General features: G+C 43.2%; 4 protein-coding genes across 15 annotated transcripts; 2 read left to right on the forward strand and 2 right to left on the reverse strand.

Moving 5' to 3' along the window:
* Positions 1–7,030: 7,030 nt before the first annotated feature.
* Positions 7,031–22,355, reverse strand: UBE2B (ubiquitin conjugating enzyme E2 B). The gene is made up of 6 exons (XM_044227521.1): positions 22,197–22,355; positions 19,995–20,075; positions 18,499–18,524; positions 13,940–14,029; positions 9,501–9,589; positions 7,031–8,369 (listed from the first exon to the last, which is right to left on the reverse strand). The coding sequence occupies exons 1-6, from the start codon at positions 22,238–22,240 to the stop codon at positions 8,241–8,243; spliced, it is 459 nt and encodes a 152-aa protein (XP_044083456.1). The 5' UTR covers positions 22,241–22,355; the 3' UTR covers positions 7,031–8,240.
* Positions 22,356–24,965: 2,610 nt separating this feature from the next.
* Positions 24,966–160,428, forward strand: LOC122891679 (serine/threonine-protein phosphatase 2A catalytic subunit alpha isoform). Of its 2 annotated transcripts, XM_044227541.1 has the most exons (18): positions 24,966–25,385; positions 25,587–25,769; positions 33,282–33,476; positions 49,268–49,446; positions 65,135–65,247; positions 67,570–67,709; positions 74,395–74,483; positions 77,445–77,598; positions 77,694–78,022; positions 79,270–79,363; positions 82,453–82,615; positions 83,418–83,515; positions 152,512–152,721; positions 155,610–155,783; positions 156,310–156,399; positions 157,327–157,488; positions 158,800–158,918; positions 159,673–160,428. In XM_044227541.1, exons 2-18 carry the CDS (start codon positions 25,605–25,607, stop codon positions 159,743–159,745), a joined length of 2,547 nt encoding a protein of 848 aa, XP_044083476.1. In that variant the 5' UTR covers positions 24,966–25,385; positions 25,587–25,604; the 3' UTR covers positions 159,746–160,428. The 2 variants fall into 2 exon arrangements, with proteins under 2 accessions (XP_044083476.1, XP_044083467.1); XM_044227532.1 differs by lacking the exons at positions 24,966–25,385; positions 25,587–25,769; positions 33,282–33,476; ... (7 more) ...; positions 82,453–82,615; positions 83,418–83,515 and adding an exon at positions 139,905–140,080.
* An 18,066-nt stretch (positions 160,429–178,494) lies between these two features.
* Positions 178,495–193,158, forward strand: SKP1 (S-phase kinase associated protein 1). The gene is made up of 6 exons (XM_044227550.1): positions 178,495–178,604; positions 181,550–181,646; positions 186,560–186,633; positions 189,802–189,945; positions 191,443–191,583; positions 192,266–193,158. Exons 2-6 carry the CDS (start codon positions 181,550–181,552, stop codon positions 192,299–192,301), a joined length of 492 nt encoding a protein of 163 aa, XP_044083485.1. The 5' UTR covers positions 178,495–178,604; the 3' UTR covers positions 192,302–193,158.
* An 8,178-nt stretch (positions 193,159–201,336) lies between these two features.
* On the reverse strand, positions 201,337–232,897 carry TCF7 (transcription factor 7). Of its 11 annotated transcripts, none has more exons than XM_044227562.1 (12): positions 232,540–232,897; positions 232,308–232,374; positions 231,679–231,803; positions 209,831–209,942; positions 208,954–209,044; positions 207,402–207,494; positions 205,763–205,882; positions 205,016–205,178; positions 204,822–204,929; positions 204,253–204,301; positions 203,087–203,159; positions 201,337–201,875 (listed from the first exon to the last, which is right to left on the reverse strand). In XM_044227562.1, exons 1-12 carry the CDS (start codon positions 232,789–232,791, stop codon positions 201,425–201,427), a joined length of 1,704 nt encoding a protein of 567 aa, XP_044083497.1. In that variant the 5' UTR covers positions 232,792–232,897; the 3' UTR covers positions 201,337–201,424. The 11 variants fall into 11 exon arrangements, with proteins under 11 accessions (XP_044083497.1, XP_044083506.1, XP_044083545.1 ...); XM_044227593.1 differs by having other exon boundaries at positions 201,834–201,898; XM_044227610.1 differs by lacking the exon at positions 205,016–205,178 and having other exon boundaries at positions 201,697–201,875.
* Positions 232,898–288,358: the final 55,461 nt, after the last annotated feature.

A 288,358-nucleotide genomic window follows, 5' to 3' on the forward strand; every position in this document is an offset into this window, starting at 1 on the left:
GGGCTTGGTATTTGGGATAATGGTGAATAAGACAGTGGACACTGTCTTAGCTGAACATACCGTTAAACCCAGGTAAATAAAAAATCAGGAATGCTGAAGAGGAGAGCTGGCTGTGGGAGCATGATGCCTAAGAACAGACAAGTGAGATGCCCCTCACCCACTGCTCAAGCCTAAGGACAAGTATCACACCTTGGATGGGCCGCATCTCTGCAGCTTCTGGCTCTAATCTGTAGCAAATCACTAGGGTAGGCCAAGTGAGGTCAGGATCTCTGATTTAATCGGGCAAGCCACTTGTCTCCCTAGCCTTACCTGGGAAATGGAGATCATAGAAATACAGAAGAACTGCGGCGAAAGACGAAGATATTGCAGGGATAAGCCAGTGCTCAGTGAGCCTCAGCCTATTCCTCGAATGTGGCCTAGCCTCTTTCTATTCTGGTTCCTTACACAGATTTGTGAGGCTTAAAAACCAAATTTACAAGTTGAGGAATATCAGAGTGGGCTGTTCACTTTTAAAATGCATCTTTCACAGGTTTCTCATCACAGATCCTATTTTCTAAGATACAGTGCCCTATTAAAATAATAGTGTCCTGTCAGGAATGTATCCATTGCATGAAGCAAGCTTAAATTGTACGCTTATTACAAGTTCCCCTCCCCCATTCTTCTTCAGTGTCTCTAGTTAATCAAAAGCAGATTTTCTGATAACCATTTTCTAATGGGTTTTCTCAAAATTTCCTCAGCGTAAGCTTTCTTCTCATCTTTTTAAAAATTTTGTAGCTATCTCATCTATAAAATTAAGCAGTATTTTAAAGTTTCATCCTTTTTTTTTTTTAGAATAGAAAGTGGTGGCATAGAAATCTAAATTTTTGCATTGCAGCAGTCCTTGTAGTGTAGGCAAAATGGCCCACTCTTATGCTGAAGCTGGAGCTCACTGCAAGATACTGGCCTTGATATATGCAGTGCTGTCCAGCATGGTATAAGAATCACATGAGATCATAGGAGGGGACAAGGTAAACTGTTACCCTCAAGTAACAACTACAGAGCATCCTTTCTGTTAATGATTTTAGTCTCAAGACTGAGGAGCAAGTACTAACAGTACAGTTTAGGGTGTAACTGTGACCCTTTTATATTAACCAGAAAATAGCTTTTTACAGTATTCTTTATAGAGTTTATAGCCCACCTGATGAATTGTCTACCGTTGTGGAGGCAAGGATTTTCCAAGATTCATGCGGACCTGAGGCTTACCTATTCTATGGGCACTGGGAGGATTCATTATCACTGCCCATCCTCTGAGGCATTGCTATTTGTAGTAAAGGGCACTGAAAATACACATTGTCACATCTGAAATGAAATTTATATTATTCTAAATGTCAGGTAACTTGGTGTTTCTCTGTTGCTCAGCTCAAATCTCTGCTGGGTACCTTTTTGTCTGGAGATTCAACTTCTGGAGTCTGAGGACTGTAGTCTAGGTATCATGTCATGTAGTCATGGCTCTTATCCTTGACTAGTTAAGGGACACCTTTTCGTTCTGTAGGAGTAAGACTAAAAAATCTTAAGAGGCAAGGGTTTTAGAACTCAAGCAGATTGTGGTCATATGGAAATTGCCTCCTTTAATGAATACTGAATGCGCACTAAAAAATTTGCCCTCATGGAGATTATGTATGTATTTCTATATATAGAAAATAATATAAAATATGTATTACATCTATAACATATTTAAAAACTTTATTTTACATATATATTTTTATATATTTTTCATTCATATTCCTTGGGGAAGAAAAAGAATCTCTCTGGGCTTGCTTTTCATTAAAGTAAAGAGCAAGCAAGTGAAAGAGCCTATTTATTCATTTATTTAAGTGAAAAGCCCGACGAGGTTCTGTTTCTTCCCCAAAGTTTACTCTGTTCCTTCCAAGTTAGGACTTTCATGTCCAAGGGTGGCAGTATGTTGGCTGCCTTTCTCATTTTGGTTTAGTTTTTCTCACAATGTCAGCATTAATTAGGGGCAGAGTCCTTTGCGTATGTGGTCTTGTCAGGGAGGGAGGTGGGCCTGAAGCCTTGCCCACAGACAGGACCAGCTGAGTCGGCCAGGGGTAACAAGAATACATCACCTTTGGGAATCAAAATAAGAAAAGTAAAAATTGAGATTATTAAATTCCCATTAGAGCTGTAATTCTTAACATATCTTAGCATGGACATGTGAACCTGAGTTTTTTCCTTAGTGCTGTCAGGCAGAGGGCTCTTTAGAAATAACCTGGGTGGTCCCAGCCCAAGTTCCATCCTTCTTTCCCAGCCTAGGAAAAGTAGGCAAATGACCCCCAAAAGAACCTTGATTATGGTCTTCCAACCTAGTTGCCTAGGAGAAATGCTGTTAGGGCATCTTGAGGCAGACCTTGTCTTTCCCTGGTTTTAGTAAAAGGGTGATTAACTGTAAGGAGGTCAACCTTGACTGTTTGGGCCTACTGACTAAAGCCCTTGCTTTGCTGTGAATCCTAGCACCAAAATCTCACTGCGGGGACTGCATTCTCCTTTCTCTTTTATAACTTCTTATAATAAGAACATTTAACTGAACCTAGATGTGCACTGGTAGATAATTCCTTCTTCCTGATTTACTTCACCTCCGTGTAGGGATCTCTGAGGTGGGGGATGATTCTTTGATCTTTATTGGAGAATTTGGTGGAAAAATTTCTCCTTCAGTAACTGGCATTTAGTGAGCTCTCCCTGCTTCACTCCTACTCTACTCTCCCTTTGAGGCCAAGCTGTGGAAAAAAAATGTTTCAACTAAAACTTACACAAAAGAAAAATGAGCACCCACAGTCACCCCCACAAGACCAGGCTCTGTCCCCAAGGCTGCAGAAGGGAAGACCACATCAGTTCCAGTTGTGTAGTAGGGCCAGTCATGAGTTGGCACCCATTAAGTCCTCAGTAGCTGTGCTGACAAAATGAAGGGCAACAGGCACTGAACAATTCAGCCTTAATCAGATGTCTGGCAGTCCCAGAGAGGGAGGTAGAAGCAAAACCTCCAGGATGGAGGTAGGAGTCAGCCCGTGGCCAGAGCTTATAGGTACACTGCAGTTCTCCCCTAACACTATGTGCCTTGGAACCCCTGTACCACTTGCATCTAGGGTCTGGGGCTTGTGAAGGGTGTGGATATGCTCCTCTCCCCATGAACATGGCCTTTGCCCAAGCACTGGCATGGCAGGCTTACCTGAATGTCACCTTGTAAACCCATGGGACTTTATCATTTGATGTGAACTGTGGGCTCCAGCTGACTGGGAACTGTTGGGCTTGATCCATCACCTTCAGTCCCACTTCCCCTTAAACTACTTGTTTTCAACTTCTCAGGTGGTGAGACAATGACTCATGCTTCCTTCTACCTTGGTGTTTACCAAATTATTTCTTATGACTACATACTTTTGTAACAAAACCGGAATATGCTCATCAGTGTCTCCAGAGGACTTGGGAGCTTGAACTCTAGAGGTCCTCTGCTATCCTGCTGGCCTCCTGCCTAGGCCTGTGCATGTAATGCCACAGGGTGTCTGGAAAGGATGTTCCTAGTATTTGGATTTACATTCCAACCTTTGGAACTGTACTTGTATTGTTGCTCTTACAGCCTGATCTGTCAGACTTGGTTTTGAGAAGGTGCCATGGGGATTGTGCTATTCTCAAGCTGCTGAGTGCAAAAGAATATGCAGCCCATCAAAGATTCAATGTGTAAGGGCTAACAAAAGCCAGGGAGGGGAACTTTCTCCCTGAACAGATGGGTTCGTAAGCCTGTCACCGAGCCCTAGTATTGCCCTCACTGATCTTATTGGTTTGCAGAAGAACCCTTGTACCCACCCCTGGGAGAGAGATCGTCTTCATTCTAAAGGCAGCCTTTCTAGAGAGTCTTGACTTGAAACCACAGCCTTACATACTCATTCAGGTACAGGTCTATAACCATAACCCACTAAAACACAGGAGGGATTACTAATCCATCTTTTTCTGGAGGTCATATGGCCGAAGGTGACATGGGCTGGAATCTCTGATTCTTTTCCTATACTCTGCTCAGGATGTTATCAGGAAAAGAAGGTTCCAGTTCCTTGTGGTCTTTGTACTCCTACTACTCCAGTAACATAAAATCTCCCAACTCAGTTTTGTAAAATGACTTTATACAGAGACCAAATTTCTGCAAACCTCGCTGTATTTGATATTCTCTTAGTCAGGAGTGCAGCCAGTCCAATTCAGCTGGGGGCTCTGCTATTCTTGGCAAAAGGTCTTGTTTGTAACCGGGGGAAGGGAAAGGGCAACTTAACACCTTGAGCTTCAGACAGGAAGCAGCACTAAGAGGTCTGCCTTAAGTGCTCTTAATGTTTGCATTTTGGCAGCCTTCAAGACACCATAGAACCCTTCTGCATTCCAGGAAGAATGACAACTGAATGGTACAGGTTGATGGGCCTAAGGAGATCCTATCATAGATAGGCTTTGATCCCCTCTAGACAAGTACCCAGTGGCTTTAAGGATCCCAATCTTCCAGGAAAGAATTTAGGTAGCTAATCTCCCCCCCCACCCCAAAAGACTATAGAAGCATCATACTTGCTAAGACTGTCACCATACAAAGACCTCTCTAACCAGCTAAAAGGTTATTTGTCACAGGGGCTCTAAAGTCTTCTCATAAATATTACTGTACAAGTTACTGATAAAAGCCTCACATGGCCAAGCTTTACCACTCAACTCAGTGGCAGTTTCTGACAGTCAGTCCATACAAGCTTTTCACCCAAGGCTAAATCCTCCAAAAAAGAGGAAGCTCAGAGTTCCTCCTTCCAGGGTTCTTGATTTCAACCAGAAAGGAGCTAATGTTGCTGAGCTTGTGAAGTCATATACTCAAAAAGGTTTGCAAAAGACACAGCTAATTTGTCTTTCTGGCCCAACCTAAAAAAAGCCCTAGCCCATGCTATAAATAGGAAATGTAAAAACCTCAAGAAGTTATTAACAAAGTTGTTTTAAGCCAATATAGCTGGGGTTGAGGAGAGGTGGAGAAATTACTCAAAGAGGAATGGCACACATTTGTATATTTTTCAAAGGACAGAAAAAAGTAAACTCAATAAAACTGTTCCTAATCTCTTTCCTCCATGCCACATACTTGAATAACTAAAGAAAACTAATCTTTATTCCTATCTGACAGTAGTTTTTTCCTAACTAGATGGGAACTGAAGTAACAGAGCTACCATTTTGGCATAAGGCCCTAGCCTTATGGGCAATTTCATTTGCCTTTAATAGCTTTGCAACTACTGACTTTATTTACATAATAATCCCCACATAACTGAGATTCCTCAGGGACTCTGCATTTCAAAATGCAACAGAAAGGAATTGTAATAAATACCACCAAGACCTAAAAAGTTGATCCCTATCTCTTAAAACCTGGGAGAACTGAGAGCTCAAAATACCTCAGACGTAACTCTAAATTGTACATTATGAGCCCTAGGGTTCTTTCTCACAAGTACTAAATGGATCAGTTAAGTAGACAGGTACTTTGTTTACTGAACACAAAATACAGGCACCTTTAATTTTTTCCCTACTACCTTCCACCTACTTAACAGTAAGATTTTTTAGGTCAGTTTCAGAAGTTACTCATGGAACTTTCATTGGGGTGTGTGTGTGTGTGGGGCACAGACTCAAGAATATTTCCATGAAGGGGAAAAAATTTTGGTCTATTGATAAGTCGTAAGTTATAGTCCTTTATATCAGAGGCCAGAAGGTGTACCTATATTAAAAAAAAAATAGAGAGAGAGATAGAAAATGGTGGTCAAGAAAACTTCTTCACTGGGTGGATACTAGTCTCTACCCAAAGTCTAAATCAACTAAAGCATTTTTAAAAAATGAGAGAGACCTATTTAAGTCTAATAGATTTTCTAAAACTGGACTCAATATCTTAATATTTCTTGAAGGATAGTCTACTTCTTGGCTAAAAGACCAGACTGTCTAGGTACAAATACTAGTTCTATCACTTGCTAGCTGGCTGATCTTCAACTAATCACTTACTTACTCTCTCTGTACCTATATTCCTCATCAGTAATATAATGGTACCTACCTCACGGGATTACTCTAAGTATGAATTGTGATCATATACGTTAAAGTGCTTCAAATGGTGCTATGCACACAGAGCATTCTATGTCAGAAGTACTGTTACAGACAAGTATTACAAATGCATTTCAGCTTTAACATGAATCCAACTTCATACCGAAGTAAACAACTTAGTTCTAGCCTCTTGCTGTAACAACACATTTATAAAGTTTACTTAGTTTAAAAGTAAACACTTTTTGTATGGTATAACCTTGTAAAAATTGAAGGTTTACATCTAGTACTCAACCAAAGAAACAGGAATCTGTTCCAAGGCTGAAGAAAAAAGTTGAGGAGTAACTGGGAGAAGATGAATCCTAAGAATTTTCTCCAGTGGGAATGTGGACGAGGTAGGAATTTTATGCATGTGTTGAATTTAGGACTTAGAGCTCAGCGACTCCCTGCTAAGGGAGATGTGACCCCCCCCCGTAATTATCAATACTTGAAATATTTCACTTTTCAATAGGAAAAGGAAAGCATATTAGGATAAAAATAGCTTTTGAAGCAGCAACCAAATAGCATTTAATGAAGTAAGAGGGGAGGACTCTCATATCTACTGTATATTTTAAGAGTTTGTCACTGGAGTAGATGTCTACAGAAGCTACACTTTGTCTCAGAGCTGAGTATGAAAGCATCACATTTCCTATGACCAAGAAGTACCTGTAAGCATCTCTTTTTTTGGCCATTAATTCCAGCAAATGGACTCTTATTTGTATGAAAAGCTTCTAAGATCATACACTGACCCAAAATTTTGCCAGGTAATAGCTTTTAAAGGGAAACATCAGCACATATCAGTGTTAAAAAATACAAGCTGTAGACACTGCAATCCTCCAATAGAGAAACTGTTAGCTTACTAAACTAGTTAAGAATAGGACAAGAAACTATATTGGGGTTACTCAAATAGCTGTTTTAACTACTAGAAAGACTACACAGGTGGTTCAACAGAATTTACTTGTATATTTTCCATTTTCTGTACTATTTGAAGGCATAGGATAGCTTTGAATTAGCTTTCTACAATACTGTGTTTTAAATTTATCCAGTAAACTAAGATGCAGTACAACTTTTATACAACTTAGGAGATAAAAAAAAAATCTCCACAAGAGAAAGCAACTCAGCAGGCCCTGGTATTAAAACATTTTTCCAGAATAAACAGATATGCAATTGCATTAAAAGGCAGTTTTCAAATATTTTCAGTTACACCAAGATTCCTTCCAAATATCTGCCTTGCTAAACCAATGCAACCGATTCTTACTCAGTTAATAGTGGGGCATGGATTTTGGTAAATGTTTATGGTTTTACTTTCTTCATTATCAAAAATCTTTTAAAGTGCTATCAAGCAGCAAATAAGTTGCATTAGTTCTCTGCTTCCGGTAGAGGTGCCGATTCCTCATGGTAGAGGTACAAACTGTGAAATTGCGAAAGGTACAGTTTAACAGTAAGTAGTGCATGAAAAACAGTAACACGTGGCCTAAATACAGAGTTGGACAGAATCAAACCAGTTATGTCTATAATTGCTCAAGTGAAATGGATGGATATAGTTTCATTCAAACATTTAAAATAAAGTCTGAAATTAAAATTGGTGGTTAGAATCAAATTTGAAGAATTTCTTGATAAAATATAAATCTGTTCTTTTGAAATTGGAAATGAAACTATTAATTGATGGGAGAGCTAGAGACTTATTAACCCCTCCTACACAGATAAGGAAATAAGTGACAAAGTCTCTTGCACTGAAGTTATGTATTTTAACAGCTTTACATGTAATATTCATATATAAAAAACTTTAAGTGCTTTTCTCCAATTTAAAAATCTAAAGAATTCAAAAATAAGGCATTCAATATTTGAAAAAAGTACAGATTTACAAAATGTGTATTATTCTGTCATGAAAACTCCACACCAACATTATACACTTGGAAAAAAATACAAACAGGATATATTACAAATTTATGTAAGCAATAACTTAGTTCACACCATGCAATAAAAAGTACATTAATCAAGATACACAAGCTTTTGTAGGTTCTAAACTGAAGGACTTTTTTTTTTTTCTGCAGAATCCTTAAAACCTGTGGCACTTAAAATTTGTTAGCCTTTCTACTGAGAGGTAAATTATACACAACAATGATGAAAAAAATTAACAGACCAGTTGTCTATTATGAATCATTCCAGCTTTGTTCAACAATGGCCGAAACTCTTTTCTCATATTCTCGTTTGTTTTCCTGATAAAGCTGTGCTGCCTGGCTATTGGCTGGACTGTTTGGATTTGGTTCATCCAGCAGAGACTGGAAGGAAAGAGAAAGGAAAAAATCTGTGGAGAGTTATTCTTTACATTAACATGGGTCAGATACAGAGCATACGGGTTGTACAAAAAACCAAATTACTCAGTAAAGAAATGGCAGATATTAGTGTATCTTCTATATTTTCAGGTCTTAAATACTTTCAGAAATGGCTTGATCAATTCAATAATTTCCTCCTGCTAGAGAACTGAAACTTCCAAAACACATAGTACTCAACTGCCTTAAAACCTCTAATTTCAAAGAAATTAGGAAAGAATATTCTTCAACATACTGAACTATTAGCCAAGAAATAAAAAGCTTGATTTGGTTAATATACAATATCTAGAAATAGCAACTAACATTTTGCGAAGTTAAACTCTATTTTTGTGGTTACAAATGTCTGACAGTAAGTTGGATAGAGAATCTTGTTTCATCAAGAAAACATACACATCTAGCAGCAACGGAATGAAATAGGGAAGCTGAAAACAATGTTTATAAAACATGATAGGAAGAGCTTTAAAAAAAGGTCACAAACCAGAATTTTCCTTCTGTTCCTCTCACATCCACATAAACTAAAACATCCCTCATTCCACCTCTCCAAAATTGTCATTCAAGGTCAACTCTGAAATAATCTGCCAGTGTTTTTGGCAAATGGTAACACTATCTCTTCTTTTTTAATAGGATTTCTTGGATAGGATATCATACTTAATGATTCTCTGCACTTCACAGTTTCCTGAGGTCCCTATGGTTTTTCTAAGCAATCATCTTTCACTATTTCTTTCTTTTTCTTTTTTGATTACTAATCGTGTATTGAAAGCAGTAAGAGGTTTTTCTTTCACTATTTCTAAGAAGTATTATCCTTTTCCACATCCTGTGGCTATGCTTCATGGGCATAAATACCTAACCTGTGAGAACACTTTATTTACACAAGGATCAGGAAAATGACTGTGGGTTTGATCCACTGTGGTCACTAACAAGAAAGCAGACCAGCTGTCTGAAAATCATGGGGTTTTATCCAGGCTGTGCCATTGGTTACCTGCTACTGCTCCTGAAGGAGCTGCCTGTATCCCACAGAATCTTGAAAAAAAAAAAAAAAAAAAAAAAAAAAAAAGATCATGCAACCTAACACACCCTTACCTGAATTGATGTTAAGATAGAAGATACATCATATGTTGGACTCCATCGATTCTGAAGGATATCTAAACATATGCTACCATCAGCATACACTGCAAAGACAACACTAAAATTGGTTACCTATTAACTTTATCATATTTAACAGTTAAAAGAGAAATCTTTACCACAAACAGAATGCTTGGCCCAGTCAGAAGTTCTGAACATTGTTACCAAACCCCTCCTGTCTCACGGGAAAACCAGTGTTAAAACTAAGGTCTCTTATTTTGCACCTTTTCATCAGGGAGCTTTGTCAGAGTTCAATTTTTTCAACACCCACCTTATAGCCCATCGGTTTGAATCTTCTATTTCTAAACTCTTTAAATAAAGCTCTTGAAAAAAAAAAAAACAAACACCTTATTTTTTGACATCATAATTACTCTCCCAGAAATTACTCCTAAAAGAAATAAATGTAGACACATGAAGTTTTATTTATAGGAAGAGTTCACTATGATACGGTTTATAAGTGTTTATATACTGTTTATAGACCTAAAGAGGTGACTGGCTAACAGTACATTGATATAATCAATACCAATGTAGCCAACAGAAAAGATACACATCTACCCTCTGTTAACTGATACAGAAAGACATCCACAATGTAGACCACCTTAATAAGTTTTCAAATTTTAGAGGAAAATGACATTTTTTACAAAACATTTAAGTATTTTCATTTGAAGTATAATTGTTTTCATTTGAAGTCTGTGTAGTTACAAAAACATTTGTAAGACTAAATGCCAAGATTTAAGTACTGGCTCTAAGTAATAGGATTCTTGCATTTTATGATTTGTTTTATAATGAGAATGCATTCCTTTCATAATCAAAAAATAAAAATCCAGTGATTAACACATTTAAATTCTAACATTTGGGAAGTTTTTTCCCCTCTTGAACTGATTATGTGAAAATACAACGAACATAAATTTTTACCCTCTTGTGAGACTCTATGTCTACATGACTTATTTCCAAAAGTAGAAATGCTACATTGACAAAGGATAAATGCATTTAATGTTACAGATACTGCCAAACTTTGGAAAGCTTCACGGAGCAAGCCTGATCACCTTACATAAAGACAAGAGTTAAGTAAGGCTTTTTGGGAGAGAGGAGGCAAATTATACTTAAATATTGTCATTTCTCAGGGCTCTCTCTATCCTCCATCCTCTTTATTCTGGCCCAGTATACACCCTTGGGGTGATGTTCTTCACTCTCATGGCCTCGATGACCATCCATGTGCTAGCTACTTACAGTTACTAGTTTTAGAGCAGCCTAAGTGGGATGCCTGGGTGGTTCAATCAGTTAAGCAGCTGCCTTCGGCTCAGGTCATGATCCTGGGTTCTGGGATCGAGTCCCACTATTTTCAAATATTGATTTCAAGTATTTATGCCACATTAGGCTCCCTGCTCAGCAGGAAGTCCACTTCTCCCTCTGCCTGCTGTTCCCCCTGCATGTGCTCACTCTCTAATAAATAAATAAAATCTTAAAAAGAAAACAAAAACAAAACAGCACAGCTTAGTGGCTTATTATCTATCCCACAGGAACATCAAACTTGGCGGGTCTAAAAAACAATTAAAACCTCTGTAAGACCCATAAAAGTACCAAATAATTTTTAAAGTTTTGAACTAGTAACTATTTCTAAGAAATAATCTAAAAGTAAACCAGAAATCAAGCATCCATCAACTAATGAATGGATAAACAAGATATAGTATATATATCCAAATAATGAAATTTCCTTCAGCAATAAAAGGAAAGGGAATACAATTACAACACAGATGAACCCTGAAAACTATGCTAGCTGAAAGCAGCCAGTCACGAAAGACCACATGTATTATAGGATTTATAAGAAACGTCCAGTACAGGCAAATCTACAGAGGTAAGAAAATAGGACTGCCTAGGGCTAGGGTGCTGGGATAAAGGGGAGTGATTGCCAACTGTCATAGAATTTTTGGGAGAGAATGAGAAAAATGTTCTAAAATTGATAAGGTGACAGTTGTACAACTCAATGTACTAAAAACCCCTGAACTGTAAAATTTAGATGAATGAACAGCACAATATGTGAGTTATATTTCAAATAAAGATGCTTAAAAAGTGTATCAGAAAGTTAGTAAAAAAGTACTGGTAGAAGAAAAAAAAGGGAAACCACTATTATGAAGGAGTAAGAAATAATCAAATACACTGTTTCCCCAAGGATGAAAATACCATACCTCTATACACAGAACCCTTGGCACATTGTACAGTCTTTCCCACCTTCATTTACAGAGCCTTCTTACTGCATTGTGGGTCAATTCAGTAGTAAGTTTTCAATTACAGTGTAATAAATATTAAGTTACTCCTTCTGAAAGTAAGTTAACTGATGGGGAAGACCATATTTAAATGAGCCAAGGTTACAAAAAGGAAAGCTTAACTATTTTGGAAAGTAAGTCTTTTGTACAGTAATTTATAATGCAGGAATATACATGTATTAGAAGTAAATAGGAAATTATAGAAGAGCAAATTTAATTACAAAGAGTCAGTCAGAAATCATGGAAAAGAGGAATAAAAAATTTCTCCAGGGGTGCCTGGATGGCTCAGCTGGTTAGGCATCTGCCTTGAGCTCAGGTCATGATCCCAGAGACCTGGGACTGAGACCCACATTAAGCTCCCTGCTCCTCAGGAAGCCTGCTTCTCCCTCTCCCTCTCTGCCTGCCCCTGCCCCTGCTTGTGTTCTCTTGGTCGAATAAATAAATGAAATCTTAAAAAGTAAATTAAAAAATTTATTTCTCCACATAAAAATAGGAATGATAGAAAAAATAAAAAACTGTACTTAAAAAAAGCCTTAAAAACATATGAACCTTTGACCCAGTAATCCCACTTCTAAAAACTTGTTCTGTAATAATATTCATGGTTATTTGGGAAGATTTTCAAGAATGTTCTAAGTGCCAATTAAAATTACAAACAACGTGGGGCACTTGGGTGGGAACTGAATCTTGATTTTGGCTCAGGTCTTGATCTTAATATTGTTTAATATTAAATTATATTAATATTAAGTTATTAATATTCAATTTAATATCATGAGATGGAGCCCCATGATAGGCTCCACCTTGAACATGAAGCCTGCTTAAGATTCTCAATCTTGGGGCACCTGGGTGGCTCAGTGCCTTCAGCTCTGGTTATGATCTCATGGTCCTGGGATCAAGCCCTGCATCAGGCTCTCTGCTCAGCCAGGAGCCTGCTTCTCCCTCTCACTCTCTGCCTGCCTCTCTGCCTACTTGTGATCTCTGTAAATAAATAAAATCTTAAAAAAAAAAATTCTCACTCTCTCCCTCTTTGCACCCCTCTCCCCGAACTTGCACTCTCTCTCAAAATAAAAAATAAAAATATTTTTAAAAAGATTTTATTTGACAGAGATCACAAGGAAGCAGAGAGACAGGTAGAGAGAGAGGGAGAAGCAGGCCTCCCACTGAGCAGAGAGCCCGACGGAGGCAGGGCTCGAGCTCAGGACCCTGAGATAATGACCTGAGCTGAAGGCAGAGGCTTTAACCCATTGAGCCACCCAGGCACCCCTAAAAAATAAAATCTTTAAAAAACCCTGAAAATCACCAAAAACTGGACAGACTGATTATGGTAACCTCACAGAACATTTATGCAGCCATTAAGAATGATACAAATAAATATTTAGTAAGGAAAGATATTCACAGTTCATAAAAATGTTACTTAATTATATACAATATGATCTCAATTTTGTACAAGCATTTATTTGTACTTATTATTTTTAGAGAGATTTTATTTATTTGAGGGGGGAGAGAGGGAAGGGGGAAGAGATCACAAGGGGGTAAAGGTTAAAGGGAGAAGCAGACTCCCTACTGAGCAGGGACCCCAATGTAGCTGATCCCAGGACCGTGGGATCACGAGGCAAGCCAAAGACACTCAACCAAATGAGCCACCCAGGCACCCTCTTTGTATTTTTAAAAGATTTTTATTTATTTATTTATATTTATTTATATTTGACAGAGAGATCACAAGTAGGCAGAGAGAGAGGGAGGCGGCAGCCTCCCACTGAGCAGAGAGCCCGAGGCGGGGCTTCATCTCAGGACCAAGATCCTGACCTGAGCCGAAAGCAGAGGCTTAACCCAGTGAACCACCCAGGCACCCCATATTTTTTAAAAAGCTAAATTTTAAGCAAAAATGTTTTGGTATCCTTCCATTTCTACAAATAAATAGGTATTATTTTAAAATCAAAAGTATTAAGACAAAACAACTTTACCTGAAATTTGGAACCTTCTAAAGATTCTAGGCTACAAAAACGTAGCTAATACTGACATGGAAGCAACATCTGAAGTGGCCTGTTGCAGTAAGAATTATGGGGCAAGGCCTAAAAGGAAGGAAAGAACTCCCCCCCCCCAATCATTTATGAAGTTTAATAAAATGTTACTTACCATTTGGATGAAACATTTTGGATAAAAACCTAACAGTTGGTGGTTTATTTGGATACTCTTCAGAAAATTCTATTACTAGTTTAAAAGTACCTAGATAGAAAAAAAAAATCAGAATAATTATGGTAAACACAAGCATTACTTTTAAACTCCATCAATGAACTCCCAACCCATACTGGTTTTTGCACAACCACACAAAAAGTAATGTCAATTCTGGCTTAGCACATAAAATATGAAATATACTTTGATTTACGTTAGACTGGTAACACACAGCACTGGCAAGCACTTGGAAACACACACTTTCATGTGCTATTGGGTGGGAATGTTAAACTGCCATATTTTTGGAAGGCAATTTGGCCCTAGCTACTGAAACTTAAAATGCACATTTGGCAAACTACAGCTAGTTTATTATAGCTTAGAAGGGGGTATGCCAAAGGATTTTAAGAAGGGCTAACTACCACATGACAAAGGACTTCAATCAGAGGCACGGACATTAATCTGAAAGGTCTTTTCCATCCCCTTACAAATCCTTTCACTCAAATATGCCAAGAACCAAAGTATTAATGTAACTGCCTACTGTGGTTATAGTCAACATGGTACATACATTCTTGTAAAGTGGTATTTTATGGTCAGTACAGACAGGCTTTTAAAAAAATTATGCATTTTTAACAAAGTCAATCTGTTCACAGCGTACAAAGTAGAACTCTCAACTCTAATTCTAAATCTATTTTGCAGAAATAACCATTATTACTGGGTTTCTGTATGTTTTTCTAGATTTCTATCCTGTTTATTCACTATCCAGAGTTCTTTGATTTTGAGGACATCCACCTGAAGGTTGGAGAGGTGTTCTACCTAAAACCCCTTGGACATACTCAGTAAAATCGAGACTTATTCCTAATGAAGTCAATAAAAAAGTTTAAACCATTCCAGATGTCTCTAGAAGGTTTATCCCGATTTCAACAATGTAGTTTTAAAAAACAAAACAAAAATCCATTCTTGTATTTATTTTATCCAATATTTTATCTATATATTTAGTATACAACCTCTACCTTCTTACATTGTTTTTGCTGCTGGAAATCTGGGATTAGGGAAGCCAAAGATACACACAAAATCAAAAGTGTTATCTAGGGTGCCTGGGTTGCTCAGTGGGTTAAGCCGCTGCCTTCGGCTTGGGTCATGATCTCAGGGTCCTGGGATCGAGTCCCGCATCAGGCTCTCTGCTCAGCAGGGAGCCTGCTTCCCTCTCTCTCTGCCTGCCTCTCTCTCCGTCTACTTGTGATCTCTGTCAAATAAATAAATAAAATCTTTAAAAAAAAAAAAAGTGGTTATCTATTTCATACTCTGAATACATCAGTTGTTATGAAAAGTACAGTTAAATAGTGAAGATAGTCTTTATGTATTTTCAAAGTGTACATTTTAATTTGCTTTAATTAAAAAAACTTACTGTAAAAATTTCAGCCCACACAAATATGAACAGCAATTTTCAAGTTTTTTTCTGCCCACTTTATGGAGTCTCAGGACCCCTTTATACTCTTATTCCCAGTCATGGCCAAACTTCCAGTGGGAAATCAACTGAAGGTGAAGCTGGGAAGGGACACATATGACAGCATAACATTTTACAGATTTCCACCAAAAATGAAAAATAATTTAATTTTTAAATATTGGCTCCTCAATAACTAACTTGCAAAAATTCCCAATTTTTAACAATCTGTTATGAATCAGTACAAACTGCCTCCAGCGCGCTGCTGAATGTAACTATCAGTATTTCTTACACTAGACATATTTAACTCATGAATTTTTTAAGTAATTTCTATGCTCAGTGTGAGGCTCTAACTCATGACCAAGATCAAGAGTCACGTGCTCTACCGACTAAGCCAGCCAGGCACCCTAACCCAGAAAATTTTTCCAAATATTCATTCAATCATTACTGTAAACTCACTACACATTCACTTAAATGACATTTAATGAAAAGTAATGTGTTTCCCTACCAAGTTAGTGAGAGGCTTAGCACTGTCTCACATTTTTGCAATTCTCTTTAATGACTGGCTTAAGAGAAGACAGCTGGACTCTCTCAGCTGCTTCTACATTTTATCTGTTGCAATATGCTGTTCTGGGAGGAGGCTGAAGAAAACAAAGTCTCACAAAAATATGTAAGTGAAAAAAGTATTTTCCTACTTTTTTCAGATAATTGTAAATATTCCTTTTTGATTACTATAGTAAGAAAGTGGTAGGTTTTTAAGGGTTAGTTGCAATGTAGAATCTGAAATCATACATCATTTTTGCATCAGTTACACCAAAATCTGTTACAAGCTGCATAAATGTCTTATTCATCCCTAATTTTCTATTATACACTGGTCATTCAGAAAATATTGGTTCAATGAATGATACAATTGTTGTAAACATTGGGGCATTTCATTAAATACTATCCAAAAACAAATCACTATTAGGTAATACCACCTACTGATATTATCCGAGATGTCTTAAAGTACTGGGAAACGGTTACTTTATCAGTAGCAACAATACTGTCACTTTCCTTGATCTAACAGCTCACTTCAATCACTTGAGTACGTCTGCCAAACAGTCGGATCTAAATTATCAGTTTGTCTCTCATTCATTCAAGTAAAAATGTTCCATGAAAATAAGTTTAAGTTGCAACTCAAACAACTGCAGAAGTGCTTTTCCTCCAGAAAATCATTACAAGTGTTTTATGCATACTTTCCGCTTCATCACACAGAATATTTTAAGAATGTATACCCAAGGGTCAGAATAGTAATAGTATCTATTCTTCATCAAGAACGTTTCTTTCTTTTTGCAATCAAGACAAAAAAATTTTAAGTGAAAGTGGCAGCTTTTAAAAATGCAAAGAACATGGGCACCTGGCTGGCTCTGTTGGTGGAGCGTGAGGCTCTTGATCCCAGGTTTGTAGGTTTGAGCCCCGCACGTTGGGTGTAGAGATTACTTTTACCAAAAAAAAAAAAAAAACAAAACAAAAAAAAAGAAAACAAGAAAACAAAACTAAAAAAAATTTAAATTTATAAATACATACATACATACATACATACATACATAAAGTGACTATTAGTACAGTTTAGAGCCACTGTGTTGAGCTGGGCCAGGATACTAAACTACATAGGTCCAGTTTTAGCAACTTATGTTTCTGTACCACCAGTACAAATGCTGATACAGTAAAAAGGGCAAATGTCTTAGTGTTGGTGTAAAGACAGTTTTAATTACAAAGAATCCATGGAACAGTTTTAGAGACTAAAAGAAGGGGTTCATGGACTACCCAAGAACCCCCTGTATAGTGCAAAAAGCTGAAGTCTTTAAGTACTTCTCTTCCATTCCTTACCCCCACCTTAGCGGTAAGCACTTTGAAAAGTGTGGTCATACAACCTTTTAATACACACACACTTGCATCCCTGTATTTGGTAAAAATGTAATGCAACATGTATCATTCTGAAACTTTGTCTCTTGAGACTTATTTCCAGATCCACCTTACTGTTTATTCCACAATCTAAATACATCATAAATTTGCTTAACCATTTTCCCCTATTAGGCATTCAGGTTATGTCTTTAAAAACAGCACAATCTTTTTTTTTTTTTTTTAAGATTTTATTTATTTGACGGAGAGAGAGATCACAAGTAGTCAGGACAGGGTAGCAGGCAGAGAGAGCAGGGGAGGCAGGCTCCCCACTGAGCAGAGAGCACGATGTGGGGCTCGATCCCAGGACCCTGAGATCATGACCTTAGCTGAAGGCAGAAGCTCAACCCACTGAGGCACCCAGGCGCCCCTACAATTAGTATCTTTGTGTAAGTATCTTCAATGGGTTAGTGTTCTGGAGCCATTTTGATCATTAAAAATCTGTTCAACAATTCTTAAAACTTTATGCTATAAAGTTTTAAGGAAAATCTAAGAACCTGGTTAAAATCAATGATGAAAAGCTCAATTACAAACATGTATCAGAACCAGTTTTCCATTTTTCTGGCTCTTGGTGAAAAAATGAAAAAACTAAATTTAAGAGGCAAAGGATTCCACAGAATGCTAACTATTTATGGGTATCAAAAGTAAGCTGTACATGCAGCTACTGGCAGCTATGTTAATTTTTTTTTTAAGATTCAAAAAATTTTTTATTTTTAGGTAATCTCTGCACCCAATGTGGGGCTTGACCTTACAACCCTGCAACTGAGTCACACGCTCTACTAACTGAGCCAGCCAGATGCCCCAGCTACATATGTTTAAGAACAATTTCAGTTCAACACCTTATCAATATAGATAACAATGTTAAAAAAGCATGATTATCCTCCTTTAACCTACCATCTAGACCTATAGTTAGTTCTACAGCCAATTACCAAAATGACACAAAGAGCTGACAATGAAGATGGTCAAGCTGATGTAGAAAGAAAAGACCTTTATGAACTAGAAATTCTCAGTAGCATTATTTAGTTTTAATTTGACCTAATAACAACAGAAAATAGTTTTAAGGTAGGTATGTTAGTATTATAATTTCCTACTTAAAAGCAGTGTTCTAATACTACAGAAAACGTAATTGAGAATGACTTACCATCTTCAAAGGGTGTCCCTTCTGGTCTGAAAACGAGAAGATTTCTGATTAAAAGATGTTTCCTTCTGCCTTTTCCTGATTTTTTTTTTTCTCTCTCCTAAAGTAGGCTTCAGGCCCAGTGCTGAGCCCAACATAGGGCCCAACCCTAAGACCCTGAGATCCAAAATCTGAGCTGAGATCAAGAATCAGCTACCCAATTGAGCCACCCAGGTGCCCCGTTTTCTTGATTTTTAAGAGTGGAAAGGATAAACTCAAACAGAGAAAGAGGGGCTCATTTTAATGACCTGTGGAGTTTTAAAGATATTGTTTAGTATTATCCTAGCCCTAGATTTTATAGACACAGGTATAAAGAGTAACTATTTTCTAAGTTTTCATGTTTTAGCACACAATTCAGTTCATAAATACCAACCAGTCATTTTATAAATGTGTATTCTTAAGAGAAAAATACTCGTATTTTCAGTTTACAACAATAAGAGAGAAATACCCTTTAAGATAACTGTACCAAACCAAGTGTCCTGCTTCCCAACAAAGCAACAGCTCTGTTCAACACAGCTAGACAGAACTGACTGTAACAAAGAAACCCCACTTTCTTTTGCTTAAATCTTTTCCCTGCCTCCACATCCCAATTTCATCTTTCCTAAGCAGCACCATGAAGGTTCAATTATTTTTTGCAAGTTAGCCTGAATTTAATATTTAATTTAATATAATCTCTTTAGAAGAATAAACTAACTTTTCACTACTATTTAACTTGTAACTAATTCAATGGCAACTCAGAATTCCACTTATGAAGATGTTCCTTCCTTTAAAGTTTTAGTGCAAACCCTAGTTTTGAAAAGCATGAAAAAAGAAAGACCAAGCCCAGAAAAACAGAAGAAAAGGTGTAAGGAAATTTCAAATCAGGAAGCATATACGTGGGGTGCCTAGCATGTTATGTAGTTAAGCAGCCAACTCCTGATTTAAACTCAGGTCATGATCCTAGGGTTGTTGAGACTAAGCCCTGTGTAGGGCTTGGCAATAGCTGTGGAGCCTGCTTGAGATTTTTTTTTCCTCTCTCTCTCTCTCTCTCTCTCTGTTTCTCTTGGAAAAAAAAAGAAAGAAAGAAAAGAGCAATTCTCACAATATATATAATGTATTGAGCATTTTTTGTTAATTCTTGCCACACTGGAAGCTCTGAGCATTTTTTTATTCTTAGTCTTTTTGTATTTTTAAAAGAATGAAATGCAAGCATAAATATTTTGGTACATTTTGTACAAAATAACTTACCCTTTCTTTTTAGTTTCAAATGTTATTTTTAATCAGGTAAAACCCAGTGATTATAAAATCATAGGCAGTAACACCAACACAAATTTTACTTAACTGCAAAAACACTTCGCAGAATTTTTAAAAAAATTTTGCAGCTTTTGTAAGAGCCCCTCATTCCACTTCAGCCTCTGCCTAATTGACACATTCACTTTCCTTAAAGAATTACTATACCGATCATTTATCATTCTACTCACCCAAATATAACTGCATTCCACTGCATAATGTTGTTTTCAGATGGTGCACCACTGACACCCACAGGTGGGTCCTCTTGCAACCTAGAAATCCACAGTAGTAATTTTCAAAGTTGAACATTAAGGTCACTACGCAGGCCAAAAAGAACCGTTATGGACTATTCTACCTACTTTGACACAAACTAAGTCATTTCCTTGTTCTTGTGTTGAGGTGGACTAAACCATATGACTTAAAAATAAATCAACCATGTATATACTTATTAAGTACCTCTCCAAACTGTCTCAATTCCGAAGAGCTTTGGACTCAATCCTCTCTGATTATGAAGGTCAAGATGTATCTTTGGGAAGTGATGCATACAGACTGCCATTAACAATAAAAATTAAAAGCCCCAAGTGCAAAAACCATGTTCACAGACCATCGTTTTTGCTGCTGTAAATATGGAAAAGGCGGTCTGTGTGAGTCTAAACCACTGCTTCCAATGCAACATGGCCACCAACCCCCCACACCAAGGCAAACATTAAATGGCTGAAAACACTAATATTCAATTTAATTAGCAAACTAGTTTTAAGCAGGAGAGTAGCTTTAATCCATTTGCTTCAATTAGCAATAGCTTTTAAAATAAGCCCCAGTTATGTTTTTCATCTGTCCCTATTTTAAAGATCTGCACTACAGCTAACATCTACCTCTCCTGTCAGTTGACCCGATACAAGGCTACCTTCCAACATCTGTCACAATCAAATTCTCATAACCTGAAAACCCTTGGAAAACTACCAAAGGAGCCCTGTGTTCAACTCAGAATTTAACAGAGATGGGCAGTAAGAAACTAGAGCAACAATGGACATAAACTGGAAGTTTTATTACATGGCTTTCACTCATCGGAGTTAACATGAAATTTGATTTTAAGCTGGAGAAGACAACTTTTGCACCAAACAGAGCATCTCCTTGCAAAGGCTGTCATTTCAACAGAAAAATAAATGAGACACTTTATACACATATCTGTATGTAGTGATTGTCATAGGACACGATACTTTGAATTAGGGTTTTCAAAAATAGTTTTCAGTCAGGCTCAAACACATCAAGCCACGACGACTAGAAGGCTTTAAAGAATAAGGCTGCTTCTCGCCCACCAAAGGTAAACGGCTCATTACGAATACATTCAATGATAAAACCGCCCAAAGCCCAAAAGAACGGCTTCCAAATGCCTCACCTATGCCCTTATAATGGCGAAGTTGAAAGGTTACTTCCTAAGGAGCTAACCTAAGTTTTTATACTAGATATTTTGTCTCAATCAGGGCAGATCTCTCCAGGAAAACAAAAACAAAAACAAACCACACTCAAAAATGTGCAGTGGATCGTAATGCTGAGTTTTCTCATTTTCCCCCCGTACCTCCAAGCATTCAATCAAAGGTAAACAACTGAAAAAAAGTCAATTCCTCCTCACTAACCCAAGCACCACCTAACAAAACCCTATTTTACAAAAGGAGGCCCAGGGAGTATCGGGTTAGCGCCAGTCTCCAAGAAGGCATTTTTCCAGACTTTGGAGGCTATAGATAGGGCTTTAGACACCAGGCCACAGAGCTGAGTTCCAGAAGGCACTGGCATCCCGGGCTGCCAGCCCGAGTCCCAGGTCTCTAAGCCAGTTCTCAAGGTCCTTTCGGGCGGGTGAGGGAGAGTCGGGTTTCGGAAGATGGGTTAACAACCTCCGGACCTCGCGCTGCAGACCCCACCCTCACTGCAGAAAGAATGGGAGGGGCGCTTTTCGCCCCAACCCTGCCCCTCAGCGAAGACCGCAGGGCTATCCCGGAAAACTGGTGCAGCAAGCAAGAAAAAAGATTCTTCAAGGGTCGGCTTCTGGGGGACAGGGGCGGACACGACAGGATGCAAGGGCGCAGAGATGAGGCTTGAGCTCTAGGGCCAACGTCGGGCAGCTGACCCAAGTGGGCAGCGGGGAATCCTTGAACAGACCACAGCCATCTTTCTACCTCTGGGGGCGGGGGGCGGTAATCAAAATTTCTTGCGTCGGAAGAATGAGCAAGCAAGGATGGGGGAGTGCGAATGCGGGTTAGGACTGGGCTTCCGTCGGTACCGCTGGGCCCACGGTCGGCCCTCATTGGGTTATGAGAGGAAAGTGTCCCGGATCCCCGCCCTGCAGCCCCACAGCTATGGGGAGGAGCCTTCAACCAGGCGAAGGTGAGGGCCCTTACCGCTTGAAATCCCGCATGAGCCTCCTCCGGGCCGGAGTCGACATGCTCCCCAGCTGCCCCGCGGTCAGTCTGAAAGAAAAGAGTCCCGCGCAGCCCCCCCACCCCCCGGCGCGGCGGCCGAATCACTGAGGGTCACCGCCGCCGCCGAGGCTGCACAAACAACCCTGCAATGACGTCTCCCTCCGCCGCCTCCAGATCCCTCCGCCCTCCGCCAGTACCACGGAGTGAGGGGTGAGAGAGAAGGGCACGGGACGTATGAGAGCTCGTTACAGGAGCTTTTGCGCAGGGTTCTATCCATTTGGGCTTCCCGGTGTAATCGATAAGTCAGTGTTCTCTGTTCTCAGTCTGGAGATTGTGGATTAAGAAATCCCGAAACCGAAACACGATCCTGTGTCTCCCCCTTTCAGTACTTAAACTCGACCGGGTGGGGACAGAGAGGCGCATCCGGGGCCAGAGACTTCAGGGAAAGGAGGTGGGATGACGTAAGATCACGTGACTGCCGGCGGCGTTGTCAACAATCCACCCCTGAGGGGGAGGGGACGAAGTATCTAGAACCACGTGTCCCTCTGACGACATTAGAACAGATCACGTGGGAGCGTCGTCTGATTCTCAGTCAGGTCTATGGAGCAAATGATTAAATTTATGGGTGTGCGGACAGGGAGAGGTCTTTTCTAGTTTTTCCTCCAGTTTGGTTCATGAACAGGGTTGGCGATCGTGGCAGAAACAAAAGCTTGTTTTATTTCTTAATTCTTTAAAACAGAGCCAAAAATAATATAGATTTTAAATCTTTTCTTGTTGCTTCAATGGCTTATCAAATCTGATACAGGGGGCAGAGAGAGGGAACTTCCATTTTTTTAATAGTAAGTGCAGCATTGCAATATTAAGGCCCACACCAAGTAAAATTCCCTGAAACGCTCCCATAAGGTCACCAAATAACCTGTATGTGCATTACGCTGGGGTTGCCAGGGTTGGAAATTCTGACAAAACAGAACGGTATGGATAGAGATTGTCTTAAAGTTTGTTGACTATCTCTATGGAACTACATTCTATGTTTGTTTTTTTTAAAGATTTTATTTATTTATTTATTTATTTGACAGAGATCACAAGTAGGTAGAGAGGCAGGCAGAGAGGAGGAAACAGGCTCCCTGCTGAGCAGATAGCCTGATGTGGGGCTCCATCCCAGGACCCTGCGATCATGACCTGAGCCAAAGGCAGAGGCTTTAACCCACTGAGCCATCCACGTGCCCCTGGAACTACATTCTAACAGGAGTTTGCTCTCATTTGAGGACTGGTGTCAAAAATGTGTCACAGTCCATGGATTTGGCTAAGATGAGGGTATATGGAGATGAAAACTCAGAGCATTTAGAAGGGTAGTTGGTTGTCAAGAGACCTTACAAATATGACTCGGATGTGGGGAAGAGATTTTGTAGACGTGGCTGGGGGTTATGTATCTAACCTGGATAACTCACCTCACTTTTCTACACCAACAAGTAAGGTGCAAGTTAGTCTGAAGTATCACCCACCAGGGAGCTCAGAGTTGTTGATGCAGCCTGTGAGGATTTTGACATTTCCTTGAGTTCCCTCCTTCCACTGTCTTTGATTCCTGGCCTCCGGGCTTTAATAGTCTGGAGGACTCAGAGATCTTTACAAACTTCTGGGTAATTCTCCAGCCCAAGGCGAAATGGGATCATTGCACCAAGTTGCCCGTAGTTTCAGGGAATTGAAAGAGTTAATTCCCCCCCACTTTCTTGCTACCTCCTTTTCCCGAAGTCTTGAATTCTGTATTTTGCTTTTATAACTGCTTTGGTGATCAAGTTAGCCAAGCCTAACTCTTAATAGGTTCTGTGAAGCATTTACAAATGAGATTCTCTAAATTAAAAGCTGAAAATTCTCCTTTTTTGCCTTCCTGCCATAGTGATCCTAACTCTCCCCAGGATATAGCTAAAGATGAAGACATACATGTAGGTTCACACGGAGTGAAATGGTAAAGACAATCTACAAAAAATACTGTATTATGTCACTTACCTAGCAATGTGTATTTGTTACGGAAACTCAGTTTATGGAGGCTGTCAGGTCAGCAGAACCCCATGTCCAGTTCTTAAGCAAGTTACTGGTCCTCCCTCCCCCGGCTCTGCTGCGCCCTTGTATGTTGGGCCACGTCGGTCTATCTACCGAACCCTTTTACTTGTTTTCCCCAAGAGGGTGTTTTTTAAAAGGTGTTCTACGAGTCGAAAAAAAATTTTTAAGTTTGCAGCAGTAAAAGGTGTTCAAGAAACATTCTTGATTTGACAAATGTCTTAACCTCGTTTTAAAAATGAATTTCGACAGCTGAGATCGAACTCAGGTCTATGAAATATTAATGTCATTAGGTAACTTAGACGACTATAATTACACAAGACTTCCTTGGAAGACTAGTTTTACAACATGTTTCTACTTAGTGATTCCAGCCATCCTTTTAGGACGCTGAGCCAGCAGCAGAAGTTCTTTGTCCTGGGGGCATCTAAGACGCAGGTTGGGCAAGCCTCCTCCTCTCTTGCCCCTCCCTAAAAGACACGCAGACTCTCGGTGCAGTAAAATGTGGCTTCTCCTCCACCTCTGCTCAAAACCAGCCTTGTGAGTTGGTCTCAACCCATATACTTCCCACCGCAGGCCCAAGAAAGCTTTCACTTGGCACGCACCGAGAACTCATTTTCACCATATCTCATTTTCTCTTCCGGGTCGTGCCGGATGCGGCTGATGTTCCGGTCTTGCGCAGTAGGCCCTAAGCGCGAGGTCAGCGGCAGTGTTGCCATGGTAGCGGGCTCCCTGGACCTAGGGGGCTGGCAAGCTAAATAGGGTCGGTGTCCTTTTGTTCCGCCGGTTTTGCGGCGGAGCCAGGCCGGCGGGACTGCAAAATGGGCTGAGACCTCGGCGGCTGACCGGACAAGGTCTACTGCAGGGCAAGGGGCGCAACACTGGTCCGGGACCCTAAGAGGTCTGATTTGAGGAACCGGTGGGGCTGAGGTTTTCTTCGGTCCGGGGGCCTAATCTGTGCGCCACGGCAGTATTTCGGGAACCCCATAGTTGAGGGCCATATGACAGGAAGTGTGCGGACCCCATTCTTGATGAATTGGTGACAGGTAGTGAGGGAATCTGAAATCTGCGTGTTCACGGGAATGACCGAGACAGCAGGAAGCTCCCTAATTTCTGGTGAGCGCTGGAGCCCCACAGGGACACCTTACTGTCTAGTTGGCAGAGTTACCGAGGACAAACAAGTATCCGTGGGATAGATTAATATTTTCCATGTTTATGTCTTTTAAAATACGGGTGTATTGTGGAAATGCAGTGTCCAGCTTGAATAAATAAAAGTACAAATGTTTAACTTTTTTTTTTTCCTTTATTTTTATGAAGAAGAATCCGGACTTGAAAATGGAGATGTATGAAACCCTCGGAAAAGTGGGAGAGGGAAGTTATGGAACAGTCATGAAGTGTAAACATAAGGATACTGGGCGGATAGTGGCCATTAAGATATTTTATGAAAAACCGGAAAAATCTGTCAACAAAATTGCAACGAGAGAAATAAGGTTTTTAAAGGTTTGCTTCTTTTACCTTAATTGCTATAAATCAAAGGAGGAATTGTTATGGAATAAAAAATTATATAAGGAATCTTTTAGTTAACACATGTATGAAGACCTAGAGTAGACTTAAAAAAGTGTGATACCTTATTGTCTACATTTTGAAATTTTATAGTGATACAAGATATATATGCTTATATATAATGTAACAAAAATTATGCCAAATATTATTAAATATTTTTCAGAAATAGTAAAAGACAGTATCTCCTCTAAAGTACTTTTATTGTTTAATCAGAAAGGTGGAAAGTCACTTGAAAACAATACTGAATATAAAGTGACTCATAATAAATGCCAAGTGATTAACACAAAGTCCAGTTAAGTAGAGAAATTTTTTTGGAGGAAATGGGACATGTGTTTGGTCTTAAAGGATGTGCAAAATTTAGGTAGGAGGGAGAAACTATTGTATTCTAGGTTAGGGGAACAACATAAACTCAGATGTCGAAGCATGAAAAAGAACAGAGAGCAGAGACATTGGTTGGTCTGTAGAGTTTTTTGGACAGAGTAGAAAGAGGTGAGATTAGAGAAGTAAACTGGCGTTAGGTTCTAAAGTCTTGGCTTAAAAGGACAAACTTTGATTTTGTAAGAGATGGAAGGTTTTGAATTCAAAATAAAGCAACTATATATAATAATTTAGCACCATTTTTTAGAATAGGCTGGAAGACAGAGTAAAAATAGGGAGGTCTGTTATAAATTTAATTCAAGAATCTTGGTAAATACCAGGAGAATCCTTGCTGGGTTGCAGCAACTTGAATTTAAAGTTAGAAAAGCAAAGTTAAAATAGACTATATTGCAAAAGAAGACATGAAAGAATGTAGAATGAAACAGAGGGAGGCAGAAGAATTAATGAATTTCAGTGACTGTTCTCACTGATGGAAATATGAAAGACCCAAATGAGAAATGGACTGGAAACTAGTTCAGTTTTAGAAATGTTGAATTTGATGTGACAAGAATACATTTAAATAAAGCTGACTAGTATGGTTTTAGAAATGGGATGGAAAACAGAATTTTGTGTAGGTATAACAGGTCAACCCAAGGGAAAGAACTTAGGACTGTGAAAAAAGGAGCATTAACATTCCTTAGGGATTGGGTACAAAACTAGTGATTAAAAAATATTTAAATCTACATATTTTATTTATTAGAATTTATCTAGATGCTTTAAGGTTTATGACTTTGACTATAGTCTAGATGTTTTATGTGATGAAGAAAACAGTCTTTCATTTTTATCTGATACAAAAGTAATATTCACCTCTATTTTATAATTGAAGTATAATTAACATACGATGTTATATTAATTTCAAGTATACAGTGTAGTGATTTGAAATTTCTTTACATTATTGAGTGTTCACCATCAAGTGTAGTCATCATCTGTCACATACAATGTTATTGACCATATTCCCTGTGCTATACTTTTCATTTCTGTAATTTTTTTTAAGTTTTATCCCCAGAAGTTTGTACCTCTTAATCCCCTTTTATCTATCTCACCCACTCACTTCCCTCTGTCCTCTCCGGCAACCACCAGTTTGTTTTCTGTATTTAAAAGCCTGCTTGATTTTTTTTTTAAGATTTTTATCCATTTATTTGACAGACAAGAGATCACAAGTAGTCAGAGAGGCAGGCAGAGAGAGAGAGGAAGGGAAGCAGGCTCCCTGCTGAGCAGAGAGCCCAATGCGGGACTCGATCCCAGGACCCTGAGATCATGACCTGAGCCGAAGGCAGCGGCTTAACCCACTGAGCCACCCAGGTGCCCCTGATTTTTTTTTGTTTGTTCATTTGTTTTGTGTTTTTTTGGATTCCACATATAAGTGAAGTCATATGGTATTTGCCTTTCTTTGTCTGACTTATTTCACTTAGTGTAATACTTTTTAGGTCCATCCATGTTGTTTCAAATGTTAAGATCTCATATTGGGGGGAGGCGCCTGACTGGCTTAGTCAGTAGAGCATGTGACTCTTGATACCAGGTTGTTGAGTTTGAGCCCCACATTGGGTGTAGAAATAACTTTTTAAAAAATCTAAGAAAAAAAACCAACAAACCTTTTTTTTATGATTGGGTAATATTCCATTGTATATGCACACCATATCTTTTTTATCCATTCATGTAATGACGGATACTTTGGTTGCTTCCATATCTTGGCATTGTAAATAACACTGCAGTAAACATAGGGGTGCATATATATATTTTTTTAAGATTTATTAATTTATTTGACAGACAGAGATCACAAGTAGGCAGAGAAGCAGGCAGAGAGAGAGAGGGAAGTAGGCTCCCTTCTGAGCAGAGAGCCCGATGTGTGGCTCAATCCCAGGACCCTGAGATCATGACCTGAGCCCAAGGCAGAGGCTTTAACCCACTGAGCCACCCAGGTACCCCACGTATGTCTTTTTGAATTAGTGTTTTCACTTTGGGCAAATACCCATTAATGGAATTACTGGATCATGTGGTATTTCAACTTCTAATTTTTTGAGCAACCTCCATACTATTTTTTATAGCACCTTCTTCAATTTATAGTCAGCCCCCGCAACAGTGCTTTTCCTCCACATCCTTGCCAATACTTGTTATTTTCTTGTCTTTTTAATGCTAGCCATTCTGATTGGTGTGAGGTGATTTCTCATTGTGGTCTGATTTGCATTTCCCTGATGACGAGTGTTGTTGAGCATCTTTTATGAGTCTGTTTGCCACCTGTATATCTCCTTTGGAAAAATGTCTATCCAGGTCCTTTGCTCATTTTTAAATAGTATTGTTTGTCTTTTTTAGTGTCAAGTTGTATAAGTTCTTTATATATGTTGGATATTAAACCCTTATCCTAGACATCATTTTTAAGTGTCTTCTCCCATTCAGTAGGTTGCCTTTTTATTTTGTTAATGGTTTCCTTTGCTCTGCAAAGGCTTTTTATTTTGGTATAGTCCCAATAGTTTATTTTTGCTTTTGTTTCCCTTGCCTGAGGACACAGATCCATAAACATGTTGCTAAGGGTGATCTCTAAGGGAGTACTGCCTAATGTTTTAGGAGTTTTATAGCTTCAGGTCTCACATTTAGGTCTTTAAGCCATTTTGAGTTTATTTTTGTGTATGGTGTTATAAAGTGGTGCGGTTTCTTTTTTTTTTTAAGATTTTATTTATTTATTTGACAGAGAAAGATCACAAGTAGGCAGAGAGGCAGGCAAGGAGAGAGAGAGGGAAGCAGGCTCCTCGCTGAGCAGAGAGCCCAATGCAGGACTCGATCCCAGGACCCTGAGATCATGACCTGAGCCGAAGGCAGCGGCTTAACCCACTAAGCCACCCAGGTGCCTCTGCAGTTTCATTTTTTTGCATGTAGCTGTCCTGTTTCCCCAGTACTATTTGTTGAAAAGACTGTCTTTTTGTGATTGTCTTGCCTCTACTGTCAATTAATTGACCATGTAGGTGTGTTCTGTTCTTTTCATTATGCCTCTTCTGTTCATGTGTGTGTTCCTTTGAACTCTGTGTCCTGTTCTGTTGATCTTTGTGTCTATTTTTGTGTCACTATCATACTTTTTTGATACTGTAGCTTTGTAGTATATCTTGAAATCTGGGCTTGTGATACTTGCAGCTTTGTTCTACTTTCTCCAGATTGCTTTAACTATTTGAGGTCTAAATTTTAGGATTAATTGTTCTAGTTCTATAAAATTCTCCTCTTTCTTTGTAAGTCTATATTAGATATGATGGATCAATTTGGGTTTTTGCTTGTATTTTTGTTTTTTAAAGATTTTATTTATTTGTCAGAGAGAGAGAGTGCACACGCACAAGCAGGGGGGCACACAAGCAGAGGGAGCAGCAGGCAGAGGGAGAAGCAGGCTCCCCACTAAGAAAGGAGCCTAATGCAGGACTCAATCCCAGGACCCTGGGATCATGACTGGAGCTAAAGGCAGACCCTTAACCAACTGAGCCACCCAGGTGTCCCTCAATTTGCTTAAATAAAATAAATATATTAGGTATTTCTATTTGTGTATTGTTGAGTTACTCTATTTCTAGACAGTGTAAAGAAAAGGTAGAATCAGTGAAGATGTTATGATTTTGTGAGATGCCACTGCTTTTCCTGATGACCTAAAACATTGTAATACCATAAGGCAACTGTTGTACACCATAAGTGAAAATTTGCTTAGATGAAGATCTTTTCCCAAGCAATATCTTTTGCTCTTTATTCAGCTCTGTTACATTTAAGCTGATTATTTTTTTCTAGTTTATCATTTTGTAAAAACTACCAATATGTTGCAAGAACACAGAAAGCAAATAGAAGATGTAGTTAATGGGGCACCTGGGTGGCTCAGTGGTTAAAGCCTCTGCTCAGGTCATGATCCCGGACTCCTCCTCTTCTCAGCGGGGAGCCTGCTTCCTCTTTCTCTGCCTGCCTCTCTGCCTACTTGTGATTTCTGTCTGTCAAATAAATAAAAATAAAATCTTTAAAAAAAAAAAAGAAGAAGATGTAGTTAACTATTACAACTATTGTACAAACTGTTTGGAAACACCTTAACTATTTATTCTCATTGGCTTGTTTGTTTGGGTGTTTTGTTTGTTTGTTTTATTTTTAAGTTGGCTCCACACTGGGCCTGAGATCAAGACGTGAGATGAAATCAAGAGTTAGAGGCTTAACCAACCAAGCCACCCAGTTGCCCCTTATTGGTTCATTTCTTATAGGATTTTAAATTGATTTTATCTAATTCGACAAGAGAGAGTTCTTGGATTAATTCACATTTTTAGTCTAAAAAGATTGCCATTATGACTTCATTTGAATTAAATTTTTATCTGCTAGAATTTTATTAAATACAGTTAGAGTAATTAGTGACAATAGCTGTAGAAAAGTTGTCTGGTAATGAAGGAACAACTTGAGGAGTAGCAATGAAGAATTTCTAGGAGTTTCATGGTTAATCTGAGAAAGAATTCTTTCCCCTGGTGGATCTTCCATAATGCTTATTGACTTACATTAACTCTTCGTTGCTTTAGCCTTTAAAATAAAGACTAGAGAAGGAACCAGTAATTTTCCTTAGCTGAAGGATTAATAGTGTAATGTCCAAAAGCAGTCAGTTGTCTTTGGTGTACTAGCATGGTGTCACTGCAGCACTCTGGCATCTTGCCAACCAGGGAAATTGGGAATAAAATAGGAAAAGAATCTGGCATTATATTCTGGCATGTTTTTCCTTTAGTCATATTTTAAGGACTTTGAACTATGTGTAAGTACAGATAAGTAGAAAAATTTATTATTGTGCTGTTAGAATAAAGACAAATATTTTTCATAACATTTAATTTTCTAATGAATCTAACATTGAAAATATACCTCTCAATTTTTAGCCAAATGAATAAATGCTTTTAGTAATTTGAAAATATTAAGTATTTGAGAACTGGTAATAATTAACTTAGCATGTTAAAAAATAAACAGGATAAAATACTGAACCTCATTTGTTTTCTAAGCTGATAAATGTCATTTTTTACCTTCTGAAGTTAAGATTGTTACTAGTTTAAGGTGTTTATTTAATAGAATGTTACAAACAGTGAACAAAAAGGTATCCACAAATAATTGTATATTTTTGTGAAGTTCCTATGACTGTAAATTATTACTTTGTGTATCTGTAAAGTTTCTATGTATTTTGATTCTTTTTTGTTCCAGTGTAATTAATTAATTTATACTGTCCACCTGGAACTTATGTTTCACTTTCGAGAGTTGAGGATCAAACTAAGAAAATCATTTCTTTGAAATCATCACGTACTGAGTAGCATTAAAATCCATGCTCATGAGATTAAGAGTCACTTATGGTTTGTCTCCCTCCCAATCCCATCTTGTTTCATTTATTCTTCTCTTACCCACTTAAGCCCCCATGTTGCATCACCACTTCCTCAAACAGGGAGATCATATGATAGTTGTCTTTCTCCGCTTGACTTATTTCGCTAAGCATGAACCCTCTAGTTCCATCCACGTTGTCGCAAATGGCAAGATTTCATTTCTTTTGATGGCTGCATAATATTCCATTGTGTATACTGAGGGTTATGGACATTAGGGAGGGTATGTGTTTTGGTGAGTGCTGTGAAGTGTGTAAACCTGGCGATTCACAGACCTGTACCCCTGGGGATAAAAATATATTATATGTTTATAAAAAATTAAAACTTAAAAAAAATCCATGCTCATTTGAAAACCTTAACATTTTAAATTCCAGATGTTAGACTTAATTATAAACCAAGTTGAAGGATAGAAAGATATGTCTTGGGCACCTGGGTGGCTCAGTGGGTTAAGCCTTTGCTTCTGCTTGGGTCATGATCTAAGGGCCCTGGAATTGAGCCCCACATAGGGCTCTCTGCTCAGCGGGGAGCCTGCTTCCCTGCCTCTCCCCTGCCTGCCTCTCTGCCTACTTGTGGTATCTCTCTCTCTGTCAAATAAATAAATAAAATCTTAAAAAAAAAGGAAAGATATGTTTTAGGGGCACCTGGATGATGCGGTAGGTTGAGTGTCTGACTCTTGATTTCAGCTCAGGTTATGATCTCAGTCTTGTGAAATGGAGCTCCACATCCACTGAGTGCAGAGCCTGTTTGGGATTCTCTCTCTCCGGGTCCTTCTCCCCCACTCATTTGTACACACTCTCACTCTCCCCAATAAAGAAATAAAACTTAAAAAAAAAAGGTATCTCTTAGCAGCATACCAACTTGCATTATACTACATTAACTCTAAATTAATTTAATAAATAATCAAATGCCAACTTGAAGTAAGACAGTACATCTCCCTTTGTTCTGTATGTATTAATTATGAAATAGTTTAGCATTTTCTTAGGTTTATTTTTTTTTAGTAATCTCTATACCCAACATGGGGTTCAAACTCACCACTGCAAGATCAAGAGTTGCATGCTGTTCTGAGCCTCTCTAAACTAGGATCCCCTAAATTAGCATTTTTAAAAAATAGGAATGTAAACAAATAAGTTGAAAATTTCCTATTGAAATTCATGGAGTAAAATAGGCTGAGAATAAGGGCACCTAGGTGGCTCATTCAGTTAAGTGTCTGTCTTTGACTCAGGTCATGATCCCAGGGTACTGGGATGGAGCCCCAAGTTGGGCCCCCTGCTCATCAGGGAGACTGCTTCTCCTTGTTCATGCTTGCTCTTGATCTCTCTCTCTCTCTCTCTCTCTCAAATAAATAAATAAATAAAGTATTTTAAAAAATAGGCTGAGAATATTTATGCTTTTAAAAATTATGTAGGCGGGACACCTGGGTGGCTCAGTGGGTTAAAGCCTCTGCCTTCGGCTCAGGTCATGATCCCAGGGTTTTGGGATCGAGTCCCGCATCGGGCTCTCTGCTCAGCAGGGAGCCTGCTTCCCTTCCTCTCTCTCTGCCTGCCTCTCTGCTTACTTGTGATCTCTGTCTATCAAATAAATAAATAAAAATCTTTAAAAAAATAAAAATTATGTAGGTATTTTATATACATGTATAAATTATTACACATGAAATAATGTATTATAAATCTGTTTCTTCTGTCAATAGCAATTTCGTCATGAAAACCTGGTCAATCTGATTGAAGTTTTTAGGCAGAAAAAGAAAATTCATTTGGTGTTTGAATTTATTGACCACACGGTATTAGATGAGCTGCAACATTATTGTCACGGACTAGAGAGTAAACGACTTAGAAAATACCTCTTCCAGATCCTTCGAGCAATTGAATATCTTCACAATAATAACGTAAGTGCTTCAGAGTAAGCCAAACTATAGGATGTATATGAATCGTAAATGCTCTTTAATGAAGGTTTTAGAAGTATTTTTCTGTACAATAGTAATTGTTATCCTGAAACTGGGGCCATTACCTATACTTTAGTTGCAGAATTGCAAAATGTGTTAAGTACACAGTAATAGAGTTGTAACTCTAACAATAGGACAGACCAAGGATGGGGTGCTAAAGGAAGTATCAGTAATTTGGTAAGGAGGAACCAGCCATCAGGTGGGACCTTTTATTGGGGAAAGTACATCAAAATGTTGCCGGCAGGCTCAAATGAAGGAAGGTTTGGAGGTAGGAACTAGAGACTAGGATGGGGAATGGCAAATAAATGTAGATGCCTTTAAGGAAAGAAAGCAGAAATAAAGTTGCTAAGAGGTACATAGTCTTGCTTAACACGAAAAAATCAAGACCACAAAGATCAACTGTTCTGAATTTTAGTCAGCTGCCTAGTAAGTGTTTAGTTCAGCAGGTTTTTATGGAGGTATTTCGTTCCCAACATCAGCTCTACTCTCTGGAAATTTAGATATATATTCAGGAAATAACAGGAAGAACCTCAAAAAATTTATTAGTAAATGATATAGACAAAACATCTTATATCCTAAGCTTTTTTGGCTATCGTAGTTTCTTTTCTTTTTTCTTTCTTTCTTTTTTTTTTTTGAAGATTTTATTTATTTATTTGACAAATAGAGATCACAAGTAGGCAGAGAGGCAGGCAGATAGAGAGGGGGAAGTAGGCTCCCCGCTGAGCAGAGAGCCCAATGCAGGGCTCAATCCCAGGACCCTGAAATCATGACCAGAGGCCTTAACCCACTGAGCCGCCCAGGCGCCCTCGCTATCTTAATTTCTAATTTTCTGTCTTGCTAATAGTGCATTTCATTTCGTAGCTTTTTTTTTTTTAAAGTTTTTATTTATTTTTTACAGAGAGAGAGAGAGACAGCAAGAGAGTGAACACAAGCAGGGGGAGTGGGAGAGGGAGAAGCAGGCTTTCCAACGAGCAGGGAGCCCTGTGGGAGCTCGACTAAGTCACCCAGACACTCCTCATTTTGTAGTTTTGAAATGTGGTTATAATCACAATTGGAATTGATATTGTCATTTCCTTGCCAGCTGGATCCATAGGGAGGCATTAAAATGTAATAGTAAGAGCACAGTCTGTGGAATCAGACTATCCCAGAGTTTCACCCTCCATCTTTTCTCTGGGTAACCATGTGGTTACCTATGCAGTTCACAGCTCACTGCAGTAGAGTGCAGTGACAGGTGGTAGCCCCATTATGCTCTGGTCCCAGGAAAGTTACCTAACCTCCCTGATCCTCACTGTCCTCATGGGTAAAATGATGTAGTACCTCACATTTTTTTTATAACAGTCAAATAAGATAGTAGGTATAAAGTGTTTAGCATTGTGTCAAGCATATTTTAAATACTTAATAAGTAGTGCTGGTAGGGAGTCAGGAATAGTTGTGTTATCTGTTTCTCTATTCTGCTTTACCTGTTTGAAAGTGTTTCTTGAATCAAGGGAGCCACCAGTATGGGCTATAATCAGAATAGAGGACTTCAAAGAGGAAGTAAAACTAAAGTAAGTAGAATTTGGAATTGTAGCTAAGATTTCACTGGAATAGAACAGGAATTAGATTCAGATTCTGCTGTGAGAACAGTGCAGGCCTGAGCAGGGGACTTAAGAGAGTGGTGATGAGTGAGCTCTGTAGAGACTAGGTAAAAGGTGATAAGATTGCATGGGTTCCTTGAGGAGAGGTTTCCTGAATCTTGAAATTCGTCCTGAAGAGTTTGGACTTTTTCCTGAGGATACTGGGCTATAACAGGATTAAAACAAAACCTAAATTAGGGTGCCTGGGTGGCTCAGTTGATAAAGCGACTGCCTTCGGCTCAGATCTTCATCCTGGAGTCCTGGGATGGAATCCTGCATTGGGCTCCCAACTCCATGGGGAGTCTGATTTTCCCTCTGACCTTCTCCCCTCTCATGTTCTCTCTCACTTTCTCTCTCTCGAGTAAATAAATTAAAAGTCTTTAAAACAAACAAACAAAAAACCCTAAGCTTATTTTGGCAAGTGTAGAGGAAAAGTATGGGTGGAAGCAGAACAGGTGAGAGGCTATTATGACAGTCCAGATATGAAGTGGTAAGGATTTGAAATAGGAAGAGGAAGGATGGCAAAGGCAGTGGATGGAAAGACTCAAAGGGGAAATGATAGGATGTGGGGTCTAAGTAGATACGAGAGGGATGTGAACAAAGTGACAAATCAAAGATAATTACAAAATTTTTAATTGAGTACAGGAGAATTATGGTGCCACTGGCAGCAACCAGTTTTACAAGGGAGAATTACTTTTAGAAACATTGATATATTTTAAGGGACAGTGAAAATTTCTAACTCAGAATCGTGGTTGACCTATTATTTAACATGGGCTTTCTAGGAAGTTGTCAGAACTAGATAACCCGATTTGGGAATCTTCCTCTTAGATATTATGGTTGAAGAAGTAAGGATGGATTATTCTCGCAGGAACAAAAAGGAAAGTAAAATGTAGTCCTCAGCACCAAATATGGAAGAATATCCGTGGAATCGTGGGGGCAGCAGAGAAAAAGCCCTAGACAGAAACACCTAAATTCTTTATTCTTTTGGTTTCACCAAGGACCTAAAGGAAAACTATCCCTGTCACTCACCTCACAGAATATTGTAAAGTTAGTTACTCTGGGGAATTAAGGTGGCCATGAATGAAGTGGCTCATTAGAATATTGTTATGCCTATTATCTGGATATCTGGGTTCTGGCCTTGATGATTTAAGGTTATCTTCATGTTGACAAAAATCAGGAAAGGAAAACTTTATTTCCCTAATATCTCCAAATTTCAGATGAATATTTTTATATAACTGAAATATCTGAGATAGTGTCTACCATGATACCCATGTTACTGTTCATAAGAATTTAAGAAGTCAGATACAGTTCAGTACTTGAAAAAGCTTTTTATCTCCAGAAATATTTGTTTACCTTCTTTTATTTAATAATGAAAATATGTTTTCTTTCTTACATTGGCTTTTAGGCAGCTCAAATAAAAATTTACTATTCAGTTTCAGTAACTAGTTAATTATAGTAATTTAGTTTATCTTTTTCACTCTGGTTGTTTTTTTTTAATTTAAAATTTTGATCCGGCTAGTAGTATAAGCCTCTTAGACCTCAAACAATGTAACATTGTGTGTCAACTATACTTCAGTAAAAAAATTTAAAAATATATTATAAAATATCCAAATTATGTAGCGTAAGATTATGTGCTGTTTGCTTTGAGGTGCACTGCTGGTCTCCCACTATCAAACACACAAGTGAAAGTCGACTATGTTTGGCTTTCACAAGTAGGATGTCATATAATTTCAGCTCATTATTTTAGAGCAAATGGGTCTGACAAATTAAAACTGTGTAAACAGGCCACCTGGATGGCTCAGTTGGTTAAGCATCTGCCTTTGGCTCAGGCCATGATCCCAGGGTCCTGGGATTGAACCCCACATTGGGCTTCCTGCTTGGGAGGGAGCTTATGTCTTCCTCTCTCTCTGCAGCTCCCCCTGCTTGTATTCTCTTGCTCTCTTTCTCTGCCAAATAAATAAATAAAATCTTTAAAAAAATAAATAAAACTGTATAAACAACAAATCTTACCATACTTTTATTTCATGTAATTGTTAAAAATTCAAAGTTTTGGAATTCATGTGATAATTCAGACTGCTTATTTACTTACAGAGAAAATACCATATGGTACACAAAGTTATAAACTTCATACAAGTTAAAATAATTCTTCAAAAATAGTCCAAGTCTGTAAACTTGTGAAGCAATATTAAGTGCTATGTAAAGATCTCATTAATTCAAAATGAATAATGTTCTGTGAATTTTGAAAAAAATATAAGCCTCTTTGAAACCATTTTGGAAGCAAAGTGTAAATGCAAATATTTGGCTAGTTAAGGGGAAGAAATGGTTATTCATTCCCTCATTCATTTATCCAATAAATATTCATTGAACATCTTCTGGTAGCAGTCATTGATTGTAGTAGGAGCTGAGGATGCAGCCTTGAGTAAAAGACTTTGTTCCTTTCTTTATGGAACTTTTAAAATTTTATTAAATTTTCAGTAACCTTTATGAATTATTAGTTATTCTGACTGGTACCTAAGCACGTTGATATTTCTTAGCCCCATCCCACCTCCTACTCCACAAAGCCCTTCTTCCCTAAGTTGAGACCACTTTTGCATAGGGCTTTATTTATTTTTATTTTTTAAAAGATTTTATTTGAGAGAGAGAAAGACAGAGAATGAGCAGTGGGATGGGGCAGAGGGAGAGAAGCAGACTCTTTGCTGAGCCAGAAGCCTGATGAGGACCCCAGTCTTAGGACTTGGAAATCATGACCTGAGACGAAGGCAGACCCTTAACCAACTGAGCCACTCAGGTGCTCCTTGAATAGTTTTTATTTTTAAACTCTGCTCTGAATTTTAAGCTCATAGTCTTCCAAACAAGGAATTGTTATTATTTGGATAATGTTACTGTTAACATTTTACTATTATTTAGCATGTTTTGGGGTGACTGGATAGCTCAGTCAGTTAAGGCGGCCGACTCTTGGTTTCTGCTCAGGTCATGATCTCAGGGTCAGGAGTTTGAGCCCCACATCGGTCCCTGCACTCAGCACAGAGTCTGCATGAGATTCCCTCTCCCTTTCACTCTGCTCCTCCTCTGTCCCTGCAACTTACTCATGTGCACACGTGCATTCTCTCAAATAAATAAATAAATTTTTAAAAAAGATTTTACTCTATTAATATTTGATGTATGTGCTTCATCTATTTTGTTTTAAGGTATTTTAAATTATAGGTACCCTGACATTTTATCCCTAAATAGGTCACTGTGTATCTCCTTATAAAAGCTTATTTTCCACTGGACATCCCCATGCTGAAGATTGAAACTGGACCATTGTCTTATACCATACACAAAAGTAAACTCAAAATGGATGAAAGACCTAAATGTGAGATAGGAATCCATCAAAATCCCAGAGCAGAACACGGACAGCAACTTCTTTGACCTGGCTGCAGCAACTTCTTACTAGACACTTCTCCAAAGGCAAAGGAAACAAAAGGCAAACATGAGATATTAGGACTTCATCAAGATAAAAAGCTTTTGCAAAGCAAAGGAAACAGTGGACAAAACCAAAAGACAACCTACAGAATGGGAGAGATATTTGCAAATGCCTTATCAGATAAAGTGCCAGTATCTAAAATCTGTAAAGAACGTATCAAACTCAACACCCAAAGAACAAATCATTCAAGCAAGCAATGGGTAAATGACATGAACAGACATTTCTCCAAAGAAGACATACAAATGGCCAACGGACACATGAAAATAAGTGCCACATCACTCGGCATCAGGGAAATAGAAATCAAAACCACAATGAGATACCACCTCATATCAGTCAGAATGGTGTGAGGTGGTATCAAAATTAACAAGTTAATCATAATTAACAAGTTAATCAAAATTAACGAGTCAGGAAACAACAGATGCAGATGTTGGCGAGGATTCAGAGAAAGGGAAACCCTCTTACACTGTTGGTGGAAATGCAAGCTGGTACAGCTGCTCTGGAAAACATTATGGAGGTTCCTCAAGAAGTTAATACACTACGACCCAGCAATCACACTACTAGGTATTTAATCCAAGGATACAAATGTAGTGATCTGAAGAGGCACCTACACCCCAATGTTTAGAGCAGCAATGTCCACAATAGCCAAACTATGGAAAGAGCCTCATTGTCCTTCGACAGATAAATGAATAAAGATGTGGTATATGTATGCAATGGAGTATTATCTATCAAAAAATTGAAATCTTGCCATTTGCAAAGATGTGGATGGAACTAGAGGGTATTATGCTAAGCAAAATAAGTCAATCAGAGAAAGACTTTTATCATATGATTTCACTCATATGTGGAATTTAAGAAATAGAATAGAGCGTAGGGAAAGGGAGGGAAAAATAAAACAAGATGAAATCAGAATGGAGAAGAGGGAGACAAGCCATAAGAAAGACTTTTTTAAAAAGATTTTATTTATTTATTTGGCAGACACAGATCACAAGTAGGCAGAGAGGCAGGCAGAGAGAGAGGAGAGAAGAGGAAGCAGGCTCCTTGCTGAGCAGAGAACCTGATGCGGAGCTTGATGCGGGGCTCGATGCGGGGCTCGATTCCAGGACCCCGAGATCATCGACCTGAGCTGAAGGCAGAGGCTTTAACCCACTGAGCCACCCAGGTGCACAGCCATAAGAGACTCTTAACCATAGGAAACAAACTGAGGGTTGCTGGAGGGGAAAGGGGTGAGAAGATGGGGAACTAACTGAGTGATGGGCATTAAGGGGGGCACCTGATGTAATGAACACTGGGTGTTATATGTAACTGATGAATCACTAAACTCTACCTCTGAAACTAGTAATACACTATATGTTAATTAATTGAATTTAAATTTGAAAAAACCAGAAGCATTCTCCTATATAACTTCAGAATCATGATTACATCTGCACAATAAACAATTCCTTAATGTCATGTAATACCAAACTTATATTAAAATGTACCCAGTTGTTCCTAAAATGTCTTACAAATGATTTATTAAGATCAGGATCCAATCCAATCCAATCCAAGGACTGCATATTCCATTTGTTTTTTACAGCATAAAGGGAATTCCCAGTTTTTTTGGTCTACCTCAAACATCCTCACTCAGCCTCCTTCTAGAAGCTATTTGCTTATTTTTTCATATACACATTAGTGTTTAATTGTATAATTTTCCAACTGGAAAGTTTATCAAATTGAAGTTCTAGGTGATTTGTTTATTTATTTTAAGATTTTATTTATTTATTTGACATAGAGAGAGGGACGGCAACAGAGGGAACACAAGCAGGGGAGTGTGAGAGGGAGAAGCATGCTTCCTGCTTAACAGGGAGCCTGATGCAGGGCTAGATCCCAGGACCCTGGGATCATGACGTGAGCTGAAGGCAGATGCTTAACTGTTGAACCACCCAGGTGCCCCTGAAGTTCTAGGTGATTTAAAACCAGGTTCTCTGAGGCTGTTAGATGATATGGAATTTTGAGTTCTCCCTTCGGATGAGTGTTTATATTCAAGCATATAGGACTATATAAGCAGAGGTATTATAAATCAGATTTAAAAAAAAAATTTTTTTAAGATTTTATCTATTAGAGCGAGAAAGAGAGAGCACAAGCAGGGGAATGACAGAGGGAGAGGTAGAAGATAACTCCCCGCTGAGCAGGAACCCTGATGTGGGGCTCGATCCCAGGACCTTAGGATCATGAGCTCAGCTGAAGGTAGACGCTTAACCAACTGAGCCACTTATGCATCTGATTTTAAAACTTTTCTAAAAAATACTTTTAATTTTCGGGCGCCTGGGTGGCTCAGTGCATCGGGCTCTCTACTCAGCAGGGAGCCTGCTTCCCTCTCTCTCTCTCTGCCTACTTGTGATCTCTCTCTCTGTCAAATAAATAAATAAATAAAAATCTTAAAAAATATATTTTTAATTTTTAAAAATTTATTTAAATCCCAGTAAACATACAGTGTAATATTATTTTCAAGTGGTAAATCAGATTTCAACTTGGAGTTTTATGTAGTTCTGGAGCATTTACTACAAAGTAAAGGGGAAATAAACTCTTTGAATCCTTGGTCTGATAGTTCAAACTATATACAAAAATGAATTCAAAATGGGTTGAAAGACTTAAATAAAAGTGCTGAAACTAAAAAACTCTTAGAAGAAAATCTGTGTGACAATTTATTAGGTAATTTTTAAAAAAAGATTTTATTTATTTATTTGACAGAGCGAGATATCACAAGCAGGCAGAAAGGCAGGCAGAGAGAGAGGAAAGCAGGCTCCCTGTCGAGCCCAGAGCCCCACTCGAGGCTCTATCCCAGGATCCTGAGATCATGACCTGAGCTGAAGGCAGAGGCCTAACCCACTGAGCCACCCAGGCATCCCTAAGCAGTGTTTTTTTTTAAATGGATTTTATTGTTAAGTAATCTCTATGCCCATTGTGGGGCTTGAACCTACAGTAGAGCTGCACACTTCTCTGACTGAGTCAGCCAGTCATCCCTAGGCAATAGTTCTTTAGATATTACATCAAAAGCAAAAGTAATAAAAGAAAAAAGTAGACAAATTGGACTTCATCAAAATTAAAAACTTTTTTACATCAAGGGACACTATCAAGAAAGTAAAAAATTCACAGAATGTGAGAAAATATTTGTAAATCATATATCTGGTAAGTATCTAGGATATGTAAAATACAACTCAAGAATAAAAAGATGACCCAATTTAAATATGGGCAAAAGTCTTGAATAGACATTTCTCCAAACAAGATATATAAATGGCTGATAGCACATGAAATGATGCTCAATCTCAATATCATTAGTCATTATGAAAATACAAATCAAAATTACAATGAGAAATCACTTCACACCAGGCTGGCTGTAATTTAAAAAGCAGACAATGACGAATATTGGCGAGGAAGTAGAGAAATTGGAACATTCATACACTGCTGGTGGTAATGTAAAATGGTGCAGATGGTATGGAAAACAGTTTGGCAGTTCCTCAAAAAGTTAAATATAGAATTACCATATGACCAAGCAATTCTAGTCCTAGGTATCTACACAAGAGAATTGAAAACGTGTTCACATGAAAACTTGCACAAGAATATTCATAGCAGCATTATTCATAATAGCCAAATAGTGGAAAAAACTCGAATATATATCAGTCCGAAGAATGAATAAACAAATGAGGTATATACATAAAATGAAATGTATTTAGCCATAAAAAGAATGAAGTACTGATACAGGCTACACCATGAATGAACCTTGAAAACATCATATTAAATTAAGAAATTCATATGTAAAATACCACACAGTATAAATTCCATTAAAATGAAAATTTGGGGGCTGACAAATTCATATTTGTATATCTTCTTTGAAGAAATGCCTATTTGAGTCCTTTGCTCATTTTTAAACTGGGTTACTTGTATCTTTATTGTTGAATTGTACTTTATATATTTTGAATATTAGATGCTTATCAAATACGGAATTGCAAGTATTTTCTCCTGTAGGTTGCCTTTTTTGCATTCTTGATTGTGTTCTTTTGTATTTAGTTCTTTTTATTTTTATTTATTTATTTTAAAAGATTTTATTTGTCAGAGAGAGATAGAACATGCACAAGCAAGGGGAGCAGTAGGCAGAGCAGGCAGAGGAAGAAGCAGGCTCCCTGCTGAGCAAGGACTTGATCCTGGAACCCTGGGATCATGACCTGAGCCAAAGGCAGATGCTTAACTGACTGAGCCACACAGGCATCCCTATTTAGTTCTTTTAATAATTTCTTTATGCATATTCTTTAATTTAAAAAAAAGATTTTATTTATTTTAGAGAGAGTGAGAGCCCTAGTGTGGGAAGGAATAGAGGGAAACAGAGAGAGAGAGAGACTCTCCAGCAGACTCCCTGCTGAGTGCAGAGCCCAATGTGGGGCTCAGTCACACAACCCTGAGATCATGACTTGAGTTGAAACCAGGAGTCAGATGCTTAATTGATTGAGCCACCCCGGCACCCTAGATATTCCTTATTTGAGGAGATACTGTATTCATACTTTTCTTTAGTTCTTTAGACATTGTTTCCTTTAGCTTAGAATGTTTTTTAAAGTATTATTTATTTTTTTCAGTAATCTCTACACCCAATGTGGGGCTTGAACTCACAGCCCTGAGATCAGGAGTCACACACAACTGCTGACTGAGCCAGCCAGGAACCCCTAACTTAGAACATATTTAAAATAGTTCATTATTGTCTTCTTTCATTCACTCATTTTTTTTTAAAGATTTATTTATTTTAGAGAGGGTGAGAGAGAGTGAGTGAGGGGAGGGAGAGAACCTGCAAGCAGACTCCCCAATAAGAATGGAGCCCTATGCAGGGCTCAATACCAAGAACCATGAGATCATAACGAGCTGAAACGGAGTCTGATGCTCAACTGACTGATCCACCTAGGATCCACCCCAAGGAAGATTTCTTATGGACTGCTTTTCGTTCCATAGGTGGGTCATACTTGTTTCTTTGCATACTTTTTTCAGGGAAAATTTTTTGGAAATTTATCATTTTTTGTTGAAAATCAGAATTTAAAATAATGTGGAGGGGCGCCTGGGTGGCTCAGTTAGTTAAGCAACTGCCTTCGGCTCAGGGCATGATCCTGGATTCCCAGAATCGAGCCCCGCATTGGGCTCTCTGCTCGCAGGAAGTCTGCTCTCCCTCTGACCTCTCCACTCTCACGCCCTCTTGTTCTCATTCTCTCTCCCTCAAATAAGTAAATAAAAGCTTTTAAAAAAATAAAATAATGTGGAAACTCTGGAAATTAGAGTTTGCCATCTCTCAGAGTTTGTTGTGGTTGTTTAGTTACTTTACTGAACTAACTCTGCAAAGTGTGTATTCTTCCTCCCGTGTGACTGCCGAAATCGCCGCTCATTTGGGTTAGTGATTAGTGAATGATTAGACAGATTTCCTTAAATGCCTGAAACCAAGAACTCTCTCAGCCTTTCTTAACAAGGGGCTCTTCCAGTGTGTTGAGACATGCCTTCAGTGTTCAGGCATGCAATTTGCTACTCTCTCTTTGCCTTACCTTCTTACTTGCTCAGAGCCCCAAACTCATCCACAGGTAAGAGCTATCATGCTATCTCCAGTTTTTCTTGGGCATGTGCATTGCTCTGCATGTGGCCTTTTGGATTCTCAGAAATATGTTGCAAATTTTCTTTCTTCCCTCCCTCCCTTCCTCCTTCCTCTCTTTCTTTAAAATTTTATTTATTTATTTATTTACTTGACATGGGTGTTGGTGGGGGGAGAGCAAGCATGTGCAGGGGAAGCTGGAGAGGGAGAAGGCTCCTTGCTGAGCAGGGAGCCCAATGCAGGGCTTCATCCCAGGACTCGAATCATGACTGAGTCATGACTGAGCCACCAGGGCACCTCTGTGCTGAGGCTTTTCAAGCCCTTTATGGACATCTTACTGCAAATCTACCTTTTTAAGTATTTTGGTCAACTTGTTGTTTGTCCTAATTGTTACAGCTTCCTCAGGTGGCTATAATGTTGTAAAGTGGCTGTTAATTATTTCCGACCACGGCCTCTGGAGAAAGTCTGTTTGCACCAGGCAAGTTCTGCCTTAGGTCAAATAAAGGCAAGTCTTCTTGCGGGATTTTCCAGTGACTTCTCAGGTCAAATAATGATAGTTACCTGGGAATGGGGCTTTTGGAGGAGACATAATCTGTTCTATATTCTCTGGTGGCTGCTAGGCTACTGATTTTCACCATGATTTTGGGGACTGTTGGTTTACAAAGCTCCCAGAGGCTAGAGAGAGGGAAGTAAAATAAGGCAAATTAAGAATACTATATGTGGGGACAGTGGGGAAGCAGGGTGCAGTGCATGGGTGGCTCAGTCAGTTGAGCATCCAGGCCTTGTTTGCGTCTGGAGATCAAGGTGCCCCACCCCCACCCCATGGTGCTTGGAGCTCAGTGGAGTCTGCTTGAAGATTCTCTCTCTCTGCCTCTCCCCCAGCTCTTACACTCCTGCATGTGCACTCTCTCTCAAATAAATAATAAATCTTAAAAAAAAAAAAAAGAACACTATATGAGTAGGAGTGACTAGCTGGCTACATCAGTAGAATATGTGACTCTTGATCTTAGGGCTCAGGAGTTCAAGCTGCATGTTGGGTGTAGAGCTTACGTTGAAAAAAATACCGTATGGGTCATATGATTTATGTTTTAACTCTTTAAAGAACTGCCAAACTGTATTCTAAAGTGGCTGTATCATTTTTCATCCCCACTAATGATGCATTCCAGTTCTCCACTTCCTTCCCAATATTTGCTTATTGTCATTTTGGTTGTGGCCATTCTAGTGGGTATGAAATAGTGTCTTTTTTTTCCCCAAGAAGTAAAACTGTCTTTATTAACAGATAATATGATCATCTATGTAGAAAAACCTATAGAGGGGTGCCTGGGGGTCTCATTGGGTTAAAGCCTCTGCCTTCGGCTCAGGTCATGGTCTCGGGGTCCTGGGATTGAGCCCCGCATTGGGCTCTCTGCTCAGTGGGGAGACTGCTTCCTCCTCACTCTCTGCCTGTCTCTCTGCTTACTTGTGATCTCTGTCTGTCAAATAAATAAATAAATAAAATCTTAAAAAAGAAAAACCTGTGGATCTGCAACAAAATTAACTAATTTGTAAGTTTATCAAAGTTGTGAGATATAAGATCTATATATCAAAATTAATTGTATTTTTATATACTAGCAATCAAGAATCAGAAATAGAAAACAGGGGTGTCTGAGTGGCTCAGTCAGTTAAGCATCTGCCTTCAGCTCAGTTCGTGATCCTGCGGTACTGGGATCAAGTCTCACGTCGGGCTTCCTGCTCAGTGGAGAAACTGTTTCTCCCTCTCCCTCTGCCTTTCCCCCGCTCTTGCTCTCTCTCTCTCTTTCTGTCAAATAAATAAAATCTTTTTTAAAAAGAAACAAATTAAAAATGCCATTAAACAGGGGCACCTGGCTTGCTCAGTCAGTAGAGCATGTGACTCTTGATCTCAGGGTTCTGAGTTCAACCCCCAGCTTGAGTGAAAAGATTGCTTAAAAATAAATTCTTTAGGGATGCCTGGTGGCTCAGTTGGTTAAGTGGCTGCCTTCGGCTCAGGTCATAATCCCAAGGTCCTGGGATCGAGTCCAGCATCAGGCTCCTTGCTCAGCTGGGAGCCTGCTTCTCTCTCTCCCTCTGCCTGCCACTTTGCCTGCTTATGTTCTCTCTGTCTCTGAGTGTCAAATAAATAAATAAAATCTTTAAAAAAATTTTTTAAAGATTTCTTTATTTTAAAGAGAGAGATAGAGCATGCACTTGGGTGAGTTGGGGGGGGAGCAAAGGGGAAGGGAGGGAAAGAGCTTGATCCCATGACCCTGAGATCATGACCCAAGCCAAAAACAAGAGTGGGACACTTAACGGACTGAGCCACCCAGACGCTGCAAAAATAAGAACTTAAAAAAAAACACCATTAAACACCATTTAAAAACACCATTAAACAGCTTTAAATATAAGAAACACTTAGGGAGAATCTGACGAAAGATGTATAACACCTATAAACATTGAGAGAAATTCAAGACCTAACCAAATAGAAATACCTTATTTATGGGGGTCCCAGTGTGATAGTGGAAGACGAAGGAGGTTGTAGTCAAACAAGTTTTAAAAGTTAGGATTTGGAAAGTGCTTGGTTCTCAAGGATAACAAAATTCCACATATAGTCATGGTGTCAGTTGTGGAAAAGAATGAAAATATTAGGGTTATCAGCTGGGTGGATCTTTCTGCCTTGTGTTTAAAGGACTGAGGAGGAAGACGATGGATGTGTGGTGGGTAGAATATGTGAAGTGCTATCTTGATGTGCTTTTCTGTATCAGTGTTTGCTCATGTTATATCATTACAACTTGATATAGTGCCTGGCATATAGTAGTCATTCAGTAAAAGTTGTAGAAATAAAGAAGGATTAATACAGTTTTATGGATGTCACACTTAAGGTGGCTCATTACCCCAACTTAATTTTTTGGCCATTATGGAGGGAGACTGAGGCAGAACAAGAGCCAATCCCAAAGACTTATAGCAATAAATTGCATAAACAAGGAAAGATCTTAGATTTCTGTCACTGAGGTGATTTCACTTGTGCAATGACACTTTGCAGGTGATGAGAATAGGCTTCACTCATTTCATAAAATTTTTAAATGCTTTCTTTGTTTTAGGCACTGTGGTTACTGGGGATATAGATTGAACAATACAGACATACATCTTGCCCTTGCAGAGCTTCCAGTTTAGTGGGAATTACAAACAAGTAAACAGGCAATTAATAATAGGACACGGCAAACAATGTGATGGCGGAAGTACACAATGATGTGAAACCATATATAAGGAACACCTTATATAAATATCTAAGCTAAGACTTAAGGAGAAAGTACACCAGGAAAAGTGTTCTAGGCAGTTGGGACAGCATCAGCAAATGCATGGAGATGATTTAAACCTTGGAAAATTGGGAAATATCCTAAAGTCTAGAGAAGGGAGGTGGCGAAAGTGAGCAAGAGCCAAATTCTACAAAGCCTTACGAGCTGTTTTCAAATTCCAAAATTTATCCTGTGGGATGGGGAATCCTTGAAGGACATTAAGCAGAGAAGTGACATGATCACACATTGATTTTTTTTAAGTTTAAAATTTTTTTAGTGACCAGTACACACAGTGTAAGGCTCAAACCCATGAGCCTGAGATCAAGAGTCACATGTTCTTCCAACTGAGCCAGCCAGGTGCCACACACATGTGATTTAAAAATAGTATTGTGACTTCTTTGTTGACAGTGGGTTGGAGAGGATCATAATGAATTCAGGGGAGACCAGTTGGCAATGTAGTAATTTTGGTGAGAGAGTTGTGGGGACTTGAACTAGGGACAAAAGTATGTTTGGGAGCTGAAGGAGAAAGGTACCTTGGTTTCTGGCTTGAGCCATGGGGTCAATGTTTGCTGCATCCACTGAGCTAACAGTGTTGAGAACAAGTAGGTTTGGGGAGAAGATACATTCAGTTTTGGATTTGCTAAATTTGAGGGGTGTCTGGGTCAGTATATTGTTACTTACTAAAGCCAGAAGAGTAGATGAGATTGAGAGGTTAGAAGATTGAGAATGAGGTTGAGGTTAGAAGAAAGCCAAGAGAGTATGGTTTCCCCATGACAAGTGAAGTAAATGGTAAAAACAAACAAACAAAAAACCCCCAGAAAAACCCAAATAAGTATATGTGATTGCCCAGGGAGCATGATGTATGAGAAAAGAAAACCTGAGACCAGAATCCTACTTTTAAGAGACAAATAGGGATAGAGGAAGTGCCACAGAAATAGAAGGGACTGGAAGAATTTTAGATGCCAGAAATCAGGAAGCGAGGAGTAGTTGGCAACATTTTTACACTAAAGTATCAAGTAGGGTATGTATTGAGGTGTGTATAATGGTTACAGCAACAATGAAGTTCATGATGACCCTGGTTGGGGCGGTCTGATGGAATGTAAAAGCAAAAGACAGTTTATATTACTTAAAGGGGTGAATGAGTGGTGATAAAGAGAAGATTTAGTAAAGATAATGTCTTCAAGAGGTTTAGCTGTGAAGGAATGAGAGAAAGGGCAGTTAATTATATCTAGAACTATGTGGGGTTAAAGGAAATCACCTGTTTTTCATTACATTCTTTTGATTACATTTCTTTTTGGGATCGTGATTTACCTTTTTAGTATTATGTCTGTTTTCTTGGCTTCATTTCATTTTTGAAAAAAGGTTTTATTTGTCTATTTATTTGAGAGGGAGAGAGAGCAAGTGAGAGAGCACAGGGGATGGAGGGCAGAATAGAGGGAGAGGACAAGCAGGCTCTGTGCTGAGCATGGAGCCCAGTGCAGGGTTTGATCCTACAACCCTGAGGTTGTGACCTAAGCCAAAATCAGATTTGGAGGCCCAACCGACTGAGCCACCCAGGCGGCCCTGGTTTCATTCATTTTGAGATGACGGATGGGTCAAGAATTGAAACTACAAAACTATATAGCTTTTGCCTTACGTAGTTAATACTTTGCATGTGGTAGGAAAATATCTTTACTGTCTTAATTAACTAGATTTTCTCTGTATTATATTTGAGCAATCCTCTAGATAATGAACCTCATTTTAATCTGTTGCATCTTCTGTTTGTTTTTTAGATCATTCATCGTGATATAAAACCTGAGAATATTTTAGTATCCCAATCAGGAATTACTAAACTCTGTGATTTTGGTTTTGCGCGAACTCTGGCAGCTCCTGGGGACGTTTATACGGATTACGTGGCCACACGCTGGTATAGAGCTCCAGAATTGGTATTAAAGGATACCTCTTATGGAAAGTATGTATATTTGGGGTTCCTAACTGGGCTTTCCTGGTCATCTCTTTTTGCCCTTTGTGTATCTGTCACCCCTGCTACTGATAGCCTCTGCCTTCTGCTTATGGGTTAAGGGTAAGAAATGGATGCCTTTAAAAAAAAAAAAAAAGACCCTCTAGGCACCTGCCCTACTACATAATGATATTGCCGTGCCTCCTCTGTCCTGTTGAGGGGCCCCAACTTCAGGTGACCTTTGCGGACATCTTTCAGGCTATATCCATGCTTGCTTTAAGCTGTGCCCCACCCTTGGCAGAGTTGCCTCCTCTGCTTATCTTTATTCTCTACATTCTGCAGAGATTTAAAAATCATTTACCTCACTCTGCCATTGTTACCATAGGAACTGCCAAGTTTCTTATTTTCTGAAATATGGCACCCTCTTTACAAAGTCTGGCAAATAGTTTTTAAACTGTCCTGCTCTAGATGCCTTGAAAAATAGCAATGTCTCAGTCTCTTGTGAAACCGTAGAAACAGTATATGAAACTGCAGTCTAATAAACAAATAGCAAATCTGGAAATACATGAAGGGACCTAGTGGTCCAACTTAACACAAGAAATGGGGGGATGGTGGGTAATTTTCACACACTTTTCCTAGAAACCATTATTCTGTTTTTACAATAATATTTAACTTCAGTGAGTATTTGCTTTATGCCAGAAACTGTTCTAAATCCTTTACATGCATTACATCATTTAGTTTTCACAACAACCCTATGATAAGGTGCTGCTGTTATCATCACCCCATTTTATTTTTTTAAATTTATGAGTGATGATTCAGTTATTTTATTAATTTTATTTGAAAATAGTTGACATACAATATTACATTAGTTTCAGATGTACGATATAACAATTCATCTTTTTTACATTATGACATGATCACTACAAATGTAGCCACCATTTATCACCCTATAATACTATTACTGTATAATCGGCTATATCCCCTATGTTGTACATTTTATTCCCATGACTCATTCATTCTATAATTGGAAGTCTGTATCTCCCACTCCCCTTCACCCATTTTGCCCATTCCCCCATAATCCCCATTTAAAATAAGAGGTTACTAAGGCACAGAAAGGTAAACTTGTTTGTCCCAAGTCACTCCAGAGTACCTTTTCAACTGTACTTACCACTGGTGCCCTACAGAGACCATATCTGTGCTTTTGATACTTTATCTGTATAATGGAAATAATAATAGGACCAGCTTCATTGGTTTGTTGTGAGAATCAAATAATGTTTAGTGAATGAAAAAAATTAGAATATAGTAAATGCTCAATAAATGTAACTTCCATAAGATCTATGTCCCACTTTAATCCTCTCTTCATGATAGAGTTTAAATTCCTTTTCTGATGCTCCCTCTATTTCCCAATTCTTACCCCCAAATCATATCCCCTTCTAAACCCTCTTGTTCATTATTTGTAAATTTTGTGCCAGTTAATATTAAGCATGGCCTAGTTTTAGTTCTTTAAAAAAATGCTTCCTACTTAAGGTATCTGTTCTTTGAGAACAGATATAATCTCTTTTAGTCCACAGAGATAAAATTGGTAACTTGTACATGGTAAATTTGGATTCTATGAGACTTCACATTATGTTTGAAATAAATTTGCTAGAGCATGTTTTTTAAGAAATCCTTTTATTGTAAAATAACACAGAGATACAAAAAAAGCTCACAATGAATGTATAGCTGCACTGCCAGATAAAAAAATGGAATTCTGGGGTGGAGGGATGGCTTAAATAGGTAAAGGAGATTAAGAAACATCATGATGAGCAATGAGTAGTGCATAGAATCATTGAATCATATTATATGCTTGAAACTAATATAATACTTTACATTAATTATACTTGAATTTAAAAAAATAGAATTTTGCTGCCCCTTCAAAGACTCTCCATGTGCCCTATTACAGTTATACTTTTCCCCCTTATCCCAAAAGTGACCATGATGTTGACTTTTATTATATTCAGTTCCTTACATTTCTTTATAGTTTTATCTACTTTTCTAAGTACATGCACTTAGTTTAATCTAGCCTTTTTTAAATGATAGCTTTTTAAAAAAGATTTTATTTATTTTTTTGACAGACAGAGATCACAAGTAGGCAGAGAGAGAGGAGGAAGCAGGCTCCCGCTGAGTAGAGAGCCCAGTGTGGGGCTCCATCCCAGGACCCTGGGACCATTACCTGAACTGAAGGCAGAGGCTTTAACCCACTGAGCCACCCAGGTGCCCCTAAATAATAGCTTTTTTGAGATATTATCCACATACCTTAAAACTCACCCATTTAAATTGTACAATTTAGTGGTTTTTAGTATATTCACAAAGTTGTACAAGCATCACTACATTCAATTTTAGAACATTTTTGTCACCCCAAAAGAAATCCTGTATCTGTTGGCGGTCACTCTTCCTTTCCTGCCAAGCCTTCCAGGCCTAGCAATCACCAGGCTACTTTCATTTTCAATGGATTTGCCTCTTCTGAACATTTCATATAAATGAGATTAAGTAATATCTATTTTGGGGGGACTCATTTCTCTCACTTTGAATACTGTTTTTAAGGGTCATCCATGTTGTAGCATGTATCAGTACTTCATTTCTTTCTATGGCTGAATAATACCCGTTCTATGGATATAACATTGTTTTTATCCAGTCTTTAGCTGATAGATATCTTGATTATTTCCATTTTTTTGGCTGTGATGAATAATGTGAACATTTGTGTACATGTTTCAGTATGGACCTGTGTCTTCATTTCTTTGGGGTCTAAACCTGGGAGCTGGAATTGTGGGTGGTAACTCTATGTTTGATCCTTTGAGGAACTGCCAGATTGGTTTCCACAGTGTCTGTATTGTTTTACATTCCTGTCGGCAGAACGTAGGGGCTCCAATTTCTTCCTATCCTTGCCGACAGTTATTATTATCATTCTTTATGGCCACCCTAGACTTTTTTTTTAATTTTTAATTTTTTATTTGACAGAGATCACAAGCAGGCAGAGAGGCAGGCCAAGAGAGAGGGGGAAGCAGGCTCCCTGCCGAGCAGAGAGCCCCATGCGGGGCTCCATCCCAGGACCCCAAGATCACAACCCAAGCCAAAGGCAGAGGCCTCAACCCACTGAGCCCCAGACATCCCCCTAGACTTTTTTTTTTTGAAGATTTTATTTATTTATTTGACAGAGAGAGACAAAAAGAGAGAGGGAACAGAAGCAGGGGGAAGTGAGAGAGGGAGAAGCAGGTTTCCCGCTGGCTGGAGAGCCCGATGCGGGACCCTGGGATCATGACCTGAGCCAAAGGCAGCCACTTAATGACTGAGCCACCCAGGAGCCCCCACCCTAGACTTTCTCCTCTATCCCCAGGCATTCTTTTTAAAAATTGGCTTGTTAGGGGCACCTGAGTGGCTCAGTTTGTTAAGCATCTGCCTTCGGTTCAGGTCATGATCCCAGGGTCCTGGGATCAAGCCCCACATGGGGCTCTCTGCTCAGAGAAGAGTCCTCTCTCTCTCTGCCGGCCCCCCACCGACTTATGTGTGCACGTGCTCTCTTTCTGTCTCTCTCTTGAGCTCACTCTCTCTCTCAAGCTCACTCTCTCTCTCAAATAAATAAAATCTTAAAAAAATAAATATGCTTTTTATTTTGGAATAATTTTACATTTATAGAAAATTTGCAGACATAGTAAGAGTTCCCATACAGCCCTCACCCAATTTCTGCTTTCCCTAACATCATAATCTTACATTATTGTGGTATGTTTGTTAAAACTATTCTTGCATTTTTATTTAAATAAGATCTAGGGGTGCCTGGGTGGCTCAGTGGGTTAAAGCCTCTGCCTTTGGCTCAGGCCATGATTCCAGGGTCCTGGGATCAAGCCCCACATCAGGTTCTCTGCTCAGGGAGCCTGCTTCCTCCTCCTCTCTCTCTCTCTGCCTGCCTCTCTGCCTACCTGTGATCTCTGTCTGTCAAATAAATAAATAAATATATTTTTAAAACTATCTAATATTTATTTATTTATTTATTTTTAGATTTTATTCATTTATTTTTTGAGAGAGAGCACACGAAAGAGAAAGCAAACACGAGCTGGGGTAGGGATAGAGGGAGAAGCAGACTTGCCACTGAGCAGGGAGCACGATGCAGAACTCCATCCCAGGACACCAGGATCATGACCTGAGCTGAAGGCAGACACTTAACCCACTGAGCCACAGGCGCCCCACACCCTTATGTGTTTTTAAAGTCTCTTTTAAACTACAGTTATTTCCTCTATTACTTTATTTTTCTTAAAACTTACCTGTTGGAGAACCCAGACCACTGAGTTTCTAAATCTGAATTTTGTTGATTGCATACTCACAGTGGAGTTCAACATGTTTCTTTGTTCTTTATATTTTGTGAAAATTGTCACCTGGGTCCATATGTTGGGTTAGTCTGAGATTCAGTCTATTTGGCAAGATTATAGTATTGTCTTCTTGCATCAGGAGAAGCGTTAGTCTGAATGTCTCTTTTTGTGATGTTAGTAGCCACTGATGCTTAATGACTAGATCTGTCAATTCATGGGGGTTTGCAAATGGTGGTATTTTAATTTTATCTTCTCTTCTTATTACTTGTAATACCTTGGGTGAAGGTTTTGAGGAGGGCACTTTTTGTTATGAGCAATGGGTCTTGTATGTAAGTGACAAATCACTGTATTCTACTCCAGAAACAAATATTGCAGTTTATGTTAACTAAGTAAAATTTTAAATTAAAAAAATTATGGTTGGTACAAGGCAAAAAAAAAATAAAAGTATTTTAAAAATTAAAAATGCAAAATATAAAAATAAAAAAATAAATGCTCCCTACTTGTTCTTTAAAAAAAAAAAGCTTTGTTGTGATAAAATTCATACGTAATACAATTTATACTTTTAAAGTATGTAATTCAATGGTTTTTAGTATATTCACAGGTAGGTGCAACATCACCATAATTTTTGAACATTTTCATCACCTTAAAAAAACCCTGTATCCTTTAGCTATCACCCTCCTATACCCCACCCCTCTTGTTTCAGCCCTAATCAACCACTAATCTACTTTCTGACTTTATAGATTTCCCTATTTTGATTTTCAAATGAATGGAGTTATGTAATATGTGGTGTTTTGTGACTAACTTTTTTACTTAGCATAATGATTTCAAGGTTCATCCAAGTTGTGGCACATATAGGTACTTTCTTTCCTTTTATTTATTTTTCTTTAAGATTTTGTTTTTAAGTAATCTCTACACCCAATGTGGGCCTCGAAATCACAATCCTGAGTCAGATGCTCTTTGGACTGAGCCAGCCAGGTACCCCCTTCCTTTCCTTTTTTATAGTCCAATTATCTCCCCATTATGTGGATAGACCACTTTTGTTTATTCATTTACCCATTGATAGACATTTGAGTTGTATTTATTTTTGGCTATTATGGATAATGCTGCTTTAAATATTTATGTATCAATTTTTGTGTGGACATATGTTTTCATTTCCCTTAGAGTAGAATTAATGAATCTTATGGTAACCTTATGTTCACTCATTTGAGACACTGTCAGACTATTTTTCAAAGTGTCTGCATCATTTTCTTTTAATTAATTAATTATTTATTAATTTAAAAATAACATATAATGTTTTCTTTGCCCCAGGGGTACAGGTCTGTGAATCATCAGGCTTACACATTTCATAGGACTCAGCATAGCACATACCCCCCCCAGTGTCCATAACCCAGCCACCCTCTCCCTATGCGCCCCCCCCACCCCCCACAACCCTCAGCTTGTTTTGTGAGATTAAGAGTCTCTTATGGTTTGTCTCCCTCCCAATCCCATGTTGTTTCATTTTTCCTTCCCTATTGCACAACCTCCCACCCTGCCTCTCAAATTTGTCATATCAGAGAGATCATATGATAATTATCTTTCTCTGTGTCTGCATCATTTTAAAATCCCACCAGCAGAATGTGAAGGTTACAGTTTCTCTAATATCCTTATCAACACTTGATATTATTTGACTTGGCTTCTAGTTCTCGTAATGGGTATGAAGTGGTATCTCGTTGTGGGTTTGATTTGCATTTTCTTGATGACCAATTATGTTGAGCATCTTCTCATGTGTTTATTGGTCACTTGTAGATCTTCCTTCAAGAAATGTCTATTCAGATCCTTTGCCCATTTTTAAATTGTATTGGCTTTTTATTATTGAATTTTTTGTATACTGTAGATTCAGTTCCTTATCAGATAATACATTTTTAAATTTTTTCTCGCATTCTGTGGATTGTTTCTTCATTTTCTTGATGGTGTCCTGTGACACACAAAAGTTTTTAATTTTTTTTTTAGGATTTCTTTATTTGAGAGGGAGAGAGAGAGAGACTGTGGTGGGGGGCAAAGGGAGAGAGAAGATCTTCAGCAGACTCCCCATTGAGCATGGAACCCCACATGGGGCTGAATCTCATGACCCTGAGATCATGACCTGAGCTGAAAACGGGAGTTGGAGACTTAACCAAATGTACCACCCAAGTGCCTCTACTTTGAGTTAGTTTTTATATGTGATATAATGTAAGGGGTTTCCTCCTTTTGCCTGTGACTATCTGTTTCTCTAAGCACCATTTGTTGAAAAGAATGTTTTTCCCTCATTGAATGGTCTTGGCACCCCTGTTGAAAGCCACTTGACCAGAAATGGCAAGTTTTATTTCTGGGGATTTCAGTTCTGTTCTGTTGATCTCTATCTTTGTCCTCGTTCCAGAACCACACTGTCTTGATTATCATTGCTTTGTATTGAGTTTGAAGTGGGAAAGTATGAGTCTTCCAACTTTTCAAGATTGTTTTGGCTATTCTGGGTTCCTTGCAGTTTCATATGAATTTTAGGATCAGGTTGTCAATTAAATTTTTTTTTTCTCCAAAAAGACAGCTAGGATTCTGATAGGGATTACACTGAATCTGAATCCTTTTGTAGAGTTGCTATCTAAACAATGTAAAGTCTGCTAATCTATGAACATAGGACATGTTTTCATTTATCTAGATCTTCAATTTCAACAATGTTTTGCAGCTTTCAGAACATACATTTTGCACTTCTGTTTATTCCTGTTTTATTCTTTTTGATGTTACTGCAAATGGAACCATTAATTTCATTTCAGATGTTCAAGTGTGAAAAAAAATCCCTGATTTTTGTATATTAATTTTGTATCCTGCAACCTTGGTGAACATATTGGTTCTAATAATTGTTTTTTGACTTAGGACTTCCTATATACAAGATCATGTCATCTGTGAAGAGAGATAATTTTACTTCTTCTTTTCTGGTCTAGATGCCTTCTGTTTTTTTTTTCCTCCTAATTTCTCTGGCCAGAACCTCCACTACAATGTTGAAAAGAAGTGGTGAGAGCAGACAGACATCCTTGTCTTGTTCCTAATGTCAGGGGAAAAGCATCCAATCTTTTACCATTAAGTTTGTTAGCTGTGGGTTTTTCGTAGATGCCGTTTTTCAGGTTGACAAAATTTCCTTTTATTCCTAGTTTGTTGAGAATTTTTATTATGAAAAGATATTGGTCAAATTCTTTTTTTGTACCTGTTGAGAGGATCATTTGCATTTTATTTTTTTAATCTATCGATATGATATATCCCATGATTAATTTTGCATATTGAACCAACCTGTGTTTCTGAAATAAATCCCACCTGGTCATGCCGTATAATTCTTTTTTTTCCTTTTGTCTTTGGTACCTGATTCTGTTTGACCTTGCTAAAATATAATGAAAGATGCCATTTACAATGCAACATTATGTACTGGAAGTTATTTCTGTTGGAGGTTTTGCCTGTTTCATTGGGTCTACAAAACAACACGAACACTCTTAAGTTTAAGGACTAGTGTATTACTATCTATACCAGGAATGGGTAAATCTGGCCTACTGTCTGTTTTTGTAAATAAAGTTTTATACTATAAATAAATAAAGTAAATAAATAAAATAAATAAAAATAAAAAATTAAAAATAAAATAAAATAAAAATAAAAAATACATGAAATAAATAAAGTAAATAAAGTTTTATGGTAACAGTCACACCCATTCATTTATTAGGATATTCATATCATCTATGGCAACTTTCACCCTGTTGCAGTTGTTTAAGTAGTTGCACCAGAGACTGTACAGCCTGCAAAGCTTAAAATATTTATTATGTGCTCCTTTACAGAAAAAGTTTATTGGCCTCTGTACAATACCAAACCAAGAGTATAGCAACACAGAAGCAAGAGCAAACAATCATATATATATAATATTTTAAAAATACATATATTTTAAATACATATGAATTCATATATTTTATTTATTTGTTTGTTTATTTTTTAAAAGATTTTATTTATTTATTTGAGAGAGAGTGAGGGAGAGCATGAGAGGGGAGAAGGTCAGAGGGAGAAGCAGACTCCCCATGGAGCTGGGAGCCCAATGTAGGACTCGATCCTGGGACTCCAGGATCATGACCTGAGCTGAAGGCAGTCGCTTAACCAACTGAGCCACCCAGGCACCCCGAATTCATATGTTTTAAATACATACATTTTATTTTTTTTTAAGATTTTATTTATTTATTTGACAGACAGAGATCACAAGTAGGCAGAGAGGCAGGCAGAGAGAGAGAGAGAGGAGGAAGCAGGCTCCCTGATGAGCAGAGAGCCCGATGCGGGACTCGATCCCGGGACCTCGAGATCATGACCTGAGCCGAAGGCAGCGGCTTAACCCACTGAGCCACCCAGGCGCCCTAAATACATACATTTTAATTGAAGTATTATTGACATAATATTAAAATAGTTTCAGGTATAAAACATAGCTATTTAACAGTTATATACATTATGAAGTGTTCACCACTGTAAGTATATTACAATATTATTGACTTTGTTCCTTATGCTGTGCTTTTCATTTCTGTGAATTATTTATTTCATAACAGGGAGTTTTTACCTCTTTTTTTTTTTTTTAAGCTTGTACCTTTTAATCCCCTTTACCCGTTTCACCCATCTCCCTACCCCTTTGACGGCTGCCAGTTTGTTCTTTATGGTTCTCAGTTTTTAACTAAATTAAATTAATTAATTAAACTAATCTCTACACCCACCATGGGACCTGAACTCTCAACTCTGAGATCAAGAATTGAATGCTCTTCCAACTAAGCCAGCCAGGTGCTCTTACTAATTTGTTCTTTATATTTAGGACTCTTCTTTCTCTCTGTGTTATTGTTTTCTAAATGCCACAGTGTGTCTAATTCTTTTTATTTGTTGCTGGACTCAGTTTGTTAGTATTTTGTTGAGAAATTTTTTGTCCATATTCATGAGAGATATTGGTAAGAGATGTTGGTCTATAGTTTTCTATCGATTTTTTTACAATGCTTATTTAAATTCCAGTTAGTTAATATATAGTATAAAATTAGTTTCAGGTGTTCAATATGGTGATTCAAAACTTCCATACAATACCCTGTGCTTATCACAAGTGTGTTCCTTAATACCCATCACCTCTTTAATTAAGCCATCCCTGTTCCTACCTCCCTTCTGGTAAATACCAGTTTATTCTATATAGTGTTTCTTCCTCTTCTGTTTTTTGAAAGAGTTTGTTAAGAATTGGTCTTAATTTTTCTTTAAATATTGATGGAATCAACAGTGAAGCCATCTGGACCTGGGGTTTCCTTTTTATGCAGTGTTCTGATTAGGAATTCTAGTTTTTCACTTGTCACAGGTTTATTTAGATTCTCTATTTTTCTTGAGCCAGTTTTAATAGTTTGTGTTTTTCTAGGAAACTGTCCATTTAACCTAAGTTATCTGATTTCTTGGTATATATTATTCATTTATTCCTTTATAATCCTTTTGATTTCTGTAAGGTTGGTAGTAATGTTACTTTTTTCATTTCTGATTCTTATAATTTAAGTCTTCCCTCTTTTTCTTAGTCATTCTGGTTAAATGTCAACTTTGTTGATCTTTACAGCCAGCTTTAGTTTCAGTGATTTTTTAAAAAAGATTTTATTTATTTATTTGACAGAGAGAGATACAGCAAGAGAGAGAACACAAGCAGGGGGAGTGGGAGAGGGAAAAACAGGCCTCCCATAGAGCAGGGGGTCCCATGCGGGGCTCAATCCCAGGACCGTGGGATCATGACCTAAGCCAAAGGCAAACTCTTAACGACTGAGCCACCCAGGCATGGTAATTTTTCTCTTTTTTAAAAAAATTCTTTATTTCATTAATTTTCACTCTAATCTTTATTATTTCCTTCCTTCCACATGCTGTAGTTTTAGTTTGCTTTTCTTTGTCCACTGTCTTAAGATGGAATGATAGGTTATAGATTTAGTATTTTTTTTTCTTTCTAAGTCTTCTTTCTTTCTTTCTTTCCTTTTCTTTTTTTTTAAGATTTTATTTATTTATTTGAAAGAGAGAGCCCAAGTGCATGGGGCAAGTGGAGGGGGCAAAGAGAGAGCGAGAAGCAGATTCCCGGCTGAGCACAGAGCCCAATGTGGGGTTCAGTCCCAGGACTCTGAGATCATGACCTGAGCTGAAGTCAGACACTTAACCAGCTGAGCCACCCAGGTGCCCTGAAGTCTTCTTTCTTAATACAGGCCATCTGTATGTCTTCTTTGGAAAAGCGTCTATTTAGGTCATCTGCCCATTTTTAATTGAATTATTTGTATGTTTGGCGTTGAGTTGTGTAAGTTCTTTATATATTTTAGATATCAATCCACAGCATCTACTTTTTAAAAAGAAATAAAAGTGTACTACATATAGTACAGAATCTTCCTTTTTTTTCTTTTAATTTTTTTTTAATTAGTAGACTTTACTTTCTGAGAGCATTTTTAGGTTTACAGAGAAATTGAGCAGAAAGTAAAGTTCCCCAATACCTACCCGCTCCTTCTTACCCCCTCCACAACTCAGTTTTCCTGTTGTTAACACCTTACATTAGTTTGGCACTTTTTAAAAGATTGATAAACCCCTGGGGTGCCTGTCTGGCTCAGTCAGTGGAGCATGCAACTCTTGATATTGGGGTTGTGAGTTTGAGCCCCATATTGGGTGTAGAGATAACTTTAAAAAAATAAATCTTTAGGGGCACCTGGGTGGCTCAGTGGGTTAAAGCCTCTGCCTTCACCTTGGGTCATGATCCCAGGGTCCTGGGATCGAGCCCCGCACTGGGCTCTCTGTTCAGCAGAGAGCCTGCTTCCCTTCCTCTCTCTGCCTGCCTCTCTGCCTACTTGTGATCTCTCTCTGTCAAATAAATAAATAAATAAATAAATAAAAATCTTTTAAAAATCTTTAAAAAATCTTTAAAAATTGATAAAACATTATATATGTATTATTGTTTTTTTTTAAAGATTTTATTTATCCATTTGACAGAGAGAAATCACAAGCAGACAGAGAGGCAGGCAGAGAGAGAGAGAGGGAAGCAGGCTCCCCGCCGAGCAGAGAGCCCGATGCGGGACTCGATCCCAGGACTCTGAGATCATGACCTGAGCCGAAGGCAGCGGCTTAACCCACTGAGCCACCCAGGGGCCCCTATATGTATTATTGTTAATTATAATCCATAGTTAATGTAATCCATAGTTTACATTAAAGTTCACTCTTTGTGTTGAATTCCTATGGATTTTGACAACTGTATAAGGTCATTTATCCACTATTACAGTATTAAACAGAATATTTCCATGCCCCTAGAAATCCTCTGTGTTATATCTTTTCATCCTTTCCTCCTCCTCCTCCTTGAATTTATGGCCACCACTGATCTTTTTACTGTCTCTATACTCTTGTTTTTTTCCAGAATGTCATGTGTTTGGGGTCATATGTTATATTGCATTTTCAGACTGGCTTCTTTCACCTAGCAATGTGTATTTAAGTTTCCTTCATTTTTTGGTTTTGTTTTGTTTTATGTCTCAATAGGTCATTTTTTAATCACTAGTACTCCATTGTATGTATATTTGACAATTTGTTTATCCTTTTAGCTAATGAAGGGCATTTTGCAGTTATGAATAAAGCTGCTGGAAACATTCATGTGCAGGGTTTTCGGTGGATAGAAGTTCTTCATATAACTTCGTATAACTCATCTGGCTAAATATCGATTAGTGCAATAGTTTTTTTAAGATTATTTATTTATTTATTTGAGAGAGAAAGAGACAGACAGACAGATAGACAGTGGGGGGTGGGGGGCAAAGGGGCAGAGGGAGAGGAACGAACAGACAAGTGGACTCTACACTGAGTGCAGATCCTGACTAAGGGCTCGATCTCAGGATCCTGACACTGATTCATGGATGACAGTTGCTCCAGTATCACTTTTTGAAAAGACATTCTGTTCTCTACTGAATTTTCTTTTCTTGTTTTTCAAAGTTGAGTTGAATATATTTTGTGAGTCTATTTCTCGACTCTATATTCTGTTCTCTTGATCTGTTTATTTATTTTTTCAATAATACCATACTGTTTTGATTACTGTAGCTTTATAATATGTCTCGAAGTCAGGTAGTATCTTTCCTCTGACTTTGTTCTTCAGCATTGTGTTGGCTATTCTGGGTCTGTTGCTTTTCCATATTGTTAAAAAACAAAATTCAGCTGAGTAAAATTTAAAGATCTTAATACCTTTATTCAACGATTTGTGAATGAGATAGCATTCCGTCTAGCAGACAGAAAGACACACTGAGGGGCTGTACAAAATGGAAAGACTTATATAGGTAGAATGGGGCAGAACAAGGCAGTTACTAGTAAAGAGTAGATTGTTTGTGGTAAGGTCACCTAACTTTAGGGGATAGCAGGGTTCTGTCAGGTAGGTTACCTCACTAGTGTTGACCATGTAAATCCAGATTGACTGCTTTAAGAGTCCACTTCTGGGAGAAGTTGAAACTAATTAAGTATTTTTAAAAAGATTTTGCTTATTCATTTATTTATTTTAGAGAGAGAAAGAGCACGAGGCAGGGGAGGGGCAGAGAGAGAAGGAGAGAGAGAATTTATTTTCTTTTAAAGAGCTTATTTATTTGAGAAAGAGAGAGCACATGGGCTGGAGGTGAAGCAGAGAATCTCAAGCAGACTCTGCTAAGCCAAGAGCTGGAAGCAGGGCTCCATCCCAGAACCCTGAGATCATGACCTGAGCCAAATTCAAGAGTTGCATGCTTAACCACCTGAGCCACCCAGGCGCCCTGAGAGAGAGGATTACAAGGAGACTGCAGTGAGCACAGAGCCTGACATGGGTATCAAGTTCATGACCGAAAGATCATGACCAAAGCCGAAATCAGGAGCTGGAGGCTTAATGGACTGAGCCACCCAGGGGCCCCTAATCTTAGTTTGGTGAGGTGGGCTTTAGCACAAGTGACTCTATTTGGGGCCAGTTGTCTCTTTTTTAACAATATAAACTTTAGAATCAATTTGTTGATATCCAAATTGGATTTTGACTGGCATTGCATTGAATTTATAGATCAGGTTGGAAGAGTTGATATTTTGACAATATTGAGTCTTCCTTTTTGTGAACACACAATTATCTCTCCATTTATGTACATGTTCTTGGATTTCTTCAGTGAATTTTGCTTTTTTCGCTTGAGAGTTCGTCTTGGAGATCAATTTATATTAGCATATACCTCCTTCTTTTTGATAGCTGAATAATATTTCGTAGTATGGGTGTATAAAATATTACATAGCAGTTTTCATATTGAAGGATGTTTAGGTTGTTTCCAATTTTTTTCTACCCCAAACAATGCTTCTGGAATTCTCATATCATTTATCTTTGTGCACATGGGTGAGTAGATCTTTGGTTAAATTCCTAGGAGTCAAGTTGTTTGGTCAAAAGTAGGTACATTTTTAAAAAAAAGATTATATTTATTTATTTGACAGATCACAAGTAGGCAGAGAGGCAGGCAGAGAGAAATGGGGAAGCAGGCTCCCTATGGAGCAGAGAGCTTGATTCAGGGCTCAATCCCAGGCCCTGAGATCATGACCTGAGCTGAAGGCAGAGGCTTTAACCCATTGAGCCACCCAGGCGCCCCAAGTAGGTACATTTTTAATTTTGGTCACTTTTGTCAATTTTCCCTTCGAAGCAGCGTATGGTTTACACTCCCAGGATGGTACATAGGAGTGTTCATTTTCCATGGCTTCACCAATATAGCAGTTATTGAACCTTACAATTTTTATCAGTTGGGTCCGTGAAGGATACAGCTCACTGTAGTATTTATATTTCTTCTGAATGTGAGAGTTGGCTCCTTTTTATCTATTTAAAATTCTTAGTCAGCCAGGGGATGCCTGAATGGCTTAGTCAGTTGAGCATCTGACTCTTGGTTTTGGCTAATGTTGTGATCTCAGGGTTTGGGATTGAACTCCATGTTCGGTTCCCCACTCAGTGCAGAGTCTGCTTGAGATTCTCATTCTCTCGTTCCCTACATACCTCACTCCCCTCCCTAAAATAAATAAATCAATCTGAAAAGAAAAAAAAAGGTCCTAGTGGGTGCCTGGGTGACTCAATCAGTGGAGCATTTATTTAACTCTTGATCTCAGGGTTGTTAAGTTCAAGCTCTATGTTGGATGTAGAGATTACTTAAAATAAAATCTTTAGAAGTCTAGTGATATATGTTATCTTTAAAAAACTGATTATGTGTCAAAAAGTTAGATTTATGGGTGACTCATAATACAAGGTAAATAAATGTGGGTGCCTGGCTGACAAAGTTGGTAGAGCATGTGACTCTTGATTTCACGGTTATGAGTTTAAGCCCCAAATTAGTCATGGAGTCTACTTTAAGTAAATTAATTAATTTTAAAAAGATGAATAAGTGTAAATGGTAAAGTATTTAAGATTTTTAAATTTTACTTTTTAAATACAAGATGGTTTTGGTATTCAATTACTCTAATTCATAAACCATTTATCATAATGTTCTTATGTAAGTAACTGGAACAATTTTAGAATTATAGTTACTTTTCATCTGAACTACTCCATGGCTTCTCATGTGATTTAAATATAAGATATTTAATATATTAATAAAATGTGGTAATGTTTAATATATATCCTAAAGTTGGCATATGATATTAAGGTGAAAATTTATTAATGATACTGCCTAATCATGATTTTTTTCTTTGGCTGGAACATTATTTTTAAAAATTTTAGAAGAGGGGCACCTGGGTGGCTCAGTGGGTTAAGCCTCTGCCTTCAGCCCAGGTCATGATCCCTAGGGTCCTGGGATCAAGCCCTACATTGGGCTCTCCGCTCAGCAGAGCCTACTTACCCGTCTTTTTCTCTGCCTGCCTCTCTGCCTACTTGTGATCTCTGTCAAATAAATAAATAAAATCTAGGGGCACCTGGGTGGCTCAGTGGGTTAAGCCTCTGCCTTCGGCTCAGGTCATGATCCCAGAGTCCTGGGATTGAGCCCCACATCGGGCTCTCTGCTCCACGGGAACCTGCTTCCTCCTCTCTCTCTGCCTGCCTCTCTGCTTACTTGTGATCTCTATCTGTCAAATAAACAAATAAAATCTTTAAAATAAAGAAAATCTTTAAAAAAATTTTTAGGAGAGATATTTTAGGGGCACCTGGGTGACTCAGTTGATTGGGCATCTGCATTTGGTTCAGGTCTTGATCCCAAAGTCTTGGGATCAAGCTAATGTTGCACTCCCTGCTCAGTGGGGAGTCTGCTTCTCCCTCTGCCCCTCACCCCACTCATGTTCTCTCTCAAATAAAAAATTAAATCATAAAAAGAGACATTTTATATATTTTTCCATAAAAAATGATTTATTCTTGTTTGTTTCAGACCTGTAGATATCTGGGCTTTGGGTTGTATGATCATTGAGATGGCCACTGGAAACCCCTATCTTCCTAGCAGCTCTGATTTGGATTTACTTCATAAAATTGTTTTAAAAGTAGGTGGGTACTACTGAAATACACTGTTAAATGCTTAAAGTAAATATTACTTTATCAATTCTGCTTGATTTTCAAATTCAGTTTTTTCTTTATATGAATGGGGAAGCTGCTTTTTGATAGATGGCAGCAGGTGTATGCCTTGGGCTGATAAGGAAGGTAGAAAATTCTTCTCTGTTTTTGTAAATAGCATTTTCTTTGCCAGATTGCAAATAGCTAAGTCATTTGCTAATGGTTGATAATAAGAAAAATGGTACAGTAGAAACCTACTTCAATTTGTCTGAAAGTTGTTTTAAAATTTTGACTTGTAGGGGTGCCTGAATGGTTCAATTTCTTCAACATCTGCCTTCTGCTGAGGTTATGATCTCAGGGTCCTGGGATCAAGCTTGGCATGGGACTCCCTGTTTAGTGGGGAACCTGCTTCTCCCTCTCCCTCTGCCATTCCCTCTGCTGTGGTCTCTCACTGTCTCTCTCTGTCAAATAAATAAATAAAATCCTAAAAAAATATTTTTTTGACATCTATATATATTTGCATCTCTCTAAGAGGACTTTTAAATAATAGAGTTGATTTAGGTATCTTTTTGAAGCACTAGATAGAAAGTTACTTATCGAGATAACTTTTTTAAAACCACTGTAGATATCCAGGTAATTAAATAACTTATTCAAAAATACATTTGATGAGTGCTTTTACTTTTTTAATGATCTGCTTTGAATGAATACGCAAACATCTTGATGGTTAGTTAGCCTTGCTCATGGAGTTTCAGTGATTTCTTTTAAATGTATTTCTTTTTTATCATGTTATATTAGTCACTGTACAGTACATCATTAGTTTTTGATGTAGTGTTCCATGATTCATTGTTTGCGTATAACACCCAGTGCTCCATGCAATCTGTGCCCTCCTTAATAGCCATCACCAAGCCAACCCATTCCCCCACCTCCCTCCCCTCTAAAATCCTCAGTTTGTTTCTTGGAGTCCATAGTCTGTCATGGTTCATCTCCCCCTCTGATTTCTCTTCCCTCATTTTCTCCTTCCTTCTCCTAATGTCCTCCATGCTATTCCTTATGTTCCACAAGTAAATGAAACCATATGATAGTTGATTTTCTCTGCTTGACTTTTAACTTAATCTCCTCCAGTCTCATCTAAGTCGATACAAAAGTTGGGTATTCATCCTTTCTGATGGCTGAGTAATAGTCCTTTGTGTATATGGACCATATCTTCTTTATCCATTCATCTGTTGAAGGACATCTCAGCTATTTCCATGGTTAGGCTATTGTGGACATTGCTGCTATGAACATGGGGTGCATATGGCCCATCTTTTCACTACATCCGGATCTTTGGGGTAAATACCCAGTAGTGCAATTGCTGGGTATGATGCGCTTGAGGAGCTCCTTTTGTGGTAGAGAAGCTATACACAGACATGTAGTTACAGGATCATGAGGAAGGTACTGGAGCAACTATAATAATCATGAAGTCTGGATAAATATTAACAACAGATACAGTTTGAAGTCTTAAAGCATCACCCTTTTTGGGTCACCTTTAATGTTCTGGTTTTGAGAGTAACGTTAGAAGATGTTAGAGATGATGGGATTAAGTCTGTCATTTTACATATAAAGAAACTGAAGCATAGAAAGGGAAGATATTTGCCCAAGGCCACAGAAATAGTTATAATGAAACTGGTGCTGGAACTTAGCTCTCTCCACTCCTGTTTACAGTTCTTTTCATTCTTCTGCTACTCTATAGCCTTGTTGCTTTGCAATATTATTGTTTCTAAATAATTTAGATATTTTAGCTGTTTTGAGTAAGGCTTTGCTGATAAACATTTAATGTTAGACTGTTTAGATACCCATATGGAAATATGTAAAGGTTTGCTTTTCCTGATAGCATTATATATTATGTCTTATATTTTGGGAAATGAAAATGAACCTGGTGGCTTTAAATTTTCTACTGCTTACATGCTATCGACAGATTACTGGGGAAACTTCCAATTTTTGTGCTATATTCAGATAGTTTCTTGTTCAACCTTAAAAGATTAAAAGAACATAATTGTTCTTCTTCTTTTTTAGTAATTTAATGCAGACCACACAGCAATTTGTTTATTTTATTATTTTTTAAGGATTTTATTTATTTATTTGACAGAGAGAGACACAGTGAAAGAGGGAACACAAGCAGGGGGAGTGGTAGAGGAAGAAGCAGGCTTCCTGCTGAGCAGGAAGCCCGGGAAGGCAGATGCTTAATGACTGAGCCCACACAGGCACCCCACAATTTGTTTATTTCGATTGTAGATTAATTTCTGTTTTCTTATATTCGTATTTTTTTTCTCTTTTCAGGCAACTTGACACCTCACTTACAGACTATCTTTTCCAAGAGTCCCATTTTTGCTGGGCTGGTCCTTCCTGAAGTTCAACACCCCAAAAATGCAAGAAAAAAATACCCAAAGTTAAATGGATTGTTGGCAGATATAGTTCATGTATGTTAAGAATTAAGAACTTATTTCTGGGAAGTTTGCATAAATTATAATACAATTTTAAGATATTACTTTAATGAAATTCTGAAAGGATTCATAATGTTATCTGTTAGAAGTTATTATCTTCCTGTCTTTACATCTTTAGTTCAGAAAAATTAAAATTAATAGACTGTTAGAACTGAAAACTCCCTAGGATAATCCTGTCCATTATTTTTAGTTTATCCCAATTTTAACGATACTTATGGGTAAACTGGAAAAATTCAAAGGACTTACCATGCTTATCACCACATTTTTTTTTAAAGATTTTATTTATTTATTTGACAGAGAGAAATCACAAGTAGATGGAGAGGCAGGCAGAGAGAGAGAAGGAAGCAGGCTTCCTGCTGAGCAGAGAGCCCGATGCGGGACTCAATCCCAGGACCCTGAGATCATGACCTGAGCCGAAGGCAGCGGCTTAACCCACTGAGCCACCCAGGCGCCCCATCACCACCTTTTAATAGCCAGTCTATCCAAGTTAGGGCTCTGTTCCATGTAAACTGGTATCCTGAGTTATCTACCGGGCATTGACAACTGTAGTTTTAGTGTTGTTTGAGGGTATACTAATGCCAAAATTCACTTGGGGTTTGGAGAAAACAAAAGCGTTATACTATAACATTTTCTAATTTTTTTTAAAAGATTTTATTTATTTATTTGACAGAGAGAAATCACAAGTAGATGGAGAGGCAGGCAGAGAGAGAGAGGGGAAGCAGGCTCCCTGCTGAGCAGAGAGCCCGATGCGGGACTCGATCCCAGGACCCTGAGATCATGACCTGAGCCGAAGGCAGCGGCTTAACCCACTGAGCCACCCAGGCGCCCCCATTTTCTAATTATTTTAAAATGTAAATTTCTTTTTAAACTAGGTAATAAGTTTACCAATATATTTAGAGCAAAATTCAAAAAGTAAGAGAATTTACTGTAGAAAGTAAATCTACTTCTATTTATTTTCTCTATCTAGTTAACTTCCTTTCCCAGGGTCAACTGAGGTATCTTATTTCTGATGTAAAGCCCTTTTTAAAAATGTAGTTACCTAAATTTCAAAGCAAGTATGGTGTAGTGTTATAAGACAGGGCTCTGGAATCACATAGACTAAAACTCAGCTCTGTCACTAATTAGCTCTGTAACTTTGGGAAAGTCACTTAATCTTCATGCCCAGTTTACTGGGCTATAAAATAACGTTAATGGTCTCTATTTTTCTGGGGCTGGAAGATTAAATGAGGTAATGGTGAAAATGTTCTGAGCACAGGGCCTTGAATAAGGTGTCAACAAACATGGTTATTTTAATTGTTGCTGTTGTTACTTAGATAAACTTACTAAACATATGATATATAGCATCAAAAGAGTATTCTTAAAGGAATTCTTAACAAAAAAAATTATTTCACTGGTATCTGGAGAAAACTAGAGTTTATTAAGAATCAGATTCATTGGCGTGCCTGGGTGGCTCAGTCAGTTGAGTGTCCCAACTCTTGATTTGTCTCAGGTCATGATCTCAGGGTTGTGAGATTGAGCCCCATGGTGGGATCCACACTCAGCAAGGAGTCTGTTTAAGATTCTTTCTATCAGGGGGCACCTGGATGGTTCAGTCAGTTTAAGCATCTGCCTTTGACTTGGGTCATGATCTCAGGGTCCTGGGATCAAGTCCCTCATTGGGCTCTCTGTTCAGTGGGGAGTCTACTTCTCCGTTTTACACTCCCTCTGTGCTCTCTCCCTTTCTTTCTCAAATGAATGAATGAATAAATAAATAAATACATAAATAGATTCTTAAAAAAAGAGAGAGATTCTCTCAAGATGCTTGGGTGGCTCAGTTGGTTAAGCCTCTGACTCTTGGTTTCTGTGTAGATCAATGCTCTCATGGTCATGAGATTGAGCCCCACATTAGGCTCTGTGCTCAGTGCAGAGTCTGTTTAACGTTCTCTTCCTCTCCCTCTCCCCTCCCACTCATGCTCACTTTCTTTCTAAAATAAATAAATAAATTTTAAAAAAAGAATCAGGGGTGCTGGGGTGGCTGAGTTGGTTGATCATCTGACTCTTGCTTTTGGTTCAGGTCATGATCTTGGGGTCTTGGGATTGAACCCCACAGTGGGCTCCCACTCAGAATGTAGGCTGCTTGTCCCTCCCCCACTCCTGTTCTCTCTCTTTCTTTCTCTCAAAGAAATAAATAAAATTTCTTTAAAAAAATAAAAGAATTAGATTTGTTTGCTACATTTTCCTTTGAATTTATTTTTTATGTCATGGTTTTAATTATACAAGGACTACATAATGATTATAGAAAAAGTAGAGAATACATGATAAACAAAAAGAAGTTAAGATTTTCCCAACTCCCACAATCTGGGAAAAATTAGTGACATTTTGATTTATATACTTCTAGACTTTTGCCAGCCAAATATGTGCATAGAAATTTATGCTTTTAAAAGATGACATACTTCACATAGTTTTGTGACCTGTTTGTTATGTAACCCTGACAGTAAATATGGAACCACATCATATTTTTCAATGGTTACATAGTATTTCATTGTAAGATTGTTCTATAGTTTAACTGATCTTATAGTTTTGAATATTTGTTTTCAGGTTTTCTCCCTCTTGGTAGATATGATTTTGTGAACATCTTTTTTTTTTTTAAGATTTTATTTATTTATTTTACAGACAGAGATCACAAGCAGGCAGAGAGGCAGCAGAGAGAGAGGAGGAAGCAGGCTCCCTGCTGAGCAGAGAGCCTGATGAGGGGCTGGATCCCAGGACCCTGAGATCATGACCTGAGCCGAAGGCAGCGGCTTAACCCACTGAGCCACCCAGGCGCCCCTGTGAACATCTTTTAAAAAGTCTTTTTGAACTTGCTTTATTATTTGTTTAGGATAAATTCCTAGAATTGTGATTAGTGGGCCACAGGGTTAATACTTTTTCAGAATTTTTAATATATTTTGCTATTTTTCCCTCCAGAAAGGTCTCACTGATTTATACTCAAATACTCTCAAGTAGTAGCACTGGATATAAAGTCCCACTCTCAATCTAGCAATGGATATTATAGTTTTTTAAAAAAATTTTTCAAAGATTTTTAATAATTTGACAGACAGATATCCCAGGTGCCCCGGATATTATAGTTTTTAAAATATTTGCCAATTTTTTTTAGTAATCTCTATACCGTATGTGGAACTCAAACTCATGGCCCCAAGATCAAGAGTTACCATATTCTACCAGCTGAACCAACCAGGCACCCCAAAATATTTGCCAATTTAGTAAGTTTAAAATACCATCTTTTTTTCAGTTGCATTTATATCATCACAAGAAAGGTTGAACATTTTACTAATACTAATTGACTATTTGTATTTCTTGTTTTAAGAATCATTAAAAAAGGGGCACCTGGGGCGCCTGGGTGGCTCAGTGGGTTAAGCCGCTGCCTTCCGCTCAGGTCATGATCTCAGGGTCCTGGGATCGAGTCCCACATCGGGCTCTCTGCTCGACAGGGAGCCTGCTTCCTCCTCTTTCTCTCTCTGCCTGCCTCTCTGCCTACTTGTGATCTCTCTCTGTCAAATAAATAAATAAAATCTTTAAAAAAAAAAAAGGGGGCACCTGGATGGCTCAGTGGGTTAAAACCTCTGCCTTCGGCTCAGGTCATGATCCCAGGGTCCTGGAATTGAGCCCCTGCAATGGGTCCTCTGCTCAGCAGGGAGCCTGCTTCCTCCTCCTCTCTCTCTGCCTGCCTCTCTGCCTACTTGTGATCTCCATCTGTCAAATAAATAAATAAAATCTTAAAAAAAAAGGAACCATTAAACTATTTGTCAATTGGACTAACCTTTTCCCACGTAGATTTGTAAAATAATAGGCATATTAGTCTTTTTTCATATATGTTGTAAATATTTTCTTCAACTTGAGTAATCCAGTGACTTGGAGTGCCACATTTATCATAGGCAAAGTGCTTACATGTGCTTGGGTTTGTTTCTTTTTCATTGATTTCTTTTTTTATTCTAGTGTAAATACCAGTTTGATTGATTATTATGACTTTAAAATCCATCTTAATATCTGGGTCAGAGCTTATATCATTTTCTAGGTTTAAATTTTCTAAACTTTATTGTGATATAATTATGTATAGTAAACTAAACATACTTAAAATGCATAATGTGATGAGTTTTGGTACATTTTTATACCTATAAAACCACCACCACAATCAAGATATCTGTCATTTCCATCAAACTCTAAAATGTCCTCTTATCCTTTTTCAATCCTCTTATGACTCCATTTCTGTTCCCAGACAACCTCAGAGTTGCTTTCTATCACTATAGATTAGTTTACATTTTCTAGGATATATATATGGAATTACATAGTGTATACTTTTTGATTCACCATTAAGGTTTAGAGATTCATTCATGTTTTTGTGGGTATCAGTAGCTGATTCCTTTTTATTACTTAGTAGGACTCCATTATAAGGATATACAACAATTTTTAGTCTATTCCCCTGTTTTGGGTTGTTTCCTATTTTGGGCTGTTACAAGCAAAATTAATAGGAATGTTCATGTACAAGTCTTTGTAGATGTATATTTTTATTCTTCTGAGTAAATACCTAAGAGTGGAATGGTGGGTTTAAAGTATGTGTATGTTTAATTTTTAAAGAAACTGCCTGTCTGTTTCTCAGTATAGTATCTTATATTTTCCAAACTAAGGCATGTATTTAAATTTTCTAATTATATTATTCAAAGAAGGACTAATTTGTCTGCCTGTAGTAGGCTATGACTTGGGCAGAATTTTTAACATTTTAAAAAAGATTTTACTTATTTATTTTTCTGAGAAAAAGAGACACCATGAGTGTTGAGGGGGGAAGGGGCAGAGGGAGAAGCAGGCTCCCCGCTGAGCAGGGAGCCCAATGTGGGACTCAATCCCAGGACCTTGGGATCATGACCTGAGCTGAAAGCTGACTCTTAACAAACTGAGATACCCAGGTGCTCCAATATGTACTTACTAAGTTTTATTGATGGATTATTATCATATTCTAAAATAAGCACATATTGTTAGCTAGTTGCAGTTTTAAGAGTCTGGGTATTCTCCCATCATAAAATAATGAACTCAATTTTGCTTTGTGAGTCAGTATATTTTTATTGTGGTAAAAAAACACATAAAAAGAAATCTACCCTCTTACCAAATTTTAAAATGTGTAGAACAGTACTGTCAGCTCTATTCATATTGTTGTATAGCAGATCTTTACAACTTTTTTCATGAATCAATTTAAACATAAAAATTTTGAAATAAACAAAAATGTAACATTATAGTCAATTACCTTGAATTTTCTGGATTTTAATTCTACTCTTCTGTTTGTTTGATCTAGACAAATTACTTGCTTTCTCTGGGGCTCAGTTTCCTTATCTGTACAATGGGGATATAATAATAATACCTACCTGTAGGGTTGTTGTTGGCATCAAGTCATAAGAAAAAGCTAGGTAGGGCGCCTGGGTGGCTCAGTGGGTTAAGCCGCTGCCTTCGGCTCAGGTCATGATCTCAGGGTCCTGGGATCGAGTCCCGCATCGGGCTCTCTGCTCAGCAGGGAGCCTGCTTCCCTCTCTCTCTCTCTGCCTGCCTCTCCATCTACTTGTGATTTCTCTCTGTCAAATAAATAAATAAAATCTTTAAAAAAAAAAAAAGCTAGGTAGAGTATTGTGTGGCACACAGTAAACATCAATAAAAGTTACCAATTATTATTATGTTTTGCCTTCTTCTAAAGGAATAAATGAAAACTATAAGGCAAATGGCTTTTATTCAAATTCTATATTTAATATTTGGTTAAAAATATCTTCTATTTACAACTAGTTATTTGATTATATATAAATTTATCATGTTCAACTTATTTTAAGAACTCTTCCTTCCATCATCTGTTTTTGTTTTGTGGGGGTTTTGTTTGTTTGTTTCTTTAATTCAGTTGAATGTTACCAAGATAGGGAAACAAAAAAAGAGCTGTTCTCATAGTGGATTAATAAAAGATTTGGGGGCTTGAATGTTTGTGAAGTTCTATTATGCCATTAAAAAAAGCAATGGAGGTATGCCTGGGTGGCTCAGTTCTTTAAGTGGCTGGCTACCTTTGGCTCACGTCATGATCCCGGGGTCCTGGAATCGAGTCCTGCATCTGGCTCCTGGCTCAGCAGAAAGCCTGCTTCTTCCTCTCACTTTGCCTGCTGCTCTCTCTGCTTGTGTTCTCTCTCTCTCTCTTGCAAATGAATAAATAAAATCTTTTAAAAAAAGAAAAAGAAAAAGCAATGGGTTAGGATTTTCAGACAATATGAGTTAATAATAATATAGTAAATCACTGGTCTTCTAGTTCGGTAAAATGGAAATAATAATCCACGAACTTTCCACCTTACAGTGCTGATAAGAGGATCAAAATGAACTAATTAATTTCTGCTAATTCCAGCAGAAACAGACTGACTTCTGTTTTGGCCAGAATCCTAGGAAATATAACCTATATTAATGCTTTGCAAGTACAAATTTCTTAGGGAAATAAATGGTCAGAACTCATTGTCAGAAATTCCTAAGCTCTAAATCCATCTTTTCAAGAATGGTTTTAGTTCCAGGTAATTATTTACTTCTACATATGTCAAATAAATTTAGTTTTTATCTTAGAGAGCTCTGGTAAGACCTTACTTAATGTTAGAATCTTTTTTTCATTTTCTAGGCTTGTTTACAAATTGATCCTGCTGAAAGGACATCATCTACTGATCTTTTGCATCATGAGTACTTTACTAGAGATGGATTTATTGAAAAGTAAGCATGTTGAGTGAGTGTGGACTTCTTAGTGTTTTATGTTAGGGAATTTTACTAGCATGAGAATTGCTACATAGGTTAATGTTACACACACAAAAATTCAATTTAACAAAGACTTAGTTCCTTTATTAACAAGGTCTATGGTAGACTTACAGGTGTCATGAAGAAAATTCTACCCATAAAAATAATTGTAGTTAACATTCATTACAGTTATGATGTCCTAGGCAGTGTGCTAAGCTCTTTATACATATTTTCAATGGTAATCATAGGCCTGCAGATAGTAAATAAACAATCAGTACTTTTTAGCTTTATTCCCATTTGTATCTTTGACTCAGAATAGTCTGGTTTTTCCTCTTCTGGTAGCATCTCTGACCTATATGTTATAATTGGCTTTTATTTCCCAAATGATTTTTTTCCTTTGCTTTATTTACTTTCTGTTATAGTGTTTGTTGTCATAGTCTCCCTACCAAAGTGAAAGTTCCCTGAAGAAAGGGAACATGCCTTTAGCCCTTCTGTATAATGGCAAGGTAGATTTATAAGTCAGCTGTATTTCTTTTCTTCTAATTTTTTATTAAAATTCAACTTAGTTAACATATAGTGTATTATTAGTTTCAGGGGTAGAGTTTAGTGATTCATCAGTTGCGTATAACACCGAGGGCCCATTCCATCCCATGCCCTCCTTAATGCCCATCACCCAGTTACCCCATCCCCCCATTTCCCCTCTAGCAACCCTCAGTTTGTTTCCTTTAGTTAGGAGTCTCTTATAGTTTGCCTCCTTCTCTGTTTTCATTTTATTTTGCATTATTTTTTTCTTCCCTTCCCCTATGTTCTTCTGTTTTATTTCTTAAATTCCACATATGAGTGAAATAATACAGTATTTGTCTTTCTCTGACTGACATTTTCACTCAGCATAATACCCTCTTGTTCCATCTATGTCATTGCAAATGGCAAGATTTCATTCTTTTCGATGACTGAGTACTAGTCCATAGTATATATATACCATAACCTCTTTATCCACTCATTTGTCGATGAACATCTAGGCTTTTGCCATATTTTGGCTAGAATCAGCAGTGTTTCTAAAACAAACAAACAAATAACCAAAAGCACAGCATTTTCTATTTGGGCTTCAAAGAAACAAATTCTTTTTTTTTTTTTAAGAGTTTTTTTTTTTTCCTTTTAAGATTATTTATTTATTTATTTGACAGACAGAGATCACAAGTAGGCAGAGAGGTGGGCAGAGAGAGAGGAGGAAGCAGGCTCCCTGCTGAGCAGAGAGCCCGATGTGGGGCTCGATCCTAGAACCCTGGGATCATGATCTGAGCCGAAGGCAGAGGCCTTAACCCACTGAGCCACCTAGGTGCCCCAGAAATTCTTTTTCTTTAATTACAGAGTCATTCAGTTAGCTTTTGGATGTGAGATCAGAAAAGATGAAGGTCACTTTAAAATGTGATGGACTTAAGGTTAGGTATGTTAAAGTCCAGAACAGCCATTGAAGATAGACTGAACTAGAAAGAGGTGAAAAAAAATAGTTTAGAGTATTTAGAACTTTAAGCATTTTAAGAATTTTAATATAGGGGTGCCTGGGTGACTCAGTCATTAAGCATCTGCCTTCAGCTCAGGTCATGATCCCAGGGTCCTGGGATCGAGCCCTGCATCAGGCTCCGAGCTCAGTGGGAAGCCTGCTTCTCCCTCTCCCACTCCCCCTGCTTGTGTTCCCTCTCTAGCTATCAAATAAATAAATAAATAAAATCTTTAAAAAAAAAGAATTTTAATATAGAACAAAACAAGAATTTTGATATAAAACAAAAAAAAAAGAGAAGAAGATATATTCAAAATGCCATTGATGAAGAGAGTGCCCATTACTGAATTTAAAAGTTGCTCCTATCAGTTCTACATAGACCACATTGATTTCTCTTGGGTTCTTAGATGCTAAGATTTTAGTATGATGGGTGAAAATTTTTGAATTCCAATGATGGAATCCTCGGAAAATGTTTGGGGAAGTCCCTTTCCTTTGATAAGAGGCCTCTCCCTTTCACAGAACCTTCTGCAGTACAAGAGCGTTTTGACAGAAGTATGACATGTTCTTATTCAGCTAAATGAATCACCCTGGTGGTTTTCTTCATCTCTTCACACTACACTTTTCTAGACATGTGTCTTGCACAGCTTAGGCAAGATTGGGCTAAACTGGGGAAGAATTTACTCATGGAATGATATTTTAAAATTTCCACAAGATAAGGGATACCTGGCTGTCTCAGTCAGTATAGGACATGACTCTTGATCTTGGGGTGATGAGTTTGAACCCCATACTCGGTGTGCAGCTTAATGAAAATTAAATTAAATTAAATTTCCCCAAACTGATGTTTATAGTTGCTTCAGGGAGGGGAACTGTGTAACTCAGGGCAGGGTAAGAAGGAGACTTTTCAATATAGCCTTCTGAATTTTGAGCCATATGAATGGATTTTCTAATAAAAAATAGGTAACTTAAAAATTCACACCACAACCAAAATGATCTCCCTTCAATATTAATATATTCTGTTAAATTTTTGTACTAAAAATATTTCTCTAGAATAAGGATTTCAGAAGCCAGTTAGTTCTTTTAAGTACTGTAACTTTAAAGAACCACAAAAAGGATTAAATGGCCTGAGTTTTTCTTGAAAGAATAATTTATCAAAATGAAAAATACTTCTATTGAGTAAAGTTTACATCACAAGAGGAATCTAATTCATATAAACTTATTTTGTAAAATTTTACATAGTAAATTCCCATGAAAAAACTTTTGGAAGATGTATCTCTACCAGGAAGCAATTTGTATTAAATATTATACCATCTCTTGGCATTCATTACTGATAGCTTATTTATGCTATAGATATGTAAATTAATTGATTATATGGCCCATTAAAGATAAAATACTTTATCTACATAAATAAAAAGATTATTGGTTGATATTGCTTGTTTTATCAGATTCATACCAGAACTGAGAGCTAAATTACTACAAGAAGCGAAAGTCAATTCATTCATAAAGCTAAAAGAGAATTCTAAAGAAAGTGACCTTATGAAAGATGAAAGAAAAACAACATATACTAATTCACTGCTTGGTACTCCAGTTTTGGGAAAGGTAAAAGCTGTTTTCTTTTTAGCTGGTATAACTGTATCATATCATATCAAAAATAACTATTCTTCTGACTCAGATGTTGGATGTATCTGTTCCAGGAAATAGAAAAAGAGAAAAAGCCCAGGGAGATTAAAGTCAGAGTTATTAAAGTCAAAGGAGGAAAAGGAGATATCTTAGAACCAAACAAGACAGAGTGTGAAGGTGGACATTGTCAACAGGATGCTGCTGAAAATGCTCATGCTATGTCTCAAGATACAAAACCTGTAATCAGTGAACCGCTAAACGCCGTCAATCCCAGCACTAATTCTAATAGCATGAAAGATGATCCATATGCTGGAGGTAGTATGATGATGCCACCCATCAATCTAATGAACAATAATTTGTTGGCTTCAAATCCCAATTCAAATCTTTCCCATCCCAATTCAAGGTGAGTTTAACAGAAAAGAAAGAGAAGCAAATGGATCTAAGTAACAAAATGCTCCTGTATAATGGTATTTCAAAGACTGAAGTTCATGGTGTCTGTATGTAAATGGAATTTGAAGATATATTGAAATTATAATCATACAATGGGCCATTACTGTTTGTTAAGAATACTATAGAAGAAATTAATTTTTCTTGCTTATATAGATATTTAATTGTTCACCAGTGCCTTTTGGAAAAACCTCATTTAAGAAAGAAAAGACTCTCAGAATAATTTCCTCCCATCTGAAGAGGAAAAACGTGATGTGATCTAGGGTCTGGTACTGATGTGTCTTAGTATAACATAGTAAGCATTTTGTCTGAGTCATAGCAAATTTTCTAAATGGAGAAAGACTAGTTGAAAATAATATTTTACAGCCAGTTAGCTTATGAAGTCAAATATTTGGGGAATAAAACAACATAGGGCCAGTTGTAGATTTAGCTACTGATACAGATTGGAAGACCGATACCATGAGTCTGCTTAAGCAAGGGCAGTGTGTTGTTTAGCAAGGGTCTATCTAGCAGGGCCAGTCCTAAATTTAGGGAAACTACTGTGAATCAGCCTGAGGAAGGAGACTACCTTCAGTATCCCAAACCAATACTAGCAGACTGGTTTAGACTGTAAGTTGTGAAGCTGAGGGGTCTGCAGAGGTGGGCAAGTGGACATTTCTGTTTCAATCCAAAGGTACAGCAGACTATAGACTGCAAGAGCCCATTCATTTTTGAGATGTTCCCAACACCATGGTTGCAGTAGCCATAGTTGTAACCAGAATGGGACAGCAAACTCAGAAATTGAGAAACCCAGTAGTTAGAAGAGCCATATTTATGGGCACCCAGCTGGCTCAGTCTGTAGAGCACATGACTCTCTCAGGGTTGTGAGTTCAAGCCCTGTGTTGGGTGTAGAGCCTACTTAAAGAAAAACAAAAGAGGGGGAGAGAGAGAGCTCCAGATTTAAAGTAGATATAAGTGACTAAGTAGGCCAGCTAGAGTAATCCCACAATATGGTTTTTACCGCTGATGTTAGCCATAAGCAAGTTGTTCTCTTTTCTGTTTTCACCTACGTAGAGCAGTTGGCACTTACACACTCACAATTGCATTTTGGCCACTCACTATTCACACTTTAGACTACCACAATATAACTTCTTCATTACTGAAGCTAAAACAGAAGTACTTCTGGGGAGTTCTAATAACTTTGTATTCATTTTAAAATAATAGGTTGACTGAACGAGCAAAAAAGAGACGTACTTCTTCACAATCTATTGGACAGCTTATGCCTAATAGCAAACAAGAGGATACAGGTCCCATTCAAGTAAGGCAAGAAGTTAGTCATTAAAACATGGCTTCTTCTTTTTTTGCGGGGGGGGGGAGTTAAGATTCTTATTTATTTATTTGACACAGAGAGAGAGTGCACAAAGCAGCGGAAGTGGCAGAGGGAGAGGAAGAAGCAGGTCCCTGCTGAGCAGGGAACCTGATGTGAGGCTCTATCCCACAGATGCTTAACTGAATGATCCACCCAGGAGCCCCTAAAACATGGCCTCTTTCAACATTATCCTTGATTCCCTCCTCACCAAATCCTTGTTTACTATATTTGGGGCTCTAGCCTGGGTGGCTCACTTGATTAAGTGTCCAGCTCTGGATTTCAGCTTAGGTCATGATCTCAGGGTCATGAGATTGAGCCCCTCAGTGGGCTCTGCACTGAGTGTGTAGTCTCCTTGATGTTCTCTCTCTCTCTCTCCTTCTGTACTTCCCCACCCGCTCAAATACACAATCTCTCGGGGCGCCTGGGTGGCTCAGTGGTTAAGCCGCTGCCTTCGGCTCAGGTCATGATCTCAGGGTCCTGGGATCGAGCCCCGCATTGGGCTCTCTGCTTGGCGGGGAGCCTGCTTCCTCCTCTCTCTCTGCCTGCCTCTCTCTCTGTCAAATAAATAAATAAAATCTTTAAAAAAAATACACATTCTCTCTAAAATAAAATTTAAAAAATAATTTTAAAAAATGTGCTTTTAGCTTTTTTTTAAAAAGATTTTATTTATTTATTTGACAGACAGAGATCACAAGTAGGCAGACAGGGAAGCAGAAAGAGAGGAGGAAGCAGGCACCCTGCCAATCAGAGCAGAGAGCATGATGCAGGGCTCGATCCCAGGACCCTGGGATCATGACCTGAGCCGAAAGCAGAAGCTTTAATCCACTGAGCCACCCAGGCCACCTAGGGTTTTTTTTCTGAGATGAAAATAAGTCATCATTTCTTAGTGCTTTCACAATTTTGGTTAATTTCTTAAAATTTGATTTGTGTATTTTATGTGTGACTTGCACAAAAAGAGTTAAGATTTTCACCCTTCAAAGTTACAAGACTTGGGGCACCTGTTGGCTCAGTCAGAACAACATACAACTCTTGATCTCAGGGTCATGAGTTTGAGCCCCACATTGGTTGTAGAGATTACTTAAAAAAAAAAAAAAAAAGGGCACCTGGGTGGCTCAGTGGGTTAAGCCGCTGCCTTTGGCTCGGGTCATGATCTCAGGGTCCTGGGATCGAGTCTGCATCGGGCTCTCTGCTCAGTGGGGCTCTCCTCTCTCTCTGCCTGCCTCTCTGCCTACTTGTGATCTCTCTCTGTCAAATAAATAAATAAAATCTTAAAAAAAAAAAAAAAAGAGAGGGCCACCTGGGTGGCTTAGTGGGTTAAAGCCTCTGCCTTCGCCTCGGGTCATGATACCAGGGTTCTGGAATCGAGCCCCACACTGGGCTCTCTGCTTGGTGGAGAGTCTGCTTCCCCACTCCCCACCCTGCTGCCTGCCTCTCTGCCTACTTGTGATCTCTCTCTCTGTCTGTCAAATAAATTAAAAATCTTTAAAAAAAATTAAAATTAAAAAAAAAATCTTAAAAAAAAAAGTTACAAGACTTTTTGATCTTTCACTCCCCCAAAATGTTTTTTAACATTTTATAGATTAAAGGCAATTTCCAAATAGATACATCAGATCTTTTACTAGAAAAATGTAATCCGTGTCGTTCATTCCCTTATTTTTTACATAGGGAAATAGCTGATTGAAAATCGAAGCATAATGTTATCTATAATAATAAAAAATAGAGAGTAACACAAATCTATCTAAGAGCAAGGGACCCAGTAAGCATATTAACATAAAGCCACACAGTGGGATACTACACATTGCATGGTGGTAGAGTGTTCATTAACTTTGGAGAGTTTTTATCGACTGTTACCAAATGAGCAAAAATAGGTAAAAAAACAAAATAGGTTTACCTATTTTTAAAAAATAAAATACAAAGTTTATTTACTTAAAAAATTTTAAATTTAAAAAATTTTTAAATATTTTAAATTTAATAATTTTAAAATTTAAAATTTTTAAATATTAAAACATAAAAACAAAAAAGGTTTTCTAGAATCCTGGGCTTTCCCTGTGTCCAGAGTACATCATTTTGTAAATAGAAAAATAAATTAATAAAATGAGCTAAGTAATTTGTCCAAAGACAGGGTACAATGAAGAGGATTATAAATTAAAAGTTAAGATGAGGGGCACCTGGGTGGCTCAGTGGGTTAAGCCGCTGCCTTCGACTCAGGTCATGATCTCAGGGTCCTGGGATCAAGTCCCGCATTGGGCTCTCGGCTCAGCGGGAGCCGGCTTCTTCCTCTCTCTCTCTGCCTGCCTCTCTGCCTACTTGTGATATCTCTCTGTCAAATAAATAAATAAAATCTTTAAAAAAAAAAAGTTAAGATGATAGTTCTCCTGATCAACACTATTATTCTTAGAATATCCAGTATATTTTTAAAAGTTTGCTTCATGAAACTTTTATTGGAATTTGATGTTTATGTGTTTAAATGGTATTCTACTTTTTGTTTAGATTTTATTTGTTTATTTGAGAGAGAAAGAGATGGAGCACACAAGTGGGCAGTGGGGCAGAGGGAGAGGGAGAAACAGACTCCCAGCTGATCAGGGAGCCCTATGTAGGGCTTGATCCCAGGACCTCTGGATCATAATCTGAGTTGAAGGCAGCTGCTTAACCCAGTGAGCCACCGAAGCACCCTGGAATTCTATTTATTAATTATTAAAATAACTTTGCAAATATAGACATTTTATGCCATCTTACTTATTACCTTCCAAATGGATGGCAATTTTAGGCTTATCATTCAAAAAACTGGTATACTGGGCATCTGGATGGCTCAGTGGGTTAAAGCCTCTGCCTTAGGCTCAAGTCATGATCCCAGTGTCCTGGGATCAAGTCCTGCATCAGGCTCTCTGCTCAGCGGGGAGCCTGCCTCCTCCTCTCTCTCTGCCTTCCTCTCCGCCTACTTGTGATCGCTGTCAAATAAATAAATAAAATCTTAAAAAAAAACCCAAAACAGTTATACATCTTTTTTCAAATTAACTCTTATTTATTTGCTTGTTTAGAACCAAATGGAGAAGAGTGTATTTAATGAGCGAACAGGTCCAAATGACCAAATGGCAAATGGAAACAAAAGAAAACTGAATTTTTCCAGATCTGACAGGAAGGAATTCCATTTCCCAGAACTACCTTTCACGGTACAGCCCAAGGAGGTGAAAGGAATGGAAGGTACGTATTTGTCGTCCAGCTTTAAAAATTTTCAGATGGTATCTTTTATAAGAAGACCTTTTTTTGTAAGATAACTTACATTTATGATGTGATTTAGATAAAAGATAGTAAATTGCTGTGAAAAATATCAGCTGAGGAGAAATTTTTCTCTCATAGTCAAATAAGGGGTAAGACTTGAAGGAGAGAATTTTTAAAGAAGAATTGAGAACACTTTAAAATGCATATTTTTCCTTGGCTCAATGAAACTTCAGGACAGTATTTGAGGAAAGTGGTTTTGGTTTGGTCTACGATCTAGAGCAAATCAATTTCCTTTGTTTCCCCATGAATTTTGCCCAGATAATACTAGGAATGTATGTGCTTCAGGCATTCAAAATTTAGTAAATTAAGATTTATAACATGTACTGAGCTCTTAAAATGAAACTTTTTTTTTTTTTTGCACAGTAAATGTTTTGTTTCTTTGAAGAACAGTGACACCTTGTGGAAAGTAACTATAATAGCAAGAAAATAGTTCTTGTACAGTTAAAAAGGAATTATCTGATCCACTTAACAGTTATGGGCAGAATTTTTAAAAAATAAATGTCTTCTTTTAATACCTGGGGTAGGCTATTTGTAAAGTTATAAAATAGATCATTTATTATTGGCATATTTTACCATTACAACTGATGATTTATTCAGTTCCTTTATAATAAACTGAGAAATTGACTTTAGTAGATATCAGAATTTCTATTTGAAACTCTTAGAAAGGAAAGTAAAATTTAAAGGTAGGAATAACAAGTTGTCATTGTATATATTTCTGCAAAAGTTAAACAGATAAAAGTGCTGAAGAGGGAATCAAAGAAAACAGATTCATCTAAAATACCAACTTTACTTAATGTGGATGAAAATCAAGAAAAACATGAGGTAAAACTTTTCTGTTTATAGTTTTAGTATGGAATGTCATTTGGAGCCCTTGACTTGGTATGTAAATGTAGTTATTACTATTGGAAAGTTATATAAAAATTCAAAATTATGTAGTCTTTGAACATGAGAAACAGGTCTGTATTCTCTTAAAATGACATGTTAAATAAAAGTTATTTTGGGGGGGTAATTAATACCAGCCCTCATTTGAAGGTTGAGTGATTAGAATATATGGTACCCAGGGAAAGTATTATGTATGTTATGTGTATTACATAATATTGGGCAGGTAAACCATGCCAGAGGAAACAAATAATGTTGTGAACATATAGTTATACTAGCCACAGGAACATATGTATTTATCATTAGCTCCTCCTTTCCTGTTTTCAGTTTATCTTTGCTGTCCACCTATTGTTCTATATAAGATTTGTTCTCAGCCAGCTATCAGATAACTGTGTTAAAATGTCCCAGTCCTGGGGCGCCTGGGTGGCTCAGTGGTTTAAGCCTCTGCCTTCGGCTTGGGCCCTGATCTCGGGGTCTTGGGATCGAGTCCCGAATCAGGCTCTCTGCTCAGCAGGGAGCCTGCTTCCTCCTCTTTCTCTGCCTGTTTCTCTGTCCGCTTGTGATCTTTGTCTGTCAAATAAATAAATACAATCTTCATTTAAAAAAGATGTCTGGGGCACCTGGGTGGCTCAGTTGGTTGGGCGACTGCCTTCGGCTCAGGTCATGATCCTGGAGTCCGGGAATTGAGTCCCACATCGGGCCCTCTGCTCAGCAGGGAGTCTGCTTCTCCCTCTGACCTATCTCCTCTCATGCTCTCTCTATCTCTCTCAAATAAATAAATAAATCTTAAAAAAAAATGTCCCAATCCCTACCCACCAGAGTCTTGAATTTTATTTAGAAATCTTGAAGATCCTCAGTACCCAAATGTATACTCTCTAAAGACACTCTTTAAGGGAGGGGAATTGTGCTCAGCACTCACTTAATTAAATCATGTAGATGGCCTTCTATTCTACACATTTATAAGGTCATCAATTTCATTATATCAGTTTCTTATTTTAGAAATAAAATTGCTTACATTTTTTATTCATGATAAAGTTAGTGCATAGTTATTAAGGAAATTTGGAGAAATTAGAAAAATAGTGAAACTTCCAAACCATATTAAAGGTATTTTCCCTATGTCTATTCAGTCTCTAAGTCATTTGGATTAAAGAGTTACCAGATAACTGTTCTGTTAATCTTCATATTGATGCTTATGCCTTATTTTTGGCTTAGAACTTGTTAAGAATTCCACAGTCCTCTTTGCAGGAAAGAGATATTTTCTAGACAGAACAAGAAAGTCTTTAATGGTCATCTTTTAGTTCACTATAGGAAGTGATAAGGTGGCTTTAAATTCTTAAACTTGGGTGACTTACTGATGTCCCAGGATGTTGAGCAGCACACCCTTTGCATACTTTTTGAATGACTAAAATGAGACTCCTGAATTTGTGTATTAGGCTCCCAGTTGTGTGCTGCCTGTGTTTATCCTATGAGAGCCTCTGGAACTAAATTTATATTCCAACACAGAAAGAAAGGAACTCTTCAGGCAGTTCTTTCATTAAAAAAATACATAAATAAATTGGAAGGGGAAATCTCTCCTTGCTCATGTGGTGTAGAACTGCTTAAAAGTGACCTTTCTAAGAGTGACCTTGAAACAGTATTAGAGTAGTCATCAATGATGGTTGTAGTTTCTTTGTGTTATCTCTTCATATGCAGTTCTGAGACGCCAGTGAAATTGCACATAAGGCTAGTCCAAACACTTTCAATACATTAATGCCAAAATTAGGAAAATGTCCTAAATTATGAGTTGGTAGTTTGTCACTTTAAAGATTTTATTTATTTATTTGACAGACAGAGATCACAAGTAGGCAGAGGCAGGCAGAGAGAAGTGGGGGAAGGAGGCTCCCTGCTGAGCAGAGAGCCCTATGCAGGGCTCCATCCCAGGACCCTGGGATCATGACCTGAGCCAAAGGCAGAGGCTTTAACCCACTAAGCCACCCAGGCACCCCAGTAGTTTGTTACTTTAAAGCACAAGAGAGTACAAAATGTTTTTAGAAGTACAAGATAGGAAATAGCAACCTTTTTGTTATATTCTTGGCTGTGTCATTGACTTGGTTTTGAATTACCTACTCAGATCCACGTGTTTCCTAGTTGTACCTTCAATTCTTTCAGACATCTTAAATGTATACTGAATTAGTATATACATACACTAAATAGATAGTATGATCTAAGAGAAAACCTAAATTACTGCTGATGAGTTAGATAAGAGAGGAAAAAGTCCATACAAAGCCACCTTCCATTCTGTCATGATGATAATGAGTAATACTTTGCTAAGTAGTCTCCCTTATAAAACAAACCCCAGTTGCAAAATACAAGTGCTTATCTGTGGCTGTATTTCCTTAGCCAAAGAGTCACCATTTCCTCAATTAAGGTACTGTTTTTATTTACTTTTTGGAATACAGGAAATGTACAAACTGAAAGGAAGAAGAACCTGCCAGATGTAGAGTAGAAAATGCAGCTGCTGAAAATTCAGGGAATCCCAGAATTGTTGTATGGTTTTAAATAATCCTTTTTATTAATATTACATACATGAAAAAATACTGACTAGAGAATTCTACAGATGTATCATAAATCCTGTGTAGTTATATGTATATTCACCTAAATTTGTTTTTACATTAATCTTTAAATTATTCATGTTTTCTTAATTTAAACACTAAACAAATTGTCTGACTGGTACATCCTAATAAAACAGCAACTTAGGTTGAATCAAATAATTTTATTTGATCTATTATCTTAGTTATGTCTGATTAATGGTCATTCTTAGCTTTGGTTCAGAACTTTATAATTATAGAAGGAAAAGTTTCAAATTGTGTAATAAAGTGAGTCCCAGTGTCTGGGAGCACCAAACATTTTTGAACAATTATACTTGATAAGCATGAAATATGGATTTGGTTCCACACTGAACATTCTAGAACAGCATTTAAACATATCATGAAGTTCATTTAAAAGGGCAGAAGTAGAGGAAAATATTGAAACAAATCTTTTGGCTTGACCAGCACATTTATCAATTAGTAGTTTACATAGAATATATTGTTAACATATAACTTAATACAGTCAAGGTTTTGGCAGCATATATTTTAGTTCTTATTGCTGGTTCTTATTGGCTTGGTTTCTGATTTTAGGGTGGAGATGGCCATTTTAAGGGGAAGAATTTGAAGAGGAACAGATTTTTTTTTTTCTGGTAGTGTCTTTTATTTATTTTTATTTTTTAAAGATTTTATTTATTTATTTGACAGAGAGAGATCACAGGTAGGTAGAGAGGCTGGCAGAGAGAGAGAGAGAGAGAGAGAGAAGCAGGCTCCCTGCTGAGCAGAGAGCCCGATGTGGGACTCGATCCCAGGACCCTGAGATCATGACCTGAGCCGAAGGCAGCGGCTTAACCCACTGAGCCACCCAGGCGCCCCGTGTCTTCTCTTTTAAAGCTGAAAAATACAAATTGGCAAGTCTTCTCTTATCTTATATACAATAGAAATGTAACATGGGCTACTAAGACAGCCACACGTCTTACATTAGCATCCTCCAGCTTTGTTTTGTCAGCAAGCCATTCACTCTTATTTCTTTCTTCTAAGATTTCTGTTGGTTTAGAATTATGAAGTCATCTCCTCTCTCTGCCTGCTTCTTTACTTGCCATGATTACTGAGTAAGTAACACATACTGTCATATGACACACCCTGTACTTATGCTGATCTCTGACCTCTGCTAGTCACATAACCTTTAGTGTGTTTTATTTCCTACTAATACTCAGGCTTCCTGAAGTGAGTTCTTAATGAAATATCTGACCCATTGTTTTAAAGGCTGTTCTTTCCCTTCCATGGTTAAAAATACATTCTTAGCTGTAAAGGCATTTGCAGCATTTATAAAATACCTGAAAATTATTCAAATGTTAGTTAAATTCTTTATTTCTTTTTCTTTTGTTTTTATTTAAATTCCACTGAGTTGAGAATTCTTTTATTCTTTTAAACAACTCCCAGTACTCTTCCAGTTTCCTAGTTCCATCGATAGTGCCTTTTATGTGGTACAGACTTTTTCTATTCCAAATTATATACAACCCATAGATGCACACTAAGAAAATTCTTGATTTTACTATTCTTCAAAAAACAACAACAATGAAAAAGGATTATCTGGTGTTTTACCAGGGATGTACCTGATTTGTATTTACTAAATAGACATGAAAAACAAAAGAAAACATTTCTTTATTACACTATTGTAGTCTCTTTTCATCTCATTTTAAGGTTGATTAGAATTCATACCTGAGATTGTTATACATAAGATACCATTCTAACAGAACTCCTGTTACTTTTAGCAACTAATCTCCAGGGAAATTAAAACTTGTTCCCTCTAGTAGGTTCAACAGATACAAGTCTGCCTCTTATCTGTTCCATTTGTATATTTGTTGATCTTACATCAGTATCATTGGATTCAATTTCTACAAAAATGCTTACTTGGATTTTAATTGGGATTGTGTTAAATCTGTATACATCAGTTTGAGGAAAATTGGTATTTTATTTTTAAGATTTTATTTATTTATTTGACAGAGAGATCACAAGTAGGCAGAGAGGCAGGCAGATAGAGAGGGGGAAGTAGGCTCCCTGCTGAGCAGAGAGCCCAATGCAGGGCTCAATCCCAGGACTCTGAGATCATGACCTGAGCTGAAGGCAGAGGCTCAACCCACTGAGCCACCCAGGTGCCCTGAAAATTGGTATCTTAATAATATTAAGTCTCGCAATACATGAGCATGGTATAAACTCTCCATTTATTTAGATCTTTAATTTCTAATTTAGATCTTATTTAGATTAATTATTTAGATCTTTAATTCTAATATTTTACAGAAGTCTTATACATTATTCACTAAATTTATTTCTATATGTTTTGTTTTTTGATGCATTATTTTTTTTAAAGGTTTTATTTATTTATTTTACAGGGAGAGATCACAAGTAGACAGAGAGGCAGGCAGAGAGAGAGAGGGAAGCAGGCTCCCTGCTGAGCAGAGAGCCCGATGCGGGACTCGATCCCAGGACCCTGGGATCATGACCTGAGCCAAAGGCAGCAGCTTAACCCACTGAGCCACCCAGGCGCCCTTTTTGATGCATTATTAATGGTATTTTTAAAAATATCTTCTAGTTAGTTTTGCTAATATACAGAAGTACAATTTGTTTTTCTATATTGATCTCGTATTCTGAGACTTTGCAAAATTCGTTTATTGGTTCTAGTAGGTTTCCTTGCCTCGTTCCTTTATTTGTCCCTTCCTTTCTTCCTTCTTTTTTTTTGGTCTATTCCTTATGATTTTCCACATAAGTAATCATAACATCTGCAGATAAAAATAGTTTTACTTCTTCCTTTCCAATGTATGCTTTTTATTACTTGTTCTCACCTTGTTGTACTGACTAGGACATGTGATAATATTGAACAGAAGTAGCGAGAGTGGACATCCATACCTTTTTTTCCTATACCAGAGGAAAAACATTCAGCTTTTTCCCATTAAGTATGATATTAGTTGTAGATTTTATGTAGATGATTTTTATTACATTAATTTTATTACATTAAGAAAGGTTCCTTCTGTTTCTCTTTGCTCAGTGTCCTTATCATGAACAGGTATTAAACTTTGTTAAATTCTTCTCCCATGTCAACTGAGATGTTTATATGTTTTTCTTCTTTATTCTGTTATTGTGAATTATATTAACTGATATTTGAATGTTAAATCAACTCTACATTTCCAGGATTAAATTCCACTTGATCCTTTTTATGTTGTTTTGGATTTGATTGGTTAATATTTTATTAAGGATTTTGGCACTTACATTAATGAGGGATTTTAGTCCCTTTTTTTCCTTTTATTGTCCTTGTTTAGTTTTGGTATCAGTCTTAATGGTACTTTATAACTAGTTGGGAAGTGTTCCCTCTTTCTTTCTTTTCTGAAAGAATTTGTGTAGGATTGATTTTATATGCTCCTTAAATGTTTGCTAGAACTCACCACAGAGGCCAGTGAAGCCTGGGATTCTCTTTTTGGAAGTATTTTAATATACAAATTCAATTTCCTTAAATTTATTTAATAAATATAGAAATATCTACATCTCTTATTTCTCTTTGTATCAGTTTTGGTAATTTGCCTCTTTCAGAGGATTTATTCATTTCATCAAAGTTGCTGATTTTATTGGCATAACATTGATTATCATTTTTCTCTTGTTATTTTAAAGTTGATAAGATCTAAGGGTAAGATGTCCCCTTTATCGTTTCTTGTATTGGTGATTTGTGTTTTCTTTTTTCTTGGTAACTCTAGCTACAGGTTTATCAGTTTTAATAATTTTTTCAGAGAACCAGCTTTTGATTTCATTGATTATTTCTATTGTTTTTTGCCAATTTTATTGATTTATGATTTATTGATTTATCTTTGTTATTTTTTTCCTCCTTTTATTGTGGGTTTAATTTGTTCTTTGTGATGTTGTGATATAAGAAATTTGTGTATTTGGTCTTCATCACCTGTTCCTGGCACAGAGTTCCTAAAAACACTTATAATTTTCTAACTAATGGGGATGAGAAGAGCATCTTTTGTTATTCATATTCAGTTCCTTACAACCGTCCCTGATTTTCATTTATTTACTTATTTATTTTTAAGTAATCTCTACATCCAATATGGGGCTCAAACTTACAACCCCGAGATCAAGAGTCACTTGCTCTACCCACTGAGCCAGCCAGGCACCCCTATATCTAAGTTAATGATAATGAAACTCCTTTCAACCACACCTGAGTTTATGCTAATGAGTTGTGACTCCAAGAGTAAGGGGGCTGGTTCCCAGAGAAACTATCCCTGTGACAAAAGGATTAAAATTTTCAGGTCTGACCTCTAGGAGGAGGAGAAAGACTAGAGATTGAGCTCATCACCAATAGCCAAAGATTTAACTGATCATGTCTATATAATGGACCCTCCATGAAAGCCCTAAACAAAGGTTAGGAGAGCTTTCCAGTTGGTCAATACGTTGAGGTCTTGGGAGAATGACATGCCCAGAGAAAGCATGGAAAATCTGCCCTTCTTTCCACATATTTTGGCCTATGCATCTCTTTCATTTGGCTGTTTCTGAATTCTATCCTATACAAAAACTGATAATACCAAGTAAAGCACTTTCCTGAGTTCTGTGAGCCATTCTAGCAAATTATTAGACCCAAGAAGGAGGTTGTGGGAACTCCTGATTTATAGCCAGTTGGTAAGAAATAGAAGAGGCCCAAACTTGTGACTGGAGTCTGGAATGGGGGACAGTCTTGGACTGAACCCGTAACCTGTGGGCTAACTCCAGCTAGTGTCAGAAATGTTATGTGTAGAGGAAGCAGTTTTTTCACTTACTTTTCTTTTCTAGTTCCTGAAGGTGGAGCTAGGATCAATGAAAATCTTTTCTTATATGATCAGTCAAAGCTTTAAATGTCCCTTTAACTGCGGGCCACAAATTTAAATGGTATTATTTCAATCAGTTAAAAATATTTCCTAATTTCCCTTAAGATTTCTTTAGAAATGTGTTGTTCGAGGGGTAGCTGGGTGGATCAGTCAGTTGGTTAAGCGTCTGATTTCAGCTCAGGTCATGATCTCAGGGTTCTGGGATGGAGCCCCACATTGGCCTCCATGCTCAGCAGGGTATCTGCTTGTCCCTCTGCCCCTCCCCCTGCTCATGGTCTTTCTCTGTCAAATGACTAAATAAAATATTTTTTAAGGGACGCCTGGGTGGCTCAGTTGGTTGGACGACTGCCTTTGGCTCAGGGCGTGATCCTGGAGTCCCGGGATCGAGTCCCACATCAGGCTCCCAGCTCCATGGGGAGTCTGCTTCGCTCTCTGACCTTCTCCTCGCTCATGCTCTCTCTCACTGTCTCTCTCTCTCAAATAAATAAATAAAATCTTTAAAAAAATAAAATAAATAAATAAATAAAAAGGTGTGAGTTGTCCAATTATCAACTATTTAGGTCTGTTTCAAGTATCTTAGTTTTTTCATTTTTAAATTTAATTCCATTTTAATTTAATTTAGTTACATTGTGGTCAGAGAATATATTATTTCAGCCCTTTTAAATCCATTGAGACTTATTTTTTGTCCCAGAATACGGTCTATCTTAGTGAATGTTGAATGATCTTGAGAAGAATGTATACACTTGAAAAGAATTTTTCTTCTTTTTAAAGTTTTACTTACTCATTTTTAAAGTTTTACTTATTCATTTTAGAGAGAGAGAGAAAGTGGAGGGGAGGGGCAGAGGGAGACAGAGAAAGAATCTCAAGCAGATTCTGTGCAGAGTGCCACATGGGGCTATATCCCATAACCATGAGATCTTGATCCAGGCTGAAACCAAAAGCCAGATGCTCAAATGACTCAACTACCCAGGAACCCCTTGAAAAGAATTATTCTTTTTTTTTTTAAAGAAGATTTTATTTATTTATTTGACAGAGATCACAAGTAGACAGAGAGGCAAACACAGAGAGAGGAGGAAGCAGTCTCCCTGCTGAGCAGAGAACCCAAATCGGGGCTCGATCCCATGACCCTGGGATCATGACCCGAGCCGAAGGCAGAGGCTTCAACCCACTAAGCCACCCAGGTGCCCTGAAAAGAATTATTCTTGAAAATACATGTATTTTGCAGAAGTTGGGTGTAGTATTCTATAAATGACAATTGGGTCAAGTTGCTTGATTGTGTATTTAGGTCTCATATTTTTACTGATTTTTAGTCTACCTGTCTTGTCAGCTGCTGATGGGGGAATACTGAAATCTTTATGTCTGTAGATTTGTCTGTTTCTCCTTTCCATTCTATTAGTAGTTGCTTTATGCATTTTGAAGTTCTATTATTAGGTGCATATATATTTAGGGCCTTTATATTTCTGATGAAAACAGTTGTTTTACATGTTTTGTCCAGTTTTATTATTGCTTAAGTTAAGACCAATACCTGCTACTCCATCATGACTAGAACTAGAGGTTCAGTTTAAGAGTTTTGGTAGTGGAGGGGTGCCTGGATGACTCAGTTGGTTAAGCATCTGCCTTTAGTTCAGGTCATGATCTCAGGGTTCTGGGATTGAGTCCTGCGTCAAGCTCCCTGCTTAATCCCAGGACTTTGTGGAGATCATGACCTGAGCTGAAGGTAGACACTTAAGTGACTGAACCACCCAGACATCCCACATATGACTCTGTCTTATAAATATTTGTTATAAAGCGTTTTTTAAAAACAAATTGTTGAAATAATGAGTTACTTACATCGTCTGAAAATGTTTCATGGTGGCTAGAACATGATGACATTAAGATGGAGCTTGGAGGGGCGCCTGGGTGTCTCAGTGGGTTAAAGCCTCTGCCTTCAGCTCAGGTCATGATCCCAGGGTCCTGGGATTGAGCCCTGCATCAGGCTCTCTGCTGAGCAGGGAGCCTGCTTCCCCCCTCTCTCTGCCTGTCTCTCTGCCTACTTGTTATCTCTGTCAAATAAATAAATAAAATCTTTAAAAAAAAAATGAAGCTTGGAGAATCTTCTTTTTCTTTGTTTTTTTTTTTTAAGATTTTATTTATTTATTTGACAGAGAGAGAAGGAGCACAAGTGGGCAAAGCGGCAGGCAGAGGAAGAGGGAGAAACAGGCTCCCCACTGAGTAAGGAGCCCGATGCGGGTCTTAATCATTGGACCCTAGGATCAGGACTTGAGCCAAAGGCAGATGCTTAACTGACTGAGCCATCCAAGCACCCCAGAGCTTGGAAAATCTTTGAAAGATGATATAGTCCTGATTTCTGTGTTTATTTCTATTCCATTCCTATGGTGCTTTTATTGACTCTCACAGAGGAGTTGGATTTCCAAGGCCTGAGTAACGGTTGTTTATAAAGTAGTTTCCGTGCTCACTAAGGCCCCAAATGTGGAAGACTGCTGATGCAGAGTTGACATTTTCATCAAACTCATGGTTGAGAAAGTCATACTTTTTAAGTGCATAGTTCTGTAAATAGGAAAAATCTGAAGCAAATACATAGGGATGCCAAGAAGAGGACAATTTAGCTTAATACAGAATTGCACAGCTGTCCAAAGTATAAATTGAAGGACCCTAAATGGAAATTGGCCTATGTTAGTGAAACCACCAGCAGAATTGCATAGGAAAATGGTCAAGAAATTTTAGGTGATGTATGAACCATAAATCACAAGATAATACAAAACAACAGGAAAGCATTCTTTTCATTTTAATAAAATGCAAAAATATAGAAACAAATAAAATATCCTACTATCCCACTAGTCTCCTAACTGCCTACATTCTCCCCATACAATGTTAGGAAAAGATGGTAACTGGTGGGTCTGTAAAAGCAGAGAATTATAATGATTTCTCTTCTTTTCTAAAAAAAGCAATCCTGAAGTCAGATAATGAGAAGTATGTACTTAAAATGGGTGAGATGAAAGCCAAACTAAAAGAGAACAGAACAAAACTAGTTGTAGCTGTGGTGTATTCAGTCTTGCCTAATATATTGTCATTCATCCTAAGATTGCTGAGAAATAGTTGCTGTAGATTAGCTATGAGTGATTATTACGGAGACCTCCCAGAAGGCATACAAATGTAGTACCCTTCTTTAAAATGTCATTGGCAAGGGTGCCTAGATGGCTTAGTTAGTTAGTTGTGTCTGACTCTTGGTTTTGGTTCAAGTCATGACCTCATGACTCATGAGATTGAGCCCCATTTTGGTCTCCACACTTAGCTGGGAGTCTGCTTGAAAATTCTCTCCCTCTCCCTCTGCCTCCCCTACCACCTCTACTCACTCACTCTCTCTCAAATAAATAAATAAATCTTGAAAAAAAAAAGAAATGTTATTGGGAAAAAGAAAGAGAATAGATTTATTTTCTTTAATTTTGAAATCTGAAGACCTAAGAAAAATCACCAGGCGGTTGATTTATAGCTATCTGGAGGGATGGTGGACAATAATCATCATGAATTTTTTTTATCTGGTTAGTTTCTCCTAATAATAGCTTAGTGGGCCCTGTAAACAAAGGGAAAGCAAGAGATATAATGGCTTTGTAGTTTAAATAATCAAAAAGCATTTGGACTCAGTTTTTAGACCTTCTCTTTTCTGTCTGTACTCCTGGGTGAACTCATCCAGATTCATGGTCTCTAATACTGTTTACTTACTGAGTATTCTCAGTTCTCTCTCTCCAGCCTGGGTTTGACCCCTAAACTCTATACTCACATTTCCAATTGCCCATTCAACTGCTCCACTAAGACATATAATAGGTATCTCCAACTTCACATGTCCAGAATTAAGGTCCTGATCTCTTCCTTACTCCCTCCTAGCTCCTCCATATTTCCCACATCTTAGTTAAGGGTAACTTCATTCTTCCATTGGCTCAGGGGAAATATCTTAGAGTAATCCTTGACTTCTCTTTTTCTCTTATACCCTACACAGCTATACCTTGAAAGAATTTCCAGAATTTGAGTACTTTTTACTCCTCTACTCCTATGCACATTTCTTGCCCATTGTACAGGACAACCTCCTTACTGGTTTTTACTCATATCTAAATCCATCTCTACTTAAAATTATAACTTTTACCATTCCTATTATCTTTTTAAACTTTTTCATATAGCATTTCTCTACCTGACAAGTTACATAACTTTACTTAATTTGTTTATTAATGGTCTCCGTCCACTAAAATATTCCAGGTACCTTTCTAGATATGGGAAATACAGCAATGAACAAAACACTAGATCTCTGGTCCATGAGTTCCTGATTTCTTTACTTAAGTGTATGGATACACATGGCATTGAAAGAATAAATGACCCTGTGAAATGTATACCTCAAAGCAATAAATAAAATGAATTTTGCCTTAGATTGACTTTCATACTGATTTTAGGTTAAGGTTCTTTCTCTTCGCAAGTAGCTTTCATTTAATGGGTAGCATTGCATAGATTGCAGGTGTACAGTGGTTATGTAGTCTATATGCCCCTAGTCCAAGAGTAAAAACAATTCTCAAGTTCTCTTTGAAATCAGATAGTCCTAACCTCCTCCAGAGGGAGCTCAGGGTCCAGCATTTTCAGTATCTGGCGCTAGTCTCAGTCCTGGTTTAACGAAAGACAAGGCATTCTGTCCTCTGTTCGACTGAACTTCAGTGTGTGAAGATGAGGTACTAATAAAGCAATGTTTTTTGCTCTAAATCAATGTGATTTTTTGCCCCCCTAGAAGAGGGATGCAATAGAAATGCATGCTAGGAATTAGACTGTTTCACATGAATGATTCTAAAATCTATGGACATTTCAAACCAAGCAGTAGATTATTTATATACATTTCAGGCAGCATCTCTTGGGCTTCTCTGACTAATTGCTTTGTGGCTACTAATTATTACAGTGAACAGTATTATTAAAATATTTAAAGCATATTGGGGCACCTGGGTGGCTCAGTTGATTAAGCATCTGCCTTTGGCTCAGTTCTTGATCTCAGGGTCCTGGGATGGAGCTCTCTGTCAGGGTTCATCATGGGCATTGAGCCTGCTTAAGATGCTCTCCCACTCCTGTCCCTCCATCCTCCTACACATGTGCACTCTCTCTCTCTCAAAAAAAAAATTAAAAAATAATTTAGCTGTTCACAGGACCTTTGGAGTTTCCAAAGGATGCAGAGTTATGCTCTGTAATTTTAGTTCTGTTGTCCAAGTTCTCTGAACTTATCCTGACTTCATTCCCTTTGAAAATACATTTGGTGTAGAGATACTCTCTATTCTTGTTGCACACTGCCTGTGAACATTCTAAGGTTATTTGTGCCTTGGTCTCCCATTTGTTTAGATAAGTTGGCTGTAGAGAAAAATACATCAATTATCTGCTCTTTTTTTTAAGATTTTTTTTAAATTTATTTATTTGAGAGAGAGAGACAGTGAGAGAGAGCATGAGCGAGGAGAAGGTCAGAGAGCGAAGCAGACTCCCCATGGAGCTGGGAGCCTGATGTGGGACTTGATCCCGGGACTCCAGGATCACGCCCTGAGCCGAAGGCAGTCGTCCAACCAACTGAGCCACCCAGGCGTCCCAGTTATCTGCTCTTTGAGTATAAAATGTTTCATTAAATATAAGAGTAAGCATGGCTTTACAGTGGCTTTAGAGATTTACACTTTATCTTAGCCAAAAGGCAGAGAGCGTTGGCATTTAGAGCTCTAGGAGAATTGTATAATATAGCTCCTTTTGTAGTTAGGAAAAAAAATAATCTCTGCAGATTCATTATCACTTTTTAGAGTTGTGGTATGTTAAATGGGAGATACTTGTAGTTCTGTTCCATCCTAGGAAAACCCAGTGTAGATCAGAAGATCGCAACTTTCATCTTTTGAGGCTACATTGGACTTTCTCAAAGTCTTTTTACCTTAGTGGAGCAGGTAAGGTGATGTTACAAATATGGCTATGTTAGGGTGTTGAGAGGATGAGTTAGTGGCTAATAGAGGGAGATCCAGGTATGATGGAGCCTGAAGCTTTCACCTTTCAGAGCCCCTTTTGGAGAGAAAGAATAAGAAATTGTTATTCAAAAATTGCTAGGGTATTTTTTTTTTAAGATTTTATCTATTTATTTGAGAGAGAGAGAAAAAGGGAGCACGAGCAGGGAAGCCGGTAGGGGCAGAGGGGGAGGGAGAAGCCCTCCCCTCCACTGAGCATGGAGCCGATGTGGGGCTCTAACCCAGAAGCTGGGAATCATGAGCTGAGCTGAAGGCAGACACAGCTGACTGAGCCACCCAGGTACCCTGAGACTAGAATTTTGGGCATTTTATTTTCTTAAAATGATCCATTACATATTGAGTCTGGCTTCTGTTTTTTACCACATAAAAAAACCTTGCTTTTGATGGGCACCAATTATTTCCTAATCATCAAATTCAGTGGCTTTCCTTAAGTCCTTATTTTCCCTGATTTTCTGTCACATTTGATACCATGAATCATCTTTTCTTTCTTGAAACACTCTCATCTTTTCTTTGTCGCATCATTGTTTTCTTCTCACCTGCAAACACTTTTCTGCTCTACTAATAATTTATCTTCCTACCTTCTTCTCTGTCACCATTCCCTGAAGTTCATTTCTTAGGCCTTCCACTCTTCCCTGTTTCCTTGGGGAAAAATGTGCTGCTCTTCTATCTTGACTCTATCTAAATTGGATTAATTTCCCCCAAACTAGCTTTCCTTTCTCTCCTGGGTTTACTTGTTTCTAAAAATGGTAGCATGGTCTACCCAGTTGAAAGTTGGCATCAGCTTGATTTTTTTTTTGTTTTTTGTTTTTTTGTTCATTTTCCACGTATCTGATAGCCACTAGGGCATCAGATCTACTTGATTCATTCTTTCTAACTCATTTGGTCCTCCTACATTGTATTAACTTTTCATTCTTAACATAACGAGCCTCTTGTATGATTGGGATTCTATTTTTCCTCTAGACTCCCATTTTTTATTGCTTATACTATACATAGTATGTCTAAACAAATAATATGTTTCACATCCTGCTTTGTTATGCTAGTTACCCCTTAAATTATATCTTTGTAATTTTATCACTCAGCCCCAAGTACTTTTATATAAATAAACACCTTAATATGTAAATTCAAAACAACCTTGGTAGTGTGGAGACTTGCTGAAGAATCAATGAATGATATTAAAAATGATCAGTAAGAATCTGACGCATGGTTGTCTCTGAGCAAACTTGTAAGAAGAAATATTGGGAGGGGAGTTAGTGGTGTCATGCTGCAGTTCCTCCTTAAAACTTCAGAGCACTCACAACTGTTTGCCTTTAGGAAGGTGTAGTTGAATATTTTTTGAAGTTTCAGACTTCTTAGATCAAAAGCAAAGCTACTTTTTCATTCCTGGCAGTATGCTTACCAAGTTCCTGACAACATGTATGCTGGATATCCTAAAAAATTCCTATTATAATACATCTCATCAAAGGCCAAAAGGTATTGGTGGTTTAGAGAATGTTTTAGCAGGTCACTCAGGTGAAATCAGATGAAGTCTAGGCCTAGGCAAGGTGGGAGTTGTATTGGAAACTGCACATAAAGCTGAGTCTTTAAAAAGGGATACACTTAGTGAAGGGTGAATTAGACAAAATCTGTTCCTTAAAGACAAATTATAGAGAAGTTTGTCTGTCTTTTCCTTGGTTCTGGATGGTGAACAAACAAAGAAACAAACAAAACAGCTTTTCCTTGAGAATCCATACCCATCCTTCATACAGTTTTGATGTCAGAATTCACACTACATGTGTTACCCTAGAAACCCGAGATTAGAATGTAGCCTAAAGTACTAATGTGTGGTGATCAAACCAGGTGGCTGGCAGAACCAAACACAAATCCTCTCTGGAGGAGTGTATTTTAAACTAGGATCTTAAAGAATTTTCACAGATAAATTTCCTGTGAATGTAAGTTCACTATTAAAAATAAAAAAAAAACACAAAGAAATAAGCTAACATGAATGGGAGTTCACAGAAACAGTAAACAGAATATGCAAAAACTTTATAAATTAAACTTGTCAGATACTTAACTGACAAAGGTTTATTTAATATATGTAAAGAGATAAAGAGACTATTAAATGTAGGATTGAAAATCAAGAGACTATCACAAATAACCAGGCAGGTTTAGAAAAAGAACAAGGTGAAACATCTAGAAATAAAAATATAATCATTAAAATTATTAGAATCCTGGTGGATAGTCCCATAGTAAGTTAGACAGAACTGAAGAGAGAATTAGTGAACTGAGAAATAGATCTAAAGAAATTACTCAGATTATAGCCTAGGGAAATAAGAAGTGGAAAGATAAAGTGGAAGTTAAGGGACATGGATGAAATGTGTGAAAGTCTAATATGCAACTATTAGAATTCTGAAAGGAAGACCTACAATGAGAGAAGGCAATATTTAAAGAAATGGTAGCTAATACTTTTCCAGAATTGATAAAATTCTCAGATTCAGGAATCCCACTGAATCCTAAGAATAATGAAAATGTAACCTACTCTCGGACACACTGTCCTGAAAGCACACAACACCAATTAGTGAAAAAAAAGTTGAGAGCAGTCAGAGAAAAAGACAGAGCACTATAAATGAATGACAGGTAGAATGGTAACTGAGTTCTCAACAGCATAATGGAAATCAAAAGATGGTTGGAGTAATATCTTCCAAGGACCAAGAGAAAATAGCTGTAACCCCAGAATACTAAGGCAGATTAACCATCATCTCCCAATATATGTCCTTTGCTTTTTCTTTTGTAATAAAATTCATGATTTTTTAAAAAGGTTTTACTTATTTATTTGACAGGGAGAGAGAGAGATCACAAGCAGACAGAGAGGCAGGCAGAGAGAGAGAAGAGGGGAAGCAGGCTCCCTGCTGAGCAGAGAGCCTGACACAGGACCCGATCCCAGGACCCTGAGACTGTGACCCAAGCCTAAGGCAGAGGCTCAACCCATTGAGCCACCCAGGCACCCCAAAACTCATGATTTTTAACTGAACCGTGAATACCTGAAATAAAAACTACTTTTCCTAGCCTTCCTTACAGTTAGCCTTATCAAAGAAGTAGTGAAGGTAGTAATTTAAAGTTTAGCAAGTCAAAAGGTTTGCTTTATTGTCTGCAATTGCTAAGATAATGGGAAAAAATATGAAGCAACTATGTTGCTATGCCTGTGTGAACAGGCTTTCTACAGGTTCTGGATCACAACACAGGGAGGTAGTGATCCAAAGAGAGCCTGTCAGTTTTGCTGAGTTGGTGAGGTAGGGATGGATATAAGCTCAGGAAGGCCAACATGGCTACAGTCTGCAAGGCAGCATACTAGTGAAGAAAAAGCTATGTAGAGAAGGAACTTAGAAATCTGCATTGGTTCCTTTCCAATCTTTGTCTGAATACTAATCTGTGAATGTGTGGCAGCCATGAAAATGCATCTCTCAGAAATCCAACTGCAGAGAGTGTGATTGACTTTACCAAAAGAACTGTAAGAATAGCTAGCTACTAGTTGGAACTGGGGAAATACCCCTGGGATTAGATTTTTAGGATATTTGATCTAGGGGAGCAGAATATAAATCTAGACAAGGAAGAATACGTTGATTTGGGAGTACAATCTCAGAACATGGGATTTAACATCCTAGCAAGAATGTTAGCAAATGTAGCAAAATCAGGCTCTTAGAAGCCTGAAAAAAGCTATGGCCAACAGTCAGGGAAATAGAAATCCTGGATTTGCCTTACAGATGGAATAAAGAGGCTAAGTGAAGTGGGTATACTAGAACAAATTACGTAAGATCAGAAGACCACACAGAGAATGATGCTCCATGGGAGGACGCAGGGGGCACGTTTTTCAGTTCCCAGTGAAAGGAGGTGGGAGACCTGTATACTGAAAACTGTAGCAATAGAGACTAATGTTAGGCTCCAGACATTGTTATTTTCTGAAAAGACCAGCTGGCTACTTCACCAAGTCAAGTATGTCAGAATTTTTCTATTCTTGAAGGAGTAGGGTTTCATTTTCACGAGAGGGATACCTATTCTGAGTTTGGCTATACTTCCCTACCTGAAGATTCTCAGTAGCCTGGGGCCTTCAGAATACCTGATCCACAAGCATGTAAATACACACAGTGTAACATCCAACTGCTTCACATTGAAGGAGATGTGGCAGTGGTCCTGTGACCATGGGAGTCGCTAGTAGTATCACCTATGGTACCATCTCAAAGCAACCAGTCTCACAGAACACTGGACCAGTCTTTATAAGGTGCAACTCAAGTGGCAGTTCAGAGGCAATCTCATAAAAGAATGATGTGCCACTCCTCGGGAGGTAGAATATATATAAATCAGAGACATTTATAGAGTTCTATATCCCAATAGAAATAATAGGCTGCTGTATTTCCCTGGATCTGGGAGAAGAAGGAGAGGTTCCCATCACTTCCAATGACCTACTTTGGAAGTTTTTACTTGGGAGTTTTTACTCTCATCCTTACACAATTGGGCTTTGGTGGAATTGGGAGTTCCTGGTCTTCAAAAGGGGCCTGTTCTTGTTAGAGGCCACAGCAAGAGTGCTACTGAACTAAGTTATAGCTGCTGCTGTGGAATTTTGGGTTCTTTGTGCCTAGGGTCTTGTGGTCAAAAAGAAGAATCACCCTGTTGGTAATTGGTCTTAATCAGCAGGGGGAGATAGAACTGCTGTTTTTTTTAAGAGGTCAGGGATATATGTTAAACCCAGCTATTCATTTGAGCACCTCCTGGTACTTCCTTACATTTTGTAACCAGGAATGGACACATGCAGCCACTTCTGACTGAGAAGGGTATGATTACCAAGGTTTCAGACTATGTTGTTGCACTGTGAAGTTTGGCATTACATATACAAGAAAGCCACACTTCTCATGTGTTAATCCAGCTAATGACTGAGTTCATCAAGGATAATGGCAGGCCTGTTCCTGAGATATGCAGGACTGCTTTGATGGGGAACTTTGGTGTGAAGATTCTCCATCAGGTTCCCAAACTTCCTTAGAACTGTGGTGCAATCTATCTTCCACTCAACCTTACTTTCATTCTTCTCTTTCTGAAGGTCACATGTGCATTGCAGTCTTATGACTGTCTTAGTTATCCCTGGCTCCCTTCCCATTTTTCCCAATAGGCACTTACTTCAATAAATTTCTTACATGTCAAGTCCCTTCTTGGCATCTGCTTCTTGGAATATTCAGACCAACAAGACATGTATAGGGTGAAATTTACATGACCAATCAAAGGCTATCTTCAAAGCTATAAGCTGAATAATTCTTAGAGATCACATAGTGCTAGGAAAAGACTCAGGTTTCTGACAGCCATTGTGGAAAGATCTTGCTGGATAGCTGGGGCATTCAGTAGAAATCTCAGAAGGATTATACCTTAGTAGTAGGGTTAAACCAAACTTAGAATAAAGGCCAAGTTAGATCTGCTTTTACAAGTTTAGAAACAAGCTCTTTTGGAGCAAGCTGATCTTCAAGTAACTCAATTGCCTGTCAAAACAAACTTAAAACTCTTTAAAGAAAAATTAACAAAAAAATCCTAATAATCTTAAAATGGCCATAATGCCTGCATTCAAATTAAAATTACTAGATTTGAAAACAACTCAGAAAAGAATTACCCATAATGAAAATTAAAAATCAGTCAATAGAGATAAAGAAATGATGATTATTAGCAGATAAGAACTTTAGGACAGCTGTTATAAAACACTCAAATATTTAAAAGAAAACATGAAAATAATGAAGAAAGAAATGGAATATCAAAAAAAGATCCAAATGGAACTTCTAGAGCTAAAATATACAATATCTGAAGTAAAGTGAAAATTCACTGAATTGAATCCAAAATTGGATTAGATATTGTAGAAGAAAATATCAGTTTCCTCAAGACATAACAATAGAAACCATCCAAATGGAAGAATTGAGAGAGTTTGAAATATAATGAAACAAAATTGAAATAAAGCCAGAATGACTGCGGGACAATATTAATCATTCTAATGCATATGTTCTCAGAAATAGAGGAGAAGAAAGGGCAGAAAAAATATTTGAAAAAAGAGTGGCTGAGGGGTGCCTGGGTGGCTCAGTGGGTTGAGCCGCTGCCTTCGGCTCAGGTCATGATCTCAGGGTCCTGGGATCATCGGGCTCTCTGCTCAGCAGGGAGCCTGCTTCCCTCTCTCTCTCTCTGCCTGCCTGTCTCCTTGTGATTTCTCTCTGTCAAATAAATGAATAAAATCTTTAAAAAAAAAAAAAAAGAGTGGCTGAGGTTTTTTTTTTCTTTTTTTTCAAATGTGACAAAAACTATAAATCCTCAGATCCAGATAGGTCAATGAACCCTAACCAGGATAAACACAAAGAAAATTCCAGCAGGGCACATAATAAATTGCTAAAAACAGGATGTATTAAAACAAAGGGTTACTACTATTGAGGAAGGGTGAGGTCAACAGATCAGGAGGTTGCCAGTGAAAACATTGTTAAATTCATAGATCTCAAAGAGAAAGGGATCAATTCATGCCACAGAGGCCCACCTGGGGAAGCACCAGCTTTGGTCAGGAGGTAGGGGGAATGAGAGGGAAAACCTAGGGAAGAGGCTTTAATTTCAGTTTCTGTGGGAAGGAATATACAGGTCAGGTAAGCAGTTTTAGGGTTGGCTAGTTTGAATAATTTCAGGAGGCTCTGGGATGTAGGGGCTCTCCTTAATTGTCTCATACCTGGACCTGGGGTGATTAGGCCAAGAGAATAGCGGCCTGCCATTTAACAGTCTAATAAACGAGGTAGTTGGGATATTGCATATGAAAAGAGTGCTTACAGGTGAGTTCTTTACAATCTCCAATAGTTGGCTAGCCTTAGGAGGGGCAGTCCCTCCAGAGTCAGCAAGATGTCAAGATGCCAAAGCATCAAAAATACAGAATATATAAAGATATGATTAATATGCAGGGATATAGAGAAAATGGAAAAACAGAGGAAAACAACACACAGAATGGCAGACTATATTTGCAAATCACATATGTGATAAGATAGTAGTATCCATGATATATAAAGAACTCTTAAAACTCAGAAGTTCAGTAATACAAAGTCAACCCAATTTTTTTTTAAAAGATTTTTATTTATTTATTTGGCAGAGAGAGAGACCACAAGTAGGCAGAGAGGTAGGCAGAGAGAGAGTGGGAAGCAGGCTCCTTGCTGAGGAGCTGAAGGTAGAGGCTTAACCCACTGAGCCACCCAGGCGCCCCGAAGTCAACCCAATTTTTAAAAAGATTTTATTTATTTATTTATTGGAGAGAGAGTGAGAGGGGTGAGCATGGGGAGGTGCAGAGGGGAGAGGGAGAAAGAGAATCTCAAGCAGACTCTGCGCTGAGTGCAGAGCCCAACTCTGGACTGGATCCCACTACCCTAAGATTATGATTTGAGCCAAAATCAAGATTCAGCTGCTTTATCAAGCCAAGTCAACCTAATTTCTTAGATGGGCAAAGGATCTGCTAAAGACTGAATTGCATTCCCCCACAGAATTCATATGATGAAGTCCTAACACCCACTGTGACTGTATTGGAGATAAGACCTTTAAAGAAATAATTCAGGTTAATAAGATCATAAAGGTATAGCCATGATCTAATAAACTAGTATTAAACTAGTAACTAGTTTTAACTAGTAATAAACTAGTATCCTTCTAAGAAGAGACACCAGAGATCCTTCTTTCTCTCTCTCCTATTTCTTCCAACCCCCATGTGCATGCCCTGAAGAAAGGCCATGCAAGGGCACAGTGAGAAGGTGGTATCTATAAGCCAAGAAGAGAGACTTCACTACAGCCCAACCTGCTGGCACCCTGATCTTGGAATTTCAGCCTTCAGAACTGTGAGAAAATAAATGTCTGTTGTTTAACCCAAGTGTCTATGGTATTTCATTATGGTATTCCGAGCTGATTAAGACAGGATCTGGACAGATATTGTTCCAAGCAACGTAGAAAATGACCAATAAGCACTTGAAAATATGCTCAACATCATAAATCATCAGGAATGTGCAAATCAAAACCCCAGGGACATACCACTCCATACCTATTAGGATGACTAGAATCCAAAAGTCAGATAATAGCAAATGCTGGAGAGGATACAGAGAAATCGTAACCCTCATACTCTGCCAGTGGAAATTTAAAATGGTGCAGTTACTTTGGAAGAATAGTCTGGCAGTTCCTCAAATAACTAAACACAGAATTACCTTATGACCTAGCAATTCTATCCCTAGAATTGCTAGAATACCCAAGAGAAATGAAAACATATCTATACACACTAAAATTTGTACACAAATGTTTATAATAGCATTATTAACAATAGTCAAAAAGTGGGAACAACCCAAATGTCCATCACCTGATGAATGGATAAACAAAATGTGGCATTTCCATATGGAATGGAATGGAATATTTTATGGCCGTTAAAAGAATAAAATAGCAATGCATGGTACAACATGGGTGAACCTTGAAGATATTTTCTAAGTGAAAGTAGCCAGTCACAAAAGGTCACATATTATATGATTACATTCATATGAAATGTCTGGAACAGAGAAATATATAGAGACAGAAAAGGTTATTAAAACCTCATATATCTGATTGCCAAATAATTGCCAAAATCAATATGCTACTATTTTGTTTAGGACCTCCACATCTATGTCATGAGTGAGGCTGAACCATAATTTTCCTTTCTCACAATGTCCTTGTCAGATTTTGGATCAAGTCATGCTGATTTAGTAAAATTAGTTGGAAAGTGTGCTATGTGTTGCTATTCAAATATTCACTCCCCTTTTCTCTAAAAGGATTATTCATCCTTGCTTATGTGATTTGTAATGGTGTGATTTGAAGTGGTGCCTGTGAACGAAGTACATTTCCTTTTGACCCACTGAGTAGAGATTGAGCAGGTGACTTGCTTTGGCAAATGACATGTAAATCGATAGGCCATACACCATGTCTGAAAGGAGCCATTCTGTCTTTGTGCCAGCTCCCTTGCTCTTTATTTTCTGACATTAGATTATGAGAACGGTGAGTCCCAAATACGGGGTGTCCTTCAGCTTGGATCCTGAACAAAAAAGACACAGGGATGAGAGCCACAGCATACCCACAGCTTGGAGAAGAGCTGCAGCAAATTCACATCTGACATGTAACATGAGAAATAAATTTCTGTTGTTTTGAGTCACTGAGACTTAGGGATCATTTGTTTCCACAGCATAAGACAGCAAAATTTGACTCTACTCTGAAACATTTTCTGTAAGTTTAGATTTATTTCTTATTAACACGATAAAATTTATCAGTGAAGCTGTCTGGTCCTAGAGTTCTCTTTGTGGGACTGTCTTCCTAGTCTCCTTCCCTCTGACCTCTCTCCCCTCTCTTTTCTTTTAGACTTCATGGTTTTGTTTTATAATGAAACATTCATACATCTAAACAAATTGATATCCGGGCTGTGAATTAGTTACTTATTTTGTTGTTGTTGTTGTTATTAAAGAAACTTGTCAGTAGATATTTTCAAGATTTATTTTTATTCATTCTATTTATTTAGTTTTTCATTTATTTTTATTTATTTCTTATTTACATTATTTATTTATTATTTTATTTATTTATTTGAGGGAGAAAGAGAGAGAGCAAGCATGAGTGGGAAGGGCAGAAGTAGGGGGAGAGTGAATCTCAAGCAGACTTCAAACTGAGTGCAGAGCCCAACACAGGGCTCAATCTCATGACCCCAAGATCACAACCTGAATCAAAACCAAGAGTCTGACACTTAAGGGACTTCACCACCCAGGCATCCTGAGGTGATTATATATAGATAGATAGAAAGATAGATATAGATAGATATAGATGTATAGATAGATAGATTTTTTTTTTTTTTTTGAGTAGGCTCTGTGCCCAATATGGGCCTTGAACTAACAACCCCGAGATCAAGAGTCCGCACACTCTACTGACTGAGCCAGCTAGGTGCTCCACTTGTCTATAGATATTTTTAAAGTCCATTATGTACTCTTTCTACAAGTTGTTCTAGTATCACACAAACTTATGTCAGACAAAAAAAATATAATCCAAATATAATATATGACTCTTCAGTGGCCATAGCACAATAGCATCACTGTCACTAGAGGCCTACTTATTTGTGCACAATTTTTGGAGTATCTAGGGGACTGTGAATTATTTCAGGAAGAGGAGGGAGGAGGAAATAGTATAGCCGCCTGGCTGAGAGATAGCTGAAATTGTAGAAGACAAACCTGAATGTGTGATTGGTGCAAAGCTAAGCATCAGTATGGGGTTTATGGGGCACCTGGGTGGCTCAATCCATTAAGTGTCTGTCTGCAGCTCAGGTCATGATCTCAAGGTCCTGAGATTGAGCCCCCTGTGGGCTCCCTGCTTCTCCTTCTCCCTCTTCTTGTTCTTCTCTTTTATATTTTTTCTCTTTCAAATAAATAAAATCTTAAAAAAAAAGTGGGGGGTTACATCGCTCTTGAGCTGAGAGTGTAGTTTTTTGGTACAGGCTAGAGGTCTTGGTCTTGTGCTATGGTACCAGGAGTTCATCACTCCCCAGCCACTGCTGTCCTTACATTGTCAAAATGTATCAAATGTCAAAATCTGCATCTAGATGGGTTTGTTGTTATCAAATACCTAATAGTAATTATAGATGAGGCTGGATCCAAACTTTTCTTATACTGGCTTGTCCCTCATTCTGTAGCATCACCTGACTTCATTAGAATCCACCACACTGGTATGATGTTGACAACAGCAGCAGTGTGTGGAAAAATTTTAAATGATGAACTCATTTTAATTGAAAGTTAGAGCCTATTAAGATTTTTTTTGTTGCAGCTGCTATTTGTTTTTTATGTTTTTCTAGGAATTTGTTTTCTAGGAATTTGTCCATTTCACTTAAATTTTTAAATTTGTTGGGATAAACTTGTTCATAATATTCTCTTATTATCTTACAAAAGTGTAATATTTTTAATTAAGTCCCTTTTCATTGTTGATAGTGGTAGTTTCTATATTCTCTCATTTTTTTCTTGGTAAGTTTTGACAATCAGTTTCAAAGTCTTCAATGAAGTTGATTTTCTCTCTCTTTGCTTTCTATGTCATTGATATCCACTTTTATCCTTGTTATTTTTTCCTTCTACTTTCTTTAGCATAAATTTTGTGTTCATTTTCTGACTTAAGTCATTATCAGCCACTGTTCTTTTTATAATAAACATTTTATATAAGCTATATATTTACCTCTAAACACAGCTTTAACTGTGTCACACAAGTTTCTATATGTACTGTTCATTATCTTTTAGTAAAAGATATTTTCTAATATTTCTTGTGATATCTGCTTTGACCCATGAGTTATTGAAAAATGCAATTCTCAGTTTCCAAACATGTGAGAATCTTTGAAATTGGTACTTAGCTTAATAAGAGTGTGATCAGAGAATACCGTCTGTGTTATTTCAGTCCTTTGACTTGTTTTATGTAACAGTATGTAGTAAATTTTCAAACTTTACTGTGTATTCTGTAGTTGTTGGGTACTGTGCTATACAGGCATCAGGTCAAGAGTGTTAATTGTATTATTCAGGTTTTTAAATCTTTTTTGATTCTTTAGCCTGTGCCTATTCTAACAGGTATTGATGGATGTGTGTTAAAATTTCTGACTATGATTATGGAGTTGTCTATTTCCTTTTAATTCTATCCATTTTTTTTCTTTATGTACATTTAAGGCTGTGTTTTAGGTGCATAAAATATAGATTTATTATATTTTCCTGCTGAATTGTACCTTTTTACATTATAAAGTCTCATCTTTGTTCATTATATAATATTTCTTATCATAAAGTCTACTTCATCTCTTATCAATACAACTACACTAGCTTTTTCTGTTTAGAGTTTATATGGTACATGTTTAATTTTCTTTGAATATTCCTATGGATTTATATTTCATCTAAATGATTCCTTTTTTTAAAGATTTTTAAATTATTTATTTATTAGGGAGAAAGAGTAAGTTAGAGAGAGAGAGAGAAAGCACCAGCCAGGGGAGGGGCAGAGAAGCAGACTCCCTGCTGAGTAGGGAACCTGACATGGGACTGATCCCAGGACTCTGGGATCCTACCTGAGCTGAGGGCAGACGCTTAACTAACTGCGCCACCCGGGGAACCCTAAATGGTTCTTTTATAAGCAGCATATGTTTGGGTTTAATTGTTTTTAAGCCAGTCTGACAATTCATGTCTTTTATTTGAAGCATTTTATTTGGGACCATTTATATTTAATGTAGTTACTGATATGTTTGGTTTTAAATTTATCAGCTTACTATTTACTTTCCATTTGTTCTTTTTATTGTTTTTCTTTTTCTCCCCTTTATTTCTTGGGATTTATTGTTTTGTTATTTAATATTTCCCTTTTATTTGTTTGTTAATTATATATTCTTTTACAGTTCTCTGTAGATTACTGCACACATCTTTGACTTATTAGAGTTTAATAAAATTAGAACTTTTACTTGCTTTTGGACAATGAAAGGACCTGAAAATATTTTAACTCCTTTTACTTCTCTCCTGACTTATGTGCCATTTTTGTCATGTACTTTAGTTATGTTTATGTTAGTTATGTTAGTTCTGCAATACACTGTTATCATTTTATTTTTCTATTTTTTATTTTTTTAAAGACACTATTTATTTTAGAGAGAGAGAGTGAATGTGACTTGTGGGGAGGGCCACAGGGAGAGGGAGAGAGAAAATCTCAAGCAGACTCTGTGCTGAGCCCAGAGCCCCAAGGGAAGCTCCATTCAGCATCCCTGAGATCATGACCTGAACCGAAATTAAGAGTAACCAACTGAGCCAGCCAGGTGTCCCTACACTATTATTGTTTTAGACAGTTAATACTTAACATTTTTGTTGCTGTTCTTCTCCCTGAATCTCCAGGCTTACATCTAGGATCATTTTTCTCTGCTTGAAAACTACCCTTTCACACTTTCTTTAGTGCAGACCTGTTGGTGAAAAACCTACACATTTGTTTTTCTGAAAATGTCTTTATCTTCATTTCAGGGCTTTTTGAATTGACTTTAAGTCTTCCCTTGAATGAGTTTTGACAATTGTATTCACCCATGCAGCACTACCTGAAATAAGATCTAGAACATTTTCATCATCCTAGTCCATTTTCCAGGGAATTTTCTGTTCTTCTTTAACCCAAACACTTTCTGAGTTCCAACACCATAGATTAGTTTTGTCCATTTTTAGGCTTCATGAAATTTGAATCATATAAATGGAATGCAGTATATATACCTTGGTGTGATGTTTTCAAGATTCATCCATGGTTTGCAGGTGTCAGTTATTTGTTACTTTTTAGGGTTATGTAGTGTTCTGTTGTATGGATATAAAAAAATTTCTTTATCCATTCTCCTGTTGATGCATATTTGAGTTGTTTTAATTATTATGATTAAGGATGCTATAAACTTTCTTGTATAAGCCTTTTTGTGGAATAAACCTCCATTTTTCTGGGGAAAATGCTTAAAAGTAGAATTCCTGGGTAATAGGGTAGGTATATATTTAAAAATTTTTTAATATATTAAAATTTTTAAGAAACTACCAAACAGGGACATCTGGGTGGCTCAGTCAGTAAATGTCCGCCTTCGGCTTAGGTCATGATCCCAGGGTCCTGGGACTGAGTCCCACATCGCCTCCTTGCTCAGCGGGGAGCCTCCTTCTCTCTCTGCCTGCTGTTCCCTCTGCTTGTACTCTCTCTCTGACAAATTAAAAAAAAAAAAAAGAAGAAGAAAAAAAGAAAGAAACTACCAAACAATTCTCTAAAATGAGAGAACTGTTTACATACCCACCAGCAATGGATGAAAGTTACAGTTGTATCTCCTCTTTATAAACATTTAATATTATAAGTCATTTTCATTTTATCCATTTTAGTGAATGTATAATAGTATCTCATTGAGGTTTTAATTTGCATTTCCCTGATAAATAATGATATTAAGCATCTTTTCACATGCTTATTGGACATCCTCATATCTTTTTTGTTGATTTTTCAAATACTTTGCACATTCTTTTGCACATTTTAAATTGGAATGTTTGCTTTTTTATTGCTAGTTTTTAGAGGTCCTTGATATATTCTGGATATTAGTCTTTTGCCACAAATATACATCATAAACATTATCTCCCAAAGTGTGGTATGTCTATTCATTTTCTTTTTTTTTTTTTTAAAGATTTTATTTATTTATTTGAGAGAGACAGTGAGAGAGAGCATGAGCGAGGAGAAGGTCAGAGAACGAAGCAGACTCCCCATGGAGCTGGGAGCCTGATGTGGGACTTGATCCCGGGACTCCAGGATCACGCCCTGAGCCGAAGGCAGTCGTCCAACCAACTGCGCCACCCAGGCGTCCCTGTCTATTCATTTTCTTAATGATATCTTCTTTTTGAGGTATAGTTTATGTAAAATAAAATGCACAGATTCTGTTCAGCTTCATTTGTTGTGACAGATTTATGTAACAACCACCCAAAACAGAATATAGAACAATTATATCCCACCTTATCCTTTTTTCATTCAATATCTCCTACCGGAGGCAACAGCTATCTGACTTCTGTTCCCACAGATTAGTATTATTGTGGATGAATATTATATAAAGGGAATCATATAGTACATATGTAAATGAACCATATAGTAAATATTCTTTTGTACCTAGTTTATTTTTTGCCAGTGTTTTTGAGATTCATCAATGTTGTACATGTGTATTCAGTTCATTCCTTTTTTACAACCTTATTGAGAAATGTCTAATGTATCATAAAAGCTATCCATTTAAAGTAGTTTAGTTTTTTTTTTTTTTTGCTGGTAGTAGTCCCTTGTGTGAATGAATATACCACATTTACTTTTTTTTTTTAAAGTAATCTCTGTGCCCAACATGGGGCTCAAATTCATGACCCAAGATCAAAAGTCACACTCTCTACCAACTAAGCTGGGGTGCTAGGCACTCCAAACTATTAGGCACCCCCAAACTATTATTTACTTAAGTAAGCTCTATACCCAACATGAGGCTTGAACTCTGGACCCTGAGTTGAAGAGTCATGGGCTTTACCACCTGATCCAACCAGACCTTCCAATATGTTTCTTTATCCATTCTCCACATAGATAGTTTATTGATTCATTCTCCAGGTGATACAATTTGGATTGCTCATAGATTTAAAAAAAATTTTATTTGAGTATAATCGACACACAATGTTACATTAGTTTCAGGTGTACATCATATTGATTTGACAAGTTTATACATTATGTTTTGCTCAGCACAAGTATAGTTATGGTCTGTCACCATCACTATTATAGTATTACTGACTGTACTCCTTATGCTTGACTTTTGTTCCTGTGACTTATTCATTCCATAACTGGAAGCCTGTACTTCCCCTCCCCTTCACCCATTTTTTCCATCTCCTGAGTATTCTCCCTTCTGGTGATCATATTACAGGTCTGATTCTGCTTTTTGTTTGTTTATTCTTTTTTTTTTTTTTTTTAGATTCCACATATGAGTGAAATCATATGGCATTTGTCTTTTTCAGTCTGACGTATTTTACTTAGTGTAATGCCCTAAGGTTCATCCATGTTGTTGCAAATGATGTGATCTCATTGTAATATGCATATAAATAATAATAATATGGCTGAGTAATATTCTATTATATATATGTACCACATCTTTTTATCCATTCTATGGTAGAATGGATAAAATTCTCTTCCCTCCTTCCATATCTTGACTATTGTAAATAATCTGCAGTAAACATAGGGGTGCAGATATCTTTTTGAATTAGTGTTTTAGTTTTCTTTGGGTAAATACTCAGTAGTGGGATGCTTGAAACACATGCCATTTGTATTTTTAATTTTTCAAGGAAATTGCATACTGTTTTCCCTAATGGCTATACCAGTTTACACTCCCACCAACAGAGCGCAAGTTTTCCTTTGTCTCTGCATCTTTGTCAACTCTTGTTATTTCTTGTTATTTTTATTTTAGACATTCTGACAGGTGTAAGGTGATAACTCATTGTGGTTCTGATTTGCATTTCCCTGATGACGAGTGATGTTGAGCATCTTTTCATATGTCTGTTGGCCATCTGTATGTCTTCTTTAGAAAAATGTCTTTTCAGGTCCTCTGACCATTTTTTAATTGGGTTTGTTGTTTTGCTGTCAATTGAGTTCTGTAACATTTCAGATATGAACCCCTTATCAGATACGTCATTTACAAATATCTTCTTCCTTTTGATAGGTTGCCGTTTTGCTTTGTCAATGGTTTCCTTTACTGTGGAAAAGCTTTTTATTTTGATGTAGTCCAATAGTTTATTTTGGTTTTTGTTTGTCTTGCCTCAATAGACATAACTAGAAAAATGTTGCTATGGCTGATATCAAAAAAATTATTGCCTGCATTCTTTTCTAGGATTTTTATGGTTTCAGGACTCACTTTTAGGTCTTTAATCCATTTTGAGTTTTTGGGTATGCTAGGTCATAGAGTAGATGTATGTTAAACTTTCTCGAAAAACTGAGTTTTCCAAAGCAGTGATTGAGGATTTAAGTTGTTACATATTCTCGTCAGTGTTGAGTTTGTCATCTCTTTTATTTTAATCATTTTAGGGGGTATGGGGTTGTATTTCACGGGGATTTTAATTTGCATTTCTCTGATGAGTATGCTTTTTTTGGTTGCCCATTCAAGACTTCTATTCATTTTTAACGGGTTGTTTGTGTTTTTTATTGTTGACTTTTGGGGCTTAAAACCTATTCTGAATACAGGTAGATATTTGTTGATAGATAAATGGAGAACATTTTTTCCAGTTACATGTCTATAGCTTGCCTACTCATTTTTCTTTAAAAAAAATATTTATTTATTTATTTGAGAGAAAGAGAGAGAGAGAGAGAGATAGCAAGAGCACATGAGAGAGCACATGAGCAGAGGGAGGGTGATTGGGAAGAGCAAGACTCTGGGATCATGACCCAAGCCAAAGGCAGTCTCTTAACCAACTGAGCCAGCCACGTGGCCTGCCTATTCATTTTTCTTTTCTTTCTTTCTTTTTTTTTTTTAAGATTTGATTTATTTATTTGACAGAGAGAGACACAGCAAGAGAGGGAACACAAGCAGGGGGGTGGGAGAGGGAGAAGCAGGCTTCCCGCTGAGCAGGGAGCTGGATGCAGGGCTCAATCCCAGGACCCTGAGATCTTGACCTGAGCCAAAGGCAGACACTAAACAACTAAGCCACCCAGGTGCCCCCTATTAATTTTTCTAATGGTATCTTTTGATGAGTAGATATATTTAATTTTGATGAAGTCCAACTATCAATGTTTTCTTTCATGGTTAGTGTTTTCTATGAGCTAAGAAGTTTTTGCATGCCCCAAAGTTGCAAATATATTCTTCTATGTATTTTTCCAGAAGTTTTATGGTAGTAATGTTTGATTGATTTAGATATAATCTCAAATTAATTTTTGCATAGGGAGTTTAATAGAGGTTGAGGTTCATTATTTCCTCGAACAGATATCCTAATATTCTATCACCATCACTAAAAATACTTTTCCTTTCGGGGCACGTGGGTGGTTCAGTGGGTTAAACCTCTGCCTTTGGCTCAGGTTATGATCTCCAGTCCCTGCTGAGCAGGGAGCCTGCTTCCCCCTCTCCCTCTGCTGCTCCCCCTGCTTGTGCTCTCTCTCCTTCTCTCACTCTCTGTCAAATCAATAAATTCTTTAAAAAAAAAAAATTTCCTTTCCCCCATTTAATTGATTTCAAATCAGGGTGTGTGTGGCAGTGGAGGGTGGGGAGACACAAAATTGGATACAAATAGTAACAAATGAATAACATAACTACACTGGAGAGGGTAAAGAAGAAAAGAACTAACCTAAATAACTTTAGAAAATTATTTTGTCTAGGGCGCCTGGGTGGCTCAGTGGGTTAAGCTGCTGCCTTTGGCTCAGGTCATGATCTCAGGGTCCTGGGATCGAGTCCTACATCGGGCTCTCTGCTTAGCAGGGAGCCTGCTTCCTCCTCTCTCTGCCTGCCTCTCTGCCTACTTGTGATCTCTCTCTGTCAAATAAATAAATAAAATTTAAAAAAAAAAAAGAAAATTATTTTGTCTATGTACTGTAAAGCTAAAAAAAAAAAAGAACAGTACACTACATCTGGTTAGTAAATTCATGTTTCACAGGAGCATATGTTAGCAATTCTGAAACATTTATGTATATTATGTATATTCTAGGGTTGAGTAAACAAGTATATTGTGGAGTGAACTCATGGTTTTTTATAAGATAGAGATGTTTATATGTGCTTATATATACTTTTACATGTTTCTTATTTTTTTCTGCTGACACAGCTCTAGCAATGACTGCACTTAATGCCTAGATCTTGACTTCCAAATATTATTCTGTAATAAAAGATGACTGAGCTCTTTGGAGAAATGGCTGATTCCAGGGATGGGGAAGGGGAAGTAAATGATGAGCCTGGAACATCCTGTTGTGCCAGAACGTAAGGAAGTCTTTTAAAAACATTTTGAAAGGTCACCAACTAGAAGGAACTTTTCATGGTCAGCTGTGACAGGGGGAGCAACAAAACAAATGATCATAGCAGTGGAGTATAATATAAATAGAGTATGAGTCTATATACATATAAATAAATAATTGAAAAAAAAAGTAAGTAGGGGGAGAAAACACAGCTCTTTCTTATAGCAGAATTCCATTTAATAAATGTGAAAGAAATGATGGAAAAAAATCATCATTTGCTATCTCACAAATAATTATTGCAGATTAGAGTCATTCATGGATGCTAAAACTAAATAGGATATTTGCAGAGTGTCAGTGTGTCTCCCACAAGGTACTTACTTACTAATTATAAAGGGAAAAGAGTAATTTTATAGAGGAAAAACTTGCTAGAAAACACCTTAATAAATTGGTCAAAGTAAACATTCTCAGTTGTGGGACAAATTGACCTAATTTACAACCTGATAGGATGCAGTGAAAATAACAACATTATTTCCCTGATATCCCTACCAAAAATACATGACCTGAATCTAAACATGAGAAAATTCAGAAAAAATAAAATTTGGAGCATTATACAAAACAATAACTGATCTGTAATATTTAAAAGAGTCAAGGCCTTGAAAGTCAAGAAAAGACTGAAGAAATACTCCATGCTGAAGGAGAAAGATCTGAAAGCGAAATAAAACACGTGATCCCTGACTGGAGTGTTTTGCATGAAACACATATTGGGACACTTGGAAGAACCTGAATGGGATGTGTGGATTCGTTGATAGTAAGATATTAATGTTAATTTCCTACTTTTGGTTATTATATTGGGGTTAAGTAAGATAACACCACTGTTCACAGGAATCACATATAAATTCTAAGCTATTTGGGGCATCATATCAGCAATTTAATCTCAAATGGTTCAGGAAAAAATATTCTTTGTGCTATTTTTGTGACTTTGTTTACAAGTTTGAAATTATTTCAAAAGTAAACTGTTCACATCCACATTATTTGCATTAGCCCCAAACTGGAAACCATACAAATGTTTATCAACAATGAACAATGGATAAATGAATTCTAATATATTCATATGATAAAATACTATATAAAACAATAAAATGAACAAAATAGCCACAAGGAACAACTTAGATCTCATAAATATAATATCAAGCAAATGAAGATAAATATAAAAAGAATGTATACTACATTCTGTTTTCATAAAATTCAAAAATAGGTAAAATTGATCTGTAGTGACAAAGATCATGATGGTGGTTACCTCCCAGAAAGCAGGAGACCGTAACTGGGAGAGGCACATGAGGATTCAGGGGTACTAGTAGCGTTCTATTTCTTTTTTTTTTTTTTTTTTAAAGATTTTATTTATTTATTTGACAGAGAGAAATCACAAGTAGGCAGCGAGGCAGGCAGAGAGAGAGAGAGGGAAGCAGGCTCCCTGCTGAGCAGAAAGCCCGATGCGGGACTCGATCCCAGGACTCTGAGATCATGACCTGAGCCAAAGGCAGCGGCTTAACCCACTGAGCCACCCAGGCGCCCCTAGCGTTCTATTTCTTGACCTGCATGGGAGTCACATGTGTTCTGCTCACTTTGTGATAATTTGCTGAACTCTTATGATTTGTGCATTTTTGTGTTTTGTATTATATAAAAGTTAAAGAAGATTTGTGATATTAGAAGGAAATGTGTCACTTTGAATATTTCTATCAGAAGAAAATATCTGAAAATTAATGAACTAAACACAGCAGGGAAATGAAAATTAAAACGTCAGATTCCAGTTCTCACTCTCACTCAGTAGGCAAAACTAGTTGTCAATACCAAGTGCTGGTGAGGATATAGAGTGCTAGGATCTCTCACAGAGTTCTGGTAGGAGGGTACACCTGGGCGACCACTGTGAAAAATCTGACATTATCTAATAAAGTTGTAGATGGATTTACTCTACGCTGAACTATTCTTCTCCTTGGTGTCTACCGTAGAGAAAGTCTTGCACATGGACTTCAGGAGATGATTATAAGGATGTGCCCAGGAGTGTTGTTTATTATAGCAAAAACTGGAAACAATCCAAAAGTCCATCAGCAATAGAACTGGATAAATAAAGAGTAATTTAATACATACACAGTGAAAAGGAATGAACTACAACACATGCATCAACATCAATGAATCTCATGATATCGCTCAACAAAAAAGCAAATCAAGGGACACCTAGGTGGCACAGTCGGTTAAGCTTTGCTTTTGGCTCAGGTCATGATCTCAGGGACCTGGGATCAAGCCCCACATTAGGCTCCCTGCTCACTGGAGAGTATGCTTCTCTCTCCATCTGCACCGCCCCTCCCCCAGACTCCCTGCTTATATCTCAGTCTCAAATAAATAAGTAAAATCTTTAAAAAAAAAAAAAAAAGCAAGTCAAGGTGTGATTCCACATGTACAAGTTAAAAACTGTATCTTAAATAAACAACGTATGATTAGATTATAAAGAAAAGCCAGGAATAATAAACTCAAAATTCAGGATAGCAGTTGTCTGCTGGGAATGTGAACAGAGAGAGCACCAAGAAACTAGAGTGGTACTAGTGCTGTCAGATCTCTTGAATCATGGTTCATGGGAGTTTGTTTCATTATTATTATATGAGTATGCTAACTATATTTTTGTTAGTATGATTTTTTGATACTAAAAAATATTTTAACAGAAAAAGAAGCAATTCTTACAAGCTAAGGGTTGGGATGGCAATGGGTATTGTTCTTAGAAATCAATACAAGAAGTGCAGGACCCTTCTAGAACATCCCCAGGTGATTTTCCATTTTCTATTTCATTTTTAATTTTGATTTTTTAAAAAGATTTTGTTTATTTATTTGACAGAGATCACAAGTAGGCAGAGAGGCAGGCAGAGAGAGAGGGAAGCAGGCAGGCTCCCTGCTGAACAGAGAGCCTGATGTGGGGCTCGATCCCAGGACCCTGGGACCATGACCTGAGCTGAAAGCAGAGGCTTTAACCCACTGAGCCACCCAGGCGCCCAATTTTGATTTTTTGTGTCCTTTTATTCTGGAATATTTCACAAGGACAAAAGTGAATAGAGAAAAATATAATAATCACATATGTGTTCATGACCTTATGTAAAACTTCACAAAAATAGTTGAATCCCCCTGTATAACCCTCCCCAATTACATTCCCTTCCTGCACCCCAATAACCATGGTTCTGAAATTTTGTATCTGTCATTCCCCTACTTGTCTTCCTAATTTTATGCATGTGCCCCTAAGAGTTTGTTTTGTATTGTTTTATTGTATTGCTTGACATGCTTGGCATTTTATATAAACGGCATCATTCAGGATATATCCTTCTGCAATACTTTTTTTCCCCAACCTTTTTAATGCTGATCCATGTTAATATGGCAAGATTCCTTTTTTTTTTTTTTTAAGTTTATTTATTCTAGTAATCTCTGTACCCAGTGTGGGTCTCAAACTCATGATCCTGAGATCAGGAGTCACACACTCTACTGAATGAGCCAACCAGGCATCTCTGGCAGGATTCCTTACATCCAGTCTTAATTTATGTTTACAGTGCTCCAAAATTTAAAAAACAAAACAAAACAAAACTTTTTGTTATGGGAAGTTTGAAATGTATGCAAGAGTAGGCAGAGTCTTGGGGTGCCTGGGGGGTGGGGTGGGAGGTTGGCGAACCAGGTGGTGGGTATTAGAGAGGGCACGGATTGCATGGAGCACTGGGTGTGGTGCAAAAACAATGAATACTGTTACCTGGGGGGGGAAAAAAAAAAAGCCTCTGCCTTCTGCTCAGGGTCATGATCCCAGAGTCCTGTGATCAAGCCCCGCATGGGCTCTCTGCTCAGCGGGGAGCCTGCTTCCCTTCCTGTCTCTGTGCCTACTTCTCTGCCTACTTGTGATCTGTCTGTCAAATAAACAAATAAAATCTTAAAAAAAAAAAAAAAAAGAGTAGGCCGAGTCTCATAATGTTATCCCATGTACTCATCACCCAGATTTAATAGTTATCAACATGTGGTGAGTTTGGTTTCATCTATTTCCCCACTCATTTCCTCCTCTCTTACATGATTTTGGAGCAAATCCAAAACATCATGTAATTCTCCCCTAAACATTTCAATATGTACCAACCCTAAGACCTCTTCTTACAAGGACATAATTATAGATCTTTATAACAGTTATTAACACTTGGTTAATATCAACTGTTCAGTCTTCAAATTTCCATATTTCATATTTCTACATTCTGTTTGAATCAGATCTCTGTTTTAATTTTTTTTAATTGCTGATGGGCTGCTCTGCACAAGGCATTCAGTGAAGTTCTGTTGAACATGTGTTGGGCGGAAGATCTCACTGAGCAGAAAGCAGCTGCTCACTCCATTGATGGGCTGAGAATCTAGACTTCTTCAGGTGGCTTGTGGAACCTGGCAGCCATTTCCACAGATACCTGGTTTGCTCATCACTGGTAATCATTTAACTCTGTGATAATGTTGTTTTTTGGTCAACGTGTAGGCCTAGTGTAAAGAATGCTTGTGACATTTCTTTATTTGTAACACCCCATTAGATGGTTGTGCAGGTACTCAGTATTTACCATCAGGTAAGACAGAAATATAAGACTTCTTTGTTTACTAATAATTCCTGCTAAGCAAATGTTGATTTTGTCATCTTACCATTCTGGTTCTTTCCTGAAACTGAAGAAGGGTGTGGGATGAGACGAAAGAGTGAGGTGATGACCGGATGAGGTAATGGGCATGCCAGTAGGTTGCAGACCTGTAAGGTGCTCTACAAAGGTGGTTTTAATACAACCAGCAGCCCTTATCTCTCACATGTTTTACTTCTGTAGTCACTGTACTTTCAGCTTTTCCTTAGTCTACCTGTCCAACATTCAGACTCTCAGGGACCAGTTGAACTAATACAGACTGGCATCCTCTGCCAGGCCCATCACACAGTCTTGAAAGTTGTGGTCTCATTGTTGGCACAGTGGTGACCATGTGGCAATTTGAATATTTTAGGGGTAAAAATAGAAATTACTGGGCATGGAAACATAAGGCTACTGATGCTTATGATTAAAAGCATCACTTTCCTGAATGTAATACTCAAGATGCCAGATGAGATATCAGTTGTGAAGAAAAGAAAAGAAAGGAAGAAGAGCTACAAATGCTGGAAATAAATTGTTTAATACTATAATTAAAACACAAGATTTAATTAGGGGTTTTTTGAGGTTTTTAGCTTTCTCGGAATGAACTGTCCTTAAAACATTTAATCCATTGCTTGACCATATATTTTACATTTGAATCTGTTTTTGGAAACAAAAAACTGCCCATAGTGGAGTAGAGAGCTTCCATAGAGAGCTTCCTCTCTCATAGCTACCCACAGAGCTAGAATTATGGAGATAGACTGAGGAGACCAGCTTAGCTCTGCCACAAGGTTGTACTGCTCAGCCAGCCTGCAGCAGGAGAAAGGGAGTGGCGAGCTCTGTCCAGAAGAATAAGCCACTCCTCTTTCTTTAGCAGCCCAGAGCAATTAATTATTTCATGGAGCCATCTTGATGACATATGCCCAGTCATATGGTCAAGCTATGCTGTTCAGCTGCATTGTTTTCTGTTGTGATAGGAGTTGCAGGTGTCATCTCCTGGTATTTGGGTGAGGCAGGAACCTGAGCGGTCTCACTTGAAGGCTTGTTGACATTGTGAACTTGGCACTGACTTAAAACATTATTTAGTACAAGGCAGAGGACTTGTTCAGCAATTAGGACTGCTGGTGTTCTGCAGCTGAAACCCAGTTGTAGTCACTGACCTCATGGTCTTGACTATCTATAGGCAGCATTAGACAATCCAAGATATTTGTGCAGCCTTCACCATCTCATCTGCCCTTGAATTAGAAATACACCAAGAATGGACATCACAATTGCATCAGCAGGAAAAGGAGGATAGAAGTACTTCTAGCTCTGTGCCATGTTTTAGCTCTAACACTTTGTGTGTTTATTTTGGCAAAAGCTTTGGGAGTGGAGGAAGTCATAGTCTGATTTTATCATCTCAATCTCAAAACAACACTTTAATAGTTTTCCCTTGATAGTTCCCTAAACTCAGCTATGTTCAATTTTTTAAAATTATTTTTTTAAGATTTTATTTATTTATTTGACAGAGAGAGATCACAAGTAGACAGAGAGGCAGGCAGAGAGAGAGGAGGAAGCAGGCTCCCCGCAGAGCAGAGAGCCCGATGTGGGGCTCCATCCCAGGACCCTGAGATCATGACCTGAGCTGAAGGCAGAGGCTTTAACCCACTGAGCCACCCAGGTGCCCCTCAATTTTTTTTTTTTTACTGCATTTGCTCTCCAGAAGTGAATTCTGTCTATTTTTTAAAAAATACTTATTTATTTGAGAGAGAGAGGGAGCACAAGCAGGGGGAGTGGCAGAGGAAGAGGGAGAAGCAGGTTCCCCACTGAGCAGGGAGCCCAATGCGGGGCTCAATCCCAGGACCCCAGTATTATGACCTGAGCCGAAGGCAGGTGCCCAACCAACTGAGCTACCCCGGTGCCCCATAAATTCTGTTTACTAATAGGGGAAGTGGTCCCTGTATTAAAATCTAGCTCAGTCTTTTGAGATTCTTCTGTAAAGGAAGACCTTAGGGAAACAATATCTTAAAAATGCTAACGAACCACAACTTTATTGAACAAACATTGGTGAGTTGTATTTGAGTTGCCTCTGTCTGTTTGTTAACTGGATTCTGAGCACTACTTGTATCGCAAAGTGTTATTCCCCATGGCACTTAGTACATGGCAGGAATTCAACAAAATAGAACAAGAAAGATGTGTATCAGAATAATAATAATACAAGGCAGAAAGTAGTGCTGAGAAAGGTATGAATGATCTGTAGGATCCTGGCGGAGAGGTGACCGTCAGCTAGGGGAACTCTAAAGGCTTCAAGGAGTGGTGTTTCTTGATGTTAGATGGACCTCAATAGATTGAAATACCAGCTGTTATCTATTGGATGTTTATTATGTGCCAGGCGCTGTGTTAAGCATTTTGCCTGCTTAATCCAACCAAATCTTGCCAGCAACTTTATGGGAAAGGTACTTTCATCATTCTCATTTCAGGCTTGAAGAAACTTGTGGCTTATGCAGATTAACTGATTTTTATCAGTCACACAGCCGGTAGGTGACAGAGCCGAGATCCGAACCAGTCTGACATGAAGGTTATGCTCTCGAACACTGGTCTATACTGTCCTTTATTTTAAGAAGTGAATTCAGTGTTTCATTATTTGATAAAACATGGCCTATGTTCCAAAAACATTTACTAGTTGATGTGGCTAGAGAATAAGACATGTGGAGAGTAGAGAGCAGTGAGGAACAAGTTTCTAGTAAGTCAGGGACAAACCTCAGAACTCGCAATGCTATCCTAGAGAATTAGGGATTTTTGAAAGGTGATGGAAGCATTAAAAGCCTGTAAGTGAAGTGGCAGAACTAGCTAAGTGCTTTAGGAAGACAACTCCGGGAGGAGGAAGAGGAGAGGCATACAAACCAGTTAGGTGGCTATTGGCGGTGGTGGTGCAGGAGCAAAGGCATATGCAGCCCCAAGAATATGTGATTTCCTCCTGCAAGCTTCACTGGAATTGTTTCATGTTAAGAAAATAAAACATTTTAAAAAAAAAAGAAAAGGAAAGGAAAAAGAAAAAACATTCAGTATCAGGGTGCCTGAGTAGCTCAGCCGGTTAAGTGTCTGCTTTTGGCTCAGGTCATGATCCCAGGGTCCTGTGATCGAGCCCTGTGTAGGTCTCCCTGGTCAGCTGGGAAGCCTGCTCCTTCCTCTCCCTTTGCCTCTTCTCCCCACTCATGCTCTCTCTCCCTCTCTCTCTCAAATAAATAAAATCTTCAAGAAAAAATCTAGTCTCACAAACAACATGAATTAGAGAACATGAATTAGCTTACAATTAGCTTTTCTATTTGAAAACTTAAAAAATAGGATTTGATTTAGAGAATATTTTGCACATAAATCTTTGGGAACCGCATAAATTAACCTTTGTGTTCATGTAACATTCTTAAAAGAGCATTTGTTGATCAGTACAGAGGAATACAGGGAATATGTATATATCATTTGCACCGCCCCCTTTGTTACATGATTTTACTTTCTCTTCTAATCCTTGTGAATGAAACGAAATGTTATCACATGTCCAATAAATTCCTAAAATATTTCCAAAGAAACAGAAACCAGTAGAATTAGGCATTGGAAAACTCTCATAGACTGTTGCTTCTGGTCTGGCTCTGGATCTGCAAGTAATTCCCTCGGCCACAGAACTGGCTCACATTCCTGAGTTGTGTGTATAGCTCTGAGGCAACATGTAACACCATGACATTGACTAATTACATGGAGTCTCCTCTTGTCCTAAGAGAACTGCTCATTAGGAGGCAGGCTCTCTAATTTTCCTTTCGGGGGGATTCCATCCCCCGATTCCCCACTCTGAAATGCAGAATAGACAAGCAATAAATATTAGATTGATTATGAGATTTCATCACCCAATTTCTGATGTTTTATTGGCAAAGCTAGGAATATGTCCCGTTTCATCATGCAGTCTGTGGCAATGGCAGTATTTCACACCTCTCCACACAGGTCAACACTTTTTATATGCTGACCAAAACATGACCACCTGATTATTACAAAATTATTAATTTCAAGTGTGAGAGTGATTCAATTTAAAATGAATTTTTATCTTTTAGATATACATGTTGAATATTTATACATGAAATGATATGATGCCTAGGATTTGCCTCAAACAACACTGGATGGAGGAAGTTGGTGGGAGTGCAGATAAAATAATGGATGGGTACAATGGGTAGGAGTTGGTGATTGTTGAAGCTGGATAATGAGTGCATGGGGGACCATTATAATACTACATGAATTAGTGAATAATTATTAGCTTTACAAGGCCTACTCATGTATATGTTTGAAATTATACATAATTTTTAGATGACCACTCTTTAGATTTTGGGCTGAGTACTGCAATGAAAAAGAAATATTAATGAATTGTTTCTAGAAAAACATGCATGCCCAGTCATTTCTCTTCTCAGTACATAGTATACTAGTCAGTCTGTTCCCCATCTCCAAGTCTTCACTAATTCTGTAGAGCTGTGATTATTTTCCTATGCATTTGCCTGTGCTTTTTCTCCTCTGGCTTCTATCTTTAATTTGATTAGTAATCTCTTCACGGCAGGACTTTCCATATAATCAGCTCTTCATCCACATGGTACTATGATTTCTCAAGGGTGATAAAGTGTTAAAGATAGTAGATTAAACAGTGTAAGCCAGTATTTTTCAAAAGGCTTGCAAAGGGGTGCCTGGGTGGCTCAGTCGTTAAGCATCTGCCTTCAGCTCAGGTCACAATCCCAGGGTCCTGGGATTGAGCCCCACATCAGACTCCCTACTCTACTAGGGAAGAGTGATTTTCCCTAAAACTAGGGGGAATACATTATACTTTTTCTTCTTGTAAATCAGAAGTAATCTGGCCTCTGGGTAGATAGAGAAGAGAAAGGAGGGGAAAAGGAAGGAAACAGATGAGAATGGCAGGCATGTTCTCCAGCGAGCTAGTGGTTATTCCAAAATTCCTCCCCAGGTGGTGGATACCACATACCTGTTCTTGGCATGGCTCTACAGAGCTCTAATTCTTCTAGGTAGGTGAAATTACCACCAGAAGTCTTCTGCAGTAACTGTAGCCCCTTTTCCTCTTATAATCTAGAGTTGTAGAAAATCTTATTGCTGGAAAATGTCAAAGCATCGCTTTATTTTTTTTAAGATTTCATTTATTTATTTGTCAGAGAGAGAGGGAGAGAGAGTGATAATGACAGAGGCAGGCAGAGGGAGAAGCAGGCTCCCCACCCAGCAAGGAGCCCAAACCAGGACTGGATCTCAGGACCCTGGGATTGTGACCTAAGCCAAAGGCACCCATCCAAGCATCGCTTTAAAGGTTATCCAAAGGCCCTGAATCTGCACAGATTTGCTCCAAGCCATACACTTATGCAGCTGGGCCCATAGTAGTCACCAAGTCTCCATTCTGTTGGCCAACTCCCCACATTCTGGAGGTTTGTTTTGAAAATTGTAGTCTGTCAGGAATCAAGAGATGTGTTGAGTGCCCTGTATAAGGACTTTAATCTCTAGCTTTGGCTTTCAAAAGAAGTGTAGGGAAGGTGGCTTACCTGCTGAGATGATGGAATGAACCATTGTGGGGAAGTGGTGACGTCGTCAGCCCTTTCTGGCCTCCACACTGAAACCGGACTACACTCTCGGTTAGGAAACAAAGGAGGAAGTGAAGCAGATTTGTCATTGCTTAAGCAGCCTGGGATGCCAACTTAGAATTCTTGATTCTCTAGCTGCTGGTTGAGGCAGCAGAGGGAAAGTTTCTCAGGCACATGCTGGACCCCCACTGAGAAAGGACAGGAAACTGCCAGTCACTGGAATGGACCCACGCACTTATATGCTCTGAGGAGCTCACTGGGAACTGCAGTGATGTCGTGTCTTCCCTCTCTGGCCTTGTTCAAATCCTCCAGGAAGTTTTCTTTAGGAGAAACCTTGTATACTGCTTCTGCATGGATAACTGCCAAATGTAGCTTTGATAAAACAGGTAAGATTTATTTGAGTCTTTGAAACTTGTGGCCGCTAAATGGACAATAACAGTTATGATTCCCCTTCCCTTGGCCTCTAAAAAGTGGTTAGGAAAATCAATAGCAAACATATCCATTCTCTAGGGGCTCGAGAAGGCAGACATAGAAGGTTATCTGAGCTCTTGGAATCCTAGACAGGCTCCCAGGACTTCTTTTTCTTCTAGGAATAGGTTCTTGTTCAGTGGTTAGGAATAAAAAATTTCAGCTGGCTAGAGCAACTAGCAACTAGAGCAACACTTCTGAAGTGTTACCAGATGTATAAAGAGCCTTGGCCTTTCCCTGCTTGCAGGTAAGCATGTCTTGAGTCTAGGCTATATAAGGTCTCCTGCTCTGTCTCTTCCTTGAAGGGCTATGGAATGAGATGAACTTCCCATCCTTCTGCCCATGGCCTAATCCAGCCTGAATTTTTCTCTTTCACCAAATACTTCAGGAGCCAACTCAAATCTCCTTTGCCTTAATTTGGGCTCATTTCTTCTTAATTAGTCATCTGGTGACACCATAATTTCTTGATCATTATTAAGTAGCTATCCCTTAAAATTGTTTTAAAAGGCTATTTGTTATTTTTTATTAAGTAATCTTTATGCCCAACATGGAGCTCAAACTTTTTGCCCCAAGATCAAGATTCACCTGCTCCACCAACTGAGCCAACCAGGCACCCTTCTTAAAAAATTTTTAGGAGTTGAGCTTCTCAGAAGAAAGATAATTTTATTTATTTTTTAAAAGTTTTTATTTAAATTCCAGTTAGTTGACATACAGTGTTATATTAGTTTCAGGTGTATGATATGCCCTTCAGCCTTCAACAATTCCTCATTTTACCTGGTGCTCATCACGACAGATGCACTGCTTAATCTCGATGGCCTATTTCACCCATTCCCTCACCCAGAAGAAAGATACTTTTAAATTCAATAAACAAGCAAGTAAATAAATAAATATGATATACCTTAGACTAGGAATCAAATAGGAGAGAAGGTGGAAAAGGTAGCCTCAGAATCCAAGTTCAATCTGAGATCTTGCAGTGAGCTACAGGAGCCAATTCTGGTCTCTGTCGTTTCTTTCCTAACTTCCTTCTTCCTTCCTTTCCTCCCTCCCTCCCTCTCTTCCTTCCTCCCCTCCCCTCCCTTCCTCCCCTCTCCTCTTTCCTCCTCTCTTTTCCTTTCTCTACCTTCCTTCCTTTTTCAGCATTACTGAGATATAACTGAAATAGAAAATTGTGTTAAGTTTTAGGTGTACAATGTGATATTTGATACACTTCTGTATTGTAAAATGATTACCACCATAGCTTTAGCTAATACCTACATCACAGCACATATTTACCATTTTTCTTTTTTGTATGAGAACATTTGAAATCTACTTGTGGTCTCCATCATTCTTAATGAAAAAAAGCAGGGGCCTGGGCTGACAAAGCAGGGAGAAATGCTGACTTTTGTTTCATATGGTGTAGAGGGCTCCCCAGACTCTTTAAACATCAAGCCAATGATGTGAGTTAGTGACTCCAGGATATTGAGATGGGGATCTAACCAAGAGACACAATGGGAGCAGGTAAGCTCCAGGACCCTGATGGGCCATGTATTTCTGGTGTGAGGGATGGAATTGGATGAAGTAATGCTGGAACCATCTGAGAAGGATAAGTCAGGTCTCCGTGATGGTGGATACTTTGTCCTACGTGAAGCAGCCAGGCCATTTTGTGAATCTCTGGATCTTTCTAGTCACATGGCAGCATCTCCAAGTGTTAACCTGTGCTCCTCTTTCTGAATGTGAAACTTATATTATTTTTTTTTCCTGTCATAGGCCCACTTAGTGGTCAATATTTTCCAGTCCCTGATGTTAATGCATGCAACTGATTTGTACTTTCGTTCTGGGCACTGTTTCAAAGTCCACCACTTGCTTATTCACAATTGCACACAATTACAGTAATGTCTGTGGTATTCAGTGTGACTCACATCCTTGCACAACTGACTGTTATCCAGGCTTCTTCTGAATACTTAAGTGTAGTTCTAAACTGACAACCATAATCCAGAAATGTAGGGATTCTTTTCTGAAAAATTGTAAATTAAGACTTCTGTCTTCTTCTAGAAGTTCTCATTTTGTTTATCCTCATTTGACAGCTGAGAAAACGTCAGCATGAAAAAACCAGCTTTCTATATAACTTAGGTATTTCATTGACCTCCACACACAGTTATTTTAAGAGGGTTTAGATATATCTCAATGGCCACTAAGGTTTTCTGATGGATTTGAAATCTGACCTGTTTAAAAGTGTTGTCCCTGTCCTGTCCAGGTGACCTTAAGGTAGGACCTAAGGACCATCAATTCTCAGTTCTGTAGGCCACAGAATGTACTCCAAGGGCCAAGGGCAGGATGGCTCAGGGCCAGATATCCACCATTTGTGACAAAGCCAGTCAGAGCTGCTGCCTTGTGAATATGAGCCTGACCACCTGTGTCCTGTGACAACAACATCAAGAGAGAAGATGTTTCTCTGCCATCTCCAAGACAAAATGAGGGAGTGAAGTACTTGGGCCCTTTGCCTTGGCCTCAGGCAGGTATATCTGCACTACCCTCTGTGTATTGTCAGATCGTGTCTGACTCCCTGATTCCTGTGGAGCTCGTACACTAGCCTTGGTGTTCCCACAAACTGCGTCAATCCATGTATAAAGTGCCCAAGGAATGCAGCCCTGCATGAGCAAATGAAGTAGACACAGATTCCATGAGGAGATTTCTGTACTCATTGGCACCTTTCCCTTTCGTGTACCAACCAGGAGTGATGTTGCAAACAGTTGAAACCTGCTGGAAGAACCGGGGAATGCTTGTTGTTAGGGCCACCATCTATAGTTGTGCCCCGAACAAGACCCCAACTGAGGGGGTGACATGGGGCTGAAACCCAGCCTCAGCTCCAGCCTGCCAAGCCTTGCATTTTGCTCTGGGGCACTTTTCTCCAAGAGGAAGGAGGTGTCTTTTCTAATGCACTAAGAACACCTATGGGTGAGACGGTGTCTAAAGAGATTGCTATACATGTCCCCAATTGGTTACCTATGAGGCTGCTCATGGAAGCATTGTGTTGGGTGGTGGGAAGTCGGAGGCCCTAGGGGGTGCCCGTTACTGGAGTACTCTGCAGCAGCCAGGAAGGATGGATTGGATGTGCACAGAGCAATGTGAGAGGTCTGAAAAACAAAGTGTGGAGTGGAAACAGTTAGACACGGAGGAAGATCTGTAACACACTGCTATCGTGTAAATTAAAATACATGCAGAGCAGACAATAATACACATCTTCATAGAATGCATAGAAGCCAAAAAATATAAGTAAATGGATTAGAATGTTTGGGAGGAAGGATAGGAGTGAGGACTGGGAATAGGAGAAAATACAGGCATACGTACTTAAAAGAGAGGCCCTGTATGGACTGACCAAGAGAATGTGTCCTGAACTGAAAAGTGCGATTAATTTAACACTCCACTCCTGAGGCCTAATAAGTTTTTAAAAAGGTGCCTTTGACCTTGCCATTTGAGGTTTTCCTCAACCCCCCTGTTGACCAGCAGCATGATGAGATCAACGAGATCATAGCTTTTTAATAATCTCATCATCAAAGAGACTTCTATCTGGACTTGTGTGAGCTTCCTTGTAACACACCTGTCCTTATCAAACTCAGGTTGATCTGGTGCTCTCCTGGTCCTTAAAATCCTTGGAAATTACCTGGCCTTATCTACATTATTTTATTTTCCTAATAGCCATAAACAGAAATGAAAGTACTTACTTCTCTGGGGCTTTAACCAAGCTATAAAAGGTATGTTAATGAAGAATAGGGACTGCAAAGAAGAGAAGAAAGCCCTGGGTTCTGTTTGGCCTGGTTTCCTGTGCATCCTGTGTTGACTTTTTGCATTCACTCAAGGCTTTCAGCAGATGGGTCAGATTGGGACATGGTGTCTAAGCTTCTTGCAAGATACATCTGGAACATTCTAGACCAATGCGATCAAAAAGTGCCTGATGGCTAAAAACTTGCATCATTTAACAAATATATGAGTAAATCCAGCACCGTTTTTGAGATATTTCTAAGTCAACTTGGTGCTGCTTAAACAAACAAACAAAAAAAGACATAATATTCTTTAAAGTGGCATGTGTTCAATAGGTATCTGAGATCTGAGAAGTGTAAGGTGGATGGAATGACCTTTTACTACCCAGGGAAACCTCCTGTCCCTGCAGTGTCTTACGTGTATTAGAGTAGGCGCCTCTTCTTCCCAGTGACACAGCCGCAGAGTCAGGCACAGTTACAGCAAGTGGAGTTGGCTCTCAGCCCAGTCACCCCCTTGGTTATTAAGGGTATAATCTACCCAGCTGTAGGACATGACCCTGCAAACAAATAAGCTCCCCCAACTTTTTCTCTTCCACAGGGGTTCCATGATTTGCAACGTTTCTCTGGTTGATGTTGGAAAGGCCCAAGTAGAGCAACAATAGCTGCCATCCTTCCAGGCTCTTCTGCAGCTTTGCCCCTTCCTTGGTACAGGTGGAGTCTGGTTCTACTCTTTTGGAGTCTGCCTGAGCTTTGGACTGGCTTGCCACCAGCAGAACACAGCAAAAGCAAGAATGTAATTTCTGAGGTTAGGTGATAAAAAGTGATGATCTGGCATCCAGCTGCTAGCTGGAATGCTTGAAGTTGGAACCCTAAGGTGATTATCCTGAGACTCCCAAACTGGGAGGAAGCCATGCCACATGGTAAGGCTGTGTGTAGGTGCTCTGGTCAGCAGTCCAAGTTTTTGAGTGCTCCAGGCTCAGACACCAGACATGTGAGTAAACAAACCCGAGATGCTTCTAGCTCCCAGTTATGAATTCATCACCAGACTTTGAATCTCCCCAGCTGGAGCCCCAGGTAGTTCTGGGGCCCCGGATAGCAGAGAGAAGCTATCCCAACTGTGCACGGAGTTTCTGACACCTAGAATCCATAAGCACAAAAAATTGCTGTTTGTTTTATGTTACACAGCAATAGTAACTAAAAGACCCACTATCTTCAGTAACACCAAAAAGAAGAGCAGTAAAAAGAGAGAGAGGAAATGGCTATAAATAAAAATTTAAAAATTAAAAACTAAAGAATTATAGGCTGTTTAAAAATTTAAAAATTAGACATACAGATGAGATATATCAACAAATACAAATGACAGCATTTGACTCCTAATTAGAATAAACCATTAAATTAAGACATTTAAGAAAACCAGGGTAATTTGACCTTTGACTGGATACTAGATGGTATTAAGGAATTACTGTTAAAGATGTGATGAAATGGTTATTGAAAAAAGAGCCCTTATTTGTTACAGATACATACAGAAGTATTTAAGGATGAAAATACCTGATTTACTTTAAATTGGATTTAAAATGGAGATGAGGGAGGATGGGGTACAGATAAAATAAGATTGCCGAAGTAATTGCTGAAGCCTGGTGATAGGTACGTGGAGGTTTATTATGTCTACTTTTGTGCATATTTGAAACTTCCCATAAGATTAAGTTTGCCAAAACAAAGATGGAGAGAACTTACTTGTCATTTGTCCTGTTCTGGCTGTGGTTCTGTGCTAAGCAGTGCCAATGGTTTAAACAGATTGCTCCTCCTATAAGCACAACTTCTGTGTACTCCTGAGGGTTTCTTGACACCTGGGAGGCTGTAGCAATGTGAGATTTTGGGCAGGGAAAAGGACTAAGGGGGAAAGCATATTCTTAGGTTAATGTTTTAGGCACTCGTCAAATCAGTATATTTTGGGGTGGCTAGAATTCCCCTTGAAGACAGAATTCTCTCCTCTGACAATACCTAGCCCAGCCCTAGTACACGATTGGATATCCATGAATTCCTGGCAAAATGATATAAGAAATTGTTCAGGATTTACTCATCAACTTAACCTGAAGATTAGGGATTGTTCAATATTGAATTTTGAAATAGATCTGTCAGCAGAAAGAAAAGCAAATAGGCTGCCTGTTGATATGCAGATGATGTACTTTAGAAGGTCCTTCTGTTTGCTTGTAGGTTCCCTCGGTTGGAGAAAGACTATTAACTCAGGCTACAGCTTGCTGCTCTCTGGTTGGTTTGGGCTATGTCACTAAGCCCAAAATAGAAAGTTCTTTTACTGCAGAGCTGGGAAAGAGGTTTGAATTTATCAATTCAAGTAACAAAGGGTAGTATTATACCGGCTTTTCTCGGGTGGGGGGTAGGGAAGAGATAATGGCTGCTTCATCAAGGAGAAAGAGTGATCTGACACTGGCAGGGGCTGGGACTAGGAGACAAGCCTCCACTGTGGTGAGTTGGGCTTGTTTCCTATCCTGGCCCCTCTCAGTCCTTCCTTCCAACCATGTCACCTCTTTTAGGACATGGGAAAGCAGCTGAGCTACTGGGGAATCAGTCCCAGAAATGTCACTGAAGTTATCAGACTGGAAACAATGCTCTGAGCCAAATCCCTTCCCTCTTGGCTTTTAGAGGAGTCAGAACCTTACAACAAAGTTACATAGAAGGGAGAGGTATCTTTTCCTTGTCAAATGGTCAAAAATTTTTAATGATCCATAGGGTTGGAAAGAGTTTGCAGAAATTGCCATTCATATATATTGCTGGAGGGAAGTAGACTGAGCCAGCCCCTTGAACAACAGAGAATGTGGATCCAGAGGCTCTCTCGTTTATAGCTGGTGGGAGTGCAAACTGGTTCCCTCAACAAACTCTTGTACGTATACAATGGGGGACATTTACAGTATAATGTTCATAGCAGCAGTGGGAGCAAGAGCTAAATCTTAAAAACAATGAACTTGCCTATCATTGGGAGACTGGATGATATACCTTGTTTCGTCTACACATTTGGTATTTAATACAATGCAAAATGACTACAGCGGATTACAATGATATGGATGAATTTTAGCAAAGTAAGTGGAAAAAGCAAGTCCCCAAAGATTACATACAGCTTGATGTCGTTTTTATAAAGCCAAGGACAGTTCTAAAAAATTACTCTTTAGGAAGATATACAGATCCAGCAAAATCATATAAAAAGAAAAGTAAATAAACATACAATTTGGAATGGGTTCCCTTGGGTAGCAAGCACAAGAAGATGGGGTGGAGAGCCTTATGCTTCAATATTGGTTATTGCTGAGGCCCTAACTTTTGTTTTGGGTTGTGGATTGACAGGTACCAAATGCATGATTAAAATTGATGAATTTACTACCTAACAACAAAATCAGGCCATCCATACCAATTTTGAGAGTGTCAGAACAAAGGATTATGGTTAATCCAATTCTATATACCTGCCATTAAAAACAAAACAAAAACAGGTTATAGAGCCTTTGGCACAGTCATCCCACTTTTAAGCATTTATCTTAAGGAATAAAGATGCAGAGAAACATTCATGAACAGGACACTTACTGTGAAATATAAAAATAGGAAATATCAAAATAAGGAATTAGTTACATAAATTGTATTACATTTATATACTTGAAAACAAAGTAGTTTTTAAAAAATATTTTCTAAGGATGCCTGAGAGGCTCAGTTGGTTAAGCACCTGCCTTTGGCTCAGGTCATGATCCCAGGGGCCAGGGATCAAGCCCCACATTGAGCCCCGCATTGAACCCCACATCACACTCCCTGCTCAACCCAGAGTCTGCTTCTCCCTCTGACCCTCCCGCATCTCGTGCTCTCTCTCTAAGAAATAAACAAAACCTTTAAAAAAAATTTCTAAGAGTATTTAACTATATTGGGAAAATGTCATGATAGATCAGTTGAATAAAACAAATTACAGAACAGTGTGAACTAGTATGAAAGTGAGAACTTATATTTGTTATATATTATGTTCATTATATTATATATATTGAAATATATGCATACCAAGAAAAGCTGAGAAGACTATACATCAAAATGATTATAGCCCTTATTTCTGGATGCTGTGATTGTTTCTTCCTAAGCTTGTCAGTAGTGCAAAAATTTTCTGCAGTGATCATTGATTCTTTTACAATCAGAAATAATATTATAAAAATAGTTAATAATAATAATAGCTAATGTAGATGGAGTACTTGTTACGTGCTAACAGCATTACATGGATTCATTTATTTAAAGCTTAAAATAAACTTATGGGAATGGTACAATTATGACCCCCATCCTACAGATGAAAATACTGATGGTGAGGGGGTTTAAGAACTTTGCCTGAGGACACAGAAACCATAAAAAGTGGTGCCCTGAGTCAGATTTCTAGGAGGCTCTTCAAAGGGTGTGTCTGATGGTAGTGTCTTGGCCTTTGCACCAGAATGATCTCCACTGGGATCTGAACAGCTTGCTATGTAACTGAAACCTACACAGGTTGAGGCCTCCAAGGGGTATCTGAGCCTGAGCCCACACAAACCAGCCAATCATCAAACATGGGTGTATGTAGAGAGGCACACATGGGTGGAAGCTAGGTAGCCCACTCCTTGAGGGTTTCTGATGAGCCTCTGTGGCAGATCGCAGTAAATGCAGCCTGGATTGTAGAACAGAGATTTTACTCATGGCTCTGATGAGCTCTGGTCCTCTCCAGCCACTGTAGGATCGCCTCTAGAGCCCTCAGTGGAGAGGAGGAGAGGAGGAGGGTGCTCAAGGGATGGGACAGAGCCAGGGACTCAGCTGCAGTCTCTTCTCATCACTCATGCTTTAAATATAAGCTCTGATGTGATCAAGGCACCAGAGATAAAATGCCTTTCTCAAGCTAAGCAGGCAGGATCTGGTATCCCATTTGGACAAGACAGTGGAAAATAGACTCTGGGGGAAAAAATTCCTCGGCCTCAACACAAACACACAGGAGTTGAAGAATCTGATACCTTAACATTGTAGAATAAACAAATGGAGGCATAGTTTCCTATGTTTTCTTCAAAACATCTAGAATAGATATAATTTACGTGGGAGTGATTTAAACAGCTAGTCTTCTCTTCTCAGCTGAAGAATTCTGGATTTTCCTTCAAGATGTAGCTCGAGCATCAGTGTCTGTGGAAATACTTCCCAAGCCACCTCAAGCAACAAGGCTGTTCCTCTTCTGTACATGTTTAATAAATGATTTGTTTATCTGTCATAACGTCTGTCTTCCCCTACTGGAGCATAAGCTCAGTGAGCTGTGTTTTATGCACCTTTGGGTTTTCCCCACTTTTTCTGCACTTCTTCCCATCACCTGTCCCCCATGTGCCTCCCTAAGCCTGCTATGTGGTAAGTGCTAATTAAATGTTGCTTTTGGAACAGATAGATGTAACATTTGGGGCATGGGTGTCCTAGAAATCTTGGAGCTGGGACTCAAACCCCTTTTGCATCTATGCTGGGTGAAAGAGTTTTATTATATTTGTGGCAGAATTCCTGGCCACAACATTCTGGCCACATCTAAAAAATTCTAATTTCAGGTGAAAGGGCAATGTTAGTTTAATTTTTCTGAAAATCACAAAGAAAAATGGGGATAGATACCAAAATCTTCTGGTAGCTGGGCAGTTCCAATAAGCCAGAGCATGGCAGGTTTCTCATGGGGATAGCCATTAAAATGTTCACTAAGTAAGTCTTTCTCTTGGAGCTTCTGGGGCAAAGTATATGTTATCAGATATGGCATCCTTTTCAGAGAAAAGATTCTGGCACAACAGGAACGTAAGACTGACCAACTGTATTAATTCTTGGATTTATTCCTCATTGCCTTTTTCTCTATACAACAGGTCTTCCTGAGTGTTTGCATGATGTCAAGGGAAGAAAGGGGATGTTCTTTTTGTTTCACCTCTACCCTCTTTTCTTGAATCCTCCCACCTGCCCCTCCCTTCCTCACTTCATCTGATGACTTTGTGTTTATACGATTTTTTAAAAAAGATTTTATTTATTTATTTGACACATAGAGAGAGATCACAAGTAGGCAGAGAGGCAGGCAGAGGGTGGGGGCGGGGGAAGCAGGCTCCCTGCTGAGCAGAGAGCCTGACGTGGGACTCTATCCCAGGACCCTGAGATCATGACCTGAGCTGAAGGCAGAGGCTTAGGCCACTGAGCCACCCAGGCACCCTCTATTTGATACAATTATGTTCTGTTTCCAAAGACCACTATTTCATGGCAGACATTGAGGTGCTCCAAGTAGCATTAAAGGATATTTAGGATCAGAGACCACTTAGAATTAATAAGAATAAGAATACCTAGGGGCGCTTTGGTGGCTCAGGTGGTTAAGCACCTGACTCTTGATTTCGGTTCAGGTCATGATCTCAGGGTCAGAAGATGGAGCTCCAAGTCAGGCTCTGTGCAGTCTGCTTGGGATTCTTCCTCTCCCTCTGCTCCCTGTCCCCTCCCTCCCTCTCACAAAAAGAAGAGGAGGAAGAAGAAGAAGGGGGAGGAAGAGGAGGAAGGGGAGAAAGGGGTGGGGGAAGGGGGAGGCGGGGAAGGAAAGGGATGAGGAGGAGGAGGAGGAGGAGGAGGAGGGATATAACACTTTAATACTGGACGTTTATTATATGCTGTGGTGTGTTTTATATTTATAATTTCACTTAATTCTCAGAGGAACCCTATTATTTGGCAATTACGACTATCTCCACTTTATTAATGAAAAAACTGAAACTCAGAGAAGTTAGGTAACTTGCCAAACTTCATGCAGAACCAGAATTCAAACCAGGCCTATCTGACTCTAGAGCCATTTCTTACCTACATGGCTCTGTTTTCTGTCTCAGTAAACCTTAAAAGTCAGGGAACTGAAAGGAACAACAACAAAATAAAACTAATGGTAAGGCCAATTGTATAGCTCATTTCTTCTCTATGTTTAATGTCAATTTTTATACTTTGGCTAAGGTATTTATTATAAAGTTCTTTGCTTAAGGTCATCTTCCTTCTACCCTGCCCCCATCATCAGATGATGTTCATTTATAGCTACGTTTAAACATCATAGGCAACACTTAGACTTGCTGTATACTGAGTTTGCCATCTGAGCAAAGATTCTTTCTCAAAGCATATTTGCTTTATTCATTCTCTGGTTTTTGCCAAGAAATTAAAGGACTTTTTTTTTTTTTTTTTTTTGCTTTTAACTTTTTGTTCCAAGTATTCCTCAGCTCTAGAATTTAAACAGTCAGGTCCAATTAGTCAAGACCAGATTAATCAATCTGACATTTTAGATCCACAGCTAGTTTGAGTTCCACAGAGTAGGAAAATGTTCTAGAATCTTTCTGAAGGAAAAGACATTCTGATTTAGTTCTGTATTGTTTGTAATCACATATGCTTTACTTCATGGCTTGAATGCTAATAAGAGCTTCCTAGAATTCATTCCTTAAGAAGTTAAGTCATGGCATCTAATTATTTGGCAGGATGTTTTAAGTATATATAATTATATCTTCCCTCTAGTTTGTGGTGGTGAGCCAAGTAATCTGCATCAAGAGAAAATAATACCTACATTAGGGCTACCAACCAGGAGCTCACATTACTTTGGAAAAACCCACTCATTTATAATCTTAACACATAGTAGGTGCTCAATACTGTTTTTTAGGGTGGGTAGTACCCATTAAGTTTTTATTTTGTTTGCTTTTTTTTTTTAACCACACAACTTCTGACAATATGGCATTTTCTAAATTTCCTTTTGAAAGGAATTTGTTTCTCATTGGAACTATGGTCCATGGAGGCACTTTGTAAAATGCTGCTGTAGATGCTAAAAATTTTGATGTCCTCAGTACACATTTGCACCCATTCAAGGGCCTCTGAAACACTGAATGAATGCAGCCCTTATGGTGCTCAATATTTTTTAATGAACCAAACTAATATCACCCCTACCTTACTAGTTAAGATAACTCAGGCAAAGGGAAATCATATTGACCCTGTTCCATATTTCAGTACTTGGAGGTCAGTTGTGTGAGTGTGGCTGAGATCCTGCACTTGGGAGTATCAAGTTTCAAATCCTGATCACTACCTTGGAAATCCCTTCTCTTTTCTGAGTGCTTGTCTGCTTCTTGCCCTATGAGGCAGAACCAGTTCTCACGCAGTACAGGGCAACAGTGAACAGCACACTGGGCATGGCTTTATAATCATGAGCACTGAGTGATGATTTTTTCCTCATACATTCTTCATGATCTTAACTCTTACTCCTCTATTATTTGGGGAGATAACTGCAAAACATACTCAGAATTTGGGCTAAAATAATTTTTTTTCCAAGTCTGGTAAATTATGTCACAAGCCTTTGGGGGAGTAGATCTGAGACACTTTCCTTTGGGCATGCTGCTGGGAGATAGAAGGGAAAGCAGAATTGTCATTTTCAGTCTAGGAAGGCCAAGCCAGTCAGCCTCGCTAGGCAGGTTGTTTTGGATGAAGGACAATTTTCAATCTCATCATCGGCTGATCCAGGCCTCCAGAGCTTTCTTCAGCCTTTTGGTTGGGATGATGCCGTCAGAGATGTAGAGTGAGCAGTTGGGTTCAGCAGAGTGAACTGCTATTGGGGGTAGGAAGTCTAGAAGATCAGTGACCAGGGTCAGCTCTTGCCTTGCGTTTTAAGGTTAAATGTCCTTTGGAAAGTTACATTTGCCAGGTCCTGTGGACATCATCCTCTCTCTTCTATCTGTACCTCGACTATAGGGAGAATACAAGCTTCCACCAGCGCAGGGTATCTTACCTGTCTGAATAACCCTTCTCTCTCCCAAGCGTGGGATGCAGGACATAACTGAGCTTTAAGGAGCCAAACATTTCTGGGAATGCAGGGATATGGGGATGTGAAAACATCTCACAAACCCCAAAGAGATTCATAGCCAGACCGAGATCCGATCCTAAGGTATCTGAGCTTTCTTTAAAGCGCGTGTTGTAGCCGCTTCTAACACTGCCGGGTCGCCGCCCCTCTATAAAGTAGGGCAGAGAGGGTAGGGGTTGAGGGGGGTGTTGTCCCCTCCTCGTTCCCACAAGGAGCCTGAGGGATAGGAAGGTGCACACCTGGGTCGGGAGGCAACAACGGGCGAGGCTGCGTGGGGTTTGTGGAAGCCAGGCGCGCGGTCGGAGGCTCAGGGAAAAGCCCAAGCCTCGGCCGCAGGCATCGCGCCCCACAGTCCACCTTAGGCCCGAGGACAGGTGTGTGCGGTGGTGGGGGGGTGTTGTCAGGTGCACCGCGCGGCACTCCCAGGACAGACACACCCTCCTCCGCCCACAAGTGACCTAATTAGAAGGTGCCTGCCGCGCCCAGAGGCGGAGGTGGCCACCCCAACCGGGCTACCACTAGTCGCCCGTTCCTGCCCCAAAGATTTGGGGATCCCATGCAACTCCAGCGCACCACGGGGTCACAACTCTAGTTTCTGCGACCTGGATGCCAACGCGGGGTAAAGCGCAGAGCCGGCTCACCTTACGGAAAAAGTCTCCGGCAACTAGGTTCTCCCCCAACACCCTCCGACCCCGGGGCGGTGTCTGCGCCACGCCGGCGCCGGCGCCGCGCAGTACGCTGTGCTCCGGAATTAGCCCGGTTCTCTGTTGTAAGAACGGCGCTCGCCTTGCCTGGGTCTTCCCTTTCTCTCTGGACCCCTCCCTTCTGCACGACCACGCCCTACCGCCGAAGGTGCCTCAGTTACCAGCCGGCTACGTCGCGCCTGCGCCTTGGCCCCTGGTTCCCGCCCCCGCCAAGCCGCTCTGGCGGTGGACAGGGGTTGGCTCTGCAGTTGCGCAGCTCTAGTCCCGGCCCTTCCACCCTGCCGCCTCCTGACGCCGGGCGTGATGTCACCACGCCGGCGGCCGCCATTACAGAGAGCCGAGCTCCGGGGCTAGATCGAGCGGAGGTGGGCAGCGGCCGGTGGCCGGGTGCTGCAGGGAGAGTCCGCGGGTTTGCGCTAGCGCCGAGAAGCCGCCAGCAGCCACACAGGTACCCCGGGAGCCGGCGGCGGCGTGTGCGTGTGGCCCGTGTGCGGGCGGCGGCGCGGGAGGAGCGCGGAGCGGCAGCCGGTTCGGGCGGGTGGCATCATGGACGAGAAGGTGTTCACCAAGGAGCTGGACCAGTGGATCGAGCAGCTGAACGAGTGCAAGCAGCTGTCCGAGTCCCAGGTCAAGAGCCTCTGCGAGAAGGTGAGTTTTTCTCTGGCTGCGGGAGGCGGCGCGGGCCGAGCCCCTCGGGAAGGAGGCGGCGGTGGGGAGGGTGCAACATGGCGGAGGCAGCCGGCCCGGGTACCCCCCGAGCTTCCCAGACCGGCGCCCGGCGCGGCTCGGCGGCGGCTCCCGGGCGACCCGGCGCCCCCTGCCTCCAGCGCAGGGATTGGTTGTCGCCGCCACCGCCGCCTAAAATGGCGCCGTTCACCCTACTCCGGGGCTTCCGAGCTTCTCCGTTCTGGGGCTGGGCGAAGTGGCTGGGGGCGCAGAGACCCTGTGTGTTCGGGTCGGGGTCGGTTTTGAGGTGCATGTAAGAGGACGTGGGTTCTGCGGCCTGGGATGCGGGTGTAGGACTCTACTGTGAGGCGGATAAGAGGCTTTTAACTTGCGCTCAGGCCTCATTCTTGGTTCCAGAGCTGTCCAGAGAATCCCCCAAAGGCAAGCTCGTAGGCCGGACCCCAAGACTTGTCTAAAGGTCCTACACCCGCATCCCAGGACCTTTAGTCCTGCTGTCCCTGGTGGTTTTGTTAAATTCACTGAGCAGTCCTTTCCAGAGACTGACTTAAAAATGTGTGTTAAAAGAATTTAAAAATACTCTCTAACCTAGTTTCTACGAAGGTCATGGTGGTAGGTGCAGGGAGGAGTTACAACTTGGGTTTCAGAGTTGGAAGAAGTGGAGAATTTGGTGAGTCATACCACATAAGGAGCTTTGGGATTGGAAATCAAGTGTTGGTTTAATCTATGAATTCTATGCTGACTCAAACTGGGTACTGTGAAACCCTTCTGTGAGCTGAGCGTACTTGGCATTTTGCCATCTATTTTTAAAAAGGAACAACAAACTGTTAGCAGCAAATTTTGTACACTGGCTCTTTGGTGGGAAAGTTACTGGTTTGTATTTTGAGGCTGTAAGTATGGGTAGTAATAATAGCTGTTGATTGAGCTTTTAATAAGTCCATTTTAAATTATCTGATTCCGTTTTGTTTTTACCTAGGGGTTGGGGAAACAGGTAGCCTATTTAGTTATTGGCTGTGTTATATTTTTGAAGTTTTATGACTCAGTTTTCTAATATATAGAAAATGTTTATCTCCACTACAGATAGTTTAACTTCTTTTGTCAAAAATAACTTGGTAGTATTTCGTTTTAGTGCAGAATTGCGGAATACCGTATTTGCATTTTGTGTCAGTGAAGAGTGTTATTAGAGAGCAATTATGCTGACTTGTTTGCGGTTTGATGGGAGAATTAGGTTCATGAGTTTGATGTATATACTCCTAATGCAGGCTTTTTCAGAAACTGTGCTGTGAATAATTGCAATTTAAATGAGACAAATTCAGATTTATTTATCGTTATCCTGAACAACTCTCCTACTAGTTGATGAGGTGGCAAATTACCTATTGGAGCTGAATTTTAATGTGAGCAGTGTCTTCTGTTCCTTCTTTACCCTCATCAGATAAGGATGGTGTTTGTATGAAGGTTTAGAAAGAGGCTTTTAAAACTTACTTCACGTAAACTGTCAAGTCTTAATTTCTAGGTGCTGTTAGGTGATGATTTTATGACTTATAGGGATCAGTACTATATAGACTTTTAGTCAGCATTTGGTGAGGTGACTAGTCATTTGTGTAGAAAACATTGGAAGAGAGGTAATGGTGTAATTGGAAGACCACTGGACTTCAAGTTAGACCTGGGCGCTAGTCCTCTTTCTGTTGCAGAACAGTTGTGACTGACCTTGGGACCTTGGGACCTTGGGACAATCACCTAGTCCACATTTTGCTACTGAAACTAAGAGTTAAAATAGATTTCCAGGCTCCCTTCTAATCTGAGATTTATAATCCAGTTTAAATTAGTATGTTATGTTTAAATATTGAACACCTACTTACTATTCACAGTTGCTTACTTTTATGAGAGAAATGAAAAGCAATGAAGTATAATCACATTCAGTCTCAAGGAGCCTGAATCTGGTTGCAAGTAGGTAAGTAGTAGATGAACGAGAGAAGCACAGGGTTTGTGTTAGAGACTGCAGGAGATAATAGTGGGTGCTTAGTTTGGGTGTGTGAAGATTTATGAATGTGCTAAATGTGATTGCTTTCCCCATCTTTGTAAAACTAAGATACAGTGAGATTTACCAGTGTATACTTATATCTCCATTGCTTTCTACTATGTCCAGATTTCTGTTCTTAGAGCCAAAAAGGTGGAAATAATATTTGAAGTTAGGTTCCCAAGAAATGGGTTTCTTTTTTTTTTTTTTTTTAAAGATTTTATTTATTGGGGCGCCTGGGTGGCTCAGTGGATTAGGCCGCTGCCTTCAGCTCAGGTCATGATCTCAGTGTTCTGGGATCGAGCCCCGCATCGGGCTCTCTGCTCAGCAGGGAGCCTGCTTCCCCCCTCTCTCTCTGACTGCCTCTCTGCCTACTTGTGATCTCTCTCTCTGTCAAATAAATAAATAAATAATCTTAAAAAAAAAAAAGATTTTATTTATTTATTTGACAGAGAGAGATTACAAGTAGGCAGAGAGGCAGGCAGAGAGAGAGAGAGAGGAGGAAGCAGGCTCCCCGCCGAACAGAGAGCCTGATGCGGGACTCAATCCCAGGACCCTGAGATCATGACCCGACCCGAAGGCAGCGGCTTAACCCACTGAGCCACCCAGCCGCCCAAGAAATGGGTTCGTTGAGGGGAAATATGCAGTCTTCACACTCTTTTTAACTTGTAAGTTTTTGAACTGCGGAGTATATTAACTTCGCAAACTAAGTTTTAGGGCAGCCTTTTAGGTATGTGAAATGAGTGAGGATGCAGGACTTGAAATGATTTTTTGTACTAGGAAACTACAGCAAAAATTCTCTTTTCACTCTTAATTGAACAGCCAATAGCACATCTAGTGAAAACTATGTATTTTGAAAATCTTGAGGGAACTATTTTTCATTCGTATAATAGATTATCCTTTTAAAGAAAAAACACTTGTTGGAGATAGGTACTTGGTAGTAGTTGATCATTTCTTTAATTTTAAGAAGGAAAAGTAACACAAAAGCCTTCCTTTTATCTACCTGAAGGTGGTAGGTGATCTGAATGAAATATTTAAATGGTAAAGATAGAAGTATACCATGAGAGGTCATGGTGACTAAAAAATTCAGAGACCATTATTATGATCTCCCATTAGTAGTTAATAGTGGTAGGTGTTCAAAATGCAGAGAATCTAGGTGTGTGTTTATAGACAAAGGTAAATATGGGTTTTTTTTGCAGTTGACTAGTTAAGCATTTTTTCCCTGCACAGTGTGATTAAGATTTATATCAAAGCCAAGATGATTGTATGTGGAGTATACTTTGTCATTTTGAGGATCATAATTTTAGTTCATTGTTGAAAGTTTGTGGTGAGTGCATACAGTCTTGTCTCAGGTACAGTTCTGTAGTCAGTAACATTACTACATTTGTATAATTGGAAGGTATGTTTCCACTTAGAGATTGGAAGAAGTAAATAGTATCAACTACAGTAAACGGTCTTTTATTATGTGACTTCATCAGTGGTTTAATTTAGGTAAGATTTTTGGCTTTGTCCTTTCAGGTCTTTCCAAACTTGTGGAGAATGTTGTTTGATAGCCAGTTTTTTTTTTTTTTTTTTCCTTTCCCAAAGGAGTTCTTTACCTAGGTATGCTCTTTTCCATTGCTCTGCAAACACTATAAATAAAATGCAGTCACTAAGGCCTCACATTTGTTACATGAGTATGGTAAAAAACAAACCCTCCTTCTCACTGGATGAACTACAAAATGCTTGACCAAGGTTAAATTTCTGTATGAAGTGGTTAATAAATTTTTGTGAGTCTATGTGTGCTTAATTTAACATTGTTTGGAGGCAGCTGGGTGGGGTAGTTGGTTAAGCTTCAGACTCTTGTTTTTGGCTCAGGTCTTGATCTCAGAGTGGTGAGATGAGCCCCATGTTGAGCTCAACCTGGAGTCTGCTTGAGATTCTTTCTCCCTCTGGCCCTCCTGCTCATGCTGGGAGCACTCCCTTCCCCCATCCCCCTGCTCACCCTCTCTCTCCCTCACTGTCTCTTTCCCTCTGGAATGGATAGATAAATCTTAAAACAAAACAAAACAAACAAACAAAAAACCCAAACATTTAAAAGGTTGTTTGGCTCATTTCCATAATAGTAATTTGAATATTGAGAACAAAGGGAAAGCATGATGCAGAATGATGTTTGTATCATATTTGTTTGTGTATTTTCACATACACAGTTCTTTTAAGTTTATGAGACAGTAATCGTCCTCAGTGATAGATGGAAACCAGAGGCTCAGAAAGGTAAAGTGAGGGCTCCTGGGTGGCTCAGACTCTCTGCTCAGTGGGGAGCCTGCTTCCTCCTCCCCCCTCTGCCTGTCTCTCTGCCTGCTTGTGATCTCACTGTCAAATAAATAAATAAAATCTTTTAAAAAAAAAAGGAAAGAAAGGTAAAGTGACTTGACTTCGGGGGCTAAAGTGAGATGTGCAGGCTTTCAGATTCTCGGCCCAGTGTTCTAATGTTGCTCCACAGCTCCCCTCTTTTCTTAGTTGGTGTTAATGAAAAATGGAGGTGAATTGGAGTCAAACCGAATTGTGGAATCAACAGCTCTGTAAAATAAAGCATTTTGTTCATTGCTTGAAACCTTCCTATTTATGTCACACAGTGTTGTCTCACTTTGTCCTGGAGGAGGAAACAGTTAATTTTTCAATTTTGAGTGTGGCTGGCTGTATTTGCCCCTCAAATAACATTAGTGAGAAGAAAATGCCAGTTCATTTTGTGTGTATCCTTAGTGCAGATCATGGTCTGGAAACAGAACTTTATACCTGGAAAGCAAACCTAATATTTATATTGTTCAGTACAGTTTGTAAAATGCCTTTTTATCATGGCTTCCGCAGTCAGACCTACCTGTATGTGTCAGTGTGTGTTTCATGATCTCCAAGTCATGAAGCAGTAGTGCACTTGGGTTTTGGGTTGACTTAATGTGGAAGCATCGAAAAGGTGAACAGCTCTACTATTTGGAAATATGGGTCCCCCAACTCTCCTTTTCTCTTCTCTGTCAAAGTCAAGAGTTCTGCCTACAAATGCTGGCAGGTGAAATTCATGCTATAGAAAGCATGAGAGGCACTGGTGGAGTTTGTGGGTAACATTTGTATCACCTGTCAGGTGTCTCTGCCCCACCCCTCTTTAATGGCAGACGATATTGCTGGTATTGTAAGTTATTTGTCAGTTACCTGTGAAGTATTCTTTGTTTAGGTTGGAGGAGGTTGAGCTAGGAAAACCTGGAGATAATAGGTTTGTGTTGAGGTAAGGGAAGGGAGGGTTGTTCTTTTTTTTTTTTTTTTAATTATTTTTATTAATATATATTATTTGCCCCAGGGGTACAGGTCTATGAATCATCAGGCTTACACATTTCACAGAGGAAGGGTCTTTTTTGAGGGTGCTCAGAAGAGAGGGAAAGTTTGGTATGGCAGAGACCCCCCCCTTTTTTTTTTTTACTTTTTTGACCCATCTCTCATTTCCCTTTTTTTTTCCCCCCTCATTACCATCCTTGTCTGAAAAAACCTTCAAGCTGTACTTCCCACACAAGTGAGATAGGAATTGGACTAGAACTATGAAGGGAAAAGATTTTGGTTTTTTGCTGTTTTAAATAGCGTTTCTTTCAGCTTCTGCAGAAGTGGTAGAAGCAGCTGAAATAGAGGTCTGGCTGCCAGTAAATGGCTGGGGATGGATTCTGAAAAAATTGTAAAGCGCAATCTGGGATTAACTGCTTAATTTCTTAACAGTACAGTGTTACTATTATTTACTTATATATCGGTAGCGTGGTTTGGGATGGATGAACAAGGCAGTGACAGAGTTGTGTATATCTGAATCTGTGTATTTCATAAACTGTATGTGACCAGTTGGCCAGTTACTGTGGTACAACATGTCCTCACTTCTGCTTCGGTCATTTAGTTACTACTACAGATGGGAGTATGGATGTTGAGGGGGCTGCAAGAAGATTGTAAACCTTTTTCCATACTGCTCCTGGGAGACAGAGTTCATTTACCTAGCTAGAATTATATACAAAGTGTAGTTCACAAAGACTATGGAGTGTCAGTGGTACTGTTAACTATGTGACAGTGTATATTTAGTTCTGGAATTCATTCAGTCAAAATTTATTAAGCTATTATTATGTGAATTACTCATTTTCACTGTTTTGTCTAAATAGCATTATTTTAGGGATTTGTTAATTTGTTGCACTAATAGTAGGGTTTCACATTCATTAGCTTAAACTTGAAGTAACTCTTTAGAGGGGAAAGGTTTTAAAATATTTGTGCTAATGGTGATCAAGTGCATGTCATTAGTCTGCCACCCATTGTTTGTAAACTGGCAGTAGTGCCCACCCTTTTTCTGTTGGGTATCTATGATTTAGTGAAAAGGCTTAAGAATTGCTTTAGTAAAATTTCAGTGATGAAAGGAACCTTAAAGACCATAGGCCAAGTCACTTGGTATAGATGAGGGAGGAAACTGAAACATCCAGAGTGGTCACATATCATTCATGATGGATTGTTGTGGTGAGAATTTTTAAACTACATATATACCAACATTTCTCTGTTATATATAAATTTTTTCCACTATACAGGAATGGGAATTTTTAATTCCTACACATGTGCATTTGACAGAAGTGGAAGAATATGAACTTAAATATTTTAATTTTTTTTAAGTTTTTATGTATTTGTCAGAGCGTGCAAGCACACAAAAGCAGGGGGACCAGCAGGGAGAGGGAGAAGAATGCTCCCCACTGAGGAGGGAGCCTGATGTGGGACTCTATCCAGGACCCTGGGATCACGACCTGAGACGAAGGCAGATGTTTAACTGAATGAGCAACCCACTTATCTCTTAAGTATTTTCCTTTAATACAATTTTAGAATTATCCACATCCCTGACCTTTTATAACCTTAAAACCAAGTAGTAACTACTAGTTGGTAGAACATTATATGGAGGATTATAGTACTTTTATCGTATAATCACACAGATAGTATACATACAGTGTAATCATACGGAAGACCAAAATATTTCATAAAATGTTAGAGGCATCTGTTTGATGTAATTAATGAAAAACACCTAATATGAAGAAAGGTTTGATAGTTGAAGATGATTAACTCAAGATTTATTTGCTTCCAGGGCTAGTAGTATGTCTACATTATGTATCACACCAAAGTAAAAATCTAGCTGTATACACTAGTTTGTCATGAACCTTAATTTATTTGCAGAATTAATGAAAATCAAGAAAACCTACCTGTTATTTTTCATAAACGCAGTATGATGCAAATTCTCTTATGGCATTGAAAAAAATTACTATTGCTTGTAAATTTGCCATTTTAAAAATTTTTATTTATTTGAGAGAGAGAGAGAGAGAGAGATCTTAAGTAGACTCCCTGCTGAGCCTGATGCTGGGTTAGATCCCACCACACCTGAGATCATGACCTGAGCCAAAAGCAAGAGTGGATGCTTAAATGAGTGAGCCACCCAGGCACCCCATGAATTTGCTTTTTAAAATAGTTTCCAGGGCGCCTGGGTGGCTCAAAGCCTCTGCCTTTGGCTCGGGTCATGATCTCACGGTCCTGGGATCGAGCCCCGCATTGGGCTCTCTGCTTGGCAGGGAACCTGCTTCCTCCTCTCTCCCTCTCTGCCTGCCTCTCTGCCTACTTGTGATCTCTGTCTGTAAAATAAATAAATAAAAATCTTTTAAAAAAAAAAAAAAAGACAGCCATAATCTATCAACATTTTGGGTACCTGGGTGGCTCAGTCGATTAATCGGCTGCCTTTGGCCCAGGTCATGATCCCAGTGTGGGATCTAGTCCCACATTTGGCTCCCTTCTAGGCAGAGAACCTGCTTTTCTCTCTCCCTCTGCCTGCTGCTCTACCTACTTGTGCTCTCTCTCTGTCAAATAAATAAAATCTTAAAAAAAAAATCTATCAACATTTTAATGTTCTCCATACCCAGGAAACCTGATGGTAAGTTGAATATTTTAGGATTTCTGAATCTGAACTCATAAGGCAGGACATTAATAATAAATTCTAAAGGTTTCTTTTCTTCAAGTGAATCTCCAAATTGTTTGAATTTTAGGACTGTAGAAAAATAACTTTTAGTTAAACTCTTATTATTGGACTAGCTTATTCCAGTTTCAGCCTTGTTCTGTGAAGTTTTATATATATACATTGCAGCATTTTTACCTTTTCATCCTTCCCCTCCCCTTATTATAATCTCAGGGACTGTGCTACCTCTAGCACAAGAAATTAATCAGGTATACATGTGTGCATTATGATCTCCAGGATGGGCTGTTGGAGAGAGAAACAGGCTGCTGAATAATACAGTTCCTAGTTTAAAAGTGCAAAAGAAAACAATTATGTTCTTGTAGGCATATAATATATATGTAAAATTGTAGTAAACGGGGTTTCAAAAGGATGTACATTAGAATACTCTTGGTGGTTACTTTGCCCAAGAGGAATGGGATTGTGGAGAATGGTCAAAAGGGACATTTGGTTTTATCTGCTGCTAATTTTTTTTATGTGACAAAGGATGTGTCACTATAACTTGCACAGTTTTAAAAGTAAAATTAAAGATCAGAGCGCCTAGCTAGCTCGGTCAGTGGAGCATCTGATTTTTAATCTCAGCTGAAGTCTTGATCTCAGGATTGTGCATATAAGCCCCGTGTTGGGCTCCACACTGGGAGTGGAGCCTACTTAAGAAATAGAATAGAAGTAAAGGTACAGTGTTTGTCATTAGGATATGTTGAAATTGAAATAAAAGGAACAACTAGCAGTTAGGTTTAATTGTCCTTTTATGATTTACGTAGAAATTTTGAGTAGATAGTAATAAGAAACTTTGGGCAGTTGTGAATGGCAACTTTTTATCATTTACATAGAGAATAGTCTTGCAGGTAAGCAGGTGTCAAGAGATATATTTTAGAATTTAACTTCTCGTAGAACTGCAAGATTTATGTGGTTGTGACCATCTGGTTTCTTATGTCATTGCCCTTTTAAAACTTCTGAATAACTTACAAATTTCTTTGAAGTGGGACCTATCATGGTATTCATGGCTATTTTCATTACTATGTGCCAGGTGCTAAAAACACTGGACATGGTATTAATGCCAAACAGTCTTATGGAATATGCCTAGAGAAATTCTGCTTTTTTAGCAATAATAAATCATAGGAAATCGGAATTACACTAGCAAGATGTATTATATATATTTCTTAAGATAAATCACTTTTGAGGCATAGCAGAAATTTTTTCTAAACTTAGAACAAAATAATGACTAGTTTTTGGATGTCAGTGATTGGTCAGGGTTTTGAAATAGGCTCCCTAAATATTTCTGAGATTTGAAAATAATGGTTGTTAGAGGGACCTGGGTGGCTCAGTCATTTGGGCGTCTGCCCTCAGCTTAGGTGGTGATCTTGGGGTTTTGGGATGGAGCCCCATAGTGGGCTCTCTGCTTAGCCCGGAGTCTTCTCCCTTTCCCTCTGCAAACCTCCCCCCCCCCATCGTGCTTACTTGTGCTCTCAGATAAGTAAAATCTTAAAAAAAAAAAAAAAAAAGATATATATATATGTGTGTGTGTGTGTGTAATTGGTTTTTTTTCCCCTTAAACTAAGAAAGCACTTGTGTGGAATAAGGAGGGAAGACTAAAAAACTATTGATGCTTGGATTCCACTACCAAAGATTCTGGCTTGAGAGAGGAGTAGCCTTAGTGTGTGTATGTATATGTATGTATGTATGTGTGTGTGTGTGTGTGTGTGTGTGTGTGTGTGTGTATATTATTTATTTATTTATTTAAAAAGAGCTTCACAGATGATTTTTAATATATGGCCAAGGTTGCATACCACTGCCTTAAAACCAGTCCTTATGGGGCGCCTGGGTGGCTCAGTAGGTTAAGCCTCTGCCTTCAGCTCAGGTCATGATCTCAGGGTCCTGGGATCGAGCCCCACATCAGGCTCTCTGCTAATCAGGGAGCCTGCTTCCCCTTCTCTCTCTGCCTGCTGCTCTGCCTGTTTGTGATCTATCAAATAAAGTCTTTTAAAAAAAAAAAAACTAGTCCTTGTTACCTTTGGTTGTGGCTTAAAATCTAGTGAGCGTGGCTCATTAGCAACAATTTGCTGTAGCAATTTAACTCCGTGTTCTAGTGTGTTTCCTTCCCCGATGCAGTCTCTCACTGTACATTCTAGAACACCAATTCATAATGCTAGCTGCACATAGAAGAAAATGCTCAATAAATGTAGTGTGTGTGAAGTAAATACTTTTAAATAATTTTCAGAACAAATTTCTTTCACCTTGTCGGCTTAACTGAAATCTGACTCCTCCTGAGGAAGTCCTATACTTTCTCTAATATCCCTCCCAGGTAGATGGATGCTGCCTTCCTCTAGGATAAAAATTCCCTGTTTTTCGGGCTTATTTTATCTACCTAGATATCCAGGCACCTTTCCTTATTACTGTCACCTGTTATTTTTTCATTCTCCAGAGAACTTGGTACCAGTTTCCAGGCCTGTACTTTGATGTTGTCCTGAGAGACATCCATGGCTTTCCCTGAAGATGATTTAACCAGTATCACCATATAAATAAGTTCTAGATTCATTCAGCAAACAGATATTAAATGCCTTTTATATCTAACACATTGCCCTACTGAGGTGTTGTGTATGCAATGGTGAATTAAAGGAACCTTGTGAACAGTTTTTTAGCTCTTAACTTGGATATTTAGGTGGAAAATAGATAGGAGGCAGGAAGAATGGAAGCAGGGAGTTCAGTATGGAGACTAGCATAATAATACAGGTGAGGTAATGGTGGCTTGGACAGGGCTGGTAGCAAAAAAGGTAAAAACAGATTGATTTGAGATATGTTTTGGAGGGAGACTAGGCAAGATTTGTTGGTGGATTGCTCACTGAATACTAGTGGCCTTTAAGCTGTACTCTGTCTCAGATATTCACATGTATAGGCCTACCTCTGAAATCTTAAGTTCAGTCATCAAGTTTTCCAGTAGGGGATCTTTCTTCTAATAGTGCTTTGATTAGACTTGTTCTTCAGTCTGTGTCCATGCCCTGTTCTCCTCCTTGTATCCTCCCTGGGGTGACCAGCTATCATTGGTTTACTTGAGCACAACTGAGATATTTCTTAGGATGCCAGACTTTGAGCACTAAAACCAGGATAGCTGGTTCACCCTGAACCTACCCCAGTAGACCCTTTTCTCTGCTATTAAGTGGTATGCTTCAGCCATGTAGATCTTCTCCTCTTCCTGAGAATTTATACATATGATCACACTTTGCCTATGTTGAACCTCCTCCCATTTCCTACTGGCATTCCCTTCCTGTAATGGACTCCCACCCATTCTTTGACCTGAGGCAGTTTTCCTAGCTGTCCCAGTTTGTGATCCTGGAACACTCTGCTTACTCTAGCATGTCTTAGCACTTGACCCGATCATTTTATTGTCTGCTGCTGGTGCTGCACTGTGCTATTATGGGCTGTCTTGTTCGTTGTGATGTCTTATTTAAATGGGTCTCCACCACTTACTTTGTTCCTTTTATCACTTAACGTAGCCTGTACTTTGTTGCTTGGTTTCTTGTTTGTGGTCCCCTGTCTCCAGTGACCCATCTTGTATGCTTTGGTCCCCCAGTGGCTAGCACAAGGCCTGGGACATTGTTATCACTCAGATGATGAGCAAGTGAATGGTGTTCTTCAGTGCACTTTGGTGTTGGGGGTAAGGTAAATGATCAGTAAATGCATGCTGAATGACTGATAGGCTTTTGATTGAGTGAAATGTTATGCTGCCCTTAAAAAGTAATGTTTGAATTTGTGATTATATGAGGGAATGCATATGCTACCAAACAACTTTATAAAAACCATGTATATCGAATAGTTACAGTTGTAAAACAAAGTTTGTATTTTTAACATTAAAAGTATAAAAATACAGGTCAAATTTTTATCTGTTGTTCCCCCCACCATCCCCCCCCCAAAAAAAAAACCATTTAAGCAGAAATTAGAAACCTTTCTTCCTATCTTGGAATACTGCAGTGCCAGCATATTATAAGTAGAAGTTTAAAGCTAAGGAACTAGGTATCTGAATGTCTTGTTCCATTTTCAATATTCTTATATGGCTGCTCATAATGAACTATTTTAGCATTTAGTTAGATGGTAACTAATAGGCCTAAAAACTGATAGTGATTAGTGGAATGGAATTATACATCTTGACAAATGTTTTTTCTAAGTTTATCAGGAATGGCATAACGAGTAGATGGAATCTGCCCGTATCTTGTGCTCTTTAATGGAATTATCGATGCCTACAATTTCTTCTTACACTAAGTCTGCTCTTCAATCTATGTTACGTTTAAGTAAACATCTTTTTTAATGTTGTTTAATGCCACATGTATTGGTTTATTTTATCTCCATTTGTAGGCTAAAGAAATCCTGACAAAAGAATCCAATGTGCAGGAGGTTCGATGTCCAGTCACCGTCTGTGGAGATGTACATGGGCAATTTCATGATCTCATGGAACTGTTTAGAATTGGTGGCAAATCACCAGATACAAACTACTTGTTTATGGGAGATTATGTTGACAGAGGATATTATTCAGTTGAAACAGTTACTCTGCTTGTAGCTCTTAAGGTAATTTCGATTTTGTTTGGGGTCGTTTTGTACTGGGTTTTCTTTTCTTTTTTTTTTTCCCTCCCCTCCCAGTTTTGGTGTCCGTCTCCCCCCTCCCCAACCCTGGTGATTTGTGATTTTTCTCTGAATGTTACGTTTTAGAATAAAATTCCATATTTAGGAATGCAGTATTTAGGTTTGGGACTTAAAAATCATACGCCTGTCTTCATTCTGAATGAAGGTTAAAAGGTTATTCTTATTCAAGTTACTTGAGAAATGTTAGAATGCTGGTCCAGTAAACATGTTTCTTCATTTAATCAGGGGATGGAGAGGTTGTATAATTACCTTTCTAGATGCTTTTGAAATAAAAGATACTAAATGTCAGGATGTTTACATCTTAGGGCACAGTAATCCTATAATTAGATTTTTACTGAAGAAGAAATTCAAGAAGAAAGAAGAAAAGAGCTTTATTTGTGTGAAAATATTAATTTCAGAAATTAATACTAGAAAAAGGAGAAGAATAGAATGCTTCTATTCTAGAAAAAGAATTGATCTAAATATCCAACAAAAGTGAATATCTAAATTATGATTTCTCTCTGGAATAGTTGGAGCCATTAAAACTTGACAGCCTAGAACAATAGGAATGATAATTGAAGCAAGTTGCTTTATACCAGTCATTGCTGTAGGGATTGTACGAAGATCTGAAAATGAGACACAGTAGTGGTCACTAGTTTTTAGAATGGCAGGCTTCTGCCTCTCCTTGGAAAGAAAGTGATTTTACCTTTGGGGGAGATTTTATTAAAGAATGTTCACAATGATAAATGGACTGCCAGAAACCTCTAATACTGCAGAAGTGGTAAGATAGGTTTTGGCAAGAGCTAAATTTTAGGTAATATGTAATGTATTTGTTCATGAAGCTACTATTCTGAATCGTGTAACATGCTACAAAACATTTTTGGAGGCAGTTCTAAGTTCTGCATCTGCAAACGAAGCAAGTGGATTAAATGATGGAAAGTTTCTCTAGATATTATTAAAACAACCTTGCAAGCTAATTTGTACCTAAAGCCCAGGTTGAATCCCAAAGATTAGCGGAAGAATGAATATGCTGCCTTTAAGAATTTATATTTAAAGTTTATGGGGCTGAATTGAGCTGCATATACCTCCCCATATCCCGTATTCATATGTTCAAGTCTTAACCCCCAGTACCTCTAGAATGTGGCTATATTTGGTGATAGGGCGTTTAACAGGTAATTGAGGTAAAATGAAGTCATATGGGTGAGCCCTAATTCCATATGACTGGTGCCACTATAAGAAGACATTAAGACGCAGGTACAGAGGGAAGATGATAAGAAACATGGAGAAGATGACCTTTTGTTAGCCAAGGAGACAAGCCTTCGGCAGAAACTAACCCTGCTCACACTTTGATCTGGACTTTCAGGCTCAAGAACTGTGAGGAAATTAATTTTTGTTGTTTGAACTGCCCATTTGTTCTACTTTAGCTGTGGCAGCCCTTACACACTAATAGGGGGGAGTTGGGGGAAGGAAACTTCAGTAAGTAGTGCCAGGATGATTGGATATCTGTATACAAAAAAATGGACTTAGATACCTCATACCATACAAATGGATCAAAATCAGAGGCCTAAATGTAAAAGCTAAAGCTATGAAACTTCTAGAATAAAGCATAGGAGAAAATATTTGTAACTCTGGGTTAGGCAGTGATTTCTAAGATATGATATGAAAAGTACAATCCATTAAGATTGTTATATTGGACTTCATCAAAATTAAGATTTTTTTTGTTTCTTAAAGTATATCACTAAGAAAAAAGTACTTGTGTTCATATAATAAAAACCTATTTATAATTCAGTAAGAAGACATTAAAAATGGACAAAATACTTGAAGAGGTATTTCATCCAAGAAGATACATGAATAGTCAATAAGCACATGAAAAGATGCTCAAAATCATTAATTATCATGGAAATGCAAATTAAAGTCACAGTCATAACCATTAGACTATCATTAGTAAGGCTGATAATACCAAGTGTTAGTTTGTGGAGAGATTAAGACATTATACCCATATTTATAACCAGCAAGTTATATTGGACTAGGAATATACCTAAGGGAAGTGAAAGTGTATTGTTTGTCTGTACAAAAACTTATAGACAAGAAGACCATAGCAACATATTCATAATACTCAAAACCTGTAAGCCATTCAAATGTTCCTCCTACTGGTGAATAAAGAAAAAAAATGTGGTATAGCCATTCAACAGGATACTGTGCAGCAATAAAAAAGGAACAGTAAGGATCCACTGATACTTATTCAGATGAGCCCCAGAAATATTCTGCTAAGTGAATAAAGCCAGACACACGAAAGACTGTTTATCTTGTGCTAATCCATTTATATGAAATTTTACAAAAAGATCTCAGAAGAGGAAATCATGAGACCAGGCATCACACAAATACAGTTTCTATGATGAGGGTTTAAGGAAATATGGAAAAGACAAAGTAAATAAATGGTTGCTGGGAGTAGGAGTTGGGACGGCCCCCACAGGGGATAGTTTTGGACTGATGGAAAGGTTCTAAAGTAATTATGATGGTTATTGCATACCTAGACGTTTACTCAAAGTCATCTAACTGTAGAAGAAATTTCATGGAGTTCTGTGGCTGATTATTATGCTTAGTATAAAGTTGGTAGTAGCAGGAGTTTGATTGTAGTTGAGATGGGGTTTGCCGGTTCTCCACGGACAGATGTCTCTAGATGTGGGGTTTCATTTCAGTGTTTGGGAGCACGGGATTTCCCCCACCACCACCAAAATTGGAACTCTGGCTTTTCCTGTAGGAAGTTTGCTGAATTGTCATTTCGTCTTTAAAGGAGCCACGTATTCATATTGTTGTTTGTTTTGTTGTTTCAGGTTCGTTACCGTGAGCGCATCACCATTCTTCGAGGAAATCATGAGAGCAGACAGATCACACAAGTATATGGTTTCTATGATGAGTGTTTAAGGAAATACGGAAATGCAAATGTTTGGAAATATTTTACAGATCTTTTTGACTATCTTCCTCTCACTGCCTTGGTGGACGGGCAGGTACGTAGGCCTTCCTAAAACTTATATTGCTGGTTATTTTCATTAATCTGCTCTCCTAATGTTTAGGTGCCACTCATTTTTCCACCCCTACTTCTCTTCTAGACTTCTAAAATGCCGCCTTTGTATTAAACACTGAACTGTATGTTGGGACAACAGGGATGAAAGATGTAGCTCATCCATCCTCTCAGTTGTTTCTGGATGAGTCTCAGAGATGTAATTAGCTATTTACTAGTCCATGTAGAAGAGTGTACAGAAGACATGGCAAGAAAATTCTATGAGAAAGATGATAGTTTATGCTGAGGTTAAGATGAGAGAAATGTTATCTGGGAGAAAGGGAGTGTATTCACTAGGTTGGAGTTGGTTGGAAAAAAGACTGCCCCTGCCGAGACAAGCCTGGTTCTGGTAGAATACAGAAAGACAAGTCACACCAAGTGATGTGGGCTGCTGTTGCAGCTTAGTCCAGAATCCAGAATGTTTAAAGTTTCTTCTGTGTGAGGTTAACATTATAATAAACCACTCTTTCCAGATATTCTGTCTACATGGTGGCCTCTCACCATCCATAGATACACTGGATCACATCAGAGCACTCGATCGCCTACAAGAAGTTCCTCATGAGGTATTGACTTTTTTTTTTTTTATGAGGTATTGATTTTTATTTGGTAATGAAATCTTTTCAGAAAACCTTTTAGAGGAAAAAATTTTATTGTAACTTTTTTTTTTTAAGATTTTATTTATTCACTTGACAGAGATCACAAGTAGACAGAGAGGCAGGCAGGCGGGGGCGGGGTGGGAAGCAGGCTCCCCGCTGAGCAGAGAGCCCGAAGCGGGGCTCGATCCCAGGACCCTGGGATCATGACCTGTGCTGAAAGCAGAGGCTTTAACCCACTGAGCCACCCAGGCGCTCCCGTAACTTACTTACTTATATGTGTTCTCTCCTTTAATGCTCAAAAATGACCCTATGTGGTGTGAACACTCTTGTCAACAACCTCTTTCTTTAGAAGCTGGTATTAAGAAACTTGTCAAGATCACAACACCTTTGGGACTGGGCCTAGAATCTCTGTTGTTGTTTTCAGAGCCTCTGCCTTAAGTACTTGTCTATATTGTCTGACATTGAATTTTGCATACTATAGGACTTAACTGCTCTTGGGGCTAATTGATCTAGGATATGTCTTTTTTTTTTTTTTTTAAGATTTTATTTATTTGACAGAGAGGGAGGGAGAGCAGGAGCAGAGTGAGAGTCAGAGGAAGAGACAGACTTCCCGCTGAGTTGGGAGCCTGACATGGGGCTCGATCCTAGGACCCTAGGATCATGACTTGAGCCGAAGTCAGCCACTCAACTGACTGAGCCACCCAGGCGCCCCAATACACCTTTAAAAATATTTGGAAATAGTTTATTTATTTGACAAGATACTTGACTTTAAAGCAAATTTTAAACTTTGTTTAACAAACACCACTCAAAGTGTGACTTCATAGGGTGCTCCCTCTGATGAAATACTCAAATCATTTTTGTAAGAGGCACTTTAAAACTGAACTTGCTTTTTAGGGTCCAATGTGTGACTTGCTGTGGTCAGATCCAGATGATCGTGGTGGTTGGGGTATATCTCCTCGAGGAGCTGGTTACACCTTTGGGCAAGACATTTCTGAAACATTTAATCATGCCAATGGCCTCACATTGGTGTCCAGAGCTCACCAGCTGGTGATGGAGGTATGTTCTTGTCTCTGAAATCTGATTTGCTTTTTAAATAAATGTAATGAAGGAAGATACTAGGAAGTGTTTTTCTGGTGGGGGGTGCTAATTAATGATATTAATGAGGATACTCCATTTATCCCTTCCGGTGAATTTCCTGTTGTAGCCTGAGCCTTTACAGTAGATGCACATTAGAATTAAAATCTCAAGCTTTTGATCATAATGAGTTTCATAGTTGACGTGTTTTTCAGAGAATTCTTTTTTTTTTTTTTTTTTTTTTTAAGATTTTATTTATTTTTTTGCCAGAGAGAGAGGGAGAGAGAGCGAGCGAGCACAGGCAGACAAAGAGGCAGGCAGAGGCAGAGGGAGAAGCAGGCTCCCTGCCAAGCAAGGAGCCCAATGTGGGACTCGATCCCTGGACCCTGGGATCATGACCTGAGCCGAAGGCAGCTGCTTAACCAACTGAGCCACCCAGGCGTCCCGCTTTTCAGAGAATTCTTAATGACTGGGTAGTGCTTTAGATTTAAGCCTGGGAGAATAAGGTTCAGGGAACAGGGGAGAGGCATTGTAACATTTTTTATCTCAGTTTTGTTTATTTTATGTGTTTAACATGTGTATGTATGGAAGAGAGATTGAGATGAAATACCAGAATGTTTCAGTGGTCCTTTGAATGGTAGGATTATAGGTAATTTTAAAGAAGAAACTGAAAGGGAAATGAGATGTTGATTAGCATACTTACAAAATTAGGGTCTTACTTAGATTAATACTCATAACAATTGTGATTATTTTTTAAAGTATGACTTTGTTAAAGATAGGGAACTGTATTTGTGTACAGTACTTAAAAAGTAACTCATGTGTTCACATGGACTTAGAATGAGGCTGGAGTTCTAGAGGCCTATTTTCTTGGTACCGAGGCAGTGATTGACTTCACCTCTGACTGAGAGAATTAATGTGGTTTTGGTCTTGAGGAGTATTTTATCTGCATCTGCAAGGAATGCCTGTATACTCATTCTTGGATTATATTCAAGGCCACTGCATTGGGAAGTTGATGAGATACTGCTATTCACAGAAGGCCAGATGTAGAAGAAACACTTTATTCTTTGGTGATTGGTGTTTTTTAGTGTCTTTTCTATTTATAATCTAGTTTTGTAATTTAGGAAAAATTCATGTATTTTTTTTTTAAGTTGTACAGAGTAGAAAATTATTAAAATACCAGAAACAAAACATTAATAGTTTTTAAGCCGTTTGGAAGGGGCTTTTTTTGAGTCCCATTTAGTTGTGTAAATAAGGGAGTAAAACAGGTTTTAATCACCTTTCTTTTCCTTGTAGGGATATAACTGGTGCCACGACCGAAATGTAGTAACGATTTTCAGTGCTCCAAACTATTGTTATCGTTGTGGTAATCAAGCTGCAATCATGGAACTTGATGATACTCTAAAATACTCTTTGTAAGTATTTATACCTAAGTAGTTGGCTGCTTTTGCGGTTGAGTCACACTGTATAGCTGGAATGGGAACTTTAAGAGTTGAAGGTCTCATGCTATATCCAGATTCCAGTTTGATTTTTATGTTTCCATGTTGTTGTTTTTAGATCTTATTAGAGACCATGAGTTTGGGGAGGGCAGAGGAAGAGGGAGAGAATCTCAAGCAGATTCCATGCTGAGCACAGAGCCCAGTGTGGGATTCAGTTTCATGACCCTGAGATCATGATCTAAGCTGAAACCAAGAGTCGAATGCTTAACTGACTGAGCCACCTGGGTGCCCCTTTTGAACAGATTTAGGATATGTTGAAATTCATCAATAAAAACTTGTTTTATATAGGCACCTGTGTGAATTATTAGGATTTTATCTTCTAAACACATGTTTTTATTGTGGGGTTAATAAAATATATCCTGGGGTTGAGAATACAAGTACATTAGGCTCTTTAAATTTTATTTATTTGGTAGAACGCTTCTTTTAAATAATCTTAGAAGGAATCCTGATGTATAAAATTTCTGTCTTAAAAAATTATCAGAAGTTTGCCTTCGCTCTAAGGAGGCATGCAGCTAGAAGACTGGATGATTAGGCTACAAATGGGATTCTCTTCCATTAAAGGCAAGCTGAAATTGTATAGGCAAAATTGTAAAGTTTGAAAGAACAGTGTTCTTGATTGTCAGTACACTGATACATGGAGTATTAAAAATATATATGTTTTGTGTTTCAGCTTGCAGTTCGACCCAGCACCTCGCAGAGGCGAGCCACATGTTACTCGTCGTACCCCAGACTACTTCCTGTAATGAAATTTTAAACTTGTACAGTATTGCCATGAACCATAAATTGACCTAAAGGAAATGGGAAGAGCAACAGTAACTCCAAAGTGTCAGAGAATAGTTAACATTCAAAAAAAAAACTTGTTTTCACACGGACCAAAAGATGTGCCATATAAAAATACAAAGCCTCTTGTCATCAACAGCCGTGACCACTTTAGAATGAACCAGTTCATTGCATGCTGAAGCGACATTGTTGGTCAAGAAACCAGTTTCTGGCATAGCGCTATTTGTAGTTACTTTTGCTTTCTCTGAGAGACTGCAGATAATAAGATGTAAACATTAACACCTCGTGAATACAATTTAACTTCCATTTAGCTATAGCTTTACTCAGCATGACTGTAGATAAGGATAGCAGCAAACAATCATTGGAGCTTAATGAACATTTTTAAAAATAAGTACCAAGGCCTCCCCTCTACTCGTGAGTTTTGAAATCGTTTTGTTTATTTTCAGGGATACCGTTTAATTTAATTGTATGATTTGTCTGCACTCAGTTTATTTCCCTTCTCAAATCTCAGCCTCATGTTGTTCTTTGTTATTGTCAGAACCTGGTGAGTTATTTTGAACAGAACTGTTTTTTCCCCCTCCTATAAGACGATGTTACTGCACAAGAGCACTGCAGTGTTTTTCATAATAAACTTGTGAACTAAGAACTGAGAAAGTCAAATTTTAATTGTATCAATGGGCAAGACTGGTGCTGTTTATTTAAAAGATACATCAATTGATAAATTTTAGAATTTATAGAATTCTAGGTAAAGAAAAATAAAATCAAGGTCACTATATAATCTCTCTGGCAACTCCTTGACATTCTTCAGAAGATTTTCAAGACTTATTTGTAATCCAGATAGTACAATTTGTCAGAGAGCCCGCGTGCTCTTTGTGGGGTTCTTCCTGCATATTACCTTGTCTGCAAGAAAGGAAATCTGCAACTTCAGTAAGACTGGACTATAAAACCATAGAACTTGAGATTTAAGTGTTTTGGTTTTTCTTTTAATAAAACATCATGTTTTCAGGTAGAGCTTGAAAAACTAATATGTTTACTTCTCAGTGCAGTTTCTGGTTATAAATACCATATTGCTATGTATGTTAGATGGACTCAAAAAAATGATGGACAGATTTTGTATATTGCTTGTCATGTTATCTTAGAGTTAACTTTGTCTCAGATAAAAAAGCTGTTAAAGTATTGTCCTGTATTAAGCTCTTTAAGTGCTACTAGTTAAACCAAATAGAAAACTATTGCTAGATCATGGTTTGGTGTAATACGCATTCACCCAAGGACAAAAATGGCATTTGAAATGAAGTGGCAGTGCTAAGCACTTACTGAGTTTCCTCCCACCCTTTTCTCCTTTGAATAGGATTAGAAAGCTAAAACAGTTCTTCTGTGGAAACTAATATTTGGTAATCTTCAGCTATCAGGGTAAACTTCAGGGCACTTAATCATTACTTGTGTGAATGTAGTAATAAAAGTTCCTTTGCTTTGTATTGTGTTGAATTTGGAACTGATAAGGAAGTTTTTTCATATCTAAGATGCTTTAGGAAAATAACGCATGTATACACACTCTTACGTTTAAAAAAAAAAAAGTCTTTTTCTTTTTATCTCTCCTTGGACCTAATAGACAGTATTTTTGGTGGCTTGTGGAGTTGATGGTCCAAAACAAAAAACACTGTTTTTCTAGATGTCTCCATTCCATTTTATTTTATGCTTCCATAAGAAATATCTACTTGTGTTTCTGCTTTCTCATTTTTATGAACAAATAATACATCGGTGTGAGTTAGTTTTAACCCAGGGTCCAAGTGATCTAGATACCGAGCAGCTGTTTTTCAGGTCCTGTGGTAACAACTGATTTGAAAGAATGCCTTTCTTCTAATCAACATGTGGTACTATCCTTCAGGTGTACAAATTCTCTAATTCTTGTGGTTAGCAGAAAAGGATTGTGGCCAAAATGGCTTGGGTTTAGAACAGTTTCCAGAATTTGAACCTTCTCAACTAGAAAGTATTAATAACCACTTGATAATGAAGTAAGTTTTTTAAAAATGCTTTGGTAAGTATAGTAATTTCCCTTTAAAAATAGATAATTGCTGTTGCTGATTTCTCAATTAGTAACAGATTAAAAATAATTTTTATAATTAATTTTTAAAAAGCTTTTCTTAAAAAAAAAGCAGACATCAACTGAAAATGAGTGCTTTGAGATTTCCATACTGATAACTTGGAGAAGTTGCTTTGGAACTTCGAAGGGTAAAATGAAATGGTAAATGGTGTGCTCATTTCTTAGATGGAATATTCTTAGCAAACGTAAATGACTTCTTTCCTTTTCTTGGTAGAAGTAAATGTTTTAAATGCAAGCATAGTTAATATTTTTCAGAAAGACTTTAGATTAGTAGTATAAAGCTGGTTATTTCAGTGTTTCTTAGCATTGATGCCTACAGAGATTCTGATTTAAATTGGAGGCATATCCAGGCATAGGTGTTTTTAAGTTTCCCAAGTAATTTTAATTTACATTTAGATTTAAGACTTAATCGTTCAGTATACCAGCTACAAATTTAGGAAAACTGACTTTTGTGGTGATTGGTGGTGGTTGTAGGTTTTGGTAAATAAAACATACCCCGTGACTCTGTTTCAAGAGGGAGTTCTATCCTATATAATATGTAGTCCCTTAGTTTTCAAAAAACCGTAATGTGTTCCTAGAAATAGGCCTTAAAGTTTAGTGATGGTTTTGTTTGCTTTGTAGTGGATTCTGTTCCCATGAGCCGCAACTTTCTTTTTTTTTTTTTTTAAAGCCTTCATCTCTTCTCACGTTCTTTGATATATTTCTGGGTTTTGTAAACTCTTCTGTTTAACTTGGGTTTTTTCCCTTCACAGTTGTATGTTTGTTTTATGAAGGTTATGGGTGCATTATTTTGGGCATTCCTGATGATCTCCATTCTTATTTCAATTTTTGTTTAAGCTTATGTCTTAGGACTATGAGTATATTATATTTCTCCTTTTTATTCTGTATATTTATACAGATACTGCCATCTAGACAAAAATAGGGTGTTGCTGAAATGGCACTGTTGCAGTCCTAGTGCTGTCCTATAAATACGTTCGTATTTCTCAGCTGGTGTATAAATTGAAGGGAAAGAAAAGATGGATTATGAGTATTCATAATACAGAAATTTGTTTAAAAGTTGAACTTGTAGAGATCAGTGGTAATGAAGAGTTAAGAGGACTGAGCAGAAAACCCTAGATGTGTGATTCCTGTCATAGCTGGCCCAGAATCTCTCTCCCAGAGGGTAAAAGAGATAGATAGTAAATGCTGGGAAGAGGCCATGTCTTCTTTTTCTTTAAGGCAAAACACAAATTCTCATGGCTGAAGGTTTTGTTTTAATTCCAGTATAGTTAACATACAGTGTTGTATTAGTTTCAGGTGTACAATTTAGTGATTGAGCAGTTCTGTACATTACTCAGTTCTCCTCAGAATAAGTGTACTCTCAGTCCCCTTCACGAATTTTACCAATCCCCTGACCCGACTCCCCTCTGGTACCCATCAGTTCTGTAGAGCTCATGGCTGAAGTTTACTTGTTCAAGTAGTTCATATCCTCAACAGGTTTGGGATGAGTAGATGGGCTGTTGAGTTTTCTTTCCCTGAAAGGGTACTAATAATGCAACGTGCAGCTCATTTTGCTACTTAGACCCCTTGGCAGTCTCTCTAGAGATAGCCTTCCCCATCCCCCGAGTATTGTCATTGGGAAAGTCCATTTAGGTTTCTATGGACAGTACCAGTTGTGTTCTTCAAAGATGATTAGCGGACATTTTCCTAGTGCAATGGTAAGCTGTGGCTGCCAGCAGGTCCAGGGCCCGTTGGTGGAAGTCAAAGACCAGAATTGTGATAGAAAGGAGAGTTAAAAGACTGCTTGCTCTGGAGTCACGAAGACCTAAGTGAAAGGTTCAGTGAAAGCCGTTGGGAATGCCAGACACCGCTGAGTGCCCTACCTCAAGGCTTAGCATACCTTCGGAGCTGTAAGAAGACTCAGTGCTCTAATTTGGTTTACGTTTCTACAGTAGATCCAGAACTGCTTCAGCATGGCATAGTACTAGGGCAGGGGCAAAGGCTGGTAGGTAGGTTTTTGTCGGCCTGGTCAAGGGGGAGACCTCCTGACTCCCAAGGTCAGCTGTGTCCAAATATGTCTCAGGGAAAAAACCAGGGTATGGGGTACAGTGAAATATAACACCTGTAAAACGTGTAGAAAAAGCCTTTCCTGCGTTGGTTCCAGCTTTCCTTTCAAGTACCTTGCCAGCAGTAGTAAGGGTCTGGGAGGTGTTTTGAATGCAGCAGGCCAGAGGAGTTGGAGAAGCTATGTAAACTGATTTTGAGCATACGTTTGTTTCCCAGAATCATACAAAAGAAGGGTGATTAATCTCTTCTTTGTTAGACACAAAACTACTGTTTTTATTTTAATCCTTTCAGTAATCTGTGACTAAAAGTAGACCACAAAGACGGACAAACCCCAGCTCACCACTACTTCCCCATAGCCACACTGGAGTTGGTTGTAAAGGGCTGGCACATTCGAATCAAGATCTTTGGGGTGGCAGTATAATACCTCTCATGACTTTGAAGAGGTCAAGGGGATAAGAGATCTGATTATACCTTCTTTGCCTGGTGCTGCTACAACATATTTTGCCCTTAGCTTTGGGTTATTGTTGTTTTTTTTAAAGATGTGTCAGAGGAAGAGAGAGCACAGGCCAGGGGAGTGGCAGGCAGAGGGAGAGGGAGGCTCCCCAGCTGAGCAGGTAGCCCTACACAGGGTTTGGTCCCATGACCCTGGCACCGTGACCTGTGCTGAAGACGGATGCTTAACTGACTGAGCCCCCCCAGGTGTCCCTGGATATCTTTAAAACAATCTTGAGGGGTTCTTGGCTGGTTCGCATTCAATTTCTGATTTCAGGGCAGGAGTTAAGCCCCATGTTCGGTGGAGCACCTGGCTGGCTTAGTGGGTAGAGCATGTGACTTGATCTTGGGGTTGTAAGTTTGAGCCCAAGGTTGAGTGTAGAGATTACTTTAAAAAAATCTTGATTGTGTCATAGGCCTTTTGGTGTTTCCAACTTCACGTCACGTCCTAGGAAAAATAACCCTATTCTAGAAATCAGAAGCCAGGATTTTATTTTTAAAGTTATTTATTTAAGTAATCTTTATACCCCATGTAGGGCTCAAACTCAAAACCCCAAGAGAATGAGTCACATGTTCCGACTGAACTGGCCACGTGCCCCAGAAGCCAGATTTTAAAAACAGGGCCAGAAATGTGACTAGATGACTTACCGGTCTTCACAAGAGTATTTGTTGAAGCCACCTTTTAAAAGCACTTGAACGGGGGCACCTAGGTGACTTAGCCAGTTGAGCAGCTGCCTTTGACTCGGGTCATGGTCCCAGGATCCTGGGATCGAGCCCCACATCAGGCTCCCTGCTCAGCAGAGAGCCTGCTTCCCCCTCTCCCTCTGCCTGTTGCTCTGCCTACTTGTGATCTCTCTGTGTCAAATAAATAAATAAAACATTATATTTGTTTTTAAAAAAGCACTTGAACATTTCTATCAACCTGAATGGCAGAGAGCCTACATCATTAGGTATGTTAGAAGAATGTAGGGTAAGTGATGTTTGGCTTCTGAAATATATAATCTCAGTGTAAAAGTCTTATAGTGATAGCTGACATTCTGAACTAGTTTAGGGTTCTGATGCTCTCAGCATCTGTGAATGAGGAGAGTGCTGGAATGACCCATTACGTAACGTAAAGACAGTAGTTGAATCCAGAATGACTTGGAAGAACAGTAGGTATTGGACAATCAGACTGAAATGGCAGAAATAGCTAATGATGAATCATGTCTAACATAACATTTCCCATGTGCCAGGCATTTACATGGATCATTTTACTGTCTCAACAGTTTAAAACGGTAGAGAAGGTAGAGCTATTCAGGCATCTGCCCCAGAATCCATACTTAGAAAAAGCATTAGAGTTCTCTTTTTCCTTTGCTGTGAGATAAGTATTTAGCAGCATTTGAAGGGTGGGCAAAACCCTCCATAGCTTTTGGTTCCTGAGAAAATGACTTTTTCTGTCTGACCCCTGCTTCTAGAAGCTGAGTGTGTGCCAGGCTCTTTGGGAAGCATGGCAAGGGAGGGTTTGCACTCTGGCCCTGTTGAGGTTGGCCCAAGTCAAGTATCCTGGTCACTGCATTCCTGGAGCTAATGGAATGACTTCACTTGTGTGTCTCAAGGACATTTACATAAACCACATTTTGAAGTTGCTGAGGCTGATCGAGAAGATAATTTTCAACTCGGCACCTCACACTACAGCCTATTCCTGAGAGTAAAAGAATTTTCACATTTGCCTTGGATTGGCAAATATTAAAAATGGAAAGGAAGGGGCGCCTGGGTGGCTCAGTGGGTTAAGTGTCTTGTCTTCGGCTCAGGTCACGATCCCAGGGTTCTGGAATTGAGCCCTACATTGGGCTCCCTGCTCAGTGGGGGCCTGCTTCTCCCTCTCTCTCTGCCTGTTGCTCCCCCTGCTCATGCTCTCTGTCAAATAAAATTAAAAAAAAAAAATGGTTTATGGGTACCTCCATAGGCATATATACTAGCATACAAGCCTACCTGTTTGTAGAGTGGTCATCATGCCTCATAATGGTGTAATTTAAATTGCCTCCTTTGGGGCAACTTAGGTTAGCTTTGCGTGTGGGTACTTGTTAACTTTTTAAAACATGGTAGCAAACGCTCTCGCACATCTCTTTCAATTTTAACATCTTGAGTAGTGTGACCACCATTATTTTACAAGTAACTAGTAGTGAGTTGGTGCAAAGTATGCTGGGTCCCTGAAGTAATTTAATGTTAAGCAGGGAGGCAAAACTAAGGTAACTCGCCAGGCTTTGTGAGTGTGGTCTTAATTGGGTCCAGTTCCAATACAGGGTGACCACCTGTCTTGGTTTGTCTGGGACTTAAGCAGGGCTTTCCATCCTCAAACTGGAACAGGTGGCCACCTCGCTATGTTCAGTGCCTTCATCTTACAGGCACAGGAAGCCTTTCCCACCCTCACCAGCTTTGCTGGATCAGCTTTGCGGGATCCAGGCTCTGCTTTGGCTCTCGTCTGAGTTCCTGGCAGGAGGGAGGGGGAGGTGGTAGCTGGATGAATGACTCATACCTGAGTCCTAAGTCCATTCATTGTGTGGCCTGGTATCTTGGGTCAGCAGGAACCAGTCTTTGCATTTAAAAACCTTAGGACCTGCTGACTCCCGACCTTCCTTCCGTGGCTCTTTTTTGTGAGAGAATTTCAAGGCTTTCCAAGTCTTGAGGCAAAGGACAGAAATACTTGTTGAAGGGGGAGATGAGAGGTAGGAATAAATCCACGAAAAGAATATGAAGAAAGGGGGAAAGCGAGAGTGTGGGGGCTGGGGTATGTGATTCTAGCAAGAGGGCTTAGTTGTCTGAGCCAGAGTGTAGTAAGGGGCTGCTTCCATCCGGGGGAGTAGAGCAGTGCACCAAGAAAACATGTTGTCTGGTGTCTGAGTAATGTCTATGGATAAGTCAGCCACTGCCAGGCGCCAGTTGAACTGCATGGTTGGGGAGTGTGGGTAGTGGCTGGTGGTCTGTCTGGAGTTGAACAAGAGACTAGATGGTCTCCAAGGGCTTAGAAGTCATTTTGACTTTCATTGCAGCAGAGGACTATGTCCTGTCTTCTTAAACACAGAACGGTATGACGTGTAGGGAAGAGGAAGTGTAGAATGAGGCCCTGATCCCAAGTGTGTGGTCCCGGATTTCCTCATGAGCACTTCTCCATGTTAGCCAGGAGCCTTTTCAAATATCACAACCTTTAAAAGGGCAAACAGGAGAAAACAGATTTAAAGGTGCCCAGTAACTACTTATTGAGTAGCAGTTACATGCCAGGTGTTAGTAGGCACTGGATATAAATACAGTCATGTCCAACACCAAGTGTCTGCCCTTGTGGAGGTTATGTTCCTGGGAGAGAAATACAAAAGTCAGATAGGAACAATGTGCTATGACGAGAAATAAAGCAGGGTACGAGGCAAGGAGGTAAAAAGATGTACCCTATTTTTAAATTTTTCAAAATTTAGATTCTGTTCATTAACATATAATGTATTATTGGTGTCTGAGGTAGAGGTCCTGATTCAATAGTCTTAGAACACCCAGTGCTCACTCCATCGTGTGCCCTCCTTAATGCCCATCACCCAGTTACCCCCCCCACCCCTTCCCCTGTACCCATCCCCGGCTTGTTTCCTGTGACGAAGAGTCTCTTGTAAGAGGTATCCTTTTATCACACCCTGATGGCATAATACATATTGATATAGTAGCTTTTAAATGTTTCAGTTTATATAAATTTTATTTAAATTTAACAACACACCGACTGGACTGGTAAGGAGGCTGGTGTTTTCCAAGGAAGTGACATTGAGCTGAGACCCAAAGGATGAAAAGGAGCTACCCATTTTCACCAGTGTATTAGACACTATTATCACAAGGTCAGCTGCCTTCTAAAAGAGAAAACTAGAGTGTAGTTTGTAGAGCAACACCGACCCTCACAGCATGACATCTCCAGAGATTTCTGCTTTTACCTGCTGTAGGAGGAGTTTTGGGGCAGCAGGAAGCTGCAGGATGGGAATCTTCTGTAGCCCGGGCTAGGATTTTCTGTCCAGAGTCTGACGCCTGCACCTGAGCAGCAGGGCATGGCCAGAGAAATGGATGCAACTGTACTGGCAGGGACTCATTTATCCAAATGCCTAAGTAACCGTAATGACTGCCACACAATCCCCTCTGCTTCCAGAGATTCCTTCTCAGGCTTCAGGAGGACCATGATTCATGTAGTCTCTTCTCAAATTGCCAGCACCTCCTCTCCCGAACTCCAGAACTCCGACGACCTTGCCAATTTATACTTTCTTCCTCCTGCCACCACCTCCACCAATGTTTCTGCAGCTCTTGACCTGTTGTCTGTAATGTTGACCTCAACTGGCTTATTCCCAACAGCATACAAGCAGGGCACCAGTATCTTCAATCCTGAAAACAAACTCTGTTGACCTCACAGCCCCTGTAAGCATCTGTGCCTTCTCTATGCCTCTCTTCTTGGCAAAACTTTGAAGAACTATCTGTTCTCTTGGATTGTCTTCTCGGCCCGTTGCTCCACTTAAATAGGTGTCTTTATCAAGGTTATTATTACATTGCCAAGCGGAGTAAACATTTTTCCGACCATATTAAATTATAGTTTGGGGACATCTGGGTGGCTTAGTTGGTTAAATGTCTACCGTCAGCTCAGGTCATGATCCTGGGGTCTGGGGTAGAGCCCCGGTCGGGCTCCCTGGCTCATCAGGGAGTCTGCTTCTCCCTCTTCCTCTGCTTCTCCCCCTCTCGCCACCAATCGTTCTGTCTCTCTCTTTCTCTCTGGAATAAATAAATAAAATCTTTTCAAAAATTCCAGTTTTTAAGGGCACCTGGCTGGCTCAGTTGGTAGAGTATGGGGCTCTTTCCTCTCTTTTTTAAAAGATTATTTCAGAGAGCGAAACAGAGAGCGGGGTGGGAGGTTGGGGCAGAGAGAGAGAGCGAGAGAGAATCCTAAGCAGGTTCCATGCTGTGCATGGAGCCTGACGCTGGGCTCCATCTCACAGCCCTGTGGTCGTGACCTGAGCCGCAACCAGGAGCTGGATGCTTAACCACGCAGGTGCCCCACGCATGTGGCTCTTGCTGTCAAGGTCAGCAGTTCAACCCCATGGTGGGCATAAAGGCTACTCTTAAAAAAAAAAAAAAAATCTTTTTGGCATTGGAGGCAATTGACCAAAACAACTTCCTGGAAATTATTTCTTTCCTTGTCTACAATGACACTCGATGGGCTTGTTTTCCTCCTGTCTTTTTGACTGCTACTTCCCAAGTCTTTTGGTAAATGTTAGTGTCACCCAGTGCTTAGGTTTCTGTCTCTATTCTACCTAGATGATTTCATCTCATCCCATCTATAGGCTGTAGAGTCCCAAAAGTCTATTTCTAGCCCACGTTCTCCCTTGAGCTCCAGAGTTATAACTTCGACTGTCTCCTTGACATGACTCAAATGTCTAGCATGCAACTCATGCTGAAGTCCTGATCTCCCACCCAAACTCCTGGTGTTTCCTGTCTCTGTAAATAGTACCACCATTCGTGCAATTATCCTCCACTTGTAATCCATTAGCTATACACCTCCACATAGATCTTTCTCCAACTCCACTGGCCTGGCCCTGGGTCGAGCCTCCTGAAAGATCTTACTACTTCCCTTCTTCCTACCAACTACATGCTCCACACAGTCATAGAACGATCTTTCTAAACCGTCAGTCAGATCGGGCTACTTGCTGCTTACCCTTCGTTCTCTGAGGCTGCTAAATACAAACAATAAAATCCAACTTTCCTGTGCCTTCCCTGAAAAGTGTCGTGCTTTGGTCCTTGCCTTCATTGCATTTCACTCTCCGCCCATTAAGCTCTGATGATGCTGGCCTTGATGTTCCTGGAACATACCAAGGTCACTCTTAACTCAGAGGCTTTGCACTTTGCATCTCCTTGAATAGCTGTCCCACTTCTTTCCATGGCTGGTGGCTTCTTCGGCAGGTTTCTGCTTACATATTGTGCTGCCCCTGCCTTCCCCCACTTCACTTTCTATATCAGCATTTATTTTCCTCACAATACTTAATCTATTTAACATTCTCTTATTTGTGTGTGCTTATCGTATCTTACCCACTAGAAGACAGACCCCCCCCCAACACCAAAGTCCTCTTTCTGTCTTGTTTACCACTTTTTCTTACTAGGTAAATATTCATGGACAGGTTGATTGACACAGAGCACACTGGTAGCTTTCCCTACCATGGGTTGGGCCTATACTCAAGAGATTCTCCAGAGGACGACCTTGCCATTCAGTGGCCCCTAGGCAAACAGGCCTTCCTAACTCGTCTTTCAAAATTCACAAATTAGCCCTTGGTTTGTAAGAGATATTAAAGTCATACTTGCTGGGGTGTCTGGGTGGCTCACTTAAGCATCTGACTCTTGATTTTAGGCCAGGTCACGATCTTAGGACTGTGAGATTGAACCCCACACTGGGCTCTGCCCTGCATGTGGAACCTGCTTAAAATTCTCTCTCTCCCTCTGCCCCTCCTCTCTCTTTCAAAAAATAAAAATATAAAATATAAAAAGCAAGTTATACTTGCCTTCCCCTCATTGGTATCTCCCCAAGTCTGGATCCTGGAATGTTCAGCATCTCAGGGTCGGGCCTGGAGCTCTATGGGTAGCCAGCCGGCAGGCTGGGCTGTGGACCTTTCAGACAGATTGCCTTCTCTTGTGGTTTTTGCCCGTGTGCTGGGCTTCAGATGCCACACTGGGTCTGCTGTCCTCTGTTTCCGCTAGGGAGGATATAGTGGAAGATGGTAGGACATGCCCGTCATGATGCTCTCTTCTACAAAACAGCCCTAGGCGGCCTACACCGCCCTGCATTTGACTGAGCATACCTAGTGCCTGTTGACAGGACTTGTGCCTGTGACCTTGTTTCACAGAGGGATGCTGTGGTCTACAGGGCTGGAAGTTACTTCCAGGGTCACACTGTGGGTGTGTAGTCAAGCTGTACTGGCATTCAGCTTCTGATGGTCACACCAGGGTTCTGGACAGGACTCTGTCCTAGAGAGTAGAGAGGGCAGCTTCTGGAGGCATCTCAGTGAGGGGACTGTTTTGCATGACTCCTGGCCCTCTGGCACCATCTGCTGGCCAGAACCAATCAGTGCTTGGGGACTGGCCAGGACCAGATCATAGGGCGACCACCTCCCTGTCCTTGCCTTTGCTGGGTACTGTGAAGCCATCTTGGTACCCGCGTATCCTCATGGACTTTCCCTCCCGGGGGGGAGCTGGAACAGAGGTATCACATGCTCTTCTGGGAAGCTTTGACTCATCCGTGGTTCAATCCCACCTCCCCACTCTCCTGCTGTGTGGCCTAGGACAGGTTACATACATCAGCCATCTCAGTTTCACTCAGCCCACTCTGGTTTGATAACCCTTCAGTGCAGCCTGGAACCCACAGGTCTCTGATGGTGTTGGGCACAGATATGGATCAGGAGGTTTTCTCCTCTTCCATTTAGGTGTGGATGCCACTTTTGCCTAGAGCTTCCATAGCAGCTTCCTGAGGATGGGTCCATAGCCTACCAGAGTAAGGGCCCTGCACTGGCTGGCTGAGGTAGAAGCAAGAAAGCTGAGGAGGGGGCACTCTCTGCAGCTTTGTCCAAGGCCTCAGTTGGACTCTTGGGCCCTGGGCAGGTGAGTCCACTCTGCGCAGAGGAACCTTGCAACAATCTCCCACCTTCTTTCCCAACATCTTGCATTGCTCCTCCAGCCTTGGCTGTGAAGGGTTGGACAACCATGTGAAAGGAGAGGCTACAGCAGCTCAAAAACTTCTTAATTCCTTGAGAAATTGACACTGGCACCATGCTGAGCATGCAACATACATTCTCACATTTATGCCTCCCTATTGATAAAAACTTGATATATTACTAGTATACAGTGCACAAATATGAGTACTGCTCAGTGAATTTTTATATATGGGCACACTCATGCACTATCACCTGGATCAAGATCAGAGAATTTCTAGCATCCCAGAAGCTTCCCTCCTCTGTGGCAGGTAACTACTATGCTATCTTCTCTACATTAGTTTTTGCCTGTTTTCAATCTTTGTTTCAGTGCACTCAGATGGTAAGTACTCCTGCATCAAGCTTCTTTTGTTCAACATTACATCTATGAGATTCATCCATGCTGTTGTTGGGGCCAGGAGTTTCCTTTTTCTTGCTGTTTACTCTTCCACTGGGTGAATGCACGAGGGGGTTTTTTAATTTACAGTTGATGGATTTGTTATTCCTGGCTTTTTCTATTTTTTTTTTAAAGATTTTATTTATTTATTTGACAGACAGAGATCACAAGTAGGCAGAGAGGCAGGCAGAGAGAGAGAGAGAGAGAGAGGAGGAAGCAGGCTCTCTGCGGAGCAGACAGCCCAATGTGGGGCTCCATCCCAGGACCCTGAGATCATGACCTGAGCCGAAGGCAGAGGCTTTAACCCACTGAGCCACCCAGGCACCCCCTGGCTTTTTCTATTAAAGTTGCTGTGAACATTCTTAAACATATATTTTTTAAAGATTTTATTTATTTATTTGCAGGGAGAAAGAGTCAGAGAAAGAGAGAGTGCACAGGCAGGCAGAGTGGCAGGCAGAGGCAGAAGGGGAAGCAGGCTCCCTGTCAAGCAAAGAACCTGATGTGGCACTCGATCCCAGGACACTGGAATCATGATCAGAGCTGAAGGCAGCCGCTTAACCAACTGAACCACCCAGGCATCCCTTAAACATATTTTTTGGTGCATGTTAGAATGTATCCCTGTTGGGTGTTTGTCTATAATTGAAATGACTGAGCCACTGGATATATGTATGGTTTAGCGTTTGTAGACACTGGCAGTCTTCTGGTCTACCAGCCCGAACTCCCACCAGCTACCTGGGAGACTTGCAATTGTTCTGCATCCTTACCAAGTACTTGGTGTGGCCAAGCTATTAAGTTCGGCTCTCCTTGTGACTCAAATAATTAATTTGCACAAAAATCCCGTGAAGCAGGTACTGAGATAAGCCCCATCCTACTGATAAAAAGTCTGAGGCTACAAAGAGGAAACCACAGGGGGGTGCCTGGGTGGCTCAGAGGGTTAAGCCTCTGCTTTCAGCGCAGGTCATGATCTCGGGGTCCTGGGATCGAGCCCTGCATCGGGCTCTCTGCTCAGTGAGAGTCTGCTTCCTCCTCTCTCTCTCTCTGCCGACTTGTGATCTCTGTCTATCAAATAAATAAATAAAATCTTTAAAACAAAAACAAAAACAAAAAAACAAAAAAAAAACAAAGAGGAAACCACTTGCCCTTCCCAATGACACAGGATGTGGGCAGCAAGTGGGAAGCACCAGGTCTGCAGGATCCTTGTGCACCTGTGACCACACACTATTTTATATGTTTTTAAAAATTTTTCATTTGACAGAGAGAGACAGTGAGAGAGGGAACACAAGCAGGGGGAGTGAGGGGGAGAAGCAGGCTCCCCACTGAGCAAGGAGCCCGATGCAGGGGTCAATCCCAGGACCCTGGGATCATGACCCGAGCCAAAGGCAGTTGCTTAATGACTGAGCCACCCAGGCCCCTATACGTAATTTTAAAGTCAGAAAACATGGGTATGCCAAAATGATAGGTCTTTTATTTTTTTTACTTTCTGTTCTTCTGTTCTATTGGATGGCAGAAATGCAATGTGCTTACTTCCTGGCACAGTCAGTCAAGTGAGTGTATGATCAGGCATTGCAGGGGTACACTCAACCACATCAAGGGTTCTTGTCCCTCTTCTCTCTAGTCAGAGCTCCATCCTGCAGAGCTAATGCGGTCATGGCATGGAGTGGGAGGTGAGAGTTGGAAGTTGTCCCATCTTCAGTCATCGTCCATACTCCTGTACTGGCACCGGGACGCAGGCACACCTCATCCTGGCCCCTTGTGAGCTGTCATCCTTGGTTTCTGCTGTGCCCACAGATGGCTGCATTTGTGTGTGGCTTCTGGCTTGGATGGTGTAGGTTCATCTAGGTCCACCAAGTTCCCTTGACTACATTGCACTAGCCCCTTCTTTGCCATCTGTTCCCTCTTTGAGCAACTGCCATGATGTTTGAGGGCTTTAGGACACATTCAGAGGGACACTGAGATCCCTACATATTAGGTATGAGCCTGAGACACTTTCAGGCCACCTGCCTAGGCACACCCAGCTGCCTTTTCTATTTAACTGATCCCATATTTTCTCATAATGGAAGACTTTAGACTTTTCTCACAGACTAAGGCATAGATTCTCTCTACTCTCAGAGCCTACAAACCTTTCTGGGGTTCCTAAGCTCTCCCTATCCCTGCACAGAGAGGATGGGGAAAAGGGAGAGATGGGAGAGAGGCCTTTCTCAGAGACTGTCCCCCAACCCCCGCAACCCGCCCCCACCCCGCCAAGAGTTAACCACAATGCTCTCTTTGCTGCAATTTTTTTTCGCACCCCTATCCTTTTGGAAAATTGGTTCTGGTATCATCATACCTTCTTTGTCCTAACTCTGCTGTTGCTGGTATGCAATTTAAGATTTGAGTCCTTCAGCCTCCTGGGATTTCAGTGGTCCAAAAGATCTTCTTGCTCTAAAAAGTCCATCTATTTTAAGAGTTCATTTTGCAAATCAAGATCCAAGAATTTGACTTTTTTCTTAGCACTCAGCCCTCTCTTTTCTGGAGTATTAAGGTAGTCTGATTTTTAGATGGAAGGCTTAGATTTTGGAAAAAGGAAGAAGGAAGGTCAGAGATCTCATGGGGACTGGATTACTTCTTAGCTTATATGCAGTCCTACGGGCTGGAACACACCTCCAGAGTTCAGTCTGTCTCATGGGTAGGTGCCTGACAAAGGGAGTGCGAAATGAATTCTGGGTAGCAAAGTCCCATTTCAGACGCACTGAGAGAGCTGGTTCTCATAAGAATTCTCCTGTGAGGGACGCCTGGGTGGCGCAGTTGGTTGAACGACTGCCTCTGGCTCAGGGCGTGATCCTGGAGTCCCGGGATCAAGTCCCACATCAGGCTCCCAGCTCCACGGGGAGTCTGCTTCGCTCTCTGACCTTCTCCTCGCTCATTCTCTCTCTCACTGTCTCTCTCTCTCAAATAAATAAAATAAAATCTTTAAAAAAAAAAAAAAAAGAATTCTCCTGTGAACAACTGACAGCAACGAAACTCAATTTACAAAGGGAGATAATCTCTGGAAATGAACTTACCACAAAAAGCAGATTTTCCCACCTGGACTTGAATGTGAGCCCTTTAGCTTCCTTGCAAGTAGTATGCCGGAAACAGTAGTAAATCAGAAAATATTCCCGGCATTTGAGGGCTGTAGCTAAAATTCAGTATATGGGTTGTTGTCCAGCAGCATAATGGGGCTGGAGCTTGTTCCACAGTGACTGTGTGACAGTGGGAATGTCCTTTCTCTTTGATTTTATTTCCTCCCTCTGTAGAATAAAGAGCTTTGAGCACATGGTGTGTGGAGTGACCGAAGTTAGGACAAGACCTCGACCTTTGTGGGGCCAGCTTTGAAGCCAGAGGAACCCCCCCTTTCCTTGCACTCTTACTCACCTAGAGGACCTTGTGGTGGGCTGGTCCTTTCTGATCTGGGCTGGTGATTATGAATAAATGAGGGATAAGTGGTCACCAGCCTGCACCCGACAGTCCTGTAACAGCCTTGTCAATCCTGAGAGGACAGTATGAAGGATGGAGAGAGTTGATTCATAAAGTGTGGGGCTAAATGAGTCACCTTTGACAGACATTGGTGGCCCTTTCTTAGCAGTAATTCATCACTGAGACCCTACCTACTTACACAGGTTTCTCAACTTACCCTGGGCTTAAGAATCTCTTGGAGAATTTGTTTAAAAGGCAGAAAAACCTGCCACCAGGAAATGGGATTCATTAGCTCAAGTGCGGACCCAGGAGTCTCCATTTTTCTTGACTTGATGCCAATTTATTTTTTGAAACTTTTTTTCAGAAGATTTATTCATTTAACAGAGATAGAGAGCACAGGCAGGGGGAGCAGCAGGGGGAGAGGAGGAAGCAGGCTCCCCACGGAGCAGGGAGCCCGATGCAGGGCTTGAAGCAAGGACCCTAGGATCATGACCTGAGCCGAAGGCAGACACTTAACCAACTGAGCCACCCAGGTGTCCCAGAGTAAAACATTCTTTAAATATGTAATATATTCATATGGATTGAAATCCAAAAGGTAGAAAGGGATATAAAGTGAACAAATCACCCCAACCCCTGTACCCCAGTCACCTAGTTCCCTTCCCCATGAGGCAAACAATATCTTGTGTGTCTTTCCTGAGATAATCTATGAATATAAGAGCATATATGAATAAATGAAATCTGCATTTTAAAAAGAAGCATCTCTTGGTGATTCTAATATTGGGGGTCCCCAGACATAGTTGAAAAAATACACCTACTTCATGCTGGGTCCTCAGCTAAGGTGTGTGACCTGGCATTGCTCAGTCCTTCCTGCTCAGGATGTTTAACAAGGTTTTGCAAGGTGCCACCTTGAATGCCATGGGCGCCGGAGCAAAGGGGCCGCAGTGGGCCTTGCCTAGGAGACCTGAATCCTGAGCTGCAGAGGGCAGGGCTGTGTTGTGGAAAAAAAGTATGAGAGCTTTAGGTCCTTTCATCTCCCTGCCATCAGCGGTGGCACCTGGCAGACACTGGATACCACAGCACATAGACAAAGACCTGGTAACCCAAGAAGCTGCTTGGCCTCCCTGCCCAGTCCCCTCCCAGAAGAGCTGTAGGCCTCTGATTTCTTTAGGAGGCCCTGTGTGGAAGTGTCTTTTGTCTCCCTGGCGTCAGGAATCCCATCACATGCCTGGTGGTTAGGTGAGACAGGCGCCTCAGTCTCCTAGGGAGGGGTGGCAATGTTCACCCAGCAGCAATGGGGTGGAGTCCCACAGAAGCCCTGACAGGATGGCAAGAGGCGGGGTGCGGGGGGCAGTGTTTTGCCACGAACTCTAACCCCTTTCCTTTAGCGTTGGCTTCATCCTATGGACCCAGGGGACTTCAGGGAGCATACCATACAAGAGTTCTGTGCACGCTGCACCCTGGCTGCTGGCTCCCCCCCAGAATCATACAGGACTGCCTCACACACACGTTTTCGCTCAGTACCTGACTGCTGAGTGAACCGATTTTCGCCGCTAGGGAGGCCTCCTTTCCAGACTTGGGGTTTCGCTGCAGCAATGGTTCTTGTGGCCTGGAGGCCTCTTTAGAAAACAACAAGGTAGGCAACAAGGCTGAAGAGCACTACACTCTGTTGTTCTGGATCCGTTCTAAGGCATAAAGCTGGGAAAGGGGGGCACCTGGGTGGCTCAGTGAGTTAAAGCCTCTGCTTTCGGCTCAGGTCATGATCCCAGAGTCCTGGGATCGAGCCCCCCTCCCCCGACCTCGCGACACCTCTCCCTCCCCACCCCCCGCATCGGGCTCTCTGCTTAGCGGGGAGCCTGCTGGCCTGCCTCTCTGCCTACTTGTGCTCGCTCGCTCTCTGTCAAATAAATAAGTAAAATCTTATTTTAACCCACTGAGCCACCCAGGTGCCCCAGTAAAATCTTATTTTTAAAAAAAGGCTGGGAAAGGGCAACACACTACCCTTCATGGGTCATTGTGGAGAATGAGCTAACGCATGCCGGACCCCGGGGATATCACTGAGACCCTAAGAGGAATCCCAGAGCCGTGAATGCCATCGCCCATCAGCCATTCTTCCTCCGGGTTCCCTCTCCCCATCACGACAGGGGAGCCACCCTCCTTAACACGAACCCCTCCTCGCCACACACCCACTCGCAGTTTCTAGGCTTTTCAGGACTGGAGTCTTTAATTCGTCTTAGGCCAGCCCCTGCCTGAAGGACCCTTGCAGGCTGCAGAGTGCCCCAGTCAGCCCCGGGTTCCTGCTTTCAGGACCTCGAGCCGCGATTGTAGGAGTGCGGTGGGGTGGGGCGGGGGTGTGGGGGGCGTGTGAGAACGAAGCCCCGCCCCCGCGCCGTCGCGCCCGCCGCCTGCCCGCCCCTCCGTCCTCTGCCTGCGTCAGGCGATCTCGGCGGCCAGCCCCACGGCTCTGTGACGCCACGGGCGCCGGGGTCCTCCGCGCCTGCGCCCGCTCTTATAAAGGCCGACGCCGCGCCGCGCCGCCGTAGTGGCCTTGTTCTCCGCTTTTCTCCCCACGTCCCGGAGGCCGCTGTGTTTTTGTCAGCCTCCGACCCGCAGTCGGCCTGAGACCGAGCACCGTGAGTGGCCGCCGACCGAGCGGGAAGGGGCGGGGGCGCCGTAGATTGGCGAGCTGGGTGGCTGAGGCTTGGGCCTGCTGGAAGCGGGAAGTACTGGGCCTGGCCTCTCTAAGGCCCAGTGGAACCCGTCGCCCACCTTGTTCTCGGGAGGTGGCGGCAAGCCCCTCTCCTGGCCGCGCGTCCTCACAGCGCCTCGTGGGCGTAGGGGCTGGCGGGCGAGCTGGAGAAGGTGCGAGACCGGCCCGGGATTGGTCCGTCCTCGCACGGGGCGAGTGTCCGCCTGCGCGGAGCTCGACTTCAAGGCCCAGGCGGCGGCCCAGAGCCTCCTTTGGCCGTGAGCCTGCCGGCCTCCCGGACCCAGGGCGGGGGTGGCGGCGGGGCTTTGAGTGGAGGCCCCTAGGCTGGCGTGGGCGTGGGCGCGCGTTTGTTGTTTTGGTGTCTGCAAGGAGCGTGGCGGTGGGAGTCTGGGAGCGCTGGATTTTCCGCTCGCATCCTTTCTTGTCCTTTTATCTGGCGTTACTAGTCACCGGTGCTGTTAACTGTGCTTGGAGTACACTTTTGCCCAGCAGGCTGCTTGCTCCTTCAGAATATTTTTCTCCATTATTTTGCCATAGCTTGGAGTTGGTGAAACAACTGTTGAAATAGCCGATGTTCTCACCATAGTGGTGTGACTTTTAGACGGCCCGATTCTTTCAAAGCCAGACACTTTAAGTTTTACAGGAATTGGAGGTTGACCTGGACAAGGGTCTCAGGTTTGGGTTTTGGGGTCATGAATTTTTCATCAGAGCCTCACAATAGAGTGTATCTGTGTCACAGAGCAGTGCATATTTGTTCATTCGGCTTTCAAAAGACGTCAGAATTCGGGTCACTGAAAACACAGGTGTTTTCTTTACGTTGTTGATAGAATCTACCTCATGCCAGTCACGAAGGGTGATTGATTTTCCAGATAAGGAAATTTAGGAATTGTCTTGCAAGCATGTCAAGTCAAGATCTCGTCCGTTATCAATACAGTTTTGAGTTGAATTCTAGCTCTATGACATTAAAAAAAGTTTCTCTTTGGGTGTTAAGTTGGGGATCACAAAATACATTCGATTACAGATTAATCCATTGCTGCCTGCTTATTTAATAAGATCTCGGCTCCCTTAAGAGTAACCTAATACAGAAATTTGACTATGACTAAGCAGATCTGGTTATTTACCAAGAGTTATTTGAAAGAAATATGAAATGGTCATCGTGCTTAAAATTTTATCAACTGTATTGCCAGACTTGTCTTTCTTCAGTGTTCATTCCAGTACTATGGAATATAAAAAGAGTATAGAATGTTTTGTAATTAAAAATTGGGTTCACGTTAAAATATTTCTTTAGGGGGGTACCTTTTGTTATTGCCTTGTCACTGGGAAGATCCTGTGCTCTGGGGCCTTCTCTGTTGAATAGGACAACTGCATTGTTGGCAAGCCCTAAGCAACATGGAGGAACAGACATATTTGTGAACTGAAAAGTGAAATCTGATTATCTTCAACCATGGATGAGTGAGAGCAGGATATATCAGTGGCTGATTTTAAAACATAGTTTTACCTTTTTGCTTCCTTTCTGTAACAGCTTATTTGGGAGATGGAAATAATTGTCTAAGAAAAGGCAAATGAATATTTTTAACTGAATTAATGGAGGCTTTGATCCTAAAATAGGTGCAGGGAATGTTTTAAATGCCAAATTCTACAGTTTTAATAGTGACATTGCAGGATTATGAATACCTGAGAAGCACGGTCCTTTTAAAATCTGTATTTGATATTTGAAGGGATTATGAAGTAATTTTCAGGTATTGCTGCCCTTCTTTCTTCCCTCAAGAATCTGAAAATAGATTGATTGCTTAGAACTTTAAATTGTAAAGAATTAGTTTTTGTTTTGTTTTGTTTTAGTTTTTGCTAGAACTTAAGTCCTTTGTAGTTAATTGCTTAGCTAATTTTTATCTAAGAGGTATCTTTTTCCCAATGATTCACAATTAATTTGAGTTAATAAATACATTTTTGAAGCAAGTAACAGGTAATTTCTATGAGGATTTTAGCAGAAAAACTTGGACACCTGGACAGTCAGTAATGAAAGATAAAAAGGCCTGTTAAATTTAAGTACCTTATTTGGTTTAGCAGATTAGATTTATTCTTAAAGATATTATTATCTTGTATATTTTACATTGATGCAAACATAAAACAAGAATCTCATACTCTCTTTGGATCACAACTCATTTTTCAGTGGTAAGTCTCACTATTGGAAAGTTTGTATTTTATTTGTTAGTTTTGTTTATTTTGGACTGACCACCCTCTGGTTTGCAGGTTAATTGTGGCAGCTAACTATAAAGGTGAGAATAGTCCGTATTCAGTGACAGCAGAAAGACAGGCAAAGGGGTCCCTGGTGATGCAGTCGGTTAAGCCTCCAGGTCTTGGTTTTGGCTCCAATCATGATCTCAGAGTGATGGGATCGAGCCCTATGTGGGGTTCCATGCTCAGCACAGAGTCTGCTTAAGATTCTTGCTCCCTCTGTCCCTGCCTCATGTGGGTATGTGCACACATGCATTGTTCCTCTCCTGCTCTCTTTAAAATGAATAAATTTTTTAAAAAATGCAGGCACAGACTAAGTTTATTTTAAATGTATTTTGCATTAAAAATAAAGAATGTAAAAAAAAATGTAGACTGTAGCTCTTAAATTTGTATCAGTAGTAAGTTCAGTAGGGTAAGCCTTAAAAACTTGTGTTCCTAGGAGCTATAATTTGAAAAATTGATAGCAACACTTCTGTGCTGGCCTGTGAATAACCACTTGCAGTGTTTTACAGGGTTATATAGATAACTACTTGGCCTTAGGATTTTATACATAATTTCTAAAAACAGACTAATTGATGAAATGTATGAAACGAATCTCTTAAATTTCAAATTCAATATAATACTTTTTTTTAGATGCCTTCAATTAAGTTGCAGAGTTCCGATGGAGAGATATTTGAAGTTGATGTTGAAATCGCCAAACAGTCTGTGACTATCAAGACCATGTTGGAAGGTAAATTTATTAGAAGACTTTGGCTAGGGAAAGAGGAAGTAATATTTAGTTGGAGATAACCTGTGAACATTGAATTTATACATGGCTCAATTTGTCATTAAATCCTCAAAAGTATGAAGGAGTCAAGTTTACATTTTTTAAATTAAAGAATTAACTGCATCTTTCTGATACAGGACATCCTTTCTGCATTGTCTGAAATAATGTATTTTTTTCATCTAGGGAAGACCATACGCTAATATTAAAGTGATTTCCAAGCATCAGACAATGGCCCAATTCTGTTTCAAGTGAATTTGGATTCACAGTTTCTAATGAGAAAAAAGGCTCTGAAAAAGAGATACCTTCCTGTATGGTATCTAAATACAGTACTTTGTTTCAGCAGAGAAGTAAGCTGAGTAGATGGTAAACTGAGATGTCTTTTTTTTTTTTAACCAAGTTTTCCATTTTGTCCATTTTGTCATTCCTCTGAAACTGCTACAAAGCATATACACAGCACATTGAAGAGGTAAAGTTAGAAAACAGGTCCTGAAACATTTTGAAACTTTAGTTAAAGTTAATATTAACCAGTGGAATGGTGGACATTAATAGTATATGGAGACATTACAATTTGATTTCTAACATTGGTGGAAAAAAAACTAACAGTAATAAGACTTCTCTTTAGTATTCAGATATCAAAGGTTTTCATGTAGCTTATGCTTAAGAGAAAAGTTACCTGTGGAGCACTAGCTATGGGGGTCAAAGGAAGGTAAGTGTGAAATAGTCTTTGTTCTTGAAGAATTTTTAAACCAGAAAGGGAGAAAGACACCAAACAAGACAGGCTGTCACATGTAATTAGTGTAATTAGTGTGGCGTGCCAAGGGGTGCTGGATTCTATCTTGGCTGATGTTATTTTTCAAGCTTATGGAGAAACTACAGTGGATAGTGCTAGTGAGTTGGTACTTTCAAATCTAATAAAATTAGAATGTTTGGGGAGATTATTTTGAAGTAAAGTAGACAAGCTACGTTAGCGAAAAGTAGAGTTGAGGTTTTTAGTTGGGGTTTATTGGTGTGGAATGAGTTTATGATAACTGTCGTTGGTAAAACTCAAGAATGGGTTTGAGAGAAATGGAAAGTGTCTTTGAGGTGACTATGTTAGGTATGTTCCGTCCACCCTTCCACTTCCCCAGAAGATTTTTTAACAGTCTACTAGGTAGTTGAGTAGTATGTGGATCTTGGCCTCTGAACTGTGGATTTCTGGAGATACATAGACTGTGTGGTGGATTATAGGAGTATTTATGGGAGTAAATGAGGTTGACAGTCAGCTATATTGGAACAGGAGGCAGGTGTTAAGCAAGTAGAAGTCAGAAGTGGAGAATCAGTGGAGTAAGATTTATGGAAGCCAAGGGTAGAGGGAGGCGTTTTGAGGTGATCAGAATGATTATCACATTCATATACTGCACACTGGTCATTTGGAATTTCATAGTGAGAGGATTTCTTAACTTGCATTTATTAGGTGTGGTAGAGGCAGAAACTAGATTGCAGAGGGTGTGTCTTCTATTTTCTAAGCTGGTGACTTCTGTTTGCTGATAAAAGCCGAAGGTGTAACTCTTTTGGTAATTAGTACCAATCATGTGGTACTTAGAGTTCTGTATCCTGGTAACTTAAATAAATAGATGACTTCTATTTTGTTGTAAACGCCTTGGTACATCCTTCAGTCACTGTTCATCAAGTACCTGTTGAGTGAAGAACTATGGTATGGTCACTAATAAAGAGTGTGAAAACAATCCAGATGTCCCTAAAGGCAGGTGAATAAGGCTTTATGTAGAAGATGTGGAAACTGATACCAGAGTTGCTGCCTGAATACTTGCTTTGGCAGTGAAAGTGCTTTTTATTTCATCTCATTGGTGTCTGGTACACTGATCTCTCCTGTGCTGCTTCAAAGAGGCATTTGCCTAGTGTAAGAACATAGGGCTCCTTGAAGGTTTTCCATGCCCCCTTTGATCACTGAAGCAAGTGGAGTGATAGACAGCAACAGTTAAATGATTCTTTTCTTCCATAGCCTTTGGGCATCAAAGGTGAATGGCTTTAAGTACTAGTGGCTTATATAGAATTCTAGCCTGTTCAGAATTGGAGTCCATTGAATTTGGCATCTGCAGTATCTCTGATTATGAGTTTTTTGTGACTTAGAAAACAGAAATAAAACCTAATCACAGGATAATCAGAAGTGAAAATCTTGGCATGTGTACATGTGGATTGACTGATTTGTTCAGGTCCAGGATGTGGTTTCAAGATACAGTTGTCTTTCAGAAGTCCTTGAAACTAAATAGCTTAAAGGCATGACTGTTGATACTTGTGAGTTCAGTCTAAAAGTAGAAAAGACATTGTGCATCCTTAGTTTAAATGCTAGAGAAGTGATCCTAAGGGCCTTATTTTTAATACAACTTACAAGCCTTCTTCCAAATAATGTTTGGATCTAAACCAGTTGGTCTTCTCTATTATATTTCCTGTACTATCTTGATTCCCCAAACACAAGTATTTTATATAGTATAACTTCTTATTCTCTCCTGATTAAGAATAGTATATACTAGTACAGGAAAAGCAAAAGTGGACTTAGTCCAAATTGACACAGTCATTTTTATAGTTTTACTCTAGGTTGAGATGGGATCAGGAATAACATTGGTAGAAAGGAGGAGAGTAAATGAGTGATCCATCTATCCAACAAAATAAGATAAATTTTGAATCTGCTCTGCTCTTTACCACTCCAGTGAAACTGCTTGCTAAGCTCAGTGGCCTCCATGTTCTCAAGTGTATCATTTTCTGTTTGATTTCTCATCTAGACCAGTTGACCCCATTTGATCATCCCCTTCTACATTCCACTTCCAGGATACTTAGCTTTTTGTCTTCTCATCTTTATTGCTTTTAGTTCCCAAGGACTGGCTTGATCATTGGACCTTTTCATTATATTTATACTCCTTCGTTTCCTTGGTTATCTCACTTAGACTGATAGTGTTATAAGTTATCTATACATCAGTTCCCCAAGCTATCTTCTTTTGATTTTTAGACTTGGCGTATTTAACTGCTTGGTCTACTTGCATACCTTTATAGGTACCTCAGACTTAGGAAACTAAGTTCTTAATTCCTAGCCCTTCAAAATAACAGTTCTCTGATAGCCTTCCCCATATCAGTTAATGGCAACTCCAGTGGCAGTTTCATCCATTGAGTTCCTCATGTCATAAACCTTAAGTGTTCCCTTACTCACATTGTACTTGCCATCTGTTGGCAAATCTTTTTGCCTCTGCCATCAAAATGCATACAGAATTGGATCATTTCTTCTTCCATAGCTGTAAACCTGTATAGGCCACCATCTTGTGCTAGGATTATTGCCAGCCCCATAGTTGATTTCCTTCTTTTCTCTGCTCCTCACTGCCATCTCTTCCCAGTACAGTAGCCAAAATGTTTGAGACTCTGTTACCGCCAGGTCTCCTGTCACTGTTCTCATCTAATTCTTTCATCCTTGCTAACTATGCTCTAGCAACACTAGATTGCTTTAGTGTTAATAGAACATGCCAGAATGTCCTCTCAGAAGGCCTTTGTGTTTGTGTCTTCTACTGCTTAGGTGTTCTCTCTCCTTTAGGATTTTACTACACAGTATCATCTTGTCAGTGAGACATCTTGAGGAGTTCTATCTAAAATTGTAACAATTCTTTTCTATCCTTCCATATTCATTGCTCACTCTCCACTGCCTAGGACACCTGTTACCTATCAAAAATTTAAATGGTTTGACTGAACACTGGCCATGTCAGCATAACTGATACTCAGCTATAAGCAGTATAGAGCTGAAGTAACTTTTGGCCTCTAATATTGGTACTTGCTAACTACTAATTAACTGTGGGCAGCTCTTTTTTAAGTCATGTAGAAACTGGAGGACAGACACATTTGGCGTGAAAAAATACTCTTATTTAGAATCTTTACATAATAGGGATTTTAAATTTTAAGTTTTTTCTTTGAACTTAACCAATCACTTTGAGAATTTGAAAGTTAGGCTTTTTATCAGAACAACCTGTAGATTCAAAATTATAGATAATGTGTATATGATGAATAATGGGTATACCTTGAAATCGAATCCCTCAACCCACATTGTTGTTAACTTCCCTACACATAATACTAATAATTTGTTACGTATACTTCTGGAGATATTTTAAATCTAAATATATAAGCGTAGGGGCACCTGGGTGGCTTAGTTAAATGTCCGCCTTTGCCTCAGGTCATGTTCCCAGGGTCCTGGGATCAAGCCCCATGTACCAGCACCCTGCTCACTGGGGAGTCTGCTTCCCCCTCTCCTGTTCCTCCTGTTTGTGCATGTGCTCTCCCTGTCAAATAGATGAGATCTTTAAAAAAAATTTTTTTAAATAAATAAATATATACGTCTATCCCCATTTTTATTCAGATAACATTTTCTTATACCTGGCTTTTAACAGCTTTAATCCTGAAATCATACCAAGTATGTATGGAGCTGCCTGCCTTATTTTTGTCTGTGGCTGCATGATTTGTTGTGTATGTATATATACATATTTGGGCTTCGGGTTTTAATAGATTGAGATTCTGTTACTTGAAATGCTTTTTATTCTGTTTTTCTAAATGCCCATCTAGAGATTTTAGTATAAAAAGTAAGGATAATGGTCTGGATTTGATGCCTCCAGCCCGCATGGCTTTCTAGTCAATTCTGTTTATGTAATATTCCTGTGTATGTCTACTCATACAACTTTATATAGTTTTGTGTGGTTTATGGACCTCTTGTTAGGAACTGCTAGTTTTTAAATGCTCATAAGAGAACTATTTTAAGTAGAATACTTTTCATGTTTGTTACTTGTTTGAGATATCTGGTTGGTGTAAATATTAGAATCAGGAAATAATGACAAGTCTCTTGGTTTTCTTAGATTTGGGAATGGACGATGAAGGAGATGATGATCCAGTTCCTCTACCAAATGTTAATGCAGCAATATTAAAAAAGGTAAGGCAACAGACTGTGTACTTGAGTATGTACTTTTTTTTTTTGTCATTGAACATCTGGGTGGTCTTCCTGTACTGCTACATAGGTAGCTTCCTTACACAGGCGGATTAGGACTCTAAATGTCTGTTGTAATTAATCAGGCCCTGTGAATATTTGATTTGTGTAGTTTTGTTTTGTTTTTTTGAGTAGGTTCCATCCCTAGTGCAGAGCCCAATGTGGGGCTTGAACTTAGCACCCTGACATCAAGACCTGAGCTGAGATCAAGAGTCAGACACTTAGACTGAGCCACCCAGTCACCCTGAGTTCTGTAGTCTTTTGTTGTTTTTTGATTAACATACAATGTATTACTTGTTTCAGGGGTAGTTCTGTAGTCTTTTTAATATAACATTTAAATTACTGAAGTATGACTGTATGTGCTTAGTAAAAAGGAAACAATTTTTTGTTTGTCCACTGGATAGCTATAGCCTCAAAGGAGTTTGAGAACAAATGTATCCTCACCCTTGATCACCTTACCTTGTGTTTTAAGCATAAAAGGCTCTTGACATTGAATAGAATCTTAGTGTTCCAGGACACATACATGGCTCCATAACAGAATCAGGTATTTAATGGGGTACTCATTTGGAGAAACAGCACCCAATTTTTACAAGGCAGAGGAAATTAACTAGGCTTAGAAATGGGAATGGTTGGTTCCATTTGGTTCCATTTGGCCCTTTTCTCAGAGATTTTCAAAAGTCCTTAGCCATATGCAATTTCATCTTCTACTTTCTCTTGACTCTGGTGTGAGATGCAGCTGTGCTGCATATTTTTCATATCTTACCATAATTGACTATTATCAGTTCTTTTAATTGCCCTGAACTGGGTTAAAGAGTGATTCTCTAAACCTGAACATTTTTTATGCATGTTACTGACCATTTATATTTTCTTCTTTGTTTTCCCTTGCATGTCTTTTTTACGGGCTTTTAAAAAATTGTTATAAATACATAATATAAAAATTACCATTTTTAACTTCCTTACGTGGACAATTCAGTGGCATTAAATACATTTGCACTGTTGTGCAATCACCATGACTCACTGTCTCCAGAAAATTTTCATCATTGCAAACTGAAACTGTACCCTTTAAACAACTCCTCAATACTCCCTGTCTCCAGCCCCTTGTAACCACTATTCTGTTCTCTGACTCTATGAATTGGACTGTTGAGGGTACCTTCTAAAGTGGGATTATACAATATTTGTCTTTTTGTTTCCAGTTTATTTTACTTGGCATAATGTTTTCAAGGTTCATCCATTTCGTAGTCTAGTGGGCTTTTTTTTTAAGATTTTAAATTAAAAAAAAATTTTTTTAAAGATTTTATTTATTTATTTGACACACAGAGATCACAAGTAGGCAGAGAGGCAGGCAGAGAGAGGGGGGGAAGCAGGCTCCCTGCTGAGCAGAGAGCCCTATGCGGAACTCGATCCCAGGACCCTGAGATCATGACCTGAGTTGAAGGCAGAGGCTTAACCCACTGAGCCACCCAGGTGCCCCTTTAGTGGGCTTTTTATAGGGGTCATTTATATAGCATTTCTATCACTTTGTGTTCTCTTATGTCATTTTACAGTATTTTATGGTTTAGAAGCTTTATATTTTATGTAGTTAGAGCTTCTGGGTTTTGTCTTGCAATTAACATATATTTTATACTAATGTAAAGTGCATCTAGAAGGACTTATGTTTGCACTCATTCAAGTGCTGGTATTTTTTAGGTGCTGGAGGTATAGCAGTGAGCCAGAGACAATCTTTGCCCTTAGGGAATTAACATTCTAAAACTGGGGGAAATGTATAATGTAAGAAATATGTCAGATGGGAAAGCTATGGATTATAAGTGGGTTGATTGGTGGAGAGTTAGCAGTTTTTAAAATAAAATGGTCAGGAAATGCCTTACTGAGAAGTTGATCTTTTTTTTTTTTCTCCCGAAGATTTTATTTATTTGATAGAGATCACAAGTAGGCAGAGAGAGAGAGGAAGAAGCAGGCTCCCTGCTGAGCAGAGAGCCTGATGCACAATGCAGGGCTCGATCCCAGGACCCTGAGATCATGACCTGAGCCGAAGGCAGAGGCTTAACCCCCTGAGCCACCCAGGCGCCCCGAGAAGTTGATCTTTGAATAAAGAGATGAATATGTGGAGGAAGAGAATTGTGGGCATTGGGAACAAGTGCAGTGACCCCAAGACAAGAGCATGCTCTACCTTTTGAGGAAAGGTGGGGAGGCAAGTGTGCTGACTGGAGCATAATGAATAAGCAAGGAGTTAGTACAGAAGGTCAGTTGATAGGCTGGGTGATATAGAGCCACTTCTGAGAGTAAGTTTTTTTAATCTGTTTGCATTGTTAAGCCTTAGGCATATTTAAACTTATGCATTGAATAATTAAATGATCTAAAAACTGTAAAAGTACACAGTAAAATCTCCCTTGTCTCTATCAGACCTGAAACACCCTCAAGTAAGAATAATCAACATTAATTTCTTAATACTCTTTTAAGAGTTTTTTTTTTTTTAAGATTTTATTTATTTATTTGACAGAGATCACAAGTAGGCAGAGAGGCAGGCAGAGAGAGAGAGGGAGGAAGCAGGCTCCCTGCTGAGCAGAGAGCCCGATGCGGGGCTCGATCCCAGGACCCTGAGATCATGACCTGAGCCGAAGGCAGAGCCTGTAACCCACTGAGCCACCCAGGTGCCCTGTAGTGGTTTTTTTTCCAAGGAACGTGGGGCTCAGACTCACGATCCTGAATTCAAGAGTCACGTGCTCTGCTGACTGAGCCAGCCAGGTGCCCACTTTTTAGTGATTTTTAAGATTTATGTTCTAGAGGGTAATCCATTGCTGCTTGTTCATGTTGCACATATTTTCCACTCATTATCCTGTCTGACTTCATGTATTTTTTTTGTGCAGGAGCTTTTTAATGTGGTCGAAGTAATCTCTCTGCCTGTTTTTTTTTTTTTTTTTTTTAAGATCTTTTAGCCTCTAGGGTTGTGAGGATTCCTCAAGCTTCGGTTTTGCTTTTCAAGCTCAGCCAGTAATTTGCTTACTCAAGTCAGCTTCTAGCTAGCTCTTAGCCCATTGTAGGAATAACTCTGTCCCAGTAGTGGAACGAGTACCTTGTGACGTAATGCCACAAAGGAATGAACTTTCTTTGTTCCAGGTCATTCAGTGGTGCACCCACCACAAGGATGACCCCCCTCCTCCTGAGGATGATGAGAACAAAGAAAAGCGGACAGATGATATCCCAGTTTGGGACCAAGAATTCCTGAAAGTTGACCAAGGAACACTGTTTGAACTTATTCTGGTATGTTTTTAATGCATTCTTTAAGATATCTCTAGTTCAGAGCCTTATCACTTGTAACAGTTTGTTAAATTCATTGTTACTGAGCTTTAATTCTCTCTAAACTCAAATGCAGTGGTATATTTAAATTCACATATTAACAATCACGTTAAATGCAAATGGTCTAAACACAACAAGTCAAGGGTACAGATTATCACATTGGATTAAGAAAAAAAAAGATTCAGCTGTGCTGTCTCCAGAGCACCCACTTTAAAGACACACTTAGTTTTACAGGGTGGAAGAGTAAATTACACTACTAGTAATCAACAGAAAACTGTAGTGACTATTTTAAAGTAGATTTCAGAGCAAAGAATATCACTGAGGTTAAAGAGGGTCATTGCGTAATGATAAAGGGATCAGTCCATTATTAAGAGGCTAGTATAGTCCTAAATGCTAAAAGAATTTCCAAAAAGTAAAACAAAAACTAATAGAACTCAAAGGATAAATAGATAAATCCACTATCTGCTGTCTCTCCTTAATTGATAAAACAAGTAGAATGAGGAAGGATATAGAAGTTTCGAATAATACTATTGACAAACTTGTTTTGATAGACATTTATAGAACGTTAAATCTCATGACAGCAGAATACATCGTCAGGTGTATACGATTAGGATCGACATGTTTGAGGTAAAAAACAAGTCTCAAATTTGAAAGGATTCAAGGCATACACCCTCACTGTGATTTCCAATCACAGTGAAATTAAATTAGAAGTCCATGAACAAAAGCTATCTGGAAAAACTTAAGTAACTTCTCAGTAACCTATGAGTCAAAGAAGAAATCGAAAGAAAAATTGGAAGAGAGAATTAGAAATTTTATGCCAGAAAGTATTTTGATCTGAATGGAAATAAAACCCAACTTACGAGAATGTGTGAGATGTAGCTAAGTAGTATTCAGAGGGCAGTTGGTAGCTGAAACACCTATATTGGGAAAGGAGAAAAGTTTCATTAAAGAAAAAAGGAAAGGAAAAAAAGTTTCAAATCAGTGATCTAAGTTTTTACCTTAAACTAATCAAAGATGAAATTAAACCCAAAGAAAGGAAATGTTAAGAGGTAAGAGCAGAAATCTATATAAACAGAAAACAGAGAAAACCAAAGAATCTAAAAGCTTATTCTTTGAGAAGATCAGTAAAATGCAATGCTGTTACTGCTTCTGCCTCTTTAAATATTTTTGTCAAGATTTGCTATGTGGTGCTTGTGTGCCCATGAGAACACACATACATACACCCACAAGTAGTGGCCGTTTAAGGTAGTGTGGTTTGCTTAAGGCAGCAGCAGGACTCCCTATTATAGGAGGTGTAACGAAGGGGATGTATGAAAATACTTCACGAAAGAAGCTGATTTTCCCTTTAATTTCACAAACTTAACTAGTATTTTTAGCTTAATTAGGTATGGATTTACAGTCACTAACCTTGGATTTAGTTTAAAACATCACATATACTTTAATGAAAACAATCACTTCTAGGCTGCGAACTACTTAGACATCAAAGGTTTGCTTGATGTTACATGCAAGACTGTTGCCAATATGATCAAGGGGAAAACTCCTGAGGAGATCCGCAAGACCTTCAATATCAAAAATGACTTTACTGAAGAAGAGGAAGCCCAGGTAGGTTGCTCACTGCTTGTTTCTGATCACATGCTTTAAAAAAAAAAAACAAAAGACTCAAAACATGCCTGGAGAAGATATATCTCTAACAAGGAGACTTGATTTGAAGGATGGTAATAGGTACTTTCTCTGTCATAAAAATACTCTTGTTGAGAGACTGGCCTGTCTTTGAGTCTAACCACATATATGCTACTGCTCTTGTATAAGCATAAGAACAATTAGTTTTCAACCATAGGGGCTCTTGGGTATTTCCTCCTTCACAGTTCCTGGTTTGGGCACATGGGACCTTAAAGGTAACCCATAACTGTGTGACTTCAGGATAGCAATCCCTGTGGGTGTTCTGCCAGGATACTTGAAAGCTAAGACTTGTGAATGGGAGAAGAAATGAATCACAGTGTTGACACAGCTACAAACTGAAATAATGTGAATGAAGTATTTGAATTTGCTGTTAGCTCTGGTGTCTGAAACTTTAATTGCCCATTGCCTTTGCTTTTTTGATAATTTCAGCAGGGCAGAATAAAAACCTAGGGAGGCGAAGAAGGGTAAGGAGGTGTACTCGTAACTGGATATTTTTCTAGTTTTCCGTCTGTCCCTTTGTGACCCTCCTCACAGGCTGTTAATGAATCATTAGGTAGTAGTCTTAAGACTACTTAAGGTACTTCCTTATATCTGTCTCTTCTAGGTACGCAAAGAGAACCAGTGGTGTGAAGAGAAGTGAAATGTTATGCCTGACACTGTAACACTGTAAGGATTGTTCCAAATACTAGTTGCACTGCTCTGTTTATAATTGTTAATATTAGACAAACAGTAGACAAATGGCAGCAGCGAATCAGTTGTTTAAGCAGAATATTGTCCTCCTTGCATGTGTAGTTTGAGTACAGATTCCAAACTTACAGCTGAGTTTCTTCTAGTACGATCAGAAGTTTTTTTTCTTTGCTCTAAATAAACCTGAACTGTGAGTTCTCTGTAGAAGGTGGCATTTTGGGCTTTTCCTTTCTTTGTAAAGCGATTTCTGCCTAGTTTATTGTCTAGTTAACTTCAGTTTAATGACCTTTTAAAAGTTGGCATTGTAAATAAAACAAGTTGAAAAAAGTTTTCTGAAATAGAATTAACAATGTATTATCTTTATTCATGAGTTGGAAACTGGAAAAAGGCTACTTGAGGTAAATGTTTTGAGTGGGATTATTAGGGTGTCTTCCAGCTTCCTGGAGTCAAGGAGTACCACTGGTATTGATTAGTCTGTATGTAGCAGGGCTCCCTTAATTGGATCTAAGGACTTGTTTTTGCATTTTTAATTCTCAGCTTTGAATATGTTGGCTAGAGACTCAGTTACTACTAAATTTGTGGTTTGGGGGGGAAATGTAACTAGCCAGTCTGTTAGCTTTTCGATTAAAAAAGACAAATAACCCATGTAGTGTGTTATCTTTTTATAATCAGTGATCCCATGTGGGGGAAACTTCACACTACTTGCATGTAAAAAAAAATAATTTAACCTTTAACCTTAAAGTGTCTGGAAAAACCTAGAAAGCATCCATCACGAATGCAAGATACTTTCAATAAAAAATAAGTTATGTAGTAGGTGGTAAATGGTTTGCTTTTTTGTACTTAACTGTGTCTCTTCACTTACTAAATGAGTTAAGTATATGTGTGGTTGTGTAGCTGGAGACAGCTTGCAGGAAGTTCATGTCCTAGCTTGCTGGAGGCTGCTGACCTAGCAGCTGGGTTCTGATAGACTCGTGTCTCTCCTGATTGTCATGATCTGGTTCACTGGAACCAGTGCTTCAGTTCTTAACTGGTGTGTGTGGCTGTACAGAACTGCACTGCCCCTGTTTACAGTAGAACGAAGTTGTCCTGGTGTTTGAGATGGCTTCCAAATTGTTCCTTTCTTTCCTTCTTGTGTTCCCTTTTTTCTTGCTTTCCCATTTAGCATCATCTGTATTCACATGTAGTCTTACTGCATTCTCTTCACGTTTACTGTGAGCTGTTTTCGCTCAGGTTATATGCTGATAGTAGTTTGCCTTTATAGTTCATTTCTTGTTTGTCTCAAATCTGTATTAATAAAGTCCCATATGCTGTCTCAGATGAATTCCTATATGTTGTCTTTACCAGAGATTGCAAATTATAGCCCATGTGTGGATGAAATCCAGCCTACGACTTATTTTTGCAGTCTCTGTTTTGGTTTTATGTTTTTAAAGGATTATTAAAAACTCAATATAGGAGACTGAATTTGACCAACAAGCCTAAAATGTTTACTCCCTGGCCTTTGAGAGAAAAAGTTTGCCAGCCCTGATGACTTCTTCTGGATTCCTCATTCCATTTATTCTCAGGAATTAAGCTTGTTTTCCATTGTCCTGGGTTCTCTTGGGAAGGTAGCAGCAGAATTCAGTCCTAGTTGGAGTATCTCACCTGTTAATTACCACCGTAAGGGTCAGTTCTTGCACAGAGTGTAATGACCCCCAGCAAAATCTCTAGCATGATCATGAAAAATATAACTCTTAACTGCAAGTTCAGGATCATTAACACATGCCTTGTCTAGTTTGGAAAGGAAATAATGGCTTCCAGGAAACAAAAGCTTATTCTCTATTCTCAATCTGTATAACCCCCAAGGATGGTTGGGATTACAGGACTAAATAATGGCACTACCCATATTTAAAGGACACTGGGTCTTTTTGAATAGGTAAGACTGAGTGGACAGACAATACGGTAGTTAAGATTTTTGTTCCCTTCCTGATTTTCTGTAGGCTATGGCCCTAGGCTTTAAAAAAACATCCTGATGGGGCACCTGGGTGGCTCAGTGGGTTAAAGCCTCTGCCTTTGGCTTAGGTCATGATCCCAGGGCCCTGGGATCAAGCCCCAAATTAGGCCCTCTGCTCAGCAGGGAGCCTGCCTCCCCCTCTGCCTACTTGTGATCCCTGTCAAATAAATAAATAAAATCTTTAAAAAAAAAAAAGAAAAAGAAAAAGAAAAACACCCTGATAATCTTAAACTCTCAGGTTTGGTAAAGATCTAACCTCTCACATAAGAAAATAGGCCATTTTTGGGTGTTGTATACCCACATCAGTCATAAGTAGGGTGTTCAGGGGCCCTTTAGGCTGGCTGCCACATGCTGCCTACCCTGTTTGCTCTCGCCTGCTGGTTGCTATTTCTTTAAAAAGTCTATCAAGAGTTTTCTAGGCCCTCACCTTTCCCAAGGAAAACAAGTGGCTTTTCCCCATTATCCGCAGTAGCCAAGCCTATCTCCAGAAAGACACTCACTCCTACCCGCTCACTTCCCAGCTGTTCTGAACTAATACTGTGGCATGAAGTCATACTGTGAGGCTGGACTCCTGTTTCTGCCTCTTAGTGCCTACCTGGCCTGTGGTAAGTTGGAAATGGTGATTATGTGCAGAGTGGTGCTGTTGGTGATGAAGACTCCTGTGAGACAGTTTTTTGGCTTCTCAGCTTTTCATAAAAGCTTTTTATAATTGAGAGGAAACCAAACTCCTTCTGAATACTAGCTTATTAGTCTTTCCCTGACATTGTCATGGATTAAGGATATGCCCCCTCAAACAGATTCTGATAATTTCTACATTGTAGAACCAAGTTATGTCATTTGAAGCTATTACATTTTATATTTTATTAGCTTGCCTTTTTAAATCTACCTTTAATACACAAGGTGAGTATTGTTTTGCAATTTTTATATTTTTCCAAAGATCCACAAAGTCATCCCAATAAGGTAAAGATTCCTGAGCAGCACTGTAGCTGTGATCTGTTGATTCTGCATCTGTGGGAACATACCAGCTGCTGGAATTCAACGAGATCTTTACTGGAATTTGGTGGGACGATTAGGACTGCACCCCAGTAACATGAAGTAATGGTAATGCTGAGTTTAGACTGTAACTAGTTGGAGAAGAGAGTAAGTCCTATGAGCATGTGACTCAGGGCAGGCAGATATCCAAACCACATGATCTCTTAGTGTACCTTTTTTTTTTTTTTTTTTTTTTTTGAGATTTTACCCATTTATTTGCGGGAGAGAGAGAATGAGAGCAGAGTGAGGGGCAGAGAGAGAAGCAAAATCCCCACCACATAGGGAGTCCAGCATGGGGCTTGATCCCAGGACTCTGAGACGAAGGCGGACCCTTAACCGACTGAGCCAGCCGGACACCCCGATCTCTTAGTAGTTGACTTAAAAATGAGCCAGTTCTATAGTTTGCTGATCCAAGGGAAATGAAGAAATTAGATAGGTTGCCTAGACTCTTAACAGGGTGATTTATACAGGGATAGGAAGTAACTTCCACAAGTTAAGAACTGAGAGAGCAGCAGACCTCTTGATCTGAGCATTGTTCACTCTATCTGTGGCCAAAGAAGCTTTTATATTTGGAAGCTTAACTTCTGCCACCACTTCCCACTTGAAGATGTTTCAGATCTTTCTTTTTTTTTTTTTCAAGTTCCCTAAGTGTGTGTGTGTGTGTGTGTTTGTTTAAAGTTTCTATTTATTTATTTGACAGAGATCACAATTACGCAGAGAGAGAGGAAGGGAAGCAGGCTCTCTGCTGAGCAGAGAGCCTGATGCAGGGCTCGATCCCAGGACCCTGGGATCATGACCTGAGCCGAAGGCAGAGGCTTAAAAGCCACCCAGGCACCCCACTCCCTGTATATTTAAATGGGAAAGAATCAAATGTCTTCCTCTGAAGTTGCTTGCACTTTAAAAAGATCTTCAGTTATTTAGTTTGTATGAAAGCTGATTTCTAGCTAATACAGAAGAGAATAAGGGGGAAGATTGTTAGTAAAGGGAAAGCCTATGAAATGGCTGAATCTCTAAAGTGTAGCTCCTGACTTCTCCTTTGTAGGAAGTGTAATACATGGTTTTGCTCTTGGGAGCTTTCCGTGGAGCTAAGGAGGCAAAACATAAATACTGCCAGGAGGGGATTAGGGGCTATAATAAAAACGTTCCTGGACAGAACAAGATGAATGAGCAAATGGGGACTCTAGGGCTGGAAGGGTCTAAGAAAGTTTCCATGAGAAGAAACTAATATGGTGGTTTTGGTTGGAGATGGAGGGATGCCAAGGTGAGGGGGAAAGCAGTGCTCAATCTGGAACTACCAGCTTAGGGTTGGGTGTCAGGTCTGCTGGAGAATATAGGCTGGAAAGAGACATTGTGCTGGATTAGTTGTATAATTTTGGTGACTGTCCAGGTTGATCAGACCCATGTCAGCTAGTACAGTTCTTGGGTGGTTGAACTAAAATATATGTATTTTTAAAATATTTATTTACTTGACAGACAGTGAGGGAAGGAACACAAGCAGTTCAGGAAGCTGGAGAGGGAGAAGCAGGCTTCCCGCCAAGTGGGGAGCCTGTTGTGGGGCTCGATCCCAGAATCCTGGGATCGTGACCTGAACTGAGGGCAGACACTTAACGACTGAGCCACCCAGGTGCTCCCTTAAATATTTTTTTAGTACTATACTAAAGGATTGTGATAAAGGTTTTGCACTTGGAGTCCTAGTTGATGCCTTTGTTTACTCTTGTTGAAAATTACTCTAATAGGCAGAATGAGTAAGAGAACTGGATGTACATAGCAAGACAAATGATGAGAAGTTTAGAACATATTCAGTGGCCCAGCATCGAGCCGTTTGGATACCTAAGCAGGATAGACTGTCCTTATTGTTGAGCAGTCAGTGGATATGAACCTTATCAGTGGCATAAAGGTGTTGGTCAGGGATCTCTCGTTTGATGAATTTCCAGTGTGGGACTTGAGTGATAGTCTAACTCACGGGTGATGTACGTGCTGCCTTGTGGCGTCTTACACCGTTGGCTACATCTGGTGTGTGCCAATCCCGAGAGGCATTTTGTGGTGGGAATATTGAATATAATTGCTTACGACAGTATCTCTTGGTACATTGTATAGTTCTCATGACCTTTTGACACTGCTTAACTTGAAATTTTCACAAGTATTTACTGAGCACCTGATTTGTATGCCAGCCTACCTCCTCTTTCACTCTTGAGAATCTGCCTAGTCCATAAAAGTGCTCTCAGTGTCAGTACTTACCTCCTGTATTGGGCAAAGTCTTATTTATCCTGTTGCATATGCTCTTGTACAGCTTCTCTCACTTGCTTCAAATGCTCTGCAGTTGAAGCTTAGAGGATGGGTGGGAGCGCTACACTGTCAAAAACTACATTTAAGAGGAGTTTCCAGAGTGGCCTTTGCTTGCTTTCTTGGTTTCCTGACCTAATTCCTCCTCTGATTTCTCCCCTTCCTCTACCTATTCCTCCCCTCCTCTAACCATCTCTCCCCTGCTCCCACCCACCCCAAAATTGACTGCACCTGCTTTAAAAGAACAAGCCTTTAGATAGTTATGAACACCTGAATGGAAAAGGAAGATCTGTCCAAAACCCCAGGTGAACTTGAAAGAAGTATCAGCTTGAACTAGTAACAGTTTTCTATATGATTTATAGCTGATGAAATACCCCTTACCCGGTGTGACTGAACTCCTGAGAACTGCTAAGAGATGAGACAGTTCCTACCCCTAGGGCAGAATTTGCTTTTTCCAGTTACTTCTCTGCCTGATCACACATTATCCTTACCTTTGAAATCTCTCCTGACCTGACCTGGCTTTTATTCTAGCCTCCGACTATGGGATATCCCAACCCGCCCTTCTCAGACCCCTCTGGCCCGTTGTGGACAAGGAGGCCAACAAAGGTCCATTAGTTGCTCGATGCCAATAGAGAGTCCGAGAGCGTGAAGTAGAGTTTCTGGGACAGAAGTGATTGGAATAATTGGCATTGATGGAGCCTAGGAGGAACCAGGGTCTATTTTGGGTGGTCTTCTTTCTTTCCGGGACTAGTGGTGAATTCAAAGCTCTAGGCAGAGCTGAGAAAGTCATGATAAAGCAGCCTTTCTAACTTCAAAGAAAAGCCAGTCAGCTTTTTTTTTTTTTTTAAATAAGGAATTATTCTTGGTCTCAAATCTTCTACTTTGATATATAGGCCTGACAGGTCTTTGTTACCCTTGCCCTTTCTAGGCTGTTTTTCTAGAAATGCATTGAGGAACCAATTTCATTTCTTCTTTGGAACAATGTAAAGAATCAAGTCTGTTTCCCTGCACTTTTGGCCTTTCTAGCCAGACTTACAGTACACTCAGTAGAGCTGGGCGGGAAGTAGTGCTTTCGGGGACATTCAAAAGGTAGTTAAATCCAGAAGAGTCTAGCCACAGGGCTTCCTGTATAAAGAGGGAAAACCTATTCCAGTTGAGAGACCTGGGCAGGCCTCACCAGCTTGCACCGCTGAGTCCGCAACAGATTCTCGGAACAGGTGCAGCAGCTTTCTGGGAAGCTGTAAGGGAAGGGGTAAGGGAAGTTGCGGTATCTTGTCTTTCGAGAGCTCAGAGATGGGGCTCGTTCCTGGCTTGCAGTGAGGTGGGACTGGTGTGCTACTTGAAATTGTATTTGGGGCTGCACTCTCAAGTCACCTGTGGCCTCAGGAATGTGCTGGTGTGATCTGGGAGGATTTGTTTCCTCTTTGAAGACACTTTTTTTTAAGAGACTGGTTTGATTTTAACCAAGTTGCCAGAGCCTTCCTCTTTCCCCTCACATTCACAAAGGGTGCATTGTTCCTGTACCCAGTGTGCTCTAAATAAGACACCGAATCAGATGCAGCCAACCCAGTCTTGCATAAGCCTTAAAATGTAGTTTTTGAAACAACTAGGCCAGTAGCCAGAGTGGAATTCTTTAAATGGGACAGATGTCGAGAGAATGGTCTCCTCTCGCACCCTTCCAGAAGAAAAGCAAGTCTGGGATTACAACTTCCAGTGGCCTACTTTAGACAGACAGTACTCTGGAAGATGACTTTATTTATAAATATTTTTAAACATAAAATCTCAAAAATAGAATGCCATGCAAATTACAATGCATGATGGTGACCCACTGGCTGACTGTTGGGATACTCTTCTTGCCCAGCCTTTTTATCTAATGTTGGAGTGACCTATTGAAGTGGCTTTTACACCTTTTATGTTCATGATGGGTTTGAGGAGTTAACTGTATTCTTAAACATGATGGAAACTGCTGTTAAAAGGAGACTGTAGATTTATCAAACTGGAGAGGTTTTGTATAAAAATAGGAAGATACTTAAAGTACCTAATTAGCTTTTGGGAGGAAAGGGTGCTATTGAAATGCTCTTTCAAGTTTTCTGATACCAGCTTGGAGAGACTCCAGTTTGCCTCAAAATAGGATGTGTGCTCATGGAATGTTGGGTCTTTTCTCTCTGTGGAAGGAAGATGGGAGGGGAAGGTGGAGCCTAGTGGTTGTGTGGGTCTGTGGTGGCAGTTCACAGCCCATTCCCATATGCAGGGTGGCCTTTGCTTGCATCACTTGTGAAGTCCGAAGATTGGGGAGTTTACATGTAGAAGCAGCTTATTAGCTCTTGTGGTTGGGGCAGGGTCTGAGCCTCCAGTAGGGAAGGTAAGGAAAGTAATCATTGGTTTCTGTAGATTGAAAGTCTTGAGAATGTGTGTCCCATGATAGAGAATAAGCCCCAAGTTTTCTGGCTGTGGGTAAAAAAAAGTGTGTCATGCTCTATTACTGAAACAGTTTATTCCTTAGTGTCAAGTTTTGAAAGAGAAACCCAGTAAAAAGTATTTTTATTCTCATGTTAAAAAAGTTTTTGTTGGATGATGCATTAACAATACAAAAATATTTTTAACACTACAATAGTCCTTTTCTTTCTCTCAAGACTTCTTGCAACACTATACTAGAATATATGTTCTTTGGATTCTGAGAAGCCAGTGGCTAAACTAGGAACTAAAGGCTTTTGTTGAGGGGTGTACGGGTATAGGAACAGCCCGTTTTCTTTGGAATCAGGCTATGTACAGTGAGGGAAGAGGCAAAAAAAAAAAAACAAGTTAAATTAAAAGTTTTTTCTAAGGCTCAGGGTTGAAGCTTGGCTCAGAAATGGGTTAAAGTAGGCTGTGGTGAAAACCCACTGACTACCACTAGAGGTTCTCTGGACTCTCCTTTGATGGTGATGGTCCTTCCTGCAGGACCATTAGGAAACTGAAGCTGACCTGTTTTGTGCTGGAAGGTAGGCACTGACTGTCACGAGGTTTGCCCTCTCTCTCAACTGCCCAAGAGCTGCCTAGACTGACACGGATAAGTAGGAAATGGAGCTGTGACTGAGGGCTTCTAGGAGTAGGGAGGGATGCACACTAGGTTTTAGGCCGTAATTTCTTTCAGCAGTTGAGTTCACCCAACCCAATGCTTGGGACTTTGGTAATCAGAGCTTATGGTGAGGCTAAGTTTCTCTTGGAAACATTTCCAAGTAATTTGAACTAGAGCCAGATCCGTCTCACTGCCCATACTTGCCTGATAAGGTAGTGTCAGGTTATTCCTGCCGCCTGCGGTGATAGGCCTAGATTTAACTGTTCCATTCCCTCCTCGTCTTGCAAGCTCTTGAGAACATGGCAAGAGGCTTCTTTCTGGTCCAGCTTAGGAATGATTACTCCTTTTCTGTCAAAAGGGCTTCTCCAGGCCCTTTGACATAAGTATTGTCCTCTTGAGCACGTGGTTGTGACCATGCTCAGGTGTTGTTTCATAAACCAGCTCATTAGTCCATGAAGTGTCTGGTATGGGGAGGGTGTGGCAGTGGTGGGGCTGGGGAGGTGGAGGGTAGGGAAAGCAGCTGGGCTCAGTCCCGCACATCTAGGACATCTATAGCAGAAAAGCAGAGGAGGCAGCAGGGGGCATCTGGCCAGCAAGACCTTGGTAAAAGGGATAGATGCAGGTTGCTATAGGCACAAGGGATGCCCTTAATCGATGACACAACACAGATCTCATTCCTGCCACTCGGAGGAGTTGGATTGATGGCCCCAGGTTCAGGCAGAAGTTGTGCAGCCTCGGAAGTCTCCTGGGCCTGGTCCCTGAGAGGGAGGTAACAGGGCCCCTGGCCAGTTTCCATGTGCTTTGGGGCTCTGTCGCTTCCTCTCGGAGGATGGGCCCCTGGAGGCAGCCAGGTGCCCTGTGCATGCTAGGCTGCCTGTCTCTGAGATTCCTCTCGTTGCACCTGTGTACTCTGCAGGGTGCTGGGGAGGGCCTGGGGGAGTCCAGGGGGCTGGGAGGCTGAGAGCGGCCGAGAGCCCTGGTGATGTAGGCGCTGGCTCCGCAGGACTAGCAAGCAGTTCTGTGGGGAGGTGGGGCAGCAGGAGGTATGAGGGCGAGTCCTCGGGGGCTGGGGACCCGGGGCAGCCTACAGCACTGTCATCGGAAGGAACGGGGCTGGGGCAGCGGCCTTCTCCGGGTAAGTACCGAATGCATTTCTTTTTCCTCCTAGGAATAGTGAAGAGAGTTATCTGTAAACAGAGGGTGAATTCATAGTCATACACCACAACCAGAAAATGCTGTCCTTGCACAGGCCTAGCTGACCTCTTGTCCCTTCTCCCCAGGACTTGGGTGATGTGCCTGTGCCTACAAACCTAGCATTGCAGTTCTGCTGGGCCTGGCCCAAACCTGGAACAGGTGTAGTACCCAGCACAGCCACAGGGTGGCACAGGAACCTCCTGTGGGGCTGGGCCTTCTGTTTCCCCGGGGAAAATTATCTCCTAGTTCCGGCCTTGGAGCCTCTGCTTCACATGTTTGTGGGGCTCAGATCTGCATTAAGGCAAAGGGCTACACTGCTTGTGGATTCTTGGGTGGTGCTCAGACAGAATACCACAAATACGCTCCCAGTGTGTGTACATACATACACATCTGTACTACCCGAATTCCTCTTTGCCCTTGGAGAGGGAGCATGGTGGGCACTCTGAGGGACTGGACAGTACTCTTTAGAGTCTGTGAATGTAATGCCTGGAGTAGGTTCAGCCCTACCAGACCTGGCCTCAACTTCAACCAGGCAAACTTCAGTCACTTGGTGTAAGGATGTATACCTTCTTTCACATACACATTTCTCTACTGTATGGGGAAACACATGGGTTTAGTGCTACAGAGCCTAAGTAAGACCCTTTTGCTAGGACAGCCCAGGGATTCCCCCCCTTTCTTTCTCCCTACCTCTACAGTCCCCTCATTTCCAGTACAAGGTGAAGTACATGACCATCCAGGTTGTTCTCTACTACAGTCACCTTGGTGTGGTGGGTGTTTGTGTTTTCCCCAAGTTTTTTAGATTTAAGGGTTCAGGAATCCTAACTTGAAGAAGTGAGGGAACTGGTAGACCACGGTGAGTTCTAGGCCTCGTAGCCAGGGGCTCAGGCCACTGATTGGGGTACATGAGATTGGCCTGCTGAGGATCTGCTAACCCTAGTCAGCATTAGGCCATCATTAACCGAGGACCCTGGGCAACAGGCACCAAAACTACCTTCTTGAATCTGCCTGCCTTTTCTAGAACATTCTTTCTTCACCTCATTCTTAGGAGACATGGGTTCCCCAATCTGTGGGTATGCTTTGGGACTGGGGGACCAAAGGAGGGCTACAGGCCCAGCAGAACAAGTGCAGAGTCAGGGAAGCAGCTTAAAGCAAAGGGAGGATGGTGGTGGGGACAAACCCACCTGCACGGACCACACCAATCCGTCTGCTGGTTGAGGCCAAAGCGAGCACGGCATTTCTTAGGCGAGCCAGGGTCTGCTCACAGCCATGCCAGAGGGGCAGAGCAGGGCAGAGGGCGAGCAGGCAGGCAGCAGGGCAGAGCAGGGCCCAGAAAGAAGAGGTAACATCAGTGTCAGCCAGTCACAGATACCCCATAGGCCCCATAGGCAGAGGGCCTCTCCATGGCACAGCCAGCCCCCATGGGAGCCCCAGGACCCAGAGCCAGGTTATCAGGAAAGGTGGGCAGCACCTAGCTAGGCAGGAGAGGCAGTGGGAAGAACAGTGGAGGGAGGGAGGGGAATCCTATCAGGTTAGCTCCTCTTTCTGGTTGCAGCATGGGAGCTATGGGAGAGGGGCCCCGGGGAGGCCCTGAGGGCTGCCCACCCCACACATCTCCCTGCCCACTTTATCCAGTTTTTCTTCCTTTTTGCCAGTGCCTACTCTGCCTAACCCCACTCCACACCCACACTCCCACCCCCGCAAGGTGTTTAAGCTGTAGCTTAAACCAGGTGGACAGTTAAGTGCATACCTCAGAAAAAGGGCTGAGGATTCTACCCTGCCTCAGTCCTAGCCTTGTGCTTCCCTGTGTGGGGGCAGCATAGCATGAGACAGTCATGGATGTGGAGTCTGAATTCGACTATCAGACTTGGGGGCATGAATTCACCCATGGGAAGGAGACTTGAAGTAGTGTGTGGCTTCCTTGAGTCCTCCAACCAGAGCACTCTGCACTGTCAAAATAAATGGATTGTGTAGGGGGCCTGGTGACCGAGTAACAGCCAGGCACCAGGCAGCGGGACTTCTGGTCTAAGCAGGGCTACACCTCCACCCCCACAGCCTGCGTGCAGGTCACAGCAGAACAACAGGCTCAGTTTCTGTGGCAGAGGCTAGCTGGGAGCAGGGCTTGCAAAGGTGGGAAGCTGCAGTAGGGCAATACACCAATGTTACACTGTTAGAGGGACTTCCTATAGTTGTTCCTCACATGTGGGATCAGACTTGTGAGGAGTGGGCCTTGTTTCCAGAGGGCCTAAAGGTCTGTGGCTGAATGTTCTGCCCCTCCCTCTGGGCCAGGGCAGCTGCTCATGGATTGCACACTTGGAGAGCAGTCTCCACTGCTGAGAGGAGGCCTCACCTGTGTTGGATTCCTGGTGCTTTTCCCGAGACCGCCTTTTCTTCTTCCCCTGCAGGGAACAGAGAGACGGATTCTGCTCAGATCTGGGAGGTGGTCCTTTGAGGACTCCAATGAGTGAGTGGTTGGGAAACCTGCAGCCCAACCTGGCTGTTGCTGAAATTCTTGGGTACAGAGTTCCCTCCTCCCGAGGTGGCCTGGCATCTCTCGGTGGCAGTTTTTGCCAGGGTACCAAGGTACAGAGGATGGCATAGAGGCTCCTCCTCCCTTTCCCATGCTAGTCTCTCTTCTCAATGGAGGAGACAACTTACAAGGAAGGCCCCTTCCTCTCCATTTGCCTATATGGCCAAACACCAGACAAGAGTCCAGTGGGGAGAGTACATCCCAGGGGAAAAGAGGACATGGGCCTACCTTCAGGGGCAGCTTCCCTTGCTTGGCTCTCTTCAGACTAGCCACATGAGGCCTTGGGCCCTTCACTCCACCACCTGCCCTCCTTAACTCTGCCTTTAGGAAAGTGGTCTAGGGCATGGCATCTTGAAGGTTCCCCTCCCCGTCCCTCACTGGCCACTCACATAATTGTCCCGCGCTGACCAGCCTGGGTACAGCTGCATGTGCAGCTGCCTCTCCTTTCGGGCCAGCTCATAATACTTGGCTTGCTCTTCCCGAGACAGTGCATGCCACTGCAGTGGGGAAGAAGGGGTAGATGGAGTATATCAAGGCGTCAGTCAAGGGCCACCACTACCAGCCCACCTGCCTGTGGCCTCACCCTTCGACCCAAGATCTGGTTGATGGCAGCACTCTCCTTGAGTGTGCACTCTGCAATGACCTTGGCTCTCATCTCCTTCATGTACAGCATGAAGGCGTTGAGGGGCTTCTTGATGGTTGGCTTCTTGGCCTCCTTTTCCACCTTGGATTCTGCCTGTGTCTTCCTAAGGAGCACAAGTCCAGATCACTCAGGAGCCCCCCAGTGTCCACCTAATGCTGCTGCCTTTTTCTAGTTTGTGTCCAGTGTGTGTGTAAGTGCATGGAAACTAGGGTTTTGTAAGTGGTATCTTTTTCAGCTGCTCCAAAATGGAAGATCAGAACTATGTAACTCTTCTTACAGGAATGCTGCAGCTAAGAGAAACATGTTTAAGGACTTCTCAGCCCCTCCCCTGTTGGCTCAAACCAAATCTTTGTTCCCCACCTTACCCACTCCCTCCTGCTTCTAAGGAGTGTACGACGCTTGCTATTGGGGTTGTTACGACGCTTGCTATTGGGGTTGTGAGTTCACGCCCCACACTGGGTGAAGAGATTACTTAAATAAATAAACTTTAAAAAACAAAACATTGGTCTTTTAGTGGCAAGAACCACAAGATGGCTTGACCAGAGACCGCCCCTGACAGCCCCTAGAGCTTCTAGGCAGCAGGTGTAGAATCTGGTGGGAAGAATGTGTCTCTGACTGATGAATGGATGGGCTCCTGAGTCTGCTCACTTGTTCCCCTCCCTCCACACTGGGCATCTTCTCACTCACAGGCTCCGGTCATACGGCTGCAGTTCCTGCTTCCCTGAGGGAGGTACGATGGCCGGGTGGGGGATGGCTGCAGGGTGACCAGGTACACCAGAGCCCAGCATCAGGGATGGGTGGGTGAACCTAAAGGCAGAAGGAGAGTTAACACCGAGGCAGGAACGTATGGGCCAGACCTTGGACATCTGGAGACCCCTGTACAGTATGCAAAGATGGGGACACACCCCACCCCCACTGGCTTGCCCACAGGTACACAGATACATACAAACACCTGCTCCCAACAGGTCACACAGACACACTGCACAGATCTGCATGTATGTCATTCAGGGAGCTATGAAGTCCGTCCTGAATAGCTTTGGAATCCGTCCCCTTACCTTACACTGTCACCAGTTCAGCCTCCTGAGCCTGTGACTGCCATGGGAGTCCCCTTCCTCTCCTGCTTGAACCCTCCAGGCCTCTCTTCACACAACACTCAGAGGGACTTTTAAAAACATCTGAGTGCTCTTGGCCACCCCTGCTGAAATTCCCCCATAGCCCACAGAATAAAACCCAGGATCCTCCATAGGACCTGCCCCACTCTGCATGAACACCCCTGCTGACAAAATCTGCTCCCATCTTTTTCCCACTTTTTTCTTTTCTTTTTTTTTTTTTTTTAAGATTTATTTATTTGACAGAGAGAGAGACATCACAAGTAGGCAGAGAGGCAGGCAGAGACAGAGGGAAGCAGGCTCCATGCTGAGCAGAGAGCCCATTGTGGGACTCGATCCCAGGACCCTGGGATCATGACCTGAGCCGAAGGCAGAGGCTTAACCCACTGAGCCACCCAGGTGCCCATTTTCCCCACTTCTTCATGACTTTACAGCCCTCGCCATCTCCAACCAGTTCTGTTTCCCTTGGCTGCTTTACTCAGGACATGTGACTCTTGAGGAAGCTCTCCCTGTCCACACCCCTGCCCTGGCTGGGGTCTGATTAGGATTATTTCATCACCCAGAAAGCCCATTTGACTATTAGTGCTCTGTCCATACCTCCCACCCTGGGCTGTCAACTCCAGTAGAGCAGGATATGTCTGCTGAGTTACTTGTTCCATCCCTGGCTTGCGTCGGTCACTGAAGGAGTGAGTGCAATGAAGGGACTCATACATACACCACACCTGTCACTTTGATTTTCTGCTCCTCTGTGGAAACCATAGTGCCCTTGCTCCTTTCTCTGAGCAGGGAGCCCCTAAGGGTCCAAGATTGGAGATACATGGAAAAGGTGGTGCCTCAGCTTGGGCAGAGCTCACAGAATGCCCAGCAAAGTGTGCCTGACCCGCCCTCCAGCAAAGGGCACAGGAGAGGTGAGTGCACACACACTGTACTTGGGCGGACTCAGGCATGCACAGAGGCAGGAGTACAAGCACACGTGGGCAGGCACTCTCCCTGGCTGCTCGAGGGCACTTGGCTGCATGGTATGACCTGGGCTTAGGCCTCTCGCTCTCCCACTGGCTTCATTTTCAGGCACAGAGCAGCAGGGGCTGCAGAATGACAGACGGACGGATGGACAGACAACTAGCACAGGGCAAGCACGGGCCTGGGCATGGCCTCATGTGGGCACTGAAGCCTGGGCAACAGGAAGCAGGAGCCTGGCTGCAGGGTGTGGGACTCACCTGGGGTAGGGGGCGCCAGGGGCTGCAGTGGGGGCAGGGAAGTGCTGTCTATATCCGCAGGAAGGGGACAAGGGGTAGAGAGGAGGACTGGGCCTGTGGTTGGGAGAGACAGCTGTTAGCAGTCCGGCTACTGGCCAGATGTGGGGACAGACTTCCCCACAGTGCTTGGGCCTGACCCATGGTGGGCAGGGAATCGGTCTCTGCCAGGACTCTTCCAGTGTATGTACTGGGCATCTGCCACCAGAGGGCAACCTGTGCTGCTCCTGTTCTCTACACACTTCCACTGGCGCCTAAGGGGCAGAAATGACAGCTTTCTCCCACGATCCAGCTCAGGAGCTGTGCCTCCACCCCCGCCCCCCAGCTCACCTCTAGCCTTATTTCCTGGTCAATACAGGGCTGACATCTGCCTTACGGCTTCTGCATCCACTGTTAAAATGACTGGATTATTTTGCTCCCCTTTGGATTCCTGGTCTCCCATCAGGCCTTGCTTGGCTATGTGACCTTCTCTCCTGAAAGCCCTTGAAATGCTGAGCTGGATGAGGCACCGCTCTGGGCTCTTACAGCCCCTAGTGAAAGCACTGCTAACACTGCCCTATAATTGTTGGGGGTCTGGCCTGGGTAGTGCACTAGGGCGATCAGGTGCTGAGAGGGCAGGGGCCTGAGGTCGGCCAGCCCTGCCTGGCCAACTTCATAGGTATTCATAGGTGGAGTCCTGATTGGTATTCAGAGTGGAGCACTGTCCGAGGAGAATCTGGAAACGGAGTGAGAGCTGAACATGGGTAAAGAGCACATGGAAGAGGGCAGGCAGGTGTCAGGTTGGGCCTCCGGCCTTCCCTTCCTTCCTGGGCAACCATGCTTTCCTGCTGTTGGGTAGGACTGCCCCAGCCCAGAGAGGCTGCAGACCTGTCCGCTTCACACTGGTTCATAAGCAAAGGGCCAACCAGCCTGCTGAGACTCCGCTCCAGCTGAAGATGGACCCTTTGGCCCACAGTTGGGCCTGCTGACTTAAGGTTCAGGCTGGCTTTTGCTGGCCCAGCCTTTACAGACTCTTAAGGCTCTCTAAGCCCCTGGTGAGGGGCTTGGGCTCAAGAAGGCACCAGAGGAGACACAGAGAACTCTGCTCTTCAGGGAGCTCAGCCAAGAGACCAGCTGGCAGGAGGTACTGAGGTAAGTAGAATGTATCTCTTTGCCTACCACGTGGCTGAAAGGTAAAAGCCTGTCTCATGGCCATTCATATTGTCATTGTCCCCTCCCTGCTCAGGCAGGTCTCCCTTTTCTTCCTTACCTATTCTTACAACCCTGGGCAGCTCGGTGTCCCCCACCCCACCCCACTCAAGGCAGAGTTCAAAGTGTGGCATGACCAAGACCAGAAGCCAAGTGGAGTGCACTGGGCCATCTGGGAAATGGACAGAACTTCTGGCCAGCCCTTGGTACCAACACAGAGCTGGCAGCAGAGTGCTGGCAGAACAGGATGGAGGGAGGTGGTAAATGACAGGGCAAGTATGGGTCTCACCAGCGCAATGTGCCCTCTTCCCACCAGGCCCACACTCACCAGCTCACAGTGTGGGGGAGTTGTCCCATGCTGCCTGAGGTCAAAGAGTAGAAGCCAGAGAGGTCGGGGGTCTGTAGAGGCCTGTGAACTCCTACAGTGGAGAGGGGCCAAGTGAGTGATCTAGCCTGACCTGGAAGCTACTTCTGCTAGTTACTGCATCCTAGAGCCACCGGTGGGGCCTCTAAGATCTACCTCCATTTGCTACAGGACTAGACATACTGGTTTGTTCAGGACTATGCCAGTGTGATGACAGTGCTCCGTTTACAGGGCAGAGAGACGGGTGACTACCCTTAAGGACACTGGCTGGCCAGGGGAAGAGGTGGAGTCCTTTAGGAGTGGGAAGGCCAGGCCTCACCGTGCCCCGGTCCACTGCTGGTCTTCACTGGGGCCTCTCCACTGGGGACTCTGGTCTGGCTTTGTGTGCAGGAGGCAGGCCCCCTGGCCTGGGCAGCCTGGGATCCACCCACCCCCTCTGCCTCCCCAGGGTTGAGTCAGCATGTTTCCCACAGCCGACAATGGCTGATTTCAGAATGACTTTCCCTGAGGCTGAGGTGAATCAGCCATCACAACCACCACTTTCCATTTTCTCACTGGGGGGAAGGAAGGATTCAAGTTTTACTGTCCTGAGCTTTACACAAATGCCTGCTCCCACATCCTGGCATTGGGAGGCCACTCGGGATTAGGCTCCTCCCTGTTTGACCTGGCACCACCTGCCCTCAGGCTCCCCATACATCTTTCTCGGGTTTTCTTTGGGCTTTGAGTTTGTTCAGTTCCAGGTCGTCCAGTTGTAAACAGGGCCTAGCCCCTGGACTCTGAAGCTGAGGACTTGGCCTCAGGCTCAGGGGTTGTCAGGTCCTTCCCCTTCCCAGATCCGTACCTTGTTTCTGGCTGATGTCGGCTGGTGCAGGTGTAGGGTGTGGACTGCTGAAATGTTCATAGAGAGGAGAGAGTTGTGGGACGCTGTGGGCTGGTTGACTGGCCTTGTTGTGCTGAAAAACGAGGGGGGGTGCGATGTGAATGTGGGGAGACCCAAAGGAGGAAGGCCCAGGGCTGGGGGCATACTTATAGACAGAGCCTCTCTTAGCTGTGCGGGTAGCCCAAATGTCAAAGGAAAGTGGGGGTGGTTAAAACCACAGGCCTCAAGGAGGGGGCACCACTCAAGCCGTGCTATGTCCAGTGGCCCTGCCTACGGCCCCCAGGCTTTGCTCAAGCAGCCCTCCTACCTAGAGAGACTCTTGTTTTCTGCACACTCAGTTCCAGGAGGCACATCTCCCCTGTCCAGGAAATTCTTTCTCCCTCTGGGTCTGAGGCAGTCCTCCCCCATCCCCCAACTACTCCTTCCTCCCCCAGTTTCTCTGAGGCCCTGTGGCTTGTCTGGGGGCTGCTCATGGCCTCCAGCCCGACATCAGGTAATGGTCTCAAGACCTGGCTTACCCCAGGACAGCCAGGAGTTTTCTTTCTTCCTCCTCCAGCCCCCAGACTCAGGGTTCTGAGTCTGACCCACTATTCCACCTCAGGCTTAACAGGATTTGTGCGCACAAGAAAGGCTCTCATCAGCCCTTTAACTCAGAGCAGGTGGGCTAGGTAGAGCCAAGGCTCCCTCCAGGGCCATCCCACCCAGCCCCCACACTTCCTGTTTCCTCAGCAACACAGGACTCTTACTTTTCACACTAATCACATGGATCTGTCATGAGATGACTCACACTGGGAAGGGGGCTCCCCATGCGAACACAGCCACAGGGAGGCGCAGCTCTGCATCTCCCCAGCGCACACCTGCACAAGCCAGGATCCTGGAAACATCATCTAACACTGAGGCTCAGCTTCCACTTGGAAAGTTCACCTGTGGGGATTCTGCTGGCTAGGAGCACAGATAAGTGACTTTTGACTCATGGCACAGAAGAAACACAGGGACATCTTGGAGCAGGAGAGTAGTGAGAGGTTGTGGCCTGGGCTCCTTCCCACCTTGTGGGTGCAATTTCCCACTGGGTGAATTCAGCCAGACTCGCCAACACTTCTGGGCTTCAGTTTCTTCTCTTGTGCAATGGATATTCATGGTCCCTTCATCACCAGGTCTGGGGAAGCTTAGGGGAGCTCATGGAGAGGAGGCCTGGCACAGGTCCCCCCCGCCCCCCAGATTAGCTGTTGGCGTCCAGGGTGAGGTGAGAGGGGAGGCCAAGTATGAGCTGCACCCTAGCCAAGATGTGAGGCTTCCAGGTAGACATAAGGTTCACCCACTGGCAGCAGCCCTGGCTGCCCTCTCCCCCACACTCCTGCCTCCAGGGGAGCTTGAAGCTGGGCTCCCAGCTCGGGGCTCGGGGAAGGTGCTGACACACCCACCTCTTTGGTCCCCTGCTCGTTCATCTGCCCACCGGGAAAAGCCTCACATTCCAGGACTCATCAGCCTGCCTTCTGTCCTCAGGCACATGGGTTGATGTCCCAATAGCGGTGGCACCACAGCCCCAAGGGAGCACCTCTAACTAGAGCCCTCTCTTGGTTTCCTGGGGCAGATCCGGGAGGGTCTCCACTGTGAACCTGAGGAGGAGCTGCCTGGCCTGTTCAGATCCTGCTTCTAATGTGTGTGGCCTGCAAGGACTGACCACAGTATCTGAGCATCAGTTTCCTTAGCAAATGGAGAGAATCACAGGGTTGTTGTGAGGGTAAAGCCACATAGTACCCAAGAGCTCAATTCCTCAGGTGCTGTGTCACAAGGAAGGAACATGCAGGAAGCCCCTCACATGCACAAAGGAAATGCTCCTCACTGTCCTTCGCTGGCCCTGCGGTGCTGACCTCTCTGGGCCAGTTTTGGTCTGAATTTGCCAGGGGGGATTTGCCTGTGGATGGAAGACTCATCTGACAGCCCACCGGTAACCTCAGCCCTGGAGGCCGAGGACTGGGCCGTGGTGTCTCCAGGCCTTGGGTGCGGTGACTTTTCCGTTGCTGCTTTCCGTTCCAGCTTTCTGAGCAAGCTGGGAGGCTCATGCCACACTCAGGCTTTCTTTATCTGCAGCACTGATCCCAGACACAACTGGGACAGAGCGTGCATGTAGGAATGAAGCGGAGAATGTAGGCCCCTCAGGCTTGCTGGCAAGGGCTGGCAAGAGAGAGGAAGTGGGCTGGGGCAGCTATGGGCTGTGAGGACACCTGTGGAATCCTTCCTGTACGAAGTGCCCGCCACATGCCAGGCATTGTGCCAAGCTCTCCACAGGCCCAACCACATTCCCACCAGGGGACCGACGGGCTGCCATTTCTTCTGGCTCTAAGTCCTCCCTGAGCCACCAGCTTAGGTCTCTCTTGCTTTTGCGGCAAAGCGCAGCAGAAGTCCTCCCCATCCTCGGCTCCTATTCTTAATTCTCGGGCTCCCTTTCAGCCTAGCCATCCCTTGGCACCATCACTTCACCAGACAGCTTCTGTCAAGGTCCCCAGCATCTCCCACACTGCTGAACTCAGTGCTCAGCCTTCCTTTTACCTGACCTCTCAGCAGAACTGAACACAACTCATTTCTCCCTCCTCGAAAGTTTCTTCGCTTGGCTTCCAGAATGCCACACTCATCTGATTTCCCTCCAAACTCATAGGCTGCTTCTCTGTCGGCCTACTTTTTGGCTACTCCTCTTCCTGACCTAACCCAAGATGGGCCCTTGGCTTTCCATTTCCCCCTCATTCCCAGAGTGCTCTCATCCAGGGTCACAGCTTTCCATGTCTTCATCTGATGACTGACATTCCGATCTCAGCCCCTGCTTCCTCTGGGAAACTCCACTCCCCAAATGCCTACTCACCACATCTACCTGGAAATCTGAAATGCTGCCCAAACTCAGTATGTCCAAAGCAGAGCCTCTGGTTTTCTTCCCAAAATGCTGTTCTCCCTCTTCATCAGTTAATGGCAACTCCCTACTTCCAGTTGCTCAGATACCTTGGAGTATATCCTTGACTCTCTCACATCCCATCTCCAATCTGTCAGGCCATACAACTGGTCTACTTCAAAATAATCTAGAGTGTGCTTCTTCCTCCTCGCTTCTCACCTGGATGACTCCAGTGGCCGCCTGTCCCCCCAACCAATCCTCCATCCAGCAACCATGTAAATCAGATCACAGCACTCCTGTGCCTAGAGCTGCCAATGCACTTAAACATACAAAGCACTGCAGGTGCCCACTCCCTCCCTCTCTTCCCTGCTCACACCCAGCACTTCCATGTGCGCTTCAGCCTCCAGCCTCCTCCTCCAGTTGGTCCAGTGATCACTTTCGGGTGTGCCACAAGGTAAAGTGGGCTAGGGAGCCTAGCTCGAAGGCTCTCTGACGTTTATATTAACCTCCTCATTACAGGATCCTAGGGCCAGTTTGCTCCTTGAATAACGACAATGATAAAATCAGTCTCGATTACCTTACTGATCACAGATGCAAAAATTCTGCCTTCAAATTTGGGGGAGCAGTGACTGAGGGAGGGCCTGGGAAGCTTCCTAGAAGCCTCTGGGGCCTTTTTATCCTAATAGGTCCCCAAGACAGTGGTAGCCAGACATCATCAGCCCTTACCAGGCCTTATGACAGACAGGGCCACAGCTTCAGGGCCCATTCTCTTAAGAACCTGGGATTCTGGTGGAAGGCATTCCACCATTCGCCACCGAAGGGCACAAACGCCTGGAACCCTGGCCCAGTAGGTGGAACGAACACCCTCCACAGGTCCTTCTGGCCTGGGGGCTCTTGAATGTAAGCTCCTGCTTCAGAGAAGGCCTTGCCATCTAGGCCCAGACTCTGGCTCTTGGGCCCCCTGGAACTGTTAAGCTTGGCTGGTAGAGTGGGACCCATGGAAGGAAGACCCCAGAGTCTGGGGTCCAAGGTGCCAGCTTCAGGAAAACAGTCTCAGAGTCCCACTCTCCCAGGAAGGGGGTAGGGTGGATTTGCTCCAAGGGAGGAAGAGGGTGGCCCCACCCCCATCTCTGGGGAGGGCTAGCTTTGGCCAGGAAACCACAGAGAGGCGTCTCACCTGATGGAGGACCAGAGCTAGCTGACCTAGGCCAAGCTGGCTAAGGCCCAAGGTGCAGCACAGCCAGGCCTAGGAAACCCCCGAATCCAGCTCAGCCTATAGCCTGTGGCCTGGGATGCATGTGTGGAACAGGTATTGAGTGGGGGGTGGAAGGTAGGAGGCATTGCCCAATGGTCAGAGGGCTCATCACCACCCTTCACTGGGAACTGGGGAAAGCCTCTAATTAAAAAGGAGTCTGCAGCCAAACCACAGGGGGGCAGGGGTGGGGCAAAGAGCCTGCTATCCGCTGGAGGCCGTGGGATGGTCAGGGCTTTAGAGCAGGGCACTGAGGGCCTGGCCAGTCCTTCCCACGTTGATGCAGGCTGCCCCTCCGCCTCACTCCCCAACCCCCTCATGTCTGTGCTGGTAGCCAGGGGGAACCATCTGGCGTAGGGCCCAGTGCCCCATACCCCCCTCAGCCAGTGGAACGTCCCGCTCCATGGCCTCAGCACAAGGCTGTCCCAGGGCCAGGCCGCCCAGACAAGGTGGGGTTGCCTGGGGCCTGGGATGTGTATGGGGAGCCCTATGACTGGAGCTGCCCCCTCTCCTCCCTCTGATACTGACTGCCCAACCTCCACAAGAAGGGGGCAGGCCTGGGTGGACTCTCCCCACCAGACCCTGAGTGTATGGGACAGCACAAGCTCACCTCTCTCACCTGCGGGCAGAGTGCCAAGCACGGAGTGGCCCCGTCAGTATTGCCCTTCACAGCGTGGTACAGTGCCTACATAAAAGACTCAACAGCAGCCTGGACTCCTTGTTCAGGACTTTGCCTCTGCCAGCACACCCCACCGCATACTCTCTCACACGCACATGCACACACACACGCACGATAGGTCCAGGACTCGGAGACCCTGGGGCTGGGAGGCCGGGTCTGCCACAGCCTGAGCAGAAGCCATCCTTCCTGCTGGCGTGTGGCTTTTCCTGCTCGGCACCCTTCCGACTCAAAATCCAGTGTCCCAAAGGTGGTCATCATCTCTGGAACACGTTCATTAGCCCATGACTGGAAACTCCTCACTGTGCTGCCTCAGCATCGCTCCTCTTGTTGAGGAGCCTGGAGCTGGGAGGGGGGTCCAAAGGCAGGGTGGGACAGGAGGTGGTAGAAATAAGGGACCCCGGGACAGGTCTCCTCTGCTCTGAGGTTGATCTGGGGCCTGGCTGGGCTGCCCTCCCTCCCCCCCTCACCCCCCTACTTCCTGCAGGCTCAGGTGAAAAATAAACACAGTCGGCATTTTCCCTGCAGACCGCAGCGGTCTGCTTACAGGCCGCGTGCACCCTGAGAGCCCTTGCCACCGCCAGCAGAGAAAACTCCCTCGCCTCTGACGGTTGACTCTGAAAACCCCCAAACGCTTGAGCCCCACAACACTTTCCCAGCGAAGAAAGTTGCCGCTTCCTCTGGCCTCACACGTGGGGGTGGGGAGTGCGTGAGGCCTGACCAGGCCTCCCAAGCAGGCCTCCCAAGCTGGCCTCCCTGTGGCACGGACTGTGCCAGGACACATGCCCCCCACCCCCTACCCACAGATTCTCCGTTGATCACTACCAGCAAACATGGTCAGTCAGCACATATCACTGAGCGCCTGGGTGCCAGGCCAAACAGATGTTTTGGGCTGAGGGAAAAGCATTTCCTAACGGTAAGTGGGCAGCTACCATGTGGCAGGCGGAGTTCTGAGAGCCCTCCAGAGTGTAACTCCTAATACGCTCAACGGGCATAAATATTCTCTTCATCTGACAGAAGAAGAAACTGAGGCACGCTGAGGCTGTACAGCTTGCCTGAGATCCCACAGTAAGTGGCAGAGCTCTGGTGCTGCACACCGTACAACAGAGGCCTATAGGGACAGACCCAGGGGTGCAGGGTAGGGGGCCCCAGCCCACCCGGCTCCCTTCTCCTGGCTGCCTGCTCAGTTATCTGAGCCACTGCTTCCTTGACTCTCAAAATGCATCGGCGGGTTCTAGGGCCCCTGGAATTACAGTTCAGACCATACCACCTGCCTGCCTGCCTACCTGCCAGGGCTGCTGGCACCATGAGCCCCTCTGATGGCGGGAGCTGGACCTGCCAAAGGCCTCACTGCATGGTACCCCCACTCATCCTGGCACAGCCACGCAGGCCTGCCCCTCTCCTGCCAGGTACCTAGCTCTTCTCTGCCTTGGTGCCTTCACCCACCCCCTCCTCTGTCCTCTCGTAATTTTCCATGCTTCCTCCTGCTCTCTACATGCGTTGCTCCTCATTCTGACCTCAGTCTAAGGGTCCCTTCCTTTGAAAGGACTGTGACCTGGCTGGGGTCCCCCAAGGTAGCGGGCAGAACTGGCTTGTTAGTCATCTCCGCCTGTCTGGGTTCTGGACTTGGCACAAGTCTGAACAATAGGCCTCCAGAATCCCTGGTGCCCCAGAACCTCTGCCCACCCCACCCCCCTCATCTGCAGGGAGAACACTTCAACCCCCTTCTTCCCTATGCTCCCAGTGCTGGAGATGGAGAGACACCTGTGGGGATGAACCCACGGGAGTGGCAGATCCACACCTCAAGCCTCGTGTTCCCTCCAGGGCAGAGGCTGACTAGAGAGGTGAGCTACTGGTCCAGTTCCTGTTCTTTCCCGGCAGGTGCACAGAGGGGACCGTGCATACTGGCGATGTCACAGGTGACAAGCTATTCGTTAGCCATGCAGCCAAGTCCTCTATCAGGTCCGTACTGGGGGTCCTTGATGGGCTCTTGGGGTCTTTGGTGAAGCCAGATGCCCACACTGTCTCCCCCACCCGCACACCCCCCATGCTCCAGGCACAGGGGCTGCTCATCCGTCTGCCTCAAGAACTCTTCCCTGACTTGGCCTGGCCAATTCGCACCCATCTCACAGGCCTCATCATGAATGAGGTTTCCCCGGGAAGCCCTTCCTCCCCTCCCCCGTGTGAGCAGGGGTTCCCTGCTGTGGCTCCCAACCACAGCACCAACCCTACTGTGCTGAGGCGACTATCCACTTGTCTAGCTCCACTGCTTCCCGAGATCAGAGCAAGTATCCTACACTGTTTCTTTTACCTCAGTTAAAGCTGGGTCCTCAAGGCTGGGGTGGGGGGGGTCTCTAGCCGGGCTGGGGAGGGGGTGCTCCCAGCATGAGCCAGTGTTTGGGGAGGATGTGGCAGCACCGGACAGCACCCAGGCTTGAGGTGGGCACAAGATCACAGCAGTACTCGGGAGGCTGGGAAGAGCTGGGGCCACTGCTTGGAGTCAGGGACCTTCTGTCTGACATCTGACACCCCATGCTGCCTCCTACCCCCGCCCCCAATCTCTTCCTGCCTGCAATATTTTGGCAGTCAGAATACCCAGAAAGTCTAAAGCAAGGCTGCTGCTAGTTCCTATGGAGACTTTGTGCTAATTAGAAAAAGTACGTCTTCCTGTCGACAGACACCTGGGCCCACACGAGGGCATATGGCTCAGGGTGCACGAGTAGAGGCTGGGCCTCAGCTCCTTAGCCTGCTCCCCTGCAAAGTCCCACACACTGGCCATGCTCAGATGTCCCCTCCACTTCTCACTTCTCTTCTCTGCCTTGCCAAGAGCCAGGCTCCATCCAGGGCTTGGCCCCAAGCATCCACTGTGGCCTTGGTCAGTTCCTGCTTACTCCTCTCCCACCTCTAGGGCCCACCAGGGAGTCCCACAGCACCCCCAGACCCATGTCTGCAGCTGGCACCCACTGTCCAGCACCAGTGGTTGCCATGGAATCCAGCCAACTGCTGAGTGGGAAGCTCCCCCAAGGCCTGGGACATTGAGGGTCAGTTTCCAAGAAGAAAGCAAGCCCCCCAGACCTTCCAAACAGGACTTGCCCACATATCGATGCGGCCTTGATGTGTGGGTCCCGGCAGACCCTACCTCCACAGGCAGACCCTAGAAGGGCCCGTGCCATTTTATCCCCAGCCCGCACTCAGGGCCCTGCTGCCCAGGACATGGTGCTCTCCAGAGAACAGCCCGAAAGCTCCTCACCCACAGCGTGCCGGACGCCTTGTGCCCGACACCCCCTACAGAGCATGGAGCCGTGGCCGTGTGGCTGGCCGAGCTGGAGGACTGGGGGATGGCTGGACCAGTCCCTTGGGGACCGGGAGGCTTTGGTCCCACCTGCCAGCAGAGTACCATTGCCATGGTTGCACAGAGCCCTGCCAGGTGCGTGTGGCCAGTCTACCAGCTGCCTGGTCTCAACATCAGATAACGGGGCCCTGCCACAGCAGAGGTGAGGACCCGAGTCCCTGCATGAGGCCTTGGCAAACCACAGGCCTGCTCTAGACCCAGCCTGGCCCCGAGGCTCCCTCTGAGCTAGCTGAACCTCACTGAGCTGAGTGGCCTGGCCCACAGCCTCCCGTGGTTTCTGTGCATTCGTTTACTTGTGTTTTCCTTCCTCCTCTTTGAGGTGAACGCCCCTCAGGACAGGATGTTTTTAGAGGAAAATAGACGCTTCCGGGAGCTGCTGCAGCCGAGCTGCTAGTTGATGCTACTGCCCCACGGTGTGGGGACTATGCAGCTGCCCTGCCCTCCCCGCCCTCCCTGCCCAGGCAGTCCCCCTGCCAGCGCCTCTCCCGCGCCTGGCTGCTCAGGAGCCTGCCATGGGCCGAGTAGGCCAGCACCACCGCGGAGCTCAGCCTGCCTGTGGCAGGAGGGAAAGCAAGGCTCTGCAGTGAGGGACCTAGGGAAGTCCAGAGATTTTGCTCCCCTAGGATTAAAGCCAACAGGCTCTGTAGGAAAAGCAGGAAGAAAAGATCAGAGACACAGAGTTAGAGACAGCAGCCCCCGCCAGAAACAGCCAGCGCCCGGCAGAGCTCCGCCGCCAACCAGCATCTGACTGCTCGTCCCTCGGCACTTTAAGGCATGGGCAGACTTTGCAGACAGGGGAAGCGAAGCCCAGAGAGGCTCAGCAACTTGTCCAAAGTCTCATGGCACATAGAGACACATGTGGATTGGAATCCAGCCCCATGGGGTTCCTGGCCAGAGATCGTCGTCACTCAGGGGCAGACCTCACAGACTGGCTGGGAGCAGGGCCAGCATGGAGACCACACATGTGAAACCCGGGGCTCCCAGATTCCCCTTCCCTCACTCTGAGTCTCCCCACTCAGACCTCCAGCCCACCAGGGACCCAGGATCCCTGACGCTACTGGTTAACTCCCTGCCAAGAACCTTTCTTGTGTCACTCACTGACGAGCAGCTGCCTCTGACCTTCAACTAGCCTGTGTGAAGGGTGCCTCCGCCCTGTCCTGGTAGGAGCAGACTCAGTTTCTCAGTCATCAACAACTAAAGGAAACGCGACAGGTCATTCCTCCCCCAGGGTCTGGCCTGTGCTCACCCCTCCACACAAAAGGAGGGCTACGGACAGCCGCTGGCCACGGCAGTGGCTCTCACGGCGTCTTGTCTAGAAGGGCAAGCATGCTGCCTAGGACGAAGAGCCCAGAGAGCCCAGGCAGCACCTCAAAAGGCGAGGGGGCTGACAGAACCTCCAGGGTGGGTAGGGGAGGAGACTTGGAGATCTCAGCACTGCGTTCCTGCCCCGATTAACAGGAGCCAGCTTTGCTCTGAGGAACAAAGACATGACGCGGGTCTCTGGTCTGCTGTCTCTACCAGCCCCAGGAGGACAGTCCTGCCCTGGGGCCATGGCAGAAAGCTCCCTTGGGTCTCACCCTTGTAGTTCCTGCCATTAGCTTCTGCCACCCTTGGGGCTCTGCCTGGACTGAGCTGAGTTTCCTTGTTTCCCCGAGGAAACAAGGGACAGGGCAGAAAGGAGCTGCCGCAGGCTTCACGACTCTCACCAAGCCCTTCAGGCTCACTGTCCGCAGACTAAGGAGTGCAGGACTGCTTCGGCTGCCACAGGGGCCCTCTGAAGACAGAGCCCCTCACGAGGCTGAGTCAGGGGGTTCCAAAAACCGCACAAGACAGCTCTTACAGATAGTCACCTGGTGTAATAGTGTAAAAATACACGGGAGAAGGGGAAATACCAAATTCCTTGGGAGGATGAGGAGTACAGAGGGAGGGGGTAGGGGTAGCCAAGGGGACCCAGCTAGGGCTATAAAACCCCTTTTTTTTTCCTTCCCAAGAAGGAGTGGATAGGTATGTTGTCTAAGAGGCAAGGAAGCATGGTCGTAAGGGCAGGAAACACAGAAGCCTGGGTTCAAATCACTCCCCCAGCACTTAGAAGGTACAGGTCTCCCTAAGCCTTGGGCTCCCCATCTGCATAATGGTCCTATCTCATGGGGTTGATGTTGGAATTAAATTAATAAAGAACAAAATAAAAGAAAGAAAAAAAGACAACAGCAAGCACATCCCTAACCCAGGCTTTTCAGGAAAGCAGGACTTTGTGCCAGGCTGGGTCCACTAGTCCTTGATTTCCTTTGGACTTCTGCCTGATTGCTATCAGGCCAGACTGCCGAGCTCTTGACTGGACTTCAGTGACCAGAGCCAGGGGAATGGAGGCCAGAAGAAGCCAGAAAAAATTGTTCTTGAAATGCCCCAGCAGGATGTGTCCATGGTGGGATGGGCGGGAGGCAACCCAGTGACAAGGGACAGGACACACCCATGTGCGCGGACACCTCAGCTTCCTCAGTCAGGCTACTCCCCGTGACTCAGGGCCTAGGACAACTTCTGGTCCAACCCCATATCACATGGAGGAAGGCACCTACTCCAGAAAGGCCCAACACTGAGCGCCAAGCTAAGCAAGGACCAGAGCCATAAAGCAAAGTGTCCACGAAAAGACAGTGAATTTCATCCTGCACGCTTTCGTCAGGCATCAGACCTGACTGATCTTAAATGTTATTTGGAAACACTTACCAGGGCAACATTTATTCTGGAAACCCCTGCTTCCAACCATGAAACACAACCCCCATGGCCCTAACAACCCTGACTTGTCAGATACCCAAGGAGGAAAAGTATCCTGCCTTGACCCAGGCCCAGGGCCATGAGGTCATGCCTGTGAGGGGCACTGAGGGCCAAGTGTGTCCTTGGGGCCAGAGAACCCAGCTGGACGCAGCTCCCGTGCCCAGCGAGGGGGGTTCCACTCAGCACTGAGGCCTGCAGTGCCCCCATCTCCACACATTTGAGAACAAAGTGGCAGAGCACTGAGGAGCATGGACCTGGGGGTAAAAGAGACCCAAATCTAAGCCCCGACTCCTCCGGGTCCCAGCACGTCCTTCACCTTTCTGAGCCTCAGCTTCCCCATCTGGAAAATGAGAGAGGAGTAACAGTCACCACTTTCTCAGCTTCCTGTAAGGGTCTCCATACTGGGACCGAAAGTCCTGGGTGCCGGCTAGCACTTGGGGAGTTCTTGACACAGGGACTGCTAAAGCTGCCGTTACTCCCTCAACTACGGTTTGCTGAGCACCTGCACTACGCCATGCCCTGTGCAGGGACTGAGAGGCCAGTGGGGGAGAGGACAGATGGGGCCTTGGCCCCGTAGGTCTTCTCCAGCCCTTTCGGACCCAAACCATTGGAACCCCACCAGCACAGAGCCATCAACCCTCCTGGCCTTAGCAACCCCAGCTGCATGTGTCCCTACATCCTGCAGACTATGGTCATCCCCGAGCCCCACCCATGGGGCTGCCCACCACAGCTGGGCGGCTCCCGCCTCCACAATGCTTCCAGCTGGCCAGCAAGCTGTGGGGTGGCTGCCGCAGCCTCGCACACACCAAGCAGCCGCCCTGCCTGGACCCTGGCTGGACCCAGCAGAGACCTCACTGCTGCTGCCACAAAGCTCTCTACAGGCTGTCTCTCAGCGTCCCTGAGGGCCCACCCACCCTCGGCCTGCCTGGCCACTGGGCCAGCCACAGAGCCATCTGATTTGAATGAAACTTCAAACTTAATGACTTTCATGCTGGTTATTTAAAACGCAATGTAATTTTCTTAAACACCCTATTATTTCCTTTGATAGCTACAAAGCTTCCCCCAATCCCATAAGCATGTTTATTTTTAGGGAAAAGAGTGGTTTACAGTTGGTCACAGAGACCATAGGGAGAGGGAACCCACAGAAAGCAGGGCAAAGAGTCAACTCCAGCAGCCTGGAGATCCGCAGCTGCCCTGCCTTCCTGCTGGGCCCGGCCCTCCGCCGACACCATGGGGCCTGGGCCGGCTCCCACCCTTCTCACGCCAGCACATCAGCCAATGGCCCTCCTGTCCACCACCTGACAGTGGCCAATGCTCCCCCTCCACAGGGCCTCCTGTTCTCATCTGTAAGATGGACCACTAGCTTCCCAATGAGTGTCCCACAGACATTCCAGGCATGTATGGACCTGGGAAAGGGGTCCTGGGGCCACCAACACAGCCCCAGCTGCCTCCCTCCTGCTTCCTCCAGACATTCTGCCCTGGGTAAAGCCTTGGGGCCTGAAGCTTTGACCAGCTGGATGAGATCTGTGCCCAGATAAAGTGGCCCCAGGCAGGGGCTGCCCACACTGGGAGGGTGGGTCGGTGTGGCCCTGCCAGTCAGGGCTCCCTGTCAAGGGAGGTGGCCTGCTGGTGGGTGTGCGTGCAGAGGTCAGCTGAGCCCCACCAATGCGGGGCGTCCTCTGGGAGTGGCTATTTTTAGATCCTAGGCTTTCATGTGGCCAAATGATGTGGAGTTTACAAAGCATTGGTAATGCGTTTCAGATGGTGGCCCAGCAGACCAGGAGGCTGGGTCTCTACCCCCAGAGCCAGGTCAGAGTTAGTCAGAATGCCCTCAGCCTAGACTCCCATTACCTGTCCCCCTCCTCCCATCTTCCTTGCTTGATGGGAAAGCTGGCCTAGAGCAGTCCTGGCAAGGCCAGCAAGCACCTCCTGAGGCCCACCTGAGTGGCAGGTGTCTCCAGCCCACACTTCTTTGAACCTCAGAAATCCTTCCTGGCCAGGGAGCCCACTCCCAATATAGAGAAGGAAACTGAGACCTAGAAAGGTTAAGAGATTTGCTTGAGATCACACAGCCAGGAGGGAAGGTGGCTATGTCCTTTGGCTTCTTGCCTTCAGGGGCAAACTGGGCTTTCTGGGAGGGGGGGGTGTGCCAAACCTGGGTAGGCAGCCCACACATGGTGGGGAGGGGCAGCCCTAACTGCCAATCCCCAAAGCCCACTCTTCTTGGGGTGGGCCATGTCCTGCCTACCCATGCCTTAGCCATGCATTCGTCATTGAGAAGCAGACAGTGTGAGGCCCCAACAACTTTCCTGTCTCTGGAGAGAGAAATAATTGACTGTCTTAATGGGAGGGGTAGAGGAAGCTTATTTGGCAGAATGTCTGCTTCCTCTGACCTCCAGGGAGTCCTGGTTAGGGAGTGGGCTATGGCACAAAAGCTCTGTCACCAATCCTCCTCTGGGCTCTAAGACCAGGTCTCTAGCAAAGCCCAGGCAGTCAGTCTCCACGGAACAAGCTCCACCAGCAGCCCCGCCACAGGAAAGGGCCAGACTCACACCCATCTTGGCCTTAGCCCAGGCCATGGCCCCCATCCAGCAGGGACTGACCCTCCATGCATGAGGGGACTGCGCCAAGGGGAGTTCAAGGTTCCAGCAGGACCAGAACAGGCCAAACCCTATGACCAGGACAGACCCACCCGGGACCCACCTGAGAGACTATGCATGCTAAGGCCACATTTTTTCAAAGGGGGGCGGTGGTGCCCAGGAGCAAAACCCAAGCATGCTAGATCTTCAGTGTCGGGACCCCACTGCCTGAAGGAAGAAGCTGTCAATGTTTGAGGTTCTCAGAGACCCTGCCCAGACCAGAGTCCTGCTAAAGACAGAGCTGAGAAGAGGAGCTCTCTATGCCCTGGCCAAATCACCAGCAGACCAAGGGACCTGACCTCTGGGCTTCAGTTCCTCTCCGTCAACAGGAGGCCGAGACCCTGGGCTCATGACTCTAGAGAGAGAGACTGGGAGTCAAATGAAAATGCAAACATCCACCTCTGAGGCTCTGTTTCCTTGTGTCAACCTTGTGTCAGCACACTGGGTCTCCCTTGCCCAAAGCCTACCCCCTCCCTTGGCCTTTTGCACTCCTCTTACCAGCTTGGGGCCTCCCAGCGTCCACTCTGCCCCAGCTGCTAGCCCTGTCTGCCTCCCCGTCCATGTCCAACTCATACCATCGGCCAATAGTCACCGCCTGGCCCTTCTTGCTGCCAACACACTGCGTGTGCCCACCAGCCACTCCCGGGCTCTGGGACCAGTGCTGCCTGCATATCAAGGTCACATGCTGGGCCCTCCCTGCTGGCTCTTCTCCAGCCTCACTCGTGCTCCTCATGGACCCCCGGCTTTGCAGTGCCCTTCCAATGACCAAGAACATACTCATTTCTTCTGTTCTCTGCTCAAACTGCCCCGCCCCCAGAGCGTTCTCCCACGTCACCTGCGCAGGGTTCGAGCTTGTCCTCTCAGGAAGCTCTTCTGGCTGCCACCCAATCAGCCTCTCCTTCCTTGTTGCCTTTCATCCAACTTGGACAGAACCTTGAAGTTAACTGTGAGCCCCCAGGAGAGTCTCTGCCTCAAGAGGCTTGAGCTCGGTGGGGTAGAGACTATCACCCCTCTGTGCTGAGCCAAGGCCAAGCATGCAGGGGCTCAGAAAGGCCAAAAAGGGCCTGGAACCAGGATTCTAGATACAGCAGCCACTCTGTCACAGGCCAGCTGAGGCCCTGGCGCCACTGTGTTCCAGGCTGCCACAGGGGAGCCAGCTATTGGGCGGAGGGGCAGTAGGCGAGGGGGCTGCGTCCCAGCTCAGCTTCAGAAGCAGCCCCCTGCCACCTAGCACAGCACCCTTTGCAGGAGAGCTCTTCACCCCGTGTTAGTAACCCGCCCCTCCCCCGTATTTAATACTCATAGCATCGGCCGTGTACCAGGGACCCCACACACACTGCCTCCATCCATGCCCCAGGAACCCAAGGAGGTCAGAACCGTCCTTCTCCTCGTTTCTAGTTGAGGAAACTCGGGCTTCCAGCAGTTAAGGAACTCACGCAGGGCCTCTCAGCCAAGGAGTGGCCGATACAGTATTTGAGGGTGAGTCTTCCAGACAATGCCTTCCCTTTCTGTGCCTTTAAGGGGCCTTGGATAGGTCCCTTCCCTGACCTGGCCTCCTGTCCCCACTGGTAGAAGGAGGGTGGTTACCCAAAGATCTGTGCACTGTACTTTTGGGGAAGGGGGGCCCTGTGACCTGATAAAACACCTGTTTCCTCCACCAGAGTCTTGTTTGTACACAGCGGCAGGAAGCAGCCAGTCACAAGGCGTGAGGGAGTGTCGCTGTATGGCTTCAGGACCACAGGCACTGAGGAGCTCCTAGGGAGGTGGCAGCGCCCCTGCCCCTCCCTGCAGCTGGACCCACCCTCATCCAGCCTGACCTCAGCAGTCATTTGACTTGCAAGCAGGGCCCCCCCCCCAGTCCATTCTCACCGCTCAGCTGAAACGCCTTTGCTGCAGGGGCAAGGGGTAGGCTGTGGTCTTGGGAGACTCAGGAGACCCAAGAGGCCATGGGTCGCAAGCAGCCTCGGGGAGGCTGCCCTGAAGCCCATCCCTCTTCTGCCCCACTCACACCTGCATCTCGGAGCACCTGGGGAGGGAGGCAGAACTATGGAAGTTGGCTTAGTAAAACCCTAGGACAACTGGGTGAAGACTACCGGGCCTTGGTGACCAACGCAGGGCTCTGTCAGCCCCGCCAGCCCACTGAGCTAGAGGAGTGGGCAGCAGTTGGTAACTGCAGCCCCTGGGGATGGCGGCGGCAGGGGTCTGCAGGAGGAGCCTGCTTTGTGGTGCTCTCCTGAACCTGAAAGGCAGCAAGATGGCACCCTGAAAGTAAAGTCGCACCTTGGGGGCTGCAGATTTTCCAAATACCACAGCCAATACCACACAGCCTTCCAAGTCAGGAAGGAATGCAAGTCAAAATAACTTTTAAGTCCCATTTCCCACCATGAACTTATTAAATGAACAAAAGAAAAGAAGAAACTCCATGTTGGGACTTTGAGTGATTAGACACTGCAAGGCACCCACAGCAAACCGGCGCCGGAGGGGAGCAAAATGCTCTAACTGTTGCTACCATTTTATTTTTAAGATTTTCTTCTTTTATGTAATCCCTACCCCCGGTGTGGGGCTCACATGCACGACCCCAAGATCAAGAGTCTCATGCTCTACCCACTGAACCAGCCAGATACCCCCGATTTTTCCTGCCTTTTGACCCGGTAATTTTCCTTCAGCGTATTGCTCCAAGAAAATAATTAAAAAGGAAACTAAGGAGTGATTTGTACATAGCATCATTCCCACTGGCAAGGAAGGCAAGCTGTGAGCAAACCAGAAGCTGCCTGAGGGATAACAAAGATGCTGTCGGTGGGCACCATCTGGGGGTGGCAAATATGTACCCCCACACCAGGGGAAGAACTGGGGCAAGACATGACAGGGTGCAGGCACGGGTGACCATGTGAGCCAAGGTCTGAGAACGGTCTGGGTAGCGTCTTACACAAAGGGCTTCTAGATGGGTGGGGAAGGGGGGCTCCTTTCAGATGAGTCTTTGGGCATGGTAGGAGAGGATCTCAGGATGGACTGAGCAGTGAAGGCTCCCATCCTGGCTCCAAGAACAGTACTTCCCCCTCCCAAGAATTCCTAGGTGACGTATGGGAGCAAAAAAGGGGCCCATACACAGGGTGCCTGGGTGACTCGGTTGGTTGACCTTCTGAGTCCGGATTTCAGCTCAGGTCACGATCTCAGGGTCTTGGGATCCAGACCCATGTGGGGCTCCTTGCTCAGCGGGGAGTCTGCTTGAGATTCTCTCCTTCTCCCTTTGCCCCTCCCTCCGCTCGCTTGCTTACTCTTTCTCTTAGAATAAATAAACCTTAAAAAAAGAAAGAAAGAAAGTGGCTTACATACCTGTGCCCCTGTCCCAAGCTGACCCCCAGGGCTCTGACCCCCAGGCCCCTGGGACCCAAAGTAGAGATACAACCCTCCAGACGGGAGTCTAACCACTGAGCCACCACTAGCCCCAGATGAGCCAGGAGAGCAAGGGAAAAGGGATCAATTATGGCCAAACCCCCACCTCCCAAGCCCAGGACATGCAGGCACTGCTGCCTCCACTCCACACTCCAACTCTGGGAGGAGGGCTCACCACTCCCACTGTGTGAATGAGGAAACGAAGGTAGAGAGACACTTTGGACAAATGGGCTGCCTTTGGCCTCAGTACAACGAACGAGTGCAACATAAAGCAAGGCCACCGACTATGGCCTGGAGAACCAAGGTGGGTGATGCAGCAAAGGCCTGGGGGAATGATAGATGGCCCCACTTGGATGTTCACAGGAGGTGTTTCTGGGTAAGTGATATTTGAATTCGGCCCTGAATGACAAATGAGAAGATGGCAGCTTTCTGAGAGCTAGGGAAGAGAATTCCTAACTGAGAGAACAAGGGCAAAAGTCCTGAGGTGGAAAGAACAGGATGAGTGTGAAGCAGAGGGAGACAGTGCAGTAGCTGCTATTTAGGGAAAGAGGAAGAGTATGGTGCAGACAAGGGGGTGCTATCCGCAGGGCTGGCCCACCCAGGCCCTAGGGCTGTGGTGAGTGGTTTGGACCTTACTCCCAGAGCAATGGAAAGCCACTGTGGGGTTTCAGCAGGCAAGAGAAGGGATCTTCTCTTGCTGGGCTGCTGTGTGGAGACTGGGTTGGGGGTTAGGGCAGGGGTTTGGGGGTGGGATGCCAAGGTCAAGGCAGAGGGAGCCCTGAGGTGGCCATTACTGCCTCTGGGTGAGTGATGGCCGAGGCTGGGCTTTAGACGGAGACTAACGTGGAGAAGTGGGAGATCTGGCATGTTTGGAGGGGAGCCCGGTACTCTTTGTGCTCATGTGCTGGCCAAATCTGCACCTTCAGGAAGTTGCTTGGCGGACCCTCCTCCACAGCCCACAGCCCACGTGGGGGCCAGCTCCACCCAGGATGCCCCAGCAGGGCTTTCTGTGACAGCACCCCTCCAACCAGGGCAGTCTGGTCATCTGTCTCCTCCACTCAGCCAGGCACTCCCAGAGGCAGAGGCTGGTTGTGATCTCTCGGGTGCCCAGCCTGATGCCAGACCCCATCTAACAAGGTTCACTCCAACCAGGGCTGATGATCAACCCTCACTAACTGTCCCCAGCAACACCAGGCTGCTCCCTCTCTCTGAGGCTATGGAGGGCTGGGTGGGTGCATCTCTGCAGAGCTTCCCTGGACATGGTGGCTTGTGTCAGCAGCACTTCCTTCCTCTGCTCAAGTCTTGCTCATACCTGCACCTCCTGCTCCCCACAGGGCTTGTTAGCACAGCCCTCATCTGACCTCAGACCCTGGAGCCTGGGAATGTGAGCTCAATGGCCTGGAACCCAACCATGAGTCCACTGCCTCCTGGGTTCCCCCACATTGGAACTGATGCCGAAGCCCATGGCTTGAGGGGCATGCACACACACTCGGATAGTTGCAGAGGTCAGGCCTGGGGAACGGCCCCAAGTCCCTACAAGAGCCAAAAGGCTCAGTCTTTTCCTTTTTTTCAACTGAGATATGATTTGCATATCATAAAATTTACTGTTAAAAGTATACAGTTCAGCGGTTTTATGTATTCACAAGGTTGTGTACCCATCACCACCGTCTAATTCCAGAACACATTCATCACCCCAAAAAGGAACCCCTTACCCATTAGCAATCAACCCCCATTCCCGTCTTCACTCAAGCCCTGGCAACCACTCATCTGTGCCCCATCTCTACAGATTTGCTTATTCTGGACATTTCATCTAAACGGCAAAAGGCTCAGCAGCCTTCCAGGCCATAGACTCCAAGTGGAGCCCACAGGAAGGACCACAAGAGCAACCTGCCCTCATCTTTTTTTCTGAGAAGATCTGCACCAGTCCGGCAGTCTCACCCATCCAAGAGTCTGAGTTTCCTAGGAAGCGATGCCTTATTCATCCCAGAATTTCCTCAAAGTCAGGCCCAGGACAAGCTTACTGGCCCTTCTACTCCCACCCCCAATCTCAGAGCAAAACAGAACAAACAAAACAGAAACAAGGAGCGACGTCTGGTTGAGGCCAGGAACAGTCTGCAAGCCCACATTAGATGCCTCACAGACATCAGCCACTTTGACTTAATTCTCCTTTCCCAAAACTGAGTTCACTAGAAGCCACGTACCAGAAAAGCAGCACCCTTTTAGGAAAAAAAAAATCTTCCTCTACCTACTGGCAGCTGGATGTGAGGTGGTCATTTGGTCCGCCGCCCCGGCAAGGTTTGAGTCTGCCCACTTAGAGACATCCAACAGGGTAACCACATGGGCATGCCGCCCACAAGTGGGTAGAGGAGGACCCTGGCACGGGCTTTCCCACTATGTGGGGAGGTTAGGCGACTGGCCTTAAGAACACTTCAGCACAACTGTCGACTGCCTGGATTCTCTCAGAGAAGGCAAAGGGGGCCAGGGGCCTAGTTCCCCACGGGCAGGGGCTGGACAGCATGACATCTGTCCCCCTAAAGAGGGGTTTAGGAAAGCAGAGCTTGGGAAGAAACCTCCAAAGGCAGTTTTTCCTCAAGACCCTACAATGGACTTCAGACCCACTATAAGAGTATCTTTTCTGTTACATGTGCTCCCAAAACATGGAGTCAATCAAATTTGCGTTTAAAAATCAATAGTATTTTAAACATCCACACAACTTTTCAGGTTAATACAAGCAACTACCCCGATTTGCTATTCACTTTTAACTATCAGGTTTGCTTAAAAGAGGCTCCCCTATATTCATGGACATCTTCCCCACCTGGTGTCACCCCAACTTAGGCCCTTGACTCTATCCTTGTCCCCAGCCCCACAGAACAGCTGGTTTCAGCACATGGAACATCAGCTCCAGAGCTTGTCCTCCTCCTCCAGTGTTTCCCAGAAGCCAGGCAGTGGGAAGCTGCAGTTGGGTGGGGAGTAGGGCAAGGGAATTTACCTCTAGAGGAGACTGTAATATACAGAAAAGCCTCTGCTATAGCTTAAGAAAGAAGCCCAAGTTGAAGAAACAAATGACACAGGCCAGGGTAATAGTGATGTTTCTGCCCTCACCCCCCACCCCAGTCCTGACTGTTGGAGTTGGCCATCCATCCGCCTACACTATGACCAGTGTGAGCTTAAGGACACCAAATGGTCCCGTTACCACACCCTTAAAGAGAACGAGGCCCTCCCACTCTGGGCACTCTCCCACTGGCCCAGGCCATGAAAGGAACGCAGAAATCCTGCCTCTTCCCTGGACCGCTGTGGAATCACAGAGCCTGGAAGGGAGCTGCCCCTCCTAGGACTGTTTTAGGGCCTAGGTCTTTCGTCTACTCAAGGCTGTCACGGTGACCCCAGCACCCTGTGCAAGCAACTCACCTGCTAGCAATTTGGCAGCACTGTGTTATATCAAGTTGGCCCAAAATCTAAGGGTTTAGACGTTCTAAGAAACCCAGGAAGCATCTATGCTTAGCATCCACTTGAGTAGGGCAGAGGTCTCTGGGGAGAGGCTCTGCATCAGGTGGCAACCCCTTGCCCCATAGACTTGAAAGAAGTGAGCACCTCATAGACAGAGCCACCCTAGAGCAGAAGAAGCACTCAACCAACATGCTGCTTCTGCCTCTGAGAAAACGTGGAGTCCAAGGGGCAAGGAGCTCATTTCTACAGTCAACAGTTAACCAAGTTTTCCATTCTGGGGTTTCTACAGAGAAGCCTCAATCTGCCTTCTCACCTCCCAGCAGCTTCAGCATGAAAACAGCTTTCAGAAGCAACCCTCCTCCCTCCCGATCTGAAACAGCCTGGCAGTCATCCTCTTCCCTCAGAGGTGACCCCCCCCAACTAGCCATGTGAGCCTCCCGCACTGGGCCTCCATTTTCAGCCACCAGAGTTCCCCAAACACTTGGTGTACTCCAGGCGCTCTAATCTCACCCTCGACTTAGGCCAGCTGAGGACAGTCTGAACCACTAATCTCAACTTTTTTTTAAGTGCAGTTGTACTGCTCCAATGCACTCAGAATAGGCTCTTCACCCTTTAGATCATCTGTACCAATGAGGCAGAAAAGCATGGTTTGTAACAATCACGGAATCTTTTTGAAGAACTTAAACCTATTCAATTAGCGAAATCATTAAACGGGCCCCTTACCCACACCACTGATTTGAAATACCTCTGCTAAACCCTTCCCAGAGCTTATGAGAGCAAATCAGTCTCATAAAAGCCTGCTTTCTACACCTAGCGTTCAGTGGCTAGCCTAGCCCGGGCGGCTCGGGCTGGAGGCAGTCTGCTCTTCAGGGTCTTTCTCTGGCAAGGGGGTATTCATGACAATAAGAGGAAGAGTGAGTACAGCCTGTTTCTCCTGCACAAGGAAGAGCTCTGAAACACACTAGCCTTTCTGCCCATTTCTCCAAACACCCAGGCTTGGAGCTTAGGCTGGGGGAGTAGGCAAACTGCTAACTCCACAGCTAAGATCACCCTACCAACACTACCCTCGGGAAGGGAGGGGATGGTGTCAGCTCAAAAATTCTGGGAAAAGACTCTACCCTGGCATTACCTAGCACCAGGACAAGGGCCTGCACCTGCTTGTGAGCAACTTAGGAAGACAAAAGCCAACAGCTGGAGAGAAGGGGGTGCCTAGGGTGGTCTCTCTCCTTCCTTCAGCAAAGTTCTCCTGCTTCAGATCCCACTGGGTGTGTATGGGAAAAGGCACCAGAACAGTTCTCATCTATCTTGTTCTAGGCAGAAGTCACTTGTTGCCCATGTCCCACATACCTGGTCAAGGAGGTAACAGGCACAAGGCCTGCCCGGCTGCCGGGGCCACTTACCAGCGGGGGCTGCGGCTGGGGGTGCTGCCCTGCTCCCGAGGGGGGAGGGTAGTGCATGAGCAGATTGAAGGCGGAGTAGACGGTGTCTTTGTACATGCCGCTGGCGCACTCCGGGGCCTTCAGGCCTGGAAAAACCACAGCTGGGTCAGACGTGCCCAAGTGGGTGGCTCGGGCTGGAAGCAGTCTGCTCTCCAGAGAAAGAACTGCCGAGGGGTCCCGCTCACGTGTGTGACCGGAGAAGGCACGGGCCCCAGGTGCCTCAGTTCGGACGAAGGACCACGAGTTCAGGCCTCCCCTTGGCGGCCCCTACTTGACCCCCAGCCCGCCCTCTGGCCAAGGAACCTGGGCCAACGCTTTCTCCTGAAGGCTGGGGATTAGGCAGTCACCTGGGCAAGAGGGGAGGCGGAGATGGCGGGGGTCTGTTTACTCCTATAAAGGTCAGGGCACCGGAAGTGACTCGAGCCCGGCGGCGCCCGGGAAACCCGCCCCCCACTCCCCCCGCCCTGGCTTTGCCGCCTCCTTGATCTGCCGTGGAGGGTGGCCCTCCGGTGCCCCCAACCCCGTCCTCGGAGGCCCCCCTGTCCTTCCCGGACCCTTAGCGGGTGGAGGGGAGGCGGGCCAAAACTCACCGTCCTCCAGAGACTCTGGAAGTTTGTCGGGGAAAAGTCTCTGCGAAGCGTGCTCCCGTCCGAGCGCCTGCGGGGAGATCCAGAGGAGCCGTGAGGGGCGCGGAGCTCGCGGCCCGGGACAGGAGGGGTCTGAGGGATGGGTACCCCGGGGGCCCGGGAGGGCGGGGCGGGGCCGGCCGGGCGCGGGGGACGGCGGGCGCGGGAGAGGCGCGGGGCACGGGCCGGCGCTCACCTCACCCCCGACCTCCGCCTCGTCGCGGGCCCCGGTGCCGGCCCCCGGGACCCCCGCGCCGCCCGCCGCGCCCTCGGACTCATTGACCAGCGACGACTTGAGCTCGGCCAGGTCGCGCTCGGGGCCCGCGGCGCTGTCGCGACTCTTGTCGTCCTGCTCCTCGCCCTCGTCCTGGAAGGCCAGCAGTTCGTCAGGCGCGCCCAGGTCGTCGCCCCCGCCCGCGCCGCCCCCTCCGGAGTCCAGCTGCGGCATGGTGCGCTCCGCCCGCCGGGGAGCCGGGCGCCGGGCGCGGGAGTTCGGGGCGCGGAACCGGCCCGGCAGGCGGCGAGCCCGGAGTCCGGACCTCCGAGCCCGAAGCACGGCGGGCGGAGCGCGGGCTGACTCCGCCTGGGCGGGCTGCGGGCGCGGGGCGCGGGCGCCAGGCTGAGCGGCTCCTGGAGCTGGCGGGTCCGAACATCAAAGGCGCCGCGGGCCCAGTGCAGGGGGCGGGGCGGGAACGCCGGGGGCGGGCCCTATGGGTGGGCGGGGGCCAAAGTCGCCCCGCCCAGCCCCTCCTCTCCCCGGAGAGGCTGGGACGCGAACAGCGCGCAAGATCTTAAAGGGCTCGCTCTCCCCGGCGTCACTCTGGCGTCCGGACCTTTCTTCCGAAATGTGGGAACTCTAAAGGAGACTCCTCACCCAGCTTCCTCACCTACAATAAGGGATTCCCGCTCTGCACCCAGGTTTCTCTCCCAAGTGCCGAGGGACTGGATCCCCTAGGCCCTGCAGCGGGAGCTGGAACGCAAGCCAAGGTGTAATTGCTTCGGTGAGCCGGCCAGTGCGTCCAGGGCTTGAAACGGGGCTTCCTGGAGGTGGGAGGCTGTTCGAGACTGCGCGAACCCCGGTTTTCAGGGTTAGGATTCCTCAAATTCCCGTTCTCTGTCCTGTTCTCCAACCCTAGGCCGATCTGGGACCTCCTTCCAGGCAGCCCAGATACAACCCGAACACGACCATATTCCCCTCGCAAATTTATGGAACGCCTGTTTGCGGGGCTCGTGCACCACACATGTGACGTGCCTCTCAGCCCTGTGGCATCTCTGAGGCGCGAACAGAGCCAAGAGAACAAGGAGGAAGGATCCCCCAAACCCCGTGAGGATCCTTCAGCCACCCACCCCCTCCTTCCCTCTCTCCCTCCCTCCCAACTCAGTTCTAAGCCTAGAACCTGGGGCCCAGGGATGCGAGGCTTTGGGCGGACACGAGGGCCGCGGGATTCCGACGAGGTGTGGGTCATCAGAAGCAAGTCAACACGGGAAGTCGCATTCCAACGGAGCCAATGGACTCGGAGCCTGACGCCCGCGGACTCTCGCAAGATCCAGGTTGCGGGCTCCATTAGGGTCAGAGGAGAGCGGGAACACGCGCCAGCTTCCATCATGTCTACAATGCACCCGGGGCCGTGTCCACGCAGGCCTCCACAGCACACTTGGCCTCGGCTCCACCAGTGTATCTGCGAAAGACACACGTCCTTTAGAGTCGCGGTGCAGTGAGCCGCAGCCCGCAGCTGATTTCTGAGTTGGATTCAGTGTAGACTTCCCCATCTCTCCTTAGAGCACAGGGACAGAGGGTATTTGAGAAGGAGGGTGTCTTGGACGCCTCTCCTGCTCGGAGACCCACGGGACCCCTGGCAGCGGCGCAAAGCCGGGCCGGAAGAGGGCCTTGCCGCACCGCCCCTCCGGGTCCGGGCCCAGCCTGGCTGGCTGCGGATCAAAGAACCAGGGCCGTCCTTCTCGGAGTTCAGATCCTATCTGCGGCGGCTCAGCGGGGCGGCTGGGCCTCCTACCGCATGGCTGGAGTGCCCACTTTTCCTCCCTTCCGGGGGCTGGGGGTGGGGATTCCTAATGCTCAGTTCGGCGATGGAGATGTGGAGAAAAGCCTGCCCATTAGGTTCCCCTAGTTTCCTTTTCTGGGTGTGAGCTTGCTGCTGAGTCTCACTTTGTCCCCACTGGGAATCCCCAACAAATCTTAGCCTGATAGAGAGGGGAAAAGGCATAGGAGGAGGGGCTCATGCCCTCCTCCTCCTCAGCCCTTGAGGTTATAAGATCTAACTGGGCACGAGCCTCCTCTGGGGAAGCTGAATAGGAAGATGGATCTGCCTAACTCAAAGGATTTGGGTGACCCTGCTAAGCTGGGGTCTCCCTTTCAGGGTGACCCCAGCTTAGCAGGAGCCTCCTCCAGGACAAAGATCCCCAGACCCATGAGTGGACACAGGACAGTGGCAGCCCATGGAGAGAGGAGAGAAGTCAGGGCAACAGTGAGGTGGTTTGTTCTTCTCAAGAAGGCTGAATTTTTTCAGCTTAAAGTATTAGCGTTTAATCAGAGATTATGGATTTTCTGCTTTATTAGTGTAAAAACAGCCTTTCTTTACAAAAATAAAGGTGGAGATTGATTTTTTAAAACGTCCTTATTTGGCAGAAGAAAACCTTGTGTCTCTCCCACCCCCAAATCTCTTTGGACATTTTATAGGGTTGTGGAATCCCAAAGTCTGGGAACCACTACCCTACAGGATCATGTCCTACTGGGTGGAAACAGAGGAGGAGGCAGGTGAGCAGGGAAAATAAGGGTGTGAGGAAGGAGAGGTAAGGAGGGAGAAACAAGCTGAGTATCAGATATCTATAGCCACACTGAAATCAGCTTGAATGTCTGCTAGGGAGAATCCCCTATGTACCTAACCCAGGGATCAGGCTGTGGAGAGAAGGGAGACAGTGGTGGAGTTCCTGTTCTCCAGAAGGCATTGTTTGTTTGAGAAGCTGAGAAATTATGAGAGCCAAGTTTGTCGGTTATTAGTCTATGCAGACCATGGGCAGAAGGAGCTCAGAAGGAGATATGGGAATCAATGTGGCTGGAGTCTTCCTGGAGGAGGCAGACTTCATCTGGACGTGGAAGGCTCTGTAAAGTTTGGCGAGATACAGAGGAAAAAGAGCTCAGGCTTGTCTACCAAAGGCAGGCGTGGCCCAGCAGCAGCATTCCATCATGACCTCTAAAATTCCAGACGGGGGTTCTTACCTGCTTTGTGGTCTCTGCAGACAAATAGACCAATGAGCTGTGACTAATAGAGTCCTGACTTTCCGAGTGGCTCATGTTGCTTGGAGGGACCACCAGGAGGATTGGGGAATCTCTCTGGTTGGTTTGTATAGGGTAGCTCAAACTCTTTGCTACATAGGTCTGTAGTCAGACCTCAGTCTGTGCCATCTCTGGGCCCACCCTAGAGAGGTAGACTGGTGCTCTGGGTACCAACTCAGATCCCATACAGTCACAATGGCCCTGGGGTTCCCCCACAGGGTGGTGAGTGGGATCTATTGTGACTGCCCCTCCAGATGTGACCCGGCAGTTTCAGGTTGAGGGCCAGAATATTCTGCAGGGAGGCCCAGGAGTCTTATGCACCCATGAAGTTCAGGTCAGAGCTAAAGATTTTTTTTTTTGTAAGATTTGTTTATTTGAGAGAGAGTGGGTGCACACACACGTGGGCACAGGCATGTGCAAGTGGGAGGAGGGGCAGAGGGAGAGAATCTTTGAACAGCCTCCCCGCCTAGTGTGGAGCCAGTCAGGACCTCCTGATTCCTGGGGCTCAACCACATGACCCATGAGATCACGACCTGAGCTAAAACCAAGAGCTGGACCCTTAACTGAGTGAATCACCCAGGTGCCCCCAGGGCTGACGAGTTAATGAGGCTTCATCTTCCTGCACGTGAGCCACCAGCAGACATGTGGTGTCCTTCAAGTCTGGACATGGGACAAAGACAGAGCTCACAGGGGTGGAGGGTCTGACCAAGGATTGAGCTCCAGCCTTGGATTTAGGCAGACGTATCTGAGTTTGTATTGCTGCCCTACCATTTGCTAGCTGGGGGATTTCAGACAAACCACCCACCCTCTCTGAGCCTCAGCTTTCTCCTGGGTAAAGTGAGTATCACTCCCCAAGGCTGCCTGGTGCTGCGGGAGTGATCTGGAGAGGATTTCCATATCCTAGGAAAGAGTTTAGCTCAAGGCCTGGCACATTCCAAGCTCTCTAATAAATGGGTAGTCTTGAGCTGGTTTTCGGAAGTTGTTAGGCTAATTGGCTCTTCATGTAACGTCATGTAAGTCATCTAAGTGTTCTCATGGCCTGGGCCCACCTCTTCACAGCTAAGGCTGAAAATGTACTTTTCCTTTCCTTTTCTTTCAAGTTGCTTCACATGAAAGGCCTGTGTGAACTCTCTGAACTTTTCAAATGGGGAGACCCTTGAAATGTGGCATTTCCAGAAAACAACTCAAAGGAGCCCCAGATGGGTTTGGTCAATTACAACGGGGAGAGGTAGGGAGCGGCGGCATCTCTTCCTGCCCGCCAGCCTACCTGGCATCCTGTCGGGACACGCCGAGCAAAGCCTGGAGGCCTGGCTGCCTGCTCTGGGCAGGAACACTTCCCATGCGAGCCTTCTCTCTCAGGGCAGAGCCTGGTCACACATCCTAGAGGCAGACTGTGATTTGTTACTAGAAACACACTGGAAACTGTGTCATTTCACTGTATGCTCGTGTGTGTGTTTGTATGTGTGTGTTTGCTTGTAGGTGGCTGTGGCCTACAGAATGGCAGACACACAATCTTTGTGATGTGACTGCTCTAGGTTGGGTACCAGGTAGCTGCCTTCAAAATGAGGCAAAGGAGAGGGCGGGCCTTGCTGGCTCAGTTGGTGGAGTGTGCAACTTTTGATCTTGGGATCTTGAGTTTAAGCCCCATATTGGATGTAGAGATTACTTAGATAAACAGGTATTTTTAAAAAATAAAATAAAATGAAGCAAGAAGGGTTTGGGTTCATTTCTTCTTTCTTTATAATCTTCTGTGGGTTCTCCCTTCACCCTATACCCCAGACTTTATGCGATAACCAAGAATTGCTCTTAAAATAAAAATTCAATGATGACGCCAGACTTCGGCTCAGGTGGTGATCCCGGGGTCCGGAGATCGAGTCCCACATTGGGCTCCCTGCTCTGAGGAGAGCCTACTTCTCCCTCTGCTTCTGCCTCTCTCTCCTTCCGTTTCTCATGAATAAATAAATAAAATCTTTTAAAAAATATAAATAAAAATTTAATGATAAAGCTAGATGTTAGCTATTTCTTTTTTTTTTTCTTTTAAGATTTTATTTGTGTATTTGACAGAGAGAGATCACAAGTAGGCAGAGAGGCAGGGAGAGGGGGAAGCAGGCTCCCTGCTAAGCAGAGAGCCCAATGCAGGGCTTGATCCCAGGACACTGAGATAATGAATGACCTGAACTGAAGGCAGAGGCTTAACCCATTGAGCCACCCAGGTACCCCTAGATGTTAGTTATTCCTGATGAAAGCCCAAGGTTGGCTTGCATGACAGTGGTGGGGGAGGCTACAAAGAACTGCTCCTCAGCTTCAGAGGGCTTGTTAGGACAGTTTCCCATGGACTGATTTCCCCACATCGTGCTCACCACAGTGTCCGGTGAATGGGGCTGGGATTCGCTCACCAGGAATCACCCAGGGTTTCCACAGGAAGGGGTCTGGACTCAGAGACCGATGTGTCAGCAGCATAGGCAGGGTGTGAGTGGCCATCGTGTGCCATGCACCGTGCCATCAGAGTGCGTTGGGTTCCAAAGAGCTTGGGAGTGGGAGGCCTGTTTCCTGGTCCCTGCACTAGTCCTCGACCCCACTGTGTGAGCTCAGGTAAGTCCTCTGCCTCCTCAGGGCTCAGGACTCCTTACCTAGTCCCAGGATGTAGTGAGGAGCCCACAACAATGAGACTAGAGGGGAGACAAGAAGCAATCACAAATGCAACAGTAAGTGAGGGACACAGACCCAGGGTTCATGTGGGAGTTGCCTGCTGCTCCACAGAGGAATGTGCCTGTGTTTGGTTTGTGGGAGCAGCCCCAGACATGCTGATAGAGGAATATCTTCCCAGGAATATACTGTTAGATATCTAATTTTGACACAGGGTTGAAAGGGCTTTGCTCCTTATTACCAGGGCCTGTAATAGAGCTGGCAATGTGCAGTGATGAGAAATTTTTAAAAATTATTTATTTGTCAGAGAGAGAGAGAGAGAGCACAAACAGGGGGAAGGGGAGAGGGAGAAGCAGGCTCCTCGCTGAGCAAGGAGCTGGACACAGGACTCAATTGCAGGAACCTGGGATCATGACCTGAGCTGAAGGCAGAGGCTTAACAGACTGAGCCACCCAAGCGCCCCTTGCTCAGAAGTTTTTAGACTGTATGGATAGATGGATGAATCATTCACAGCAGTGATCACTTAAAAACTGGGGAGGAAGTACTTGGCCTAATACCTGCTTTCAAGGAACTCTCATGGGACACATCAGGACTTTGCAGGAGCCAGGGGTTCAGCAACACGGCTGTTGTGTATATGTCATGGCACACAACCCAACAGTCAAGGAGGGCTTCTTGGAGGAAAGATGTCAGCCTAGGAGGCACGTTGGATTAAAGAGAACAGGACTGGGATGCCTACATGGCTCAGTTGGTGGAGAGTGTGACTCTTGATCTGAGGATTGTGAATTCAAGCCTCATGCTGGGTGTAGAGCCTACTAAAAAAAAAAAAAAAAGAAAAGAAAAAAAAAGAGCTTTGATCATGTGGAGCAGTAGCCGTACTCTGGGTTATGGTGGGCTTTGACCCCATAGGGTCTCTGGGGCTTAGGTGAGCCAGAATCCTGGGGGAGAGTTTGGCCATCTATATTGTGCATTGCCCAGAATGGTACACCTTCCTATCTCAGATCCACGAGCATCCCTACCCCCACCACCTGGGACAATTCCTCTCCTCCCTACACACTGGCTATCCCTGTTGTCCCTTTTCCTAGCTGACTCCTGGGTGCATAATCTACCATCTGCCACTCAGGAAGTGTTCCCTTTTACTCCTAGCAGGTAGCATGTTGCAAGAAGGACCAGTGGGACATGGTGGGCATCGAGCTCTTGAGGAGAATCTGCACCAGACTCTATAGTCATGGCTGGTCCCCATGTGCACAGCCAGTAAAAGCTCTGAGAAGCTCTGCACCAGAGGTGTCCTGTCTAGCCTTCTTCAGCCAAGTGTCTCCCAAACTTATAGGACAATAAAACTCTTTTTCCATGTATGATTTTCCAAAGAACAGAATTCTTCTGGAAAGTCTTTTGGGGAATGCTGGTATTCCCGCTTTCAGAAGTCAGGGAGGGGCATCCTTATCCAAAACCTACTCCAGTTTGGGTCCCTGATAGGGAGGAAATTAGCAATAGTTGAACCCCAAATTGGTCATCAAAGTTCTAACCAGGCTTCACTCCTGCCCTACTGGGTTGTCATCTTGGTATCATGGACCCTTCATCTGTGCCCTTGCTGAGTGCTAACATGGACCAAGCATACTGTGGTGCTTAATAAATGCCTGCTGCCCATGAGGTGGAGCTGTTGTGTATAGGTCCAACCCAACTTTGGTTCCTCAGTCTCTGGGGGGTGGGGGGATGGGGGATTTGTAAGTTGGGAATTCTTACGGGACCTGGAATGCTTTGTTTTTCAGGGCTCATTTCTGGTCTCTCCCTCATATGGGACACTTTCGCACCTGCTTCTGTCTACGAGGGCTTCTCTCCCTTCCAGATTCCCATGGCCTTTAGAATTGGAGTCATTCATCTTCTCCTGGGCTTCTCTGTTTCCTGTGAGTCAGTCTCCTGTTTCTCTACTGCTATCCGCTTTGTCACCTGGCTGGGCTTGAGGCTCATAGCCTGCGTGGAAAGTGGGGCTTCTCTACCTACTCGTGGTGGGTGGGAAGTGGAGCCAGTCACCTCCCTCTTAGAGCCCTCGTTTGATCGCCTGTCCAGTGAGGGTAATAATAACTCTTGTCTCAAACAGGCAGGAAGAAGGGATGCGTTCTTGCTTGTGAAGTATTTAACACAGTGTAGTCCAGTGAAGAGTACGTGTTTGCTGATGGTGTCCAGTGTCGCTCACCATTACTGCTCCCAGCCAGCCACGCTGGGCTCGCGACCAGGCCCCGAGAAGAGCCTGTCCCTGAGACCCTACAGTCCTGCTAATCATGGGTGGAACGTGGAACCCAGGTAAGGAAGGCAGGAGGAGCCCTGCCTTCTGAGACCAGCCCGAGGCTGCCAAGCATTCAGCCTGAGTGGAGGAGTCTCCTCCTGCCAAAAGATGGTCATCTCCAGATGTCTACAGGCTGGAGGGAGCCGCCTGGCCTGTGCGGCCCGAGGGCAGAGACAGGACTAATGGGAGGAAATTACATGGAGAGATTTCATCGCAGCTTGAGGAAACACGTCTACCAGTCAGAGCTGGCCAACCATGGCCTGCCCAGGCAGCCACCAGAGGCAGTGAGCTCCCCGTCATCAGAGATGTGCGAGCAGAGGCTGGGAGTTCCCAAGGGAGGGAAGATGCTGAGGAAGGTTTCCACCCTTGAGGCTCTTCTGAGGCTGTGGGCAGTCCCTGATACTTCCATTCAGCTCTGTTCCTCACTTGGCTTGGTGGAGTTCCCTGCAGGCATGTGAGCTCTAGCAGCCTCTGAGGTGAGTGGGAGAGTCAGGCTTGGACATCTCCTGCTCCAACCAGGGCCTGGAGGCTGGAGGGGAGTGCTGTTTTAAGAGGCTGCTTTCCAGAGAGATTAATGACCACGTTACCTTTTTGGGGAGGCAATTTAATGGGGTGGCCGGCAGCATGGAACCTGAGCCCAGTCTGTGCCCAGGCACTCCCTAGCTCAGGCCTGCTGGGACTGGGGACGACAGGGCTAGGCGATGGAAGACGGCTTGTTTTTAAATCAGCTTCCCCTCACTTGCTTCAACTTCTCAAAGTGCAGGCTGAAAGGAGAAAGCTGGGAAGAAACAGGAGAGGAGAGAACCTGGGTTTCGATTTTGGCTCTCCACTAGCTAACTCTGTGACTCTGGGCAAGCCACTTAACCTCGCTTTCCTTCAGTCTTCTAATCTGTGAGATGGAATAATAATAATACCCATCTCTCTAGATTCTTGGAAGAATTGAAAGAGTTATTGTTGGTAGAGTCCTTGAAATGGTTTGTGGTCCCTATTAAGTGCCATATAAATATTTGTTAAATAGGTAAAAATTAATTGAGCAGCTCATAGAAGCCTAGCCTAGTAAACATACAAGGGGTTTTACAATAATCATCTTGTTTGGTCTTTACAAAACCCTAATGAAGGGCACCTGGGTGGCTCAGTGGATTAAAGCCTCTGCCTTCGGCGCAGGTCATGATCTCAGGGTCCTGGGATCGAGCCTCACATCGGGCTCTCTGCTCAGCAGGGAACCTGCCTCCTCCTCTCTCTCTCTGCCTGCCTCTCTGCCTACTTGTGATCTCTGTCTGTCAAATAAATAAATAAAATCTTTAAAAAAAAACAAAAACAAAAACAAACAAACAAACAAAAAAACCACAAAACCCTAATGAAGTTGAAAATCCTATTAGGGGAAATAAATCCGAGAAGGTCAAGTTCCTTGCCCAAGTTCACACAGCTGGTGAGAGGCAGAGCTAAGATTTAAAGTCAGGATGTTCTGTCTCTCGGACCTGGGCTCTCAGCCACTCAGCCATGTGGCACCAGGAGTTCGCAGCCACTCTAATAAGGGATGTAAAGTGCCCACAGGAGCAGGACGGCAGATCAGCCAGCAGGAGGGGGTCAGAAAAGCGCCCTCCCTACTCCTTCTCAGGCCGGAAGTTCCCTCTCCTCGCTGCTGCCCCAGGGGAGATTTTTAGGACTAATTGGTGGTAACATCGCTAGGTGACTCGGATTACAAATTGCAGCCCTGCTTCCTCCAGCTGAGTAATCTCTGTTGTGGGGTTCAGGAAGCAGCTGGAGCTCTGAGCTGGTGGTGTGGGCTTTGGCAGTGACACTGCTGAGGGAGGTAGGCCGCTTGACGCAGCCTCTAGGAACAGGGACAAGAGCCCGGAGACCTGGGTTCCCTATACAGTCTCTCTGGGTGTGGGTGAGGCTGTGGTCCTGCGGTATCCTGCTCACTTCCATTCTCTCTGCTGTCTCAGCAGGACCCCTTACTCAGGACCCTGTCCCCTGGGCTGAGCCAGGGCCTGGCAGAGAGCAAATGTGCAATAAATATGTGTTCAACCCAAGAATGTCTCCAGATACCTGCACTGCCCTTTACTATTTACAAAAGCCTATCCTATCTAGTATCTCATCTGATCCTCACAACAGCCCTGAGAGGTCGGTCTCTTAACCCCATTTTACGGATGAGGAAACTGTGGCTCCCAGAGAGGAAATGACTCGCCCAAGGTCACAGAACTCAAACCCCGGTCTTGGTCTCAGAGCTCGAAATCCACTCTAGCTCTGCAGCCCGTGGAGATGTCCTCCCCTTCCTTGTGTGAGGACTGTGAGGGACAGATGGGACCCCTAGTTGGTGTTGGCTTCTTCAGAGGCTCCTCAGAAAGGAGAGATGGGGTTACTGGCTCCCAGTATGTGGGCAGGGGGTGCTCAGGAAGCTAAGGGTCCTTGATTCATGTACCAAGTTTTCCTCTGCCTCTCCTGGGTCCCAAGATGGGGGTGGGGGTGGGGTGGTCCATGGCCTCAGGCTTTCTGTCCAGGAGATGGGTCAAAGTCACTGTCCCAAAGTGTGGCATCAGAGCTTTGTCTCATTAAGGGGGAACAGTGCTCTATTTCTTGGAGACAGAGCCCCCTGGAAACCTTTTGGGATTCCTCTTGGGGCTGCTCTAGGACCTGGGGGTGCAAAGTCAGCTCTGCGGAGCCAGCCTCCTTTCTGCAAAGGTGAAAGTGCATCTCTTTAGCTTTGGGTCACTGGTGGGCCTCTGCTGACTGCTGTGGTTTTCCTTGTCAGTTTTGCTGTTTTTACTTTTTGTTCAATGCTCTATTAGTACTGACATCTTAAAGGGTTTCCCCTCTGGTCAAGCTTGGTCTTTGTTTTTATAATTCGAAAACTTCTTTCTTCTCCCTCTTTTCTTTCTCTTCTCAACCCATGATTTTGGAAGGTGCTGAAGCAGGAAGTAGGTGGAGGGTTGGTTTAAAAGCAACTTCTCCCTCCATCCTGCATCTCCCTGCCCCTGATCACAGCAAGTCTAAAGGCAAACCCCCGCTCCACAGCCCCGCACCACACACACACTCTGGTAGACCTTGTTCTTCGAGCTGGGAATCCTTTTTCCTTTTCTGAGTGGGAGTTTTGGTGCCACTAGCCCCCTTTGTGCCCTGACCCATGCATTCTCTTTTTCTTCAATATTCTTTCCTTTCAGGGCTGTCCTCCCTGCTGGGGGAAGTTTCTGGCACAGCTGGGCCCATTGACCATAAGCACTTCTTGGGGTGTATAGTGCCCTGAGAAAGTGGGCATGTGGCAGAACCTGACAGAATGAGGGATAGGAAAAGACTTTCATGGGGCCCTTCTCATCCTGGTCCAGAGTGGGACTAGACCTGTGAACAAAAACTCCTCTTCTGGGGCACCTGGGTGGCTCAGTGGGTTAAGCTGCTGCCTTTGGCTCAGGTCATGATCTCGGGGTCCTGGGATTGAGTCCCGCATCGGGCTCTCTGCTCAGCGGGGAGCCTGCTTCCTCCTCTCTCTCTATCTCTCTGCCTGCCTCTATGCCAGCTTGTGATCTCTCTCTGTCAAATAAATAAATAAAATCTTTAAAAAAAAAAACCAAAACTCCTCTTCTGGCATTCACAGCCCCTCTGTTTTGGGTGGGGGTTTCTTTCTTTCTTTCTTTTTTAAGATTTTATTTATTTATTTGACAGACAGAGATCACAAGTAGGCAGAGAGACAGGCAGAGAGAGAGAAGGAAACAGGCTTCCCGCTGAGCAGAGAGCCTTATGCAGGGCTCGATCCCAGGACCCTGAGATCATGACCTGAGCCAAAGGCAGAGGCTTAACCTACTGAGCCACCCAGGTGCCCTTGGGTGGGGGTTTCTTTAGTAGCAGCACGCTGGGCCTGAGGCAGTGGATTTCCAGCCATAGTCCAGGGGCTGGGACAGACTTTCCATCCTGACTGGGGGGGCAGTGCTTGCCAGTTGGTTTCTGGGAGCCCAGGGCTGCAGACCTGAGGACCACCAGTCTATTGCTTACTTGGAGCCAGAGAAATGCTCCTTGTTTCCTGCTAAGCTCTGTCCCCAGGACCTCAAACTGGGGAGGAACAGAATTTTTGTTCCAGCTCCTACATAATACTCAGGGTGGGACATGGCTTGTCCCTGAACTTCTCCAGCTTGTGTGGCTGAACTTGAACATCTCAACGATAAGATTCAGGTCTGCAGGGGGAAAGCACTTAAATTCCCTTTGGTTGCTGGGACTTGTACAGGAGACCACCTCATAGCGTGCCTGCACCCCAGCATGGAAAATGGTGTCTTGGCCTTTCCTTTGCACCCACAGAAAGTCCCGAAGGTGACCTGGGCACCAGATCATGGTGCTAGTTAGGGAGCTGCTCTCAGATGCCAGCGCGGGCGAGGCTAGGCCTGCTTTGTTCACTGCTGGTGCCAGAGCTCCTAGAGAACGTGCAAGTGTCAGGGAGGAGTTCTAGACCACCCTGTATGGAGAAGGGTATGGTGTAATGAAGCACCCCAATCGGCAGAGTCGAGGTTATGCAGGCCCCTCGGGGACAGGAGAGCAGTGCAGACCACAGTGGTCAGGAGGGTCCCCTGAGAAGGGACCAGAGCTACAAGGTGAAGAGCCAGTGAGGTGGGGGCCTTGTGGAGAAAGGTTGGGGGGGGTGAACCTCTCCTGTCCTACCTTCTCGAGACCAGCCCTGAGCACTGAGGAAAACCAGTCTGCTAGAGCTCAAAGAGATGCAGGAGATGGCCAGTACCCCCAAACATGCACACAGGGGAAATCGAGGCCCAGAGGGGCAGGGACCTGCCTTAGTCTCACAGGCCCCTGGAACTCCCCCTTCCTCTACTTCATAGCCCCCAAAATTTAGGAATCATTTGCCCTAAACACAGAACATCTTGAAACATGCAACAAAACAAAACAAAAATCCAAAGAAGCCAGTGTGTGCGTTGAGCATGAGTTGTGTTTGTAATTAAAAAAATAAACCATTTCATGTTATTTAAAAATGCTGGTGGAAATAAAAATGGCAGGAGGCAGGTGGGGGTTGGGAGTTGCTCCTGGCACGCAGTTCACTAGTTCAGGGTGACCAGCTGGCTCCTTCCTGAGCCTCTTGTGCCCTAGATCCCGGGGAGGCTGTGATTCTGCTGGAGAGCACCCCCTGGTGGCAGGGTCTGGAAGAGGCTGTGTCTGAACTGCAGGGATGGGAAGATAGGACGATGTAGGACAGTAACCCTTGGACACTGAGCCCCTGCCTCCCCCCACAGCTGCCACCACTGCATACCAGAGGATGGCACTGGAATCACTGGCAGAATTCATATCCCTCCTGAAGGAGCTGTGACAGGTTCTCTCCTGGGCTGTGGAGTAGGCCTAGTGGCCTGATATTCTGGTTCACTGAGCCCCAGAAAATGGGTGTTTTAGAACAGAGTCGCTCACACGGGGCATAAGGTGGGGGGGACACTTCATAACTGCATCCTGCCTTCAGTGTTGGTGACAGAATCGTGTCACACAGCTGGTGAGGCCCTGCAGTGAGGGGTAGAGCCAAGTGTCACTGGGAGTGGCAAGGTATGGGGGGAGGACTGGTTGGGAGGCCTGGCTCTTCCCCGGCTCACCGGCTCAGGCAGGCAGGATGGTGACAAGGATAATGGCAGTGACAGCCTTAGGTGACATTTACTAAGTGCTCCCTATGGCCAGTACCAGGGAGAGGATTCACAAAGGCTCTGTGAGGCCGGTGGTCTTTTTCTGGTGTGTTGTTAATGGAAAAATCTCACCCACATGTATCCCCTCATCCCAGCTGCACCATTATCAAGATGTTGTCACGCTTGTTTTTGCTCATATTCTTTCTTTGGCTTTCTTTCTCTTTTAGTCTGTTTCTTTTAAATTACATTATTAAAGCAAATCCCATAACCCACTGAGCCACCCAGGCGACCCGAGATACTTTCTTATGTAACCACAAAGCCATTATCACATCCCCCCCCCAAATAAACAAATGATAATTCCTTGGTGTCATCTAATACTTGACCCATGACTTGAATATTCTTATTGCCCCCATTTGACAGAGGAGGACAAAGACTCTGAGGGACAAGTGACTTGGTCCAAGGTCACACAGCTATTGTGTTGGGGATGGGATTTGGACCCAGGGAGTCTGACTTGGGAATCCCACCTCTCAATCACTCTAGATCTTAGTTTCCCTCTCTGTAAAATCCGGGGATAATGAGGACTGCTTTGCTACTTCATGGGATAATGCATGAGTAGACCATGCTGCTCTTGCTTCTAGCAATAACAATGAAAATAATCATGAAAGAAAGCAATCAGAAGAATCATTTAAATGTTGGCATAATTATAAAGGAATACGACCATCAAAGGAAATTGAGTTTTGCTGAGTCCCCACTCCTCTGTCAGCTCTCCCTCATCTCATTGAATCTTTACCCCAATCCTGTTTCTTTCTTTCTTTTTTTTTTTTAAGATTTTATTTATTTATTTGACAGAGAGAGATCACGAGTAGGCAGAGAGGCAGGCAGAGAGAGAGAGAGGAGGAAGCAGGCTCCCTGCTGAGCAGAGAGCCCAATGCGGGACTCGATCCCATGACCTGAGCTGAAGGCAGCGGCTTGACCCACTGAGCCACCCAGGTGCCCCCCCAATCCTGTTTCTTAATTACCAGCTTCCCTCTATAGGTGAGGGACCCAGGGACTCAGAGGGAGGAAGCACTGCCCCAAAGTCCGGCCACTGGCCGTGGCCAGTCTGGTCTGTTGGGGGAGGCAGAAAAGCCTGAGTTCTGCCAGAATCTGAAGGCTTTGGAGCATCCTGCCTTCGTGGGGACTGTGCCAGTTGACGTGACTGCTCGCGAGCAACACAAATCCCCTTTGGTGGTCTTAGGCAGAACGGCAATCTACTGCAAGGATCTGGGACTGCTCACAGAATGGATTATAAGGAGGAAGCCAGGCTGGCAAAAGATGAGCCTGGAGCAGCCCTGGGGCTTGGAAGACGCAAGTGCTCAGAAGGTCCATCTGGGCTCCCCACAGGGAGGACTCCCCTTCTGACTATTTCTCTGCTTTGACGTGCTTTCCAAGACCTAGAACCCTGGGACAGACTTCAAGGCACCCAGCATGGGTGGCATGGCCCCTTCCCACCGTGGCTGAGAGAGTGCGGCACTTCTCTGGAAGGTTTGAATGCTGGGCCATGCCAGGGTTTTTTAAAGGAGTGAAATGGGGAGGGAGCTCGAGGGGATTCCCCAGAGAAGACGAAGCCGGCTCTGGTTTTCACACGTAATTTTGTTTCTGATCCTGGGAGTGTGAGTCACATGTGAAAGTCTCTTGTTTTGTGAGGCCTGTGTCTGCTGCTGCCACCACCTTTTGGCAGCTGCCCCCTCAAGGCAGGAGGCCCAGGTGATGGGCAGGACTCCCGTGTCTGCCACTGGCTGCTGCAGCGATGGGAGCAAAGCATTAGGGACTGTAACTTTTGGGCCTAATGCCGAGGGGGATTTTCCATCCTGTGCATTATGTGAAAATAGAATGCAAATGATACGTAAATGAGCCGGTGCCCTAGAAGCTCTTCTGCTGGGTAAGACGTGAAGGGGCTGGAGCTCAGGCTGGCCTCTACCTTCCAGAAAATGCTCAATCCCCTCCCCCCAGGGAGAGCCACAGCCTCTGGCATATCCACTGCTACCTACTCCTCATGCTGCAGGAACCCTGCCTAGCTATTCCCAGGCTCTGTACCCCTGGCCTCGTAGTACTCGCCAGGGATCTCAAACCCTTAGGAGAAGCAGGTGGTACATTAAGTCTAAATGAACAGAAAGAGTCCTGCTCCTTCTGTCTTCTCCATCTGTGGCCCATGCACAGGCCTGGACACTCAGGGCCTCCCACATTGACCCAGGGCCAGCTAAGAGGCCAAACTATACCAGCAAGGCCTGGGAGATGAGGGATGGCCCTCTTCCCACTGAGCCTCATTCCCTGGGTCTGGCCCACAAGCTTCTGGTGGGACAAGGAAGGTGGCTGGAAAGGCTGACTCCAGGGAGAGGGTGTGGGGGCTGCGTAGCCACTGTTGGAGACCCAGCACACTCCCCAGCCCCCATGTTTTGCTTCACCAAGGCTGTGCCAGGCTATTCAGATGGGAAGGTGAGCCAACAGAAGTAGAGAGGCAGGCAGTGAGAGGGACACCGAGAGTCCCAGACTCTTCGCCATATATCTGAAGGGAGCCTTCAGGATCCTGTGAATCAGGAAAGTTTGAACCTCTGGGAAGTCAAAGGGCAGGTCCCCTCGAAGGTTAGTTCTGTGGCAACCAGAGGGCAGGGCAGAAGAATCCGTCCCCCAAGCCAGGCCCAGCCAGATGGCTTTTTCCAGTGGCCCAAATTATAGTCCTCCCAAAAGCCCTCCTTCTCAGATTCTGGTCTCAGGGGGAGAAGCACACCAGGCTCTGAGCTGGTGAGATTGAGTGAGTACTGTCTTTCCTGCCTGTCTCTCTGGTCTCTTCCTCCTCCTCTTCCTCCTCTCCCTTCCCCCACCCCCATCTTCTCTTCATGAGGCTCTGTTTCTCCTCTGTCTCCGTGTCTCCCTCTCCACCCCAACCTCGGGCAGCCCCAGCAGTGCCGGACCTCCTTGTCCATCACGCTGCAGGACCCGAGCCCAGAGTGCAGCCTACTTGCTTGCTGCTCCATCTCAGGCCCTAAAACACAACTTTAAATCCAGGGCAGCCTGGCTGGGTTATTATAGACTAAAACTTGGCGCCTTTGGACTTGGCCCCCTCCCCGGTGCCTCAGTGTCTCTGAGCCTTCAGGGGTGAGGGTAGGCCCCCAGCTGGTCCTGGTTACCCTGACCTTAAACCGCTCCTTGGGCAGGTTGCAGACCACACCAATGACACTCTCAGGCCAAGCTCATGCAAGAAAGCTTCAGGAGCCTGGAGGCAAGGATCGTCCTGTGATGAAGATGGGGCTGGTGGTCAGGGCCATGCAGGGTCTCACCATCTGTCCAGAGGCAGAGGGCTGCAGCGTGAGAGGGAAGTGCTGGCAGAGGCTGGCAGAGGATTGGTTGCAGAGAAAGGAATCCCTGGTGTTGGCCGGACCTGTCCTGTTTGGGTCCCCATGTGAAAGCTCCTAGGAGAGGCGCCTGGGTGGCTTAGTTAGTTGGGCAGCTGCCTTTGGCTTGGGTCATGGTCCCGGAGTCCCGGGATCGAGTCCTGCATCAGGCTCCCAGCTCCATGGGAAGTCTGCTTCTCCCTCTGACCTTCTTGCCTCTCATGCTCTCTCTCACTGTCTCTTTCTCAAATAAATAAATAAAATCTTCAAAAAAAAAAAAAAAAAAAAAGAAAAGAAAAGAAAGCTCCCAGGAACCTGGAGCACAGCTGCAGGGAAAATGACTGTGAGTCATGTGGGACTATGGCTGTTGGGCTCATTCTGGACAAACACACACTCCTGCTCCTGTCCTTCCCTTGCCCCAAGCCTAGAGGAGCCCCTCTAGGCCCAATCAACAGCAGCTCCTCTGCTAAGGATGGGCGACTAGAGAGCTACAAGGACCAAGCCCCCTCCCCCCAACCCCCCCAACCCTGCAACCCCTGGACTGGCCTCTCCAGGGTGAACACAGGGGACTGCAGGCGTCTAGGAAGAGGTGGCTTCTCTATGCCTGTGCCCGGCCACAACTGGGAACACACCCTCACCATTTCATCATTTGAAGATTTTTAAATTTTTTTAATTTATTTTTTTTAAAGATTTTATTTATTCATTTGACAGGGAGAGATCACAAGTAGGCAGAGAAGCAGGCAGAGAGAGAGAGGAGGAAGCAGGCTCCCCGCTGAGCACAGAGCCCGATGCGGGACTCGATCCCAGGACCCTGAGATCATGACCTGAGCCGAAGGCATCGGCTTAACCCACTGAGCCACCCAGGCGCCCCTGAAGATTTTTTTAAAAGAGAGTTTTGTGTTGTGGCTGGCTGTTCGGGATGAAGTCTTGGGGATCTGATTTTAAAAGCCTTCCCCCACCCTCTGTGAGTTACCATAGAGCTACAGGAGAGGCAAAGCAGACTAAATGAGCTCAGTGGGGCCTTTTGTGCTCCTGAATGTTTTCCATTTCTGAGCCCTTAACGTGTAATTAGAGAGATTATTTAGCACGGACGTTTTCTTTTATTGTAAATTAATTTCAAAACCAAGTTCTGTGGTTAAATAATGACTGTATTTGTTAATCAATCCAACCTGGATTTCCTTCCCAAAGAAAACAGGATGCCATTGTCAGATTTGGGAACAGGATGTTAGAGAATTGGGGGGTTTCGCTGATCGCAGTCATGTTAAGACTCCTGGCAGTTGGTCCTAATATGCGGGACGTCTTTTTATTAGATAGGGATGTGTTCTGGGAAGAGGTGAAACTGGGGATGCTTTTGGAGAAAGGGTCCTGGGGGTCCCGGGACCCTCTGGTGATGGGTGGGACCCCAGGAGATTCACGGCTTCCAGAGAGGGCCTGCTGGTACCTTGGCCAGGCCTCCGGGTGCCTGCTGGAGAGCCCACAAGGCTCTAACCCAATGCGGTAGGTGGAGAAGGGCTTGCCTCAGGAAGACTGTGGGACAGGCTGAAGCAGCTTGAGGGCCTCATGCCTCTCCATCTCTGTTTCCCTGGCAGAGTAAGTTCCACTGTTTTTCTCAGGGTTTTTCAATCTTGCTACAGTTACAGGACTTAGACTGGATCCTGGCAGAAGAGCCAAGCGGCACACGGAGATCTTGGAGGATCAGAGTTTTTTAACACAATGGGCTCAGAAGAGGCTGAAGGTCTCCTCAGAAGAGGCTCCAAAGGTCTGAGCCTGAGCACATGCAGGAAGGGTAATTTATACCCTTTTACTTCCGCATATTTGGTACTTTAGGCGCATGTGTGGTCAAGGGGTAGAAAAGAACCCGGAAGGGCTTTGAGACAGGGACCGGAATTCCTTGCTGGTTTGGTTGGCCATCTTAGAGTACAGTTTTTCCCTTATCACTACCGCTGACATGTTTTGGCCGGATAATTCTTTGTTGCGGGACTGTCTTGTGCGTTGTAGGTTGGTCAGCACCACTCCTGACCCCTCCTCAGCAGATGCCGGGAGCAGACGTGCACCCCTCCCTCACGGCTGTGACACACAAAGGACACCAAGGGTACTTCGTGAGTTGTGAGAGGTCCCTCTTGGGACAGATCTACCCCCCACTAGAAGCTACCGAGTTTAAAAAAATATATACATATTTATTGTAGGAAATAAGAGAGAAATAATGTGGCATTCCAGGATCCAGAGTGAACCCCTGTTAAGCTTCTTGGTGGACTCCCTTCCAGACCTTCTCTTGCAGGCGTGTATGGGTTTCTGATTTTTCATGAAACTGAGGCCATTGCCAGGGCATGGGGCTGTCCCGTGGCTTGCTCCCCTTGTCGTCATATCTACCTTGTCGCGTCTTCTTCTCAAGCTCTGTGGGAAGCACCCTTCTTCAGTCATGGCGGGCTGGAGGGCCTGGAAGGGTGGTATGATGCTCAATAGGATCTCATCAGCAGCTCTAAGGGTCCGGGGACTGCCCGGGGCTGATCTGAGGGGACGGACCCACACTCATGCTAGCACACCGCTTATGATCAACTCACCCCGGCCCTGTTCCTGCCTGGCCCAGAGCCCGGGCTGTGCTCCACGTGGCCTAGTGTTTTAGTGGTCAGGCCTGGCAGAGAGCCCGCCTCGCAAGGAGGGGGGTGCAGGAGCCAAGGCAATCGGGAGCTCTCGGGTGCCAGACAGCAGAGGAAGGAGGGTTCTGCCCAGGTGACAGACTGTGGCCCCTCTGAGAGTCTAACAGAGGCAGGAAAGTTCCTCGGGGGAAACACCCACAATTGCCCAGTTCTGCATTCAATTCCATAGACCCCAAGTTAGGAACTTCTGAGGGCAGGGATTTTCCTGGGGACTTGCGGTGACCTAGAATCTTAACCTCTCTGTTCCAGGAATACTTGTCAAGGCCCTGGGAAGGCTCTGACCTCTCATAGGGCAGGGACTCCCTCCCAGCACAGGCATCATAACCAAAGCCAGCACTGGCTGAGCCTGTACTAGGGGCTGGACAACTCACCTAATGTGCTCTCTACATCACTCCACCTGATGGAGAGAAAAGTGTCATTATCTGAGTGAGTTGCCACTTTACTGAACTGGAAACAGGATGAGACTTGCCCAAGAACATACAGCTTGGTGAATGGGAAGATGGAATGTCTACGCTCCCAACCCTGAAGCTATACTGTCTCTAAGGAGAGCAGGATGGAGTTGCCTGGGCTGGGAAGGACAGGTGCACACTCTGCCAGGACATCCTGGGACTTCGGACCCCAGGCCTATCTTCCCAGCCAGTAGCAAGAATGCTTCTGGCATAGAAGCTGAATGGAGGAAGCTGGCTGCCAAAGGCTGGAGGGATGCAGAGGAAAGTCATTGCAACATTGAGTTTCAATGTTGCAAGATGAAAAAGTACTAGAGATCTGTCATGCAACAATAATATGAGTATAGGAACACTACTGACCTGCACACTTAAAATGCTTAATATGCTCAATTTTATGCTAGGTGTTTTTTGTACCACAAGAAAAAAAATATGGAAAAAAACGGTGCTTGTGGAACTCTGAATGCTTCTGGCTTCTGGCCCGGCCTCTTTTTCCAGAAGGTGGGCAACACCCCGCTCGCCCCTCCACCTGCCCCCTGCCCTCTCCAGCCAGAGCCCTGGGGTGTGTTCAGGCACTGCGGGGAGACGCTGAACTCCCTGGGCTGTCTCCCAAGTCACCAGCGAGGGTCTTCAGGAGCCAGAGATAAAGTTTTCCTGGGGGCAAGAAAACGTGAAATGGGTGGCTCAGGGAGGTTTTCTTATACTTCATTTCTCTTTTGAAAAGACTACATAGGTAGTGGGACAAATTTCAAAGGGTACAGGAAAAAAGGTACAAACAATTATGCAGTGAAAATTGTTTCCTTTCTACCCCTCTCCCCTACCCCACCCCTTTCCTGAGGCAGCTGCTCTTAGTACTTTCCTGTGTATCTTTTTGGAGGGAGTTCATGCATCTGCAACCATATATGCTTGCATTGTGCGCATTTTTTCCTGCTACAAATAGCATATTAAGCCCACTGTCCTGTGCTTTTTTTTTTTTTTCCCGCTTAACAGTACATCTTGGAGATGACGTCCTATTGGTATACAGAGACGCCTGTCCATCTGCTTTAGAAGTGAGAGAGCATCCACTGTGTCCATAAACCTTCTGTTGATGAATCAGGCCTCTTTGGGTCATCATCTAGGTTGTTTTTGATAGGTGTGGTGATAAGCAATGCTGATGGGGATGGTCGTACCCATTCAGCATTGCACACATGTGCAAGTACATCTATAGGCTAATTCCCTGCTGTGGAAGTTCTGGGTCACAGAAACTATGTGCTTCTAGCTATGATGGCAATGGTCAAGTTGTCCTCCACAGGGGCGGTTCCCTCTTAGGAAGATCCCTGGTTTACCGCTGCCTCACTCACTTAGTTGTTTTTTGTTTGTTTGTTTGCAGATTTTATATATTTGAGAGAAAGAGAGGGAGAGAGAGGATAAACGGGGGGAGAGGCAGAGGGAGAGGGAGAAGCAGGCTCCCGTTGAGCATGGACCCCTATGCGGGGCTCCATCCCAGGACCCTGGGATCATGACCTGAGCCGAAGGCAGAGGCTTTAACCCACTGAGCCACCCAGGTGCCCCGAGAAGGTGTATTTTCAATTATGATTAATTTTAATCAACTTCAGTGTAAACAGCTGTGTGCAGCGAGTGGCTACTGTTCCCAACAGCACAGCCTGGTCTCTGTGCCTCCCCAGCCTCCCCCAGCAATGCTGGGGCCCTTGGAGAGTGAGAAGGGGATGGCAACACCAGGTATAGACACATGTCCCCCCAGGGATTTCAGTAAACCCCAGTCCTGTGATAAAGTCCATCAAAAAAATGTCAGAAGCAATCCAGGGAAACAGCTTACCCTGTCTTTAGATTTTTGAGATGCATATTAGCACATGAAATAAACGCTCTGAGAGGTTCTTCTCAGAAGAAACCCATTTGGTTTAACTTAAACTCAAATTTTCCAATTGTATTTGACTACAGTACAGGTTTTTTTTGTTTGTTTGTTTGTTTTTTTTTTTGGACTACAGTACATTTTTTTCGTGGCACAGCTATCAGTGTTCTGTGAACACCTTTGAAATGTTGGAGAAGAGGGCAAAACTCCTGAAAGAACTGATGCTTCCAAATGGGATTACTCCTGGTTGCTGGAGCCTGTGTAAAGGAAAGCCAGAGCTCTTGGTTAAAATGGAAGACATTGTCTTGGGTTGTCACAGCCCTTCCCTGCCCGGGGAAGGAACCCAGCAGTGGCCTTGGGAGGCCCTATCACTATGTACTCACCCTGGGCAAGGCAGCGGTGGGGTCTAGAGCGGTTCCCTCCCACTCTGTCCACCGGCCTTAGGGTGTGGGGACAGAGGCCGCTCTGTGGGGAGTGCAGAGGTAGCTGCCCTGTTTCATATTTTCTTGGTCCTACTGATTTGACAACGGCGATTGGACTAGTAGAAGCTCTATTGCTCTTCCAGGATCTGACCTGTGGGGCCCTGTTGAGAAAAGAGGAGAGGCTCCCTCCCTTTGTCCACATAGGCATTTTGGAGGTCGAGGCCCAGAGTAGACTGGGATTTGGACCCTTGCATCCCTCTGGAGACTCCAAAAGCTCCTACTGGAAATGCTTCGTGCTTGCCGGGAGGAGGTGGTGGCCAGCCCTGGGGACTTGGTTTTAAACCAAGCAGCAGGACAGCTACAGTGCCCCCCTCCATGGCCTGGCTGGCTCCAGTGGTCTGGGATCACACAGCCCAGGTCCATGGGGCACCTCAGTAGTCTTGGAACTGTGGTTTACCGGAAAGTAACAGTTACTCTCAGATGAGGCAAGAAATTCCAGCTTGGGGAACGTTGAAAGGTTTCCCAGAAGAGGGAATGGCCAGCAGGAGAGGGGCTGCTGTGGCCACTTTCTATCCATCTCTGAAGGGTTGGAGCCTGGCAGCCATTTCTCCCTCAGGGGAAGTTCTATACCTAGAACTGTGGGTACTGGTCTCTGCTCTGCACAGAGGCCTATGCTCCCCTGCCCACTCCTGACCTCTGAACCTGGCACAAGGGGCACTGACGGGAATTCTAGAAGGAAGTCACATCCGGAAGACCTGGTCAGGCCCTCTGGGTAACCACAGGTCTGTAGGGCTTGGGCCTCGGTGGGATTCCCAGCTCTGCCTTGTGTAAAGCCAGCCCAGCCCAGCCCAGAGTCCCTTGGCCTGGTCCGTCTCCCCGCAGACACACTGGGTACACAAGCAGCTTCCACAGCAGAGTTCCATGGGCACTGCTCACAAGGGACCTGCGCGGCCGTGCTGGGGAGAGACGCACATACATATGGGTCAGTCTTGTCCTGGCTTACTTACAACTTCCTCACCTTCCTCAGTGCTCCCAATACGTGGAAGCCCCGCTTTATTAAGAAGAAGCAGTGGTCTTACCCACCCCAGAAGGGAACAGCTTTTCCTAGGGCATTGGAAGTGGTTGCATTCACGTTTAACTTTGCAGGACCGTCTCCAGCTCTATCCAGCCGAGGTGCACCTGTGCTCCGATGACTCATGCCCACTATCAGGGGGGCCGGGGCGGCTGCCATTCCCAAACACAGCCGATTGCTGGAAGATTTATGACTCAGGGTCAGGAATCCACCAATCACCTTTATTCCCTGGAAGGAGGATTGCACGTGGGCTTGAAAGAGGCCTTGGCTGCAGGTGGCTTTGGCAAGCCTGGGTCAAATCTGTGAACCAGCCGACAGGGAAATTCCGTTGGTTCTGCTGCGCCCTGAGAAGAGGCAGGGGCTGCAACCAGAAAAGAACATTCACATGGACATCTCTGATAACCTGAGGCCTAGAGTGAATTTACTGAGCTGTGGATCTACACTATTGGGACAGTACCTTTGTTTCTTCCATGGCGGGGGGTGGGGGTGCGGGAGCGGTGTGCGGCTGGGGATCGGTGAGGCGAATAGACCCACGTGGTGAGATCTCGAGTCAATGTTGGAGATCACCCGGAAAGATCTGCACATCTTCTAGATGGGGATCTGGATCCAGAAAGGTCAAGGTATGACCCCAGGTTTGAACAGCATGTGAGAGGCAAAGCTAGGACCCCAACCTTGGTTTTTTCTAAGCCTGGCCCCTGTGCTGGGGACTTCTACACACAACTCCCTCTCCAAAACTAAGAGAAGCCCAAGACGGTGACTCAGAGGCTCCCCTTGGCAGTTTTGCTGATAAATTCTTTGTTTTGAAGAGAGATGTTCTGCCTCCATTTAAAGTCTTTAGGAAATTATAGTGATTTTAACTTCTTCAGACATGTTGAAATTACTCACAGTCTGGAATTCCCGGGCAGGAGGTGAAACCCAGAGAGGCTGCAGAGAAGTTAGGGGCTCGGAATTTGGGGTCAGACAGATCTGTGTTCAAATCCCCGTTCTATTACTTACTATGTCAGTTAGCCTCTCTGTACCTCGGCTTCCTTGCCGGGTTTTGTAACTAAATGCTGCAAAGGCTGGTGGGGGACTAAGTGAAGTTACAAGCAGAGAGTGCTTGACCTCTAGGAGGCGTGAGTAAATGGGCACTGGGATCATTCCCTGGGCACCCCAGTGAGCAGAAAGGCCAGGGTCTTGGTCAGCAAGCACAGAATCAGCCAGAATCACCGAGGCCTCAGGCAGAGTCTGCTGGGTCTTATCAACCGGGAGCTGGGCTGCCTAGCTTCAAACCCAGCTCTGTCACGGACCTGGAGCCCAAGGACATTTCCTCTCTGAGGCTGTCGGCCTCAAGGAAGGATAAACATGATTAACGGCAATTTAGGTCTCTTGCAAAGACCTGTGTGTTCAGGGCTCAAAATGGGGTCTGGCATACAGTTGGTGCTCATAGATGATTGTTTTTATCACGGTTTTCATTTCATCCTGTGCCCTCGCCTGTACCTGTGCTTTCTTCAGAAGAGCAATGGCTCGTTTATCTGTAGAGTCCGCGGAAGAATTTTCACAGCTCCCTTTCAGCCAAATATGGTGTGAATTTTCACTTTGCCTGTTCAGTGTGTGGCTGAGCCTTTGCCCATGCTGTTCCCATTACCAGGAAATCCTTACTTCCCCATCCCCACCTATCAGCCTCCTTCTGAACCCCTGCCTACAAGACTGTGGGTAGAACATTCCTGATCTCTCCAGCCAGAAACATTCCCTAAAAGCTTAACAATTACTTATGGAGCGTCTTCTTCTGTCTGAGCATCAGCCTCTCCATCCTTTGTTTTCCAGCCATTCTGTACTTGAACCCTTATTTATTCCACCCTATTCTAGCATGAACTTTCTCTCTAGATTTTAGACAGTAAAGGGCCTTATAAACTTGCATAAGTTTCCATGGCTAGTTTGTGCCCCGGCAGCTCTGTGTCCTGGACTTTTGTCCCTGAGAACAGACCCACCCAGGGGACAGATGTGTTTGTCTCCCATCCCCACACCAAGGGCAGATGGATCTGAGCATACTCAGAAGGACTACAGGGTACCACCATCCAGCTGGGGGTTCAAAGCCATTGAGAGGTAGCCCCCAAAGGGAGATGAAAGCTGTAAACTGTTATTGTAAGTATGTCTTCTCCTCTGTGGGTTGCATGGGGATCAAAGTCTGAAGGAAGTGGAAGGTTGCTCTCTGACAAAAACACCGTATTTTTAGAAGTACTCGGTGGTTTAGGATGTTTGCCCCAGTGTTGGGGCTGGGGGTGGAGGCCCAGGGCTCCCACCTTGTGCTGAGGCTTGGTGGGAGTGGGTTTCCTGGCAGAGGGCCTGGGGGTAGAGGCCGAGGGTGGGAGGGTAGTCCATCATCAATCACATAGCTTCCCTGAAGACCAGGGCCCCAAGGGTGTACATTGGGTGGGGGGGCTCCTTCCTTCAGAGATGGGAATGGGAACACCGGGGTGCAGAGCAGAGCAGAGGCTTGGCCAGTGTCCGCCCCTGCCCCCACTTCCATCTGGGGATTTGAAATCTGCACACATGAAACCGTTAGAGAACAATACATGTATTCTGCAATCAGGGCTAATTGGTGTGGTTCAGAGGAGGAGGAGAAGGAGGAGGAGGAGGGATGCCCGGCATTTGGGAGCAGGACATCAGTGGATCTCTGAACCAAATGTCCAGGAATGGTCTGCGGAGAATTAGAACAGCTCTGGGGCATGGGAAGGAGTATACTTGGGTAGGTGGGAGGACTGTGTGGGTGAAGGTGGGGAAGTAGGATTCTGGGCCTGAATCACAGTATGAGGGGAGGCATGGCAGGGCAGAAGACAGGAGGTGACCTGTCCCTGCTCCCAGCACCTTGGAGCCTTCCTTGCTAACTCCTACAGAGCCTCATTTCAAAGAACCCTGGGCACTGGCTAAACCCTGCACCAAGAGGAGAACAGAGAAATGCATGTTGGGGGGCTGCCCGGCTCTCCCTGCCCTCCCCAGAGTCTCTACCTTATAATCAGGGTGGCCCTTCCTTAATGTTTATGCCAAACTCCCAAACAGCCATGCTGGGATGGTGAGCTATAATTTATATCATTTTTCATATGGGTTCTGGGCTCCAAAGGCTCAGACTCCTTCAAATGGGAACCACATTGGAGAAGGGGTAAACCAAGAGGATGGAATGTTAAGAAATCTGGTCCCAGGAAGACACCTGCTTCTCATTTGGGACGTGCTCGGGTTTATTGTTTGTTTCCAGTGCCCAGCTGGCTTTCAGAGGTGGCAGGGCAGCCATGGATCACTGCCCTTGCCAGGCGCCTGGGCAGAGGTTGGGGCAAACCGTTGTGAGTCCCTGCAGCCTCCAGGGTGCCCCTGGGGGAAGCTCTGCGGAGGAAGCTGGGAGCCCACTGCTCTTGGTCCTGGCCTCCCCCCACAGAGCGAGGCCAGCTGGAGACCACGGAGTCTGGGCAAACCCCCACAGCCTGCGGGAGGCTGGCGCCACAGGCTAGCTCAAGGGAGTGAGGACTCTGGGCTCCCGCAGGCACTGCTTGTTGCAAAACGAGAGGTAGTGCAGCCAAGCAGGCCAGGAGGTAGGCTGCCGTGACGATGCACGAACCAAAGAGACACACAACCACACGGAGGGATCTGAGACACGTGGTGTTGATCGAAAGAAGCTGAAAGAATAGGTATGACCGATTCCCTTCACATCAAGTTCCAAACCAGGCGATACTCCTCTACGGTGTTAGAGGAGGTAAGCTCAGGGGGCAAAACTCCAGCTGGAAGGGATTGCCCTCAAAGCTGGGATGAGTGGTGACCTGTGGTGAGGAGAGAGGGGGAGCGGTGAGACCGGGAGGGGGCAAGAGACATGCAGACCACCTTCTAGTTCTTGGTCCTAGACGTGCTCCGGTAGCACTCACTCCAATTCCTCATGCTATACATTTATGCTTTATGTCTTTTTCTGATGATGACTTAGGCTATTTCTTATAATACAAAAGGGTAAAAAAGCAAAAGCAGGAGCAAATGAAATGACCGAGTCAGACTGATTATCACTTCTCTCTCCAATGCACTTTCCTTCAAAGGCCCCCGTGCTCGTGGTCAGTCCCCGCCCAGGTGTCCCACCCAGACTGGCTCAGGCCCAAGCTTTCTTTGGTGCCAATAGGGTCACAGGCCACAGGGGCCTCCCTAACCCCCAGAGAGCCTGGAGGCTCAGGAGTTGTGGGGCCCCTTTCTGTGTGGTCCCTGCCCCACTCTGGAACTTCCTGTGGGCTGAGGAGATGGGCCAGAGGACGTCTGTGGATGGCCCTGGAGTAGCCTCTGGCAGCAGGCCTATCCTGCTGGTACCCCTGCTCTGGGGAGGCCCTGGAGTACCTCTGCTGTGAATGAGGGGCCTATGTATAGAGCGCGCATGCTGTTGCAAAACAAATCTCTGATCTTCAAAGTTCTGTTCGCTCTGTTGATTTTCTTCAAGGAGCACTATTGATAGATGAAGGCAGGTATTGCCTTTCAAAGGTAAAAGGAATCCCTCAGTGGTGATGTTTAAGAAACCATGCAAGAAAATGAATAGCGTGTGTTGAGGGGGTGCTGTGGAGGGTGGTTCCTAGGAGGGAGGGGTCTGGGCTCTGGGGGCCAGTTCCCCACCTCGTTCCTTGTTTCTGGGGGCAGATGTCTCTCCCCCAGGTGCCCAGGCCTCCCCGCTGGTCCCCGGACCTTTCAGGTGAGAAACTTTCCATTGTTGCCTTATCTTGTGGCAGTCCGCCTCGCCTCCTTGCAGCGACCACAGGTGTGCGCAGATCTGAGGCCCTGATCTGTTCCACTCTCTCTGTGCCAAGCAGAGTCGGGGACGCGAACCCCAGCATGAAACGGCGCCCACAACCGCAAGGCCGGGTGTGCGCCCTCTGAAACTGGAGGTAAAGACAATTACCGGCAATTTCCATAGCATGGTTTGTGTTTTGTTCAAAGGCCATGGAGGTATTCTCAGCAGCAGGCCCCAAATATATAGTATTCCCACCGCACACCGCCCTCGTGAATGTGCGATAAAAGCTGTGGTCGCTTTGTCCCGGCTCTTCCTTTTAACAGTCAAACCTTCAAGTTTGATGGTGAAACTGCTTTTTTTTCTTCCTCAAATGTTCTTTGATGGCTCAGATAACGCTCCATGATAAGGAGCTGCCTTCAAAACCGCTCACTGTACCTCATGCTCACCATTAGGACGCGCGTCACAAGGGAAAATCAGGGGCCCGAACTTATGAGAAGTGGGATAGGAAGGTGCTGAGTCTATGACTTCTCCTCTCTGCTGCCTGTACTGGAGATGATGCAGAAAGGAAGAAAGAAGGAAAGGAAAGGAAGAGAAGAAAAGAATCAGACCCTGATCAGAAGGGGATTTTATGAGAGGAGAGATGGGGGCAAGTCCTAGAAAGAGTTGTTTCCTCTCCACAAAAGTTGCCAAGAATCTGTGCATTCATGCCCATCAATTTTTTTAAGTTGCAAAGATTCCGTGAGGCTGCTGTTGAGTGGCTCAGGGGTTTGGGGAACATCTGCGCTCTCCTGGGGAGGTGCCTGGGGACCAGGTTCATCAGCCATGGCATCTCCTGCCAATTGATTTGACCTCTTCTGATAGTTCATCAATACTGGGAATCTACCAAGGGGCTACCAACACCGGGAGTCATTACAGCACAATAGAAACAGACCCTTGGGGGACGCCTGGGTGGCTCAGTTGGTTGGACGACTGCCTTCGGCTCAGGGCGTGATCCTGGAATTCCGGGATCGAGTCCCGCATCAGGCTCCCAGCTCCATGGGGAGTCTGCTTCGCTCTCTGACCTTCTCCTCGCTCATGCTCTCTCTCACTGTCTCTCTCTCAAATAAATAAATAAAATCTTAAAAAAAAAAAAAAAGAAACAGACCCTTGGGTTGTGTCAGCGTTGGTTGGTTTTTCAAAGCAATTTCATGTCCCTTATCTCCTCTCCCATCCCATGGAGATGGTTGATATCAGTATGAGGGACAAGGCAAACCCCTGTAAGGTAGCACTACGCCCGTTTTACAGTGGAAGTAAGTGTAATGAGGGCAATGACTGCAGAAAATACCCCAAGGCCAAGGGAAGGGATTTCCAGCGGAGGTCCCATAATTGTGTCTGCAGAGACCAGGCATTTTCAAAGACCTCTAAACTTTGCATGGATTTGGTGGCTCCCTAAGTCTGTTAGGAGGGACTGTCTTGGCTTCCAACTTCATTTTTAGGCTTACCTTGTGCCTAGGGACCCCCAGAAACCACAGAGACCCCCTGGCCTGTGAGACAGAGAGCTTCAACCTGGCTTGACTCAAACTGAGGCTTGAATCTGGCTTACCAGCTGTGTGACTTTAGCTGAGTTACTTTCCCTCTCTGGGCCTCACTTTCTTGGTCAGGAAAGCACAGGTGTACCAGGAAGAACTGTCCAGTGTCCTTGCCTGGCATGACAGTCAATGAGATTCTGCGAGCTGCCCTGGATTTGCATAAGCAGATCATCTTATCGGCCTCAAGGCACTTTCGTATACTTTCAGCATCTCATTTGATCTCAGCCACAGCTCTGTGTGGTGGGCAGGAGGGCATGCTGTATTTTCGTGTCACCATTTGAGAGATGGGGAAGTTGAGGTGCAGAAAGATTAAGCAGCTAGCCATGGGTAATCTGGCAAGCTGGTGGCTGGCCAGGACCTGAGTGGACGTGTGGGCATTTCTGGACTGTCTCGCAGGCAGCGCTTCGGGAAGGGATCCCTAGAGGTACTGAGATCCTGGCTAGGGCTTCTGGATCCAGTTTAGAGTGTCTGGCCCTCTGAGCCTCCTTGCCGGGCCCTCAGCCACACACACAAAACACCTGGCTGCATTTCAGGAGATGCTCTCTGAGGCAGCTGTAAAGGTCTTTCCAAGGCGGAGGCAGAGGAATCATGGCTCCTGCTGACTCTTCCCACCTCAGTCCCTTTCCAGTGGGTCCACACGCACTGCCTTGAAACACACAGGTTTCCCCTCTGGGGATTCACCTATTCCTCTATCCAGTTGAATTCCTAGCCATCATTTTTTTTTTTTTTTTTTTTTTGACAGAGAAAGAGACAGCAAGAGAGGGAACACAAGCAGGGGGAGTGGGAGAGGGAGAAGCAGGCTTCTTGCTGAGCAAGGGGCCTGATGAAGGGTTCAATCCCAGGACCCTGGGATCATGACCTGAACTGAAGGCAGATGCTTAACCACTGAGCCATTCAGGTGCCCCATTTCTAGCTATCCTTAAAGCCCACACCAAAGAGCCCTATTTTTTTTTTTGAATATTTTATTTATTTATTTGACAGACAGAGATCACAAGTGGGCAGGGAGGCAGGCAGGGGGTAGCAGGCTCCCCACTGAGCAGAGAGCCCGATTCAGGGCTCTATCACAGGACCCTGAGATCATGACCCGAGCTGAAGGCAGAGACTTTAACCCACTGAGCCACCCAGGTGCCCCAAAGAGCCCTCTTTTGAGCCAAGCACTCTACCTGCATTTCTTACTTAATCTTGTTTATTGATTTGTAAAAAGAATAGAAATATTCACCATCATATCACTAATCCCTCATTTCGTGGGGTGGGGAGCGGGTACCGAGGTTCAGAAGGTTAAGCCACACGTATGCCTGAGGTCAGAGAGCTGGTAAGGGTTGGGAAGCAAGAATTGAACTTTACGACCTAAAACGCCCTGCCGGGACCCTTAGGCACCATACAGCAATGATTTTACCCTATTCACAAACCACTTGGGGACCACTGTTGCTCCTTCTGAGTGCTTCCAGCCTCTGCAGAGTGTGGATTCCATGGGTCTCTCTTGACTGCCTCTCTGGGTCCAGAGTCCCACAGGTCACAGGCTGCATCCTGTTTAGCACCTTCCACTCTACACACCTGTGTGGCAGGTGGTTGCTGTTGGCAACCCCTTGCCAGCTGAAGGCTCAGGTAGTGGAGAACTGCTGTGCAGAGAGATTCCAAGACCAGCGGGGGCCTACACTCAGCCGGTCTGAGTGTAGGGCTGAGTGAGGGCTGCTTCTCCTTCCAGTGGGTCCCACAGAGCCAGACCATTGAATGTTCCAGGGCTCTGGGGCGGTCCAATACTTAGAGCATAGTAGTGTAGTGGCTGACCCGTTTTGTTTTTTGTCGTGCTGACCATACATTTGGTCTTGACTCTCCTAACTGGGAAGAATAATGTATTGTTTAAAAGCCCGGGGTTAGGGTTAGACACTCTGTCTCCCATCCACTGTGTCTCCCAGGACAAGTGACTTCATGTATTTCATAAATCTTAGACTCCATCTATCATTATTTGTACCATATTTTATGTCCCCACCAAAGAAGAAAAATTGCTCTCTGCCAGTTAAACTATATAGTAAGCCATCAACTGTAAGATGTGTCTCCGTTTCTGAGATGTTAAGATTTGTAAAGGCACTTCACAAAAGAAAATATACAAATGGGGCACCTGGGTGGCTCAGGGGGTTAAGCCTCTGCCTTCGGCTCAGGTATAGTCTCAGGGTCCTGGGATCGAACCCTGCATCGGGCTCTCTGCTCAGTGGGGAGCCTGCTTCTCTTCCTCTCTCTGCCAGATGCTCTGCCTACTTGAGATCTCTCTCTCTCTCTCAAATAAATAAAATCTTTAAAAAAATTTTTAAAAAAGAAAACATACAAATGGCTGATAAGCACATGAAAATATGCTCAGCATCATTAGTCACCAGGGAAATGCAAATCTATAACCACAGTGAGATACCACTACCATATCCAACAGAACTGAAAAACACACACACACACACCCCAAAACTGACCATACTGGGTATTGGTGAGGATGTGAATCTACTGTACTGTTAATGGGACTGTAAAACCACTTTTAGAAGAGAAATGAAAGAGAAATGAAAACATATGCACATAATAACATTCTCGAATGCTTAGAACAATTTATTTTATAATAGCTAGAAACTGGAAACAGCCCAAATGTCTACCAGTAAGTAACTGGGTAAATTGTGGTATATCCATATCATGGACTCCTACTCAGCAATATGAAGAGGAGTGAACTGTTGATACAGGCAACACAGGCAACAACATGGGTAGATTTCACAACAATTCCGTTGAATGAGAAAACCCAGACAAAAGAGGGTGCATATATCGTATGACTAGATTTATATAAAACTGTAGAAGTGGTGCCTGGGTGGCTCAGTCAGTTAAGCATCTGACTTTGGCTCAGGTCATGATCTCAGGGTCCTGGGATCGAGCTCCACGTCAGAAGCCTCTTAGAAGGGAGCCTGCTTCTCTCTCTCCCTCTGTTCTACCCTCCCCTGCTCCCACTTGTGCTCTCTCACTCTCCCAAATAAGCAAATAAAATCTCTAAAAAAACAAACAAACAAAAAAAACCAAAACAACAACTGTGGGAAATATAAAGGAATCTATATTGTCAGCGAGCAGGTCAGGTGGCCGGAGATGGAAGGAGGAAGGAGTGGATTACAAAAAGGTGTGGGAAACTTGAGCAAGATGGGAACGTTCGTTACGTTGCTTGTGGTAATGATTGCATGAGTGTAATCACGTCAGAATTTAATTATATACTTTAATTATGTATAGCTTAGTATACTTCAGTTATACCTCAGTAACATTAAAAAAAATGTACGTTTTAGAACAAAAAGATTTTCCTTGTCTGTGACGCAGGAACGTTGTGAGGCTCGAACGAGATAAGGCACTCACCCAGTGTCTGGGACTTTACCTCTGTAGCTGGCTTGAGGTTTTTATTCCCATATGGGTTCCCTTTCCAGACAGAGGCCTGGGGATGGGAGAGGCCAAGGACCCTTCCCCAGATCCCACAGGGAGCTGGCTTCGTGTGGGCCAGCATTCCTGGTCCAGAGTAGATCCTGAGCCCCCTGTGGCCTCTTGCAAAGGTCCAACCTCAAGTGGGGTAAAAGGTGACAATTCCAGCCTCCAGGGGCCTGGGAATTGTCTGGCCGCAGGAGCCAAGGGCACTGGGGACCCAGATGTGAGAAGCTCTTAGCATTTGACACTGGGTCCTTCCGGAGGACACGCGATTGCAGCCGGCAGTGCACGCTGATTGCCTCCCTTGTGGCCTGCCCGCGTGGATGCAGCACTCCTTCCACAGGCCTGCCACGGGCCCCAGGTCTCCTGCAAGTGGGTGATTCAAAGCCGCTCTTCACAGCGAGTGTGAGAAGCCCCCACCGCAGACCGCCTTCGGAGCCGGCCAAGATTCGACATTACTCACAACTTCCAGTACCTACCCGAGTTCAAACAGGAAGCCTGGTTTTTCCTCTCGTGTCAACAACAGCCTTTATTTCTCTCTTTCTGTCTGGCCTCTGGGCTCTCTTGTGGAGTGGGTTTCTTGGGGTGAAAGTCTGGGGTGTCAGTGGTCTGGGAGGCCCAGCAGCGGATGCCTTGGCCAGAGCCTCCTCACCTGGGAAAGCCTGGGATAAAAACGATGTAGCTCATCTATGGCTTTGTCAACAAAGGGAACATCTAGCCAGGCACATGGTGGGCCTTCTGTATATGTTTGTTCAGCGGATCTAGATCGAGATGGAAGAGCTTCCCAAGCCAGTGCAGCTCCTCCTAGGTTCTTGGCTCAGCAAATACGACCTCCACCTGCTCATCTGGGCCAGACACATTCGAGGCATTTCTTCTGGCTTCCTACTCCCTCATTTCCCACCCTGGGTGGACCCCGAGTCCACCTGTCCTTCTTCCTTGGTGTGTCCGAAGTCTGTCTTCTCCTCTTCACCTTCTTTGTGTCAGTTTGAATGCAGACCCCTGGCCCCCTTCACCGGATGTTGTCACTCTCTTCTCTGTCTTACCTGGCCCCATTCCAGCCACAGACCATACAGCAGCCAGAGCCGTCCTTCCTAGATGCTTGAAGGACCACATCACAGATGGACTTTCTTTGCTGTCTATCATGACCTTGCATGCGCTGTGTGGTAAATCTAAAGTCCTCACTGTGGCCTGTAGGGCCCAGGGGGGCCTCCCATCTCTCCCAGCTCATCTCTGCTCCCTGAGTGATCTCTCTGTGCTGAGGACATGCTGCCATTTCACATGGGGATCCTTAAGCAAGCCAGAAGCTACCTGGCCCCCTGGGCTTTGCATGATGCTCTGAGTAGACCCCTGCCTGCCCTGGACATTCTACCGCAAAAGCTCTTAGCCCTCAGCCAAATGCCCTCCTCCATTTTCCTATTCCGTGTTGCCTTTCCTGAAGGAGAGCCAGTTGATTTCCCTCCTATGCATGTGTGTACAGGTTGGTTTTGCATGAACCACCCATGTAGATCTCCAGCCTCTGAGGCCAGGGCTCAGTTTGAGTTCTGTGTCTGCAGGCCAGCCCAGGCCTGTCTCGTCAAGGAGGGTGGAGCACAGACCAGGGGCTTGGCAGCTGTGTGTCGGACAGCCTCTCTGTGCCCTTCACATCCTCAGGGAATCGAAGGTCTGGAAACAGCTGCCATGAGACAGCAACTCCCCACCTCTGCCTACTCCCCAGGTTCCCTGATGCAGCTTGCTTCATAAGGAACACGACCTGTGGCACTGATAATTAGGGGAAAAAGCCAAAGGAGAAGGGTCTCTTTCCAGGGGTGTTCCTGTAGATACTGAATGCCTTTTATGTCCTTCTCCAGCTTTAGCTGGACATCTAACGTGTGGCCAAGGCTGGAACACTCAGATTTCCCAAACTCTGAAGAAAGTATTTCTGGAGGGGCACCTGGGTGGCTCAGAGGGTTAAGCCTCTGCCTTCAGCTCAGGTCATGATCTCAGGGTCCTGGGATAAAGCCCTGCATCAGGCTCTCCATTTGGCAGGAGGCCTGCTTCCCCCTCTCTCTCTGCCTGCCTGCTTGTGATATCTCTCTCTCAAATAAATAAATAAAATCTTAAAAATAAATAAATAAATAAATAGATAAATAAATAAATTGTGGAGCAGCCTGGAGAAACAGCCCACCCCACCATCCTGGTTGGATAGGTGCTGGGAAGGCAAAAGGAAGGCCTTACTCTTCTCTGTGCCTCAGTTTTCTCCTCTGTAGAATGGAGGAGTACTTGCTTCTTAGGGTTTTGTGTGCATTAAATGTGTGACTATGGGTAAAGCTCTTAACCAGACTTGGATGCACACACAATAAGGATGTGTGGTTGGTGCTTGTTAGTGTTAGTAAGTACTATTTGTTATGCTATATGTTAGTCTTGATGATAATGGTGATGATGATGACGATGATGAAGAAGGTCCATGGGTGCTCCAGCGTGATGGGAATACATGTCACAGTGTGGGGAGACAGGGCAGGGGGCTGTGGCATAGACCCCTCTCTTGTGAGGAATAAGCCCTGTGAGTGCCAAGGTTATATCCGGCACACAATAGATGCTCAGGAAGGGTTTATTGAAAGGATTTAGAGTTTTTGATATTTTGGACCAGATTGAGGTTTTCCTCCTATCCCAGGGAAAGAAAGCTTTGCCAGGCCAGTGGGAGAGTAAGGGGGTTTAAGGGTGAATGTTTGATCTCTTAAAAGAAGAAACACTTTAGCACACCTGTGTGGCTCAGTTGGTTAAGCATCCAAGTCTTGATTTTTGCTCCGGTCATGTTCTCAGGGTGGTAGAATTGAGCTCTGTGCTGGGCTCTGGGCTCTCTCAGCAAGGAGTCTGCTGGAGATTCTCTCTCTCTCTCTTTCTTTCCCTCTGCCCCTCCCCCTGCTCATGCTTGCATGTGTATTTGCTCTCTCTTTTTCTCTCAAATAAATAAGTAAATCTTAATTAAAAAAAAAAAAAGAAGAAACACTTTAAGTGCTTTCTTACAAGGGTAGTGCTAATTAGTAGTAATTATTATTTGGCCATTAAGTCAGACCTTTCCCCAGAATTGTTAGGTACTCATATAAGCCCCAATTGTGCTGAGTGAGGAAACTGACATTTCTTTAAGACAACCTGATTCTCTTATTGTCTTTCCTGCCTCTCACTTCTTCAGCCTCTTGTACCTAATGGCCTTGTGTCCTTGGATGAGATGACACCCCTAGGGGCCCAGGGCTCAGGGTCCAGTAGGCAAGATGGGGAGAGGGACAAAACACAAATAGTAGACACACATAAACATATCATTGTAACATGTGCAACTTACGAAGGAGATATCCAAGGCTAGAATAAGAGCGGGGGCACCTGGCTGGCTCAGTCAGTAGAGCATGTGACTCTTGATCTCAGGGTCAGATCAAGCCCCATTATGGACAGAGAGCTCACACACACACACACACAAAAAAAAAAAAAGACTAAAATGAGGGCTGACCTCAGCAGGAAATGACCTGGTCTGGGGCACTCAGGAAGGACTTCCCAAGAAGTGACAGTTCAACAGAGATCTGAAGCCGGCATTGCAGTTATCTTGGTAAATGAGGGCTTGGGGAGAGAGCACTGCAGGACAAGGGCACAGTGTGTGAAAAGTCCTGAGGTCTATTGAAAGGACAGAAGGCTGGAGGACTTGCAGCACTGAGCAGGTTTACAGATGGGCTGGAGAAGAGGGCAAGGACCTGGGTCCAGGCTCTGGGGACAGTCACCATGACACCCATGACTGTTCTGTTTGCTCTGTCTAGGTCTGCATGGAAAACAAGCCTTCCTGGTGGATGTTTTCACAGCTTATGTGAGGATTACCAAATACCAGATCTCTGCTTACCTGCCTGGAGCTCCCTTTAACAGCACATGATTCCTTGCAGGGTGGGGTAAGCGTCCTTCTTCCCTAGTTTCTTTTTAGACTCCAAGTGCTCTTCAGAAAGGGGAACCAAAGGTCCTCCCACTACTGAGTGATCGGGATGGGTTTGAGAGAACCAAGAGAAAAAGGGGTAAGGCTGCTACAAACACCTTAGAGGTGAGATTGACTTGGCCTGACCAGCAGCCCCTCAGGCAACAAAAGCTCCTGTGTTCCCCTCCGACTACTCAGCCCTTCTCTCTTCTTGGGATGACCTGGCATTCATGAGTTGGGGCCAGGACTATGGCACCTGACTCCCACCCTAGCTCTGGTTGCTCAATACCAGGTTGTGAGCTCCCCCCACCCCCACTGGAATGCTTGCTGCTTGGCTTGACTTCCTTTTTCTAAGTAGATTTAATTTCAAGTTAAAAAAATTTTTTTTTCTTAAAGTAAGCTCTTTGCTCATCCTGGGGCTTGAACTCAGGACCCCGAGATCAAGAGTCACATGCTCTACCAGCTGAGCCAACCAGTTGCCCCTCAAAGTTTTTATTCATTCTTTTTAAAATTGATTTCTGGTGATGTAAATCATGCAGACAATGGGGGGAAAACATGGTTAAAGCTAAAGCTCTCCCATCCCAGGACCCTACCTGGGGGTTTTCATCTGGGTGGGTCTTCTTCCAGTCTGTTCAATACATTTTCATTTCATTTATATGTGTACAGATAAAAGAATAGATTGTTCTGTGAACTTTAGAAAAAAAAACTCATAAATCTGAGTTATGTGTATTATTTAGCAACTTCCTTTATTCCTTTATCACTTAACAGTACATCTTGAAGATCTGTATCATTGCACATCAATGTATGTAAACCAGCCTCATTCTTTTATAACCACAGCTTAGTATTCCCAAGTGTGTATTCCCATAGGTTACTTGACTATTTTGTGACGGATGAATATTCCTTCACACTGCTTCCAGATTATTACCATCACAAGCAGTACTGTAGCAAACATCCTTGTATGTGCCTCTAAGCCTAGCTCTGCTCAAGGAGAGCTGGCTTGTTTGGTGATGAGATGTCTGTCAGAGGAAGCATTCAAGTAAAAGGTGAAATAATATGCCCTCTTCTTCTCAGAACAGTGATGCTTATAATTTCTTATACATGAGAATCACCTGGAAAGCTTTTTTTTCCCCCCAAAGATTTTATCTATTTGACAGAGAGTGAAAGAGACAGCAAGAGAGGGAACTCAAGCAGGAATGGGAGAGGGAGAAGCAGGCTTTAAAAGATTCCACTTGCTGGGCCAGACCCCTGGTATTTATGGTTTAGGAGCTCTGGGCTAGTCCTGAGAACATGCATTTCTAACTGGTTTCCAGGTGAGGCTGCTGGGTCAGGGAACTTATTTTGAGAATTACCATGTTCAGGGTGTTGGCTACTCTGCTTTCACTTGCTTAGAGTCATATCACCCTTGGGAGAAAATGTTCAAGGAGAATGCACCCAGGCTTCTCACTCTACTGAGGAGTGAATGTTCTAATTGGCATCCCTGTGGGAGGCAGGGCTCTTCAGGGTACTGGTAGTGGGTCCAGAGGTCTGGCTAGCAAGGCTGTCCCTGAAGGTGTTCTGGCTGGGTCTGGAAGCCAGAGCCTCTTATCCCTAGACCCAGCAGACCAACCCTTTCTGGGCACCAGCCCTTTCTGAACCCACCTCTAGCTCACCCCATTCTTCCCTCTGGACCCTAATGAAAGGCTGAGGCTGGTAGGGAAGGGCTCTGGGGTTTTTATAACAGAAAGGACAGGACACTACATCTCCAGAGAGGGTCTTCTAAATGTCTTGAGGTTTTAGGACCCTAGGCGCTCTTTGTTTCCTGTTGCATTACAGGAGTTCATACTGAGGTTGGGGGGTGGGGAGGAACATCATTGGTGGGGCGGGGGGGGGGGGGGGGGGGGAGGGGGCGGCTGTTGGAGGAACCTGGAGTCTGGACCCTTGGAAGCAACAACATCCCTCTTTCCTGGTGGCTTTGAGAGGGACACTTCTGTCCCTGAGGATGGTCAGTTTGCAGGCTGAGGGTCAGAATACAGACTCCATTTAGCCAGTGCCTCTGCCCAGAGCTGAGTTGGACACCCTGCCACTCACCAGGCTCCTTGTCTTTTGACCCCTGGAGTGTTGTTCATGAACATCTGCAACCTTGATCATCAGAAAGAAGCTTCCTCTGGACTGTTGGCTTCTTTGTTACAGTTACCAGAAGGCAGGATGGAAGAAGCCTTAACCACCATGCCACAAATCTGGTGGGAGTCAAGGGAAGCTCCTTGGGAGCTCAGGAGAGCTGCTCCAGGCCCCCCTGTGGTGGAGGCAAAGTTTGGATCCACTTCTCATCCAGGGCAGAAATGTCTGAGGTAGGCTTCGTGCCTGTGTGCCTCTCTCTCTTGGGTTATACGTAAATTTTCAATGTCTTCTTTGAGTTGTTCATAGTTGCCATCCCAGTGCTGAGCACAGACTAAGTGCCCAACAGATGGTTGAATACGTGAATAATGAACTTAAATACTTAGAAGGTGTCTGCAAGATGGGCTCAGGCTGCTCACTCCCTGCAGATGAGGGCTAGACCCCAGGGCCAGCTATTTAGCTATTGGAGATGCCCTTTTCTGCACCGCTGCAGCTTGTGGGGGGGCACCGATCCCCCTTCCCCCCAAACTTCGTACAATCTCAGATGTGCAAGCAGCCCTCCCCAAGGCTCTGCTGCTTATGGGAAAGGGGTTACCCTGGTACACCCCTTACCTCAGGGGAGTGTGGAGAGGGGGCACTGGTTTCTCTCCTCTCAACGTGGGGGGCGGGGTGGGGTGGGGTTGGGTGGGGTGAGGGGCGGGGAGTGGATCTGGAGCGGGAGCCCAGATGGAACTCCAGGCTAGGCTATGCTCTGTCCAGTATCCCATTACCCACTGGCCTTAGCTTGCTAACTCTGCAGTAATACTGGAACTGGGGGGTAGGGAGGGAGAGAATTGTAATCCTTTCAGACTCAAATCTTAACTTCTCGTTTCTTTCATGATACCCACTCCTAACCCAAAAAGCGAAAGCCGAAGTTGGGGGAATTCTGCACGGTGGAAAAGCTCAGGGTGTTACTTTTGTTCTGGCTCTGGCTGGTCTTTTGCAGCTCTCTCGTCTCAGATCCCTGGTGCCCCCAACCGAGGGCGCCTAGAGTCTGCAGGTCAGGTTCCTAAGTGGGGCTGAGTCGCGGCCTCGGAGGGTGCCCCCTGAAGCTGGGTGAGGAGGAGGTCCCCACCTGTACAGCCTCTGCACTGTTGGCCTTGTGTGCCCCTGGCCTGCTCGGTGGGGGAAGGGGCAGCCTTAGGAGGCTTCCCTTTGTGGGCCTCCAAGCCCGGTCCCTTCCTCTGCCCGCCCCAAACCGAGCGCTTTGAAGTGGCCGCACTCGCAGGCCCCCTCCCCAGCGCGGCGCCGCCCCCGCTGCGCCAGCACCTTGGCAGTGGCCGAGCGCTTTGCATGGAAATGGGCCCCTGGCACCCGCTGGGCACTCTTTGTAAATTCATCCCGGGGAGGCCCAGCCGTGGGGCCGCTCCAGGGGTATCCGCCTGCCGGGTCCAAGAGCCGTGGTACTTAGGGTTAGCCCCTCAAGCCTTTTTCATGATTGCATACCTCCTCCCTTAGGGCCTTAGGGCTGGACTGTCGGAGCCCTCCCACGGGTTCCTCTGGAGGAAATGGGGCGGGCTGCGGGGGATGCGGGAACTAGTTTTCAGCAGAAAATCCAACAGGTCCTTTTGGCAACATATTTGTACCAGTACTTAAAAACTGTGCAGAAATAAAAAACAAAAGAAAACAAAAACAAAAAACCCTCACGCAGACCTTTGATCTAGCAAGTCCATTGCTATGAAAATAACCATAGATAGGTGCAAAGTTGTACATTTCAAGACACTGGAGCTTTGTTTAGACCTGGGAAACCGGGGAAATACCTAGCAGTAGGGATTGGTTATATTCTCTAATTAATTCGTTTACCACAGGTCACACACCGTTGGAAAAACCCACAACTTCAAATCATTCGCAATGATGATGTAGTATATTTACTATCCCCCAAATGCTCTTGATATTAAATGAAAGCAATAATTATATATACCAGTATGGGGGCGCCTGGATGGCTCAGTGGGTTAAAGCCTCTGCCTTCCCGGCTCAGGTCATCATCCCAGGGTCCTGGAATCGAGCCCTGCATGGGTTCTTCGCTTATGGGGAGCCTGTTTCCTCCTCTCTCTCTGCCTGCCTCTCTGCCTACTTGTGATCTCTCTCTGTCAAATAAATAAAATCTTAAAAAAAAAATTATATATACCAATATGGAAAAAAGACTGGAGAATATAGGAGACCACATAGCTGAGATGAAGGATGCCTACTGTTTTTGTAGGATTTTCTGAAATTCTTTGTACTTTATACCATAATCATATATTAGTATTTTTAATTTTTAAAAAAAGATTTTATTTATTTATTTATTTATTTGACAGAGGGAGAGAGAGAGAGAGAGATCACAAGTAGGCTGAGAGGCAGGCGGAGAGAGTGGGGGAAGCAGGCTCCCTGATGAGCAGAGATCCCGATGTAGGGCTCCATCCCAGGACCCCAGGATCATGACCCTAGCGGAAGGCAGAGGCTCCAATCCACTGAGCCACCCAGGTGCCCCTTTACTTTTAAAATAAAACTTCAGTTATATGATTATAAAACAGAATTGTACCAGATTTCTCAGTAATTTCTCATTTGAGTAGCACCCTGCAGGACTCACAACATTAAAAACAATTTTTTTTAAAAAAGATTTTATTTATTTATTTGACAGAGATCACAAGTAAGCAGAGAGGCAGGCAGAGAGAGAAAGGAGGCAGGCTCCCTGCTGAGCAGAGAGTCCATGCAGGGCTTGATCCCAGGATCCTGGGATCAAGACCTGAGCAGAAGGCAGAGGCTTTAACCCACTGGACTTACAACATTTTAAACGCATTTTTCTCTTTTTAAAACGGGCCTTCAGCCTGTCGGTCGGGTAGGCAAAACTACTGTCATCCCTGTTTCAAAGAAAGGAAGGCGGAGGCCTTGGGAGGTGGCGGATGGCTCAGTGGGTGTGAGGCCGGGCAGGGCAGATACTGTGCTCTTCCACAGCACAAAGGGCCTTGCAGGTGGCAGAGTGGGAAGAGGCGCAGGCCAGATCTCCCCTTCAGCGTGTGGCCAGAACCCAGGCCTTCTTGGCTTCCCTGCCACATTCTGCATGCAGACCACCCCACCGCAGTCCAAATCTGCAACCATAGCAAAAGGAGATGTCTCAGAGAGTGTTGGAGCACAGGAACAGGGGCCCAGACCACAGTCCAGGCTCTCAGGTGTCCCGAGTCTCACCTGATGCTACTCAGGGAACCTGGGGTGGTGGAGGGAACTTCTACCAGACTGGGGCTTGTCAAACGTTCAGCTTTCTTCCTAAAAAATCAGCTAGCTATTGGGGTGCCTGGCTGGCTCAGTTAGTAGAGCATATGACTCTTGATCTCTGGGTTTTAAGTTCAAGCTTTTTAAAAAAGCTTGCTTTTTTTTTTTTTTTTTTTAAAGGAGCCTCCTTAAAAAACAAACAAAAAAACAAAAAAACAAAACAGGACGCCTGGGTGGCTCAGTTGGTTAAGCCACTGCCTTCAGCTCGGGTCATGATTCTGGAGTCCTGGAATCAAGTCCTACATTGGGCTCCCTGCTCATCGGGGAGTCTGCTTCTCTCTCTGACCCTCTCCCCTCTCATGCAGGCACGCGCGCTCTCTCTCAAGTAAATAAATAAAATCTTAAAAAACCAAACCAAACAATACAGGGACACCTGGGGGCTCAGTTGTTAAGCGTCTGCCTTCAGCTTGGGTCATGATCCCGGGGTCCTGGGATCGAGCCCCGCATCGGGCTCCTGGTTGTGGGGAAGCCTCCCTCTCCCACTCCCCCTGTTTGTGTTCTCTCTCTCACTGTCTCTCTCTGTGTGTCAATTAAATAAATAAATAAAATCTTAAAAAAAAAAAAACAGCTGAAAGAGAAAATTAGCTAGATGTGGGAGAGTCCCTTCACTTCTGTGAAGCTATCTCCCCATCCCTACCCCCCCATGCATTACGGCTGTTCTCTCTCATCCACGTTAAGAACAGTACTGAATTAGTAAGGGATGGCTGGTAAGACAGAAAGGTAGAGGAGAAATCTCTTATCTCGGGGTGTATTCACAGGGTTTGAGCCCAACTGAAATGGCTACAGGCATGGAAATGGGCCCCTCAGTCTTCATCATAAGGTTTAGAGAACACTAAAAAAATTTCCCTTTTCTCTAGTTAGCTTTGGTGATCTTTTGATGTTCTTGGCAGTTTATAAGTCATTTTATGCTTCTGCGTTCTTTAACATTCATCTTTGTGTTTTTCTGAAAGCACAGTAAAACCTGGTGAGGGGGGGGTTCTGTGTGGGCGGGAGTTTTTCTGGGGCCCCCAGAGGGTACTGCTACTAAGTAAAATTTGCTTTTACTAAAATACACAGAAATCACCTCTCAGAGAACTTCTTTCTGTTCTAAATTCACTTGAGACGAATGTACCAATTCAATGTAGAGATTTCCAAAAGATTAGAAATAATGAAGAACAGAAACAAAGGCACCTGAGATAGAAGTCGCAGCTCAAACTCAGCCATGAATTTTCCAGAGCAGATAGATACCTGAATTTTCAGATGAAAGAGGCACAGTGATTTCTGAGCAGAGAAAATAGAATCACTCTATAGTTAGTTAGCCACATTGTAGTGAAACTTCACGACACCAGAGACAGTGAGAAAATCCTTACAGAAAACCACAGAAAAAAGAAATTTTCCCTACAAAGAAATGATCTTTAGACAGCCTTCTCATCAGCAATGAGAGGCAAGAATGCTATCTTCAAAGTGCTGAGGGAAATCATTGTCCCTAACATTTTATGCCAGACTACATGTTATTCAAGAATGAAGGCCCAATAAAGACTTTTCAGACAAAACAAGAAAAAAGAAAAAGATGTTCTCTTCCATGCCCACGTGGCAAGAACTGCTAACGGATGTTCCTCAGAAAGAAAAAAATTAATCCTGAAGGAAGCAATTGAAGGAAAGAAGCAGCCCTGAGAAGCTAAAAAGTGACAATAAAAATAAAAAATAAAAAAGTGTATCTAAAAAGTGACAATAGGGACGCCTGGGTGGCTCAGTTGGTTAAGCCTCTGCCTTCAGCTCAGGTCATGATCCCGCATTGGGCTCCCTGCTCAGCGGGGTGTCTGCTTCCCCCTCCTCTCTGTCTGCTTCTCTGCCTACTTGTGATCTCTCTCTCTCTGTCAAATAAATAAATAATCTTAAAATAAAATAAAATATTTAGGGGCACCTGTGTGACTCAGTCGTTAAGCATCTGCCTTGGGCTCAGGTCATTATTCTGAGGTCTTGGGATTGAGCCCCACATGGGGCTCCCTGCGCCCTGCTTGGTGAGCCTGCTTCTCCTTTGCCTTCTGTCTGTTGCTCCCCCTACTTGTGCTCTCTCTCTCTCTGTGTCAAATAAATAAATACAAAATCTTTTAAAAAAAAAGAAAAGAAAAGAAAAGAAAGAAATTTTAAAAAGCAAAAGTATGGGTGCCTGGGTGGCTCAGTTGTTGAGCGTCTGCCTTTGGCTCCAATGAGGAGCCCAGGGTCCTGGGATCAAGCCCGCATTATTCTCCCTGCTCAGCGGGAAGCCTGCTTTCTCCCTCTCCTACTCCCCCTGCTTGTAATTCCTTCCCTTGCTGTCTCTCTCTCTCTCTCTCTCTGTCAAATAAATTTTTAAAATCTTAAAAAATAAAAATTTTTAAAAATAAAAAAGCAACAAGGAAAGATGGAACAGGGTCATTGGTATAAAGCATTCTTAGATTCTTTTGTTTTGGGAGAAGGTAGAGTGGAAAGCGAATTTATCAGGATGCTAGAAAGAAAGTGTAAGCTGCAGGACGGTTCTTTCTACACTTTTTTGGGAGGGGGGTTAAGATTTTATTCATTTATTTGACACAGAGAGAGAGAGAGAGAGCACGAGCAGAGGGAAGGAGCAAGGGGAGACAGAGAAACAGGTTCCCCATTGAGCAGGGAGCCAAATGTGGGTCTGGAGCCCAATGTGGGTCTCGATCCCAGGACCCCAGAATCATGACCTGAGCTGAAGGCAGACACTAACCTGACTTGAGCCACCCAGGCACTCTCTACCCTTTTTTCTTAAAGAAGAGTCCCAAGCTGAAAAAATCTTCAGGTCCCATAAAACCTGGATCTGCCTCTGGGGGAGGGTCAATGTTTTATATTCAGATTTTATTAGAATAGTTGTGTATGTTTTTTTAAAAAATGGAAATATGATCTGCTGAAAATTCATAACTGGTAAGAAAAATAAAGATAAGAAAATTGGATCCTGGGCACCTGGGTGGTTCAGTTGGTTGGATGGCTGCCTTTGGCTCAGGTCATGATCCCAGGGTCCTGAGATTGAACCCCATATTTAAGCTTCCTGCTCAGTGGGGAGCCTGCTTCTCCCTTTCCTTCTTTCTGCTGCTCCCCCTGCTTGTTCTCTCCCCCCATCAGATAAATAAATAAAATCTTCAAAAATAAAATAAAAATAAGTAAAAAGGAAAACAGGGGGAAGAAAGCAAAGAAAACACAAATCAGAGTGGCAAATGTGGCCAAAATGCTTACTTGACCCTTGATATCTGTTCTGCATCTGTCACATGGTAATAAAAGTTTTTACTGAAATATACTTGGTATATTAGTTTCAGGTGTACAACATAATGATTAAATATGTGTGTATTTTGCAAAATGATTATCATAACTAGTCTAGTTAACATTCATTACATGCATTACCGCGTATAGGTTAAAAGAAATTTTTTTTGGTAATAAAATTTGTAAGCACGCCAATTTAAAATCTACATCTCTCATTGTGCTTTACTTAGGGACGCGGCCCATGATAAGTGACCAGAAGTGACGTGGCAACTTCTAGGTTGCCATAGGAAAGGAAAGGAAATTACCTTCTTTTTCTCTTCTGGTTGGCTGGAACTTTTTTTTTTTTTTTTTTTAAGAGAATATAAGAGAGAATGGGAGGGGCAGAGAGAGACAGAATCTTAAGCAGGCTCCCCACTCAGCACAGAGCCCGACAAGACCCTGAGATCATGACCTGAGCGGGAATCGAGAGTGCAATGCCCAACCGGCTGAGCCCCCCAGGCACGCCCTAGTTGGCTGCAGTTTAGATGTCTCAGCAGGAGCTAGATCATCTGTCTCTGAAAGAGAATACGATGTGTACTAAGGATGATGGAGCAATAAAGAAGGAGACCGGCCTCTGATAACTTTGTGGGGAGTTATCATACCAGCTAGAACTTCTCCGTGAGAGATAAAAATTTCCCATCTGGTTTAAGCCATTTTAAATGTGATATCTTGGCAAAAGCAGCCGAACCTATATCCTAATTGACTAGGTAGAAGTATAGATATGTTAGCGAGTCCAGTGCACTGAAGGGATTAGACTCACCAGCTAAAGGACAATGATGTTCAGGTCAGAATAAAACAAAACTGAGATAAACACTGCTGTGTTTGTTCGTTATGGACTGGTTCTGTCTCCTGCTGCGGTGGATTCACACCTTATTGCCAGGGATGGGGAATTGTTACAGAGACGGTACTGGCCTGTAGCCACTATGTGGCTCTTTACAGAAAAAGTCTGATGACCCCTGAGCTAGGTGATGTGGAGGCTGCCTTTTAGGCAACAGGCTCGAGCATTGGAAACCTGTCGGAAGCCAAAGGGGTCACGGCAGCCACAGCGCTGAAGGCAAAAAGGCTCAGGATCTGTGGCCGTAGGTCTTAACTAACCAGTGGGATCCTTACAACCAAGCAGAGCTACCAAAAAAAAGAGGGGAAATTCCCTGTGTTCCCATACCTACTCACTCTGCCCTCTAACTGTAGCTTCTCCCCACTGCCTCCTCATGGATAGTTTCTCCTTTGCGTTCTGCGTGCCACCCCCTTGCTGTGTATTTAATAAACTTCTGTCTCTTTTATTCTGAATTTGATGAATTCTTTTACTACCTGCACCGCTGGTCTCCACCTGATCAAGCACCCTACGTTTGGTGGCCTCCCATCCCAGATGAACCCCCACAGGTCATAATGCTAATTTTAACACCTAGCAACAAATAATTATTATACTGACTATATTCTCTGAACTTTTTTTTAAAAGATTTTTATTGATCTATTTTATTTTGGAAAGAGAGGGGCAAAGACAGAACAGGGAGAGGGACTGAGGAAGAGAGAGAGAATCTCAAGCAGACTCTGGGCCCCCACATGGGGCTCGATCCTACGACCCTGTGATCATGACCTGAGCCGAAACCAAGGGTCAGATGCCCAACAAGCTGAGCCGCCCAGGTGCCCCATATTCTCTGATCTTAATGAGATAAGAGTAGAAGTTAAAATCAAAGAGATAACCCAAATAACCACATTACATTTGGAAGTGAGTCTGAAGGATTCACATGGGGGAAAAAATAATCATAAATTACAAAATATTTGGAAGTGGAGGACATGGAAACATCACATAAGAAAACTTGTGAGCATCGGTTAATATAACGATTAGAGAGAAATTTGTATCCTTTAAAAATATATTCCAGGGGTGCCTGGGTGGCTCAGTCAGTTAAGCCTCTGACTCTTGATTTTGGCTCGGGTCATGGTCTCAGGGTCATGAGATTGAGGCTTGCGTCAGGCTCTACAGTGGGTGCGGAGCCTGCTTGAGATTCTGGCTCTCTCTGACCCACCCCTATCCAACCCTGCGAATAGTCTTTCCCTCTCTATCTAAAACAAAACAAACTATATGTGTTTGTATATATATATATATATATTCAAAAAAGACAAAAAATTAATAAACTCAGTATTCAGCACAAGAATTAGAAAGAGTAACAGAATAATCTGAAGAAAGTAATGAAAAGGAAGTAAGAATGGAAGCAAAATAAAAACAAAGGAACAATAGAGAGATAAACAAAAGCAAAAGTTAGTTATCTGAAAAGACCAGAACAAACCTCCAACAAGATGGACCAACCAAAAAAAAAAAAAAAAGAGTAAAGAAACAAGTAATACTACACTAATTAATTTACTAATTGAATTAATTGAAAATAATTAAAACGTGATGTAATAAAAGATCCTGTAGACTTTTTTTTTTTTTTTTAGTCATGAGAGAATACCATAAGCAGTTTTATGCTGATGAACTGGAAATTTCAAAAGATAGGGATAATTTTCTAGGAACTTGTAAACATCCCAAATGGATTCAACGAGTTATAGAAAAATGGAAATATCCTGTGTTTATGGCTGAGTAACAGGGCTCCCTGAAACAGAATGTCTCAAAACAACCATTTTCTTTGCTCGTGATTCTGTGGGTCAGCATGTAAGCCAGGCATGAGCCGAAGAATAGGCCTTCTGCTGGTCTCTCCTGGAGCGTCTCAGGCGGTGGCAGCACCCGGCAAGTGCCCTGGGTCTGGACGGTCCAGGCTGACCTCCCTCTCCCGCCCTGCAGTTGATGCTGGCTGTCAGCTGAGTCACGTGTCTCCATCAGGTGATTCCAGGCTTCCCATGCTAGCAGGATTCCCAGTAAGTGCAGAACAGAGTGAGCCCCAGTGCACAAGAGCTCTCCAGCCCTGCTTGTGTCACATTGGCTAATATTTCACTGGCCAAATAGTATCACATCTTGGCCAAAGCAAGTCACTGAATCATTGTGGCATGGGCTTTATTATTACCATCAGCCAAAACCAAGTCAACATAAAAATCAGCCCTCTCTATAATGTGGTATTTCACACTGGATACTGGAATAGAAAAAAAGAGATGTTGGTGGAAAAATTGGTGAAATCCAAATAAAGTCTGGAGTTTAGTTGATGGTAATGTACCAATGTTAGTTTCTTATTTTGACGTGTCAACCTCTATGCTTAGCATGGAGTCTGCTAGTTTCTCTTCCCTTCTCCCTCTGCCCCTCCCTGTGCTTGCTCCCTCTCTCTCTCTAAAATAAATTTTAAAATCTTTAAAAATAAAAATAAAACTAGAAAACCCCAAGTAACTTACCAAATTAACATAGCAAAGAAGAAAACCCATATGATCTTCTCAATAGATACATATTTTTAAAAAAGATTTTATTTATTTATTTGACAGAGAAAGAGAACATAAGTAGGCAGAGAGGCAGACAGAGAAAGAGAGAGAGAAGCAGGCTACCCGCCAAGCAGAGAGCCTGATGCAGGGCTTGATCCCAGGACCCTGGGATCATGACCTGGGTTGAAGGCAGAGGCTTAAGCCACTGAGCCACCCAGGTGCCCTGATACTTTTTTTTTTTTTTTAAGATTTATTTATTTTAGGGGCACCGGTGTGGCTCAGTCAGTTGGGCATCTGCCCTCTTTTTGGGTCATGGTCCCAGGGTCCTGGGAGAGCCCTGCATTGGGCTCCCTGCTCAGTGGGGAGTCTGCTTCTCCCTCTGCCCCTCCTCCTGATTGTGCTCCGTCTCTGTCAAATAAATAAATAAAATCTTAAAAAAAGAGGAGATTTATTTATTTTAGAGAGAGAGTGAGGGAGTGTGTGCGCATGCACACAAGTGGGGGGGGTGGGCAGAAGAAGAGGGAAAGAGAGAGAGTCTGAAGCAGACCCCCTACTGAGCATGGAGCCTGACTCCAGGCTCTCACAACCCTGAGATCATGACCTGAACCAAAATCAAGAGTGAGACGTTTAACCAACTAAGCCACCCAGGTGCCCCACAAAAAAATAGGATTTGATAAAATTTAACATCACTCATTGTAAAAACTCTTGACTATTTCAGAGTTGAAGGGAACTTCCTGAACCTCAGACAAGATACCTGTCAAATATCTGCAGCAAAATATGTTCTAAAGGGTGAAATTTTAGAGGTATTTCCTTTGAAATCAGATACGAAAGAAATCTACACTCTAGTGCTATTAGCATTCAATGTCTTACCCGATGTTTTAGCTAGCGTAGTAAAACAAGAAACGGAAAGAATAAAAATTGCAGCGGAAGGAAAAACGGCAATTTTATGTGCAGATTGTCTTCCTAAAATATTCATGGAGATCTACAGGTAAACTGAACTAAGTGTTCAGTTAAGGGGCGCCTGGGTGGCTCAGTGAGTTGAGGCCTCTGCCTTCGGCTCGGGTCATGATCCCATGGTCCTGAGATCGAGCCCTGCGTCGGGCTCTCAGCTCATGGGGGAGCCTGATTCCTCCTTTCTCTGCCTGCCTCTCTGCCTACTTGTCATCTCTGTCTGTCAAATAAACAAATAAAATCTTAAAAAAAAAGAAGTGTTCAGTTAAGATGGCTAGATATAAAAAAATGTGACATAAAAAAATTGACTTGTTTCCTAGAGGAAACATGAAACAGGGTGAAGGATGGTCTTTAGCCAGATGTATAAAGTTTGTTTCTTAAAAGAAAGATGTGGGGGTGCCTGGGTGGCTCAGTGTGTTAAAGCCTCTGCCTTCGGCTCAGGTCATGATCCCAGGGTCCTGGGATCAAGCCCCACATTGGGCTCCCTGATCAGCAGGGAGCCTGTTTCCTCCTCTCTCTTTGCCTGCCTCTCTGCCTACTTGTGAACTCTGTCTGTCCAATAAATAAATAAAATCTTAAAAAAGAAAAAAAAAAAAGAAAGAAAGAAAGATGTGGTGTCTGGGTGGCTCAGTTGGTTAAGTGCCCTACTCTTGATTTCGACTCAGGTTGTGATCTCTGAGTCTTGAGATAGAGTTCTGTGTTGGGCTCTGTGGGAATCTTGGGAATCTGCTTGTCCCTCTCCCTCTGCCACTCCCCATGTTCATGCACACTTTCTCTCTCTCAAATAAATAAATATTAAAGAAAGAAAGGAAGGAAGGGAGGGAAGAAAGATGAAAGAAAGAAGGAAAGGAAGGAAGGAAAGAAGAAAAGAAAAGAAAAGAGAGGAAGAGAAAAGAAAAGAGAGGAAAAGAAAAGAGATGGAGGGTCTCCCGGGTGTCTCAGTCCATTAAGTGTCTGCCTTCGGCTCAGGTCATGATCTCTGGGTTCGAGGCTCACGTCAGGTTCCCTGCCCAGTGGGGAGCTTTCTTCTCCCTCTCCCTCTGCCTGCTGCTCGCGTTGCTTTGCTTTCTCTCTTGGTCAAATAGATAGATAAAATCTTAAAAAAAAAAAAAAAGATAAAATCTTTTAAAAAAATGATGAAGGAGAGCTGAAACAAAGTCTCATTTGTCAAATCTGGATGACAAGTACAAGTATGTTATGCTGCTTTCTTTTTTAAAATGTTTCTATGCAGGGACACTCGGATGGCTCAGTCTGTTAAGCTTCTTTCTTCAGCTCAGGCCGTGGTCTCAGGGTTGTGAGATTGAGTCCTGAGATGGGTTTAGAGCTTGGTGGGGAGTCTACTTGAGATTCTCTCTCCTGAGAGAGAGTCCTCCCTGGCCCTCCCCTGCTGTCTCTCTCTCTCTCAAAGAAATAAATTAAATATTTTTAAAAAAGTAATTTTCTTTTTTAAAAAGATTCTATTTATTTATTTGACATAGAGAAAAAGGTCACAAGTAGCAGAGAGGCAGGCAGAGAAAGAGGGGGAAGCAGGCTGCCCGCTGAGCAGAGAACCTGATGCGGGGCTCAGTCCCAGGACCCTGAGATCATAACCTGAGCCAAAGGCAGAGGCTAAACCCACTGAGCCACCCAGGCACCCCAAAAAAGTAATTTTCAAAAAGGATTCTTTGGAGGGGCACCTGGCTGGCTTGGTCGCAATAGCATGTGATTCTTGATCTAGGGGTTGTGAGTTCAAACCCCATGTTGGGTGTAGAGATTATAAACAAACAAACAAACAAACTCACTTAAAAAAAAATAGGTTCTTAGGAAGGGGTACTGGGAAGAGCTTTCATTTCCTTATCCGTACTACCTCAGTAGTCACTGAACAGTACTTCCTAAGTGAGCACCTCCCTGGTGCTAGGCTTTGTGCCTATCCTTGGTGATCTGACTGCTAGTGTGGGGTGAGTCGTGGAGTATGGGCTGGGATAATGTGTGTGTAGTGTGTTCACATGGTGGCTGAAGCACGGCTATGCTCAGTATACGGGGACCATGATGATTACGGGCTCCTACGCAATGGCACAAAGCTTCCAGCTGCCAAGATAAAGAGTCAGGCTCTCATTAGTCCTATTTTTGGCTTTTCTTGTGCCCAACATGTGTTCATTAAAGTCTGTATTTGGGGGTGCCTGGGTGGCTTAGTTGATGGGGCATCTGGCTTCGGCCCAGGTCTCCCAGGATGGAGCCCCATGTCAGTTTCCCTGATGAGTAGAGTGCCTGCTTCTCCCTCTCCCTCTCTCGTCCCAAATAAATAAAATATTTATATATATATATGTTTATATATTTATGTATATATACACATATATTTATATATACTTATATATAAATATATACCTTTATATATTTATATATAAATAAAGATTTTATTATAAAGATTTTATTCATTTATTTAACAGGGAGAGACACCGCAAGAGAGGGAACATAAGCAGGGGCAGTGGGAGAGGGAGAAGCAGGCTTCTGGCTGAGCAGGAAGCCCGACGCGAGGTTCAATCCCAGAACCTCGGGATCATGACCTGAGCCGAAGGCAGACACCCAATTACTGAGCCACCCAGGCACCCCTAAATAAAATCTTTTTTTAAAAAGTTTAAAAAAAAAAAAGTTTTTATTCAGCCTGTTCCAAGCCTGTTCCACACAGCCCAGCAGGTAAACAAGTCAGCACCAGGGCGAGAGTTGGGTCAGGGAGGCCTGTAGATTTCCGGGATCCAGAGAGGAAGGGGGGAGCCCCAGCAGGGCTGTGACTGATCCTCAAGTAGACACAGAGTCTCCTGGGCCTCTGCCCAGGCCTGGCTGTGGCCCTCAGTTCTGGCTGCTTGTGCCTCTCTATGTCACCTTCAGCTACATAATCAAACAACTATAACCAAAGAAAAGAAGCAAGACATCACACTTGGGTGGCATTTAGGTTTGCTGTTGCTGAGAAATCTGTTTTTGAACGAAAGGAATTGTGTAGGGGGCCGGATGGGGGGGGTGCCGGGTGTGTCTGACTTCATTGTTCTAGCACAAAAGAACAGCCCTGTTCTTTGAAAATTCTGGAAGACTTTCCATGCTAAAAAGGCTCAAGGATGTGCCAAGGCTCAGGAGGCCTGAGGTGGCAGCTCCCGTTGGTGGGGAGCTTTTGAAACAGGCCTCCTGGCACCGTGAGCAAAGCTGCTTGAGGCCCTGGGTGTGGGGCATGTCTTGGAGGGCAGGGGAGTGCCTCTCCGGATCCAAGGCCCGCAGCACCAGGCAGGCGCCCTGGCACTCCGCTTTCCCGGAGTTTCGGTTGGAAGATGCCGCCTTTGAAACTCCACTAGGCTCTGATGCCAGCCAGTTTCCTCCTGGGCTGGAGCCGAGGAAGACCTGGGTCCAAGCATGCCCAAGCCTTCCACCTGGCCTTGCACCCCGGAAGCTAGGCCCTGGTTCTGTGGCCCGAGAGCCCAACATCCTCACTCTGGCTGGCAGGGATGGAAGGGGGTAGGAATATCCAGTCTGCTGGTCCTGCCAGGGCCTTTCGTTTCTTTTCTCTCCCCTCCCCCCCTTTCCCCTCCCCTCCCCTCCCCTCCCCTCCCCTCCTCTTCTCTTCTTTTCCCCTTCCCCTCGCTTCTCTTTTCTTTTCTTTTCCTTTCCTTCCCTTTCTCCTTCCCTTCCCTCCCTTCTCTCTCTCTCTCTCTCTCTCTCTTTTTCCCTTCTTTTCTTTTCTCTTTAGGACCTCTCTTTCCCCGTTGCCCCAAGTCCTGTAGCTCCCTGCCGGGATCACTGCCTCACTGGCTGGCAAAGCCTGCTCGGACAGAAGGCTGGTAATTTGTGACTCACGGCCTGTCTCTGACCATGGGCAGTGCTGAGTCACTGGGCTTGCCTGTTCTGCCCAGAAGTGCCAGGGTGGGGCAGCCCTGAGAAGGCACTGGCAGGGGTGGGGAGGAAGCCCACTCTTAACGGCTGCGGGGAGCCGGCCTCAGCTCATGGGGCAGAGCCTGTTTGCTGGGGCCACAGTCCCTGCAAGAGATCTGTGGAGTCAGGTCAGGGCCTCTGTGTCAGGGGCGTCCGCCTAGCAAGTCCTCCATGCTTGGGTCTCCCCAGCCCCTGGGACTTTGCTCCCTGTCAGACCTGACCGGGAACATACCTTGCATAATCTAGCTGCTGCAGGGAGTGGTCTGAAGATTCTGGCTCCTGGGGGCACGTGGGTGGCTCAGTTCATTAAGCATCTGCCTTTGGCTCAGGTCAGGATTGCAGGGTCAAGGGGGCACCTGGGTGGCTCAGTGGGTTAAAGCCTGTGCCTTCGGCTCAGGTCATGATCTCAGGGTCCTGGAATTGAGCCCCACATCGGACTCTCTGCTCAGCGGGGAGCCTGCTTCCCCCTTTCTCTCTGCCTGTCTCTCTGCCTACTTGTGATCTGTCGCTGCCAAAGAAATAAATAAAATCTTAAAAAAGAAAAAAAAAAAAAGATTGCAGGGTCAAGAGGCTCCCTGCATCAGGCTCCCTCCTCAGTGAGGATCCTGCTTCTTTCTCTTCCACTGCTCCTTCCCCAACTCATACTCTCTCTCTCAAATAAATAATCTTAAAAAAAAAAATGTTAAAAAATAAAGAAAAAGATTCTGGGTCCTGGGTGAGCCAGGGACAACGAGGCTGCTGACCTGGGTCCTCCAGCCACTCACTTGACCTTCGTCTGTTTTTCACTTAGAAAAGGACAGAAGTGAAAACAGTCAGGAGCACCCTTTTACATTCTCTGCTCATCGGGTTGGCAGAACATTTAAAAGGACTAATAATGCCCCGTGTTGAAGAGAATGTAGGGAGACAGGTGCTGTTGTGTGATAGTGGCTGAGAGCAAGGAGGCCCAGCCAGATTTTGGAAGGGCCACTTGGCAGTACCTGCTAACATACATACATACATACATACATTTATTAATTATTTTATTTAGATTCAAATTAGTTAACATATAATATAGTATTTGTTTCAGGAGTAGATATACTTTTTTTCTTTTAAGATTTATTTTATTTGAGAGAGAGCGAGAGAGCACGCCTGAGCGGGTGGAGGGGCAGAGGGAGGAGAGAAATAGATTCCCCTCTGATCACGGAGCCAGAAAGGGGGTGGGGGGGCTTGATCCCAAGACTCTGAGACTCTGACCTGAGCCAGAATCAAGAGCACAGCACTCAACTGACTGAGCCACCCCGGCACACCAAGACACATACACTCTGGACCCTGCCGTAAACTTAGGAGAACATTTCCTATAGAAAATCTTACACAACGATACAGAAATGTTTTGCGATGCCAAGTATCTCTAGGGCTGGGGCAGCCGCTCCCATCCAAGGCAGCGCGCTTGCTTTCCCTGTGCAGAGTTCCTGACTCCCTATGCTCCACGGGGAGAGGGCCGGTGGCTATGATATTTCCCAGGTAAATTTAAAGTCTGTCATCAGTTCAGCCAACCACTGGGAAAGCCTCACAGCCCGAAATGCAATGGCTCCCTTCCTCCAGCCCTGAGAGCCCTGACCGGTTGCCTTCAAGACCTGGGCCCAGCAGCTTGGCCTCACCCTAACCACCACGTTCGCACGTTCACAAGGCAAATGAAGCATTAAAAACAAGCTAATTAGTACTTCGGGGTAGCTTCATTCACAAAATTACCTCACTGAGGACGTGTCTCATTTATAACCGACTTAATTAAAAGAAACTTGGTAAATTCCTGTAACAGATGAAGACAGCACTTTCTAGAAACGCCGTAATTGAAGTGTTTTACTGCCTATATCAAATGGTTATTAAATCTTTAATATCATAATTCCTTAAGAATGCCA

This window comes from Neovison vison, chromosome 1 (assembly GCF_020171115.1).
Source record: "Neovison vison isolate M4711 chromosome 1, ASM_NN_V1, whole genome shotgun sequence".
Classification (NCBI taxonomy): Eukaryota; Metazoa; Chordata; class Mammalia; order Carnivora; family Mustelidae; genus Neogale; species Neogale vison.

Coding starts and splice junctions, on each gene's coding strand:
- SKP1 (XM_044227550.1), top strand. CDS start 181,550: ATGCCTTCAATTAAGTTGCAGAGTTCCGATGGAGAGATATTTGAAGTT. Junction 186,634..189,801: donor ATGCAGCAATATTAAAAAAG/GTAAGGCAACAG, acceptor TCTTTGTTCCAG/GTCATTCAGTGGTGCACCCA. Junction 191,584..192,265: donor CTGAAGAAGAGGAAGCCCAG/GTAGGTTGCTCA, acceptor TGTCTCTTCTAG/GTACGCAAAGAGAACCAGTG.
- TCF7 (XM_044227562.1), bottom strand. CDS start 232,791: ATGCCGCAGCTGGACTCCGGAGGGGGCGGCGCGGGCGGGGGCGACGAC. Junction 209,943..231,678: donor CCCAGCCGCAGCCCCCGCTG/GTAAGTGGCCCC, acceptor CTCGTTTTTCAG/CACAACAAGGCCAGTCAACC. Junction 204,302..204,821: donor GGTCAGCGCGGGACAATTAT/GTGAGTGGCCAG, acceptor TGTTCCCTGCAG/GGGAAGAAGAAAAGGCGGTC.
- UBE2B (XM_044227521.1), bottom strand. CDS start 22,240: ATGTCGACTCCGGCCCGGAGGAGGCTCATGCGGGATTTCAAGCG. Junction 18,525..19,994: donor TGGAATGCAGTTATATTTGG/GTGAGTAGAATG, acceptor TCTCGTTTTCAG/ACCAGAAGGGACACCCTTTG. Junction 8,370..9,500: donor CTATCTTAACATCAATTCAG/GTAAGGGTGTGT, acceptor CTTTCCTTCCAG/TCTCTGCTGGATGAACCAAA.
- LOC122891679 (XM_044227541.1), top strand. CDS start 25,605: ATGGAGATGTATGAAACCCTCGGAAAAGTGGGAGAGGGAAGTTATGGA. Junction 155,784..156,309: donor CTGCCTTGGTGGACGGGCAG/GTACGTAGGCCT, acceptor CACTCTTTCCAG/ATATTCTGTCTACATGGTGG. Junction 157,489..158,799: donor CTCACCAGCTGGTGATGGAG/GTATGTTCTTGT, acceptor TTTTCCTTGTAG/GGATATAACTGGTGCCACGA.